At 31.5% G+C, this 288358-nt stretch overlaps 3 protein-coding genes across 3 annotated transcripts; all 3 read left to right on the plus strand.

Moving 5' to 3' along the window:
* Positions 1 to 27029: 27029 nt before the first annotated feature.
* LOC147075686 (uncharacterized) lies at positions 27030 to 183068 on the plus strand. Its single transcript, XM_085941787.1, has 2 exons — positions 27030 to 27445; positions 181593 to 183068. Exon 2 carries the CDS (start codon positions 181673 to 181675, stop codon positions 182555 to 182557), a length of 885 nt encoding a protein of 294 aa, XP_085797913.1. The 5' UTR covers positions 27030 to 27445; positions 181593 to 181672; the 3' UTR covers positions 182558 to 183068.
* Positions 183069 to 190264: 7196 nt separating this feature from the next.
* On the plus strand, positions 190265 to 197639 carry LOC147075687 (salivary endonuclease-like). Its single transcript, XM_085942001.1, has 5 exons — positions 190265 to 190408; positions 192875 to 193048; positions 194607 to 194769; positions 196028 to 196134; positions 196868 to 197639. Exons 1-5 carry the CDS (start codon positions 190330 to 190332, stop codon positions 197551 to 197553), a joined length of 1209 nt encoding a protein of 402 aa, XP_085798127.1. The 5' UTR covers positions 190265 to 190329; the 3' UTR covers positions 197554 to 197639.
* Positions 197640 to 200950: 3311 nt separating this feature from the next.
* LOC147075688 (salivary endonuclease-like) lies at positions 200951 to 205465 on the plus strand. Its single transcript, XM_085942002.1, has 5 exons — positions 200951 to 201058; positions 201871 to 202044; positions 202978 to 203140; positions 204168 to 204274; positions 204702 to 205465. The coding sequence occupies exons 1-5, from the start codon at positions 200980 to 200982 to the stop codon at positions 205385 to 205387; spliced, it is 1209 nt and encodes a 402-aa protein (XP_085798128.1). The 5' UTR covers positions 200951 to 200979; the 3' UTR covers positions 205388 to 205465.
* Positions 205466 to 288358: the final 82893 nt, after the last annotated feature.

Below are 288358 nucleotides of genomic sequence, written 5' to 3' on the forward strand. Positions count from 1 at the left end.
TTTAGGTAGGTACCTACTTACCTATAATTGACATACAAGTATTTCCACGAAACTTACCCTCAAACAGTGGTGGTTTTAGTTAGGTACGAAGACGTCTGTGGCACTGACAAGTTTGAAGGCACCCTTATGATTTTTTTAAAAACAATAATTACCTATTTTGTCAGGATTTTTTATGTTTCAATTATTAATTTAAAACTAATATATCAATACTTTCTAATCAACCTGTTTCATGGAAAACAGCTGCTGCTCTTAAAAATGGTAATATTTTTAATTGTTCCTTCATTGTCTGCCCTTTATAATATGCCGCTCTTGTGCATCGCATGACTTGTCTATTCTCACGGACGTCGTTGATGAAAACAGTATAAAAGTACTTACAGAATTTCATATTCATCTTTATTTATTAGTAAGTATATTATATTATAATAATACAAATATTATAATATCTACACACTTTCATTTGGTAGGTACATAAACAGAATGTTTCAAAAATCATTATTCATTGAGATCATAATACCTATATGAAGAAATAAAACGATGCTGTCATGGTGTTTTTCATTTTCATATATGAGTCGCTAGATTTCAAAATCAGTCAAGTCCACCTTTAGGTATTTTTGATTTTTTTGTGAATTTCTGAAGAAAGAAGCTTTCTAACATTTCTGCATTATCTTAATGTGGAACTTATTAATTTTTAAATATTCTATACTCGAAAAAATATCTGTACCTCAGAGGCAGACGGATGCAACTCTGTTTTTGGGGAAAATGAGTTTTTTTAAGAATTGTCATGCTAAAGGCTTTATCTATTAGTGGCAGAGAGATGAAAGTCCTAGTCCAAGATATTCATAGAATAAAGATGCAAGTGCCATACCTACCTTAGAGGCAGAAGGATGCAAATCCAATAATACACTAAGATAAAATTCTCTCAAACCGTCTGCAATATGTACTAGACGAGAACCAGCCAGGAGAACGAGCTTTAGAGGAGGATACAGCACTATGGACCATATTATCCAAGTCATCAGAGAAATCAGAGCGGTAACAGGAATACAATCTGCCGCTATCCATGGCTTTTATAGACCATGAGAAAGCGTTCGATTCCATAAAGAAATTTTCAATACTCGATGCACTCAGAAATCGAGGAATCCCCGGGCGCTATATAAATATTTTCAATAATATATACAGTAGCGCAACAACAACTCCATAAACCATCGCGCATTTCCTATCAGCAAAGGAGTCCGACAAGGTGATACAATCTCACCTAAACTATTTACAGCTACATTTGAAGACTTATTTAGACAACTTGACTGGAATGACACGGGTCCCCATAAATGGAGAATACGTGAGTCATCTACGCTTTGCCGATAACAATAAATAGTAGTTTGCAAGACTCAGAAGGCCTCCAAAGCAGAATGCAGTAACTCGCTGGAGTAAGCAACAAAGTTGGCTTGAAAATAAATGTATCAAAGAATAAAGTCATGTTAAACTGCTTTGTGGGCCAAAAAGAGATCCTCATCAATGGCATTCAGCTCGAACAGGTGAAAAACTACATCTATCTGGCACAATAAGTGTCTATAGATGGATGTATATTTGATGAAATTGTTCGCAGAGTAAAGCTAGGCTGGAGTGCTTTTGGCCGCCTGAATAATTTGTTCGAAAATGCCTAAAGTGCAAAGTGTTCAACCAGTGTGTACTTCCCGTAACCACATTCGTGTGAAACATTGAGCCTAAGTAAAAGAGAGATCCAGAAACTTAGAGTAGCACAACGTGGTATGGAAAGGTGCATGCTGGGCATAACGCAAAAGGACAAAAAAAAGAATGAGTGGATAGGGGAACAGACAAGGATTAATGATGTGATAGAGTTTGCTAAAAACCTCAAATGGAAATGGGCTGGAACATGGCTCGAAGAAAGGATAATCGTTGGACAAATTTAGTCATCCAGTGGTATATCCAAGAGGTAAAAAACATCCGCAAGGTAGACCTAGAGGCCGCTGGATCGATAAAATGATAAAGTTCTGCGGAAAAACTTGGCAACGCAACGCACAGAAACGAGAGAAGTGGAATCAGCTTAGAGATTAGCGAGGCCTTCATCCAGCAGTAAATAGATTCAGGCTGGTGATGATGATGATGACATAATAAAAATTTAAAAAAAAATGTGTTTTGCTTTGTTATATTTATACCTATAAATTTTTTTAACTTATAAATTGTTTTATTTTGGCTAAGTAAATAAGATGCAAATCCACATTAACAAAATATCTTTAGAGGCAGAAGGATGCAAATCCACACTACGTTTTTTATTTTATTTTTTTTAGATATAAAATTGTATTATATCTATTCCTTTCTTACATATTCCAGAAGTACTTTAATTGAATTAAAATAAAAAAAATAATGATTATTCTATGTATATTTTCTTAGAAGTTATGAGTATTCGTTTAAAATAAAAATTGTTTTTTGGCTCTCCTGAACAATTGGGTATTTGGATTTGCATCCGTCTGCCTCTGAGGTACAGATATAAACTTTCACCCCTGTGACTGTGTATTTGAGAAAACAAAAAGCTGTTTTTCTCCTATTCATTTATTATGGACTTGGCTGATTTTGAAATCTAGCGACACATATGGTGTGGAACAGTGGTGAAGGGTGTCGGCAGACTATCGCTGAATGTGTTCTGGATAGATAGATCTCATAATCAATGGCTCGATTGTACCTATTGAGAGATCCTAAAAAAGGTAGTATTTTTGTTTGAATACAAGATAATAAGAAATATGACATTCAATATTAAAGTTATAAAAGGGTAATTTGAGTAACCCCCCGATAACGGTGGTGAACAAGTAACACGCGTACCACCTGTGGCACAGGCGGAATTCTGCAGACGGCCGAACGATTCGTATAATATAAGTGAAATCATCAAAGAAAAAAACCCGGGTTCTGGTTGAAACTCAACAGAACGCAAAATGGTTCGGAATTTTACAGGACACCGATCGAATTTGTATATCAGTCAGGCTATGAATATGGCACCTGTGTAAAAATTGGAAGATTTTGAAAGGTAAAATGTCAGAAGCCTGAATTACCTAAGTAATTATTTGAGAAATAAAAAATGAGATGAGAAAAGAAAAGCTAAAAAAACCGGTACAAGTCGGTTTACAGGAAGCCAGAATTACCTAACCGATTTTTTTGTAACGGTACATGTTCAAACACGCGCGTTAACATCATTTTACTCCCTACTTCAATTATAGTTTGTCAATTTATGGCTACGGCCGTATGTTGTAGCTTAACAACTGGGGAATGCCAAAAGAAATGGCGTATTTCAAAAAAACACTACCTTATTCTTAGGTCAATAATTATTATAAAGCAATCAATATTCGTAGGATGTTTATCACACTAGAATAGACAAAGCTTATAATTATTATCTTTAGAATTATCTTCAAATTTGTTAATCTCGCCCATTTTTTGAATAATAAAATGCCTAATTCTTGTCAAATTTGGGATCACAGAGATTATCAAAATACGTTTTATCGTAAATATTTCACTGTAATAATGTCGACGTAAATTATACTGATGGTTTTATAAATGCGGTTAAAAATTAATAAATGTGACAAATCTTAATACCACTGCACATTTATGTACTGAAATATGACTATATTCTAAAACATTAGAGCGAGAGGTTTAAAAGAATACTATTTTATGTAATAAAAATACTTTATGCAGTCATCAAATGTTTAAATTAAATATAAAGGATAATAAGGCTTCAAAATTATATAAATATATTATCTACAACGTTTAAGGAATGTCCAGGATCATGCTTTGAAAATAGAACAAACGCTCCATTTTGACCTACGTTGAGCATGCCCCCCCTTAACCTAGCCTAGCCTACTAAATAATCCAGTATATCGGATATTTTAAAATTAGTTTGCTGTTGGCTTCCTGTAAACCGACAAAAGAACCAAAAAACCTTTAATTTTGTTAGGGAAAAAAGTGTTCGTCCGCATGAAAAATAAAAAGAAAAATTAAAAAAAAGTGTAAAAAAAATTGGAAGAAAAACTGCACGGATGAAAATAATATTTTTTTTTTTAGCACGTAAGGCATAAAGTCCACTAAAGCGGGCTTGCGGGGCGCTCGCGCATATTCTATGTAAATCATCGAAAATACAACGTAATCAAATACGCCAGCGCACACTGGATTTGACGACGTATTGTGCCCGCCCGCCTCATGAGTAATCGTTGTGTGGCTTCTCAGCGGCACGAATTAACGAAAATACAACGTAGTCCATTCATTGAACACGGCAAACAAAATCACGCTCCTGGAATGTCGTTTATAGATGGGCGAGAAGGCATTATTTAATAACAGTGAACTCTTTGTTTAGTTATTGCGTGTCCGATATTTCGCTGGTAGAATGATGTCATCGTAAATATTAATTACAAGCCCCGAGAAATTTAATAATATTTTTATTGCTTTGTTATGAGAGACGCTGATAATAATAATTATTTTGTGCTCCTTGAGCCCCTTATTACAAAGGTGAAGGGTAATGCGCGGGTGGGAGGGGGCCTACTTCGTAGAGAGCACTCCGAGCGCCGCTTTGGTGGGCTTTATGCCTAAGAATAAAACCTGTGTGACGAAGTATTTACGAATAACAGAATAGGATTCGGGCCATTCAAAATATTTAGTTATTATTTGTATGGATGCGAAAAAATATTGATACGTTTCCCAATTGTACCTACATACCTAAAATTAATAAATATAATGCATGCAAAAATTCGTTGCGATACACAATACTTCCTAACACCGATATCAATAGTAATGTACGTAGGCTAACAAATTGTTTGGGAGAACGTAAGAAATAAATATCTCATTGCAAAATTATATCGATGCAATGTATCTTTTGTTCAGATACAATAGTGGTATCAATCATGGACCCACATACTGTAACGGGCCCCTAGGCTAGGATCTTTGGCGCCCCCCCCCTACCTATCGCTAAGGATAAAGGCAGTGTGACGCTCTACACTAGCATTTTTCCAAATGGTGTACGCGGTAAAATTAATGTGTATATTTTGTGTGTTTTTGTATATTTTAATAAATCCATTTGAATAATGGAATAGTCGAGTAATTGATACACGATTAAAAATTGTATTGTACAACCAAACCACATAATTTAAAATGTTAATATTATTGAAGAAAATACGCGAGCGACTTATTTTTACTAGTAAAACAAGTTTGTGATGCGTGTTTATCTCACTTATCTGGTCGACTCGTCTCGCCGGGCCCCACCTGAGCCCGGGTCCCCAGGCTAGAGCCCTGTCAGCCCCCCCTTGTGGGGGGCATGGTATCAATATTTTCAATCGATGTACGACGACATAAAATAATATCAAAAGATATTTCTTATTTTACCTACTTACTTAGTGATTAAATTATAAATTTATTTTTAAAATCATAATAAGGTTTAATTTCCATGTTATCGGGAATATATTGTATTGTCATTATGTCAAATTAATACCGAATGGGCCCAGGAATTCAATTACGTACCTAACGGCTTGAACAAATTATTTTTTAATAATAAAATAATATTATGTAATTCTAACTAGTGACATCTGTTGATATAAATATAAAACATTATTATCAACATTTCACAATTTTGTAATCGTTAATTGTCTTTGCTATGGTATAAAAGATGTCGCAATAAAGACTATTTTATTTAAAAAATCATAATAATAAAAAAAATGTTTTATTTTAGTAATGATACTATATTTAGCAAAAATATAGTTAATACAATAAACAGATTTTTTAATCGATTTTCATTATTTCCTAATAATATTATAATAAAAATAATATAATTATTTCAATACCCACTCTAAAGTTAATATTGGTATTATTTAATAGATGGCAATACTATGTTAATTTTTATTTATTAATTAATTTTTAATTATTAAAGTATAAGTTAAAATGTGTTCCCAATCAAATCCCAATTAGTTTTAAGGTGTGTCGCAAGCTCAACAACACTTGAAATTACCTACATACCGTGATCTTAATATTTTTTGTGGTAAAATAGTGAACATCTTAGCTATAATAATAGACCAGGCCTCCCGAATCGGCAGGGACCTGTAAAATAAACAAATTTATTGTCTACGAGAACAATTATTTTTATAGGTTGCTACGATTTTAAATAATCAGGACTGTGTGTTGATCGTGTTTTTACTTCTTGTAGTGAGTGTCGATAGAGTCTTGTCTTGTCGTCTTGTAGTGAGAGTCGATAGATCTGAGGGGCGCCTCATATTATGAAAACTCGACACGACAATTTTAGTCGCTGCGTTTTTATTAGCAGTCAAAAACACATGTAGCTTAATGTACCTACTGATGCACACAGCGTTGATACGGCATTGCTGCTTGGAAAAATATATATTGGCACGTATTCAATTGCATTCAATTTACACATTGTGGACATTACAAATTAAGTTTAAAACGTTCACAACATTAAATGAAAAATTATTATAAAGGAGAAGAAAAAAGTAATAAAAGCGATAAAAATAAAAATATATAAATAGAACATAAAATAAACACACAAAAGCAGTGAAAATACAATTATACATCTATAGTAGGTAGGTAGTTCAAAGAAGTACACTGAGTTTGATAAGGAGACCCTATTTTAAGAATATATAAAATAACGTCCACCTAAACGCACTCTCACGCAAGTGGAATATATCAACACCCGAAGCAATTTCGTTGAGCAAAGTTATCGCCCTCCCAATTGGAATTACCAGTGGCAGGTTAGTTCTGCACCTTGCGAGAATAAACAACTGATGCTCTCTAGTTGGAAGTGTTCAGCATGCATGCACAGTGACGTCCCTAGACAAAATGCCGCCACATTTTTTATACAATATTTTTTATCATCCGTGCTCGTGTCGTTTCTGGTCACCAAATACGTCGAAGGGCGACGGAAGTAAACTAGACATCGCGAACCCGACAAAAAATACAGTCCTGTTAAACCTTTTATGTTAATTAATACATTTTGTTTCCAACCGGTGAGATGATTTTTTTAAAGGAAAGATATCTTCGTTATTAGGTAAGTAAACAGCTTAGGGAGCTATTTCTATATAGCTATATCAAATGATTCTCTTCGATTTTCCGCCCTTCGAGTAACTGCCGCCCCCAAGCGAAGCTCAATCTGCCTACCCCCACGGGACGTCACTGTGCATGTAGCTGAATCCGTAATTCTAATAGTTGCCGCCAAACCACACAAAATCCATACTATTCTAACACGCGCGGTGCTTTCAGTTCATACGGTCGCCGATACCACCCACGCCGGTCTGTCAGATCGCATATTACACGAAAATTAAAATGTAGATGGAGTCCCGGGGCTAGGCCTCCTATCTCCTTCATCTGTACTTGTTGACTGTTGATAGGCTTTGGCAGGGTGCGTGCCCTTGTAATTACATACAAGGGCACGCACGGTTTTACATACTCACATACAAACATTATATTACAGTTAATAAAAAAATACAAACATTTTATCATTATGCCAGTTTAATAAAGAAAAAGACAGTGATGTGACCCAGCTTCAGGTCACATCACTGGTCGGGTGGATTCCGGTGAAGATCTCTGCTGTGACATTGATATTCCGATTTTCCCACCCCGCCGAGCAGTATTTAATCTTTTATACTTGTATCCCCTATGTCGTGATGATGTATGATATGTATTTAAATTTTTTAATACTGGGGAGGAAGGTTCTCTCCGCCTGCACTTACGTCAGGCGGCGGGGTGCCCTTCATCTTTTATTATCCTCGGGGGGAGGTCGGGTATCAATGTCTTTTCTTGTTGCGCTGAAAATAACAGGTTAGTCGCTTGGATGATAGGGAGTCTGTGATGAGGATGTGAATGAACTATGGTGGATGCTTGTCCAGCAGGATTGCCTTCGGCCTCCTATAGACGTAGTCTGTGTCGCTTCCATTTCGATCAGTAAATTTCTAATAGTCGCGTTGGGATGGTTTATCATGGATTTCTATAATTTCTTCGCCAACTTCATGATATTATGTTCGTGGATGGTTTCAATTTTAAGGTCTCTGTGAAGTGTAGTATTGCGTACAAACCACGGTGCGCCCGTGATTCGTCGCAATGTCTTGTTTTGAATGGTCTGGAAGAGTTTAATGTGGCTAGGGTTTGAGTAAGCCCATATGGGGCTTGCGTAGGTGATTGTTGGTCTGGTGATTGCTGTATAGAGCAGAAGTTTTGCTCGAGTAGACAGTTTACTCTTGGGACCCATCATGGGTAGAAGTCTTGAATTAACTATTACGGCTTGGCGTTTTTTCTCTTGAATGTGTTTATTGAATGTGAGTTTGTTGTCTATCGTAAGACCTAGGTATTTAACCGACTTATCCCAAGGCATTGTGTGGTTGTGCATTTTGAGATTTATCATTTTAAGGCGGTGCCTATTCGTATGCCTAGCAAAGTGAATGGCAGCGCTCTTAGCTGGATTAATCTGAATACGCCATTTATCGCACCAGTTGGATATTTGGTTTGCCGCTGTCTGGACTTGCATGATTGCTTAGTTGAGATTGAGCGATTTGCTTAGGATAGCTGTGTCATCTGCGTATTGGGTAACGATGGTCGAGCTACCGTAACTGTCAGTGAGAATTGGTATGTCCTTTGTGTACAAGTTGTACAGGGTGGGACCTAACACGGATCCTTGTGGGACTCCGGCTGTGGGTGTTTTTGTTGTGGATCTAATTCCATTAAGTTTAACATTGAAGCTCCTATTCCGGAGAAAGGAGCTTATCATGTTGATCATGGCTATGTCGAGTCCTGATTCTGAAAGCTTGACTATAAGACCTTTGATCTAGACCTTATCAAAGGCTTTTGCTATGTCTAGAAAAAGTCCTGTTGTAAAGACTTTATAGTTAAATGCTTTGGTTATGTATTCGATAACCCTAAGTAATTGATGGTTGGTCGAATGCCCTGCTCTGAATCCATGTTGGATTTCTGGGATGAGGTCTGCTTCATCGATCATGATTTGAAGTCTGCGTTTTATGACTCGTTCAAAGATTTTACTTAAGGTCGGTAAGAGGCTAATAGGTCTATGGTTTTCTGGACAGGTCAGGTCCTTGCCGGGTTTTGGAATAAGGACTATGTCCGCTACTTTCCAGGCTGCTGTAAAATATTGGAGCTCTAAGCTGGCGTTAATTATCTGCGTAAGTATTTCTATACCTCTGTCTGGGAGGTTTTTGACGGCTCTGTTTGTTAGACCATCGTTACCAGGGGATTTTCGGTTATTAAGCCACTCTCGGGGGAGTCTGTAACCCCTAGAGAGCGCGTCTCCAGGTGGCGGATAGGAGAATGCCCTAATCAAGGGTAGGAGAAAAATAAAATATCTCCCGCGGACCAACAGACCTGGCCCTCCAGGTTGGGGGTTGGGCAGAGGGTTAACCACTCTCTCCCGTGAAATCACCAAAGGTTACTAATACTACACAATGCCTCGGACATATGGCAACCGCTTCTAGACGACCCGGACCGAAAAATGGACTACGAATAGGATTTTGGAACGTACTCAGCCTATACCGAGCTGGCGCAGCTCAAAACCTAGTGGAAGAACTGTCAAAATATAAGGTCCAAATTACCGCCATCCAGGAAACCCGTTGGCCGGATAGCGGAGAACTTATAGTCGGACAGCATGTTATCTACTATAGCGGAAACACAGAGGGGAAACATGTTTTCGGAACAGGTTTTGTGGTCGCTAGAGAAGTAGCAGATGCTATACTTTCTTTTGAACCCGTAAACGAGCGCATATGTGTGCTCAGAATCAAAGGAAGATGGTTTAATATATCACTTGTGAATGTACATGCCCCGACAGAGACTTCAGAAGAGGCCGAAAAGGATAATTTCTATGATCTCCTTGAAGCGACTTTTGACAGGCTACCGGGACATGATATCAAATGTGTGCTAGGAGACTTCAATGCGAAAATAGGGAAGGAAGCTGTATTCAGACCCTTTATTGGAAAAGAGAGCCTACATGATCATTCTAACGAAAATGGTAAAAAAGTGGCTCTCTTCTGCAGCGCCAAAAACTTAATCGCCCGAAGTACCACTTTCCCTCGTAAAAATATACATAAAGTGACTTGGAATTCAAGGGACAGGAAGACTTTTAACCAGATTGACCATTTTCTAATTGATAGACGACACCATAAAGCTATTGAAAACATTCGAAGCTACAGAGGCGCTGACTGTGATACGGACCACAACTTATCGATAGCAACCTTTAGGGAAAAACTTAAAAAGACAGCCCACGCAAATGCGAAGACGAGAGTGAAGTACCATATAGAAAAGCTGACAACTCCAAACGGAAGAGATAGCTACAGAAAAGAGTTAAAAAACCAAATCGGAAAACTCACCGAAGGAGAAGCCTGGAGTATCGATGAGAGGTGGAAGAGACTAAAAGAAGGAATGGTAAAAGCTGCGGAAGTCTCGATAGGACTGGCACCCAAGAAAGTAAAGTGCCCTTGGTACGACGACACTTGCCGACAAATGGTGGAGGAGAGAAGAGCAGAAAGAGCGCTCTATCTGCAAAATACGCAGAGCGAAGAAGCACAGAAACGATATAGCGAGACGTGCAAAAATGTCCGAAAGCATCTGAGAAAGTGCAAACGAAGCTTCATCAAAAGTAATTTTGAGCAGATGGAAGAAGAAGCAAAACGAAATAAAACTCGATCATTCTTCTCGAAAGTGAGCTTTGAAAAAAGAGGCTTTCAACCTAGCACGCTACAAATCAAAGATCAACAGGGTCAGATAGTGGCAAACAAAGAGCAAGTGCTAAACATATGGAAGTCCCATTTTGAAAACTTACTTCAACGCTCTGTACCAGATGAACCTTTGGAATCGCCAGAAATCGCGACAGCAGAACCTCTTATACCGCCACCAAATAAGGCAGAGTTGATGGGAGCACTGAGTTATTTAAAGAATAACAAATCGGCAGGAAACGATAATATTCCATCGGAGCTTCTCAAGCATGGAGGAGAAACCTTTCTTAGTGCCATGCTTGAGCTACTGCAACAAATATGGGAGGAAGAAAAGATCCCTGAAGCATGGAAAGAATCACTGGTCTGTCCTATCTTCAAGAAAGGGGACAAACTCAACTGTGCAAACTACCGTGGCATCTCTCTTCTTCCTACTGCATACAAAGTTCTGTCGAACATTATTCTCGAAAGAATTCTACCATATGCCGAAAACATTCTTGGTGACTACCAATGCGGCTTTAGACGAAACCGCAGTACTACCGATCAAATCTTTACACTGCGCCAAATCTTTGAAAAGAAATGGGAATACGCCCAAGATGTACACTGTCTCTTTGTAGATTTTAAAACCGCATATGACTCTATTGATAGAGAAGCTCTCTGGAATATATTGAAAGAATTTGAAATACCGTCAAAACTTATAAATATAATAAAAGTATGCATGGACGGATCCAGAAGTAGAATTCATATGCAAGGTAGTATATCAGAATCTTTTAAGGTGACAGCAGGACTAAAACAAGGCGACTCCTTATCACCAATGCTGTTCAACTTAGCTTTAGAGAAAGCCGTTAGAGAAGCTCTGAAAGCAGAAGGTGGAGTTACCCTGAATGGGTCCCATAAAATATTGGGCTACGCAGATGATTTGGTGGTGCTCGGAGAATCTGAAGAAGAAGTCAGAGATATTTTCACTCCTCTGGAGGACACAGCGAAAAGGTTGAATCTACGAGTAAATGTGGGAAAGACCAAGTATTTGAAAATGACAAGAGGCATTGAACCCTCTGGAAACATTGGAATAAGAAACTCCTCGTTCGAGAGAACCTCTCTCTTCAAGTACTTGGGCTCCAACATTACCTCTAAAAATGAAATGTCCCTAGAGCTCTCTGACCGACTGAGAAGTGGAAATGCAGCGTACTTCGCGCTGAGTCGTCTGTTCAGGTCCAAAATGCTGTCCATCAAAACGAAATTCCGGGTGTATAACGTGGTCATCAAGCCAATCGTCATGTATGGATGTGAAACGTGGGGTTTAACAGAAAAACAAGAAAAGGCGCTCCAAGTGTTTGAAAACAGAATCCTCCGGAGAATACTTGGACCCGTCAATGAGAACCACCGGTGGCGCATCCGCACAAACGCTGAGCTCTTCGACCGATACCAACCTAGAATCACTAATATTCTGAGGTCAAGAAGGCTCAGATGGGCGGGCCACGTTGTACGATCTGAACGATCTAGAACTCTCTATAGGATTTACAAAGGCACACCAGCTGGCACTCGACCTCTTGGCCGCCCTCGACGGAGATGGGTGGACAACATTCAAAGGGATGCGGAAAGGCTGGGGATAGTCAACTGGGAAGAGAGAGCGCTGGACAGAGATGCCTGGAAAAACGTTGTGCAGTCGGCCATGGACCTGAACGGCCCCTAGCGCCAGTTTTAATTTAATAATAAGCCACTTAATGAGGCAACCATTTTCCGTGACCGTGGCCGGCGTTAGAAGATTTGGTGGAGGATCTGACCTCTTATTGTATATATCCCTGGCTTTCCTGATGATTTGTCTGACGTGATTAACTATTTCTGAATTGTTCCTGTCTATTGTGTTTGGAGAGAATTGTTTTGCTATGCTGATTGCAAATGCTTCAGCTTTATCTATAGATGAATATACCGGGCCATTAGGTCCCTGGATATGTGTTATCTTCTGCTTGGTCTGTCTTAAGATTTTTGTTAGGGACCAGTATGGTGGGCTGCCCTTGACTAAGTTATTGACTTTTTGGCACCAACTTTACTGGCGTCATCAAGTTCTGCTAGTTCCTTCCTGATCTCTGGTATCAACCTGTTGTATAGGGTTTTGGATGCGCGGAGTTTTTGCTCCTGCCATTCCAAACGTGCTTTATTTTTCTCTCTGATTTTATCTTTAAGGCGCTGTGGTATGTCTGGGCGGAGTGTATGATTTGATGGTCTAACTACGGTGGCTGAGTTTACGGCATCTAGTATTTCGCCCGTGAATGTCGCGACGGCGGAGTCTATGCTCTCCTCAGTGTTAAGAAGGGTTGGTTGCGTGAGCTTTTCCTTTAACGCTGATTTGAAGTCTACCCAAGAAGTTTGGGTTCTGATACGTCTGTTAATTGCTAGGGCCACATTTGATGGGTCTCCTAAGTGTAAAAGTACCGGCTTGTGGTCTGAGGATAGTTCGTTAACTACGCTGATTTCGTGAATGAAATCAGTTTCCGCGAGTAAGGCGAAATCTATAATAGAAGGTCGATATATGTTATTTAAAGGATAGTGCGTGGGCTCTGATGGAGCGGCTAAGGTTATGTTATTATCTTCAATGAATTTATAAATCATTTTACCTCTGAAGTCCGAGGAGCGACCACCCCAAGCCGAGTGCTTGGCATTGAAATCGCCCGCAATGACTACTGAGGTAACGTTAGCATCCAGTAGGCTATCTAGATCTGATCTGTTAATGGAGTCGTCCTTTTTATAAGGAGGAACGTAGACTGAAGTGAATTTAACGCTGCCGGAGGTGCGAGTATTAACTATGATTGAGCATGATTCTAGTGCCCGGCTTTGTGAGGTCGGAGGTGTAGATGCTACGACGATTGTAATGACATTTTAAAGTTGTGAAATATCTTTCCAACAATTGGTGTATTATTAATGGCAGGTTAGTTCTGCACCTTAGGAGAACAAACAACGGATGCCCTCGATTCCTCAGGTAATTATCAGAGACACACAAGCCAACACCACCAAGAATGTGCAGAGTTCACATTTACGCCACGTATAAGTCTAAAAAAATATGTAGCTAAATAAAGATCCCTTAAGCATACCTAAGAGAAAGTCAGTCGGATAGAGCCACGGATAATATCCATACAGCCGAAAGTGAAGGAGTCAAAAATTTCTTTTGGACTCTCTCCACCATAAGGCAGTACTTCAACTGATGCGGGGCCCAAACGATAGACCCACTCTCAAGTCTGCTTCTAACTAAGGAGTTATAGAGAATTTTTAGTACCGTAACATCCGAAAAGACCCGGGAAGTATGCAAGACAAAGCCCAACATCTAGCGCCTTTTTACAAATGGTATCTATATGGCCACTTAACGTTAGTTTACTGTCAAACGTAATGCCAAGATCTCTTACAGATGATATTCGTGAGAGAACTCTGCCATGCATCGAATTTTAACAAAATTATAACCGCTGTATGGTAAAGATGAGTTTTAGTCCAATACAATAATGAAATTACAATTATCATGTGCTATATGAGACACAAATGAATCGCGTACGTTTTCATTAACCTAATCCACTGTAATATTAATAGACTCAGGTAACGGCTTATTTTGTTTTGTTACGCCAAAGAAGTCTTCTAACGCGCGTACATAAGTACACACACCGATTTTTATTATTATTGTAGGTATTTTTTTCTCTTCAAACGCGTGCCACGCAAAATCATCTCATCGTGTCATAGGTTTGCCACCACTGCCACAGGAGAAAAAAAACACCGGAAAATAGAGGCTAAACAGTGTCGAAATCAGAAACCATCTACAACCATGTCTTGAAACTTTTTAAAAAAAATTTTTAGCTCCATGACAGCAGACCTCCCAAACCAGTGGATCGAAGAATAAACAATTACGATGCAGCCATCCCCACCGAATTTTCGATACCACGAGTAATATTGCTCTTAAAGTCAATGATGAGCTTTGCTTTACAGTGGAATGTGTGTCGCACGTTATATAGAGGGGGGAAAGTTGCTAAGATGCGTGGTTTGCCATGGGCGGACAGCTTTAAAATCAAAAGGATAGGTATATAACACAACCACTCAAACAGATTCGTACATCTACACAAATCACTGTCATATTGAATAATAATTGGAGAGGAAAGAAATTTTATGATTTTTATTGTTTTAGTAAGTTACCTTGAATTCAGTCAGTGCCTCTAAATCCTTAAACCCGTCGGGTACGTTTTTATATTGCGGCCCGATATGTATTAATATTATTAACCTACTTTGAGGATAAAGCCTGCTTCTGATCTGTGTCGCTATTATCATTATTTATCCCATTATTGGCCAAATGGATTACGTTTGGGCCTCTCAGGTGCCTAGGTTCGACACTGCAGTGACAAAGCGAAATATTATTAACAATAGAGAGAGGTTTATGAATGGTAAAATTTATATTTAATAAACTGCGTAAAGTGGCTACTACTAAACAATTGTATTATAAAGTAAAAGTCACAACTCTCTGGTAATAATAGAAAAAATAGATCTAAAATGTGCAGTAAGTACTTGATGGGTACTTCATTTTAATATTAATATAGCATTGATACATGAAACACAATATTTTAATTATTTGTCACATCACGAATATGTTTAACTCTGGAATGTGATTGAAGTCCAGCGGTTGACAGAAAATGCTCTGTTTTACTATAGTTAACTTTATATGAGCGTTATTGAAATTTTTATTTAGTTTGGAATTACCGTACTTGTGGCAAAATAATTTGAGACGCACCAGTTGCCAATCGAGTTCGATACTCACCTGTATATTTTATACAAATATGTGTATTAGATTTTTTATTAAATAACCAACCTAGATCAGGTGACGTTAAAAAACAAACGTGGCCATCTCCAGTCACTGACTTTTTTGAGATTTTTGGTTGGTATGACTGCTTGTGTTGTTTTATATAATAATATTCACTTCACACATGTCTATCTCCTTATTTTCTGCTTAAAAAATCAAAATAAAAGTTGTGATTTTTTTCAAACTTAGTCATCTCCATTGACTTTTTATATCAAAGGATTTCAAGTGATACACATTTATATTTTTTATAAAAATCGATGTTTTTTAAAATATTAAAACTATGAATTAGTCAAAAATCGCTTAGGTGATGCTTAGAAAACTTAATAAACTAAATTTTAATAATAAATATGACTATAAAATATATGTAATAATAGGGTGCGGACCGATAGAATAAATTCACATTTTATTACATTTTTTACAATTGTAAGTTTGTCTTTGACTTAAAATAAAAAATATTTTTATTTTTAATGTTTTCAGATACATATTTATTCATTAATACAGTTGAAATTGTAAATTATCAAAAAAATGTCTCAAATTGCAAGCTTCGTATTTTTCCGCTAGGTGCCTCTTTAAAAAAGGCTCAGTGAAGACTTCGCCTTAAGTGTTAGTTGTAAATATGAAATAAGTTATACATTTATATTGTTGTTTTTTCGGGTGCCGGACGAAATCCCGAAGGCCGAAATCCCGAAAAATAAAAATATATAAACAGTAATAATTTTCAACCAGCGGCACCCCAATAGGCGGCGCTTTTCCTCGATTGTATAATTTAACAAGATAATTAGAATAGTTATATAAAAACTATTATTAATTATGGAATGATGCAACAAAATAATTTTCAACCAGCGGCACCCCAAAAGGCGGCGCTTTTTCTCGATTGTATATTTTAACTAGATAATTAAAATAGTAGTATTTAAAACTGTTATTAATTATGGAATAAAGTAACAAAATAATTTTCAACCAGCGGCACCCCAAAAGGCGGCGCTTTTTCTCGATTGTATATTTTAACTAGATAATTAAAATAGTAGTATTTAAAACTATTATTAATTATGAAATGAAGCAAGAAAATAATTTTCAACCAGCGGTACCCCAATAGGCGGCGCTTTTTCTTGAGTAAGTAATTTAACAAGATAATTAAAAAAGTTATATAAAAACTGTTATTAATTATGAAATGAAGCAACAAAATAATTTTCAACCAGCTACACCCCAATAGGCGGCGCTTTTCCTCGATTGTATAATTAAACAAGATAATTAAAATAGTTATATAAGAACAATTATTAATTATGGAATGAAGTAAGAAAATAATTATCTTGTTTAATTACACACTCTAGAAAAAGAGCCGCCTATTGGGGTACCGCTGGTTGAAAATTATTTTTTTGCATTATTTCATAATTAATAATAGTTTTTATATAACTATTTTGATTATCTTGTTAAATTATACAATCGAGAAAAAGCGTCCCCTTTTGGGGTGCCGCTGGTTGAAAATTATTTTTTTGCTTGATTCCATAATTATGAATAGTTTTTTTTATTACTATTTTAATTATCTTGTTAAATTACACATTCAAGAAAAAGCGCCGCCTATTGGGGTGCCGCTGGTTGAAAATTATTTTGTTGCTTAATTCCATAATTATGAATAGTTTTTATTATAACTATTTTAATTATCTTGTTAAATTACACATTCAAGAAAAAGCGCCGCCTATTGGGGTACCGCTGGTTGAAAATTATTTTTTTGCTTCATTCCATAATTAATAATAGTTTTTAATACTACTATTTTAATTATCTAGATAAATTATAAAATCGAGAAAAAGCGCCGCCTTTTGGGGTGCCGCTGGTTGAAAATTATTTTGTTGCTTGATTCCATAATTAATAACAGTTTTTATATAACTATTTTAATTATCTTGTTAAATTACACACCCAAGAAAAAGCGCCGCCTATTGGGGAACCGCTGGTTGAAAATTAATACTGTTTATATTTTTTTATTTTTCGGGATTTCGGCCTTCGGGATTCTGGCCATTCGGAATTTCGGGCATTCGGGATTTTGGCTTTCGGGATTCCGGCTTTCGGGATGTCGGCATTCGGGATTTCAGCATTCGGGATTTTGTCCGGCACCCATTTTAACACAACCCTGTTTGTTAGAATACAAAACAAACCAATCGAATACAAAACAAAATTGTCCATCTCCAATAGTATTTATTTCAAACCTGGTCAAATCCAGATGATAAAAAACAAACATAGCCATCTCCAACATAAAATCGTAAATATCTTGTTTGTTAAAGATTCTCGATTATTGAGCATTGTTTAAATCGTATCTTTTAAATAAAATATAATCATAAATTAGGAAATGATTAACTTACGGGTTCAAATTAACCACAAAAACAAAAAAGTTGATTTACTCAGTTTCACTTGTGATGGAGATGGCTACGTTTGTTTTTTAGCGTCACAGATAGTCAACCTAATTTTTCCACAAGATGGAGCGATAATCTCCGAGATATGAACTGAAACTGCGCTCCAGTGTGCTCCGGTCATTTAGAGGTTTATTTGTCTGTTCATACCACTTAGCTGGCTGACTTGCCTAGATGGTCTCCCTAAGCCCGGGCCCCTAGGCTAGAACCATGTGAGACAGTTTAGTATTATAGGTACAGGCCTGACTAAAAGACATTTTTGGTTAATTTATATTGTAACACTAACAAAATAACATATATTATGAACCAAACGTCGAAGCAATCTAATTTTGACCTGAATCGTTACGTGTAATCGGTATTTAAGGTTGATAACTGATCACAACAATCGGCGTGAATCGGTGAGTCTGCCGCGTAATTGGAGCAATATAAATACAAAATATTATTCTACAATAATTAACACAATGGGAAAACAGTGATTAACAGTTTAATCAGCATTCTTATCTGTGGGTCTATTCTATACTTATCGACCGCCTGAGTAATAAAGTGATAAATAGTATCAAACTTAGGGTAGGTTTGTATCAAAATACTAGCACTTATTGTAACAATTACACGAAGTTGGTTTTTATTGTTGCAATAAGTGCTATATTTTGACAGCACCTATCTTGCTGCTGTTAAAATATCGCACTTATTGCAACAATAAAAACCAACTTCGTGTAATTGTTACAATAAGTGCTAATATTTTGATACAAACCTACCCTAAGTTTGATACTATTTATCACTTTAGTGTTCGATAAGTATAGAATAGACCCACTGGTCAAGTTAATATTTATTTGTTTATTTAATTACCGAACAATAAATAATTATGTATTTTGAAATAACAGAAAAAAGTGACATACCTACTTAATATAATTTAAGAAAAAAATAATTAAAATATATCTTTTTTGTTTGGTACTACTGTGATGGCAAACTGTTATAACTGTTGTCTACACAATTTTACAGGAGAGCAAAAACAAATTTTTGAAATCAGTCTTTAAGATATTTTGAAGTATTTTATATCAAAATAAGCGGAATTAGCATCCGAATACAAACCTTAACACATTTTTTTAAAAAGATTGACGTTATATTTATCTTGCGTTTTAAGCAGATACTTACATATTATTTCTTTTGGCCACATCAAATTTTTTTCACATTAAGTCAGATGCAAATATCTTTTAACGTTATTTTGTAACCAATAAATTTTCAGCTCTAATATAACCGTTTGCCATCACATTACCGTGAAAAATATAATATCGAGGTTAGTAAACTAAGAAACATTCTGCTGGAAATAAATTAATATTGAATTATTTAGAATGTCATCTTCAGCGTTCATTATTCCATGACGATGTTACCACTATTTTAAGTTAGGGTAGTTAGTGAAAAAACATCAGGAAACAATAGCATTGGGCCAATAAAATCTCATTAATTAAGCCCGGCCGGTACACAGGTCCTAGAAGAAAAAAATGATATCGACTATAACAGTGGTGGCGAACCTACGCCTAGATGATTTTGCATGACACGCGTTTGAAGAGAAAAAAAAACCTATAATAATAATAAATGACAAATCGCATTATGTAAAAAAAAGGCTCTCTTCAAGAATAAGCCTTATATTTTATGTAAATATATGAATGCATAGGTCGGTCATTAGGCTTTATGCGTCACATATAATATTATCGCACTAATCAGGCGGCGGGTGGTGTAATTTTGATCGATTTACAATGCTTCAGATCACTGTAGCGAAAGAATGCCTCATATGATCAGAGCAATTCTGTAGTCAGTTAATGCGTAAAGAATCTTATGAATAATGAATAAATATGAACTAATCAATACATTAACAATCAATTTCATTTCTACTCACAAAAAATGGCTGCACCAAATAAGAAACAAAAACTTCGTGGAGCTAGTAGTAGTAATTATGGCAGACAGTTTCAAAATCGAAAAAAGTGATAAAGCTATATATTGTCCCATGTTCTATGAGTGGTTTCTATAACATCATCATTTTTTAAATAGCATTCTTAAAAACTATTACCCCCCATGAAAACTGATCGGCAATGCCAGACAGTCGAAAAATAATATTTGAGAAGTTTTGTCACGCGTACGTAAAAAGGTTTGCTAACCCTGCACTATAATACTTATCAGTACCATTAATTTATAAACTCGAGCGTCTGAGTAAGATCTACCTATTTTGACTATAAACATTTAAAACATTGAAAGATGTTTTAATATAAAAAAATATCGTACAAACGTATTATGGTAGTACCAATATTTTTCAAAAATACAATGGTAGGTATAATCTAATACCTAATATTGTAAAAGGTTTCCTAAATTATTATTGCTTGAAAGACGTTTGGACGTGGTTTACAAAGAAAAATAATCCGCGAAAATATTTTGTAAACGATTTTCCCTCTTTCACAATGTTATGACAATAACCTCCATTGGACAATTATTTTATTACTCTATCATTGTTTTTGGTATTATTTTCAAGTATTGTGTAAATATAATAACATTATAATATTATGGTTGACTTGACGAAGGCTGTTATTTATAGTAGGCACTTAGACGAGTAGTGGTCTGAAGTATTTCTATCAGACGTGCACACATAACAATGGTGCGGTGCGGGGGAAGGGGATGTCCAATTCGAAAAGATATCGATACTAATTTGCGGGTGGGAAGCTGCGGTGTTAGCAAAATCTAGCAGGTGCCACTGACTTCTGAATTTACTGAGTTTTAATTACTAATAGTTTGTCTTCGTCTTCAACCATGGATCTCTGCACTTTTCAGAGTACATTTTCCGTACCCAGACACTCCGCACTTTGAGTCCAGCGATGAATAAGTATATAGGCTGCAGTTATCCGAGTTATTGCAACCAGTCGTACCCACGAGTGGTTTTCGAATGCGCGTGCCCTACCGTCATAATTATTTGGACCGTTAGTGTCCGTTTGTATCATTCGCGCTGTCTTTTGGTAATGCCCCGTCAGAATATTAAAGCAAAAATTGAATGCCTAAGATGGTTGCACCAATTCATGAGCTCCACTGACATAGGCCTTGCGTGTCGTAGAATGAGATGGGCTAACCCGTTGAGATGGTTGTTTGACAGCCGTTTTGTGAAAGGTAATTGAAAGCTGGTGTGACAAAGTGATTTAAGTAATTTTCCTACGCTTCCATCACCTGAATATTGAAAATGAAACTAAATAATATTTTTGGATAGTATTTTTTTGAAATACCTTTACAAATTATCCACATACTACCAATCATTTATCTCGGATACTATAGGTTGATAACCGTTACTAAATGCAGTGCTTTCTATACTTTCATATCCATTGTCCCCCATAAGATTAACTTTTTGTTAAACAATTTATGGTATCGCTAACAAAAATGTCGACGTTGGTTTTGACCGAGTACAATTATTATTATTGAGCGTCCCAGACATTCCGAATCGAGTTAAATGTTGTTCCAGCTATTCCCATTCGGATAGCAAACTCTCCTGCAAAATGAAATCTTCCGTGATGGTACTCCGAAGTATTTCCCAAAATATAAACCTAATACCCACTATTCGACGCTTGCATTCTGACGATGCTGCTTTACAAAGGTTCGGAGCAGCCGTATACCGAGGTTCGAGAACAGATGTATGACTTTAGGAGTAACGAGGAGATAATATAACACATCAAACAGTCTCTCTTCACACTGAGAGTGAAGAGGCGACCTTGGAACTAGGTCGGCCACGTATTAATTGCGGATGCCAGAAGAGAACTTCAACCTGGCTTGCATATTTTTCAAGCAAACCGAATTCCGGCGTCCTGGAAGCCCGCAAAATTTTATCAATAGAGTGTATACGGCGGAACTACGGGATACTGGTATGACCTAGAACGATGCAAGAAGACTGGGCTATCGACAGAGACTCTTGGAGGCACCGCATATGCTCCATCTAAGAGGCGGATATGGCTGAAGATGAACAAATATAATAAAATTCAGTAAACCATTATTTTAATATTGATTATCAAAAATTATTTAACAATGCTTGCGTGAGAATCCTATTATCAAAAATACACTCATAATAATATATTCTAAAAAAATGCATTTTTTATTTACATATATTTTATAAAAAAGTGCTTGTATATTCTTTAAATCATCTTTTGACTTAAGGGGGAGAGGCATGCCAGCTACGAAGCTTGCAATTTGAGATTATTTTTGATAATTTACAATATTAGTATTAATTAATAAATATGTGCGTAAGTGCGTAAGATGGAACTATATGTGGAACGTACTTCTGGAAATGGGAGTTCCATCACACCTTACCTGCCTCATCAAAAACTTATATAACAATAGCCACACAAAGGTGAGAGTAAATAGTGCGTTTTCTGAGAGTTTCCGAACCGAGAAGGGAGTTCGTCAGGGATGTGTTTTATCTCTCCAGTTATTCAATATATATGGAGAGCATATAATGCGAAGAGCCCTAGATCATTGGCAAGGCGGAATAACAATTATTGGTGGCCAGAAAATAAATAACTTAAGATTCGCAGATGATACCACACTAATCGCTGCTGATGAAAGGGAACTCTCAGAGCTGCTACACCGGGTAGAGGAAGAGAGTCGCAAATACGGCCTCCTTATTAATATGAATAAAACCAAGTTAATGGTTATTGATCGGGCGAACCTTCTACTAACATCAAGTACACTCCAAAACCTCGAAACAGTCGACGAGTTTGTATATCTTGGATCGACCATCAGTGGAAAGGGCGGATGCGAAGCGGAAATAAGAAGGCGCACACAAATTGCAAAAAGTGCGATGACACGCCTTACTACTATATGGAAGGATCGGGGAATTTCGATTGCCACAAAAATGATGCTTGTGCAAACATTAGTGTTCTCGATATTCCTATACGGAGTCGAGTCGTGGACCCTGAAGGCAAAAGAACGGAATGCAATTGATGCCTTTGAGATGTGGTGTTGGCGCCGAATGCTTCGCATTTCTTGGACGGAGCACATGACGAACCTGTCAATCATCCAGGGACTGAAGATAAAGGAACGGCTCTCGACGATATGTCTGAGAAGAATTCTGCAGTTTTTTGGACATATTGTCAGGCGCGGACCGGACAACCTGGAGAGACTGGTAGTCTTGGGTAGCCTCCAGGGAAAGCGAAGCAGAGGAAGAGCGTCTGCGCGATGGAGCGACCAAGTGAAAGAGCTGACTGGGGGCACCATCCATTCTGCCCTGAGAAAAGCGGAAGATCGAGAAGGATGGAAAGTCTTGGTCGCTCAAAGGATGGCGAAATTTAAATGTGGTCACGATCCTCAGCCATGAGTGCACGACCAAGAAGAGAGAATAAATATGTATCTGAAAACATTAAAAAGATTTTTTTTTAATTCAAAGATAAACTTACAATTGTAAAAAAATGTAATAAAATGTGAATTTGGTGAACAGGGTCATATCTTATTATTACATTATATATTATGGTCATATTTATTATTAAAATTTAGTTTATTAAGTTTTCAATTTTTGACCGTTTAGATTTTTGAGTATTTTTTTGACTTTGATTTTTTCTCTGCTGGCATGCCTCTCTCCCTTAAATATATATATTAATTAAAAATATAGTCAGAATAGAATATTGACTTTGATGTAAATTATTCGGCATGGTCACATCGGCATGGTCTAATCAAAGATATTCACTCTCAATGTTTTAACAGCCACCTAAACTTTCTGTTATATTAATAAAAATCTCCTAAAAAGACCATATTACTTTATTACTAGTTACAAAACCAGTTGTCTCTATTATTCCAAGTCATCTACAAAAAAATCCCTCTCCATATAAAAACGTCAAGTAAAATAATCCGTATAACAAACATAATATTATTAGAATAATTACAATATTATTATTTTATTCAATACCCATTAAATATAAACAAGATTAAGAAATTCTTATTATTGAAAAAAAAAATGAAAAATCTTGTTTGTAGTGCGAATCAAGCGCATATCTTGCATTTACTTACTAAGTTTTTTATGTTTATTTTAATTTAGTTTATTAAGCATATAAGTTATCTCGAAGAGATTTTTGAACAAGTAATTAATAAAAAAACAACGAATAAAAATGTGTTTAGCTTTTTTATTAGTTTATATCGAGCTTTGGCTTTATGATCATAATCCTGAATAAAACCATATTTTGATGAAGAATATATCATAGCTTAATTTTTATAAAAGCAAAGAATGTATGTTTATTAATATAATGTTAATAAGGGGAGGGGGTGACAATACTTATAGACCGTTTGATTTAGTACCGATACGAGAAAGCACTCGAGGAAAAATTGTTTTCTGTACTTAGAACCTATTATTGAAAATGAGTTTTCATTAACGCAATATAATATTGGTTCTTGAAATGAAATTTGTGAAAATACCGACAAACAAAAACTGAGTTACAGTTTTCACATCACACGACACATTTTCCAATTTGACGACAACCTGTGGCTGATACGAATTTCTGTTAACATGCGAACGCATCACTTACAGATTAATAAACCATTTTTATCGTGTCGAAGAAAATGATAGTAAAATTATCAATTTAATAATGCCATGTCTACTTTGATTTATATTTGAAAAATAAAAAGTGAAATCGGTTGACATGGTTTATGGTGTCGCTATTTAATAAATAATCATATATAACTAAGTATATTATTATAATAGATAGTATTGTATCAATTAATGACTTGACTCAACTCAATGAAATGAAATAAAAAAACAATGTTCTATTTTTAAATAATCACTCAAAATTATTGATGTATGAACAGTTTATTGAGTATTAAAAAGTACCTACCTACATACATACAATTCGGAAATTTTAATTGATCCAAAAAAACTGACAACACTTGCATAATTTTTATTTATAAGGAAGTGTAATAATATATTTTATGTATTTATTTAAAACAACAACATATTATAGGTATATATGTAGGTACCTAATTAGAGATAACCCTAGGCAAAGTGTTACGCATATATTCTATACTACACAAGACTGCTTTCGGCCTTTACAGCAGCTAACTAGGGTAGGAAAGTAACGGAATATTAGCACTTATTGTAACAATTACAATGAGTTAACCGTCTGAACTGTCAAAACTGTCTATCTCACTCTAAAATTTATCACAGCCAAGAGAGGTGTTGTTAAAACATAGCACTTATTGTAACAATTACAACTACCTTATTGTAATTGTTACAATAAGTGCTAATACTTGGATACTTCCCTACCCTAGATAGCGGCCGAAAGCAGTCTTGTGTATAGAATAGATTCGTTACAAGCTGTATTTTTAGTTTCAAATTGTCTGCAAATTTGTTTGGTGTAACCCTTATGAATATTCTGCCTGTGCGATAAACCACCATAACAACATATATGAAAATACAATAGTAAAATGTTGTTAGGATTTTTTATGCTTTGACTATTTTTTAAACTAAGGTACTTTCTAATGAAGTGACCGTAGCGTCTGCTTTATAAATAACCGTCATTGTTCTTAAAAGTTTCAATATTTGTATTCGTTCCTTCATTCGTCGCCCTTTATAATGTGCCGCCCCTATGCAATGAATGACCTACCTACTCCCATTGGACGTCAATGCACACAATAAATTATTAACTTAATTTGTTCACAACGCTATATTATAATTAAAATAAATTGTTTATTATAAAAATATAAAGCAAAGAATAGCATCAGAAAAAAAATGTCAAACAATACAATAAATTTAAGAATTATAGTGATAAGATGCTGACTTTTCAGTCCAATTATATGGTGTGAAGGCATGGACAGTGGACACTCATGAAGACAATGCTCATAGACCTTTCAAAATGCGGGTATACAGGTGCATGCTCCGTATCAGCTGACAAGACAATGCTACGAATGTCAAGACGATGTCGAGGAAAAGAAAGTCCAAATATAATATTCACAGAAATAAAAACTAGAAAATAGGCATATTTTTTCCACATAAGGTGGCATCCCGAGAGATATAAATATTTACATTATTCAAGGGAAGATAATATACGGTAAGCAAGGCCCAGGAAGAAGATGTCCTGGTTCAAGAATTTTAGAGACTGGTTGGAGCTCAGCACCTCAACTCTATTTAGAGTACCTAGTGACAGACGTGTAAAAATAGCCGAATTCATCGCAGACGTTTGATAATGGAAATGGCATAAAAAAATATACAGCCCTGGAAATGTCGATATCTCCGGGAGTGCATTGACTAGTCTTGAAGCCCTCGCTATTAGTGCTTAATAAGTCTGTCACGAGTTTAACAGTTTTAATCGAGAAGAAGTTATGGTTTAGTGATCTACGAGCCACAAGAGAATGAAACACGATCATATAGTGAACAAATTATTAATTCAAGACGTTTGCAACATAACATGAGGAGAAAACAAATAAATATGTACGAATGTTAACAATATTTATACAACAAGAGTAATTCGAAGATAATTACAATAAGTTGGTTATAATTGTTGCACTAAGTTAACAGAACCTCTCTTGGCTGTGATAAAATTTAGAGCGAGATAGACAGTTTTGACTGTTTAGACGGCTAACTTATTGTAACAATTATAATACCTTAATACAAATATGTGATAAATACTATCACTTTAGCGGTCGATAGTCGCCTTGTGTATAGAATAGACCCGGCAGAGAATGAAAGTAATAGGTTAAGAACATGGCTAACATTCATATCTCTAGAACAATAAATACAAATGAGAGACCTCTTCGGGAGGTAACCAAGAGTAAGGACGAATTGTATAGCCAAAGAACGAAATAAAACTATTATAATTTGATAATATTATATTGTATGCTAATTATTTCTTTACGTATTTTGAATAATGTAGAAAAAAATATATAATGTAGGTGTTGTATTATTTATATTAAAGATAATTCATGTACGATCGTGCTATATCTCGAAATAAACATATAATGTGTCATCTGAAAATTAGTGCATTTCATTGAAATCCACCAAAAATGCATCGACTTTGCTATCACCTGATACGACGGTCTAAAAAACACTCGTTCTTTACAATGGTAATATAAAACAGGTAGAAAGTAATCGGCGGTGTTCAGTGCACGCTCAGACGTGAAAGGCGATCGACGTGGGACTGCGTCACTGCAATTGTCGGCTTGGATTCAAATCGACGCGAAATTTAAATCGCAAACCACTTACATACCTAACCTTAAAAAGTGTCTATACAAAAATATACTATATTATTATTATTCAACATCTGAGAAAACAGTGGATTAGTTTATAATATCATTGAAGCTTTTCATGGGTTTTTCAAGATAATACACTCGTGGTGTACATAGTAAAATTCAGTGAAATTTTCAGTGTATAACACAGTGAAAATGTTTGGTATTAGCCACAGTTTTATGTTGACATTTGTGGTGATTGGGTTTGGAATTTTCGTGTCTTGTAATCCAATTCCAGCCGATTCGAAGAGTTTGCCCGTGTCAGAAACATTAGAAGAAAAAGGTCAGTAAAATGTTGTTATTAAAACTTACGGTTTTATTTCGTTACCTTTTACAGATATACGAGTATCTAAACATCAAATTCTTAGCCGTCCTGATTTAAAAAAGAAACAATTAATATTTTTTGTGATTTTTTGAAAAAAAAGTAAGAAACATTATCAAAGCTTACACAAAGTTTTCACACAGTTTTCACAAAGTATATTCTCAAAAAAGTTTACTAGTATATCAATTATGAAAATGTACTCTTTAATAAGTCTGAATTATCGAATGATTGATAGCTATTTATATATTATACTATGATATTTAGCCACGTATTTTTTTCATCTTATACACGGTGTATATGAGATCTCTGTCATTATTAGTCGTATTGACATATTGTGTTTCCGAGAACTATCTTAGAAATCGGGAGCATCAGTTGTTTGTTCTCTCAAATTACATAACTAACCTGCCTTCGGTAAAGCCAGTTGGAAGAACAATAACTCTGTTCAACCAAAGGATGTTGATATAACATCTATGAGGATGAGTATAGGTGGGCGATGTTTTATAAATTCTTAAAATATGGTATACTTAGTACATTCGGTGTACTTCAATGTAGGTATTTACTTTACAATTTTTATGTTTACTCTTTGGTATTTGGTATACCTACTGTTTTTCTTATACTGCATCTATTTTTCATACCAATTTAATACAATTTTTGGTTTTTAAGTAAATGTCATAATATTATTTTGAACGTTTAAAATTTATAATTTGTAAAGTTCACTATAATATGTAAATAAATAAATTATAATTTGTATTTGAATCACAAATTATATAACGGTCTTAACTTAAATATCGTAATAAATTTCATCATATATATATATATTTTTTAGCTACCAACATTACAAAACTATACAAATAAATAATATTACAAGCTTGGCATTAATTTTATACACATTATTGGTAGCTATTTTAATGCATCGATACACATAATCATATTTATATAGTTATAGTAAACAATAATATTATATCGTCACCAATACTACAACTAGGTAGCTTGATTTTCGATGTTTTTGAAATAGCTATTGAATATTATGCTTCTCTCTACAAAATGATAAAACTACGCAAGTCAGAAGTTAATGAGAACTGTATTAATTTTGTATTTGAAAACCATACATGCATTAAATAAATAAAATGATATATCTACAATTTTTTTTCATACAATTGAACATTACTTAATTATTCTCAATTAGTAAAGCACAATTTTATATTTTTATTTTAAATAATAATTCTAGATTTAGGTATGTTAATCAAGTAAAGTTTAAATTTAATTTTCCCAACAATGACCAAATCAGAGTTATCTAGTTGTAGTATTGAGGTGACGATATCATTTACTCTATAATCCGATCTGAATTTTGAACACCTCGCTAAGAGATTTATTCATAGATTTTTTACGAGAAATTGATATTAGCCACTTTTTCATGATCTTAGTCCAAACACACGTTTAAAAATAACGTTTGATTTTTTTAATATCGGGATTCAAACCCAAGATACACTACTACTAACAATCCACAACCTATCTACATACAAATAAATTATTAAATTCAGTAAGTAGGTATATTATTTGTATCAACATTATTTAAAGGTTATTTACTTTTAATTCCATATAATTATTGTATTTAGGAAGTATGATCACGCTCGTTATATATGTACCTATAACAATAATTAATTATTAATACAAAACAATATTGTGTTTATTAATAATGTGATGCTCATAAGTGGAATAAAAATTATAATTTTCTAATAATTTCTAAGGTGTGCTTACATTTACTATATAAGGGGGTTTTTAAATAATTTTATAATTAACAGGCAACATCATAAAATTATTCAAAGATTCATTATGTTGAGAAAATTAACAAACACTTTTTGAAGTAAAAAGGTTTTGAATGTTTCAGTAGTGTTATAGCGGAATTTGATAGACACATTGATTTTGTTTCATAAATGACAGTTAATCGTAGCGGATTTTGAAAGAGGCGATAAAATTTTCATGTAGAGATTTTAATAACAAATCCAACGATATATATCTTAATTATTTCAAAAAAGTGTTATACTGGGTTTTGAAACTCGGCGACACAAATATTTGTTTTATTCGACAACTTAATAGTTCATCCATATGTATGCTCAATACCTCTGTTCACTCAAGCAGTATATATCACGGAATTTTCGTTGATTTTTTAAAGCTGATTGTTATGCCGACGGCCCCACGATGCCCGAGCTGCTTAAGCGTTGGTCTATAATGTCGTGGGTCCCAGGTTTGAATGCTGGGTCTGGCAAATACGCATATTGATTTTCTATTTGTATTTTGTGTGTATGGGCCTAAAACATAGATGTAATACGTTAAACAAGGCGTGGTTAACGCTCATTTCTCGTAAAAAACGACTAGAAAACCTCTTCTTGAGACGGCCATGCCTTTCAATCTGCATTAGATTATAATAGCCAATGAAAAAAAATGTATTTTTTTTCAATTATTTTGAATAACATCTATTTGTTTATACGTATGTTTCCTTTACGTCACTTAATAAAGGATGAAATACTTAGGTATGTAGATTTATAATATAAAATTTAAATCGTATAATTTTATGGAGCTTTCAGAGGAAAATAAAATATAATATATCACTATTGACAATTGATATAAATGGTGATCTCTTATTGTGATTAAAATCAAAAAGATTTAAACGTCAAAAAAATACCGCCCTCAAATATTTCCATTTTGTGTATCATATTTTAATATTTCATCTCGTCTGTCTTAAATGGACCTATTTATGTACCTACCTTTTAATTCTAAAAGTTGTAATATTTGCATCATTATTTTTATGTGTGGCCCTTAATAATATTCCACCCTTAAGTAGTGCATGATTCATCTACCCCCCCCCCCCCCCCGAGTACGTTACTTCACATGATACATCACGTATACATACATGTAAAACATACTGATAAAATGATAAAACAATAATTTTAAATTAAAGTTTTTTTACAATTTATTTAAATAATAAAGATTTGCTATGGATTTCGCAACCCGTTTAAATGCTGTGATAAACTAGTATTACTGAAACTATTTTGAGACAGTATTCATTATTCATTTGCTAAATCAACAAAAAATCACCTATTACGAAACTTGTTTCCGATATAGAATGAATGCAAAAAAAACACTATTATTTCATTCAGCACGTTCTATGCGATTTTTATATCACTAAAAGTAATTTGGTTCCTATCTACTAAACGAAATAGATTGTAGAAGTAGTGTTTTACTTTTGACGTATCGCCTATTAGCAGAAACTGGTTCAACAATAAGTATCATAGCTTGCAGTGGAATTTTTGTTTTGTTTTTGACATCCGCGAAAAAATCTATCGGCCACAATTATTGCGGTTAAACCAATAACTATGAACAAATTGATCGCCGTGTAAACTGAACAAATTGGTATGAAAAAGAACTTATTGCATGTCGTATACTTATTTATAATTTAATAGATTGTATATCTTTTATTATTGTTATTGTATGTAATTATATCTGCTATTTGAAACATTTATGTTATACAAACAGTATATTACACTACAAGTATGAAATAGGCACCAATATACAGTGGTTGATTTTTATATCTTAGGATTTTAATAATATATACATTATTAAATTAATAACAAAAATAGAGATAACGAAAAGTACATTTCTCGAAATTATACATCTCCTATGTAATTGAGCCTGTAACCTTGATCCGAGACTGCGTATGGTTTGTTGTTATGTTCTCTCAATATTTTTATATTGAAAGGTATTGACACTAAACCAGGAGATGTTGAAACTTTCAAAATGTACATATAGACGCATTCTGAAAATGCATTAGACTGACCGGGTGACAAATATTGATATCCTCAAATGAATGGTAGTATAAAAACTATGAAACAACTAATACCTAGGCCACATCATAAGAGGACAAAAGTAAAGCATTCCCTGCATTGCCATTCAAGGAAATATCAGTGGTCAATGTAGCAAGGACGACGCTGCATTTTTAGGGTTAAAAAACTCCGTGACGCAAGTACAGTAAGTTCTACTGAACTATTCCTAGTAGCAGATAATATAGAAAGATCACCTAGATGGTGACTGATCTCTGTTAGGGGATATTATGATACAAATAAGAATTAAGCGATAATTGATCATAGTATTGTACTAGATTAAAATCGATTTACGTGACCCCACTTTCATATTTGTGCAACTTCGGACACTTTGTTTATCTACCTGTGGTATGTGTACAACCGCTAGTGGTTTAATTTTTTTTTTTTACTATTAATACGAAAAATTTACTAATTATTTATAGAAAAGTGATATTAATTCTGTTAATCTTCATAAATCATATAATTTTATTACTACATTTGGTCGAAAAAGTAGTGACTTTCATCCCGTCTAGACTACTATAGAGTATAGACCTTTCAGTATTCGTGGTATTTACAATCATCCTTCAGGAATATTTATAAGAAGGTTTCTCTCTTCAGTTAGTGATACTCAACTTATCTGCATTCCTCGTAAGACAGTCCACCCATCTTCTCTCGTGGTAGCAAAGGGCACGACTGCCTATTGAAGTTTCTTTATAAACCTTATTGAGAGCTATATTATATCTAACAACGTAACTAACCCACTTGTCTTAGCACCCTCAAGACACTTACTATATTGGGATAAAATTGTTTGAGAAGCTCAGCATTTGTACGGATTCACCACCTTCGTTTTATTTTTAATCCATACAAATATTCTTCGGAGAAAATTATTTTTGAATAATAATTGGATAGCCTTATTTCTCCGATATCGTCTAGGTTTGATGCCCATGCATAACTATTGATTTTCCAATCATACTCTATACTTGGAATTTATTTTGAGTTTAAAATGAGCTTGGACCTGAAAAGACTCTTCAGTGTGAAGAACGCAGAATTTTCTTACTCTTCAGTTTGCTGTCACATTGTCAGGTGGATATATCCAGGAGCCGAAGTTGGCGAGCAGCTAAAACAAATTTATATGGAATTATAGAATCATGATATTGCTAGCTGGAATATAAATTAAATATTTATCAAGTACCCTCAGTCGATAGAATTAATTTTCTGTATAGCTAAATAGAGTATGTGCCATCTGTCCCTAATCTGAGATGACAAAATGTTAGTTACCGATCTGCACTTATATGAAATGTTTTAAATATATATATTTATAAAATCTATTTTTATATTAATAATTATCTCTGACTCACAATTCACGTAATTCACGACATCGTGTATTCCAAATATCAAAAGCTACTAGGAGCATAAAAAAATTATGAAAAACTCTTAATAAATTTGTATTTAAAATTCTATGTGAACTCACTGTAAGTTTCATCAAAGATCAGCCGCATTCCAGGGTGACCTAATAATAAGTAATAAGTGTCGCATAGAAATGGATATATTATATAATTATATATTTCTCATAATTTGAATGTGTCAGCTAAAGAAAATATCTTCATCCTATTCCATGTTTTTGAGACTTTCATGTACGTAGTTTTCCTATATCTTTAAAATAGACTTATCGATTCAATTATAATATATATATAATAATGTCACCTCCTTTCCTGGATACTTCTTGAAGTACGGGAAGCACCGAATGGTGGTACTTCTTTACCAGGAGGATATGCACATGATATAGATAATAGAAAAGCAGCTGCACGGCACACGTTTATTCTAGAATATTAATTATTATTTTTTAGAATGTTCCCTATAGAAAGACTAAACTGTAAGTTGACGTGGTGGTAAATATTTTAATAATTACCATATTTAGATTAAATCGTTATATTCAGACCAAAAAGAGATGTGTTTGAATGCTGAAGTATTTTTAATTCTATCGATTCTAATAATACCGTTTGTGTCTTCACATGTGGTTGTATAATCAGATATTTATTTTTACGAGAAATAGATATTAGCTAATTATTGCTCAACCTATTAGGTGGATACTTTAGGTCTAAGAACATGTAAATTTACTAGACCTGACTCACGACATTATAATCCGAAGCGTAACTGCTCGGTCATCATGGTGAAAATTACTAAGTACATATTTTACAAACTAAATAAGTACCTATACAGTAAACTGTAAGTATTTGAAGATACAAGGATATGTTATTATGGAAAAAAATGATAGCACGACAAAGCTTCAGACCTCAGGTACCATTTATACATTCTAAAGCATTTAAATGGATAGCAATTTTAGTTAACTCGAAAGTGAATAAAATACAAATTATTCAGGGGCAGCACACTGACGTCGTTTTGATATAATATTGTGAAACACTTCTGGTCAATGTACAATATTTTGACTTATTATTAAATAAGGCAATAAATTGATTGACAAAAAAATACAGAAATAAATGAACTCTTTACTCAGACAAAAATCATTTTCCATATAAACCAGATGTCGAGGAAAAGACAATTAAAAATTATGCAATACTTTATTGAGCGTCTCAGTCTGTTTAGCGCCTTAACGCCAATAAAGGCCACTACACTTTTTAGACACTCAACATTTTTTCACAGTTTTGTGTGGCAAAAATACGTGAGCTATTATTTTATTATTACAAAGTATTATGTTAATCAACCGATTCGGCAATAAATTCTTGGATTGTGTTGAATTCAGAATAGATTTAATTGTACTGCATTGAAATGCTAAGTATTATTAGATCGACAGTTGGACACGCCTTTGTAGCGTACGTAATAATGTAACATATTCATGGCCAAATGGGAGAAGTAGGTAATTAAACGTAATGTGTCCGGAATATATTACCAACACTGTCATTATTTGGTAATATTTTAAATAATTTTTATAAAAAATAAGTCTATTTAGAGAATCTGTGCAGTTGCACCACGTGGGCATGGAATATTATGGTACGTTTATATCTGGATACTTATATCGTGATATTTATATCTGACACAATATTCAACTAGTGTAAACTCTAGTTACACTAGTATCTACAACTTGTGTCGTATGTGTCCTGCCCTTACCTAACATTTGTATCACTACTTATATGGCTCAAATGTAAACACCGAGACTGCGATAAGTTTAAACGTGCAAACATAAATCGCAAAAGTTGAGCCACCGTCTACTTTTATAATATCAAGTCTCTGACACATTGTTTGCTTTGCTTGTTTGACAGAAGTGTTTATAATGATAATTTTTTGTAAAAAAAATATAGGTTGAATGAAGACAGAGTGGTTTAAGGCAAATTAAATTGGATCTTCTGCTCTCAATTATGTCATTAAATAAAAAGCACCTTGTTTTTTCGTCGCCAAGTCGATTCTCGCACCCATATAGGTTTTCTCTCTCGTTTTTGATAAAAGACTAAGAATAATAGCACTCGCTACGTTTTTGAACCTATAGTAAGTAGTGACACTACGTGTGGAAAATATACGACATAAGTATGGAAATAAGTAATATTGGCATAATATAAATATCGCATATATTTATCGCAATTGCTACTTTTGAGAGATATGTACAGACGGTTTTCGTGAAAGGAGTATGCGTGAATTTATGTCAGACACCACGTAGGTGTAAACAGTCTGTGAAATTTAACGTCGGACACAAAACATAAATATCACGATAGAAGTGTCCTAATATAAACGGACCATTTTGTAGGGTGGGATGAAGAGTTCATTTCTCATCCATGAAGCACGTCTTCGTGATTACGTCTTGTCAGTCGTTCCCTCATAAATGTAAAATAAAACGATTACTCGAAGAGTGGAGGTAGGCTAATAAGATCCGACACAAATAGTGCACACTGAATTTTGAGAGTCATGCTTATTTGCTTTCATTGATGTAAGTTTACAAATTTCAAATAGTGTTGGTTGGTTTTTGAGAATTAAATTAAACTGTGTGTAAACCAATAATAGATAATAGTCAAAAATAGTCGTCTCTATTATAAAATATTTAAAATTATACCATTGCATCATACATAATTTTAGATATTTTATAGATTGAAGAATATTTTTTATCTATTATGTCTTGATTCAGGCAAAATGAATTTAAAAAAACTAACCAATATAATATTATAAAAGTATTTTTAATTTTAATAATATAATTTAATTTTAATAAACGAAAATAAATAGATATTACTAAAAAAGTGTGCACTCTTTCTGTCGGATCGCTCATAGCATACCTAAACTATTATAGTTTGGTTTAGACAGGGTTTAGTTGATTTTTCAAAATCAACCAGAACCATCTGCAAATTGTATTCTTAATTCAATGAAAACAAATATTAAACCATAGACTATAGATACATAACGAATAATTCACAAGATTTGAGAATGTAACCTTCTCTATAATAACGCAATTTGATAAGCATTTCATGTAGAACCTACTAGTTTTAATTATCGTTATAAAGTATGAGGCCTGTAGCTTAATTGGTTAACGAGTATTGGCCGATACCAGTGGATATACGGGCTCAAATCCTGTCGGGCATCCTATTTTTTCTAATGTGATTTTTTCTAATAGGATCTGAGGTGTTTTCAAGTTATGTATGAAAACAAATAAGTATGACTGACAAAATTAATTTAGTGTACATTAATTATGTCAAATCTTAACAGCCTACCTCCACCCCTCGCAACTGATTTGTGTACATCAACAGAAGCGTAAAAATATTATATTGCTTAAATGTATTTTCTCAATTATTATTGAAAGTATCCGATAGAACCGGTTTTGCATTCAAAATTATAATTCAATTGTGGAAAAAATACAAGAAAAAATATTACTTACACATTTTATTGTTTGTTTTTATAAGACTTATATAAATTCCATCTAACTAAAATGTTTAACTGTATAGTTGAATCTTCTAAATCCATAGTGTAACAAATCAATCAAAACATCTCGTAAAGAATCAGTTAAAACAAGTGTTCTTTTTTTGTTATCAACTAACCATCACTTTTACTTATAAAGTAATATGTAAAAAGATTCTTATATAATTTTTGATCGTGGGTGACCAACCGTAAATAATAACACTTGTCGGAAATACTGTAATGTGTATTTCTTTTTATTATTTTTCAGACGAATGAGCATACCAGAGCTCAGGCAAATGATTTATTGAATTTATTATTTTCTGCATATTGAATCGGATATTTTTTTCCAAAACCAAAAACGGACAACTGCGGAAACCGATACTTACTTCTGGCAAAAAATATTATAAAAGAATTTCAGTGTTAAAAAAACAAGCTAATTCATTTTGGTAGATCGGTTATTTTTTGTACGGAAGTTGTATTGAAAAATATATATTGCTATTAAGAGTATGCGGTGAGCAATAATTTAATGATCTTACATTCAATATAGCTAATAACGTCAAGTTTATGCCAATTTATCAAACAATCAAATCACATCTAAATATTAGTTATACATTAATTCTTTCTGGGGGCAATTTTTTTTTGTTAGATATTTATATTTCCGTCGAGGTTAGTATTTTGCCACAGTTGATAATGATAATAAATAATGCAACTGCATTTTTTCAATCGATGGATATTATGTCGAAAACTGAAAGTTATATGCTACATCCTAAGGGAAAAGGTAAATAATTACTATTAAAAATACTGAACAGAGTATATCTTGTTCATAACAGTGGTGGTTTTATTAACATACTGCTTTACAAGGACTGGTAGTCAGGAATAATAATTCACTATAATAATTATTGCTCTGTACCTAACAGTCATTCAAAAACATTAAGCTACATTTTAAACCCACAACCAACGTGTGCAAATAATGTAATGTATTTTTAGTTTATTGAAAATTAATTATTATCACCATCAGCCGGACTCGATCCACTGCTATATGAATACCTCCCCTAGCTCTCTCTACTCTTCTCGGTCCCCAGCTCTTCGCTGATACGTACATCTATCTGTTCGTTTATCTGACGGGTTTTAGGGTATACCGGTGATCGTTTGGGTACCACTATATGACGGAATTTATACAACGATTGTCCACTCGTCAAGCCACATGTTTTTCCTATTGCCAATTCATCTGTTTAGCGACCTCTATCACATTGCGTATGCTTGGCTGTTTATTGAATTATTTTGTGATCTTTCCACGTTGTGCCCAACATACATCTTTCCATACCACGCTGCGTTTTCTAAATGTATGTAGCTGCAGAATAATAAGCGATCAGATATCTATTGTTTATAAAAATATCAAATTACTTTGCAGCAATGTATTCCCAGCGATCCAGTAAACAACTCAGCTAGACAGCAAGTCGATTAGGCGAAATCAGAGACGGTGTATTATTACATCATATCACAGCACTATACCATTACGGTGTATGAGCTGAATAAACATTTCTCATAGTATTTTCTTACAACTGTATTAACAAATAATATTTCTTTTTGCTACTCAATTTAAAACGCTGATTCTATATTTAGTTTAATATGATTATGTAACAGAATTTAATGTTAATGTACTAACTTTTATTGTATAAATAACGAAGAATAATTTATCTCAATGTCACTCGAATCAGAGTACTTAGCTAGTAACTATCATGTATAATATACTATTGTACTGATACGCTGCTAATAAATTTCACCCCACTACATCGTAGACTTCGTCATTATCATCATCTTCTACCTACACATCGAACACCACACACGTCGAGTGACCAATTAAATATTTATATATATATATATATGATACATATACATATTTGATCAATTAAAAATGAAATAGAAATTCCATTACTATAATTAAGTAGGTGCATAATATTTTGTCAACTCGTATACGGCGATTAAATAAAATGCCCTCATTTATGACGATGACATATTCACGATTTGTTTATATTTGTTGTACATTGTGAAATTATAATCATATAAATCAATTCAACGAGCAGAAACATATCTTAGTTTACGATAGAATCTTTCAACTTTCAGATTTCTTAGTCCCTGATAACATATCGTTTTAAAAAGTCTCTTTATTTATTTTTTATTTTTTATTTCTTAAATTTTCGTCGATTTAATGAAAAAGTACAACGTGAATGTTTTCTTCATAAAAATATCCTAATTTTAATTTTACAACTAGCAAAAGTCATAAAATAGTTTTAAAAACTTACTATCCCAACACTATTATGTAAAATCAATGACAATCAAAGTGATAGTTGCGTTAAGTTAGTTTAAGATTTATGAGTTTAAATATACTTTTTAACGCCTATTTTAATTGATTATTTTGATCTGTAAATGGAAATCTGGTAAATTTATCACAAGACTTCTAATTAAAAGAGAAAACAATTTGTCATATATATGCAGAACTAGACTCATTAGAAATATTTGATACAGCATATTCGATTATTTTTTATTATGGCCATACTTGCGAAGAACGATTACGAAGCTTTATTTGACATAATCCAGGTTTTTGTAAATTAACTATAAAATACAATAAAAATACGAATTATTAAAAAATCTTCAAATTATTCAACTATAAATAAATAATATACATACTAATAAAAAATGGTTGTTCAAGAAACGCAGGTTTTACAGTTCAGATTTAGTTCAAAGAAAAAAAATGAAATTAAGTATATTTAAAATATATTTTTCATTTTAATATTTTTAGATATTTACGTAAGTATTGATTAATTAAAATGTATTTTTTAATTTTTTTTCTAAACTGCATGCTCTATCGTACGTAGTCGATCTGCAGTACCTATAGCACTGCATTTTACCTTAATATGATGTAATTGTTATATTTTCTATTCGATAATGAAAATACATAAGAAGATTTAAGAATGTTTGATTATTTAAAGTCCGCTGAATAGACGAACTCATAAAGTTCGGTAGATGTACGTGGTAGGAAAAAAACTAGGGCTAGGGGAGACCTTCATACAGCAGTAGATCGACCTGATGATGATAATGATAGTATGCTACAATGGACGATGAATAGGTACCCTAGAATTTTTAAATGGGTTGCTAATGAATTATTAATATATTTCGTTCATAATAATGTAAAATGTAACTCATGCATTCTGAAAAAAATGTTAGTTTATAAAAAACAGCAAGTCACTATTTATGCTTACAACTTACAACAAAGCATATGACCCTCCATGATACTGAAGTAAATCTATGTTAAAGTGCATGCGTTTTTGGTAGATATCGGTGATGCAATTTCTAATGTATTGTAATTAATTTAATCATTAAAGTAAAGTTTAGTATTTTCTTAGCTTTACTTTCATAAATTTAGACTCCGTATAGAATCTAGAGAAGGTATATTTTAATTCTTTCATGCGAACTCATATTTTTAAATTTACGTACAATAAATTTTCCTGGTTCAGAATCATTGTTATTTCGTAAACAAATCATTATATAACCGTAATAATCTTGGTGAATTTTATGAGATAATAATAAATAACATTTTTTTAAAGTGAATAATTATTTATTAGTAACAATATATAATGAAATAAGAACAATCTAAATTATGCAAGATTTCAGAGATATTTATGAATATATATAAAAAATATACTAGATGAAACGGACATCAAATTTGCGTAACCATTTTCGAATTTACAATATATTTCTTGACCGTTAGTTATAAAATTGTAAAATATTTTGCAACACAATATTATAAATAACAATATGCATGTTTTTTTCGCTGATTAAATGTATACTATAAACATGACAAACCCAATAACCAGGGTAACCATCGCATACAATTTTTATTTTATAAAAATATTTTTATTTATTTAAGATTTATAAAAAAGATTTTGGAATGTAAGATTCTTAAATTAAAATACATAACATGAAACAGTCTCAATATATATATATATATATATATTATAGAAATCCAAGAATTATGATGAAAACCACGTGTAAAATAAGTTAGTCTTCCGGCTAACAATTTATTAAATTACTGCTAGATAAAGACCACCACAAACTGATTCCATTCCTGTCGGGAATGTGCATTATGTTGCCAGTTACTTTTGCAACTCTGACCCAGTGACCTATCGGGCTAACCATTGAACGTTTTGTACCACTTGCGTATCAATATATCACTAGATTTATCCAGCGATTGTTTTCTTTTCGAGTTATTTTTATTCATTGTTTTCAGTATATTCTATTACATTATAATATGCCTTTATTTACTTTTAAAATTATAAAATGTTCAAAACCACTGTGTACATAATCGTATCCGGAAATTTGTATGTAAACAGTTCACCGCATGACACTTATTCGTGCGCCGCAGTACGTGAAACATGAGTTCATGTAACATTTAATCAAATTTTGTAATATACGTACAAATGTTATACGAACTCATGTTTCACGTACTGCGGTGCACGAATAAGTGTCCCACGATGAACTGCATACGTACAACTTACATGTAACCGTAAATAAAATATATAGTAAAATAATTTAATTCTCCTGGAAAAATCTGCTATATTCTACTCGACTTAACGGTACGCGGTATAGTTTGAACGCCAATTCATTTTATTATTATATACTAGAAATATCCGTAACAATTATTGTTGATAAAACGAAAGGCGGTATATTAAACGTAATATTGCTTAAGCACTGAAATCATTTTAAAATTAAAATAATGGAAATTATTGATTGTATTTAAATTGATTGCAACAATTATTAATATAACTGTACGTAAGTACATAAATTATTGAAATCAAATAGTTTCCTATCGCAAATACTTAGTTTACTCCAATACCGGTTTTTATCATTTTATGATTATCGGATATTCTAAATATTAAACATATTCATAGAAATATAGAAATTTTAATAAAAAAATATTTTAATTACAAAAAAATTACCAGGTGGGACATATAAAAAAGATAAACGATACGTTAAAAGGTGGACGACACGATTAAAGTGGACAGGGCCGGAGGAACGACCATGCACTCACCAGATTCTCCGTGCGTCCAACTGACGTTTCTGGGAAAATGAAAGAAAGTGGTGGAGACTGGAGAGTAATGCCCGAAGCAGCTGTGGCCCTCACCAAGCTATAGTGCCATTATTATTAATAATAAATAAAAAAAACAACAAAGCAAAATATCACGGTGGTGATGGTAATACATGACTATTACTTATATTATTATAATCTAGTGATTAATTAGAGTTGACATTTTAGTAAATTTAAATAATTCTTACGAAATTAATTTTGATCATCTGGTCACCGTAGCAGATCGAAAGGTGAGGAAGAAAGCATTGTGACGTATATGGTAAATGCGCGTGTAAATGTACGTTTACATGTGTGTGTGTATATTTAATTCAGTATCATCTGTAAACTGTTTTCACCAACCGGTATCTTACATAACATGTCCGCATTAGAAAAAGATACTTGGGTGAAAGTGAAATTAATACCACAATCGCCATCATAGCAGAGTCTAGCGGACGAGTCAAAGGGCAGTGTTAGTCATTGCAAGTCAAAGACAGCGCTCGGATTGAAGATGGGCCAACCGGCACTGGTTTGTTACAAAACTACTTACTACTGTTTTTATCGACAAACACATCATTAAAGGTTGATTTATACTACACAGTAGATTGTCACTTATTTTGTGATACCATTTTTTTTTTAAATTCCATCCTTGTAAGACAGTATTTAAAAGAATTGATTATAGGTACATAATATATATTATTATTATATTTAATATGATACAATCCAAAATATTTTAGACAAACCAGTATATTTAATTTAATTTTTGGGACAATAATATTGTGTAGAAGAGGCAAAAAATCATATTAGGTATGCCTTATTTTATATTATCATCATCAATCGGAGTGGATTCACTACTGGAACCAGGAAACGCTCTCTTTTAGCTCTTAAATTCTTATCGGTTTCTATTATTTTGAATATACCGAATTTCACCGAACCTGATTAGTTCATCACTATAGATGATTTTAAGATGATTTTGTGGTCATCAGGCGGCTTGTGTTTTACAATATGATATTCCAATCGCCGAGGTACATGTTCGGCTCATTGATATTGGCTTGGCGACTTCTATCACATCACGTACTCTTGTTCGCCTTTTTATCTGCTTACCATGTATAATTTCCTGAATTTAAACAGTAGATATTTTACTAATTTTTAAATGGTAGCATGAACTACATAAAATGTAGATATCTTTTCGTCGATAAATATTGCTCTCCCATTGATAGCAACATAGGTATATTATGACTTTGGTGTCATCAATACTATTATAATACAAAAAATAATGCTATCGCATCGTGATCATGTAGCCCTCGTAGTTCAGTTCGTAGAACACTGGCCTTTCACCCGGAGCTCTGGCTTCAATTCCCCGTGAAGTCACAATATTTTTATGTATTTTCATCAAAGCATGGGTGTTTTTCAAATTGTTTTACTTATATTACTAATTACACTACTGTTTCACTACACTACTGTTGTTGAGCTTCATAGCCTGTTGTATTGTTTAAAATAATATATACATCGACAAAAAAAAGGAAAAAGGACGTAATTCTCATTTTTTTTCAAAATATGTTTTATTGGATGATAACGTTGTACACGACTAAATACACGTTGTGTCCAAAAGATGTAAGCTGCAAATGCCGATTTCTTAGCTAAATTTAGCTAGGAGATTTAAAAAAAGAAGGAAGTGAAGTGGGAAAAACGACCTAACCACCATTTTTGTCGGGTTTTCTTTAATTAACTCAATAATTAATATCAGATCGGCATATAAAAACCAAATTATTAATTATCATGGACTTTAAGGTTATATCTATTTTGTATTTTAAGCTTGACCAAAAACTAACACAAAAACATTTTTGTGCCTCCTGTCAAATTTGATTTGTGTGAGTTACGTCCTTTTTCATTTCTACAGTCGATATATATACTACCTTATAGTGTTATGTAACTGAGTTTTAATGAAACGAGCATAGAATCAAGTTTTACAATGTATCAATGTCACATAAATAATTTGCCTAATAATTTGGCATTCAAACTATTGCATATTTGTATCAATTTTAATTCAAAAGAACGACAATCTTACATAATAGAACTGCTGAATGAAACATAATGTGTAAGAGAACCCATCAAAAATAATGTCACTATGATATACCAATTTCAGAGCGGTGTATTTTGTGAGATATTTCCATTTCGCCCACTGGATTCAAACAGACTCAATAACAGGAAATGAAAAAGACATGTATATACATAGACGCGGAATAATATTTTTATTATGAGATGAGATTCGTTGACATGACATGACATACAAAATTTATTATGAACAATTGCATAACAGAAAATAATATTCCAAATTTAAAAATGTAGAAGCACGATAACCAGTACAAATTAGCGTCAACTGTTTTTATTATTGAGGTACCTGACATGAGCGACATATATTTTTCATGTAAATTATTATAATTATTTGCAGTTTTTCTCCTGGTAGTAGGTTAAATTGGTTACATAGTTACATACCTTTATTCTATTCGTGGCTATTTAACCAGGGATGCCAAGACGTAAACATTTTAACATCCCACATAAGTTTCATTATTACACGATATTAAAAAATAAATAATAATATTGTTTAATTACTGAAACACTGAAAATCTTAAGGCTATACCTCAGCTGAGGCATGGTCTAAAAAGATCGTGACTAGGTGATGCGCGGATTATGCAAATGGAGCGAGCCGAACGAAATATAATTTGTCATAAACATTTAACATGCATCCTTTTTATATTATGTTTATTATTATATTCGTAATAATAATAGTATATTCATTGACATGTTTTCTTTTTTAAGTACATAGGTAAAGTTTTTTAGTCATCTTTACACGATTTAAGAATATTTTCATCCGACGCCATGACAAAACAAATCGACGTGCGGACACCTCGACTTTCGCTCTCCGAATGGCAACGCGACCAAAATTTCGTTGCATGTACAGTTGAAAATTATTTGCCGTTTCACTTATGTACGCTCTTAAGTGCACCAGTTTTATATTTATTATTTGAATTGGTATTTACGAAGTATAAAAAATATTGTAAAAGATTTATATTTAGTAATTTGTGGCAGTTATTATATAAATATTTATTTTGACCATGTCCGATCCTAATAGGATCATATGGGCCTCCACAGATTGGAGATTTGTATTGACAGATTTTGTTTTTAAGAAAAATGGATATCAGCCACTTGCTCAACTTATTAGATCAATACTATACAATACTATACTGTGACTCATACACAAATTGAAAAAACAATATGTGTACTTGCCAGACCCAGGATTCGAACCTGGGACCCACGACGCAATAGGCCAACGTTTAAGCCGTGTGGCCATGGTGGGTGATAATATTTTAGTAGATATAATTATATGTCAAAGTATTGGAGTATGAGACTGTTGTCATTTGTTAATCCCTAGCTGCAACAATTTCACGAAACTAGTTTTTTTGATTGGAATAGCGTATCTATTTCTTGCGCAATACTCTATCGGATATCAATCACCAATAGGGCTCTCTTTGCTTTATTGTTTGCTACCCAAAACAGTTCGAGAAAGCTGCTATTATACCAATCACGGATGTTCTTAGCCTATTAAATGCAACGGCTTCCGGTTGAGCATTTCTTGGATAATAAATAGGAGAATGTTGTAATTTTTTCCTCTCATGATATAACTGATGTACTGTATTTTTTTGGTTTTGATACTATGCAGAACTTCTCATTCTTTATTATTTTGGGAATGTCCATATTTGCCACTCTGCCAATTCAAGAAATTTTGAGGGTAAATTGTAAATAATATTGCACAAGTTTTAAAAATCTCAACTCCCTGTGATATCTTTTGGTATTTATACCTACTGTATGACATACAAAAGGGCGAATAAAACATGTTTATTTGCCTGGAGCAATATAATATAGCGTGCCAAAATAAAATAAACTTGAATAAGTGTTTGATTGAACTACAAAAACGGTCGTTTTTCTCATATTGAATAGATCCGTGCACCCAAATTAAAGGTTCAAATTTTTAATACTGCTGTTACGTACGTGGAAACAGTATTTTAAATCTGGATTTCTCTCATTGTCCAAAATAATTTGTCATTTTTTTGTTTTATATTCATAAAAAAATGAAAATTTCAAAGGCCCTTAAAGCAACAATGGTTGAGCGTTAGTGTTTTACGTTATAAATTCCGTATTTTCTGTTTGGTATCTGATATGGCAGAATATATAAATGCAATAACATCAGTTTATTTTCAAAACTATTCAAGATTTTCACAAGGCACGCGGAAAAGCCATTTGAATTTTGTTTCACCATTTTGCAGTTACTATTGATGACATGTCCAAAAATATCCTTTTCTTTATGACTTGAGGTAAATAAACCCTCATTTTAAAGGTTATAGTTTATGTTTAAACTTTTCAGATACGAAAAAAAAACAAATCTAAAAAGTCGTAAGTAATTCTGAAAGGCGCCAAATTGTGTGTGTCTCCGATATACATAAACGCACCAAATATATTTTTTGACAATAATGGCGCACTTAACTAGCTATAAACGACACAAAGGGCAAGAATAAAAAATATATACAAAACAAGTATTAGGGAATTTAGGATTAAAAAAATGTGTCGGGGGGAATGTTTTTTGTTCATATTTATTTTATCTCAAATCGCATATTTTACAGGTTCATAACCTTTTTATAGTACCTACCGATACCCTTCTGTGACCTTCCGCCATATTTATATAAATAACATTAATTGAAATAAACACACACCACAAATTAGCTCAAACAGTATTAAAAAAGACACCAACGATTTGATGTGATATGATTATTGATATAATTAAATGATAATTCAGGTGTATAAATTAATTTTATATATTTTTAGTGTCCTTACTGATATGAAAATGGCTATTTATCGGATATGGTAAAGGGTCATATTTGAATAACAGAAAAAGGGGTTGCGATTAGTGTTTAACAATATGATTCCGAATGCTTACAACTCAATTATTAAAGTGGATGTATTTAAAAATACAAAAATCGCTAAAATACATACAATAATTAAATTTTAATTCATGGATTCATGGGGTTTTGTGGAATAGTATTTGAAGAACATTGTTAAGAACATCACACTGTCACATCTTAACCTTAGCGATATGCAGGGGGACCTGCCAAACATCTTGTCCTGAGGGCCCGCTTCATAATGTGAGGGCCATGCCGTCTATATATCTCAATAATTATTATTTACTGTTAAATGTGTTAGAATATACGTTACAAAGTTATTAGTAACTTAATATTGTACTTATTAAACATGTTGGTATCTATGTTATCTATTATTGCAATCCAACTTAAATGGACACAAGCATGCACATTTTATTACTGTATTAGCAGCATTTTAATGTCGGTGGTATTATAAAAAATGTGAAAATTATGTAAAACAGAAGTGTTTTTTATTTAAACGATGATTGGCGTCTAATTTATTTAATACTTTACTCAGAACTGTATAATAATATACATTTAAAATCATTAAAACAAATGATAAATAACATCGTAAGCATTTTAATTACAGAGCAAATAATCTTTACAAAGATTAAATTAATTAATGTAAGTACCTATAAACGTGGCGATAATTTAAAAGTTAGAAACATAAGAAATTACAATAAAAAATAATTCTGATAAATACTCCATAGTATTACCATCATTATCGTTAAATAGGGCTAACCCATTACTGGATGAAGGCCTTTCCTCTAACTGTAGTTTTATCAAACATAATAAATTCGACCCTAATTATAACAGTGTCATACATGAAGGTATTCAATTGGTTTCATTGGCTCTACAATTCAATTTACCTACCTAGAGCTTTTTTTTTTAAATATAATATATTCTTTCTAACACAATAACCGTGAGGCTTATGACAGTAGTGTAATAAGTAATAAAAATAAAAAAATCACACAAGCCTAGACTTTGTGAATATCACATAAACATAATGTGACCTCACAGGGAATCGAACTCGGAGTCGCCGGAAGAGAAGCCAGTACCTTTACAAGTTGACACGTTACTACTATCACAGGCGAATTTTATTTTAAGATAATATTATATTAATTATACCAATTAGTGATGTTAAATGTACTCATCGTATTATTAATGTAGACATTTTGTACGGATAGGCTTGAATAATAAAAAAATAACGATCCAAATCCACTGATATGGAAAAACTATGTGGGAAATATTTTATTTGTCGATAATAATATTTAAACTGTCTTTGAACATTTTAGTATTTTTTTTTATTATTTAAAAAAAACATACATTAGTAACGTGACACTTTATCTAAATTATTTAACAATATATCCATATCATGATTAGAGGCTTTTAGTATACATTATCAATGGTGCATGAAAGTTATTAATATAGCCTATAATTTGTTGATAATAAATTTAAAATACAATGTTTATTCAATGAAAAGTAACATCAAGTTTACAAGTTTGGCTTCCAGTAGCAAAAATATGATTCCGAAACCACGGTTTAATTTTTTTTACTGTTTACCTTGTTAATTAAATTAAATTTGTGAATATTTTCATTTAGCATTTTATATCCATGGCAGGAGTAAAAGACATGTTATTTCTTTACTTAAATATCTCTCTAAAATGTACTATTAAAATATAATATACTAAAAGTTAATCTTCTAGACATGGTATTCGAATCCAGTAGGTATATTTTAGTAAGACTTAAGCCGATACGTACTAAATATAGATAGAATTCAAAGATTTAAATGAACCTGAAAAAAATTAAACCTATTTTAGCTACAGAACACTCAAAATAAAGTGGATTTTATACTAACGCCGTCCAACGCTCCGCAATCAAATCGAATTAAACACCTCATCGTATAATGGTACTGACTAATTAATACTTCATATTTTATTTTTCGAATCAAATAATATATGACTAATTTTCGTTCTAAGAATCCATTTTACTTAAAAAAATAGTGCACTGCGCTTAAATAAATATAACTTCAAAGAACTAAGGCAGAATAAAATACTTTCTCAATTTTGTAATTGAAATTTGATATTTTTATAAATATCATAATTTTATATTTTCCAAAAAAGCTCTTTAAAATGTCAAGTGTTTATATTGACGATTACATCGCCAATTATTTTATGCTGTAAAAATCCTGCGTAAGTCAATGCACCTCAAATCAATCCCACGCATTTCTGGGGTAATCGACAAACTTTCACATGAGATAAATTATCCAGATTCGCCTACCACACATTGTAAGCTGTCATCATTATTCCATAAAAAAATATTATTGCAATGAAACTATATATTGTCATTCTGCTGTCATTAAAGATGGTCAGGTGATCATTAAAAAATATTCATTACAGTCGTCCATATTAGTCGGGAGGCTGCATGTAATCTATTGTGCAAATCAATGATTCACTGAATCATTACGGATGATTTATAATGAATGAATAAAATGTTATATTTCCTGACAAGGTATCATTAATTAATTTGGTTGCGAATATTAAGTATCAGTAAATAAATTATTCATTCATGGATTTCTATACAAAGAAGTTAGTCAAAAAATACCTTCTATAAAAACAGAGCTTACATAATATTATTATATGAACGTAAAACTAAAAAAAATACTCCTAAACAAATAATTCAATTGGCTGCAAGTATTTTTGAATTTTAGATTAATTCTTTGCAAACATCATACTACTAACGCCCACATAAAAAAACTGCAAGCATGCATCCACTTCATACTGTTATTGTATTTATTTGGAAGTGTGGAACTATTCCAGTAGTCTAGTTGAGTCAGACAAGCAGAAATTTTCGTACTAGATAATATTCATTATATAAACCAGGGAAGACAGATTCAAATTTCATCCATATTGTAGATTAAACTTACGTACACCAAAAATCAGTACATACACATGACAAGGGTTATTGATTTAACTTAATGGAGCAATTTGAGATAAACTAATTCAATATAACCAACGCAATGTACAAATATAGCTGTTTACTTAATAATTTTTTATTTAAAACCAAAATATATTTCAAGTTTGTAAAAGTAAAATTTTCTTGTGAAATAAATAATAATAACAAAGTAAATAATTAAAATACTTACGCCACTATGTTTAAAATAAAGCAGTAAAGAAGAAATATGAAGAAGTCATTGTATGATCATTACTCGTTCTGAAAAATTGAAAAGTCTAAAACAGTAGTGTTCTAAATAAATATTCAAAATATCACGGAATTAAAAAAAAAACTATTATTCTAATCTTTGCCTTGAAAATTAAAAAGCACTTGCACTAATTGAACGACGTAAAAATTGTAAAATTTGTATTAAAATATGCAGATAAGTAACTACTTAATTTTGACTCTTATCATCCCCACATCACATACCTATAATACGGCTCTATCTACAAGTAAGCTTATAGGATTCATCATGCGACCAGCTCAACCATTCATGAATCCAAATGCCATACGTATACTCTAGGTTGTGTTAATGCGTAGTTCATATTATTGTCTACGGGTTAATTATCTTGAGTCTCTGTGTAGTTTTATATAAGCTTAGAGCACGTCCACAAGAAATTTTCTTCGATATCTTTATTTTAACATTTTTTCGGTATTTATCAAACGATTATTTTCCGACTGCTTTTTAACAAGACATACTCGTTTTTCACTCTCTTAACACAATCACTCCTGACCTTTTAATTACCACATTTAAATAAAACGTTAAACACATTTTTGTTGGCTCTCGGAATCCTGACGTTCTAAAGAATTTGAATTTATATTACACGGTTGTTATATCTTTTCTATTTCAGAAACTATTTCCTCAAATTTAATGATTATCAGGCATCATTAGCGAAGGATGTGCGAATTACCAATGTGCTCCCCAGAGACATATACATTTTTAGTGATATGCTGTATATTTTGTTTTATTGTTTAACATTGATTTTTATTTTTTTCTTTTCTAATTTGGTATATTATGTATTAGTTTTTCTATAATTCATTTGATTAGAACCAGTTCTTTTTCAATTTAAATCTCATGTTGTGATCGTCCTGAATTCCTATTTTTTATGTATACAATGTGTTTTTTTTAGATAAATAAATAACATTATTTTCTTTCAATTATTTACCTCATTTTTAATCATTTCAAATAATAAAATTATTTTATTAAAAAAAAAGACATGTCATTTTTACATTCGGTAAATTAATATATTTTTTAAATATGACAACATTAAGTCAAACGTGAATGCAACAGCATAGTGATAAAAGCAAATCGGAATCACGTCACAATAAAGTCAAACAGCAGTTAGTAACCTGTTGGTTCTACTGTGCAATGCTCAGAGCAACGTCCATTACATCGTTATTCTTCTAAAATCTAGATTAAAATCATTAAACAATCGTAAATCCCAGATTTATTGATTAGCAAAACAAAGACTCATCATTTTTGAGAATGCAACTGATGCGCTTCTTGATTATCACGCCCTGATAACTACCGCCGACTTAAATTTAGTAATAAAAGAAGCTGTTCATTTTGAATTACATTGTAGACGTACTACATAATATTATACCTATAGCCAATATTTTAATGAGAAATATGATTTGATAATGAATAACATGGTTCAACGTTTTAATGACGTTAATTATAATTGGAAATTTATAATTTAATTTTGATATTTCGAAATTTCAGTGGTATCCTTGAATACAAATCATAAAAATAAAACATTCAATTTTATAGATATCCATCTACTTGCATGATAATAAATTAATGCATGTTATGCAATTTAGATTTCTTATATATTATAATGTGTAGATAATATTAAATAATAACAATGTAATACTATTAATTTTTAATTAACAAAATAATGATTTTGTATATTACCGTGCGTTGAAGTCTATTATGTATTGGACGTTTTGTAATGAGGACGGACACAAATAACATTATTATAGAGACCGACAAGTTCAACGTGAGGCCCTGCAGAGCGCTATGTAGCGGACTCTCACGTTAAACTTGTTGGTCTCTAGTATAATAATTTTATTAGGAGAGGAGGCCAGAAGTCGATCGACGCTGGCTGATGATAATGATAGTGATGATAACCGAAGAACTTGGACTAGATAATATAGGCAAAAATTTTCTTCAACATATATTTTGTTTATAATATATAAGTAGTTGACTAATGCACGATGTGTTGAAGTCTAGTGATTTATATGCGGGGTGAGAGTGGTGTTGGTGAAAAATGATTTTAAGCATAAGTTACTCACTTTTTTTAAGACATTTAGTAATACATAAAACAAAAGAATCTTCTACACTTTAGGTGCAATGCACACTAAAATTTCACTCAACATCATCATGACCACAACCGCTTATGATATTGTAAGTTTCTCCCGTACACACAGCCCAGACAATGATGCGACGTGACCTTTATGTCAAAACAGATAGACGTCATTGTACAACCAACAAAGAAACTGCGATGTTGTGTTGGCGTTTAAAAAATGAGAGGACAGAAATATTAGGATAATTAATTGTCAATTAGAAATGTACGAATACACAGTATTCCAATTGTTGGAAGAATATTTCGTCACCTGAAATGTCGTTTCACTACGATCGTCGTCACTTGACATTTTTGTTCTCTTGTGATCTGAAAAGTGACTGGAGAACTGTAAAATACTCGTAGTATGGGTGCGGTAGTGACGACTTTTTGAATTTCATACAAGCGACATTGATGCTGCGTGCTTGAAAATATGTGACATCCAACATTAGACGTATTTTTAAATCAAAAATGTTGCGGTCTGTACGGAACTTTACATATGTTTCTTACCAATAACATGACATCGAAAAATTCTACGTGTTGCAGTCGAGACGAGTTTGTATATATAACCCGGTTTAGGTAACTTTCGTCTTTTTGTCATAATATACGTATACTCTCTGGTTATATTTAAGGATGTAGCAAACACTTATTTATTTCTTCATTCAAGTATTTTAATTGTTGGTCTTATGCGTAAAACCTATCATGTGTATATTCATACTACGATGTAGTAAGTTTATTTACCTTAATTTTATTGAGGGTCCATATATCTTGAGTATTTGTAATTACGTGTAGTTAATGGTGTACTGGTCCATTTAGAACAACACTTTGCGTTTTGAGCAAAATATGATGTAGTTTCGCTTAGTCAGAGTAGATATCTAGTGCATAATAAGGTTAAGCTATTTAGATTAGAGTAAGTTAGTTGTAGAATCTCGGTAACGAAGACAGACAACAGTGAAAGGAGACACTTTTGAATAAAGATGTGTTGCATGTCGCAAAATATATCTGTAGAAATAAATATAATATTTAGACCACACCGTTTATTATTTTAAAATTGGAAGCTTGTTCGTACTTATACTTACATTTAAATTATTATGTTGAATTAAATTACTAAGTTTGCCACGGATAGATTAGATATATTTACTTCATTTAACATGGTTTATATTATAATATAATATTATGTAATATGTTATACCACATTATTACACTATGGATACTTCTTTGTTTAATCAATCAAGTCAATTTAATAAATAAATTTATTTTCATTGCGCTTTGAAAATCCAAAAGTGAAAATTGCACAAAATCCGTTCCGATCTTATCGGCAAAGTGCGGAAATTGGTAATAAAAAAATATGTTTTCCGACATTAATTTCTTAGATAGAATTTCATTCGATTTTGTAAGTAATTAAGTTATTGCTATGGTCTGAATAAAGTAAAAAAAATGATTTTTACGCAAATAATTTGTTAATACAAAATCGTTATTATAAAACTGCAATAAATTAATAGCACTGGGACGATATCTTCAATATGTGTTACTGATTTAATTTATTAAAAAAATATATTATGTCTCGAAAATGTTATCTTAAATGGCCAAAGAGTGTTGCCTTAATTAATTTTGTAACTAAATTACAAATATTTTTGATAGGGTGGTTTGACGATATTTTATGATAAAGCAAATACATTTTTTAATTTAAATCATATGCTTTTAAAGTTGACAATAAATTATTGTTATTTGTTCCTATTTGGCTCAGCATTCTGGTTATATTGATTTGTTATCCAATTCGGAAACTCCGAAAGTTAGTGAAAAGCGGGAGCAAGGTCACAACATGCATTTTTAATATCATCGTCCTATCTTCCACAACCTAAAATATGTGTGTCTTGAACGGAATACCTACCTGTCTTACAATCAGGCCATTAAAACCTTGGTCCTCTAACTTGTGTTTTTTTACACATTCTCGGCATGACTAGCAGTTATCCATGCGCTACACTGCGTTACCTGCTAAAGTCATTCAATCAATATAGAATCGAGTAATTTGAAGACAAATCATATGTTTTTACTTTATTTGTTACTGTTCAGCAGTCCGAACCATATATTATGAAATATAGGGCGGAGCAAATATTCTAATATCATATAAAGAGTGTAACTAGATCACGGATATTTTTAACATTTAGTATCTTATACTTACCTGTTTTCTATCAGGAATATCTATTTAAAATAAATAATTTAAAAAAAACCTCACAATATAGGTACGAGTATATTAGAAATAAGCCTAGAGAAAATAGATAATTTAAATCAAATATATGTTTGAAACAAATACATGTTAAACATAATATTTGTAGCTGAAAATCAGGGTATATTATGTACAAAAAGAATACTTTAGAAAACGAACTTTAAGATTATTAAATTCTTTCTGTACCTTTATCAACATTTGGCTGTTTAATTTTAATAATAATTAAAGGTTTCAGATAAGAATAGACTCAAAAAGTGGATTTTCTTTGGAATATAATATGATATTTTAGATACAAAATATTCGTCTACTTAACTGGTTTTGAGATACATATATTATGAGTTGTTTTAATTTTCTCATTGCCACTGCATATTATTATACTATATTCATTACTCGGACACATTAGAAATTATTTAAAATAAAACAAAAATATAAATATTTTAATAAATTATCATTGCATGGCTAAGTTTTACAAAAAAGCACCGCTACTCGATCTACAAGCGGAGCAATACCGGCACAGCTTACGAAACCTTGATACAAATCCAGTTTTTGAATATGTATGCAATTTATTATTAAAATAGCTATCGGGTGAGGAAACCAACTCAACCGAACACTATGGCACGCTTTACCGATAGTTTTAACTGCTCGATGACGTTTAATTAATTTAAATTTAGAAATAACTACATAATTGAACATACATAATTTTGAAAAACACTTTCTGAGAAAATATATATTATAACCAATAGAAAAAATCTTTTTTGAAAAAAGTAAGCCTCCCCGGCAGGGAATCAAACCCTGCATCTCCCGGGTTTACTCCCCATCGGCGCATTACCTCTATGCTATGCGGTGACATACTAATTGCGACAAATTTTAACTATTGGCCACTTTTAATACCCACTCATCAATCAGTGCTCTTCTAAATCAAGCTACTATGGCAATCGATTTTTGTTTATTAAATCAAAGGATATACATATTACTTCAATTGAAGATCTTGGCATAAAAACAGCAAATGTCACAAAACACTTTTTTTTCAGGAGAGGGTAAAATATCTTGGTTGTCAAGAAAAATTTTATTAATTTGACAATGAGGAATTATAGAGAAACCTTATATGCACTATATGAATGTAAAAAATATATTAAATTTATTTCGGTTAAATAGATATTTAAAAAAGAATGAGTGTGACATTTGCTGTTTTTACACTATTTTTGGACATTTGTTGTTTTTATTGCAAAATTGTAAAGATCGAAATGTAAATAGTATGACTAAAACTATAATTTTATTAAATAAAATAAAGAATATATATTTATGTTATTTTTTAATCTTAATACAACTTTTAATAAGGTTTGGACATATTATTTACCTATTAACAAACGACTTCAATGTATGTAAAAAATCAAGAATTAAATATTTCAAAAAATGTTTTAATTATGTGCGGGTTAATAATGATTAGCTTCATATTATTATTATTGATTTAATTTAATAAAACACATTTTTTATTATCTACTTATTCCATTTTAAATAAATAAATCTGGACCGGTTTAGTCCGCCTCTGTTTTCAACAGTTGAAAATGTCCCTATAAGGCGGACGAAACATGTCCAGATTTATTTATTAAAAGTCGAATAAGTACTAAAAAATGTGTTTTATTAAATTAAATCATTAACACAATGGATTTCCACCATGAATTGATAGTTAACACGAAAAAAGAAAACCGATTAGCTTCGTCTGACACCTTTACTATCAGCAAATTAAACGATGCATTTATTGGGTTTTGTAAATATTTAGCTAATTTTAAAATATATATTTTAGCTCCTTTCAATGGAATTAATCCACCATTATGTTGTTTTAAATGCAATCGTGACTTGTATTTGATTTTTCTTCACTACATTAAATCTATCCTACAGCCCAGAGAGAAACTGAAATGTTCACAAAGCACTTCTCCCTTGCCTGGTCTATTCTGTACATTATAACTAGCCTACAAATTTTTACCGAAAAATGCCAAAGTTTTAACCTGTATTTGATATTAAAAAAATCTTTTTTTCCGGTCTCTTTAGATTTTATAATGAAGGGCCTAGAATTTTCCTTATTGCATCCAATACCACCCTATTCAACTGAACTGAACTATCAACTGAACAATAATGAAAGTCACCGTTTTGGTAAAAACGTTGCATGGTTTTGTTAATTTTTCTCTTTCGAGACGTTTCAGATGTCTATGCTAGTAATATCCATGATAAAATATTAAAAAAAATATAAGAAAACGTTATAAAAAGCAATAATAAACGAATCAAGGATGATTTAACAGCTCAGACACTAAATTGTATGGAATGTATACTAACATTACTAACGCCGCCTGGTGATAAAAGTGTAGAACTACTGGACCTTTGCTGTTTTCATACAAAAATGCCTGGACTATTGCTGTTTTTAGAAAAGTGGCATATTTTTGAGAGCAGATTTGAGGGACTTATGATTTTTTTTAAAAATATATCTTTGCACAGTTGTATGTAATCGTACACAGGGAATATAGAAATGCAATAAAATGAAAATGGAAAAAAGTGGACATTTGATGTTTTTATGCCAAGATCTTCAATTACTAACCGACGTCGTGAATTTCTTCAATATTTTTATGATGTAACTTACTTGAACTTGCTAATAATTTATAATTGAATGGTACATTCTTAAATCTTGTGAATTATTCGTTGAATAAAAGAAATAATTAATTACAAACTACATAATTAATCAATTTTCATTTTAGCAACCTGATAGCCATCTACCACAAAAGTTGACTCTTATATTCAGTTGACATCAATATTTACCACTTCTCGTAACACTGTCTAACTTTATTCAACCACATTGATTGGTAGGTTTTTTGTTCACTTTGTTTTATTTTACAACGTTTTTCTTAGCTCGTATTCTTATTTGTCCGGTGGTTGTTTATCCAGTACAAATCTTGCAATCGATTTTTAACTAACTTCCCGACTAGCTAGACATTTGGAACTTTTAGAATATACCAGAACACGATGCCGCTGCATTTTTTAATACTTTTAGCCATCTTGAAGTAGAATTGAATTTATTTTCAGTTAATTCTGTTTTGAATGAAAAGTTATTTCTATACCATTATTGGTTGCTAGGGGGTCCTAGCAACTAAATTATTATTATATACGTGCGTTACTATGGAAATCAATATAAAATGACATTTCATTATTCAGTATTTCTATCAAGTACAAATTTTTTGATCGTTTAAGCTAGTCAAGTCAAGTTAATATGATTCAACGGAAAATTTAAAAACGTTGTATGTAAAAATTTCTTTTTATCTTACAATTAATTTTATTTTATTATTACTTAGTGGTTTTCACTCCATCAAAAAAATTGTAAGTACACAAATTGTCTTAACAACATTTTCCGCATTTTAGTTTTAACCAGGAAAATGTATGTTGGTAACATATGTTTGACTGCAAATGCAAAAAAAATATTAATCATTTTATTTCGTATACATTTGTAATATTTTACAATTATTAATGCATACTTCCATTGCTGTGTCCGGGTAGACTAGGGACCACTAGCACCGCCCTTAAACAGACTTAAAATGCCACCCCTATATAATATTAATTGTAGTCTCTATTTTAATATAAATGAATAACTAACTGAGCATATTTCTGCAGAAAGCAGCCACACCACATATTATAATACAAACAAATATTATATTATAAAAATATCTGCCGATTAAAAACTTGTATGCCAACAGCAAATTAAACGAAAACAACTACAATTACCTTCTACAGTGTTTGAATTTTTGCTAGGTACCTAATACAAATCTAAACAGTGATTTCCGTGTCATTTTTCCGTTTTTTTCTGATATAAGTAATACAAGAATGACCGGAAGTGCATCGTTTTTATGATAACTTTGAGAAAAATGTCATTGTTACACAATACTCTAATTAGTAAATATTAGAATAAAATTCATCAGTAACCATTATAACAATATTGATGTGTTCTACAGTGTTCCTGTTGATAATGCAAATACTATTAATTCTAATAACTAAATCGATATTTATGTTTTTCTGCGATAGTTTTTTTACCATAGTAATCGAATGAAATTTTAAATAATCAAACATATATTATCTACATAATGGAATAATTATTATATTTTTCTCTATGCCTTATGCCTTGACTACTGTGATGGCCGCATGATTGACTTAAAATGAATGGTGCAACTGGTTGCAACGAGGAAACATATCAACACATTTCCCCATTTCTTCTTTTTTAGTCTTAGTTACTCCGGGTTGTATTCGATTCATTGTCCACCAAATAGCAAAGTTCTGCGTGCTCCTAGATAGCAGCTTTTCATCGGGCACTTGACAAGGTTGCGTAGTCGCATCATTCGATCAACTTCACCATTCTTTCCAACATACTCCTAAATTTCCTTGAATGACCCAGGGAAGCTCTTACTAGATTTTAAGCGTGACTGTGTCGGTGTATATCTTCCATCATACATTCGAGTTGTACAATTTACATTGGCGGTTACTACCCTATGGATATCCGGTGGTAAAATTCCAGCCAGAATGTGCACTTTTGCCACAGTAGTCGGTTACAAGCATCTCGTTAATATGCGGCTGGTATCATTTAGGGTCGTATCTACCTTCCTCATACAGGACATGCGTATTTACCAGCTAAAAAAGACATTGACAATTGGGATTGCAATACCGAATGAAAATATCAATACCGGTTTTTTCGGTATTTCTTATTGGATACCGGTATTAATACCGGTATTACTTAGACATTAAAAAAAACAGAAGTAGGTGCTTATCAATAAATATAGCTATAAAAATATTGTTAAAATATTATTTTATAGCAAAACCCTACATATTACATTTATTATGTTGACATTTAAAAATATGTACTGATCATAATATTATAACTAGTGATTTTTTACGAATAATTTGAATATATTGATAATTATAACTAAAGCCCACAAAATTTCATCAAGTGCAAATAAGTCCCGACTGCAGGAAAAGCTTTTTAAATTCAACGCTTGTACAGTCATCAATTATTATAGAATAATTGAACATTTTTGTCACGGATGTTTTCTATTTCGAAATAATATTATGATAATTCATTGCTTTCTTTTATTTTGTTAACTGTCAATTCATGGTGGAACTGCATTGTATTGTTGTTTAATAAAACGCGATTTTTTTGTTGTACTTATTCCACTTTTAATCAATAAATTAGGACCGGTTTCGTCCGCCTCAGAGGGAAATTTTCGAGGGACAGAGGGAGTTGAAAATTTCCATCTGAGGCGGACGAAACCGGTCCTAATTTATTGATTCAAAGTGGAATAAGTACTACAAAAAATGCATTTTATTAAATTAAACAACAATATAATTCATTGCGACGATTACTTATATAAATATATTTGATGAAATTTGTTTTATTATTTTTTCACCTCTGTTAGATTCACTCAATATATTATTTGCATTTTAGCAGCACATAACTTATAATTCATTTTCAAGAACGTAAACGAGTATGCTTTTTTAATACCGAAAATTCCGGTATTTTGGATTTTTAAAACCGGTATTTCGGTATTGATAAATACTAGAATACCGGTTTTGACAGTGACCCCCTAATATTATATAAATCTGAAGTAAATTCACGAACAGTTTTATTTTATTTAAACAGTTTTATTAAAAATTAAAATAAAAATATTCTTAAATATATTAATTGAACTGGTATGTATGTGGTAGAACTCCATTATAATCGTTTTAAAACCAATTTTTAAATTTTTGTTAACTCTCTGCGTGAACTGTCGAATGAATAAAACGATCAATTAAAATATTGTACCTATATTTTTAGTATACCTACGTACCTGAAGAACATTAAAAAAATGACGCCACAATAACATTCACATGTTTTCCACTGTGTAATAAAAACAATAATTAAAATAAATCAATAAATATTAAGTATTATCGACTTTTAACTACTAAATACCATGATAAATAGTAAAATATCATCATAATATACCTAATAATATATCCCATCATTGTGTCTCTAAGTATATTCTTTGCAGGTAGCAAAGATATTTGTCATCTCTGTTTTAATATTTGTTAAAGTTGTTATTATGAACAATATTTAAATTTTATTATTGTATACATAGACAGGTCAAAAGTTATCCCATGTAAAATAAATTACACCCGATTTATAAGCTTCCATTGTTTAACGAAATCAAACACAAATGAGCGATGTACTTTTTACCCTTTTCATAGATTTAGGGTTAAGTGCAACGTTCTGTTCTCTCTCAAGGTTGGTGAGTCTTTGTTTTCCTGCTTACACGCTCAAGTAGCATGAATAAATATATGCTAATACTAACATATTCACACACACCTTCCATTGTCTACGTTTTTCAACAAAGCTTTTCACATTCCAAACAGAATTTTCAACCAGATACTCATAAATTTGGAGACTAGATTGTTTTATTTTAGTAATTTGTCGCAGATACAATATATGGACAACCTATTTCGTTTATTTTATTGTATCAATCAATATCAATTTAATTTCTGGCAATATATATTTTTGGTTGATTAACTATTCAGGAAACAAAGATCTTTCTAACAATTTAATTAAAATAAAACACAATATATCCGTATGATTTAATAACGGGCAAGCTAATGTCTCTTCAATGGGACATTTTTGAGTGATAAAAAATATACAATCAATGTCTTTTTTTATCAGATAAGAATGTTCAATGGAATCGGATAAAACCAATCCTGAACGTTAATTAAATTCTATAAAATAAATAGGTATTTCATATTGTATTTATTTTAATTTATACAATGTCTTTCTACCAATAATTAAAGTGAAAAAGGTAGGTTATAATTAGTTTCATACGAATTTAAACGAATTTATCCAACAACAGAAAATAATGTCCTTTAAGTCCCACATACGAAATTGATACCTAACCCAATTATATTTTTTTACTACTGATAAAGAAAATATCTTGCATATGTAAAAATATTATTTATGCAATTAACAAAGTCTTCCAAATCGTCAGATTATCTTCTAAAATGTGTTTTTTTTCATAATACAATTTAATTATTAACCATGATCATGGTCATTCCTTAAACGTTGTAGATAATCTATTTACATAATTTTCTAGCCTTATTATCCTTTATATTTATTTAAAACATTTGATGACTGCATAAAGTATTTTTATTACATAAAATAGTATTCTTTTAAACCTCTCGCTCTAATGTTTTAGAATATAGTAATATTTCAGTACGTCCATGTGAAGTCGTGTTAAGATTTTTTATATTTATTAATTTTTAAAAGCATTTATAAAACCATTAGTAAAATTTATGTCGACATTATTATAGTGAAATATTTACAATAAAAAATTATATTGATAATCTCTGTGACAAGAATTAGGCATTTTATTATTCAAAAAATGGGCAAGATTTAAACATTTAAAGATACAGATTATAAGCCATGTCTTTGACCATTCAAATGTGATAAACATTCTACGAATAATGTTTGCTTTATAATAATTATTAACCTAAGAATAAGGTAGTATTTTTTTGAAATACGCCATTTCTATTGGCATTTTCCATTGGCTAAGCTACAACATACGGCCGTAGCCATAAATTGACAAACGATAAATGAAATAGGGAGTGATATCATATTAACGCGCGTATTTGAACATGTACCTAACCAATTTTTTTTAAACGGTACATGTTCAAACACGCGCGTTAACATGTTACTTCAACAGACAAATTACTTCAACGCTAGTTTTATTTTTCATCTTTCATCGAATTCTAAATAATATTTAAAAAAAAATTGGAACTGTATAGAAGAGTTTTGCATTAATATGTAAAATTATACGAGTACCTACATAAGATTTATGCTTCAAGTATTTATGCATCAAGACTTCAACGTCTTATTATGTGTTTAATAAATAACATGTTTTCCTTAATTATTACACGTGTTTTATTCTATGACATTTTGCATTGCGTGTACAGCAATAGTCTTCGCTTGTTTAAAACAGTATTATACCTATTTTTATCAAAGTGGTCTCATGAAGTTATAAAACTCAATAATATAGACACCGAGACTATCAATTTCATGTGGTTTTGTTAACAAACGAAAGTGGCATTCACTCGACATACTTGGCCTGATTTTTCCCATATTATATTATATTTCACTATGATAAATACAAAATGTAATTTCCTTGAACTATTTCCCAAATACAAAGGTAACTTTTAGCCATTTATGATCAAAATAAAGATCGTGTAAATGACAAGCGTGTACATATATATTAGTTATGTTATCCTTCTGAGATTCTTTTTTATAAAGTATAGAAAAAACATATTATTTAAAAACGTCAGAAATATACTAACACATAAGAAAAAATAAAAAAGTTGGCCTAGTAGGACTGAAAATCACGTCTTTTATTTTCCAGGTGAATGCTTTTGCTTCTAAAATACCTCTGATTTGCTTCTGTCTAAAATATTATGTGAGTTTGAGTCCAACTCGATCCAATTCTTTTTTATAGATTTTTTTCTAATACCTATGTATGTTTCTCAAAATAATATTTTTTTCTATAAAATTGTCATGTCTTCGAAGTCGGATTTTTTACTAGGTAAGTACTTAATTCTTATCTTTCTGGCAATAATTTTAAAATATTTTGAAGGTTGGCCACCAAATCGCAGTGCTCTTATAAAACCTCTTAGTTGGTAATGTGATCAGCCCATTACAATTCATGGTACGCTGATACAACCAATCTCGCTCTCAAGTCTTGCCAAGTCTCTGCATATAGTTCGTCATTTTATCTTCCAGCGTTCGACCCCGTAGACTTTACAGATATCATATAGCACCTGATTCCCCTTCATCAAGTTCCCAGACGAAGGCCATCTATAGTCAGGCCACGGCACTAAATGGGGAGCTCTTATTGCAGTACTAGTTATTGTTTAACTTCGAATACAATGCGGTAACTTGTACGCAGAAAATAACGATTTTTGGTTGCATAATATGTCGTTCATATTAACTTACATTATAATTATTGTTACTAATATGAAACAATCATCATTTTATACAAACACGATATTACATTAAAAGAATAAGCAATAACTAGCATCACCGTTGAAATTCACAGTTTCGTGTCGCGGCCTGAATGTACTGGGCCTTGGCCTATCTCCATTGCGAATGGGATATTAATTTTTTCAAAAATAATTATTGGCATCCCAATTCTGATCCGACCTCATGGTTTGAGCTCTAGTAAATGGCAACATATTTTACATACTCCACCTTCTTTATAGGCGATATACATGCGGATATTTCTCATGTTATTTACTGACAAGCATAAAAATTTGTTTTTGCACATTTGTATTAATATTATGTCCGTACGGCTTAGTAAAGATTATATTTATCCACCTGCCATAAAAATTTAAACATTTTTAGATGTCATCAATTAATTGACAGATTTAAAATAAGTATGTTTTAATAAAATAAAAAAATGATATACCGTTTTCTATAAACGAAAATATATATACTTCAACTTCTTAGGTAGATGCATAGTATAGAAGTGTGAAAATGACTTGAATATTTTTTTTAGTTATTTTGAAAAACGTAACTCTGCCTCTTTCACACCTTTTCTTACAATACATATCAAATTCTTATGCGTTCGTATTTCTTCAGACAAGAGTCAATACTCTTATTTTCTTCTCTGGAATTTTTATTGCGTTCTGTGCCATACTAAAAACAAAAGAATTTCTTGACACTTTGTTTATGTTGTAACTGTGGGTTGACCTTTATCTTAAACTTTCATTTAAAGATTGTAATAATAACCATTATCTGATCGTATATAGCGATTTATTTTTTGTAAATCGATTACAACTGTTGTCATATTGTTATTAACCTACTGTATGTATGTAAACATTTAAAAATTACAACATGAATCGTTTAACATGTAGTTAGTTATACGAGATATAATAACTGATATAAGCTCTAAGGTGAGAGTAACGTTCTTACCAAAAACTGTAATATCTCTAATTACATGAAAACATTTATTTTTATTTAATTAGTTAAAGAATAAACAAATAGTTTAATAAACACTATGTACAATGTGCGCTGTTTAGTAGTAGTACGTTATATTTTCAGAATAGTTTTAGCGCTACAATGTTGTTTGCTAAGTTTTTTAGAATGTAATATATGATTTTTGAAAAACCTCTAGTTTTAAATTTAAAAAAACACTACTTTAGCAGTGGAGTACTGTCTACAACAACTATTACAAAAAATTAAAAAAAAACTCACATTTATTAAATCTGTGAACTTTATGTACTTATTTATTTTTTAATTTGTTACATTCTAAAGAGTATTTTAGCTTTCCGTTTTAGGGGTATTTGAAAAGCACACCCAATCATTTTAGCAGGTTTTGAAATATACCCTAATTTTTGATCTTGCTTGACTTTTGCTTATAAGCTTATAAGAAAAATAAGCTTTTGGCATTTGGCCATCATAAAGGTAACAAAATATCCATCTAAATACATATCTAACTCAAAAATTTTCGAAAACCGTTTTAGGGGCTTTTGAAGCTAAGCCCTTAAATTGTAAATTATACAAAAAAAGATTTTTTTTTTATATTAAATCAAAATAGCATAAAAATCTACTTTTAGTAATTATTACTTCACACTTTCTTCGTGAGAATAAAAACATCTCTAATATACGCGAGAATGTTCATTTTATCGACAACCGATAACGAATACAAATTGCCACATTAAGAGTTTACACCGATTCTCGCGTACGAGTTAAATGTAAGTACTTACTCCGAAGACACAAGTAGTGTTTATTTAATAAAAAATATAAGTATTCTGATATAGTCGTCTCGCGAGAAAGTGAAACTTTGACTGCAAATAAAGCAGAATGTATGCGCGCGTAACCTCTGGCGCCAATGTCAAAAAGAAGTTATAACAGACAGTGTCAATAATAAATATATTATGAGCATTTAAACTGCTGTTGAAATGCTAATAAGATACTTAGTATATTATAGCACTAGGTTTGTTCATTTCAAACTAGTAACTTAGCATTTTTTGTTTTGTTTTTGTTTTAATATACCTGTATATTAGAGAGCTTCCCAATCGGTGTGATGCAGGCATAGATCTGGATTCTAGATTTTTGGGTAGAAATCTGTTTAAATGTTATTTTTTCATAACTAAGGAAAGTTAAAAAAACTTCTCTTACCTGGGTTTTGGAAAAAATATTTATTAAAGAGGCCTAAACAAAAAGGTTTCCAATATGATTCTAATAATTATATGTATATCATGCGGCCTTCATAATGTAGTGAGAAAGGCGGTGGCCTATGGGGCTCCGTGTTTGATACCCAGTGAGGTCACAATATGCATGTGATTTTCACAAAGTCTGGATGTTTGTGATTGTTTCACTTTCCTCACTTACTTCATGGTCTGTTGTTGTGTTAAAAAGAATATAATATATATTTTTCAGTGCACAGCTAAAATTTTATAACCTAAATAATGTGCCGTGATGCGAAAAGGGTTGGGAAATACTGGATTAACGTCAATCAGGTTCATTAAAAAAAATACAGCCGCCACCAAATAGCAAAATTCTAAAAATTCCCCTCCCCAATTGAAAAAAAATATATGCACCTAATTATAAATATTTGTATTGAGTAATATTATGCAAATAATTTGATCGACTTTAAAAAAAATTCTTATTTAAAATGCGAAATATATTTATGATAAACTGGTTAAATTAAAACATTTTTATACAAAATAATAAAATTAACGTGTTTCTTTATATAAACTTATAAAGAAACTTTGAAAAGCTTGTACCAGTCGTTGGAGTTTTTTTAAATTTATTTTCTATAAATATCATTATATTTTCAATCCGTCACAGTATCTAATAGAGGTCAATTAGATAATACCGTAATATTGTATATATCATCCAAACTATTGTACTGCCTGTTTTGTTTAAATAAGTGTAATTAGGTGGATCATTGGGAGGTGTTATTTTGTCCGAAGCGATGCCTATCAACGATTGGAAAAAAATAATAGTATATTATATTATAGTAATGCCACGTACCGTGCGGCAATTTGTTTGGAAATAAAATTCAGCTTATTTAAAAAAATAAAACAAATAAAATGAAACGAGTTTAGATATTAATTCTTAATAACTGTACCCGAGAGCCTAACTACCTTATCCCAATTAGTAAAGCTTTCTTAAAATTCTAATTTAAGATTGTTCATGCTCCTAATATTAATATTATTATGGTTTTATTGTATTAAAATTTTCGGGTTCTTATTATGAGTATACTCAAAGTGTGTGAATTTGGCCTGAAATAATGGTATATTAGGTAAAAAAAATATTTAACTCATCTAAGGTAGGTATAGATTAAATTTTTTTTTGCATTCTTAATATGGCGATAAATATATAATATTATTGTTCATTCAAATATTAGTAAAAAAAAAAAATACTGACCCAATAATTAATTCCGTTGCATTTAAGGGTGTAGCTAATTTCTCAAGTTGTTATTTTATATTAAACAATAAATCGATTAGTGCTATTCGTGTTAATTACCTTGTAGTTTTTTTTTAATATTTAGGCAACTCTGGTATTTAAATTATTTTTACTAGCCAAGGTAAACGTTAAATAATCGAGTAACACCTTAAAGGTCTATATTGTATTTCGTCTTGGAGTGGAAAAATGGTAATTTACTCACCTTCTTTTTTTAAATCGTTATTAACCTATTGCATGATAGTAACCGTCCGCAGTCAGTAAGTCATAAGTAATCGACTGTGATATTTACAACCCTGCCAATTCACTTTCTCTCAACTGATATTATAACTTTCTTTGCCGAGTAAGGGACCTCTTTCGCGACCTGTTCTCGCGAGAATTCATTCACTTTTTATGATCTCGCCCCATCGCATGTCGATGAATGTTGTACGCTCTGTTTACTACGGTTTCCATTAATCGATTTGAAGTTATTGCTGTAAATTGAATTTAAAAACTAGTGTTGTTAATCACATGCTTCTTCATCGTACGGAAATACTGATGACTGATTTCTAAAACACTAATAACACCTGTATTTACATATATGGTAGAACTCTGAACCCAGACATACCAAAATAATTAGTAATTATACTTTTAAAACAACCAGATTTTTTCGTTGTCATTATCTGAATACTCGATTAACTAGTTTTAATTTGTTTTTATTTTTAGATTCATAAACAAACCATCAATGTTTTGTTACAATATTAGTTTTCATTATAATGGTATTGACTGTTATTTATACATGGAAAAGCACTGTATTTGTTGAAAGAATTATATTTATATATACATATATGTGTGTATAATTATGTCTATATATTATATGTGTAATACTTATTCCACATTATTTATTAAATATAAGGAACAGTAAATTGCCTACTAAGTCTAAATAAACTGAGAACGTCTTTCTAAGTGAACGAAATGTTATTTAATGATTAGTATTATATAATATTGTATATATCACACTCTCTTAGTTTCATTCTTCAACTTGAACAAACGTAATATATTCGATAAACTATTTCTTTTATTCAACGAATAATTCACAATATTTGAGAATGTAATTTTTTTTAATTGAACATATATTATGATTTAAAAATACCTCAGATGTATACCTAATAGAAAAAATGGTCGATAGGTACCTTGCTATAACGTACAAAAACAGTAAGTCAAATTCATGTAAAAACTACTAAAGAATTTCGTAGTAATTAAATAGGATGCCTGTAGTTTAATTGGTAAAGCATACCTGCGCGAATCCAATGGTTACAGGTTCAACACCTGGGCGTCGTATTAAAAAAATGTAGTAGGTATAAATTTGAGGTGTTTTCAAATTATATATGTATTAAAATTATTGGGTGATAAAAATAACTCAAAGAATAACACGTGTTATATCATAATCATACCATAAATGTGTATTATATAGGTACCTATACTCGATTTCTCATTCATCGTGAAAACGATGAATTTTGGTATTCTTTTGGGTACGCGGTAAGACTATTCTCATACTGTTCAAAGAGCTTAATACCCAATAAACTATGCCTCAGTTAAAAGCGTAGATATTTACATTTTTTTTTTCTCTCACTTCTGCGGTGGCTCAATATAAATCAAGTGATATGATGAAGTCACTCAAGCTTTCTATTCGTTAATTTGAAACTACACGTCAACTGTCAAAGCAAATAAAATTAAGTGAAATAAATTAAGCCTCCCCTTCAAAATCTCAATAAAACCATGTAATATTAGAACTGAATGTATACGCGTTTCATTTTTTCACGATCTAAATCCTACGGGCCTATAGTACAATTGACTACAATCCATCTCGCAATCGACGCGTTGGACATACCTAATTTATAAAATATCTTATAAATAATAGAAGCTGTGTAAAATAATGTTAAAAATAAACATTTGCAAATATGTATCGTACAATTTTATTCTCCACTGAGGAAATTCCATAAAAATCACCGTTCAACTGAGGCGGAAACGATAATTTTCCTTTTCGATCAAACGAGTTTTTAGAATTAATAAATATTTATGACCAAGAAAAATATATAAATTATATTATGATCATCACGTATCTAACTTACTGCAATGGAAAATGTACTCTTTTGAATTGCTATCAAAAAAATATATTGTATGGTTTTGGTGTAATTTCCGTCTTATGTATTCAATGACCATATTAAATTATATCAATCGGTTTAACTTTTTGCTACCTGAATAAATTCCGCACTGCAATATTATATACAATTCGGTTTTCAAACCCAAAGCTAATAAGCTGCACTTATATTATATTATACCAACGTGTTCGATCCTAAGTGAATCACATGGCCCTTCATAGTTTTGGGGTGGTATTATATAACAGATTTTTGTTTTTACTATAAATATAATATTATGTTAGCCACTTGCTCATCCTATTAAGTTGAATCGGACTTACGATAAGTCCCTAAATACTTGGGGATAATTATGTTTTACATCATCTAGTAATTTTTTTCACACCATATTCTTATAAATCACGACGTGCAATATATACTAATGATAATATATTATGTTATATTTGGACTTGTCGATTATAACACTAGATTTAATAATATGAAATACAGTTTTATGATGAAACAAAATTCACTAATAAATCTTGTATGAATCGATTAATTTATCGAATGATACAAATTATTTTGCTCATACCTCATAGTAATATCTCATAAGCTATACGTAATTCCAGAACCCGATTTGGCATCGTAAATAAATTATATTTTAAATTAAAGCTACCAGAGGCTGTTCTTAAAGCCGTTCACCGTTTAAATTCAAGGAGGTAGCCTTTTTTATATCGAGCATTCACTCTCTTATCTATTTCATCTCCAACAGAAATTAAATGTTTAATAGGATTATGGCAACTTTCAAAATGATTTGAAACGGTATTAGCACTTTCATACAATGGTCAATAAAATGGTTAAAATTATATGAAAGGAAGGTACTCTGTGAAGTAATTAAAAATATTATTATTGAAAACAGCTAAATAATTAGTTATATCAGTCAAGTTGGCTGTGATTTTCCACACTCATCTATTGTCGTTCAACACCGTAACAAAAAGATGGTACCCACTCAATATCTAATTCGTCGTAAGAATAATAAGTTTTGGTCTTTTTTTGGCCACTCATTGGACTCATAGTCAAACTAGTCTCACATTGTGCAAAAAGCTTACTTCGCGATGATAAATGAAATCAACGCGTCAATTTAAAGCGCAATAATGAACATCTGCTCTTTTTATCAATATGCAATACAAATTAATTGATACGACGAGGTCACGCAAAGTCTCTTGGGGTTACTTGCAGATGGGATCCGACCAAGTAGAGCTGTTTTCCAGGGTACATCTACACACGGGTCTAATTGTCCACGCTGACTTGATATCAACCAAGACCAACATTGAGACATTTGGAAACTTTACTGCGTCATATGGAAGATGGAATAATTCTGATCTCTTCTTAGATTCATTACTTTCAACTCCTGACTTCTCTGTTTCGGCAGAGTTTCAGTACACGGGTATAGAAGACACTTGATGTCACTAAAAATGTTTGACGGCAGAGAAAGTCAAGATTCTTTCTTTATTTTTAAAACCTTTCTTTAAGCACCAAGGTGCATGCTTGCTACATCAGTCACGTGCAGCTTCTTTTCGGGACAAGGAAGTGTTGCACAAAAATATTTTCATTTTTACACGTTTATAGCGTCATAAAAGGTGGCCATGCATAAATCGCAGCTGCATGTACATGACGTGTGGAGCTAGGGTAACTTAAATCAGGCTTTTTCACGGTTCTGCATAGTGATAGTTTTTTTGGTGGGTGGGTACCTATTATTTTATTCGTGAGTATAATATGTATAAAATCTTTACATCATTATGTTTAAATAAATATTAAAATGTTAGTGTAATTATTACTATCGATCACCTGTTTGGAATAGCGAAAAAAAATTGGACCGACATTATATTATAAAATGAAGAAAGAGACTCATTCGAATTGAATATACTTTCAATCATAACAATGAGATAGCCAACACTGCGATATAGATGCACACCCTTTTTTTTAGCCGTTTCATTTATATTACTATTTAGTCAGTGTCTTTAAATAATAATATGTTCGTCAGTATCACAATCGCGTAAACCTACGCTACCAACAGCAGTTGGATGTAGGCACGTGCTCATCTACTCGCACCTCACCTCACCACTCTGGCTGGTAACTTACCATTTTACTTACCTGTAATGAATTCTTGCAAGTGCGTTATTTTCGAAAAATTTTATCAAGTTTCTTAGAAATTTTTTGAGAAATTGAAATGATTGAAGTTGTAGTGTTCGTCTGTGATTTCAAAATATTTGTGTTTTGACGTTTCGAATATTTAAATGTTCATAATCACTACATATAGTTTTTATTTTATTTTTTTCGACATCTTTATTCCATTATAATTTAAAAAAAACTTCTAAATCAATATTTATGAAACTTACATACCATACATAATACATTATTTGTACAAATTTTGTAGACTTATTTTGATTTTAAAAAGGTTTCGATATTACGATAAAACTTGCAATAACAACAAATAAGTCAAATAGCATCGGTTGGGTGGTGAGGTGATTTGCGAGAAGAATGGTATACGTATATATTATTAAACCGATGTTTATCTTATTAGTTACCGATCATAGCTCGTTATACCGTAAAAAAAGATATATTATATTCTTCTATAAACAGTCAGATATAAAATAAAAATAAATATGTTCTGACAATAATATATTACTTACATACATACGTATAGTAGTTATTACAACTTGATTTATTGATTACATTATACATAATACTAATATATAATAAATTCTAAGAAAACAAATTCAAATTATTAATAATTTACTCAGAACAAATCATGCTGTATAAAATATAAATAAATCGCCATGATTAGACGCAGGTTAAATTAAGTTCATATATATAATTTATATGTCTGCTAGACATATATTCTAATAAATTATCCAAAGTGTTTACATGCTATCGATAACCTTGCAGTCATTTGTATTACACCAAATCACCAAAGAACTGACGTATGCTAATGTATATTAAACTTGTTATTTAGATTTAAATGTACAATAATATACGACGATATATATTTAAAAAATATCCTGATAATTATTGATAAAAAAACTAAGATCGATTACTGCAGAACTGAAGAAAATTAGTAATCCTCCATAAAAAGCGTATAATTTATGTCCATAAATAGTAAACATTCCACAAAAATATGTGTAATTATATTATATGTGTAATTGCACACAGTACATATTATTTTATGATCTATCACTTACAAAATTTGTCAAAAGCACACGGAAATATGTTTAAAAACTCAGAAATTGATTCATTAAAATGATACAAATATATTATGGTTTGTGCAATTATTTTTTGCATATTGATGCCCCATTTCAATAAGGAAACAACTCAAAATATCAAGGTTTTGAGTTAATAATGCCATTTGATGTAGAATAAATGATGTACAATTCAGCAAAAAAAAGAGTCAAAAATGTCTTCAATGTGTCATAAAATCGAAAAACCCTTTTTGAGATTAATCATTAATTCAATAGTTATATACTGGAATTTATGGATTAATCAAATTATAAAATTTCATTGTAAATTGCTGAATTCCATTAAACCAAATAATAAAAAAATACATTTTTCTCAAAATCAAGGCTTTAAAATTAAAATTAGAATATCTGCAAAAAATTCAAACGCCATTATCTTAGAACAAGTTTTTTTAAATTGCTTCCCTACTGAAATATAGTATCGATATATTTATTGAATTAAAGGGCTCATTGGTTAACAAATATGACCACGTTATTCTAATTTGAATATTATATAATAAAAAAGAAATTAACTTAAAGGCCTGGAATATAAAAATGTTACCATAAAAATTTGATAATTATACTAATTGGTTTTTGAAAATAGACGCCTCGGTTCTGCATTTCCAGATTTTTCCCTACATTCCCGATATTTGAATATTTCAAGTTAACAGCCAAATACATAAGCTACACCATCAGATATTAATATTTATTCAAGTACATATAATGCAGCTATTATAGTGTGGACAGTTACCACCATTGAGCAGTTATTATAGAGACAAATTAGGCGAAAGAAAATCGTATAATATAACATTGTTTTGCGTCTGCGATAATATTAATATATAGGTACACATAAGTGTTTTCTATGATATTTTTCCTCCTTAAGTCTCTAAAAGATATAGAAAAAAATATCAATAATATTGTGTTATTATAACATACCTCCACACATTACACAGGTGTATATAAGTATGTGTGAAAAAAGCAACTTTATCTTTTTTTATATAAATTCTTTGCAATAATATAATATATTAGATAAATACATATAAACAACATTTGGCTTCACAAAAATAATAGAATTTTGTAATTCAGACGACTAATAATAGTTTTTAATATAATGAATTTAATTATAATCGTAATATTTATTTCGATGAGCTAAGCTGTTATTCCGATACTAACCTTTATGGGGACAAGTAAAAAACATGTTTACATACAAAATATGCGATTTAATATTATAGTGTTACTCTAGTTTATTTTTAAAATTTATTTCCAGATTTTTAAATTTATCAGTAATTTATTTTTTTAAATGCATAATAACATATTATTATTCTAAAATGTATTTTGAAGTAGTAATCTTTACAAATAGATCCACAAATATTTTGCATAATTACAGGCCAAAGAGATACTGATACAGTGACTTAAATTGGGATTGATAAAAATATAAGTTAATTCATTTTATTTTAAGGGTTTAAAAAATTAATTCTTATCTTTGATTAAGGTGAATAAATTTTAAATTTGTATTCGGTTCTAGAGCATAGAATCTATTCATTAAAAATTATTGAGTGAACTGGTGACAATAATTATTCATCGTGAAAAGCTGCCCAAATATCCCTTATGTAGGTGGCTAAGACCCGTATTATACTTACGTATAATTGCTATAATATAATTTATTCAAAAAATTAACAAAATATATAATATTATACTACTCAAATCTGAATATACACAAAACTTTATTTAGGACTTTTCTTATCGAAATATTATACGATTAACATTTCACACTGTAAACGAAAATCAATATTGAAACAAGTATTAGCTTTCAATATTTTTTATTTAAAATATATACATACATACCTATTTTACCTATGCTTTATTTCCTAAGCTTTTCTAAGGCTCTTATTAGAGGGATGCAGGATAGCAATACCTATCTAAGGTCTAATACGAAAAGATGGTTATCGCCATTTGCTGAATCTACCAAGTCCAACCTTTGGATTAATATACCTCTACTCCTTTCAAATCCACTTCTTAGTTAAGAGTAAATTGGAATTGGAAAAAAATAACGTATGGTATACCGGAATGTAATATATAACTTGAGAAAAACAAGGTCCACCCTGGACTGTTGCACCACGAGTGATGTACTGCCATATACGTGAAAATTTTATACGTTATCAATACATAGTGTTACGGCTGGAAGATGGGTGAATCCTATAAATAACAGCTTTTCTACTTGCGATCGAGAGAAACGAATTCTTGGCATTCGATTAAGCCTAGTAAGTAAAATGTTTGTTACAATAATATTATTCTGAAATTTACGTCTAAATCAAACATAAAAAAACCTACAAATAAATCTTAATTTTTAGTATGTATAAATCTACCTATTAAATTTAAGATTAGTTAAAAGATACACGAAGTTGATTTTACATAATCCTCGAAGGGGAAACAGCATAAAAGATGTCAAAAAGATGTTGTAAAGAAGATATTATAGTGTCATTAGTATGAAAATAATAGTGAAAAATTTGATAAAATTTAACTGTAAAAATGCCGAGACGTAGCTTCCTTAATGTCTCACATATGATGAATTATAATAAAAAAGTCATCGACCAATCATACAAGGCTTTAATTATGGCAGCTGTTGAACTTGGCAATGTTCTCCGAGACGAGGTCATCCACTAACACTTGTCACGGTGCCGGTAAACGGACAACGCCATTTTGAGCTAGACCGATTCACAATGTCTGATCTATCAGCAACACGGCAGTATTTTTACTCATATCACTCTATATCTGAAATGAGATAACTATACGTCACCTTTTTCTTGTTCTTGGCGCTAGAACCCTGTGTGGGTCTTGCCTCTTTCTCTCCATCCAGGTTTATCCAAAGTCGCTTACCTCTAGTATAAAACGCCTAAGGTCTTTAAATCCAACTCAATATTATTTCTCTATCGTATACGAGGTTGACCAGATCTTTGTTTGCCTTTTGGATTCTCGAAATATGTCAGTATCTTTTCCATGCGTGATTCGTGTGCACATCTTATGTATATGACCCAGCCATAAAATGGACTGTACGATGTGCAGGCCCCATGATTTTGAGTTTCTGAGCCATTCATGATAACTGGTCTTCTTAGTATTATGTAAAAGTCACATTTCGAGTATTGGTTCAATGCTTTGGAATGTAACACCTTATTAGATCGAAGTGACATTTAAAAATTATACAGGAATTAAAAAAAGTGTGAATTTTCTGACTATGTCAAGAAATATGAGACCATAGTACAATCAGAATAAACACGGTACAACTAACTGCTGCAGAACATTCTAGATTTTATTAAAATGTTATAGAAAAGGAGACCTCTCGTACTAACAGCGACGTTACATTGCCAAGGCCATCGACATCGACAGTTACGGTTAAAAAACTAACCAAAATGCGATTCATTTACTACTCTGATCACACAACCTGATTAAAGATCTACGGAAAATCCTAACAGCTGTAATCCCAAGCACTCAGCCACGGTGATTTTTTTAGTAACCAATTTAAAGAATCTCTGCCATGTTACTATATTGCTACTTTGCATTATATATTTACATTTCAGACGAATTAAATAAAATAATCAAATGAAAATCACTCTCTCATCTTTGCTGAGTCTTTCTATAATGAAAAACATACTGTGTTGAAGTAAATCGATCTACGAGCTGGACAGTGCTTTGTGACGTCACACACACGTAAAACGTAAAACGTCGGGCGCACAGTGACGTATTTACATTATTATGGTCAGATAAAGTAAAAATTGCACACAATCATTGAAAAAAATTTCACCAATCGTAATATAATATTATTTAGTTTTAAAAATATTATATTTAACTACGTCGGTTATAATTATTATATCATTAGGTAATAAAATAATAAAGTATTCATTTTACTAAAATGAATTATGTTACAAATATATCGAAATAATGCTACCACGTTAATAACTATAAATTTACAGAAAAAATATTATGCAAGATATGGAGTTGATTTAGCGTAGGTACACTATAAACCAGTGTTTCTGAAACTGAGATACGATAGTACGAAAAGGTTTTAAGAAAGTTTGCTTTATTTTAGTAGCCAAATTTGTCATAACTTTGTAGACCTAATTTGTGTTAATGTAAATTATATTTAACTATAATAATTCTTCTAAAGATAATATATATTTTTTTGCCATATGCAATCATATTATGGGCCTCTATAGAGTGGAGGTTTTTATTTATAAATATTTGTTTTTATGATAAATGGATGTTAGCCACGTCTGGTTAGATATATTATGTCCATAATTTTACTCCAAACACACATTGAAAAACAGTATATGTATTTGCCAGACCCAAGATTCAAAACTGGGACCCACGATATTTTAAGTCGACGCATTAACCACTCGGCCATCGTGGGCGTACAAATCAAACGTATACCATTATTAAAATGATTACGTAAATATTTTCACAATTTTTCATTCCGTAATATTACATAGCATATTACTTTATCTGTCACAATATGTCAAGATTCAATTATAATATGTAGAAAACTATTAGTATATTTTTTAACAGCATCCTTATAACCGAAAGTCATCGCACACCACTGATAGTATGCGAAAAATACTATGATAATATTGTCGGTGATATTCTATAATAAAATCGGTAAAATAATATTATGAAACAAAAGTTATATTGCGTATATATGTCATTGATACGAGAAAGGGATTTCTTACAAAGGAATGGAAAAGGTCATTTTTGATTGGCAGGTCAAAAGATTTTACAAAAGGTTGCAAAAATTTGAGAGATTAGGATAAAAAGGTACTAGCATGTTATAAGTTTAAGAAACAAAATAAACAAAATAATGTGGTATTTTACCACGTTTTTCTTAGCTCGTATTCTTGTTTGTCCGGTGGTTTTTTATCCATTACAAATCTTTCAATCGATTTTAAACTAACTTCCCGACTAGCTAGACATTTTAAACTTGTATAATATATCAGAACACGATGCCAGTGCATTATTTTAATACTTTTAGCCATCTTTAAGTCGAATTGAATTAATTTTCAGTTAATTCTGTTTTGTATGTAAAGTTATTTTGTAAGAAATCCGTAATCCAACCACTATTATTGGTTTCTAAGGGGGTGGTTCTAGCAACTAAATTATTAATATATAGATGCGTTACTATGGAAATCAAAATGACATTTCAGTATTTTATATTTGTTTGTTTGTTGCATAATAGCAAAAAAAATGATTTGTTGACAATTGCTTTATATGTCCTAAATTATTAATACATAGAATAATTGTCAAGTTTATATAATTTAACAGAAAATTTAAAAACGTGGTATATAAAAAGTTCTTTTTATCTTGTAATTATTTTTTATTAATTATTTAGGTACGTATTTTACACTTTTCAATTTATTTTTGTAATATAAAATAGATAATTTATTATTTATAATATTATATACAGCGGCATTTATAATTAATTAATTAATTGTACAAATTCATATCAAAACAATCGTAATTTAAATCGCCTTAAATAATTGAGTGTTAAATCATTAATTACCATAAAATTATAAGTAGTTTTAACGTGTAAATGTTATGCGCATATTTAACTCAAACTAAGTTTTAATTAGTCCCGTCTGCTATCACAATAAACATAGAATACGGTTTATATTACTATAAGATACTTATAAGGCCGGTACTCGTTCATGCCACTTCTGAAATATTTCTAAAGAAAAATACAGTTACGTTTCGATAAAAATATATTCTGAGGCCTAGATAACAATATATTATGCGATGAATCCAGTGCAGTTTAATCAAATCGTTGTGAGACTATATAATTTCGTCACCATTCAGGCAAAACTTACCAACCCAGAAAACATAATTTCGAGATTCGATTTCGAGAAGTAAATATCACATTTTGTTTTTAAGGTTTTATCTACATTAGATAATTTTCTCGTGTCTTCTTAATAAAAATGTTGATGCTAATTTATACATCTGGAAGCTTTTTAAGAAGGCAAGGTAGCTAAAATGTGGTTTAGTGACTTTTGCTTATTAATAATCTAGACCAATTTTGTCTGTTTCAGACAAGTATTAGAAGTTTTCTAATGACAAATCAGTAAAAGTCACCACATATAGTTAAGTAACTATTGCTTCTATATGTCTAATGACTGATTTATTTTTTATAGTGTCAATAATGTTTATCCGCCTATAACGACTTATGCTTGCTAAAATTTTATCAAAAGTCACTCAGTGAAAACAAATAATTTGGATTTAAGTTACACGTTTCTAACTAATGTACCGTGGTGACTTTTGCATCTTAACATAATATTACGCTTCGATTGACATACGTGAATTCAACTTAAAACTGCTATTTTTAGGGTTGGTGACTTTTGCCTGAACGGTAACGAATTTTGTAGTTTATATAAATATAGATGTTTATTACCCGGCTAAAAACTAATACAAATGACACGGCAATAGTTTTCTGGTAACATGACTATCGTATGCTTGAGACATTTGGAAAAGTTCGATCTTTGAATTGTCGCCAGATGTGCAGTTTTATTTTCTCGATGTACCTACCCGGATCATTATAAAAATTATTCTCCAGAGATAAGAAAGAATGTGGTGTTATTTAATTTTCTCAATTGAGGTCTGTAATTATCGCAATACTATAAGGACCAGATAACAGCCCACAAATAGAATGTGATAATAAATTTAATAACATAGAAATATACTGTTACAAAAAAAAGTATTCACCACTTTGTGACCGTCATTTGTGTTATGAAATTCAACACAATAAGTGGTTATTTTATTTCGTCAAAAATAATAAAACAATATAAGTTTCGATTGTTAAAATTTCGAATCATCACCTTGATAAAAATTCTAAAATGCTTTTATACTTATCTTGTCAACACTGTGCAGTCAATTTTAAAAGACCTCTGAAATATAAAACATTGTAATATCCGAGGCTTGATTTCTATCGAAATATTTATTTTATGACAATTATTATTATAAAAATGTTCTAATATTTGATGAATGAATTTAATTATACAGTGGCATTGTGGGCACCGTAAAAGCGGCTTACAGTTGTAATGGTATTGTTTGCTAGCATTGATACAGGAAACAATTCCAATACACCCAATAATCGCATGTGGTGCCAGTGTATACTGATTTACCTTCATCAGTTTTAAAGAACGAGAGATTTATTAAATTTTATAACCTCCTATATATTATTATCCTAAGAGATTTTGGAAAATTCACTAACGGCTCATTTAAGCGACATTTTATTGTTATTTTTACATCTTCACTTCGAAATGTGCGCTACCGATTCATCTACTGTTTGAATTGACCACATTTCAGAAATCAATGATTTTACAGGTACGTGACGTTTATATCCGATATTTTCTTACATACCGTATACGATTCGCCATATTTCATTTAACGTACAGCAGAATGACGTCTTCGTCGCTTAAGACCTTCTCATCCTTTAATTGACAAACGGAATCGATTATTTTTATTAAAATATCGTAATGTAGGCATTGGCGCACTTTTTTCCGGTGAAAAAACCACGATATTGGTGCAATTCACTACGTATAATATCTTCTGACAGCGGCGTGCGCCACTGTCCGCCATTTCATAGATAACATGGTATTCCAAATTTGATTTTTTTAAATACTTCTTTGTGGCTGTTACGCACTATTTTTTTTATTGAATAATTACCTAGGCTCATAGATCACAATATAGTCATATTAAACTAACAAAGTTGCCATTGCAAACAATGAAAGAAATTGATACGAATTGTTATAGTTATCAAAATGAGTCATATTGTATAATATCTACCTATTTTTATCGTCTTTACACATGAATTGTTATATTTATCAAAATCAGTGATATTATATTATTATCTACCTATCTATATATAATTCCATTATTATCACGAGCCTCAATAAATCCACTGCTGGATGAAGGCCTTTCTACGTTGATTGTATTCTTGACAGTATTGAATTTCTAATGTTATTTATCCACATATTCATATCGTCATCATAATCATCATCATCATCAACCAGGATCAATCCACTGCTGGATGAAGATTCCGCAACCTGATTCTACTACTATTAGTTCAACGAATTTGTGATATTATACATATTTCTATCCATCTTATCATAATCATCATCAACCAGGATCAATCCACTGCTGGATGAAGATTCCGCAACCTGATTCTACTACTATTAGCTCAACGAATTTGTGATATTATACATATTTCTATCCATCTTATTATCATCGACTTGAACCAATCCACTGTTGGATAATGGCGTCCCTAGCCCGAATCTACTCCTTTCTGTCATATGAATTGTTGTATTTATCAAAATCGGTGATACTTTATTTATCTACATATTCATAATGTCATCATCATCATCACATAGACCTGAACCAATACACTGCTTAATAAAGACCTCCATAGCCTGATTCTACTCCTTTCTGTCATATGAATTTCTGTATTTATCAAAATCGGTGATATTATATTTATCTACATATTCGTATCGTCATTATCATTATCATCATCATCGACCTGAACCAATACACTGCTTAATAAAGACCTCCATATCTTGATTCTACTCCTTTCTGTCATATGAATTGCTGTATTTATCAAAATCGGTGATATTATATTTATCTACATATTCATATCGTCATCATCATCATCATCGACCTGAACCAATCCACTGCTTAATAAAGACCTCGCTAGCCTGATTCTACTCCTTTCTGTCATATGAATTTCTGTATTTATCAAAATCGGTGATATTATATTTATTTACATATTCATATCGTCATCATCATCATCATCATCGACCTGAACCAATCCACTACTTAAAGACCTCCTTAGCCTTATTTTACTCCTTTCTGTCATATTAATTGCTGTATTTATCAAAATCGGTGATATTATATTTATCTGCATATTTATATCGTCATTATCATTATCATCATCATCGATCTGAACCAATCCACTGCTTAATAAAGACCTCCCTAGCCTGATTCTACTCCTTTCTGTCATATGAATTTCTGTATATATCAAAATCGGTGATATTATATTTATTTACATATTCATATTGTCATCATCATCATCATCATCGACCTGAACCAATCCACTACTTAAAGACTTCCTTAGCCTGATTCTACTCCTTTCTGTGATATGAATTTCTGTATTTATCAAAATCGGTGATATTAATTTATCTACATATTTATATCGTCATCATCATCAACCAGGATCAATTCACTGCTGGATGAAGAGTTCCGCAACCTGATTCTACTACTATATTATACTTATTTCTATCGCCCTTATAATCATTGACCTGAATCCATCTACTGCTGGATAAAGGCATCCCATGCCTGATTCTACTCCTTTCTGTCATTTGAATTGCTGTATTTATCAAAATCGGTGATATTCTATTATATCTATTTATATTTCCATTATCATTATGAGCCTGAATCAATCCACCGATGGATGAAGGCCTCTCTAAGTTGTTTGAATTTCTGTCGGTCATATGAATTGCTATATTTATCAAAATTGCTGATATTATATTTACTCATTCATAATATCGTCATTATCATCATCAACCAAGATTAATCCACTGCTGGATGAAGGTTATCCCAACCTAATTCTACTCTTCTTGGTCATATAAACTGCAATATTTTTTTTAATTTGTGATTTTATATACCTACCCATTTATATCGTCATTATCGTCATCAACCTGTATCAATCCACTGCTGGATGAAGGCCTTTTTAAGCTGATTCCACATCTTTAGGTCTTATAAATTCCTATTCTTATCTTACAAGCACTTGTAATTTAATTTTTATTATCAAATACCTATACAAGATTTTAAAATGTTTTATTATGGAAAACATAGTTAGGTAGGTAATCGTAGACAGATCAATACTTTAAATACATACCCGGAAAGTGAAAAAAATTAATTCGTGTCCCAACATTTTTTATATGTATGTTTCTGAGGTTTTACTAAAATTATGTATGTTCTTTACAATAATAAATATATAGCCAATTTTTTGTGAGTGCGTGATAATCTATTTATATTTTTCTATTATCTATAAAAATATTACACTCTGTTGATCATTTTTATCAGTATATTACATTGGTGATATTCTTTGATTCCCAAATAACATAATACAATATAATAAATTATAATATTTCTAATATTTGTCTGTATACACGAAAGAAAATATCTGTTTCTTATGCAACATCATAATAAAGCATATGGAATTATACGCACGAAACCGGTATCAAAAATATACGTTCACGCACCATCTACGTTCGGGTTTTCTCCTTACACATAATATACTAAGCACAATTATTACCGGTAAATCACGTACTCGAGTGTTTTTATGTAAACAATAGAAATTAATCATTTCGAAATATTGATGTAATCGCTATTTTTATTCCGATCGATTGCTTTTACATTATGGCAGCGATTCTCAACCCTAGATGACTGCGGCCTAACATATTATGTAGTACAGAAAAATTATTTAAAAAAAAATGTACATTAACATATCTTAAAGGTTAGAAATGCATGTTAAAGATACAGTCACCAACCTACACACAATTAGAATTTACTGCCTGTAAATATTAGACTAATATATTATCATCATTGAGGCATGGTCTAAAAAGTTCGTGGTTAGGCGATGCGCGGATCGTGCAAATGACGCGTGCCGAACGAAATATAATTTTTCATATAAATCCAACATGTGTACATTTAATGTTCTGTTTATTGTTCTAGTAACAATAATAATATATTCACTGACATGTTTCTTTTTCAAGTAAATGTGTAACGTTTTTAGTAATCTTTATACGATTTAAGAATTAATACCCCCGTCGCAATCACGAAACAAATTGACGAGTTCACACATAGACTTTGCTCCCCGATTGCCAGCGAGTCCAAAATTTCGTCGCACCTATAGTTGAAAATTATTTGCCGTTTCACTGAAGTATCGTCTTAATCTACTACAGGACAAAATCTTCCTCTAGTTTCGTCCACTTTTTTCTGTACCTAATTCTCCACTGAAACATTTATTACATCCAGTAAATTTTGTGAGTTAGTTCATTCAGTTGGATTTAAAGCAACCTGATAAGTGCCTCCCAAGTATCACTCTTTGACTGCATTTGTCAAGTGGTTGTCCACTAATCGATATACATTTTAGAACGATTGAAATTTAATCAGTTTGGCAACATCTATCACATCGTGAACTCTCGTGTGTCAAACATTGTCATTATAAAATAAATCCGAAAACTATAAGTAACGCAATCTGACATGGAACGTATCCGGAAATTTGTACGTAAACAGTTTACCGCAGGACACTAATTCGTGCTCCGCAGTACGTGAAACATGAGTTCGTTTAACATTAAATCAAATGACGAGTTCTTCGTTGAACATTTCACCGTAGAGTATATTTGTACGTATGCTACAACATGTGGAGATGTCTTTACTAAGAAAAGTTAGGTTAGGGTTAATCTAATTAAAACAGTACTATTTTCAAACTATCGCCGCATTTTGTAAGATACGTACAAATGTATTCCACGGTGAAATGTTCAACGAAGAACTCGTCATTTGATAAAATGTTATACGAACTCGTGTTTCACGTACTACGGCGCATGAATAAGTGTCCCACGATGAACTGCATACGTTCAACTTACATGTAACCGACATGGAAAGGTTAATATTATATAGAAAGGATAATAATATTGACCATACAAGATCCTATGATAAAACCATGTAGTTGATATAAAATTTCACGCGTAGGTAGTTCACTTTATGACTACTAAAATTTCTCATTCTAATCATTACCGTTGATTTTTCGTTCATCATTTCATTTCTCTCATATTATTTCTCACGTTAATTACACGATGGTGTGTGTTCTTGACAGTTTCTCAAAATGAATAATGGATAAATTACACGAACAATCTCGAAGATGTGTCGACTCACGCTGAAAGTCGGTAGTGAACAATAATTGTCAATCATAACTAAATTAATTCATGCAGTAATTCACATATCACAATTCAATAATCAAGTGTTTAAATTGTTATACGTGCACCTAAATACCATTTTTGTTAGATTCATGGCTTCACTGAAAAGCATTCGTTTGTTTTATTGTAGTTATTATAGTTATTGTAGTTATAATATGACTACAATTTAGTTCGCATTACTCTTGCCTGTTCAAATAATGAATAATGTCCTAGCGATAATTTATGAAGCATTAAAATAAAAACCGAACAAACAATCGAAATCCTACATCTGGATAACTGACCAAACGGCAAAAATTTTCAACTATAGGTGCGACGAAATTTCAGACTGGCTGCCAATCGGAGAGCGAAAGTCGAGCTGTGTACACGTCAATTTCTTTTGTGATGGCGTCGGGGGAATTAATTCTTAAATCGTGTAAAGATGATTAAAAACGTTACCCATTTACTTGAAAAAGAAAACATGTCAATGAATATATTATTATTATTACAAATAGAATAATAAACATAACACTAAATGGACGCATATTGAATTTAATATTGAATATTGAAGTATAGCCTTAATAGATTTAGGTAAATATTTTATTTGGTACTGTTCGGTTATACGGAATACAGCGGAAAACGCATTTTGAAAATAGCCGATAAACTGGATTATTTGTTAGTTTGGGTTAGGTTAGGTTAGGTTAGGTTTGGTTAGGTTAACCTAACAAATAATCCAGTTTATCGGCTATTTTCAAAATGCGTTTTCCGCTGTATTCCGTATAACCGAACAGTACCTTTTATTTATTTAAAATTGTAAAGATACTGATGATAGTCAATATACTATAATGATTAAAAACGGTAATAATTTAAATAAAACAAAACATGAAGAGTGTTCCAACAATTTGCAATTATAAAAATTTACATTGATGTAAAATACTTAATACATTTATTTATAAATGGAAACTTTGTGTTCTTTATTCGAATGTGTTTAGACCATTATAAAAAGTTTGGAAAATTCTTTCTAAAATCTTTTTAATGTGTACAATTATTATTTTAATGTATTTATAACGCAGATGCATAGACATAGCGTATATACGGACCTATAAATTATTAGGCTGGTTCACGGGGTCGGAATACATTGATTTTTAATAATAACCAATTAAAGAGGTTGGACAAACATATTATTACTTTACATCTTCTGTATATTTTCACACACCGAGTTATCTACATATATGCTATATGTTCATTAAGTCAGTAGCATTAATATAGTTGATATTCATACAGATTAATATGTTTGTTTTAAATGTGGGTCAAGCAATTTTACAGTGCAAAATATCATAGCGCTGGATTGCTGTTTTTAAAAATTGCAATTACCGCCAATTTTTTTTTCTATATTTCAATAGATAGATACCAAAAAGTTTGTAACCACAATATCAACGATTATGCTTAACGTCGAAGTAATTATAGTCATTTAAGTTATGTAAAAAATAACAATGTTATCATTTTCCATATTTACGTTTTTAAAATTATTTTGTGTAGCATATTATTGACAATAACTATTTCGAGAAGTTACTGCCGTAGCGGCAATCTGATGCGCTCGGGTCCACTTCACTACTGGGGCTAATCGTAATAATGACTATATTATAGTTACATTATATTATTCGTATTTTATTTGTAATTTTGGTCAATTCAGTGGATAATCTTTTCGCTCAATACCGGTCCGCTGGAAACGAAATGGGAAACGCTGGATTACGGTTTTCGCTTACCTTCAGAATAATGGTTACGGCAGAAAACAATTATTATTGGCAAACAACAACAGCAAAGTTGCGGGATACTCTGTGCTGTAACTTATGATCACGACTTGCATGGGTGAACAGATCACGAGTGTGGGTAGACAATAAACCTAATAAATAATGGAAATTTTGATCAAGAAAAATATTACACCCTGTATTTTCCATAATGTGCCTCCAGCAATCACGTATCATTATTTCAAACTGAAAATAGATTTTCGTATTTTTTTTACCATAAAGGATACCTAATTGAAAGTATTTGCGGGAGAAAGCTTTTTGGGCTATGCACCTATTTAGAGTTATATTAATATTATTAGAAAAATATATACAGTATAATACGACGCAGTTGATATTTTATAATCTTTGACTAAGTATAGTGACCATTAATGTTCCTAGCAAGGTGTGCGCATGTGCGCGCGCACACCGACCAAAATGAGTCCGCACGCGTGTTTTCATCTCCCGCACAGTCATCATACAAAAATATTATAAAAGAAAGTTTTCTTTGCCAGATTTTAGTTTTGCTCGAATGCACGAAACCATCACATGCACAATTCTTCTACTCATTCGGAGAAAGAACTTTTTTTACGTAGTTGAAAAATTAATAAGAAAAATATTTGCTGCATCTCCCCACCCCAGTCGTCAGCATGAAAAGGAACACATTTTTATAAATGTTTATTTAGCATAAAAGTGTATATATTGAACAAAAATAACCCAACATAGAAATATATAAATTTAATATAAATAAAATAAAAAGTTCTGAAAGTTTAGTATTTAATATATTTTATCAACGAATACTTTTTTTTTATTTCCTGTTTTCTTTAAATTATCGTTGTTAGTGTTATTATTATATAAAATCACTGAAAAAAATAAATACCTTTAAAATATAAGTTTTAATGAAAAATTGTATGTGTGTGTTTGGGGGGGGGGGGTAAATTCACCGCACTGGGTGATGGGTGACATCAACCCTAGTTATGCCACTGCTCAGATGCGTTGATCATCCGCACATACAATCGAAAAATTAGAGGGAACGTTGGTGACCATAGCAATACTCAGACACCCTTTGAAACAGGAATCATCCGTTATCTAAGGTAGTCGAAATATTTTTATAAATTAATAAAAAGTATGATCATTTAATCAACAGGCGCCCTTCGCAGTACAGTGTATTGATTTTCTCAAAGCCTTGGTGTTTGTGATTGTTTCACTTATATTACTATTTATAATACTGTTGTTGTATAATACTGGGTTGTCTATGTATTATGACGTAACACCATAAAGAGAGAGGGTTTGATAGAATGTGATGATTTTTGATGAAAGTGTAAGGGAGAGGTTGTAACAAACAAATGTAATCTCATATTTATCGAGAATTAAATAATTCGTAAGAACATTATACTGTAGTCGATTGTTTTCAACTATTTTTTTTATGTTGAAATGTGACAGGAGGATAAAATATTTTGTGTTTAATATATAGCAATGGGGAAAGGGGGTTAAAAATTAACGTCGAATCGTGTGAAGTCATTTATCATAGACGACACAAAAGTCCCAAAAAAAACTACATTGTTTTATAAAAGTAATGTATATAATATTTAGGTACAGAATATTATTCTATGCTAATTATAGTATGTTATATTAATCACCACTAATATTTAAAGCCGTAATAGCGTGGGTCCCAGGTTCGAATCCTGGGTTTGGCAAGTACACATATTGTTTTTCAATTTGTGTATGAGTGACAGTATGGACCTAATAGGTTGAGCAGGCTGACATCCATTTATCGTAAAAACAAAATCTGTTAATACAAACCTCCACTCCGTGGAGGCCCATAGTATGATCATCTTAGTATCGGACTTGGTCAAAAAAAATACATAAAAAAATATTTTTTGTAATTATTTTTTAATTAGGTAACGAAAATTTTGTACAATTATTCACATTATAAAAAAAATCTTGATTTTCTATATAATAAATCATTAACTTTGAATTTAATATGTACAAACAAACACTTTGTCGCTTTTAACTGTTGCATTTACAATTTAATATGTATACAATAAATGCACGAGATTTTATCGTTTCATAAATGGTTATTAATGTCAATGATATTGTTAACAATCTTAAATCAACAACGTAATAGTATGTGGTTTTGTATTGTAATGTTAATATTGCATTGTTACTGCAAGTCAATACGTAGGAGTCAAGCAACTTCAGTATGCAACGAGAACTCTTTAAATATTTACAAAGCTTTTGATTTTGTATCACATGGATAAGTATATAAACGTTTCATGTAATAAATTATATAATTACTGACTTGCATATTACCATAACATAATCAAGATTTTAAATAAATAAAGGCACATATACCTTTATTTATTAACATTATTGTAAGGAAAATGTGTTAAATAATACGCCCATTAAGTAAAAAAAAAATTATATTAATATAACATGACTCATAACTTTAAAGAGGCCTAACCCAAAAATGTGGAATTTAACACGTAACCCAATAACCAAGCAAGATAAAATAATGAGTTAAAATCGACTAAACTTACTCTGTTCTTTTAGATTCTGTGTAATTACCTGACATTTTTAGATGACGTGTACCCTTTTCCAATACTTTATTAAACAGACATTTATTAATTGGAGTGTGACCCAATCACTACTATCACTGTTTCTACCATTTTGTATGAAATGTCTGAATTGGAAAAAAACCATATTATATGCCCTTGTTTAAGAAAATAGTAGAATACACTCTTAGGTCTAATATTACTTTGTGTCCTACTCTCATAATATTTTTTGTTACTTATATATCCTTATTTAACGTAGCAGTGTTGGCTTATAGAATAAAATGTCATAGCTGCTAACTTAAGTCATGTTTAATTTTTTGACATTTGAGAATTTATTTAATTCAACCCGTTATGAGTAAAACATATTTTTGACAAAATCAATATAATAAAGCTAATGACAATTATTTTTCACTAGTATATGGAAAACAAATAAGGCCTACTTATATTTTATTTATTAAAAATGAATAAACGTCAGCTATGTTTATTCGTAGACGATCACAATATTATTTTCTCGTGCATCACGGACGATGCTTTGGTTCAAAATGCTGTCGATTCTTTCAACGTCCCAATGCCGTCTTAAATTAATGAAATCAACTTGAAGATTTCTTCATTCAGCAGAGGATTGAACCAAGCTATAATGTAACGGCATAAAATCATTTGAAACGAAAACGCATATTTAACTAAGTACCATATGAACGTGTACTATTAAAAAAAATATTAAACATACATCATTTGGATACACCACAAAAACCTACACATTAGAACTATTAAAGTTGGTAATAACTTTTAAGAAGCGAAGAGGAAGCACTTCAATTGCATGCTTACGAGTCAATTTTGTCATAATTGAGTACAATGCAGGTGGCTAAATTGATAAAGTATATTAGCCGGAATCCGCAGGCGCTATACTTTTTTAATAATATATATATTTGTGAAGTGTTTCATTTAATAAAGAATAGTACATTTTCGTAAATCTTATAAATTATTCGTTGAATAAAAAAATAGTCTTTAAAATGAAGTGCTTGTCGCCTTTCTTTATTCTGTTAATACGAATATAATTTTTTTTATTTATTTTTAGTTTCCGTAGGTATAGGGCAACTTTACTTTAAAAAATAGATTTATATTATCATTAAAGTTTATGAAGATACCTAGCTAATTAGGTAATATGTTGGAAAAAAATCATACAAAAAAATTACTAATCATATTTTTACAAAATACTATTATATACTATTATATAGTAATGTAAACCTAATTAGGACGTTCTATTACTAAACAGAATAATTTTATAGGATCAATAAATTATCTATAAAAAGAACAATAGGAGATTATTATTTTGAAATAAATCCAATTTACTTATTATTTTTATTATGTTATTATTATGTGGAATATTTAAATTTCTAATTCTACCAATTTCAAGTACGATCTCGAAATATTGACTGTTACGAAAATGTTTTTTTACACAAAAACCCATTTGCTCTACATTTTAAAACAAACGCGCGGATAAATGACAAAAGAGTTGAACAAAAAATCAAACAATGAAATTGCAACTGCTTACTTCACCGCTTCCGGAATATATTTTTGTACGTAAAACTAAGTTTTAACGTTAGATACTATTACTTAATGTTTAATTAGTAGCCATCCTGTTTGCTCATTGAAATTATAACTAGCGGTAAAATTTTCGGCTTCCGTTCAGTCATTTTTTTAGCCCTGGCATATATCTGTGTTAAGGCTTGTAATAATTGACGTGTTAAATGGACAAAGTAAGTGGAAAATAAAATCAGATTATGCCGCATACATTTTTAGTCTGCCGAGTCATGTCATACAAATTTAATTATGTCGTAATAAACCGAGCTTCAAGCAATCTTGCAGGTTTTACAAGGGTGTCCGACAAGGTGACACGATCTCACCCAAATTATTCACCGCCACTATGGAAGATATATTCATGTGACGTGGTTGGAAAAACAGTAGAATCGGAATTACTGTCGTCTGCAAGACGTAGATGACTGTACGTGGTTAAAAATGAATTGTATAAGGTAACAGTGGCACCATGAGTACGGCAAATGCGGCTTGCAGTTGTAGTGGTATTTTTTGCTAGCATTGAAACAGGCATTGTCGCAAGCAATTCAATACACGCGCGAATCGCCTATGGTGTCACTGTAGAACGATTTAACTTTATACCTACATTTAAATTCATATTCATCTAAGTAAAAAAAGAGAGGAAGGCGCATATTTTTTCTAAACCAAATAATACTGCTGATTGATGGTAAAATGAACATAAATTAAGACTTTTAAAGTTATTTTTATTTATTTGGGTTGTCAGTTATCATCACGTTATCTTTCATTATTTGATGGAGTTGTTGTAGCAATTGCAAATCATCATCATCATCAGCCTGAATCTATCCACTGCTGGATGAAGGCCTCTTCAAGTTGCTTCCACTTCTCTCGGTCCTGTGCATTGCGTTGCCACGTACTTCCGCAGAACTTTATCATTTCATCGATCCAGCGGCCTCTAGGGCTACCTTGTGGACGTTTTGTACTTCTTCGATACCATTGGATGATTAGATTCGTCCAACGATTGTCTCTTTTTCGAGCTATGTGTCCAGCCCATCTCCATTTAAGACTTTTAATAAACTTTATTACATCGCAAACCCTTGTCTGCTTTCTTATCCACTCATTCCTCTTCTTGTCCTTTCGCGTTATGCTCAGCATGCACCTCTCCATACCACGTTGTGCTGCTCTAAGTTTCTGGATCTCTTTTTTACTTAGGGGCCATGTTTCACACGCATATGTGATCACAGGAAGCACACACTGGTTGAACACTTTGCGCTTTAGGCACAGTGGAAGGTCACTTTTGAAGACATTATTCAGGCGGCCAAAAGCACTTCAGCCTAGCTTTACTCTGCGAACAATTTCATCAAATATGCATCCATCTATAATAGACACTTGTTGTTGCAGATAGATGTAGATTTTCACCTGATCGAGCTGAGTGCCATTGACGAGGATCTCTTTTTGGCCCGCAAAGCAGTTGAACATGACTTTCGTCTTTGTTACATTTATTTTCAAACCTACTTTGTTGCTTACTTCAGCGAGTTCCTGCATTCTGCTTTGGAGGTCTTCTGAGTCTTGCGAGAAAATTACTAGGTCATCGGCAAAGCGCAGATGACTCAGGTATTCTCCATTTATGGGGATCCCTTTGTCATTCCAGTCAAATTGCCTGAATAAGTCTTCAAGGGTAGCTGTACATAGTTTAGGTGAGATTGTATCACCTTGTCGGACTCCTTTGCTGATAGCAAATCTGTGCGATGGTTTATGGAGATTGACAGATGCAGTTGCGCTACTATATATATTATTGAAAACATTTATATAACGCCCAGGGATTCCTTGTTTTCTGAGTGCGTCTAGTATTGAACATTTCTTTATTGAATCGAACGCCTTCTCATAGTCATGCATAGTGGCAGTTTGTGTTTCCTGGCAAATGCATATTTGTGATACATTATTTGATTTGAGTTGTTGTAGCAGTTGCAAATATTACTCACTAATAATAATGTATTAGGTATATGAATGAGAACATTACTCTATGTGTGTCAAAAGGGTTCTTATAGCAATCGTTGGTTGTGGCGTGATAGTCAGATTGATCAAGTATTGAAAAAGCAAAATAGCCAGAAGCCATGATTTTTTAAACATGACCCACCATGTCCATTATTATAAGAGTTTATTTATATTATTCCTGCCCAGTATCCTGGTCCCAAAGTTAAATTTGTAGTTTATATACATGGAATAATTTTCGGCAACCGCTGATATTGTAAAGTATTTTTCTAACCGATATAAACTTTCATGTCCTTTCAAGCGCTTTTTATCATCCATAAGGTATGATTATGATATAATTCTTTGGATATGTATTAATTAACAGAAACTATTCATATATATTTATAGCTCGAGGTTTTTGGATTTATACACGTCACAGTAACTTGAATATGTTATTATCATCAGGTATTGGTAATGGTATCTACGACGCTCTGCAAACATACATGAAATTAACATAAAACTAGGAAGTATGGAAGATAAAGTCTACTGTTTAAATCTCTACCAACATAATAAAAACTCTACTTTGTACACTTAACACTTTATAAATATGTAAAAAATCTTGTATAAATAATATACTAACAAAACAACTTGCAGATTCAGTGTGACCCACATTTTTTCAGAACATTTAATACGTAACACTTAAATTATTATACTACCTGAAGATGCTCACGATCTCGTTTATATAAAAAGTGCATTTATATCATCATCAAGTTGATTGGCAGGTGCCTTTAATTTCTCAAAATATCATTGTGTAACTCAGCATGATTCTGTTAAAAAAAATCGACTGTAATACCAGTAGCCAGTGTAATAATCACTTTAAAAAGGATGAAGATGCTGCGAAGCATTAATTTATATGCGGAAATAATTCATTATGAGACGAGTGAAAGGTTTTGGCGGCAAAAAATAGTATTGGCGGGAAACAGTCGTGAATCTTCACTTTGTTTATTCTGACAGTGGCATTACAAACTATAATAAATAATTAATTTTATATTATTAATTAAAATAAACGAAATATATATTATTAGTTACATAATACATATAGGTAAATAATGATCAAAACCAATTTCATCCATTTAAGGAACATCAGCTATGACAGTTGTAGGTGTCTCTCATAGCTGATGAAATCAGCCCTGTTAGTGGAGTTATGTGGATTAATTACTTAAGTATTGATAACTATTTCAGGCCGGAGGCAGGTTAGGTTAGCTTAGGGAAGAGGCGTTTCCAGTGACTTGCAGATAGTGTAGCACAGTTATTTTAAAGTAAAAGTAAAGAAAACCGGAACTTGTGGTTACCTCTGAACAGAGTTAGGATTATTATTATTAGTAATAATACAATAACATTAGGGATTCATCTATTTAGGTCGGTCATTTGAGGTATTGTTATTAAAACTACACGTCATGGTATAAATGGTTGGATTATTAAACTGACCAACACTTCAAAGCACTGATATCGATAGGACACAATATTACATACACTTTTTATTATGCGTATCTATTTATTATTACTAATTGTACGTGTACATCTGTTATTAAGTAGGGTTATTTTGAATTGTGTAACAAACTAAACTTGTGGGATTCTTTATTTTACGTGAGTAGCGATTAGCCTTAACGATTCAAGGGTTGGTTTTCAACTGACAAATGTTTAAAAATAATCTTCCTCGTTTAAATGGCGTTTTGCCGTTAAGATTTTAAAATTTTAATTTACATTATAAGGTCGAGCATTTTTTTCTGGATGTAAATGATCTATTGATGCACTGGGCGATATGCGTTTTCATTCTTTAATATATATATTGATATTATTTAGATATTCGATAGTGAATTATGTATAGAATATACATAATATGGTAGGGTAGGTTAGCTGTTAGTACTATAACCATATTATAATATTATTATAATTATGTACCTAATAATATAGTGTATATTTACTAAACATTAATATTTAATACCATCAATATTAATTATAAATATTTTATTGAAGTGTATAGTATGGTTGATTTTTATTATATATGTATTATATTTAACCAATAGTAGGCAGTAAAATTATCATTAATAATTTAAAGCAATAAAAAAATTTATGTACTAATAGCAACCAAATAAATAAAAATAAGGCATTAAAATTAAATTCTCTACATTTTTTAGTACCATCATAATAACATTATTATTATCTTTCTGTTGTTTTCACTGAATTTTTGGCTAAACGGAGATGTTGTAACTATTTTATTTTTCCTAATAAGTATACTGATTCCCAATCTACTTAATAGGTTATTAAAAAGTTATATGAATAAAGATCTTTGAGATTATGATATACCTTCCAAAAATATTTACATAATATTAGCGTCGCAGGCGAAAATTTTGTAATTTATCATAAACATTGTATTATTTGCATTGCCCTTAGTTTTCCAACCTCTCAAAATATCTAGTTCTAAGCAACATATAACCTGGCACGGTATATCACTGTCGGTAAGGTTAGTAAACAATAATTCATAGGTAGTTTTTAATACAACTAAATTCCTAAATTTTTATTCCTTCATAATATACCTGTTCTCAACTATGCTGTACCATAAAAGTTCTCTTTCCAATTAGAATTTTCTCTAGTTGGGATATCTAATACTAAATTAGCTCAAATTTCCAAACAACCACTTCATTACTTAAATGCAAGTGAAGTTAAACCTTACTTTTAGCCTATTACTAAAAATAATTTCCAGATCTACATTCATTGGTAACTAGATTTTTTTAAATATCGCAGACTCTGGTTAAAATTACTGCTCTAGTATTATATTAAACTTCTATACTTACCAAAAATTCTTTAATTGTTAACTGTCTTTTATCTTGACATCTAGTGCATGACCGCTTGACACTAACTATATTGTGACTAAATGTATACCTATCACTATTTTCTTCTACACTATTCTATTACCTATCTTATGTCTAAAGTAAGTTGGCAATATGATGTGTCTAATCTTGACCAATTTAACGCTAGAACTCTAGAACCTGTGAAATGAAAGCATTATGTTGTCATAGCGTTCTTGTAAAATATAAAAGTATATTATTCCATACGTTTTATTGTAATTAACTACGCAAAACTGTATGTGTATGTGCTAATATTGTACTGTTGTTTATTATTACACAATTTAAAAACGATTATTTTGATCTTGCTTTAAATAATATGATTTTTTAAAGTCTGACAGAAAATAAGTTATCGTATGAGCAATATAAGTGATGTCGGGAATAGAAACGTAACGTACTTTAATCAAATTCGTATTCGTAATCAAAAAATAGCATCAGCGCATGTTTATATGCAGGATAATAATTTATGTTCATATTCATAAATGAATTGGCATTTAAGGAACCGAACTCCATCATAATGAATTGAACAAAAACAATGTTGGTATTGAAATATTTAAGTTAGTTGTGTTGACAGATTTTTTGGGCTATAACCCTACGTCATTGTTATAATCAAGGAGGAAAGCAAAATATTAAAAAATACCCTCTCATTTTATCATGGTTATTTGAACATGGATGTAGGTTATTTCTTTAAGAATAAAAACCGTTTTGAGGAGCCCAAAACAGCTGTCATTAATGTTTCAAAGATCATAATCTTTTCCACATTAAGATAGAAATCCCTTCTAGTGTGATTCTTCTCAAAATTTCTTTTATTTGTTAAATCGTGGTACTTTTATTAATTTGTTTTTTTTTTAATTTTTTCAGATACAAGAGGTAAGAAATCATAATTACTACCTTAAGCAGTTACTACGTTATAAGCCGCAACTCACAACTAAAATTCAATAAACGAAAAATGGTAAGTCATTTACTTTTTACTGATAATAAAGTTACTATCACCACAAGAGTGCTAAATAAAATAATATATAATTCATCAGTGTAGTATATTCTTAATCGTATTTTAGTTACAGGGTAAAATTATTAAAAATTGGTTAGCTCTTGTATGTGCCTTTATGTCAAACTAGCGTTAGCCCGCGACTTCTTCTACGTGAAATTAAAAAAATAGAAAATGGATAGAACTATTCACTTAACACAATCACTGCCAAACTTTTAATTACCTTTTAATTACCACATTTAAATAACACGTTAATTATATATAATGGCCAACGACTCCAAACGCACCAGTCGCGGTGTTAGCACTAAATGAGTTTTAATATTATTTTTCAAAACCACTATTGAATCTGAGCGTATACCCCTCTTCCCAGTCATTCCATTTATTTGAGTACATACATCTGTATCATACACGACTCAACCGTCACAACCGACAGCGGTTGGATATAAGCACGCGTAACTAACCCTCCGAAGACTCCACCGATGCTGTCACACAACTTTACATGTGTCATGATTTTTTTCCAATGCTACATGTTTTATTTTGTAACTTCATAATAATTAAGATAGGCACTTTATTTTTTATTTTCAACACTCACCACATTGTCTCTAACGTACCATAATGAACAAGTGGCTTTCTGGCTAATTTCTTTAATTTAATTTTTGATGTATAAATTTTATAATATTAAATGATGATGATATTATTTCGTACGCCTCTGCATGAAAAAAGTGTACGTCCGCAGACGAATGATGGATTGAAAATAAATTGTCAATTAGGACGGATTGATCCGCCGGCAAAAAATTGTGCTCTAAAACTATACTCACCCACTGCCGGCGAAATTACGTGAAACCGTTACGAAACAAAATGATTTGTATGAAGTATTGTTTTAAAGATGATTGATAACACATTTCTTTTAATAATCAATTTATAATCAAAATAATAATACCACATTATATTGTAATAATAATCTAAGTAGCACGGAACTGATTTCGATCTGATAAAAAAAATGAAAGGCAGACAGCTTTATATTAAGTTCTATCATAATTTTTATTTTTTAATTTAATATAAATTAAATTCTAACATCTATATCATAAATCTCATCTAGCATTATAAGATAAAAAAATATTTGTAAATTATTTATTTTAAATTACCAAAACGTGCAGGTTGGTAATATTGAGTAGTTTCTATATTTTTTATTTTTTTAAATGAAAAACACGTTCACTGGGAAGAACCTTCCTATTTGCCAAGTGTGTCTGTTGCCCGGGTGCTAAACCAAAAATTTCCCTCCAAATTAAAAATGATTTTTAATGGAAATTTGGGAAATGTCAAAAAAATATTTTATTGTCACCAAAATATCCATAACAAAAATTATCTAATAATAATTCATTATTCCTATTAAAAAATAAAACATTTTGAATTAAAATAAAAGGCGACATGGAACGATTGATATTATAGCAGTGGTGAGAGGCAGAGATAAGGTGTTAAGATCTGACATTAATAGTGCATACCAAACTTTATCAGCCATTCTTATTTGTTTTCATTGAACTAAGAATAAAATTTGCAAATGTTGTAAGTTAGTTTTTAAAATACAATCAAACTCTGGCTAAACCAAACCATAATAATTTAAGTATGCTATGGGTAATCCGACAAAAATAGTACACACCTTTTCAGTCATACTTATTTTTTTTTGTTGAATTTTATTAAGAAAACGTATTATTTCTGATGGTGTTGGTTAGTTTTTCGTTGCCCTGCCTATACTAAACTATAATCAATAAAAATATTCATGTATCAATAAAATATCTTTAAATTATGTATGGTTTAATAGCATTGTCCGGTACAAATCTTGCAAATGATTTTTAACTAAATTCCCGACTAGCTAGACATTTGAAACTTTTAGAATATATTAGAACACGATGCCAATGCATTTTTTAATACTTTTGGTCATCTTTAAGTAGAATTGAATTCATTTTCAGTTAATTCTGTTTTGTATGAAAAGTTATTTCGATACCATTATTGGTTGCTAGCGTGCGAGTTGCGTTAGTATGGAAATCAATATGAAATGACATTTCATTATTCAGTATTTCTATCAAGTACAAATTTTTTTGATCGTTTAAGCTAGTCAAGTCAAATTTATATGATTCAACAGAAAATTTAAAAACGTTGTATATAAAAAGTTCTTTTTATCTTGTAATTATTACAACGTTTTTCTTAGCTCGTATTAGTATTTGTCCGGTGGTTGTTTGTCCGGCAAAAATCTTGCAATTGATTTTTAACTAACTTTCCGACTAGCTAGACATTTGAAACTTTTAGAATATATCAGAACACGATGCTAATGCATTTTTTTTAAATACTTTTAGCCATCTTTAAGTAGAATTGAATTCATTTTCAGTTAATTCTGTTTTGTATGAAAAGTTATTTCGACACCATTATTGGTTACTAGGGCTCTGGGGTCCTAGCAACTAAATTATTAATATATACGTGCGTTACTATGGAAATCAATATGACATGTCAAAATGACATTTCAGTATTATTTCTATCAAGTACATTTTTTTTGATCGTTTAAGCTAGTCAAGTCAAGTTTATATGGTTCAACTGAAAATTTAAAAACGTTGTATATAAACAGTTCTTTTTATCTTGTAATTATTTACTATTCGTTTACTGTCCGTGAAACAAGCTTATGATACAAAATGTTTTTCTTGAAAATAATATTGTAGTTTGAGTGACTCAGTTAATTTTCTGGCGACTGGTTGACCCCCGCTTGGCGTGCCCCTACCGTGATGGTATAAAATTAATGTATATTTTGTTAAGTTGATTTTGGCGCCAGGTTAGAGCAAGAAAAATAATTACTTAAACCAGCCAGGATGAAAACCAAAATAGGTGAAATATTTGTATATATTCTACGCGTGGTGATTTTATAAAAACTCTTTTTAATACAGTATAATATTTGGTTTTTTATTCAAACAACTATAAAATATTATGTTAGCATCCTCTATCCACTCAACACTTGCCATTCACTTCCAGTTCCCAGACACTCCCATTTTGCTACAATCGTCATAGATATCGTAGTTTTATCTCTTACTTTCTCTGGGTTACTCACGTGTTTATGATCTTCGATGACCTGTCATCTAGCATTCATTATATTGATTATAGGTCTCGCCCATTGTAAGCCTTACGATAAATATAATCTGACTTTCATTTTAATTTCTATCAATGAATTAAAATACTTTGCTATATTATAATTTCCTTTATAATATTATATGCTAAAATAACAGTCAATTAAAAAATATTTTACAATATAAAATCATTGTAATCTAAGAATGTTAGGGTATTTAAGATGTATACTATATTAAATTTAAACTCATGTGTATTTAATTTATAATTATAGTTTAAACATAAACAAAGATATTAAAAATAATTTTCTCGTATATGAGCCTAGCCAAAATATATTGCAATGAAGTAAAAAATGTGCTCTGAGAATACTGTACTAATTTTCATAGAAATTATTTTTTTCTTCCATACAAAAATTGGACTTGCGTCACAATTAAATTTGCTTTATTGATATTGAAATGTAAACGAACAGTGGTTCAATCTGAAAGAGAATTTAACATCATCGGTATTTTTTCTACATTTTATATATTGTGTATAAAAATAAATGTCGTAGATAAGTTTACTTAGGTTCCTAACCCTGCATCTTTTGGAAAGCATTGTGTGGCAATAGATAGACGATACTCTTAGGTATCCCTCTCCGAATTTTAACCAATAAACTCATCGTCTGGAGCCAGCGTTAGTGGCAACATTGCTATACGATTTTGTTAGGATTCATATTGCAGAAACAAAAATTTATATAAGTAAAAGAGAATGATAGAGCTCTTGATATCATTAGAAAGAGGCTATAGTAGATATTCTCATTTTATGATTACTTACAATAGAACAATGACTAGATTATTGTGTAATGAAATTATAGCTTAACCTTAATATAGTATTGTATTATGTACAATATTGGATTAATGTTAGTTAAGGTGGAGTGTAATATAAATAAGAGACATCTAGTGATGATTTGCAATTAAATGCAATAAGCCCAACATAAAAAATATATTATCAGTATTTTATTATAAGAATATTATTGGTAAAGTAACTATAGTTTAATTGAGACAAACATTTAAAAAAAAATAAGAATTTCAAATGTTTTTAATTAGTGATGAATTATTTATTTTTAACTCAATTACAATATCTAGTAAACTATGCCAAAAATTATCAATTTAATTGATCAGTATAAAATTTACAGTGGAACGAATTGTAATTATTTGCAAAGATCAACGTTTTTTTATAATTTAAAAAAATCTCTATACTGTCTATGAAACATATAAAAAATGTGTAATAGCAATCCAATTGGGAAATTCTCGGAAATATACCAATGGTATGCATAGTAATGCATTATTCTTTTGAAAATATTATAAGTAAACTGATAGTACGGCTATTTTTATTATTATTTTAGATAAAACAGTAAGGTAATAAAAGGACATTCACACGTTATTTTGTGTGAATTGTATTTAATTGCATGTTTCATAATTCTGTCACTAGATGTCCACAGTAGAATGATATAAATTGCATCATTGATATAACAAACCTATGTGAGTCTTGGTCGTCTTCAGGAACCGTATACAATTATCTCTGTCTACCTTAAATTCCAGGATTGTGTCTCTTTCCATTCAGTAAATCCTTCGCTGCTTATCCTTCTTTGTCACTTCTGGTATAATATTGAAGAAGAGCATATATGGTAGTTAGTTGTATTTTATCCAATGTAAAGTGTGAACTATATTGTAGATATTGTACGTAATCTATTTGAACAGATTTAAAACAAAAAAAATAAATTTACGAATTTACACCAGTGATTATAATTATATGAAACACATAATGGAGGGTTATAAAGCCAGAGTCATTATATCTGCCGTCCATGGTAATATATACAAAAAGAAAATACTCATAGATAAGTGTCTGATCAATAAGGCTGTTTATCCTGTAACTTGGCCACCGTCATCTTGTTTTTTTCTCAGAACGGGGTCTATCGATATCTATTTGAATTTTAGCAAAACTTTGTAATGAAGATAGCGATAAAATTATTATTGCACCACCTTAAAATGGGTATAATACAAAATAACCTCGCTGACATATTGAGGCGTCCGCAAACGTGACAGTTTACAAAGCGGTGTCTTGACCCATATTTTCGGAATAATAATTGCATATCGATTGTTGATTTCGAGTTCAATAATACCTAATTATAAATTAGTAACCTGTACACAGAATCGGCGAGTATTCGCGACGGTGTTACGTAACAGATCTGAGCCAAGAAGACAATCGGATTCGCTTGCAAAACGAGTGGCAGATTTATAGAACAGTATGCGACTAGTGAATTATTATTGCAATATTATAATAGGATTTACTTTTGACAGCTCAAAGATGATTTTATTTTTTTGTGTTCATCGATATACAATGATGTATTACTTAAGTATTATATCTATATCGAAATATTGAAACAGAGTTATTCAATCTATGTATATTATTTTTAATTTGGTAACAAATTGGTGGATAACACAAGTGGACTGTATGGATTTGGGATAGCGGGAATAATTGATCAGGGTTCTAACCTGATGTTGTATATGGCAGACACGTTCATTATTCATAGCACTACCGTTTATAACTTGACTAACATCGATGGCTGACCAGATTCACACATACTTTAAGCCGGCTCGTATATCAATACTCGTCTCGTCTGCAACGTGATGAATACGTTGTTGTGACGTGATCATTATTCACATAACACACATTGTCAAATGGAAGTCCGCACACTGGTGGAATGCAAATTTTTAGTTTGAAAAAAAAAACATCTAGAAAAATCGCATTCGCCTAGGGCTAAAGGTTGATTCCCTAACTCAGAATAGTTAAAAAGTTTTATATTCACCGAACTCCACCGTTTGAAAATATCTTAATAGTAATAATGGTACAGTCTTTAATAATTATTGTAGGACCTAGGTAAAATGGCAAATAATTGACAAGAAATTAAAAAAAACAAGGTCTCGGTTTTCTTAAAAAGCTTAAAACAATGTTTTTAATTTGAATGTCAAATAAATTCGGTCGGCAGAAAATTTGGGCCAATTGAGTTTAAAAAAAAGATTTTTCTCGAGTGTTCTCGGGTTCTCAAAAAAAAAAAAGAGTATTCATGAATCTCACGAATAGGAAAAAAGTTGAGAAGTCACAAACTTTAATCAGAAGATCGCTGTTAAAAAGAGTTTCGATAACGAAATATTTTTCTTCCTCTGAAAACAGCTCTTAACGTCCACACTGATTCATATTGATCTCATCCCAGTTTAGTAATCTGTAGTTACAAAAATAGTTTATTTTCATACAATGTATCATTCACATCATTACTTCAAACAACTATTCAACACGATATTAATGAAAAATTCTTTTTTACTTTGCGCAAAAAATATACTATTTATTTACTTTTGTTTTATGCTCATAGTATTATAACATAACTGTGTACTATATCTAATTAGAACACTGTAAAATATTAATTGTACAAAACAGATTATTCTTCGCAATGTTGATGATGTGTGCTGTTATACTAATATACCTATTACAAATTCTTATTCCAAGCTTGTTAATTATACAGCTATCTTATTATTTCTAGTTTTGTTTGTGTTTTTTATTAAGTTGCTCGTATTATGATTTCACTATTAGTATTTAATAAATAATTAATAAAACATAATGTTATCTTGTTTCATAACTATGATGACTCATTAAAAAACTGAATAAATTAATTTAATCTATAAGTAATGAATAAATCGATACATAATATTTATAATTGAAGATTATTGTAGTAACGCATTGATTTATTATAAATAATATTCTTTTATGCGAATTTGATTCATAATTATATAAGTATTAATAATTTAGCATGATGAGCACATTAGTACTAATTTGCTATGATGAATTGCCATATTAAGCAATAACTACATTTACTTATAAATTATTATATATTTTTTTTGGAAAACATCAACTTACCTACGAAAATCATTTAAATAATAACCAAGAAATACTTAATAAAAGCAATCTGAAATTATAAAATAATAAAAAAAACTTAAATACTTATATGAAATATTAATTTCGTCTACATATTAGCATTAAAATCTATGCTAGAATTACCTGGCGGCGAATAACAAGGAACTGGAATGTTTTGAGTGAGCTTAAATATGCCTTCATTCAACAGTTGATTGAAACAATTTGATGATTGTTGCAATGAATATAAAACCTGGTTCCAAAATCAAATATTACGTATCATCAAATATTTTATTTCTTCTCCCAAAGTCTTTGAATCAGGTTCAAAATATTTTCTTATAAGTACAATTTTTCTATGTAACAAATAATATATTATTATAATAAGTACCTTTAATCACTTTTGAATGTAATGATCACTAGTAGACGAGAGGATCAATCTCTACAGATAAAGTTTTTCTTAAACATACCGTGTCAATTAAAATAAAATATGTGTTTTAATTTAATCGATGCAAGGTATTTTAACTAAGAATTGACAGTTAAAACCATAATAAACCGTTGTGTGTCAGTAACCATGTTTATATTAATACGGCTATTACAGTTGATATTATATACGTCACGAATTTGAATCCCATTTAATAATATGGTAGATATTAGCATGACGGTATCTGGTGGGCCATAAAGTTATATGAAAAAAATATGTTTATTGGAAATATATTGTCATAAAAAGACTTATATTTCGGTTAAGTATTTCACCACGATTCCAAGAGGTGGCAGTGTGTATACAATATATTAAATTATTAAAAACAATCGACCGGGGCTAGTATAATGAGAATAAAGTACTGCGTGTATACACGCTCATTTGGTATGGCCTGCCTTGCGCGCTCGGAATTGTAGAACACGTTTTTAATTGAGATACTATAAGGTTTTTTAATCTACTTGCTTCATTATAGAGGTTACATAATAATAGTTCAATTTTTTTTGTAAGCGTTTTTAAAAATGTTGTCTCTGTCTTTAATTGTGTTAACAGAACTGTCAATTCATGATGGAAATGCATTGTATTAATATTTTTTATTAAATCGCAATTTTTTGAATTCGGTTTGTTTTTATTTTATATCAGTTGAAAATATCCCTCTGAGACGGATAAAATCGGTACAATTATTTAATAAAAAAGTGGATTCAGTACAAAAAATTGCGTTTTGATTAAAATTATTAATCACCACTACTTATACAAAATATGTATTTTGGCATATTATAACCAAGAACCAGCAGTATCTCGTTACTTCCTATTAATTGTTTCAATATAATATATTAAAATGATATTGTTTTATAATACACGTTCAGTTTATTTAAATCTAAAGCAATGATTGTTGCAAATTAAATTCTCAGATCTGTCTTAAAGTATGTAAATTTGACATGTTGTAATTTATAATTCTTACAAGTAATAAGTAATGTAATGACAGTATATTATTGTGTAAGGAATGCCACTTCGCATTTATAAACAGGTTACTCCTTGTACATCATTTAAACATAATAAAATATATAATTGTGAAATAACTTACATACTAACTAATGAAAAGAATTGCCATATTATTTTAACACCTTTAACATATTGTATAAGATTGTAAAATAATTATTATTTAATATTTTTTTTATTAATACTGATTTAAGTCATAATCGATTAGAAATTATACCCAAAAGCAAACCATATAATGAACCCTACAGATCATTTATTTCTGAATCGACCCCTTGAATTTTTGCTCTAAATAAAAAATCATGTATTTTTTGCCAATCACGGGACTTAAATCCATGAGCTTAAAATTGAGCTTTCTGATAGTTCTCTACCGTGTGATATAAAGTAATTTATCACTATAATTATTATCATTAGCTCTACAATAAGATGGCTCGGCCAAAGAGGTTTCTTAAAATATTTTTTTCTGGAAATTGTTGATGGTCACTAACTGAATCTGGTAAGTTTATGCTCTGCTCATATATTCTATACACACGGCTGCTATCAACGCTTATCGAGAATAGTTTATGTATTGAGTTATTATAATTGTTACAATAAGTTAGCCATTTAAACTGTCAAAACTGTATATCTCCCTCTAAAAATTAACATAGCTAAGATAGGTGCTGTTAAAACATAGCAATTTTTGACAGGTCTGACTGTTAACTTATTATGACAATTAACCGCCTCAATACATAAATATAATAAACTACTTACGATAGCTGCTGATAGTTTCTGATAGCAGCCTTATGTATAGAAAAGATGGTAGTTAATTATTTACCATGTTATATAAACCCGCAACCCACAGGTTCACTCGTCCATTGCGGATGCAGATTTATAGTAAAACATTTTATTACTATTTTATTCACATCAAGAGTGATCATATTCATAATACATGAGCGAGTGAATTTAAAAACAATTTTAAATAATCAATAAATACGTCTGTAGAAACAATTAAAATATTTTTATTTTTTCGTTTTAAATAAAGGCTACCAAACGATTTTTCAAAAAATCATAGTTTTAATGTATACAGTTTCTTATTTAAAAAGCATTGATTCTTCAAAGATCACAAAATAAATATACAATAGTACCCAAGGGATGCTAAACGCCCACATAAAACTCATAAAAGTTTGGTGGATGTAATGGATCGACACCGGGTGATAATGATAATGATGATGACTTCAAGATTAAAATGTTTGACTACACACCTAGTAAAAGTAAAACACCATACCTACTTACATATTTTTTAAATTGTTACGACCAGTTAAGATAACGGTATTGATCTTAACGAATGCTTCATAATATGAGACGTAGAAAACTTCTTGAATGCCACCATTACAGAAGTTTATTGCTAACCAATAAAGACGTCTTATAATAATTGCATAATTTTTAAATATATTGAAAATAAAACCTGTGAAATTGATTTCAATTTATTTACACTCATAGTCAACTCGTGAAGTTAGCACATTGGTATTAACTTACACATGTTAAATAAATTCGCAAATAGAAATGTATAAACTGATGTATAAAAAAGTGTTATCTGCAAACAAGATACTCAAATGAAAATAATCGGCTTCTTAGTGAATAAGAAAGTGTCAATACGCTAGCGTAGACCAATTAAAATTCAGTTACAAAAATTATATTTACATATTAAAACTATTTTATTTATTCAATGAATAATTGAATTGAATAACCATTATTTTATTCGCCTGCATTCACACGTCAGTACGTTGGCTGATAATCCAATGGATGCGGTTTTGACTTCAGCTTCTTATCAATATATTATGCCTTTAATATTTTTCTAATAGCTTCTTATGATGATATTTTATTTATTATGTAATCAAAATGATAGTTTGTAACTTTGCTGTATTATATAAATACATATTATATTGTCATCATAATGTATTGATTGTATATTATGAATAATTGATATTATTTCATTTAACTGTTGATTGATGCTCTATTATTAGAGTGTAGCTCGCTGTTATGTTAATTAAAAAAACTAATAAACCATGCAATGTTCAATCTATGAAACTTAAACAATTATCCATAAAAGATAAATATTTGTTAATTATAATAAAAAAATATTAATTTTCTTTAATACATTTTTAGTTTTGGGCCTGTGCTTATATGACAAAAATAAAAACCATATTTCTCCCTTTACCAAAATCCACGAAAATCATTATAATAGTTTACACGCTTGCTGTAAAATTACTTTACAATGAAATATTTTGAATATAAATGTATAGCATCGTTTATAATACAATATGATAGAAAGAAATATAAAATACCCCATACTTCACTACATTTTTACAGAAATCACGTCTTGTTAATTGAAAAAATTAGGTCCACATCCTAGATTGAAACACATATAAGCATTTATATATATATATAACTTATATAACACTACAGCAGGTCATAAGATCCTGACAGTAGGTAGTGAACGGACCATATAAACACCCAGGCTTTGAGAAAATCACAAAAATGTATGGTGACCTCACCGGTAATCAATCCAGGAGCCCCCGAATGAAAAACCAGTGTTTTACGCGCTGGACTGGATAATAATATGTGAATCTAACATAGCTGCAGGGTTCTAACTAAAGATTCATATTTTAATAGCCGAGTTTTCTATCATAAGGGAATAATAATTATTATTTTTGAAGTATGGTGATCAGGGAAATTGTACGGTTAGTGTAAGGTACCTATAGGAAATTCTATTTTTGATTTGTGCTCATAAAATATCATGTTAACAAATTATTTTTTGTGACAATACTGCATACTGGAACATCTGAAAATATGTTTGAATAGTGGTGATGCTGCAGAACACACTGGACAAGCCCACATTTTTTTTCTTATAGAGCCCGTTAAAAGGTATCTATTACCTATTATATACTACATTTGGTGTGAATTTCATAATAAACGGAAATATTAATACGCATTTTACGTAATACCACTTATCGATAGATCGATAACACATCTCGTTTGTAATGCATGACTAATTTTCATATAACTTGTGTAAAAGTTCCATTTCAATATAAACATGCAATTAAAACAGCGATTATGTGTCCGGTAAACGAAGATTGAAATACCAATATTAATTTGTTAATGTAAATTTTTGTGTTTTATTAATAATAGCATGTCATGAATTTAATGTAAAAAATGTTAAAAAACCAGGAAATATTATGTTTTTTTAGAGAACATTCCGCAATTAAAATGAATGTGTTTTAGACATTAATTAATACATCGATTTTTATTAAAGGTTAATAGGTATATCTGCTCCAACATTTCCCTTAACATAATGGTAATTATCAATTTATAAACATTGCAGATTATAATACAATTTTTACAATGACGAGTTTTCTAGTGTTAATAACATAGTTTGTTATTATAATAAAATTCTTTACCTTCATCATTCAATATAAGACATTAGATACTACATTTTTACAAATTAAATATACGAGTATCATAATTTTTATTTATCATTTAATATACGTACTGGTCGTCTTGATAATGGTCGTAATATGATTTTTATGAATATAATACAAAAATCTACATAATATACAAAGCTAATTAATAAAGCTAATAAATTGTAGGTGTATTGGCCTATAAAAGATGGAAATTATTAAACAGTTTTTTTTTTTAAATAATTTTAGTAAGTAGCCATTCGTCAACCCCATGTAACCATTACTCTGAATTGAACAAATATTGATAAATATTATGATTTTGACAATACGTGAAATTCTAAAACATACACACTATTTCAGAGACAATTATGTACAATGCCAATACTCCACCCCACAAATAAACTGGCGTGATTGCATAAATTTAGATAAAATAATATTGTATACGTTTGCTGTGGGTCTATTCCATACACTAGGCGACTATCTACATAGTTTATCATAGTTATGTATTCATCATCATCAGCCTGAATCTATCCACTGCTGGATGAAGGCCTCTTCAAGTTGCTTCCACTTCTCTCGGTCCTGTGCATTGCGTTGCCACGTACTTCCGCAGAACTTTATCATTTCATCGATCCAGCGGCCTCTAGGTCTACCTTGTGGACGTTTTGTACTTCTTGGATACCACTGGATGACTAGATTTGTCCAACGATTGTCTCTTCTTCGAGCTATGTGTCCATCCCATCTCCATTTAAGGCTTTTAATAAACTCTATTACATCGCAAACCCATGTCTGCTTCCTTATCCACTCATTCCTCTTTTTGTCCTTTCGCGTTATGCCCAGCATGCACCTCTCCATACCACGTTGTGCTACTCTAAGTTTCTGGATCTCTCTTTTACTTAGGGTCCATGTTTCACACGCATATGTCATCACGGGAAGCACACACTGGTTGAACACTTTGCGCTTTAGGCACAGTGGAAGGTCACTTTTGAAGACATTATTCAGGCGGCCAAAAGCACTCCAGCCTAGCTTTACTCTGCGAACAATTTCATCAAATATACATCCATCTATAGATACTTGTTGTCCCAGATAGATGTAGCTTTTCACCTGTTCGAGCTGAGTGCCATTGATGAGGATCTCTTTTTGGCCTGCAAAGCAGTTGAACATGACTTTCGTCTTTGTTACATTTATTTTCAAACCTACTTTGTTGCTTACTTCAGCGAGTTCCTGCATTCTGCTTTGGAGGTCTTCTGAGTCTTGCGAGAAAATTACTATGTCATCTGTTAAAGGCTGTTAAAATATAGCACTTTTTGACAATTTAGATGATTTACTTATTGTAACAATTATTAACCTCCTCAATACATAAATATGATAAAATATCATATACAGCCATCAATAGCCACTCTGTATACAGAATAGTATTCACTAATTTTAATTAAGTACATCTAACAGATAACATATATATATTAAAAGTTAGTAACTAAGATTTTTATAAACTGCATTTTATTATCTACGTACTCTTTGTTACGCTTATAGTTTAAAACAGTGCAAAGAAACTAACATGTAGTTTAATACTTCCTGCTTTCCCCTAGTCATAATTTTTGAATTGTTTTAAAGCTAGATACACATAAATCACTTCTACGAGCCACTTTCATCTAATTGGTACTACAATGTTGTAATTTATTTTCTTATTAGCAGCTGAGATACATCAAGAATTCCAATTTTCCTGTCATCTCTCACATTTTTGATACAAGAAAAAAATTACACATACGGTTGTGTTAATTATCTCTAATTGTTGGTGCACGTGTCTACTTTCGCAACAAATTTAATAAAGTAAACCGCTTTTAATTGAACGTTTACAGAATGAGAATCTCAGACTATTGCCTCCCATTCGTATATTTGGACATTAACCTCTTGTATAAAAATAAATGTTCTTTAAATGAAATTTTATTGACACATCAAAAATAATAGATGCAAAAATTAATTTGACAAAATAAAAAAAATATGGATACAAACATATAATATGCTCATATTTGAAGACAGAGAGAGGAATAAAAAATATTTTCTTACATAATATTATTATTAAAATCTTAAATGGAATGTTTTATTATTTAAAATTAGACTCAACCAGAAAAAAAATATTTATGCAGCAAGTTTCAAAAGTTCAACAGTGCTACATAAATAATATATAGCAGAATTTCATGAACTTTACGATGTTATCTTCCTTTATAGTTTACTTAATTACTATTTTTATCATATTTAATTCAATATACCTACTGACATTTCGAATGGAGGAATTAATTGGTTGGGTATTTTTATAAGAGGGTTAATATCCGGGGGTGATTGTTTGGATGAGATTTTGTTCTGATACCTACGAGTAATACCCATGGCCCCTACATCCTAAAGCGGACCCCAGGTCAGAATCATTGGCTGGCCCCCCTACCTATCGCTAAGGTCAGTGACGTCCCTAGACAAAATGCCGCCCATTTTTGTATATAGTATTTTTTATCATCCGTGCATGTGTCGTTTCTGTTCACAAAGGACGTCGAAGGGCAACGGAAGTAAACTAGACATCGCGAACTCGACAAAAAAATTACAGTCTTGTTTAACCTTTTATGTCAATTAATACATTTTGTTTCCAACCAGTGAGCTGAATTTTTTTAATGGAAAGATATTTTCTTTATTACTAAGTTTGGGTAGCTATTTCTATATTAAATATATACCAAACGATTCTCCTCGATTTGCCGCCCATCGAGTAACTGCCGCACCCAAGCGACACTCAATCTCCCTACCCCCATAGGACGTCACTGGCTAAGGTTAAAGGCAGTCTGATGTTCTACAGTGGCGTTTTCCAAATGGTTTTAGATGTCAAATAAAATTCAGTGCAGATTTTTTAACACACAACCAAAAATTGCATCGCACAATCATATATTTTAAAATGTGAATAAACCTGAAGTAAAATAGCGCCGCAGGCGACTTTTTTACTACTTATTAGAGCATGTTTAAGTTGTGTGTTTATCTCATTTATCTGGTCGACCGCCACGCCGGGCCCCTAGGCTAGAGCCCTGTCAGCCCCCCCTTGTAGGGGCCATGGTAATACCTATCTCATTGACATTTACTTTTGCAGGTATATCATTCTTGCTTTATTCTCTGCACTAAATTAAACGCTCACAGAATTACCGCAGATGAGGTAAACTGTGTTTCGCAATTATGAAATTAATCTTCCTTATAACACCGTGTCATAAGAATCGTGACAAAATCTTCGTGATATTCACGGTAATAGTTTCATTGCGCAGTAACACTTTTAATAAAACGTTTCGTTAGAAATTAAACAGTTGTACATTCATCAAACATTAACAAATATTCACCTGAGTTCTATCTTATCCCAAAGTACAATTTTTCTCTCTCTCTTTGTATTTGCTGTGTATACTTTTTATACTGCTTTTCCCCTTTCATTTATAATACTAATTCTTTATTTTTTATAACATATTACGGACGTCTTGAATTAGTAAGTTCAGTATGTAAATAAATCAATTTGAATTAGTTTTTAAATAAATCGAGATTTAATTTTATCTAGGTATTATGTAATGCTGGTCCTCCGGGTAGAGAATGCCTACTCTATTTTACCTTATAATTTTGTTTATGTTATTAAGGTTATGATGTGGCTTTCTATAGTTTTAACGTATGTATTGCTTATCAAAAAAACAACCATCATATTATTACGAACGTTTTCATGATTATAAAAGTATATGAATTCGTTTAGTTTAGCCCGAAACCCACTATTATAGTCAGACCATGACACGAAACTATGAACTTCGATGGTAGTGCTACCTATTGCTCATATTTGGTATGCAATAATATGATCTATTATCCTGTAGTATCAAAACTAGCAGTAATGTACCACACTTTCCCATTGTAATTTTTCAACTTGATCATACGTATTAATTTCGCTGAGGACGGTGAGACAGAAGTATTATAAATTACACTAAAACTCAATTTATCATTAGTAGTGAAAATAATACGTTGAAAGAGCCTACTGCGTGACGGTATGGGAAATAACGCCTCAGTTTAAAGTATGGAGATTCATATCTTCTCTTTCTCTCACTCCTGCGGCACGCCATGAGATGCGGATTTTTATAATGCTTCATTTGAAAACAACTTTCACGTAAGCCGGCAAAGGAAATAATAATACAAAATATGCCTACTGCTTCCCTTAAAAATATTAATGAAATCATGTTATATTACAACTGAATACATACGTTTGTTTACAGTTTTAGACACAATTCTTAAGAGTTGGATATGCCTGACATACTTCTTTATTATATTTCAATATTAAAATATAAAATAGTCTTATTGCTATCGATAAAATATTATTATATAATAATTATATACTTAATACAAAGCGTCATATTATTAATAATTTATATCCAATATGGATTTAGTTACATCTTGTTTATAATGATTCCGTTTTTGATACGTATTTATCGCTAAAATCTTGATATCCAGTCAGCTCCGCAATAAACTAGAATATTTTCAAATATGCAGCAAAATGGATTATGATTGACATAAGAAAGTTAATTGAATAACTAACTCGTGGAGCGTGCTTGAATGATATTTTGTAAATCGACTATGTTGTTATATATTATACTACGTGTGTGAAATGAACTGGTAAATAGATCAAAAAAACAAAATCATCAGTGAAAGGTTTGAGATGAAAGGTAGTGCTACCCACTCGTTGAATCGTGAGTTTATTTCGGTTTTATTTTATAAGTGTTATTTCCTGATTTTATTATTTGCTAAGTGAATTACTATTGCGATTTAAAACGTTTATGATTAATCAAAACCAAAACGCTATTTCCCAACACGACTAAATGATAATGGTGCAAGTATTATTACCTGCCAAACGACTGTAGGTAGGAATATAATAAAAAACAAACAGCGATGGTTTTACAAATAATGTATAATAAACTTAATACTACTTATATCCATTGGCGGCTTAATCCGGAAAAACCTAGCAGGTCAATTTTGAATATATTATTTTAATTTGCCTTTTCGTTGTATATTGAAAAGACGTATTGCAAATTGACTTTTTATACATTATAGATTATGTATAAATATACAAATTTCTAGTATAATATATATTATACTAGAAATTGTTATAGATCGGTACCTACTAACCCTTCAAAAAATGTCCGTTTTTCATAACGCCAACCCATCGTTAACCGAAATTGCACACAACGCGTTATAATTTTTTGTAAATCAGGTCCACTTTTCTTTCTTTGCTTTTTGAAAAATCATCAATCACACGATTATAAAAATTGTCTATTTTTCCCACATATTTTTTTTCAATACTGAGCATTGCAAGAGCGGTCAGTCTATCCTGGCCTTATTGCGTAGAAAGGTTTTTATTCTTTTGAGAGTGGAAAAACATCTTTCACTTTCAACTGTTGTCATTTGTATGACGCAAATAAATTGGAGAACTTTGATCGACTCGGAAAATGTTTCGTTGAAATTATTGCTGAGTAAAAAATGTAGAAGAGAAACTGCACTAATAGCGCTATGCAAATCATCTCGTTGATAAAACACCAATAATTCATTTTTTAACTTGATTATGTTTATTTCTTATAACAGTTTTACCAAATTTACTTGACGTGTGGGAAAATTATTTTTAAAATCAGTGTAATTTTCTTTATTGAACAAATCGGATATAATGAGATGATCGTTGGATGCAAATCGTGCTTCCATTTCCATTATAATTGTATCACAGACTTCAATTGCTACTGCGTGCGTACTAACTGCTTCACAAAAATGTTATAAATCACCAAAAACTCCTTATATATTATTAAAATAACCAAAGGCATTCGTCAAAACCTGTCAACGAATCCGAACCGCATACACAGTTGCGTCTTGAGACCAATTATCTAGTCAGTGTTATCATTCTGTTTCATTTAATTAGGTGAAAAAATCTTTTGTCTCACACTCGGGCATTGCCGATATTACAGTAATTCACGCACCGTTACAAGCTTCGATCTCGTATTTTGTGTTATATCGATCTCTGTCTTATGTATGAGAAACGAGAGAGAAAATTTTATAAAAATATTCAATTTGGGTCAATTTTCAGACTGCCGGCGAACACAATATTTTTGTTCGGGGAATTATTGCCCAAACAAAAAAAGCCCAATAGACTGGGTTGACACAATATCGCGCGCCCTATAATTTCAAATCCACCGATTATTATTAATATTATTATATATGACATTGCACATATTATTAATATTATTATGTCGATTGTAAGGTATTTATTTTGGCAGGTCAATGACCGAATGACCTATAGAGGGAGCCGCCAGTGCTTATATCTACATGCAAAGTTTAAAAAGTATTTTTTTTTAAATAAAAGAATGCACTGGGTCAGTTTATATCTCTATTCTAATTACGAATTCCGGACATATAAAACACTACTGATACCACTTTTGACGTATGTTATTTTTAATCAAAACACTACGTCTCCGGAAAATTGTACTATGCAGTTGGCCGTTTAGCACTGATGTTAAAAATACGTTACGGAATACAAGTTAAAGATGTAAGAAAATATGTAAATAACTATAATAAGAAATAAAATCATGTAGTATTTATATATATATATATATATATAAATAATAACAATGGTATTGTTATCATCAATTAATTCCAATCAATATCCAGTTAATGTTATTATCGAAACTTATAAAATTGCAGCATTAATGTATGTCCTGTTCCACGAACAATACGTATGTTTTGGCGCCGGGACAACTGGGCACCACGTAATTAAATCAAATTCAAAAATAAATAGACATCTGTGAATTATAGGGTACTTTTAAAATATATAATATATATATATATTATATTATTTGACACTGGGTGAGAATTTAAAAATGCACATGTAAATAATAATTTAATTGTGCATATGTTTAAGTTCCAATGAGAAGAGATTTCCTTTATTTTATGTAAAGCGTCAGGCTGGCAGAAAAAATATTATATTAAGAGCAAAATATTAAATATTAGAAACCTATTAAACTTCCTCTTCTACTTTATGAATCAAATAGTCACGATTATCGAACGTATATTTCTTTCATTAATCAATGTTATTTCATTCGACAGTGCGGCGCTCACTTGTCTTGGCGTCCAGTTGTCCCAGTGGCTATTTCTATCTCAATGCTATACGGCCATCTTTTCTAGAACAACAGTTCACGGAAAATTTATTAACGTACAATTTACATATAACCAGAACACCGTGATATTCTTGCGTTTAATTTATGTCTCTCGTACTGTTATTGATACTCAGTATTTTTACCTGTGATCTGAGGTAGATAAACTCAATAACTTTACTGTCTTCTTAATTGTTAATCATGAGGTGGCCCTATAACAAAAGTTCCTTTGCATGATGAAAAAAAATATATATATATATATAGGTAAGTATCTATATTAAATTTCAATCGCTATATTATTCAGCATATTTCATAACACCTTATTATATGTATATGAAACAGCATATTTTAGGTTAACTTTCTTATTACAAATCAAAAATATAGTTATATAGCTATAATAAAGAAGTATTTTATTACTGTTACCTACTAGCTAGTTATTATGGTGGGTTTACATTGCCATGATTTATGATTTATAATTTCCATTAACTGTTTATGTATTAATAACAATAAACTACTTCTTTTATGCATAGCATGATTGTTGTTTTCCGCTTTTAGTTGTATTTAGTCGAAATAAAAATTAATAATATCTCAATAAAGAGCAATAAATAATTCTTGGCATGTTCTTACCTCATAAAATCTATAGTCACTGAAGAACTATTATAATCAATGGACATTCTTCGGTACCTACAATCATAAAACCTCATGAAAAACGAGGCATGGAGAATTAAAATTTTTATTTTTTCGCATATTATTTACGCCCATGATGGCCAAACCACTACTGCGTCGGCTTATAATGTCATAGATCCCGGATTCGGCAAATTCACATGTTGTATTTCAGTTTGTGTTTGGATCAGTGTATAGACTTAACAGCTTGAGCAAGTGGCTAAAATCTATTTCTCGTAAAAACAAAAATCTGTCAAAACAACCTCTACTTTGTGGATGCCCATAATTATGATATTCTCAGGATGGCACACCGCAAAAAGTAGACATATAGAATAGCAGATATTTTGTATAAAAAGTCACCCTTGGTTTTAAAATAACCATAAATCCACTGGCCATGAGTTAAAAAATATAGCCTAATCGGTACGGCCAATTAATTACTGATATTAGCTTAAATTCATATCTTCACTTACATTCTACACTAACTATTCATATTTGACATAGTTTTAAAACCAAAGTAAATCCTAATGCCTAAGTTTTAAACAAAGATTGAAAATTAAATACATTTTATAAATTTAAATTACCTCCATAATATTCCATAATATAATATAATATTTTTTTTTTTAACATATTGATAATATTATGTCACAAAACTATTTTTGTTAGGTAATCTGTCATAAATTAACAAAAAACTCGTTTAGTAGATATGTATGCTATTGAAAATCATCGCTTCAAATATTATGTGTTGATTCAAAATTCGAATGCGTATTGTTCCTCTATAGATTTCTCATCTCACGTACTATTTTAATACTGTATCTTTACATTTGTGCAACAAAATAATTTGAAGTATTTTCTTTGCCACTTGAATAATAATAATTGTAATGAAATTATTATTTTTTACTGGCAATATTTGTCAGATTAGCTAAGAGTGCGTAAGTTGCCAAATACTTCGAAGCTGTATCACAGAAAATAGTTTTGTTTCTAATATCGGTATTAACAAATTGTTCATTTTAGTTAGAGTTAGCCAATCTCTATTTCGATATTCAACACTTTTTTTCCGAAAAACATTTACGCACAAATAATATTTAACAATATCTATGAATATTTTTAAAATAAACATTACCAGAGTGGGTCTGTAAATAAATGCTTTCATACCTATAAGCACATTTTAAGTGTAGTATCTGCCTACTTTCGCCTAATCTTTGTGAAATGTAGTAAGTGAGTGCTTAAAAGACATTTCACAGTTTATTTTCTTTTCGATTTCGAAATACGAAAACATTATTATTCACGTAATCACGCAACATGATTTTACAAGTGCGTATTCAAAAAAGTGGATATAAACAGTAATAATTACAAGATAAAAAGAACTTTTTATATACAACGTTTTTAAATTTTCTGTTGAATCGTATAAACTTGACTTGACTAGCAACGATCAAAAAAATTTGTACTGATAGAAATACTGAATAAATAATATAGAATACTGAAATGTCATTTTGACATTTCATATTGATTTACATAGTAACGCACGTATATATTAATAATTTAATTGCTAGGATCCCAGACCCCTAGCAACCAATAATAGTGTTTTACATTTTATGGATTTCTTGTGAAATAACTTTTCATACAAAATAGAATTAACTGAAAATTAATTCAATTCTACTTAAAGATGGCTAAAAGTATTAAAAGAATGCATTGGCATAGTGTTCTGATATATTCTAAAAGTTTTAAATGTCTACAGTGGCGGCTCTACCTTAATGGTTTATAGGGACCATCCCCACATCGTTATTAAGTCAAAAATACACGTCCGATATTTTTGTCATTGTCATAATATACCAACTTAATTATATGATTAAATGAACTATTTAATTTATTTTATCCATCTAAATCCGTCGCAATTTTATAGACATATTTATTGTTATTAAGTATATTAATAAACCAATGATTGTAAATTATGTAATAATATAATGATGATTACTGGTATTAAATAATTAATTAAATTAAATACGCACTATTTCACGGTGATACATATCGACTGCCTCATGTAATAACACACCAATTCGAAATAGTGTGTTTTATGTTTTTTGAGCTATTGTTGCATAGAAAAAAATACCACACCAGCCAATTTTTTTTTGGATTTTTTTCTCGAAAAACACCCAAAATACTGTTTAAAATAATACTCGTAAGTAGAGTTATGATTATATAACATTTTTTGTAAAATCTTAAATTACATGGAATAATAATCCACTTGTAGTTGGTGTGTTATTACTCGGAAAAAATATACATGCTCCCTACACAAATCATTTTAGTGTATCATTTAACTATGATTTCACCGTGGAATATGACACTAATTCAACTTTCACCTTCAAATCTCGCCTTTATCAACATATAACAACACTGTATTGAAAAATCATTATCCTTTGTAATGAAGCGCACCTACTTTCATTATCACAAATTGCTTTTGTGACAGTAAAATTGTATTATTTTTGTTATTGTATACAAATGACTAATTTTAATATTATTATTAATACTATCGGCCTATGGTAGGTACTATTGGAATTTTAATTTAAATTCTAATGGATTTAAGTTATGAACTATTCCATTTAATTAATATGTCGCCAACTAGATCTCGGCGAATATTACAATAAGCTCAAGAGACTAATCAAATAAAGGATGGAAACAATAAAAAAATAAATCTCCTATTTCAGACAACACATTTTTAGGTTATAATTATAAATGATTCAACCTTAAATATTCTGTCTGTACTATTGGCTCCTACAGGATTTTCAATGTTTATAATATTTTGTGTTTCGTAATATAAACTATAACGTCTTCCTATCATTAGTAAGCATCGTATAAATGCATATTTGCACCATTAGTTTCCAATTTATAACCTACAATAATTATTCTTCTTGTATTGATTCCATGACGACTTGTGATAAGTAAATAAGGTAATACTTGCCTATTTTTGCACATGTGTTGACCTTTTTACTATACTTTTATGATAAATATGGTAGTAAAAAAAGTCTAAAAGGTTTATTGCATGTTTGGGTGAAAATTGGATAGTCCAGGTTGATTTTATCCCCATCTGAAGACTCCGAATAGTCCTAGTGATCCTGAATTGTCGGGTTTTAGTTGTTCCTCCAGTGTGCCATTATGACGCAAAAATTTGGAGTAGATTTGGGAATGATTGATGATTTGATCGAAGAAATTACGAAATCTCCAGCAGATCTTACACATAATGAAATATATCGCTCTATTTTAGAGCATAATAAATAACAGTATACTTCTGTCAGTACTTTGCCACCTTGAAACATAAATGCACTTGTAGACATCACGTCATCAGACACGACGTTGTACCTACTTAGTGCATCTGTACAAAGTATTTTCACTATAAATTGACACACTTGAATCGAGAAAAAGAAGAGAGCTGTAATTTAAGACTTGTGTAAAAGGAAGAAAGCCAACAAAGCACTCAATTCAGGTGAAGAATATGTGAATGAATATAAGAATATTTGAATACCATGGAAGCTCTATGTAAAAATTCTTGCCAATTCAAATATGTACCCAAAAATGAGTGAATCCAAACGTCAAGCTAGTTTTGATTCATTTTGTATTATTGGCAATCATGAGAAACAATTGGATTACATCTTACGATATGACAAGTCAGTGCAAAAGAAAACCCAAAAACTACCAGCTTCTTTAAGACATTTAAAAGCACTTATTTATGGTTTGTCATGCAATAACGAAATAATAAAAGTATGTAAAACTATGTTTTTACAAACACTTTCAATTTCAAATATGTGGGTGGTGAGTGCTTTTAAAAAAAGAAAGATTCAGAATTGCTATTGTATAGTCAAAGCAGGTACAACAACCGTTCTCATGCACTCAAGGAAGCAAAAAAAATAGTGTAATTGAACATGCTAATAATATATTTCATAAGAAAAGAATCCCACTATGTTAGAAAAAATAGCCAACAAGAATATTAAGACGAGAATTTGAATATGGTGAAAATGTTTCCCCAATATAGCATATGATTTGGATCAAAATAATATCAATTTCCAATTGCTACTGAACGCCAATATAAAGGCATATTTTTCTCGTATTTATTCGTCTGAACAGGAACGGAAACAATAATTGAGTAAATTAAATATTTAATAAAAAATAATGTGATTATCAGCAACATTTATTATTTACAGAACGTTCGAGAGAGATGAAACAGGGTGATATAAATCGTGCAAAAGAAAATCACATTACAACTGTTACAGCATGTTTTGATTTACAAAAGTTTTAACTGTGTCACAAAGTGAAGTATGAGTCTTTCATTATAAGAGAAAATAATATGCCATCTATAATCTCACTGTTCATGATAGGATGGCTATTAATTGTTACCTTTGGCATCAACAAACAGCTAAGTGAGGTGCGATAGAAATAAGTAGCTGCATAGAAGTATAGAAGTCTTATAAGTACTATTTTTACATATTTTAAATCTAATTTTAAGAATACAGTTGTATATTAGTTGATAGTTTTCCTATACTTAATTTAAAAAGTTTAATTTACATAACGTTTATAATGCTGCAACGTAATTTACGTAAAATATATAGGTAACAAACTATCCTATCATTTCTTAATTTATACTACCAATCATTATTATGTTGAGTGGACTATTCATTAAGTAACTTTGCAATTATTTTACTATAATATTATGTTCTGTAAAACAATTTTCTGAAACTGACTGAATGGTTAAAATACAGTTTATTGCGATAAAATATTGTTGAATTAAAAAATCCTTCATAAGAATATCTAATCATATTTTTGGTTTAATCAAATATCATCGAGAGAGAAAACACTAAGAGCACATACTATGTCATTCCCCGTAAAATTCAAAACAAAAATCTCTTTAAGTCGAGATATTTAAGATTATCTTTCAGAATTAGCATGAAAAAAAACACCATCTCAAGTTACGTGGTACTTTTTTTATGAAAAAAAAAATAATTACGTGGAAAAACACACCAAGTATAGATATATACACCCTCTTAAAATATATAAACGGGAAAAATCACACCAAATCTAGATGTAATATTTTAGTTGTCAAACTTAACGTGGAAAAACACATTTAGGGTATTATTTCCCAAATTATTGTCTTGCAAAAGTTGATTGTATGCTTAAATGATACTCTATTTAAAGATATAAATTATAATTTAAATAATATTTGCACATAATAAACGGCTTTTGCTACACATTTTTTTGAATGGTTTTTTTGCTCTCCTGAAAAGTTGATAATTTAGAGTTAGTGTGTTATTCCATGAGGTAGTCGATATGTACAAATTAGGAAAGCTATGGCGTCTATTTTTCGACGAAATTCTCAAATCTCGTTCTACAAAGTATATGAATGCAATAGCATTAATATACGCATACTGGGGAGCGAAACAAATAACCCTTAGGTGAGTAAAATGCTTGCTGTATATCGTTGTTCAAAACTGATAATGATAAGTCTATAATAATTATTATTATTAATAAGTTAATACTTTTAAGCACGCTTTAGATGTAATTAACTGATTAATGACTAAGATAAAGTAGCTTGTTACATAATGTAAAATATGAGAAAGTAGGTATGTATATATATTTAATAATTAATGGCTAAACCCCACCACCTAGAAAGTAGTGGAGCCGCCACTGAATGTCTAGCTAGTTGGAAAATTAGTTAAAAATCGATTGCAAGATTTGTACTGGATAAACAACCACCGAACAAATAAGAATACGACATAATAAAAACGTTGTAATAATAATAAACAATGAATCTGAGTTATGATTCAGTGTAAGTAGTTTTTTTTTTTAATTTTACAGTTAGTTAAAAATCAATTTTTTCTACAAGTATAAACAATATTGTCTTATTTATTACTAAATAGCGATTTTTTCTGCGTGAAATATATATTATTATACATTGATTCGTATTAATATTCGATTTATATGTGCACGTCTCTCAATCTGGGCCTCACCTTATATTTTTCTTTTGATATACCTATCAAGAATCAGGATAAAATCTACTAAAAGTTTATTAAGTTGGTAGAACTAATCAGTTCTAATCCGTGTAAGTTTATTAGTATTCGTCCAGTATTTTTTATGTAATAACCAGGCAAAAGTCTAGACTGACACTTCATTTTTTTAGGTATATAATATATATTATAGATTGATTAAAAATTTTTCCCCGTTAGACACCCGATGTAACACGATGCAATGGTTGTGTGGGAGTGCTAACCACCAGACGTTTTCTATACACAGTGAACCTCTCTTTCTATGCAACCTCATATATGCCTTACCTCATATTATTACCCCGTTTTTTTCTCACGTTATATCCAGACAAAACACAATCTATAAAGACTGCGTGTGCTTTTGCTCACACACTAGCCATTGCATCATGTTGTAACGGATAGTAGTTGTTCACAACAGATCTGATGCTCTAATACGGTTTCTGAAAATCGTCAAATTTACCATAAATTCACGAGCGGGTATTGATATTAAGAGAAAAGAATAAATTTTATATAGAAATCATTATGATTCGGTCATAAAATTAAAACAGAAGCCGTTTAAATTTTAATAGTGTGATAAAATACACTTAACTTATTTTATTATATAATAATGACGTCTATAAATTGAATTGTTTTGATTAACAGAGAATTTATTTATTTTATTGAACGGAGTAATCTATGTTACCGTATTTATATTCAATTGATTGTAGGTATTCAAAATATGCTCATGCAACTACACTGAAGTCGTGAGAAAAACTTAACGGTGTTTTTTTTTCAATCTGTATTTAGTTTGATCTATTGAACGGACCAGATATGGCTGCAGATACACGGCATTGCAGTTGACGTGCGTTGACGCAGGTCTTATTTGATTTCAATTACATCCGATTAGAATCACCAGTTAGATAAAACAAATTCAACTTGTTATTCTAATCGGATGCAATCCCTGCCTCGACGCACATCTACTGCAATGCCGTGTGTCTGCAGCCTTAGTTGGGTGAATAGTAAACAACTATTCGTTGTGATATTTAAGATGTGGCATTATCAGTTAACTCTGAAGATATTCTAAGTTATCACACTACCAATGAGGACTTTTGAAACAAGCCAATAAGACAAAATAACCTACAGTTGCTATCAAGCAAAGAAAAGCTACATACTTCAACCATATTTTACATAATGAGAAATATGATTTACTCCAAATCATAACACAAGAAAAGGTAGAAGGCAGCAGAAGTATAGGTAAAAAGAGATTTTCTTATATATATATTATATAAGTGGATAACGTCCAAAGCGTTGGGGATCTGATACGATTGGCCTGCGATACGGAAGTATACTGCAAGTACGACCAACAAAAATCCTGGTTAATATAATGTAATTGTAAATGCATATAATATGTTCCTCTTAGGAGATAAACCAATAATTCAAAATATATTTATATTTTAATACGTGACCATAATAGGTATAATAAGCTTTCGGCATACGTAGTATGTAATCAAGAAACATTGGGATTAATAATTATTTTTTTCCTGACTATCTAAAACGACGTTAAATGTTTTAACAATTAATTTAATGTCTTAATCGTAATTAAATATTACTTAATAAAAACTCTGCAGACAAAATTTTGATGTAAATTTAATGGAACATTAATTTGTGTGAATATTTAAACGGTGATGAATGCAATATACCCAGGTACCTATAAAACGTACTGTGTAGTATACTATTAAAATGGAGGCTTATGTAAAGTAAAATACGTAACGCTATCCATCCAAAAAAAATCATAATCAACGAAAATTTACCTGAGAGAAAATACTTTCAACAATAATAATTAATGTTATCTCGTAATAAGATACAATAGATTATGAGCTCTGAAATGGAGTTTTATATGACTGAAGATTCATATACATTTTTTATTTGATTAACTATATACCAAAATTTTAATTACATACCAAAACCAATTCATAAATTATTCATTTTTGAAATATAAAAACCTAAACTTTTTTTGATTCACCAAATTAAAGAAATATCTGGACCACTTTCGTATTCTTCTAAAAAAAATTTGTTTATGTAGGTAGATAAATAAAAATATATTCAGTATTTAATATTCAAACAGTGGCGATTTTCTTTGACGCAAATAACGCGAGCGATTCGCCAGAAAATTAAAAAAAAAACTTCAAAACAGTTTAAAACTGTCAAAAATATTGACATATTAAGTACATTAAAATATAATTGAAAAATGCGTATATTTTACACAATGATGATTTTATTTTTTTAAGAATATCCATAGAACAATCGCTCAACTTTCATTCAACAATATTAAAATCAGTGACGTCCTGTCAGAGTAAATAGATCATGTGTTGCTAAGCGACAGAACATATAATATATACTTATAGTAGATTTCATGAACGTGAAATTGTTATTTTTTATCGTATGGGCTTCTGCGTCACTTTATACAAACAAACAATAAATTATTTTACTAAGTTATAGTTTACAAAAATAATTAATTTTAATATAATAATGACAGATTTATTTTGTCCTATCTTTAACCCAAATGGGATTTTTGTTTAATCGCTATTTAAGGTAGACTGACACCTAGAAAAAATTTGAGCTCGGATTCTAAAACAGAGTTTGTTATGTTGAAACACAGTAGTTTAATAATTTGTATAAAAGAGTCATTGTTCAAAGTTGTTATATTTACTTATGTATATATTTTGTTCAGTTTAATCTGAAACATAGTATGACTTGGCTTTTCCCAGCTGAAGCAAAAATCAAAATTTACTTAGCGATATGCTTTGGTGCGTAATGTACTGTGGTGAGAAAAAATATATTTATAATAAGAGAATATGTATTTTGAATAAAATGGTGTAGTTTATCGTCATATTACCCCACAATAGCGTCACAAAAAGCCTCGAAAGATATAATGTAGGTACCTATAAGTCCTATTGGATAACTGACCGGGAGACAATTTGGCGACTTGGCCATTTTACAACGTTTTTCTTAGCTCGTATTCTTATTTGTCCGGTGGTTCTTCGTCCGGTGGTTCTTTGTCCGGTACAAATCTTGCAATCGATTTTTAACTAACTTCCTGACTAGCTAGATATTTGAAACTTTTAGAATATATCAGAACACGATGCCAATGCATTTTTAAAATACTTTTAGCCATCTTTAATTGAATTGAATTCATTTTCAGTAAATTCTGTTTTGTATGAAAAGATATTTCGACACCATTATTGATTGCTGGGGGTCTGGGGTCCTAGCAACTAAATTATTAACATATACGTGCGTTACTATGGAAATCAATATAACATGTCAAAATGACATGTCAGTATTATTTCTATCAAGTTCCTTTTTTTTTGATCGTTTAAGCTAATCAAGTCAAGTTTATATGATTCAACAGAAAATTTAAAAACGTTGTATATAAAAATTTCATTTTATCTTGTAATTATTTTTACATTTATTGTATTTAGCGAGGCCATCGTATAAAAAAGTACTGATGTCTGCTTACTTCTAGAATCTAGAATTGATTTAGCGTTCACTTTGCATTTAAAGTTGATTACTATCAATCGATTAAAAAGCACGTTGTTATATTTTAAATACCTGCATAATATTTGAATCGATATCTTTGTTTGAATACATTTTAATAATATGTATATGTTTGTAACGACATATTAATATTGAAAAAAATATCAACTCTATACCATTCCATGACTATTATCTAACAAAGATTTGTCATGCAAGATAAATTAAGACGCGACAAAAAGGGCTATAAGTAATTCGCTTGGCATAACAAAAATATATTTATATATTCATGTATTCTGTCATAATATAATGTTGGAAAAGAAAGTTGCTACTTATTCAAATAAAATTCATAACGCTCGATCAAATTGAGAAAAGATATCTGTTACATCATGCAAAGGTAACATTGTTCACGAGTCTATATGCAGTATATATTATAATATGGCATAGTATAATAATACAATAATATAGTAGGTAGCATAATATGCAGTAGGTAATTTTTGAATGACAGATTTCAATTCAGATTACAATAGCCTACAGTAGTGGGTAGAATTTATATCCATTGATCAGAAACTCTTCAAGCTTTTTATGGTGCCCGATTCGATATGCACTAATTGAGAATAATTATGCTCACATTGTATTTTATTGATTTGATCTTTAGTATGTGAATAAAACTCATTTTGTTATGTTTATTGCTACACATTATAATATATTAGTATATTTACATATTATAATGTAGGTTAGTATATGAAAATATAACAATATTAAGAAAAATTGTGTAAAACCTAAATATCGATTAACTATCTAATAATATAATTATTATCATGGTGTTTAAATATTTTAATATTCAAAATACATAACATTTAATTTTGAAAGGTCTAATATAGTCTATTCTAAATAAAAAAATATATAGGTAGATACTGTAAAAAATCAGTAGGTAAAAGTAAATTTTTTTTAAGACGAATGGTTTTTTTAGCCTCATTCATTGAATTCTTCCACAGGATCAACACACACATTGAAAAAAAGTGATTTTTGGCCAGTCACGGGATAGAATCTATCATAGAACAGATTAATAAATAGAATTCCGATAGGCTATTCCCCAATACACTACATTTTGATGGAGGGTTTTGAATGTGTGAGTGTTCTACGAAAATGAACCACTTATTATAGACGTGCAATAAAGTGTGTTTCAACTTTCAAATAAGTACACCAATATTAAATGAGCGTCAGTCCATAAAATGAGAGCAGTTGTCAGAATAAAGGCAAGCGTATTATTTACACGTGTTTATCCCATATTCTTTCACACTCAAGATCGGTTGCCTGTTTCCCCACACCCGTTAGGTATTTCAGTTACCATTATTTCTGAGATCCCTAATATCTATAACTCACGGCGGGCACTCTGCTAACTCGGTTACCAAATACGCAATTGTATATATTAATACATTAAGATAATCACACGAATATTACACTATTTTCTATGAACTCAGTTGCTGTATAATACAAAAGGCTTAAACACCTTTAGGATGGTTCCTTGTTCATAGGAATAAAACATTATTCGACCTCATTCATGATTTAATTGCGAAAGAAAACTTACTTACAACATCAATACTTTTTGAAATTTATTCACTGGTGATACGTAAAACCAACCAAAATTTTATAACACTTCGGCCGGGGTCAATCCTCAAGCGGCCGAAGGATTTAACAAACTCCTTCCAATAAAATCACTGATCAGAAATTTATTATATTATTCACTATTGCGTACGTCAATAAATAGCGGACCATAATTGATTAGAAAGGATACTCCATCATAACTTCCCGGACTGTCAGTATCTCAGTCTCTGTATCGCTCCGCACAGCATCTTATCCACTAAGCCTCGGACCTCAGAATAGTATCATATTGTACCGACTGTTTACGCCGCAATAAAAACTCACACATCCATCCATCGGAGCAAACACCAAATATAACTTCTCATCTCAACTTCTGTTCACATCATACAGCGGTCTTGTTCCTCTAGAACGTGACCTGCCAAAGTCTAGTGCGTAAGGAATTGGCTTCTCATCCGGATGCCCTGAGTTCGATCCCGTTGAGGTCACACTATATAAAAGTCTGGGTAAGGTCTGGGTGTTTACGTGATCCGTTTATTTCTACTATTACACTTCTCTTTCACCATTTACAGTCATTGGGCTAAATGGTCTGTTGTAGTGTTAAAAGAAGAAAGATAATTCTTATCGGTTCCAAGTTGGTGAGTTCGTCGATCCAGCAGATTTTAAGCAGGGGCGGGCAAACTTTTTGGCTGGAGGGCCAATTTCAAGAATTCTAAATGAGCGGCGGGCCGCAAGTAAAATACCATTTTTAGATATACACTATATATTATCACGAAAAATAAACATTACAAAATAATCAATGAGAAGAATGAAAGTGTTGTACATTTTTTCAAATTCAGGTGTTAATTTTGTGGTTGATATTTTCAAAACTGCTTGTAAATGGGCAACGGAGATATTTGATCGTAAAGAATTTTTATTGAGGTTCATGATCGAAAATGTTTGTTCACATATATAGGTTGATCCAAAAACAACGAACATTTTTCTTGCATAATCTTTAAGTTGGTCGAATTTGTCTGAATTAAGGGCACTGTAAAATTTGGAGATATCTTCACGACGATGCAATTCTCTTAAATCAGTGTCACACTGCAGACCAATAATCTCAAGTTGTAGCTCTGTCAGTACACTATCAATATCTATTGAAAATGGATCGCGTACTGTTACTAAACTTGTCTCAATTTTTCGGAAGTCACCAAATCTTTGTAAAAAATCGTCATTCAGAGCTTTAATAATTTTACCATATTCTTCAAATTTATATTCTGGTATATTCAGCAACTTCAAAGATGGAAAGTGGTCCACGTTGTTATTCGATATTTGTCGAAAGAACAACTTGAGTTTTCATTGAAATCCATTCAAACTCTTCACCATATCGTGGGCATATATTTTTTTTCCTTGCAACGCAGAGTTAAAAGTATTTAAATGTGTCACGATGTTCAACATAGAAAATAGTGGGTACATAGTGTGAGACGAGACGCAAGACGTACTGAGATAATACATTAACGAAACAACAAATTCTTCAAATTTTTATCTATTGTCAATATTTTTTAAGAAATTATAAAAAAAGTTATTCGTAATCAGAAGTACTATTAATGATGGCGGGCCACAAAAAAATACCCGGCGGGCCACATGCGGCCCGCGGGCCGCAGTTTGCCCTCCCCTGTTTTAAGGTATCGCTCTAGTCATATTACGTATTAAAGGAATCAGTGTATAACTGCATTTTTTTTTATAGATTGGTTCATTTGTGATATTTCTGCTCTATGCCCGATTACCACATTGCATTACTCGTGGTTTTTGGACTAACGTGATTACTATAGTACTTAATGCTGTCGATATGAGTACAAAGAAAGATGATTTTTAAATATACTATTCAGATTTGTAGATGCATTCCATGCCAATTTCATCATACATATCTCCGTTATATAATATATTATACATAACCATGTTTTTTTTTATAAATTGCAATTAATTATTTATTATCAAAACAAAATATCGATACCTTCCCAATTTAAGACTATTTAAGTTAGTTGGATACCCCTTTAAAGCTTTGTATTATCGTTTTGTAATACATAACACATTTTGCTCGAAGCTTTAATTTGTACAACTCGATTGACAACAAAACCTTTGACACTGTATTGGCAGCTTTGTCTTCTGTGATTGATGGATGACTCCATGTTATCGGCATTAGATTCGAGGAAGTAATATTTAAACTTTTTAAAACAAGAATAATTGTGTTATGCAATCGGTTGTACAACAATATTTTAGCATGTAATTATTGATAACCAATAGCAAAAATTTAATTAAATTGGTTTTTTGATTTTAGTTTCCGAAGTTTAGTTTGACAGAAAAGAAAGGCTGCATAGTAATTTCATTTACTATTATTAGGATACATATTATTATAAGTCTACGTTAAAAAATTAAATAGCTTTAAGCAAAACATAATATCAGTATTTTTATTATTATTTAATTAAACAAAACAAATCTGTATATATTACATAGTACACATAAAATACATAAACCATATAAGATAACTTAATTTTTTTTTATTTTAGATTAGTTTATATAATGCATTATTTGGTCCAAACCTCTTCAAACTATGTTTTAGAATATTCTGGACCTTGTATTTAATCTCTATTAACAGCCATATAATAATATGTAACATATTTTCAGGGCTTGAAATGGACCGGAACGCATCGGAGCGCCGTTCCGGTTCATAAAATCCACAAAATTATACTTAGCTCCGTCTCGTGAAAATATTAATTTGACCGTCTGAGCTAGATATTTCATATAATAAAAAAATAACACACTTATTTTTATAAATCATATTTACATTTAATGTAGTATAACATAGTTGATATTTTCGTAAAAATATCGAGCGCTCCGGTTCGTAAAACTTTCCATTTCGAGCGCTGCATATTTTGTAATACATGCTATGTTTCTCAAAATGATTATTCAATTGTTAATATTTTAAATCTTAATTTATATAAAAATTTCCTTAAAAATACACAATATGTATTGCGTACCTACCTAACTAATATAATGTTTCAACCTGAGTTTTATTATGTACAACATATTACCTACCTATTTCAATCTGACGTTGGATTACGGGTAACGTGTCGGCATATAATGTCGTGGGTATCGGGTCTGACATATGTAGTTTTTTCAATGCGTGTTTGGACCCAGCGTATGTAACTAATAAGTTGAGCAAGTGGCTAACATCTATTTCTCGTAATAACAAAAATTTGTCAATACAACGTTTACACTGTGGAGGCTAATATAATCTTCGTAGCATCGGGTATGGTTTAACTTTAAAACGTTAATTTGTGTGGTAGTACTCTATTATAATGGCATTGAAGCGTTTTTTTGTTGTTAATTGTACAGTAAAAATCAGAGTACATACCAGTGGCGAAGGGTGGAGGTAGGCTCTTAAGATTCGCTGTAAATAGTGCACACAAAACTTTGTTGGTCATATATATTTGTTTTTATTGAACTAAGACTACAATTTACAGATGGTGTTAGTTAGTTTTTAAAAATCAATTAAGCCCTGCCTAAACGAAAACATAATAGTTTTGGTCTAATTTGGGCGATACGACAACATTGTGCACACTTTTTCATTCATAGTTATTTGTTTTCGTTGGATTAAAAATACATATTACACATATTGTTGGTTCATTTTTTTATTTCATTAAGCCCTGCCTAAACCCAACTACAATAAATAAAAAATATTATTCTATCTATAAAATATTCAAAGTTATGTATGATTTTAATTGCATAATTTTAGATATTTTATAGATAGACATGTATTTTTTGACTATTATCTATTATGGCTTGGTTTCTCAGGGTTTAATTGAATTTTAATAACTAACCAACACTTTCTGTAAATTGTAGTCTTATTTCAATGAAAACAAATATGTATGTCTGAAAAAGTTTAATGTGCACTATTTATGGCGGATCTTAACAGCCTACCTCCACCCTTCGCCACTGGTACATACCTACCCAATTAATGTTGACAGCTGCCATCTTCAAAACGATCTAATTATAATGTAATCTTGCGATCGTTCTAAAGACAGGTGTGTAGCCAAATACAGGTGTTAACACACAATTATCACCATATCAGTATTTGTTTTAGATTTCGGTATTATAGATCTTGGCCGCATCAATGAAACTTATGTCTACCTGTCACGCCCCTATCCATACAGTCGTGCCATCTCAATTTGTATCTTTCAATTTTTCTTCGCCTCTCGGGGTACGTATTATTAATAGTTTTACACCTAGCAATAACTCTAAAACTATATAATCAACAAATGCATTGCGTATCACATTACATAATATATTTATCTTGATTTATCTGTAATGCATGAGAGAAAACATATGTAAATGTGTCGGAGATATTAAGACAGGTGAAAGACGTATTAAATGGGGTAAGATGAACTTACATAAAAATAAAGGAATCATTTATTTTAATCGGATCGTCAAAGATAACAAATGGTAGCATAGTCTCATAATATTTTGACAAATGTAGTAGAACTAAGTCACATCTAATAATGTTGACAAGTGACACTGTCACCTTGTAATGTTTTTCTAGTTTCACAATATTTAAATATTCACACCTACAAGTATTTTGTCGGAGTTTTGCTGTTCAACAATGATTTCTTCATCATAATTATTTAATACAATACAATTATGTAAATGTACTAGAACTAATTTTCCTTCAACGTGCTAATACTAAGATAATCAATATTTTGTTTTATTTCAACATCCAAGTCAGAAGTGGCTCTCGTGGTGCAGTGCGTAATGCGCTTGCCTTCCACCCGAGAGTTCTGGGTTCGATTCCCGGTCAGGACACAATATTTATGTTTTTTTCTCAAAGCCTGAGTGTTTATGATTGTTCAAATTACTAACAACCACCTTGTACGATAAAGCAAAGACAAGGTTATTAAGACGATATACATCAGTGAAACGGAAAATAATTTTCAACTATAGGCACGACAAAATTTTGGACTCGCTGGCACTCGGAGAGAGAACGTCGAGCTGGGAACACGTCAATTTGTTTCGTGATGGCGACGGGGGTATTAATTCTTAAATCGTGTAAAGATGACTTAAAACGTTACCCATTTACATGAAAAAGAAAACATGTCAATGAATATATTATTATTGTTACTAATAGAACAATAAACAGAACATTAAATAAATGTGCTTATGTTGAATTTTGAACAAATTATGTTTTGTTCTGCACGCGGCGTTTGCACAATCTTCGCATCGCGTAGTCACGATCTTTTTAGACCATGCCAACTGAGTTATAGCCTAAATCCAACATGCATTTATATGACAAATTATGTTTCGTTCGGCATGCGTCATTTGCACCCGCGACCCGCATCGCCTAGCCACAATCTTTTTAGACCATGCCTCAGCTGTGGTATATAGCCTTAATAATTAAAAAAAAAAAACAACATTCAAGTTGGTGGATAAAAGCGTAATGGCGTAATTACAAATATATCAATTGAAACCTAACAGTATTTATCAAAATAAATCACTCAACAACTTAGTGTTACTCTGTATTACAGACTTGTAGAGTCAACTTGTAAAAATTAATTAGTTTTATATAATTGACAAATGCCAACCAATTAAAATTATGCTATAGTAAATTTACAATAAAATACCACTCGTAATTTTTTGAGTGCACGTAATTTCTTTTACAATGTCAGGTGTAAGGTAATTGATTATTTATTTATTCGTGAGAGTTTTTTTGTTTCGCCGTAATAGTGAGAGTGCACCAAAGCATGTTCTCATGTCACAAGTAAAGACTATTAATGCTACACAATTGAATAAAAAAAAAATTAAATCTCTATAGTCATTTAATTCAATCTCTCATGTAATTTTATAAACACAAGTATTAGACAATTTAGTGGTACCAACTTTTTTTTAATTAAATAGAAGTTCTAATAAGTATTCGTATATAATTAGCCGTTTAAGTTTAAGATGGGCCAGATTAGAATAAATTTATAAGTTCAAAAAAATTATGTCTATCAGAAATAATAAGAAGCATTGTTCAAAAATATTAACAATCTCACTTACCTGGTATCCAATAGTACATAATAAAATGATAAGTAAACACATATTATATCTACCGCTACCAAATTATGCGTATTGCTCCTACCAATCCAGAAGTGAATATATAACTGTCATACGTACAATGATAATTAGGGATTGCAATACCGGTATTTCAAAACCGGTATTCCAGTATTTATCAATACCGGTTTTAAAAATCCAAAATACCGGAATTTTAGGTATTAAGAAAGCACACTCTTTACGTTTTTGAAAAGTTATGTGCTGATAAAATGCAAATTTATTGAGTGAATCCAACAGGGGTAAAAAATAATACAACAATTTTCATCAAATATATTTATATACTTAAGTAGAAATTTTCGCGATAATTTATCATAATATTATTTCGAAATAGAAAACATCCGTGACAAAAATGTTCAATTATTCTATAATTATTGATGACTGTACAAGCGTTGAATTTAAGAAGTTTTTCCTGCAGCCGGACTTATTTGCACTTCATGAACTTTTGAGGGCTTTAGTTAAAATTATCAATATATTCAAATTATTTGTAAAACATCACGAGTTCTACAATTGTGATCAATAAATATTTTTAAATGTCAACATAATAAATGTATGTATGTAGGTTTTTGCTATAAAATAATATTTTTAAAAGATTTTAATAGCGTTATTTATTGATAAGCACCTTCTTCTGTTTTTTTAATGTTTAAAAAATACCGAAAAACCGGTATTGACATTTTTATTCGGTATTGCAATCCCTAATGATAACGTATGCAAGTAAATCGTGGATAGTTACTGCAAAAAACTGATCGAAATCTTTGAAAAGAAGATTCTTCTATAGATATACAACCCCATGAATGAGAGTGGGATGGAAATAATCAGGTATAATGATGAGTTATAATGGTGCACCAGAATTTAAATTCTCGTCATTTATAATTCTTTTCCAGGCTACATATGTGTTGCGTAGAGAAGTGAAGAGTAACTGAAAAGCCCTTCTCAATGACGATGACTGTAAAGGGGCCGTAGCAGATTACGTCAGCTACAAGAGAACAGTCGACAAGTCCAAGCGATAGCGCTCATAGAACGCGTCGAGCGGGCGAAGTCGGCGAATGCAGTGTTTATTCATAACCATAATCACACGTCTCTCGCCGCGCATTACCCTTCACCTATGTAGTAAGCGGCCCAAGCAGCACAAAATAAATATTATTACAGCGCCTCTCATAACAAAGCAATAAAAATATTATATTATTTCGGGGCTTGTAATTAAAATTTACGACGACATTATTCAACCAGCGATAAACTGAACACGCAATAAAATAAAACAATGACTTCTCTGTAATTAAATAATTGCTTTCCGCCCGTCGATCGACGATGCCTCGCGCAGCGTGTTTTTGCTCGCTGTGTTCAATGAATGGACTCCATTGTATTTTCTTTCATTCGTATCGCCGAGAAGCGGTGATTCGCGAAAAAACGATGATTCATGCGGCGCGCGCGTATAATGCGTCGCCATATCCAGTGGGCGCTGGCGTATTTGATTACGTTGTATTTTCAATGATTTATGCGCCACTTGTAGAAATTTTGCGCGAGTGCGGCGCCCGACGCGTTCTGTGGGCACCATCGCCAAGACTCAAGTTATCAACTCTCACAATTTTTAACAAATACCCAATTAGAAAAACTCTCTTATAATAATGCCAATAAAAATCATAATAATAATAAAATAATATAATATTGCAAATCTGCATAATCTATCTTTAAATTTTAAAATACATGTTGTGATGTTTTATTTTATTGTCGCTCAGTAATAAAATCATCAGTGACCACACGTATATAATATTAATGCTAAAATATTTCAAAGTATTTAAACAGACAGCGATCCTAATTGACGTGTGCTTAATTAATATAGAAATACTATAAGGTGGGTACCAAGTACGTTAAAGAGAAGATTTTTTTAAATATTATAAATGACTTACTTTGAAATTAATTACTTACTTCATCACCATGTTTAATCCTAAGAAGGTCGAATGGGCTATCATGGACTTGAGGTTGTATTACGGATTTTAATATTATTAGGTATGAGAAATGAATGTTAGTCAGTTCATACTTAGAGTATATTATAACCCGTTTGGTTACCGTTAGGCCATCGTGGAATAGATACTAGAAAATATCTTTCATCTATGCTGCCTCCAAATCCACGTACCTATATTTGATTAAAAATTGATTTTGAATCCCACGGTTTACTTAATACATTGGACGCTAAAGATGCGCCCAGCGCGTAACGATTAAGATAGCCATTCGATATAATTAGCATGCTATTTAAATTTGGTAATTTAAAAGTAATTATGTAGTCAGTATATAAGTATATTATATTAACGGCGATGGTATTAGATAATTCACATAAATTTAATATGATTCTTTAGCAAACCTTTTCTTTATCCTGAAACTTTTTTGAGTCTAGACAATCCATTGCGGTGACTACAATTATTTTGATCGAATAATCTAAATCTGGGCCTGGAATAATCTAAATCTAAAGTAATTTTCCCACTTATCAATTTAACTTGAATCGATAGTCATAACTAAGATGGCACCAAGTGACAGCTTTAATACATTTTTGTTATGAAGAAGCTATACTTAATTCAAAAACTAAAAGAAAAAACTGTATGCTGCTCGAAAATTAGCTATGTACCTAATCTCGTGTAAGTCAAAACAAATTTGACATGCCGATGCAAATTGTTTTGGTTACTCTAGCAACAGTTGACTTATAATAATAATTATTCACCGTTGAATCAACTAAAGTAGAAATGATGGTAACTTCGTTCAATTGAACTTATAAGTTGATCAACGTGGTTGAAATATGTTAACCACTTATCAATTGGCATTCAACTGTCGTTAAACATTAAATGACAAACATCGTCACGACGCCACGTGAGAATACGGCAATGCAAATGCGTACATTGATACATAGCCTCCTCATCTTCCATTTTTATATTCTACACGACCGTTTCACTGCCATAAAATAAATATAATTCCTCTTTATTTTTCGTCTGGATATACAATATTTGTACGCTATACCAGGGTATAAAGATTATTACAGTCAATTATGCAGGTGTAGTACAGACAGAGAGCATTCCTGTCAGTGTTGCCATATTTTTCTATGCTGATTATAGTACAAAGGCGTAAAAATATAGTATTTCTAAAAAATATATATGGTACAGGAACATTTATCGTCTTGAATCCTTTAAAATTATAGTATTTTGGTATATTTGGCGTAAAATTATAGTATTTTTTATTTTTCGCAGAATTAAAATTATAGTATTGTACTATAATTATAGTACGGTTGGTATCACTGATTCCTGTAAACAAACTCAATTCTGGTGAAAACTGAACATACCATAATATTTATGCACTAACACTTCAATATTCATGTCAAATATTATCATCCATATGTATATAAAGATTACTTTAGTAAATTTTGCATCTGATCGTAATGTTATGCATAAAATCAATAAGTAGATAACAGATTCTAATTAGAGAAACCGCAACTTCCTTTGATAACAATAGTATCTTCTGATATCAATAATATTGTCAATTTAAATATTGATTCAATTATTCTAATTAATTCCAGAAAACCACAAAACAATAAAATAATGTTATTTGTGTTGATAATTAGAAACTTCTAGAACATTATTCCTTTTCATATATCTACCATTGTGCACGTAATGAATTTGTTAGTTTTCCGTCGACCATTGTACTCCTTGTATTGTATGTTGGCTTTCTTTCAATTGTAATATTTGTATTACTGTAATTTTTTTCCGTTTAATAAATCAAACATCTATCAAAAGTTCTTCTTTTCAATTTGATATCTCCTGTGAACATTTTCGCTCTCTTTTTGCTATTCCTGACAAAACAAAAGAGACTTTAACAGAGTCCTATTTTCATAGTCCTCTGTATAATATTAAAATAGCAAATAATACCTTTACAAGTATAAAGACTATTTAAATTCGTAATTACGAAACCTAAAAGAACTAGTGAAAGTGATCAACTATCTTACTTAAACTACTCCGCTTTTTGGGGACGTAACAGTAAGATCTAGGATATGTAGACGACATTCCTGAGGTCGAATCTATTATGCAAAACTCAATTTCAGTTAAAACTGGATATGGAATATCTGTACCCATTAATATTCATTAAACTTTATACCGTCAGTTTTTTCTGGTCTGATTTCAGACAATATTCCAGAGATGGAATCTAGTATGAAAAATTTTTTGTTGTAAAAACTGCACATACAATATCTGCGCACTAACCTATCGATGACCATAATGTTTTAATAATTATAATATTATCGATATATGCATAAAGTACATGCAATATTACATTGAACGATAAAAAATAAATTTCGGTCAAAACTGGTCATACGATAATTATGCATTAACCCATCGTTGTACAGAAATCAAATATAATCTACATAAAAATCATTAGAGTCAATTTTGCATAGGACCGTCAGGCCTAGTACGGGCAGACAACATTCCTCAGGTCGAGGCTAGTATGAAAAAACGTAAACATTCCAAACTAGTCGCGAAAACGAAAGTAAAAGCGGTTATATCGGGTCATTAGTGTGATGTCAGATAATATTATTATGAATGAAACTGCCAAATTCATTTTTTTAATATTTTAATGGCAGTAATCATTGTTTTATAACAATTTGTCTAGCGGATTATATATCCGAGTAATAATGCTGTTATGTTTAGAACAGTGGCTTTCAAGTACGGCGATCACCGGGCCATGTGGCATATTAGATAAAAATACTGCTTATAATCGCAATAATTTAATTCCTTTCAATAAAAGAATTTTTCTTTTACATTTTATTAAATCGTACCTCGTTCTTGATATTCTTAAGAATTATTCAAAGCAGTGAAAACATTTTTTTCGTATTAAAGGCATCATTTGATTACAATTATAATATCACAAATCACAATGTTTACGGATATAATGTGGGAGTCATGGTGTTGCGTATGAAGAAGTCGAGATTTGGTGGTTGCTCCGATGGATGGGGGGGTGAGTAAACAGTCGGTACAAGAGTATGTTACAGTAGTTATTTTACAATACTTATGATACTGTTCTGAGGTCCGAGTCTCGATAGAATGAGATGTTGTGCGGAGTGATACACTGAGATACTAACAGACCGGTATCTTACATTCGAGTGACATTTCCAATGAATTATGATCCGCTATTCATTGACGACGTACTCACAATCGAAATAATATCTTGAAAAGAATATTTAGGAAATAATTATTATATGTGGAAAAACGGATATGCGGAAATTATCATTTTGGTCAGCCATTTAATATCGCCGGTCAATATGCTGACATGGATTGAGTTGTTTATCCCCATATGTCCCCATATATCCCCATGATTCGTGTTAAGTTTAAGGACTAATAACGATTTTATACTTTGGCCACATATTATGCGATATCCGGTAAAGTATTAACGTCTACGTCGTATTAATCAAGGGAAGATTTTTGAGAAGCAAGGATTAGGTCCATCTTGAAATGATAACATTTATTTTGTCTATAACCAAGACACTATACTTTTAAAGCCTTCAACCTTTCTCCAAGTAGAATGAGAATACCCCCATTCTTTTCGACTCCTGGGTTCTTTCTTCTGTTTACTGAGCCAACAATTAAGAATATAGTATACAATATAGGACTACTAAGCTTAAAGCTATGTTATTAATTATGAGTGATTTACTTTGATACAGCCACGATTGAAGCCCCCTGGTTTATAATAAAGTACTTACTAAAATTTATTACGACTGATAGTAATATAATTGTTGTTTTTTAATTCATTTAAAATATAACTATAAATACATCATTCGATGTATTACTTGCGTTGATGTAATTAAAATAATATGAATCTAGATTATATCCCTTTTTTAGCAAGTTACTTAATTGTTTTCAAGCCAAATTATATGTTATTTTAAACGCAAACATCCATACCAATAGTTTTTTTTATAAATTGTGAAGCAATGAATAATTATTATTGTTAGTAATTATAAAATTCTTATGTTTAAAAAAATATGTATGTAGAACTTTTATAAATCAATTCAAACGCTATAATATTATAAAGCTGTGTTTGGCTGTAAATGTATAATATTTCTGATAGTGATTTCAACTTTATAAATATTATGTAAGTTAAACTAAAAATATTGAACATTAAAAATATAAAAAAAAAAAAAAATCTGTTTGTTTGTATGTTCTTGTCGTGTCTCCTAAATATTTATATTTAATAAAGAATGTTACATTATAAAATTTTGTAAATTATTCATTGTATAAAAAAACCTCTAAGTTACGGGTACCTACTGAGTCTCTTGTTTGTATAGAAAATTATATTCACATTGGTTAAATAGAATTCGATTTTTGATTGACATTTTGTAAAAATATTTGTTGGGGTCACTCCTGTGTGGTGTTCGATGTGTAGGTAGAGGATGATGATAATGACGAAGTCTACGATGTAGCAGGGTGAGATTTATTAGCAGCGTATCGGTACAATAGTATATTATACAATGATAGTTACGAGCTAAGTACTTGGATTCGAGTGACATTGAAATAAATTGTTCTTCGTTATTTATACAATAAAAGGTAGTACATTAACATTAAATTCTGATATATAATCATATTAAGCTAAATATAGAGTCAACGTTTTAAATTGAGTAGCGAAATGAAATATTATTTGTTATTACAGTTGTAAGAAAATACTATGAAAAATGATTATTCAGCTGATACACCGATATGATGTAATAATACACCGTCTCTAATTTTACCAATCAACTTGCTGGTCTAGCTGAATTGTTTACTGGAAATGGATTTGCTGGGAGTATATTACTGCAAAGTAATTTGATATTTTTATAAACAATAGATATTCGATAGCTTATTATTCTGCAGCTACATATTAATTTATCATGAAAATAATTCACCAACAATACAATTATTGAGCTACAGTTTACTATTTAGCTATATTTCGAAACTATATAGCAAAAAAAACTATTTATTCATTTGTATTAAAATTTCCTCATATTGTGTTATTTTAAGGTACGAGTATAAACATCATAGTATTCTTCACAAACACACGATTTGGCAGGTACCAAAACACACATAGCAAGACATTATCATAATATTATTATTAACCAATCTGCAATTAAAACAAAATATCCACCAATCACCCGCTGTTGAAAATTTTAATAGTTAATTGGCAATATTTATATGCACTTGTGTTTTATTAGCATTCCAAAGAAATTATAAAATTTATTCAAAATTGCTATTGACAAAAAAAGAATTTCGTAACACAATTTAAAGAAAGCAATGTTTCTAATCAAAATATTACCATACAGTTCAATGGGTCAAAATATTATTAGTACCCACTTCTTACCTAACATTATATAACAGCACTCATGATGGGTAAATATTTTTTATCACATTCATCTTGGAAAACATGGATATGTTTATCTTAATGACAAAACATTTTGTGAAATTTACATATTTTAACATAAACACTGTACGTACTCGCTTCCTATGTCTTTAATACAGTAATATTATTCATTAAATATTGTTGAGAAATTCACACATAATAAAAAATACATTCACTCTGTATGATAAATTTATATATTATATTGATGTTCTTTTTTTGAAAATTTAAAAAAAGCTATATCGAACAAACCCCAACGTAATGCATGTATTGTAATAATTGCTATACTGAAAAGATTTAACTAATTTTACAACGTTTTTCTCAGCTCGTATTCTTATTTGTCCGGTACAAATCTTGCAATCGATTTTTAATTAACTTCCCGACAAGCTAGACATTTGAAACTTTTAGAATATATCAGAACACGATGCCAATGCATTTTTTAATACTTTCAGACATCTTAGGGTAGAATTGAATTCATTTTCAGTTAATTCTGTTTTGTATGAAAAGTTATTTCGACACCATTATTGGTTGCTAGGGGTCCTGGGTTCTAGCAACTACATTATTAATATATACGTGCGTTACCATGGAAATCAAAATGACATTTCAGTATTATTTCTATCAAGTACAAATTTTTTTGATCGTTTAAGCTAGTCAAATTAAGTTTATATGGTTCAACAGAAAATTTAAAAACGTTTTATATAAAAAGTTCTTTTTATCTAATTATTTGATTTAAATTCGGTCTACGAAGTAAGATTGTTTTGAATTCCTATTTAAGCGCCATACATGAATGTCAGAAGAATTATTGCATGATGAAAGTTACAACTTTTAATAAAAAATCGTTAATGAAAAATCAATTATTTCAATATTTTGATCTCATGTATAGTTACAATTTTTCACTTACACCCTTTTGGTTTCAAGAACTGCTAGTATGCACGGTCAGAATAAATAACTAAAAAAAACCTTATGATTATGATAAAATATACTAATTGATTATTCATTATGGAAATATGTAAAATTCCGATATATTATAATATACCCACATATGATCGTTTAATGTAAATTTAAATATAAAATATGAATACGATTACATTAAACACAATCATAATCATTGTTTCACTGTGTTTGCATTCATAAAAGTGAATTTAAAACATACTATCATGATGGCTCTACAAATCACGGTGGATCATAGCCACTTCCTGAAAAAGTTGCACACATTTTTGAGCCAGATAAGTTGTCAAAAAATGCTTAACATATAAAACCCAATACCATGGCCCCACATCCTGAAACCCCCCCTAACCTATCGCTCAGGTTAAGGGCAGTGTAATGCTCAACAGTAGTTTTTCCCAAGTGGTATTATGCGGAACTCCAGGGTTACGTGTAAAGTAAAGGGTATTCCGTGTATTTTTAGCGATGCTTGGTATTTTAAAATAAATCCACTTGAATTGTCGGCTCTCGACATCATATTATAAAGCACTGATAGCGACCCCGTTTTGTGATAGCCAAGTATAATGCAACCCTTTGCCATATTGGATAAATATTCATTGTTATTAGTCAGAAAACTCACTAAAATAATTATAAAATAAAATCCTACTCTTGAAATAATACGTATTAGAGCAAATTTGTAGTGTGTGTTTATCTCACTTAACTGGCTGACCTGCCATGCGTGGCCCCCAGGCTAGAGCCCAGTCAGCCTACCTTTTATGGGGGCCATGCCCAATACAATGGGTTCAAACAGCATTCAAATATTAACTTGAAATTACTGACTTTTGAAACTATTATTATAATTTAATAAATAACGTTTTCAAAATTATGTGTTTGAGTAGGTACATTTAATATTTATAATTTATTGGATATGTACCCAATCAATAGTATTTTTTTTAAGTATTTGAAAACTCCATTTTCAATATGTTTATAATTACTTAATATTTATCTATATAATAGTTACCTATCATATAACCAATCAAAACAAACCATAATTAATATTTTGGTGATTGCACGATGATACTATTACATAGCTTTTTATGTTTTTATAATGAGCCATAATGTCATCATTAATTCAAATATTTTATTATTAAAGTGTTGTAAATCTTTTAGATAAAGCTTCTCTCACAAAAAATCTTTCATTCAATCCAACGCAACATAAATAACAAAATTATTGCTTATAAATAAGAAAAATATTACTTAATCCAATTTATTATGAATATTACTATTGATAAGTTTGATTATTTACTGGATAAATACTGGTCTTCTCATAAACCAGAAGAGAGATTAAATTTCAAAAGGCATGATTCTAGTTTCCTGCATTTCGTAAAAATTCCCACCAACAATGGCGATGGCCTGCTGTTAATAATATTACAAATTGTATGTTTTTACAGAATATCCTGAATGGGTTACCAATAAATCAACAGTTTAAAAAATCGATTAACACCATTTTTTCTATTGTATGAAAATCGGCATTGTTAAAATTTAATTTTTGACAACAGAATATTATGTTGTAATACAGTCATTAAAAAAATAATAAGCTATATATTATTATTAGTTTTTTAATACCTAACCCAAAATTTATTTAACACAGCTTTAAAGTAATACGTACCAAGAATATATTAAAATAGGTAAATCTTTAATTACTATCCATTTAAGAAATTTCAACTCTTCTATCCGCCTTTGTACGAATATCTTTTTCAATTTTAACATTTTCTCTCTCTGTCGTCTCCAATCGGAGACAGACAATCATTAAGATGATTCTTGCGTTACCATCTCCTACCCGGAATAGTTTGGTGGGGCTACTAATACTTGAACCAATTAGACAGAGGTTCTAAAGCCATAAAATACGACACACGGATGCCGTTGATACCACGGATAATGCTTTGGGAAATGCTTTTACTCTAATGTTGCGTTCAAGATGCAGTTTTCTATTTTTCAGCTACGCAGAATGTCTCATCCCTTTTTTACATTAGTTTGAAGGTGTCAGCATTAATTTTTCACCCTGTTAGGTTAAGGAGTGCATTTAGGTTAGAGCCACATCAACAGCCAACTCTCCGTAATATATCCTGGTTTAGCATCAATGTCTCTATCCTATTATGAAAAAATATGAATGGATATAACAGCAACCCATAAGCAGCCAACTTACTAGTTAATTCCATCTATTCTAGAGGTGGAAAAACTATTGCCATATATACAATTAGGTACGGCTTTTTGATTGAATACAATTACTATCTCGCTTAATGCTGTAAATGCTGTTTAAATTATTGATAGGTATGTACCTACATAGTGATTACTTCATTATATAATATTATAATATTATGTACTGAGATACAGTTTGAAAAGCATTTAGTTGTGGTTCCTTGAATGCAACCTCCCAACATACAAAGGTTTCTGAATCCCTGGTCTAATTGAGTGAATAAGTTATTATGTTTTGAATTGTAGCATTTGTTACTGAATATGTACCTATTTTAAATTTTCCAAAATTAAATAGCACAAATATAAATTAAACAATATACCAACATACCCTGTATTGGTATAATTAAAAATAAAATACAGTGTTTAAAGTTGTCATTTTTCTCAACTATTTGGATACAAATAAAAAATACTGTCATTAACTTCGTTTACAGATAGTAAATATAAAACCTCAGTAGTGTACACTCAGTTTTAATCATTTTTAGGATGAATAATAAATTGTAAATAATTTATTTACCCGTTCTGGTCTTGGATATAAATTGAATACAATATTTATACAAAAAAAACAATGTATGAATTTTGCAAGTCAGCGAGATGAAAGCGCATGGCTCGGCAATCATAAGTGCAATGCACTAACTTTAGCTACAGTATGTTGGTATTATAGTTATATAATGCATTACGTTGTATATAATGAGATGAATCTTAACGACAGTCGGTCAAAACTGAATTGAGATGGCAAGCAACTAGAATAACCCACTTATACTAAACTTACTAAATACCATATCAATAAATGTTATATCTATACCATGGGTGGCCAATCTTTTCAGCAACCGGGCCAGATTCTAAAAATGAGAGTTCCTACCGGGCCGCACAACCAATTTTTACAACGTTTTTCTTAGCTCGTATTCTTATTTGTCCGGTACAAATCTTGCAATCGATTTCTAACTAAATTCCCGACTAGCTAGACATTTGAAACTTGTTGAATATATCAAAACACGATGCCAATGCATTTTTAATACTTTTAGCCATCTTTAAGTAGAATTGATTTAATTTTCAGTTAATGCTGTCTTGTATGAAAAGTGATTTCGGAAGAAATCTGTAAAAAGTAAAACTATTATCGGTTGCTAAGTGGTTCCTAGCAACTAAATTATTAATATATACGTGCGTTCACACCCACGATGGCCGAGTGGCTTAAATGCCGGCCTATAGAGTCGAGGGTCCCAGGTTCGAATCCTGGGTCTGGCAAGTACACATATTGTTTTTCAATTTGTATATGAGTCAGAGTATGGACCTAATAGGTTGAGCAAGTGGCTGACACCCATTTCTCGTAAAACAAAAATCTGTCAATACAAACCTCTACTCTGTGGAGGCCCATATGATCCTATTAGGATCGGACATGGTCGAAAGAAAAAAATATACGTGCGTTAATATGGAAATCAATATGACATTTCAGTATTATTTCTATCAAGTATAATTTTTTTCATTGTTTAAGCTACTCGTAGTCAAGTCAAGTTTATATCATTCAACATAAAATTTAAAACGTTGTATATAAAAAGTTCTTTTTATCTTGTGATTATTTTTATTATACACAACAAAAAAAAAATATATTATTAAAATAAAACAAAAATGAGAATCAAACATATTTATTAGATTAGACTTTTTTTAAATAATAAAAAATAAACAAAATAATATAAAAATAATAAATTTTAGTGAGAAGTTTGATTTTGTGTGGCAGAACTAAATGCATCAATATCGATATCGAGTGAGGTTGTTCCTACACGCAAACAGTTTTCCAAATGCACATCAGTGATTCGTGTTCTCACTCGGGATTTGATATGCTTCATCCGACTAAAAAGCTGTTCACACGTGTAAGTGTTTCTAAATAGCGAAGTCATCATTAGAACATGTTTGTAAAGTGCAGGATATTTTTCCTTACCCAAATATGTTTTGTAAAACTCTTCCAAACCAACCTGATGGCATTTATCCTTTAACTTTTCATCGAAACATATTTCACAATGTTCCATTTGTAAATTTCTCGGTAATAAATTCACGTCTATGGAGAATGGCATTGCAAATGCAGCAAAAAGCACACGGTGCTTTTTAAAATTTTGAGCTAATATCGAATCTCAATTTGCGAAATTAGCACATCTCGCGGCAGCATCTGATATTATTTATATTTTCTTACTGTTCCACGGGCCACAAGTTGACACCATTTGGGCCGCGGGTTGGCCATCCATGAGCTATACAAAGACAGATGCTATAATAATGATATTTTAAAATGAAGAGATTACGTTTTATTGTGATTATTCATTCATAGTTATCGTGACAAACTGATGTTATGCAGATAAAAATTATACAGTTAAGCCCGGTACTGAAGATAATTATGCATGCGTTTAACTGGTGAATGATCTTTAGTTAGGTAGTACCTACGTCAAATAACATTTACTTACATATATACCGAAAAGAAAATTCAAATAACTAATAATTGTATTGGTTTCGTCAATTTTCCGCATAGAATTATAACTTTATCACAGAATAACAGCTATTGTTGATGCTTAAAATTATTTCTTAATAATCTAATTCCGTAAGTAACCTATTATAACCATAAATGTCTCATATTATGCTTTTTTGACTTAGCAATAAATTATTTCTATATAATGTTACACAATAAAAAATATCTTAATAATGTAGGTGAGTGCCTAATTAAATGTTATACCATATTAAAATATGTAACCCACACAAGGATACATCGCAATGGATATTAACAATATCTTTTTATGAATAGACAAAAATTATAGAATCTTTTGTTATTGACATTAATATGAAAAAAATGACATCTCTTTATGATATTTTATCAAAAAAAAACATTGTACTTAATTTCAAAATTTTATGTAGTGTTAAACTGTTCGAAAACAATCCATTACACCTACCGTTTTTAAGACTCATCTGCCTTTTAGCTTTGCAAAGGTCTCTCAGTGCATGAATACATTAAGTATTTAGTTTAGACGTTATAAAATCGCATCTGACCTTTAGATCCTCTTGCACAGTACAAAATATTTCCCAACGGCCTTTATAGAGAACATTATCAGCCAATAGATAGGTTGTAAAAGACAATGGCCTTTTATTGAGGCATTTAGATAAAGACTCTTTTCATGTTATCAAAAATTTATATTACTTAATCGTAATTGCTATTTTGACTTAACCGATTTATCAGGAAATTTACCACACAAATTTCCAAGAGTAGTTTTTAAACTAACATTAAATAAAATTATGCGTATCTTAATTTGATCGTATGCCAATATTTGCATAACCAAAAATATGTAAAAAAAAATCCTCTTTAACGTAATATAATAATAATTTTTTTTTTACTAATTTTTTGAACGATATAATATGCAGTAATTATTGCTGGTTCTTTTAGTGCTATGTTTGTGACCATATATCGGTGATATTTTCCTAATGCCTAACTTAAACCTTTCTCTGAGATTTTAGAGCCATTACGTTCATCTTCTGATAGGGCTTTGCTTTCAGAAAATATTCCCATAAATACTACGATGTCATGTCATATGACCAAAATATGCAAGTTTACTTGTTTCAATTTTTATAGAGTTTCCATCAATACATTCGAAATATTTATATTGTATTGTATTATATTGATGAAACATTTCGAAGGCTTCAAGATAATCTTTACTAATAAACAAAAACAAATACTTTTGTATTTTTTTAATTATGATTAATGTAGCTATTACGCCAAAAATGTTGAAAGCCACTGTTTTATACAGTGTCGTTGAATGATACTCGAAAAGTACCCCTTTTCAGTGTATGTATTTTAGACAATTGTTAAAATAATGTATGATGATGCTCTCGTGGTGCAGTGTGTAAGACGCTGGCCTTTCATCCGGAAACTCCGGGTTCGATCCCAGTGAGGACACAATATATTTATGTGATTTTCTCAAAGCATGAGTGTTCGTCATTATTTTACTTCTATTACTAAATACACCATTGTTAAACTACACTACTGTATACTTGTTGTAGTGTTAAAAAGAATATAATATACATAACGTAATATTTTTACCTTTTTTAATTTATATAACAATTAAATCACTGAGACATTAATTATTATAGAAACAATATTTTCTTTAAAAAAATAGTAATTTCGCCAAAGTGGCAACACGTATTTTTGCACCAAAAACATTCATTCATTTAATCTAAAACTTTCCACTAAAAAAACTCCATACTGGACACAAAAAAGACATTGTCCTATTACAAGTGACGATAAAAATGTATGTTTAGTTTAAATTTAATATACAATAATTACAAGATATAAAGAACTTTTTATATACAACGTTTTTAAATTTTCTGTTGAATTATTATGCTCAATATGCTCAAACCTATACTTGATATGAAGTAAATAAAAAAACAAACAATCAATCAAATATAGAATACTGAAATGTCATTTTGACATTTCATTTTGATTTCCATAATAACGCACGTATATATTAATAATTTTGTTGCTAGGACCACCTCCTTAGCAACCAATAATAAATAGTCTTTTACTTTTTACGGATTTTTCTGAAATAACTTTCCATACAAAACAGAATTAACTAAAAATGAATTTAATTCTTCTTAAAGATGGCTAAAAGTATTAAAATAATGCATTGTAATCGTGTTCTGATATATTCTAAAAGTTTTAAATGTCTAGCTAGTCGGGAAGTTAGTTAAAATCGATTGCAAGATTTGTACTGGACAAACAACCACCGGACAAACAAGAATACGAGCTAATAAAAACGTTGTAAAAAGTAAAAATGAGTATTTGAAACATCATAATGATTGTCAGAATTCTTACATCGTCGGCAGTGCACTATGGATTATTTCATGAATATTGGTAAACATTTAGTCTTGGGCATTTGCTTCCGAGACCACTACCAGATATAAGAAATAAATATCCGTAAGTAATACAATTTCACACAATAAGCATGAATACAATACGTTTTTAATACTAAGTAATTATTTGGAACGTAAAATTGAAAGTATTAACTGCCAATTTTAATGCCAAAGTCATTTTAAAATTGCTACATGTCGCAACATTGCTCTGATTGTCATGTCCTAACAGATCCAATAAAATATCACGGAAGTGAACTCGTATCAAGGTTGTATTAAATTATTGTGTGGCAGTTGGTACGCATGCGCACAATGTATATCATAAATAGTTCGTATTAAATTAATTATTTTACAATATAACCCACGACTTGAATTTATTGCCTGCTGAGTCACAACACAAAGAAATCAATTTGTGATTGAAATATGGTAGCTATTCTGAAAGTAAATAATATATATAGATAAAATAATTACTTGCCTACCTACTCGAATATATTTTCTGAAATAATTGTCTGTCTGAGTTCATTTCTATTTCTAAATTCGATCATTTGTCACGTTTTCTACTACTTCAGCCCACTGAATATCTATCTCAGCCATCCTTTTTTGATCCGATTTTTCCTATTGTATTATCTTCTTCTTTGGCCATATCCGCCCCTTAATTAGAGCATATGAACACCACGCGGCGCCTCCAAGAATCCTTGTCGCTCGCCAGTCTTCTTGCTTCGTTCCAGGTCAAACTAGCATCCCGTAGCTCCACCGTATACACTCTGTAGATAGTATTTAGCTGCCTTTCAGGACGCCGAAATTCGGTCGGCTTGAAGAACAGGCAAGCCAGGTTGAGGTTCTCTTTTGGCATCCGCAGCACGTGGCTGAGCCAGGTCCAACGTCGCCTCTTTACTTTCAGCGTGATGAGAGGCTGCTTAGTGCGTTCTCTTATCTCCTTTTTGATCCTAAAGTCTTACCACCCACCGCACACCCAGTATTCGTCACAAACATCTGTTTTCGAAGCTTAGTATACGGTTGCTCTGAGCCTTTGTTTATAATGCCAATTAACCAGGCGTGTACAGACTAGGCAAGGGTTGGTTTTTGGGTCTGGACCGCCCTCTATGTATATAGAAAAATGGTCCATTTAAAAAAAATCTATAATTTGTTATTAGGTAACCTTTTTAATGCGGCGGGCGAGAGCGTAGTAAACAAAATCTAACATGTGTCAATGACTTCTGTATTTAGCCCACCTAATGTTTATAACTTCTCGTTGTATCAACCACCGAATTCTGAACTTTTTCAGGTACATTCCCTATACCAAGAAACTCCGAAATTTAAGTCTAGCGATGAAAATATAGTCTACAGCTCTAACTTGCAACTTGTCGCATCCACAAATGGTTATAAAATGAGCATAGCTTAATGGTATTATTATTTGGATCTTTAGTGTCCGTTTGCAATGTCCACATTGTCGTGATTTTTTGACATACAGCGTCATTAAATCAAACATTCGATGCCCGAGATGGTTGCACCAATTAATAAGTGCCACGGGTCTTCTACTGACATAGGCCTTGCGATTCGTAGAATGTCAAGAGGAATGGGTACAATCCATTGACAACACAGACGTTTACGATTCTCAGTCACGAGACCTTGACGAAAAAGAAGTAACATATTCGTCAAAATACTTGTAGTTTTTCATTCACGGGTCCGGACCCGTAAGTCACCTTCCTTGTATGCACGCCTGCATGTGATATTTCTAATATATGGGACAACGCGGCGCGGATGATACAATCGAACACTAACAGCCACAATAATTACGCCACTCGCACACGTTAACCATTAGTGGGTGCGACATATCGAAGCGACTCGTCAGTGACTATCACACCAGTGGTCAAATAATATACCAGCTGCTGTTTGACGTTGAGTAAAAGCGCAAAGTGTCTGGCATAGTAAAATGTAAAATAAAAATGAATTGATAATATTTTATATCTGAGTAACTTACCGTCTCATAAAACATAATTTTCTTTTCATGCAAAAACGTACGAATCTTTTCATATTGCTCTATATTCATAGCACTAGACTAAGGATTCCAATTCCTGGATCCCGAGCTATTTTTGATACCTATGAATCCCGGGATTGATAAACATAATCCCGAAACTTTCGGGATTGAATTTTTTATCAAATTTCATGGAAAATAAAATAAAAAACGAAAATATAACAGAAAAAATAATTTTAATAACAAATAACTACATTAGAAATAAACTGCGTTTGAATGAAGTTTGATTTATACCCATGTGTAAGTAGCTGATTCATTTTATTTTTTTACATAAATTAATAAAAATGAGAAAGATTAGAAAAAAACAATGCTTCGCACTATTTTAAGTAATTCCACCATGATCTCATACGTTTTACGGCAGTTTCATATTTGGCTGACTAATTAGATTTATGAAGCGGAAAGTCCATAAGTACATTATGATTTGCTTTACTATTTTAAATCTCGCTAACCCATTTATTAAGTCTTTACTATCAGAAACCGAAATGTCATATTATTATTTACTCCATTAAACTTATGTATTTCTAAGATTGAACGTATACAATATTAACAATAAATGTCTTAAATAGTATAAATTATACTAGATGTATTTTTGACCGATTTTATCAATGTTATTTGTAAATATAAAAAAATTATATTAACAATGGAAAAAAATGCCAATCCCAGGACCAGTCCCGGGATCCCTGGATTGTCAAATTGTAATCCCAAAATCCCGGGATCAGAATTTTGGCTCGGGATTGGATTCCCTACATTAGACAGACGTAGAGTAAAATTATTCTCACATTAATGACAATATTCCAATGTAGGCCATCAAAGATTGTATGCGAAACGTTTTAATAACAATACTTTCCCTTCACCGAAAGCAGTTTATCAGACGTGCATCTCGATTCACGACTGGCAAGAAGATGCGCTTCATTAAATTTCTCGATTCGTGTTTCTTTACGTCTGATATTCACATAAAAACCCAACTAAATAATAACTTGTATATTATTTATTAGTTATTTAGATATATATTATGGAATGTATGGTAGCTTGTTTATCATATTATTTAAATCTTTAGTAATGATTAATTAGTGATGTTAGTCATAAGTAAATATTTGCTGAGTGATTCTTAACACAGTTCAGCTTGAATAAATTCAAACATAAGTCGAATATTTAAAAAAATCTATTCGGATAGATGATGAATCTGCTACCTACATTTTTTTGTACTTCATTTTTAATTCTTATACAGTGCAAAACCTATAATAATTTGAAGTATATTTATACCCTTCATATTTGCTTTAAATTAAATAAAAACTTATACTTATTGGCCTCGTCACGGTATACAAAAGCGATAATCATATTAATGATTCTTCCAATAACAGCATAATATTATGGTTATGACCAGAGAACTCAAAAATAATGGGAACTGAAATACACAACGGGTAAGGCAATAGCAGGTAACCGACTCGAGTAAGGATGAATCCGGGTTAAACTTACACATGTGTCTAGAATACGTTTAACGTCGAATACTGAAAACTGCTCTCGGTTTATGCATTTACGCTCATTTAATGTTGGTGTATTACACACACTATTGCACGTGCATATTGCGTGCTTCATTTTCGTAGGACACTCACACATTCAAAAGCCTGCTTCACCATGCGGCGTATTGAATATAGCCTATTGGTATTCTATTTATTATCTCTTCTGTGGTTATGACATATTATATTTTTTAGTAGATATTAAATATATTCATGGTCGGAGTATTCTAGATAAAGTTAATATTCAGTTAATTTGTAAAGAAAAATACAAGGAATGTATATATATGAAAACTATCGTGAAATATGTAGTATAATGAACTGTGACTGATTAAATACGTGATAAATAAACAATACAATACTCGGACATTGTATTATAAAGAAGTTGATACTTGCATAATGACACAAAAAGCCCTGCAGGCCTATGTTATAACTGGTGATATGAAGTCACCCGACGATATGACGTAATTGTGACGTAGGCCAATACACGCTCGAGGCAAGCCGCCTAACGCACACGGCTCACCATATATATTATTATGCTGAAACAACTATGTGTGTATGGGGACAATGGATAACGCCAGTATTTGAGTAGCGTTAATTTCTCGAATGCTATTATCACTCCGGTAGTATGTCACAATGATGTCATATGACGTCATGTCGACCGGGCGACTTCAACTCGCAAGTTATAACATAAGGCCCCTGATCTATAACTTGTACGTATCACCTCCCATTGATTCAACGAGCAATATGTACCATTTCAACATGTTTCTCCTTTATGGCGTTTTAGCCTTGTGAGGAATTTAATGTTTTAAATTTTTATTAGTTTTTTCATGCTATATTATCAACATTTATAATTTGTCATGTTCGTTTTGTGTAAATTAATAAATTTTAAATTAAAGAAAACTAATAGTTTTTTTACGAAATAGTTTCATTGGAACACCTAACTACATAGAGAAAAATACAGTTAAAAAACAGGACTCAAATCTGGATAAATCGGATTCTGGCCAATGTGCGTCGATGTATTATGTCAAATTCCATTAATATTGGTGACGACTTTTTGAAATATTGAATTAAGAGCATACATAAGGGAAACGGAAAATAATTTTCAACAGTAGGTGGAACGAAATTTCGCAGTCGTCGCCAATCGAAGACTGACTGACGAGGTGTGAGCACGTCAATTTGTTTTGTGATGGCGTCGGAGGAATATATTCTTAAATCGTGTAAAAATGACTAAAAAAACTTTCCGCATGTACTTGAAAAAGAAAACATGTCAATGAATGTACGATTATTATTATGAATATAATAATAAACATAACATTAAAAGGACGCATGTTGAATTTTTATGACAAATTATATTTCGTTTGGCTCGCGTCATTTTCACAATCCACGCATCGCCTAGTCACGATCTTTTTAGACCATGCCTCAGCTGAAGTGCCTTAAGGTATCGTACTTGTTAGGATGTTTCCAAATTTTAGTTTTAACGTAAAGTTTTCTAATAACAATATTTCTAACGTGTTCAAAATTATAAATGTTCAGTAATGTACCTATGCTATATTCTCAAATATGTTGTATTATTTATTAAATAAAAAAAACAATTCAATTAAAAAAGAAAAGTAAGACATGTATTAATTTAAGTAATAAACTAATTTAAGAGTATTTTTATAATAAACTAGCTGAAGTACCCGGCTTTGCACAGGGTCGCTTCGTGGTTATATTTATCTTAGATATTTGAAAAATAATAAGAGGTAATTATTTTTTTAATATTAAAATATCTGTGTAATACAATATGGCAATATGAAAATAATTCTAATAGGAGTAAAGGTCAAACATAAGAACACTAAATTAAAATCGAATCCAAAATATGAAAACGTTATTAATGTTATTAATATGTTGTAAAAAAAAAAATCAAAATTGGATGGAACAAGCAAACACCAAACTTTGTATTTTATATAATAATAATTTAGAAACCTTCGCAGGTGTCACAACAACTGACAAAAGTTTCATCGCAATCGGATGAATGGTATAGGAACGCATACGAATAGTAGAAGAAGATGATTTTCTAATTCAGAAATCTTCGTGGGCATGCGCATGACAACTCACCAAAGTTTCAGTGCAATCGGATTAATGGTATAGGAACGCATACAAATAGAAGTATAAGAAGATGGCTGTACTAATTCAAAAACCTTCGCGGGCGTGCGCACAACAACTGGTCAAAATTTCATCACAATCGGATGAATGGCATAAGAACGCATACAAATAGAAGAATAAAAAGATGATTGTACTAATTCAGAAACCTTTGCGGGCAAGGGCACAACACTTGATCAAAATATCATTGCAATCGGTTGAATGGTATAGGAACGCATACGAATAGAAGTAGAAGATGATTTTCAGAATTCAGAAATCTTCGTGGGCATGCGCACGACAACTCACCAAAGTTTCATTGCAATCGGATGAATGGTGTAGGTACGCATTCGAATATAAGAAGAAGATGATGGTTGTACTAATTCAGAAACCTTTGCAGGCGTGCGCACGACAACTCACCAAAGTTTCATTGCAATCGGATGAATGGTATAGGAACGCATACGAATAGAAGAAGAAGAAGATGGTTGTACTAATTCAGAAACCTTTGCGGGCTTGCGCACAACACTTGATCAAAATTTCATTGCAATCGGATGAATGGTATAGGAACGCATACGAATAGAAGAAGATAGAATAGAATAAGAAGATGGTTGTACTAATTCAGAAACCTTCGCGGGTGTTGGCACAATTACTGACAAAAATTTTATTGCAATCGGATGAATGGAATAGAAACGCATACGAATAGAAGAATATAGAATAGAAGAAGAAGAAGAAGATAGTTGTACTAATTCAAAAACCATTGCGGGTGTTACCACAATAACTGACGAAGGTTTCATCGCAATCGGATAAATGGTATAGAGACAATACGAATAAAAGAAGATAGAATGAAGAAGAAGAAGAAGATGGTTGTACTAATTCAGAAACCTTCGCGGGTGTTGGCACAATTACTGACGAAAATTTTATTGCAATCGGATGAATGGAATAGGAACGCCTACGAATAGAAGAATATAGAATAGAAGAAGAAGAAGAAGAAGAAGAAGAAGAAGATGGTTGTACTAATTCAAAAACCATTGCGGGTGTTACCACAACAACTGACGAAGGTTTCATTGCAATCGGATGAATGCTATAGGGACCATACGAATAAAAGAAGATAGAATGAAGAAGAAGAAGAAGAAGATGGTTGTACTATTTTAGAAACCTTTGCGGGTGTTAACACAACAACTGACGAAGGTTTCATCGCAATCGGATGAATGGTATAGGAACCATACGAATAAAAGAAGATAGAATGAAGAAGAAGAATAAAATGATGATTTTTCTAATTCAGAAACCTTCATGGGTGTGCATACAACCACTTACCAAAATTTCATCGCAATCGGATGAATGGTATAGGAACGCATACGGGACAGACACACAGACAGACAGACATACAGACAGACAGACATTCATTTTTATATATTAGTATAACCTATACTTTTCGCGCAAGTGCAAGCAATAAGTTGACAAAGTTTTATTGCAATCGGATGAACGGTATGGCTGCGCATTCAAAACGAACAAACAAACACACAAATATTATTTTTTATATATTAGATTGGCTAGGTACCTATATAAAAAAGACTGGCCATTAGGCCACCCGTATAAATCATAAATTCTATGGATACTAGATACCTACTTATTTCAAATACATCTTAGCTAAGTTACGTCTGTGGTAGGTACAGAGTAATTATTAATTTTAATTAGGCTTTTTTGTATGAGCTTAAGGGGGGACATGCTCGTCAAAGGTCAAAATTGAGTTTTTATTGTATTTTCAAACCATGATCCTGGACACTCCTTAAACGTTGTAGATAATCTATTTATACAATTTTGAAGCCTTATTATCCTTTATAGTTATTTTAAACATTTGATGACTGCATGAAGTATTTTTGTTACATAAAATAGTATTCTTTTAAACCTCTCGCTCTAATGTTTTAGAATATAGTCATATTTCGGTACATAACTGTGCAGTGGTGTTAAAATTTTTTACATTTATTAATTTTTAAACGCATTTATAAAACCATTAGCATAATTTATTACGAGACAATTTTTGTAAAATATTCACGATAAAAAATTATATTGATAATCTCTGTGATCCCAAATTTGACAAGAATTAGGCATTTTATTATTCAAAAAATCGGCAAGATTAACACATTTGAAGATAATTCTAAAGATATTTATTATAAGCTATGTTTTTGACCATTCAAGTGTGATAAACATCTTATGAATAATGATTGCTTTATAATAATTATTGACCTAAGAATAAGGTAGTGTTTTTTTGAAATACGCCATTTCTTTTGTCATTCCCTAGTAGTTAAGCTACAACATACGGCCGTAGCCATAAATTGACAAATTATAATTGAAGTAGGGAGTAAAATGATATTGACGCGCGTGTTTGAACATGTACCGTTTAAAAAAAAATAAAAAAAAATTCGGTTAGGTACATGTTCAAACACGCGCGTTAACATAATTTTACTCCCAACTTTAATTATAGTTTGTCAATTTATGGCTACGGCCGTATGTTGTAGCTTAACCACTGGGGAATGACAAAAGAAATGGCGTATTTCAAAAAAACACTACCTTATTCTTAGGTCAATAATTATTATAAAGCAATTATTATTCATAAGATGTTTATCACACTTGAATGGTTAAAGACATAGCTTATAATGAGTATCTTTAGAATAATCTTCAAATGTGTTAATTTTGCCGATTTTTTGAATAATAAAATGCCTAATTTTTGTCAAATTTGGGATCACAGAGATTATCAATATAATTTTTTATCGTGAATATTTTACAAAAATTATCTCGTAATAAATTATACTAATGGTTTTATAAATGCGTTTAAAAATTAATAAATGTAAAAAATCTTAACACCACTGCACAGTTATGTACCGAAATATGACTATATTCTAAAACATTAGAGCGAGAGGTTTAAAAGAATACTATTTTATGTAACAAAAATACTTTATGCAGTCATCAAATGTTTAAAATAACTATAAAGGATAATAAGGCTTCAAAATTGTATAAATAGATTATCTACAACGTTTAAGGAGTGTCCAGGATCATGGTTTGAAAATACAATAAAAACTCAATTTTGGCCTTCGACGAGCATGTCCCCCCTTAATGCTGCGTGAGCAACGAGACCTCATTTTTCATCATTATCGAAAATGGACGTTGATTGTTAATTTTAATTGTTTGCATTGTTCCTTTTTTCTTTTGTCTTCTGTTAGAACATGTTCTTCAAGTAGATATTATTAGCAAAGCCGATTAACCACTTGTCGGTTTTTTGTTTAGAAGATAGGAAATGGGTGTCTTTATCCGTTTCCCACGTTTTTTTTGTTTGCTTGTTAAGTAGATAAAGTACTTCTGGAATCATAAATGCTGTGATGTGAGACACATGATAATATTAGGAGGTTAGAAAAACAAAAAGTTATCTGTGTCACAGTGAAACAATACTTCCTAATTAGTGACAGAAATAATATATTATATACATATATTATAAGACATGAAAATTTATAGTTCAATTATTTACCTTATTCAAATAATATGACAATCTCTTTCTGTAGAACTTTCAAAATTGAATTTTAATTATACTCCTGTACAAAAAATTACAGTATTTTGAACTAATGATATATACAATTAATTGTATGGTATTTTTTAAAAAAAATAAATAGTACCTAATTAAGCGACAGATTCTATTGATAAATTACTCCTTTGGCATGCGGTATAATAATATGTGCGATCGAATCCCAATCAATACATTGATGTTTGAAAGAAGTATTATTCTTTTATGTTTCTAAGGTGTTCCAAATAATTTTTTTTTAAATTTAGAATATAATATTTTAAAAGCTTGTCTTTAATAAAATTAAAAATATTTTATTGTAACTTTCCTAATCAGCATTAGAAAAAATAGTTGCATAATAATGCATCTGTTAACACAACAAAATCAAAAACGTACCATAAATAACTCTTAAATCGTGATCTTCATTTGTCCAAGACATAAATAAAATTTGCAACTAACTGGCATTTTAAATATCACCAATAAAATCTAGGCCACCTTCCTTCCACTTTTAATAAAAAGAGTAAGTCATTATCAATAGATATAAGACTATTAAATATACGTCTAATAACTTTTAAAAATATTACATGACGTTATCAATTGATGTACCATAGGTTATATTGACATATTAACCAAACTTTCGTATTATTACGTAATATTGATTCCTACTCTGCATTCATAGTAAACTAGTATTGCATATTCATAATTTGTACTCATTATTAGTTTTGTTCACCTCCAGGGAACTTCACTTCTCTACGTTTCTCTATCTGCCGCAAGCTCCCTCCACTGCCTAAGCCTCATGTAATTGTTTATATACAGTCCACCTATCGCAATCAACATGTCTTCCAAACAACTTATGTCTATTGTTTGCAGTAGATATCCAAATATATACTTATTTATGGTAGGAAAGTATCGAAATATTAACACTTCTTGTAACGATTACAATAAGTTAGCCATCTGAACTGTCAAAACTGTCTATCTCACTCTAAAATTTATCACAGCCAAGAGAGGTCCTGTTAAAATATAGCACTTATTGTAACAATTACAACTAACTTATGTAATTGTTACAATAACTGCTAATACATGGATACTTTCCCATACTAGATAGCGGCCGAAAGTAGTCTTGTGTATAAAATGGATGCGCTGGGTAAAATTTTCGTGTTGTTTATTTTACAACGTTTTTCTTAGCTCGTATTCTTATTTGTCCGGTGGTTCTTTGTCCGGTATAAATCTTGCAATCGATTTTTAACTAACTTCCCGACTAGCTAGACATTTGAAACTTTTAGAATATATCAGAACACGAACAGAACATCTTTAAGTAGAATTGAATTCATTTTCAGTTAATTGTTTCGTATGAAAAGTTATTTCGACACCATTATCGGTTGCTAGGGGTCTGGGGTCCTAGCAACTAAATTATTAATATATACTGTGCATTACTATGGAAATCAAGATGACATTTCAGTATTATTTATATCAAGTACAATTTTTTTTGATCGTTTAAGCTAGTCAAGTCAAGTTTATAACTATGATTCAACAGAAAATTTGAAAAGGTTGTATACTAAAAGATCTTTTTATCTTGTAATTATTTTTAATTACTTAATATAGATATTATTTTGTGTTTAGACCAAGAACAAGGAATAACAGCCTGCTGTTATTCGTTAAAGTTTTTTAAAATATACGTCCATTCTATTATTATATGTATGCTTCAATTGATATTGTAGTAGAAATGGTGACCTTTTACCAAACTTCAATGCTATGAAATCATTCGATTGTATCTCAGCATTAAAAAATAATTAGAAACGCAATTAAAATGAAACTTCGGAGATCGTCGATGATTTTCCGACGCACGTCTGTTAAACAATGCCTTATGTAACAACAGACAACGACAGCGTTCAATTTTGTGCTGTTTGAGTCAAGGCCTTAGTTTTCATCTCTAGTACATGAACCATTGTCTGCAGTAACCTTCACAAAACAATCTCTCCTCCATCTTTCATTTCGACTAATGTTGTTACTTCACAGCTGTGTAAAATAGTCACACAAGGTTTATAAACTGTGTTACGGGGAGCCCTGCAATTAAACCCGTATTTCAATGACGAGCGTTTTTAAAACACCGCATTATTTTTTTTCACATAACCTTCTTTTTTGGGTGACTTATTCGATATTATAGGTGATATTTCTCACATTATCTCCTGGATGCAGGTTTCCAGTTTTCTTTAGAGAAATAATCATTATTGTTTCCAGTCTTCATTCCAATGATGGTTCTAAAGGTATAAAGCGTAATTTCTGGATGATAGTATTTCTTTCTTTAGCCCCTACCAAGCATAATCATATACCTAGTCAATTATGCATTGATACGACAAGCTACACATTTCTGTATAGTAATTAATCAATAATGTCTCGTCTTTTTATTCATATCCTATTTCTAATTATTGATGGTTACTGAACTGAAGGTAGATTACCATCACCGTAGATAAAAAACAATGCAATAGAGGTTTTATATAGGCTTTTTTTTTTATATGAAACTATACAATTTTCGCGGCTGAGTGTCGGCCTTTAGCGTCGTGGGTCCCATGTTCGAATCCTGGGTCTGGTAAGTACACATATTGTTTTTCAACTTGTGTATGAGTCAGAGGTATAGACCAGTATTGGATCTAATCGGTTGAGCAAGTGGCTGACATCCATATCTTCTTAAAACAAAATCTGTTAATGCAAACCTCTACTCTGTGGAGGTCCATATGATCATATTAGAATCAGACATGGTCAAAAAAAAAATACAACTATCGGTTGCTCAAACTATTGGGTTACCGACCGAAACGTCTTGTATTTACATAATTCCTAATGTAAATTATGTTTAAAATGTCTGTATGTTTTAAAATATAGTCAACATTTGACTATGCGCTGAGTATTATATTTTTAGGTACCTAAATAAAGTACTTAGTTTTATTTGACACTTTCACTACTTTATTTTTCTAAAAATATATGAATAATTTTATATTCTGATCTGTTTATAAATGAAACATCGACCTTTTAAACATCGACATTTATTAATTTGTGTTTATATATTGGATTTATTCGATATCGAATAAGAAAAATCATAGAGATAAATTTTTCACTCAATATATGACCGAAATAGCGTAATCGGTGACGTCCGTGCTTGTTTATTGAAAAATCTATAAATTCGCCTCGATCACTGCCACTGTCAAGTAAATAATGATGGTTTTTTTTTATCACAGATCAACGGTATTAATTCGTATATCACGCATATATATTTCAGTAATATACGATATATTGACAGTCCCACAATGGCCGAGCGGCTAACGCTCCGGCTTATAATTTAGTGGCTCGCAGGTTTGACTCTTGAAAATACATATTTTGTTTTTTAATGTATGTTTGGAGTCAAAATACGGTTCTAATAGATTGAGCTTACGTAGCTAACATATTATATCTCTCGTAAAAACAAAAATTTCATATTGCAAACCACCACTCTGCAGAGGCCCATATGGTATTTTTAGGATCAGACATGGTCAAATATATATGTATTAAGGTTATTACGATTACTGTTTATCTTTGTGTAAAATATATTAAAAATAATGAGGTTTTGAAGATTCAAATCACTTGAGAGTTAAGATGCCTACACTTATTTGTATATTTTGATTGACACATAATATTATACGCCTTCAAGAGTACGCAACCAAGTATGGAGAAAATCGGTTTTTCATTGAACGGATGAGTCTGGGCGACTAGTATTATGTCATACAGTGTAATCACGAACTAACAATAACACGAATGTAATCGATGGTAAAGTAATAAATAATTGTTGTGTACAATTCAAAATGACTAAAACATTATTTTATGTCGTGGTAGACGGTGTCAAAATAGTATTATAATTCAGATATTTATTTATTTTTTATTTATTTATGAAAAGAGTATTACGGCATTACAGCTATAGGCCAATGCGCCATAATACATAATAAATACAAATGTATAAAAATATCTTAATTACAAATAACAATAAAAAGACAGCATGTGTAAATATCAATGAAATATGATAATTTATACAATTATAAATTTAGCCTATTTAATACGTCCACAAACATTATATAGTTAATAAATAACAAATCAACCTTTATGGTGCCATCAAATAAGCTAATTGCACGATACACAGCATCATGAAACATAACATCTGTCCTGCGACGAGGTAGACCGTGGAGCTACGAGTGATATTGGTGGGAACATGAAAATTAATATTTGCCAGTATATACGGATTGTAAATGAACCCACGAAGAGATATGTGATTATGTTAGTATATTTTTAACAGCATATTATAACAATTACTTTTTAATAATACTATATTAACTTTATTAAATTTTTGCTTTTGCTTTTTGCTTTTCGCTTTTGCGAAGGGTGAATGTAGGCTGTTAAGATCCGACATAAATGGTGCACACTAAATTTTGTCAGTCATATGTATTTGTTACCATTAAATTAATACTACAATTTAAAAATTCAATTCAATCCCTGCGATACCAAGCCATAATTAATAGATAGTGTAGTCAAAAAATACTCGTTTATCTAAGTATCTAAAATTATGCCATGAAATCATACTTGATTTTAGATATTTTATAGATAGAATATTGTGGTTTGGTTTAGGCAGAGCTTAATGAAAAACTAACCTACGACATTATGTATTGTTAATTCAACGAAAACAGATAAGTATGAATGAATAAGTGTGCACAATTTTGTCTGATCGGCCAAATTGTACCAAAACTATTTTGATTTGGTCAGGCAGGGTTTAATTAATTTAAAAAAAACTAACCAACACCACGTGTAAATTGTGGTCTTAGTTCAATAATAACAGATACTTATAACTGACATAGTAAATGTGCACTATTTATGTCGAATCCAGCCTATCTCCACCCTTAGCCACTGTTATGCACCAATATATTGTCCACCTTTAGTTTGTTCTTACGTAAAGTTAGCTGCACAACAATGAAAATACAATGTCCGTACCACAAGTTTATTTCTAAATAATAAAGGTCAAATTGATGGCTGACAACCACTGTTAAATAAATTAACCTTTACTCCGTGAAAGCCTATACTATGCTCTATTTAGGAACGATATTTAATAGTCATGTATTAGTATAATATATACCCTTAATCTTGATAATATTCTGACATCATACCCACCCATCAATTCCTGAAGAATATTTGGTTTTTAGTTGTAAACTTTTTATTCGCGGAAAAATAAAGGGGCGGCAGGTCTAAAAAATGAATAGAATATGTTAATATATACATAAAGCATAACAACAATAAGGGAAAGTAGTATATTTTATAAACCAAAAAAGTTGTCAAAACTCAATATTATTTTGTCTCTCCGATAAGTAAATCAGTAGTTAACTTTCAAAACTGGACATGTCCCGTATATGCCGAAAATGAGTAATTATCGGAATATCATTCTATAACCTCATACACACTTTGTTGACTTTCAAAAATAGCCACAAAACACCAATTTCATATTGAAAAGAGGTTTCAAAAAGTAGGCTGACATTCAAATAGGGACACGTCCAACGTTGTTGACATTCGAAATGAGACATGTCACTTTTAACTAATGGCGGGACTGTATTGAGTCACGTGACCAAGTATGTTGACGTACAATCTGACAGTTTGATTTTTGTCGCGTTCGTGTTTTCGCTCTGTGTTTTTATTTGAAAAGTTCATTTATCTCTGAGGAGTGAACAGTGGACATGTCCAGTTTTGAAAAATAGCCACTGAAATGTAGAAGATACAATATCTCCCTTTTCTTTTCGTACGTAGTTTTATTCCGTGGATTTGCTACTAAATTTGATAAGTCATCATACTCGTACTACGTTATAATAAGGTGTTAATGTGAATATCTACTGTGTCCGGAAACTTGTGCGTATGCAGTTCACCGTATCACACTTCACTGTGAAATTTTGTGTCAGAAATATATTGCCGTATATTAAAGACCGTCCAACCACTTTGGGTCGTATAGTACTGACATAAAGTTGATGTCTAAATAAAATACGGTTCTTGTCGGTTTACGCTTTGCAGGAAGCCTGCAGCAAACAAATTTTGAAGATAGCCGATATACTGGATAATTTGTTAGGTTAGGTTAGGTTTTCATTCTTGAATTCATGAATTTTTCCTAAATCAGCTATGACAATTGAATTAATTTCATATTGAATCTAATAAAATTGGAGACTGTATAGTAAACGGTCATCTTTTTCCGATAATAAAGCTCACGGCAAACTGTGCCACGGTGAAATGTCTTACGTACAATTTACATGTAACCAATATCTATACCTTCAAATATCACAATCCAACCTCGGGAAGGTATTTTTTATAGTCAAAATTTTATTGATAAGTTTGTAAATACAAATTTCGTCGTCATAGTATTACGATAGTTTTTTTTTTATAATAAAATCAATAATTTTTATCCTTTAATATCTACTGAAAATCAATATTAATGAAAAGGTTCATCATTTTACGTAATAATATAATAAAAATGTTTTTATTCACTCAAAAAAAATAACGCAATATTTTTTTTATAAATAATTTAATAGCTGGCCAAACTAACCATAATTTACTTTGGTTCTACAGTGATTTAATTACCAACTTAACAAATAAACACTGCTTCCACCTGATAGTTACACACTGCGCGTAAAGATAATGGAAGTGTTATTTTTTTTGATACTATCATCCATTAATTACTTTACGATGAGTAGATTATTTAAATTGTTATCAACACATCGTACTGCTTGTAAAACCTGCTGATACAACACGTACAAATTTGTTTGGCATGCGAGCTGGATAACAAAAAAGTTTATTTTGACATGTTTCGAGATTCACATATTATTATAAAAAATTTATCTGTTTTATCATTATTAGAATTCATAGCATTTTTTTTATTTGATTATGCTTATGTATTAATAATACATATTATATGACTTAGTTGAAGCAATGCTATTTCATTATATGTGTATATAAAAAAATAAATAAACAAGCGTATTTTAATGATGACAAAGACAAAAAAACGAAACGTAGAATGGGAATATTTACATTTTGATGCGCCAGCGTTTATATTGCTGCATTATGTCAGTGGCCAATACTTGATATTAATTAATTATTTATATTAGTTTAAAAATTAACCTATAATTTATTCACGGTTCATATTATATTAACCACGATACACAAAATTATGACAAATTACGACATCAATTAAATAAAAGGTTAATAAGAAATAAATCCTCAGGTTTTTAGAGCTTTAAAAACGATAAGTAGGTACATCGTGCATTATTTGCTTTTTGAAGTGTATTCATCTATTTAAAATACATACAAATTTGTGTTGCATCTGTTATTTTTCACTATCATCGATTTCATATCGGTATAATGAACTGCGAATTGATTGTTTTTATAATAATTAAGGTTATTATTTTTTAATGTATTAAAAATTTTCTGATATTATGATTGTATAACTGACATATTTAATAATTATGGTACATTATTAAAAAAACATATTTTATGCTAATAACCAGAGCTCAAAATGGAAAATCTGATGAACCGGAGCACACCTACTGAATATTTAGGTAGGCAATACTGTTCAGCGCCGCAGGCGAGAAAAAAACTATTTCCTGTTAAATAATATGAATTCTGTAAAAATAAATAATTATTATTATTCATTCCTTCATCTGCCGTCCATAAGTACATGGTTTGTCTACAATTACAGTAGGTATGTCGCTACTTTATACATATTAAATCATGTATAATTTGCGATCGGTCAATTAGTTAAATAAGTACCTAATATCCTACAATCCTCTTCTTATTGTGCCATCCCCTAGCGGAGGTCGGCCACCACCAAGGCGATCTTAGCTTTGTCATCTGTTACCCGGAACAGTTCAGTGGAGCTGCACTCGTATCAATCACGGATGCTCTTAAGCCATGAAATGCGGCGTTGTCATCATACAATATATCTATCAATATTGTAGAGGTCGAAAAGCGAAACTTGAAATACTAAGCCTAAATACTATGGAATGATATAAGACTGGCGTTAATGAAAATGTATGTTATAATATATTAACAGGAATTGCGACTAATATTAACGTGAATCCGTTCATATTAATTCGTTCAATAAGTATTAATTATTACTACTAGGGTAGGTAAAACTTTGGCCAGCGCGCGTTGATACAACTGACTTTACAAGTCCAAAATTTAATAGATCCTCCAAATGTTTTTAACAAAGCAACACAAAATCTTATTATTGTTTGTAAAAATAGGGGTATACGACATGTCAACTTTCTTATTATACCTAAAATACCCAAAGTTAATAATTATAGTAAATATTTTCACAATAGTTTTTCCACGAGACGGAACGGTAGTCATCAGGATTTGCTCCGGTCCATTTCGAGCGCTGTTTATAGCAATAATAATTATTAAATGATTTGTAATAATTATTATTAAAAGCATTGGCGGCTGGGGATGCTGCGGTTGATTAAAAATAAAAATAAATGTTTATTTCGATTTTATTTTACTATTAACATCAAAATTAAATATAAATAATTAATTATAATAATAATTAAAATAAAGAACTTTGCATAAATTGCTTGCAGAAATAAATTTTAACAATGTTAATAAATCATTATAGCTATATTTTTTTCCTCGCTCTGGCGCGCGTGCTCACGCGCGACGCAGAAACGGAGAAATACTGAAATCGGACTGTCTGACCGGCAGTACAAAGCTGCGAGCACCGCTGCCCGCGCCCCTTCGTCGCCCACTCGAGAATATTCTATTGAAATCGGTACTGTGCAAAATCAAGCACCTATGGATTTACTACGACCTACGACACCTACGACTTTGGATGTATCGATGCGCGGGCAAGCTGATTACACGCTTAATAATATTGATATTTTCATATAATATACATAAATTTATGTATAATATAATATTACATTTGTCTCAATTAGCTTGGGGGTGCTTCAGTATCACATTGCATATGGACAAGCCGCCACTGATTACAAGTCAATTTTCCATTCTGAAAAATAAATCTCAGAGCACAAATAATATGTTACGTTTATTACAAATAAATCTACGTTGCAAAATGATACGCAGTTAATTTAACCATTTTAGTTACATTCTTCAGCTTCATTTTCATATATTTAGGCATCGTTTATTATACATAGCAAAGTTTTCTTCGGCGGCTGTGCCTACTTGCATGTTACATAACATAGTTTAACGGAAATATATCGTTATTGAAGCGGAGGTGTTAAATTAGTATCGCAAAAAAATCAAGACAGATCTACAATCAAACAGAGATTGCAAGCAATATTATAATAAATTATGTCGGGCATATTCCATACAAACTTCATTAATCGTGATTAGAGATAACTTTCGATTTTGTGCGATTTCCTGTTACTATTAGATCGATATATCTTCGCATCGACACGTTTATCGACATGTCGATATATCTAGTCAATACGGAATAGAACAATACACGATAAACAATCAATAGGAATAAATAAATTACTAATATCTTCTCTTTGCCTCGTCTAAGAGTTTGTCGAAAAATCGTGTAGTGCATGATATTACGATATCTTATCGATTTACATAAGTCACACGAGAAAGTTTGAGTTGGTGCAATTTCAATAATATTCTGTGATAAATATTTTTTATAGTGTAAATGTGAACTTATTTATTAATCCTCACAAAAATGACAATAAATGAAAACATATTATATTATGTGTAGTTACTTATGTATTGAATTCAACAAAAGTATTAAGAAGTAAGTCTTTTTAATGAAATAAATAATAATAATAACCATTAAATAAATATAGTAAACGAAACCATGCCACTGTTATGTAAAAGAAAGAAATATAGATGAACATGCACCCTCTTTTTATAAACTTTAAATATTATGTTTTATTGGTTAAAATATTACAACTTCCCGTTATACTATCCATCACAAATCGTAACATTACCTAGATAATATATCAGACCACTACATTAGCGCGGTCGCACATATAAACTCGCCTCGTAACTTAATTAACTACCGCACATAACTTCAGTGCAGCGCTCGAATTGGAATATTTTACGAACCGGAGCGCTCGATAATTTTACGAAACTATTAACACAATTATCTAATTGCATGTATATTTTATAAAAATTAAGTGTTCGATTTTCAAAATCAAATCAAGCTCAGACGGTCAAATTAATATATCCACGAGACGGAGCGATAATTCTGGGGATTTTATGAACTGGAACGGCGCTCCGGTGCGTTCCAGTCCATTTCAAGGCCAAGCATGTCATAAATTTCTTTCAGCATACCCCGTAGGTAGAATCAAAAAATGCACATGGTCAGTCCTTCATTTCGACTAGCCTAACATTATAAAGGACGACCTCTAAATAAAATGTCTATTTTGAACTCAGGTTCGCAGGTTGCAAGCGCATCGCAATATGAACCGGAATGTATAAATAATATGACATTGTGTATGTTATAATCTCTATATATATAAAAATCTCGTGTCACGATGTTTGTGGTTGAACTTCTCCGAAATAAGTATACTTGTTGACCTATTCTCATAAGGTATGAGAATAGGTCAACAAGTATATTTCATACCGCTAGGTGATTAGGGTATCTCTATCCAGAAAATTTTTCTTTGATTTTTTTGACAATTTTTTTTTGTATTTTTTTTATTATTTGGCATAAAAAAATACATATAACCCTAAATTTTAATTCTCCTACCCCCACCCTCCCATTTTTAAATGGCGATTTTATTATTTTTGTATGAACAAATTTAACCGTCGTTCGTATTTCAAACAGAACGAAATTATTTATGTTGTTGAATGACAGATGGCGCTACGTCCGAGAAAAATTCAAGAGAAGCATCGCGTCATTTTGACATTTCATTCGGCATATCACAACGCAGTGCGTGCAAAATTTTGTACGATTTATTTAAATTTATCTATTTTTATGTGCGTGTATTACAGTGCACAATGCCAGCAAGACGCAAGGGGGGCCATTTGGGCCGTCGAACGAATAAAGCAACAAACATGCGAAATAGTAGATCAGAAAGAACAGACGAACAAATCCAACAAGATAACAAAAATGTGCATGTAAGCATGTCGCAATTGCGTGCATCTCAATCACAAGAGGCACGAGCTGAACGAAATCAACAACGACAATTGGAACGGAGCCAAGCGCGCCGGTTCGTAGTTAACACACGCAGAGAAAATGACCGACAACGCCAACAAGTACATCGAACATTTACATCCGCTTCGTTCCTTCGTCTCGCATTCGAGTACGAGCCAGATATTGAATATTCCGCTCATCCGAAAGTGCTGATTGGTGATATGGACAAAGAATGTCCCCATTGTCATGCGCTAAAATTCAAACATGAGTCAGCCGGGATGTGTTGCGCATCAGGAAAAGTGCAACTACCAGAAATTGAGATACCACCAGAACCATTGAACGGCTTGCTCATCGGCACGGTTCCAGATTCAAACCTGTTCCTGAAATCCATTCGCACATTCAATTCATGCTTTCAAATGACTTCGTCTGGAGCAACAGAAATAGTTCACAATACTGCGGCAAATGGTCAACGATTCCATTCTACGTTCAAAATCAAAGGCCAAGTATAGCACAAAGTAGGCTCATTGCTGCCAATGCCAAACGAACCACATATATTTTTACAAATCTACTTCATGGGCGGTGAGGACATCAATCATGTGGATGCACGTTGCGGCTACAATAGCCTCAATTCGCTTAATGCCAGGCGCATCGTCGGCAAACTGGACGCCCTATTGAATGAGCACAATTATTTATTGAAATTCTTCAAAGCACACATGCACGAATTGCCAAGTGACAATCACGCTATTGTCATCAATCCTGATAAAACACCAGCTGGAGAGCACGTGCGTCGTTTCAATGCGCCTGTTATTGACGACATTGCTGGAATCATGGTTGGCGACCGCACATCGACGCGAGAAATCGTGATTCGAAGAAGAAACAATAATCTGGAGTTCATCGCTGACACACACCGTTCATACGACGCTCTCCAATATCCGCTAATTTTCTGGAAGGGACAAGACGGATATTGCATAAACATTAAACGAGATCCTGTCACAGGTAATTCATTCATTATGAACATCATTACTCATTTTGAATTGAGAAAATGAAAAGTTGGTGTTTTTTTTGTTTTTATCGGCGGTCATCGTCTACAGCGCTCCATTCCTCTTTCTGTCATAGATCCCATCCTCACACACTTACGATACATTCGTTATTTTTTATTTAACAACCAAAATATTCGCTAGAAATAATTTATATGGCAGAACAACGTTTGCCGTGTCAGCTAGTAATATATAATAAACAAATAAAAATGGCAAAATATGATTAATTTGCTCAATTAAGACGTAGAGGAATTTAATAGTGAATTGAAAAATGTATCTAATTAAAAATCTGATAGGTAAAACTGTGACCATTAATACTGACTGCGAATTATTTTTTTTAATTTATTGTTTATTTATGTATTCAAGATAATTAAAAATTGAATTTTTTTAAAAAATTTTAATTTGATGTGAATAGAATGAATAATTTATAATGGTTTTAAAGTTGAATCACTGATCAGCGGCCGTGTCGGCTTAATGATGTTAATATTAGTTTCTCACATTAACACTTCTATATTAAATATAAGCATTTTAAATATCTATTATTCAGCCATTGTCTAACTAATATGCAAAAACAGAGGTACTAATTATTATTTACAAACGAACCGTTCTGATCTTTTATATCCTAATAATTAAGTGAAATCATCAGTGAAATGCAAAAAAAAAATCGCAGGGTTTCATGACACCGCATATTGAAAGTCAAATAATGAATAAAACAATCATGTTCATAACATATAAAAATACAAATATTTTTTTGAAAACACTTCAGTGGGTCTATTATGTACACAAAGCGGCTATCGGCAGTAGTTTATCATAGTTATGTATTAAGGCGGTTAATAGTTCTCTGAACCAGTGGTCTCTAAACTCAATAAGCATGCGAGCTATTTTCAGAAATTGATATTGTCTGGTGAGCTACTTATACATTTTCCATCTTTATATTTTTCTATCATCGTCCTTTATCTTTTTTTATCTTTATTTTATTATATTACTTAACATAAATTAGGACATCAGACTTCCAATAAAACATAAAATGCATACTTTAATTATTTATTTATAAACAAAATAATTATTTAAAAATATCTTGAAATAAGTGTAAGTAAAATTTTAGTTTTGTGAAAAGAATGGCATTCACTTTCCTCCACAATCTTTTTCAATTCTCGGTGAGTACCTTGTCACCCACGGCGGCCGCGCGGCATAAGCGTTGGACTATCACGCTGTGGGTCTCAGGTTCGAATCATGGGTCTGGCAAGTACACATATTGTTTTTCAGTTAGTGTGTGAGTCAGGGTATGGACCTAATAGGTTGAGCAAGTGGCTGACATCCATTTCTCGTAAAAAACAAAATCTGTTAATACAAACCTCTACTCTGTGGAGGCCCATATGATCCTATTAGGATCGGACATGGTCAAAAAAAAAAAACCTTGTCACTCCCATCAGAATGAAATTATCAGGATGTACATCCGTGAGTCTGTTTCCATATTTACTTTTAACCACTTTCATATTGGAAAACGTTGATTCACATAAGTAGGTAGAACAAAACAATGCCTTCATTTTGATCGCAATTCGAACTAAAATTAAATATTTTTCTGTTGGGACGAAATACCCTTACATATTCTATAGTTGAGGCAACACTTTTAAACGACAAATCACATTGAAATTGTATCAATTCCATTTTAGATGGTATTCCATCTTCTTGAAAATTTTGCAATGGCATGTCAAATTTTTAAATATGATAAAATATCGACCGTTTGGCGTTCACTGCTCTAAACTGTCAAAAGTCCTATGTGTTAACAGCCCCTCTCTTAGTTATGTTAACTTTTAGAGTGAGATAGAAAGTTTTAACAATTTAGAGGGCTAACTTATTGTAACAATTATAATACCTATATCATAAAAATGATAAACTACCGTGGATAGCCCCTGATAGCCGCCTTATATATATAATAGATCCAGAGATATATATTATATATTTAACATTAACGCAATTTGATAAGCATTTTATATAAGAACCACTAATTAAACTTACCGTGATAAAGTAGGATGCCCATAACATAATTGGTAAAGCACATTTGCGCGAATCCAATGGATACAAGTTCAACGTCAGGCGTCGTATTTTTTTAAATTTTGTTTCCGTATATAATAGAATATCTGAGGTGTTTTTAAATTTTGTGTATTCAATATAAAGAGTGTTTTTATTCTCAAATCTTGTGAATTATTCATTGAATAAATGAAATAGTTTATAAAAAAATACGAGCTATTTACGAATCCTAAAAAAGTTACAGAATCCCTAAATCAGTGGTTCCCAACATTTTTCACATCAAGGCACATTAATAAAAATATAAAATGCATACTGCACAATACCACCCAGAATATAGTTGATTTTTTTTATTTTTTTCCATTCAGAAGATTAGGAAACTTTGTCATATAGGGCCGATAACGAGATGAGTGAAATGAGCCATAATATTCAGCCGAAAGTATTATTGGCAGAGTTTCTTAAAGCTGTTTTTGTTGCTGGTCGCCCGGGGTGGAGATGTTGCTGGAGGAGGCCAAGACCTACAAGGGTTGTTATAATAACAATCATATTGAGTATGTGAATGGCGCGACATATTGACAAAATTGAATGTAAATAGAAAAATCATATTTTAAGTAATACGAAAAAAAGCTTTCGAACTGGATTGTGGACAGAATTTATTTTTATGCAGATTGTGCGGATTTTTTTATCGAAGAAAACCTAAAAAAAACTATTTAACATTATTTTCTTAATAGAAAGTACCTACATCTAGTTTGTTTATAATGTATTATGATTATTATTATCCGTGTGTAGGCAAAGGTTCGTAACATTTTTACCACGTTTTTCTTAGCTCGTATTCTTGTTTTTCCGGTGGTTTTTTATCCAGTACAAATGATTGCAATCGATTTTTAACTAACTCCCCGACTAGCTAGATCTTTTAAACTTTTAGAATATGTCAGAACACGATGCCAATGCATTATTTTAATACTTTTTGCCATCTTTAAGTAGAATTGAATTCATTTTCAGTTAATTCTGTTTTGTATGAAAAGTTATTTCGGAATAAATCCGTAATCCAATCCACTATTATTGGTTGCTAAGGGGTTGGTCCTAGCGACTAAATTAATAATATATACGTGCGTTACTATGGAAATCAAAATGACGCTTCAGTATTCTATATTTGTTTGTTTGTTGCAAAATGGCAAAAAAAATGATTTGTTGACGATTGCCTTATGTGTCCTAAATTATTAATACATAGAATTGTCAAGTTTATATGATTCAATAGAAAATTTAAAAATATGGTATATAAAAAGCTCTTTTTATCTTGTAATAATTTTAAATATTAATAAGTACCTACATATTACGGGAAGTTCAGATTGTTTTTTATACATAACAAAACCAGACCAGAACAAATACAGACAATAATTATTTAATGCCTTACTTTTGAAAATTAAATTTAATCCATTCGAAGTAGGATGTTGAATAGTTATTCGTTTATAATACATCTTTAGAATTTTTTTATTGTGGGTTTTATCAATAATTATTCTACTTACTGACTAATCTTTCATACTAAAGAAGTGAAATTATCGAAATGTTTGATGAGGTAATAGTTTTGTAAGAAAGGCTGTCATGTTATCGTTTTGCTTTTATTTTTCTTATTGCGGACATCCGCACACTCTTTTTTAAAGCATTAATCAACCGTGACGGCTACAAACCACCTTCAACAACTTACTAATGATATCAACTTTACTTAACCCGACTATTCCTTGAAATATTGAAATATACCCCATGCATATGAGCATTACGCATAAAATTAGATAGTAAACAATATTTAGTTAAATTCAAATTCTTTTTTTATATAAATACGATGAACATTGCAAATTATAAATTTAAGACGTTCACAACATGACATTTATAAACAAAGAAATAGTATTAAACAGTGTATAAAAGAAATAAAATAAATATATTATGCAATATCACAACAACAGTATGAAAAGTAAAGTAAAAGGTACAAAAATTATAAAAAATATAAATTATAAAGCATGGAAGTACACTGAATGAGCTAAGTAGACCCTATTTTAAGAATTTATAAAACAACAACCACCTATTAATTATAATACTCGTCCTCACGTAGATCGAATAATATATCAATATCCGAAGCGATTTTGTTAAACAGAGTTATTGCCCTCCCAATTGACATCACCAATGGCAGCTTAGTTCTGCTTCTTGGGAGAACAACTTTACTGATGTTCCCGATTTCTAAAATATTTATCAGGGACACAGAAGACAATACCACCAAGAATGGCAGAGTTGTCATTTACACCACGTATAAGTTTAAGCTGGTAAATAGCAGTAATGTGTAATAAAAGAACCAAACACTCTTGTTATAAATACTTTCTTAGGTGTCATACAAGAAAAAAATGTGTGACGAATCAAATGCATCAGTTGGAATTTGATTCATACATCTTTCATTTATTAGCAAGCATTGTCGGGTATCAGGGGAGTAATGATTTTACAACGTTTTTATTAGCTCGTATTCTTGTTTGTCCGGTGGTTGTTTGTCCAGTACAAATCTTGCAATCGATTTTTAACTAACTTTCCGACAAGCTAGACATTTGAAACTTTAAGAATATATCAAAACACGATGCCAATGCATTCTTTTAATACTTTTAGCCATCTTTAAGCAGAAATGAATTCATTTTCAGTTAATTCTGTTTTGTATGAAAAGTTATTTCAGAAAAATCCGTAAAAAGTAAAAGACTATTATTGGTTGCTAAGGAGGTGGTTCTAGCAACTAAATTATTAATATATACGTACGTTACTATGGAAACCAAAATTAAATGTCAAAATTACATTTCAGTATTCTATATTTGTTTGTTTGTTTGTTTTTTATTTACTTCATATCAAGTACAAGTTTGAACATATTGGGCATAATAATTTTACAGAAAATTTAAAAACGTGTATAAAAAGTTCTTTTTATCTTGTAATTATTTTATATTTATATAGAAGAAAACTATTATCATAGACGCACCTAATAAATTATCGATTTTTATTAAAGTATTAATTTATGTTACTGATAACAGATGACAATATATAATTATATTTAATTCGGGTCATTTTAAAAAAATAAATAGAATTTTTTTTATTTATTTGTTAATTTTCATTAAACTGTAGGTATTTAAAAATTTCCTTATCTTTATACGAGGTCGGTATATTGAAAATGATTAGGATCTTCGATTAAACGCTGACTTGTAACAGTAAAAATAAATTTTCATTTTTATTATTTCTAAACGGGGAATAATATGTTTCCATAAGTTGGAAGAAGGGATATTTTATCAGAGTTTTAATGAGGTTTTTTCATACCATTCGGACAATGTATTAGAGTCTTGTTATGGACCGAAGACATAGTAAAGGTGATTTTTGCCGGACGTGGGATTCGAACCCGCAGTATCGCCTTTAGAAACGGGCACTCTACGAACCAGTCCAACACGGAGCATAATATAATATTATATATGTAGTATAATTGTGGTAATAATATGATTACATACAATCAACAAAGTGATTAGATTTTCTCAATACCTCTTTAGGTATAATACTTTCTTGTTTACAAAGTATATTCAACATTACAATTTTTAATTAAATTACCTATATTACTCTCACGAGAAAAATGCACGCCAAGTGGGGGTTATCCATAATCGCTCAGGTTTTTTCTTGTCATGAATGTCTAAAAGAGTGTTTTTTATGTTGATAAATTGAATGTTGCTCAGATTAATAACACGATAATTTCTATAATAATTTACAAACCATTCGTATTGATTGGAACACGTAGAAAAATAATTATCAAAACAATGTAACAAACACGAAAAACATCTCGAGATAATGGAACATTTAATAAATATAATTTACTATTAAAAGAAAAATGTATGAAATTCTTTTAGAACAAATTTTACATTCCATTATTAAATAATCGATTTACTTTAATTTTACATTATTATTCAATATGTTGTAATAGATATTCTTACTTTCATATTTTCCGTACAACATTATTAAAAAAAAAAATGAAAGTTAATTTAATTAATGTTATTTTTGATTATTTTATTTGCCTCAAAAAATAATAAAACTAAAATAAATTTTACGTTTTCAAAAATACAATAAAAATTGTTTTCTTCGTGTGTGATAAATCATAAAACTATGAAATAAATTAAGAAGGAATTAAAAAAATATACTATGCTATTCAATATTTTTTATAGATTTTAATTATAATTTTATATTATTGACAACAAAATTATTAATTATATTGAATATTCAAAAAATCAATATCTCATATAAACGCGCCATCTCCAACAATGTATATTATATTATAAGTTTTTACTTGAACTATAGATAAGTCAACAGTAATGTTATTTTCTACGTGCATTGTATTTGTATAATATAATCATCATCATCGTCATCAGCCTCAATCTATCCACTGCTGGATGAAGGCCTCTTCAAGCTGCTTCCACTTCTCTCGGTCCTGTGCATTGGCGTTGCCACGTACTTCCATAGAACTTTATCATTTCTTCAATATATTTCATTCATACAATTTCATTCATTACTATAATGAGACAAAAACCATAGTTTGATAAAAGTGAAACAAAGTATTTTTATCAATAAAGTTTAATTTGTTGTAACATAATAACATATAACATAATATGTAATTTGAGATTTTTTTATCTACCGACTACACTGAGATAAAAAATAACTCTGTATATGTGCTACAAGTATTATTTTGGTTTTGAATGATAATAGAAACCACCGTTTTGTCAAAATATTGTGTTGGTCAGTAAAACAACTGTTTTGGAAAATAGTCGTTAGAATAAATTATCACTTATTATAACAAATATTTAAATATTCTAGTTTTATTAATTCATTGTGACATTTAAATAACACACCAACATAAAACAATAATTATTAGGTAGACAACATACAATTTTATTATATAAGTCTGGTACCACTAGATTATTGCATTCGTCCTGCGGCTATCCTGTCTGAAGATAGTTAGAAGATAGTTAGGTACCTTAATATTGTCTCATTTTATGTCGAATATCCACCAACGTATAGCAAGTATTTTATGTAGTTAGACGAGTATTGTTATACTTTAACCCCATATTATCAGTTATCGTTTTTCGTAGTAGTTATACTATATTGTGATGTTGGTAAAACCTTGAACTATCTAACTAGATAAACCATCAGTGAGCCTGCCAAACCACGTGGATTTATAATTATATTGTTATTTAAATATAATTTTCACACCTTCGCTCTCTACCGGAAGGAAACCGAAGAAGGAGAAAGGTGAGGAGAATATTCATACCATATAAAGGTGAACATATTGTGGAGACTCAAGATAATTAAATACGTGTGTATCTAAATAGTATTTATTTACTTAACCAATTCAGCATTATACTATGTAATTAATTATATATGACTATAGTTATCTATTAAGTCATGTCATATATTTTATATAATATAGGATTAGAAAAAAATTACCAGGTGGTAGCGCCAGCCATCTGTCAATATTCTTGTCGATGCGGTCAATATTATTATTTTTATATCAAAGCAAAGCAATATCGGGTAACAATATTCATAGCTAAATAACGCGATGATTTGAATTCCAGTGTACATAGATTGTTATGTATCTATTTCGATAAAGCCAGTGTATTTTACGTGAGTTTAATTGGTTTTGGTTTAGACGTTTGTGAAAGACAAAAATACAAATTTACTTGCGTCAGAGAGAGGTTAGATGTGCATAACTTTGGTAGACAGAGAGTGTGTGCGTGTGTGTGAGCACTCTGGTCCGTTACAGACAGACCGACATGCATATATACAGATAGATCAAGACAAATATATATTTAAGGCTATACTTCAGTTGAGGCATGGTCTAAAAAGATCGTGGCTAGGCGATGCGCGGATTGTGAAATGACGCGTGCGGAACGAAATATAATTTGTCATAAAAATCCAACATGCGTCCATTCAATGTTATTTTTATTGTTATATTACTAATAATAATAGTATATTCATTTGACATGTTTTCTTTTTAAGTACATACGTAAAGTTTTTTAGTCATCTTTACACGATTTAAGAATATTTTCATCCGACGCCATGACAAAACAAATCGACGTGCGGACACCTCCACTGTCAGTCTCCGATTGGCGACTAGTGAGAAATTTTGTCACACCTTCTGTTGAAAATTATTTGCCGTTTCACTTATGTATGCTCTTAATAAGATGCACAGGGAGCACGCACGCGTTGAACACACGGTATTTGGTACGCTCTTAATGTAATGCACGCTGATATCCTGCATCATTGCTAAATTAAAGACAAAATAAATAAATTTTATAGTAACTTGCTACTCTTTAAAAAAACCATAGTTACATCACCTTTTATTGTTGGAAATTAAGGGTCATTGATATTTAAATATTAAAAAGATATATAATATGTAGGTATACTATTTAAATTTCACTAAGAAGGAAATAATTTTATCACAGATAACTGATATTATCTTCGTGCACTTTATAATAAATTTTGTGGCATTAATACTTTTTAAAGTTGAAAGCAGTGGCTTACAATAAATGAGTAAAACTAACAGTGATTTTTAAAGCCATCAAAATATAATAAACCTTAACTAAGACTCAATACTTTTGATAACATTATTTTCGTCAGTACCATAACGTCATGCGGGGATAGGAAAATTAAAATATGACATACATACTAATAATATATTATGCCCAGTGGCAAAAGGTAAGCTATTGAGATCCGACAAAAATAGTTCACACTAAACTTTGCCAGTCAAACATATTTGTTTTCATTGAACTAAGACTGCAATATGTAGATAGTGTTTGTTAATTTTTATATTTCAATATTAAACCTTGTCTAATTCAAGCCATAGTAGATAATAGTAAAAAACATTTGATTATCATCTATACAATATCTAAAATTATGCCATTAAACTATAGATACTTATTTTATAGATATACGGATTTTTTTTTTATTATGGATTGGTTAGGAAAAAAAAAACTAACCAGCTAATCATGGTTTTGTTTAGGCATGATTTAATTTAAATTTCTAAACTAACCAATACCATCTGCAAATTGTGTTTTTAAATCAATGAAATCAAATAAGAATGACTGAAAAAGTTTAGTGTGCACTATTTATGTTGAATCTTAACAACCTGCCTCCACCCCTCTCGACTGTATTATGCCCAGCACTTTTGTTTGGTCTCGTATCAATTTATTTATTATTTCATTTCTCCATTCCGCATTGTAGCACTCGAACTGGAAAATTTTACGAACATATTATTACCTACATAGAATAGAAATATATAAATACTTATTTTTCAATTTTATGTGTATTTTATAAAATATAGGTTCTTTGTTATACTTATGGTTTATCTACCTCAGCTGGTCAAATTATTTTTTCCCACAAGACGGAGCGGTCCATGCTCCGGTCCATATCGAACCGTATCGCATTGCATTACTCATATAATATTATACATTATTTTATATATAGCTACACGACAGTACTGAAAGAATATAGTTAAATATGTGATGCTTCTATGATAGATGGAGGTTATCTTACATATTTTATTCAGATGTCGGAATGCACTCCATCTAAAGGGGCTCGTAAACGAGCAATTTTTGACGGCAATTTGATACGGATATTGTGTTGCTGTTAAAAGTTCCCCAAAATACAAAAATAGTAGTCTACGTTGCCGAAACTTTCCATCTATTGCCTTTGCTTTCTGACAGCATGGTTGGTCGATATATCAAATATCGAACTCAATCGAAAATACGGCAATAATTGCTAGATAAATCTATTTCATTCTCGCTCTGCTCCATATGTGCGTCTCTGTTTGACCTCACCCCTAGCAACAATAAAAACATTAGTGACAGCCGATTTGACAATACATTGTTATCATTTTTCGCAGTGTCGTTATTAATATTATTATGGCGTTATTACTAACCGTCAATTCACACTAAGTACAATGAATATGAATAATGAATAAATGAACAAACGACAGGGTATTGGAGCTTATTAATGTGGTTTATTTACGTCCGGAGCGAATCCAAACTTTTATGATCCTAATATGAAAACCAACTACAAAGCTGCACAAACGTCAAATTTTGACATTCTTTTAAAGTTTTTAAATACATAATTATCAATAACTAATTACTGGTTTATATTACTTGTTGTTTCACGTTTGTTTAAAAGTAGGACCCGGTCCAAATCCTTCTTTCATTTTGGATTAATTTGTTTAGGTACGAGTATGTGATTATTTTTTATATGGTGCAGAAACTTCATTGCCGGCCGTTGTTGTCACTTGTACGCATACAATTGAATATTATGTCATTGCATCAGCCTCACTTGCCCGACACTGATGACGGGCCATACATTGCCCAGCAACTGGGCAATAGTTGCATCATTTTTTTGACAATTGTATCGGCAATCTGCAATTTTCGATGCTCGTTTACGGGCCCCTTAAGGTTATCGGACAATAATTAGTCAGTGATCTCTAATAATATAGCGAGTTATTACTAACAGTGATTAAGTATATCAAAATAATATTGAAGTCGTGTATCATTTTACGAAGCACATTATTCAAATTATTGTAGCTACTGCACGCTACTGTTTGAAAGCATTGGGATCGTAAAATAAAATGAGATCACTTCTTCTGGTAGAAAGTAACAACTTGCGGATATCAAAATTTAAATGAAATCGGAAGTTATTCTGCAACTTACTAGAGAAGCAAATTATAGTAACTTATTATTTGTTACGTAAGAAAAATAAAATGGAAGTTGTAATCTTTATACCTACCTTCTGAGATGTGGCACTCTTCCATTAACATTATACCATGTTTTAAGTATGTATAATTCAGTAATAATATAATAATAACCAATTACTTATTACGTAGATATCTACGAGTACCTACTTAAATAGTACTAGGCGTCCTATCACCCCGTTTCTAAAAGATGTTAGTCCTTTCTCACACTGCGTTTGCCTCATTTCCTTCATAAAAATCCGCCGCTGGAAATCAGCTATCACAAGTGTAGTTTAGGTCTCTCTTCAGTATGCATTACTATTATCATCAGCCGGAGTCGATCCACTGCTGGATTAAAGCCTCCTCTAGCTCCTTTCACTGTTCTCTTCTTTAGATCTTCGCTACCTCGTACATCCACCGAACTTTATGAGCATGGGTGGTCTGTATGACGCTATTTGTCCAGCGGTTCCTCACTCACCGCGATATTCCATCCCATTGCCATTTCATCTGTTTAGCGATCTCTATCACTCCGTATACTCTTGTCTGTTTTCTTATACATTGGTTTCTTTTGTGGTCTTTCCGCGTTATGCCCAACATGCACCTTTCTTTGCCACGTTGCCAGTAGATATATATCAGCATTATTTTCATATTATTATAATATTATATTTGGATTTAAATTCGTATATCATTGGAAGGAAAGCTAAAAAAGGCTCTCGACTTTGATCCTGGGTCGATTTGATACTTCAACGATCCGTAAAAAACTGAAAATTTTCAAAAAGCTATTATTATAATAAAATTTTTTAAACAACCGCAGAAAGCTCACTATTTCCGCTAAAGAATTATTGTAAACATACTTATAATCTCTGCAAGCTTCGTCACATTAAGACTACGTGTAAAAAATTGATTGAATAATAATTATTAATGTATTTCACTTTACCTCGTTGTATTGCTTAATATTTTAATTACTATATAATTGGGTACCTACCATACAGGTTTAAAAATAACAGGATACCTTCGTTAATGATACATTAATATTCTTTCATAATGCAAAGTGCAGTGCCACTGTATGGTCGCCATACTGAAGATAGTTTCGATATATTAAATAAAAAAATAATTGAAATTAATAATATGTACATGTAGACATTTTGATTTTGTAGAACATCGATGTATTTTTAAATTCAATTAATAAATTAATCATTGGTACTTACCATGAATTATTTTTAAATATTATGTTTGCTTTATTTAACGTGTAAGTTGTCAGTAAATTGTATTCAATTACATCTGTCGCTAAATACTCAAAACAGCACTAAATTTCCTACAAAGCTTTTAATGTTGTAGGTATTAATTCTGTTTATTTCTTTTGTTTCAGATGTCACTACAAAATCTGCAAGTCCCGCGGTCGACGCAGTGGCAGAAGCGTCAACTGATTACGACGACAGCGACATCTTTATGGAGGCGCAAGAAGGTTACGGCCGCTCCAGACTGCCCGACACGCCACTGCCATCTAGCGGTGTCCAAATACAACAAGATCACTCGATAGAGCTTCAAGGCGGTAGCCAAACGTTTTTCCCGTCGTTCGCAAGTTTATTTCAGCCGAGACAACAACCATTAGGCCATTCGCGGCCGCTTATAAGTTACAACCAAGAGGGCGCTTATAGCCAAAGGCCCAGTAATCCGCTGAGGCAACTTTTAAATTATCAATCTCCTTCATATTCTGGATTTAGAAATAATGATTTCGCGAAATCAGCTACCACTCAATCTGCAGATTCCAGTGGAATTCTGGGATCAGGAAATTTTGGTGTTATTCCCGGTGGAACTTTCTTTAGTGACAGCGGTGATACTGAATCTGATTCAGACAGCTACGACAGTCCGTATTACAACAATAATAATGGGCATGGAAGGCCTTCATTCTTCTTTGGAGGAGGAAATCCCAGGCCGTCATACAATCAAGATCAGTTCGCAAACTTCAGAGACTTCGCTGATATTAACGCTCCTTCAAATTCTGCCTATTCACATTTCGTCGTTGTTTACGCTAATAAAAATGCAACAGTGAGTGACGTCGAAAATAATAATTTTGATATTATCAAAACGACAAAAGAACATCATAGCCTGTCGAGCGAACCCAAAAACATTATTGAAAGGCTTGCGCAAATTGACAAAGAAAAGGAATCTGCATTACCGACAGAAGAACCATTAAAAGTTCCAAAAACTTCAAAGACGAAGCAAAAGCTAGCGCTTATCAAAGATAAAAAATACAATAAAAATAACTACAATAAAAATTCTTACAAACGGGAAACAAAAGATTTATCGGATCCCCTCCTAGCGCTTAGTTAAAATATTATTTTATTCGTAAAAAATGGACTAATTTTACACAATGTGTGTAGTTGACACAGTCAGAAGTGGTATAAAATTATGTTCTGACATAATTACAATAATTACAATACCTGCCTAATATTGTGAATGTTTTAAAATGATTTGAAATATTTACAATATAAGGAACAATACATTTTACTTTCATATGTAAAAACAAACCAGTGTCACTGATATAAAAAAAGAATTATATTATACGTGTAATTTTTGTATTTAAAAACAAATCATTCCCAAAAATTTATAAATAAACATTAATAATTATTACATCCAATCATAAAACACATTTCATTAAATTTATTCAAGCTCACACATCAGAACATTAAAAAAAATATTTTTTGCTCTAAGAGTGACAAATATCTTCCCATAATATTGTTATTGTTTATTGTTGAATATTTAGAATAATTTAGACGTAAGATAATCATTATTGTATAAGTAAATAAAATTAATAAAATAAAAAATAAAATTGTAAAATAGATTTCATGGATTTTTTATTTTTATTTCACCAAAGAACATTATAATATTTTTGTTTTGATAACATTTCGGTTTTCATTTCAGTCAACACCAAGATGCATAATTTGGAAAATTTAACAGGACTAGCAGAGCCAGTTGGCGGTCGCCAGTCTGTCTCGCTAGTTCTTGCAGACGGCTTAGTGGTGTTGGATATTAATATAATTGTAAAGTATACATAGACGGCGAAATAGTTTCCCCTTCGGGATGGATTTTCATTCACCTCAGACAGTTTGACATTTCGCTGATTTGTCAGTTTTACAATATAAATTTGGGGTCATTATGCGTAGTCTATTCTTGAGTCTGGCCTTCACAATATTGTCTGAGACCACACCAGGCCGATAGGCCTGGCAGAACAGCTGGCAATCACCTATTGCTACCATTAATATAATATGTTTATATATTGCACTTCTTCTTTCATAGTTATTTGTTTTCGTTGAATACATATTATTATATAATATATTATATATAAGAATACATATTACACATGTTGTTGGTTAGTTTTTTCTAAACCAAGCAATAGTAGTAAACAATATTTATTTTTTCTATCTAATAAATATCCAAAATGATGTATGATTTAATGGCATAATTTTAAATATTTTATAGACAGATGCGTATTATAGCTTGGTTTTCCCAGGGTTTAATTGAATTTTAAAAACTAACCAACACCATCAGCTGTAAATTGTAGTCTTATTTCAATTTAAACAAATACATTTAACTGACAAAGCTTAGTCTGTACTATTTATGGTGGACCCACCCTAACTCCACCCATCGCCACAGCAAGATAGTCTAATTTGTCATCCATTTAGATTATTGCGTCACAATACGTTTTATTTATTCAATGGGGGAAGATCACATTAGATTGAAAAAATGTAAAAACCATCTCACGTAATAAGTCTTTTAAGATGCTCATAATTACTACTCTGAAGAGGTGTGTCCATATGCTTTAAGCAAACTGGTATTTATTTTATAATTAGTAGGTTCTTAAAAATACTACTGAATAAATTCCAAAATGCTTAATTTATTATTTATAAAATTATCTGGGTGAGGAAATAAAAATGATATTATTATTATCACGTACAAAAATGGAAAAGTAGTAACTACTTAATTATAGTACCTGTCTAATTATGACGTAAAATAGTAATAATTGACTATCATAATATTATTTGCCAATAAGCGATAAGATATTATATAAGCGATACAGGTGATAAAGAATAAATGATACGTAATGTCATTTTTTTTTTAAATATTAATAAGAAGAAACATTATTGCAATTTAATTATTATTAATAACATTGTAATAGACGTCACATGAATTTCATTTACGGGGGGACATGCTCAGCGTAATATGTCAAAATGGAGCTTTTGTTCTATTTTCAAAGCATGATCCTGGGCATACCTTAAACGTTGTAGATAATCAATTTATATAATTTTGAAGCCTTATTATCTTTCATATTTATTTTAAACATTTGATGACTGCATACAGTATTTTTATTACATAAAATAGTATTCTTTTAAACCTCTCGCTCTAATGTTTTAGAATATAACGTTTAAGGTATGTCCAGGATGATGCTTTGAAAATGCAATAAAAGCTCCATTTTGACCTATGCTGAGCATGTCCCCCTTAACTACCTACCTAAATGTAAAAATAATACTATTCCATAATATATCAGGATATAACCATATCGTCGGTGTTTTGTAAAAAGGGCGAATCAACCATTTTGGCGAAATCGAGTTTTAAATGAAAATACAATATGTACCCCACTAGCTTTGTTGTGTAAAAACGGCGAATTTTTATCTCCACAGGAAAGTACTTAAAAACGATAATCGACTAAAATTAAATTAATTAAAATTACGAAATAAAAAGCAAATGTGACATATTAGGCCATTTAAAATATTATATAAAAATACCTATTATAATGACAGTATTCTTTCTAAACTTTATTATAAACTTGTTAGATATTTATAATCATCTACAGATAAAAAACAAATAAATGTCAAAAGTTAAAAACCCTCCTCCTGTAAAGTAGCATTTTGGTTGATTCGCCCTTTTTACAAAACACCGACGATATATTTTATATTATGGTAGTATCTAATAGATACATATTATTATAATAATCTTAGGTAGAATTATCTGAAATTATTCATTGATAGTAGTATTAAAATGCTCCATTATTATTATTGGCATGAATACACATATAATATTGCAATAAATGTCTATGCTATTTGAAATGTCAGTTTAATGTTCGATGTTTTCTTGGATTATCACAAATTCTAAATTTGAAAATATTCTGACACGTCAACTAATAAGAGAAAGAAAACAAATGACAATCAGACTCGGAGTTTGACAGCTGATATGATTTCCAGTGTCGTGTTTGGTCGTGTTCTTAGATTATAACTTTGTAGTAATTAGTGAGGAAATATGCAGTTATTTCTTGTTAAAACTCAAAGTACACCATGCCCCTTACAGATTTGAATAGTTTTGTGGTATTATCATTGTGATTTGTGAAATAATATCGATTATATAGAAAGTATTAAGCGACATTAAAATTAATCTGCGGTAGATGGCAATTTGCGAAAATGTATGGTGACAGATATAAAAAGCGATTTAAAAATGATATTAATCTGTGTTTGTGTCGAGTTTTATCAGATTGTGCCGGAGTCAAATTGAAATTAATTCGGGACTCCAAAATGGACCTGAATTATGGTAAAAAATAAAAAAGTAAACCTCGATTTTCATCTGCGGCGCCAACATTGGGGAATGGGACGATTTGGCACCGCGAACTGGCCTCCACCGATTGGCCTCCGGTAATTGGCCGCCGGTACAATCGGACGCCGGCCCAATTGGGCGCCGACCCAATTCGACGCCGACCCAACTGGCCTCCGGGAGATTGGACGCCGCACAGTTGAATTAAATGCGCAAAGGAATAGACGTACGTTACGATTTGTTGGAGTAAATAAGCAAGTCAGTTTAATATGCTTCTACGAGTATCTTCTCAGTAGGTGTACCTTATACATTTCGCGCTTGACACATTTTTAATATAGATTGAGAAAAATTATTATGCCTGATGATGTTTATTAAAAGAAAATAATTCTTCCCTCGCTAAAACTTAAAGATGTGCATAATCAATTAATTTATTGTCCATACATGGGTACTTATTTATATTTACAACAAATATTTAAAATAATGTTAGATGTTAGAATAAAAATTACATTATATTTCAGCGTTTTATCGACTTAATATTATAATAAAGCTTAAATATGTATATTATTATGCATAAATGCGTATTTTAAGATAGTATGAAATTACAAACAAAATATTAAGTAAGTTATCTGCTAAGTATAAATGCTTCAGTAGTTTGATTGATAAACTACTTAGGTACTGGGTGCTGGACGAAATCTCGAAGGTCGAAATCCCGAATGCTGAAATCCCGAATGGCCGAAATCCCGAAAAATGAAAAAATACAAACATCAATAATTGCGCAAATTTTGCAAGAGAGACAAAAACCCATTTTTTGTGGAAATATAAAAAATGTAAAATACAAACATCAATAATTGCGCAACCGTGAGCGCAATTTTTGTAAGAGAGACAAATCCCATTTTTTCGGAAAATGGGTTTTTCTGATTGCGCAATTTTTTTCAGGAGAGACCATTTTGTAGAACGAATGGATTTTGTGCATCTTACAAAAATTGCGCAATCCACGATTGCGCAATTATTGATGTTTGTATTTTACATTTTTTTTATATTTCCACAAAAAATGGGTTTTTGTGTCTCTTGCAAAAATTGCGCAATTATTGATGTTTGTATTTTTTTTATTTTTCGGGATTTCGGCCTTCGGGATTCCGGCCATTCGGGATTTCAGCGTTCGGGATTTCGATATTCGGGATTTCGGCTTTCGGGATTTAGGCTTTCGGGATTTCGGCCTTCGAGATTTCGTCCGGCACCCAGTACCTAAGTAGTTTATCAATCAAACTACTAAAACATTTATACTTAGCAGATAACTTACTTAATATTTTGTTTGTAATTTCATACTATCTTAAAATACGCATTTATGCATAATAATATACATGTTTAAGCTTTATTATAATATTAAGTCGATAAAACGCTGAAATATAATGTAATTTTCATTCTAACATCTAACATTATTTTTAATATTTGTTGTAAATATAAATAAGTACCCATGTATAGACAATAAATTAATTGATTATGCACATCTTTAAGTTTTAGCGAAGGAAGAATTATTTTCTTTTAATAAACATCATAAGGCATAATAATTTTTCTCAATCTATATTAAAAATGTGTCAAGCGCTAAATGTATAAAGTACGACTACTGAGAAGATAGAAGCATATTAAACTGACTTGCTTATTTACTCCGACAAATCGTAACGTACGTTTATTCCTTTGCGCATTTAATTCAACTGTGCGGCGTCCAATCTCCCGGAGGCCAGTTGGGTCGGCGTCGAATTGGGTCGGCGTCCAATTGGGCCGGCGTCCGATTGTACCGGCGGCTAATTACCGGAGGCCAATCGGCGGAGGCCAGTTCGCGGTGCCAAATCGTCCTAGACCCCCAACATTGTGCCACAATCATGCATTCCACAAGACTGTTATTCCTTATTCCATTTGATCGCTTGGGCTTGGTAAGGATATTACAAAAGTCTAATACACTTACCTATATGTTTATATAATAAGTACATAAAATTATGACATAAATATGTTAACATTTTCGGTAAATTATCAAGCGCTTCGGTTCGTAAAATTGCCCATTTCGAGCGCTGCTGTAAACCTGTAAGGTGATAAATAATAAAATGATAACAACAGTTTCTAATACCAACCGACGAACGTACACAGACTTCAAAAACAATGTAAACATAATAAATTAAAGAAATTCTTATCACATCATGTCACTCCCAATGTTGCAAAAAGATCGCTATTAAGGCTTGCAAAATTCAGTATTAGATTAGTCAAGTGTTTTTTTTTACATTAAGTACCTACCTATTCCTAATAACATAATATTATTTCAAGAATGAATATATACATAAATATAACCATGAAAAATATGTAAAGTAGAATATAATATCTACCTAACATATTATTATGTATCATCAATTCACCGTTAGATGAAGGCCTCCCTTGGCTCCTTCCACTATTCACGGTTCTTTGTTCTTCGCTGCCACGTACCTACACCTGCCAAACTTTATGAGTTTGTCTATTCGTGGGGTTTTAGGGCATCTTTGTGATCATTTATAATCTATATAATACATAGGTACATATTATATAAATTTAAATATCTTAGTTGTTCGTAAGTATGTAAATTATCTCCTCCAGTCCCATGGACAGCGTAACTTTATGTAGCAAATGTCAGCAAATCAATGGCCGATATCATTCTGCCAACGTCTTCAAAGCAGAGAATACCTACCTACGAACTGAATGCCTCGAAACCCATGGGGCACAAAATATTATAATTTGAAGACGGACAATAGTATTTTTATTGGTTTTGTTAGTATCTGGCACGAAAGCTGCTATGCTCCACGATTCATCAATAATTTATTCAGGTGGGATGCAGCGAATATACCTATTTAGCACATCAGACAATGTATGTGTCTCTCCGTGGAATCATCTTGATACCGCCATGCCGATTGTCATTTTTTCGACTGACTTCAAGACTCTCCTGCCTTAACGGGACCTTTGATGAATTCAGAGAGCGACACAACACGTTGTTGATAGCAGAAAATTGACTGTGTCTTCCGGTGAGAGGCATAAACACGAACCAAATCGGAGATGTACAGAAATAAGTTAAGTATTCCTTCATTCAGAAGTATTTATTTAATATGTTACATATTTACAGCGCTCGAAATGGAAAAAATTTACGAACCGGAGCGCTTAATAATTTTACGAAAATATTAACACTGTGACTTATCTAATTCTATACATATATGTATTTAAAAAAACCATTGTGTTAGATATTTTATAATATGGCATATCTCGCTCAGACGGTCAAATTAATATTTACACGAGACGGAGCGATAATTTTGGGGATTGTATGAACCCGAACGGCGCTCCGGTGCGTTCCGGTCCATTTTGAGCCCTGCATATTTAATAATAAAATAATAATTATATGACCGTCAAACTTGCTGGTATTATTGTTATACAGAGCCGTCGGTATACTCGGTCGCCTCTGTACGAAATCTAAAAAGCTGCCCAATTTCCATCTCAATTTTAAGAATAAAAATTTTAATTGAAAAACAAAACGTTTTTTCATATAAATAGTATACCTAACAAAGTATATTAATGTGTATAAACCTGTGAAGAATTATGAAGTGTTGTATTTTCAAACTCAATTGCACATGGGTTGGTATGAGAAGCGGCGAAAATAATTTTCGTCGAAATGTGTAAGAAATAATATAATATTATTTACTACGAAATAACAATATGGTTTAAAAAAAATGTTGACGTTTATTGCATTTCTTTCTATAATGGTGTAGTATGGAAGTTAAATTGTCGTTTCTTTAGTCGGGAGGTTAACTTTGTGAAAGGCGCCGATCACTTACATTTAAATATATTTTACACTTGATAGAAAATGATATTTTGGCCGCCCCCTAAATTCAACCGCACTCGTTCAATGCATATTGAGTACCTATCGAAGGGGCGGGTCTGTTTTTATAACTCTTTGAATTGATAGCATAAAGAACTTTGTATATTAGATCTATTAGCTTCCTTATAAAACTATATACTTACTTATTTATTATTTTTGAGTTACTTTTCACTGCGTAACTAAATACGTTGTACGTAGTGTAGTAGAGTTACCACTTCATAACTTTGCACTCTGGCTCTAGGATGACAATGGTGTAATACAGTCTAAAAATATATTTTTTACATATATTATCTATTTATTTAGTAATACATATATTAATAAGTACTAGTGAATATCATCTGATTTTATGCGAGGTAATCAGAAAAAGAGACGTACCAGTGTACTAAAAAGTGTAAAGTTGTAAATCGTATGTAATTATTATACTCTATGCGGTATATATTATTAAATGAACGTTTGTTCTGAGAAATACTGTATCCAATCAACTTCCTGAACTAATATATACAGAAATGCAACAGCACGTCTGTCGCTAATATTGACTCAGTTGGGATGTATGATTTATTTTTTCCGACAATCATAATATATAAGGCAGCCCTGATAATGAAAAACTCGAGTTCTCATTAGATTTCCCACGAGAAACATGATGGGTGTTTGCAAAAATATACTGCAATTTCTTGTGCTATGCGTGCTGACCTTCGCGGCAGTAGATGTTACAACTGGTAAACGATTTAAATATTGTATTATAGTAATATTTATAATAATTTTATTTTAATCTATAATTTTGTTTGTCTTATACATTCTTTGATTATTGATTGATTTGATCGAGTTAATCTTTAGTTTATCAAACTCTATATGTAGTACGTAATATCTCCTCTTTGGTATTTAGGTATATTTTCATGATTTCTACTCAAAACACATTTTATTCATAGTTTGATTTACGTTAATATTATTTTGATACTACTACTTAAGTACGAATGAATTTTATTACTGACTTATATTGATCAATGATGAAAACTTCTTACTAGGCAATTCAGTAGCTATTCCTACTAGAGTAGGCTAGGAATTCAGAGCCTACTTAAAAAAAAAAATTGTATAGAAGGTACATTATTATTATTATTATCAGTAACAGAGTAACAAAGGCCGATAATAAAAATAATTTAATAGGCAGTTGTCGCAATGTACATACAGATACGCGCCGGCGTCGTATGCTTGTACTGTAATAATCGGTAGGTACGTAAATTTATCACTTTTTTGTATAGAATATCGTGAATTTGCCGACAACTTAGTTATCGTAACAAATCGGCGAATTTTACTAGAGTTTGAAAGTTTTTTATTGTTAGTGTTAAAGCAAATAATTGAAATTGGATAATTTCAAAAAAGTTTTTTCTACGCTAAATCATAAGTATTTAATTTGAGATGTTTAAAAAATTAAATTTAATATTTTATGTCTCATGGTTTTTTGTTCAGGGTTTAATTAAATTTTACAAACAAACATACGCCATCTGTTATTTTCTTATTATACGATATTATTATAATAATATGCTGAAATTAGTGTCTACTAGTGAATCCAATCCCGAGCCAAAATCTTGATCCAGGGATTCCGGGATTACGATTTGACGATCCCGGCTGGTCGCGGGATTGACATTTTTTTCAATAGTTAATATAAAATTTCTATATATACAAATAACGTTGATAAAATCGGTCAAAAATAAATTTAGTATAATTTATACTATTTAAGACATTTATTGTTATTATCGTGTACGTTCAATCTTGGAAATACATAGGTTTAATGGAGTAAATAACATTGTTATATGTATAAATAATAATGTGAAAGTAAAACAGTTTTATTTATTCATAAACAGATAACAAATAAAAGATCAATTAAAAGAAAAAAAATACAAATGCATTAAAAAAAAACATGATGAAATCACTTTGTTAGAAGTGCGAAGCATTGTTTTTTCCAATCTTTCTCATTTTTATTAATTTATGTGAAAAAATAAAATGAATTGGTAACACATGGGTAATAAATCAAACATCATTCAAACTTAGTTTATTTCTAATGTATTTGTATGTTATTAAAAGTATTTTTTCTGTTATATTTTCGTTTTTATTTTATTTTCCATAAAAATTGATAAAAAAACTCAATCCCGAAAGTTTCGGGATTATGTTTACTAATCCCGGGATTCATGGGTATCGAAAATAGTTTGAGATCCCGGGATTGGAATCCTTAGTATCTACCTATTCATCAGCATTCAATAGTAACATAAAATTACATTTATTATTTTTTTAAATCCCGTAAGGGACCTGTAAGGATGAATAATTGACAAGTACCTACATATATATATTATACTATAATCCTAGCCTACTTACTTACAATCGCAACTAGCATACGAGCATATTAAGACTTTCTACTACATTATTGAGCTAAAGAATGGGACAACTGGGTGCTAGGACAATTGGGCCCCGCACTGTCGACGTATAGAATAGAAAGAATAGACGAGGAGGAGAAAATAACGAATAGACGTTCGTTACGATTTTATACAGAAAGTACACAAGGAATTTTAATCAATTTCTATCCACTAGGTACTTGGTAGTTTTAATGGCCGATTGGAGGCTTTATATAAAAATAAAAGAGCTCTTTTCTTGTTGGAACTTAAACATTATGCACAATTAAATCATTATTTACCTGTGCATATTTAAATTCTCACCAAGAATAAAATAATAATTTTAAATATATTTATAAAGGTACCTATAATTTCACGAACGTCTATTTATTTTCGAATTTCAACCGATTGTGTGGCACCCAGTTGTCCGGCGCCGAATCGTCCTAGACCTATTGAGCTGGCCAGTATTACTGACAGAGATCTAAAATAAGACGGTTCAGCACCACCGACTGGACGCTGACAACATTTATTTTAAATTACGGTAAAACTAGGCGTTAGACATCTAGGCGCCGTACCGATGGATGAAATACGTTAAGAAATAAGTACCTACACGTAAGTTACGACTTTAACCAGAAAGAAAACAACGTAAGTCTAGTATTATAATATAAAAGTCACTTGTCGAACGTTCAGTCCTCACATTCGCTACCAGCTTGTTAATATTGGAAATTCGTCATATTGTTTCATACTTTTTCTTGTATGGGAAAATAATAAAACGAATGCTTTAAATTTGAAATAATTTAGCCACCGGATGCGTCTGGAACCTGAACCTTGATCTTCCAGAAACTGAACCAATATACTTCACAACCTCTTTGACTCCTGAAGTTGTCATCCCAACTGCAGCTGGATTGTCACTTGCACTTAATGAGAAGATGGTCATGGTGTGCCCATCGAAATCAAATACGATTCTTAGCACAGGTAAGATCTATTTTACAACGTTTTTATTAGCTCGTATTCTTATTTGTCTGGTGGTTCTTTGTCCGGTACAAATCTTGCAATCGATTTTTAACTAACTTCCCGACTAGCTAGACATTTGAAAGTTTTAGAATATATCAGAACACGATGCCAATGCATTCTTTTAATACTTTTAGCCATTTTTAAGTAGAATTGAATTAATTTTCAGTTAATTCTGTTTTGTATGTAAAGTTATTTTGTAAGAAATCCGTAATCCAACCACTATTATTGGTTTCTAAGGGGGTGGTTCTAGCAACTAAATTATTAATATATACGTGCGTTACTATGGAAATTAAAATGACATTTCAGTATTCTATATTTGTTTGTTTGTTTGTTTTTTTATTTACTTCATATCAAGTACAAGTTTGAGCATATTGAGCATAACAATTCAACAGAAAATTTAAAAACGTTGTAAATAAAAAGTTTTTTTTATCTTGTAATTATTTAAAATAGTGAAATGTAGATTTTGACATCAAGCATTTTTAATCAATGCATTTATTCGCATGTATATTAAAAAAGAGAGACTTAATGAATATGTAATTATTATTATGCTTTTTCTGCGTGGTTTTATATTTATACGAATCAAGGCTACTTGACATATTCGTGGGGTTGCTGCCAAAAGTTGGTAAGTCGATAATTTATAAATATCTTTGCTAGAAAAAAAATCAATGTCATCTGATTATATTATAGATTATAGAACATATAGAAGAAATTAACAATATGCCTGATTTCAGATGGCATGTCAAACTTTGAAATTGCAATTAGAACCATAACATGATTTCCAGACCAATTTTTGGCAGTACCTAATTGTATTTTCAACGCATAGAGTCCCCCACATGTGGCGTTATACATTTTTAAATACAATATTTTGAAATGAAACGTTCTTCAAATTTTGATGGAAGTATTTTCGCGGATACTAGGTCAGTTTGGTTGTGACAGATGTACATAGACAATGCAATGAACGTTATTTGGCCACGTATCTTTAATTTACTACAATTTGTAGCGCCGTATGTCTTCGTCCTACTACAGCATGCAAAATATTGTAACGAGGATGTATTATGAAAGGTATGGCAAACAGGTCGATCGCAGTCATATTATGGATTAACCACATCTATTCGTTGTTAAATATATAAAAAGAGTTAAAGAGTTTTCGAATTGTTTCGAATGTTTCGTTGTACAGTGCCCATGAGGATTTTGGGTACCACGCAGTTTCTCAAACTTTGAAATCAAATTAGACTCAGCTGGTTACCCAGTGACATATCTAGGTTAAATACCACCCAATTTCTATTTTTAGTTTAAAATTTTATATAAATGTATTAATTACCTAATTCTGAAAAATTTGTTATTCCGATCTTTCAAACGGATACAAGCAAAGACTTTTTAAAATTCTGATACAAACATCTGCTATAAATTGACTATCCTTATTATGTAGAACATAATATGAATGAATTTATACCTATATGATAATGTTTATTAGTAATTATTATTAGTGATACAAACTGTATTTTGCAAACATCAACAGGTGTCCAGGAACTGACTGTTTCATGTGGTTCTGGTAACACACTCTTGTACCAAGGTGTGAATCTACCACTGAAGTTTTTTGAATGCTCCTCGAATACCCTTAGTGATTTGGTGCAGACTAAGCTTCCATGCGCCGGTGGAAAAGGAGAAATCATGAACCTAGGGTAAGGCAAACCGCAGCATGATTTTTTTTTATATTCGGGGATTAGGTATTAGGTAAACACGTTTAGGGGTGGGTGGTTTCGATTTTATATATCTTTTACTGACAAAGAGGAAGTGGATACAAAAACAATCTTTAGGATGTCAGATTTTCATTGCATTGGATTTATTAATCACAACATAGGTAAATAATAATCTTTGATTTTATTGTTGAACTTTTCATTGATTGTCACTTGATTCACTTGTCACTAAATACTTTTCTGTTATCCAAAAATTTGTAATCTTATTCCAAATAAACCTTTCTGTGATTACCATAATAAAAAATCTCAGTTTGACTTAGGTATCTAATATTTGATCAGAGTTTGAATGTAAATAAATGGTCCTAATGGTATTTTTCATCTCATACATTTAGGCTCTATCTTTATACAATAAGGTTTTCGTCGACTTTTTGGTAGTACCTGTTTTTTGATCGATTTAAGACAAATTAATATATTGAATGACTAATAATTTTGACTCATTTGTGAATTTTTGAAAATTCGATTCGGTTTAAATATGATGTTAGAGCTAAGGATTGCAATACCAAATGAAAATATCAATACCGGTTTTTCGGTTTTGCATATTGAATACCGGTATTATAATAGTGGTATTCGTTAAAATATCAAGAAAATATTTTCACTGCATTCTATTTTCTTTCTCAGAGTCATCAACTTTTCTGTGAAAAAAAAATACAATAAAATTCCACACGGAAACCGAAATTAAGAGTATTTTTAGCTCTTGCAAAATTGTGTACAAAACTAAACTGGAGCGCTTTATTTTAGCTTTTCTTGACAAAACACAAAAGTGTTCCGCATAAAATGAAATCTGAGAGTTTCAGCCCAAAATAAATATGTCGTGGATATTTTTGTTATTATTTCTCTTTTATCTATTATCAGTCATTTGAGATAAGTATAGTAGTATTTTTAATTTTTCTGCTTTCTTAAACCTGAAAATACCGGTATTTTAAATTGAAAAAAAAAGTTTTTCGATCAATGAACAGCGGAATCCCTGTTTTCAGAATACGGTTATTGCATTCCCTATATTCTATTTGATCTTATTTATTAAATAAACATTTTGTAAGTTTTGTTGAATAGCTATTAATGTTATAGAATCCAGGATAATATTATATTATGCATTTAATCCCATACAGTCTAACCTTTATTAGTTACTTTCGTAAACTAGAATAATATTTTTCCCTGTCTTAAAACTCTACTATTTTACTTTTAGATTTACATCCTCTAAGGGTCTGGCTTCCATGGTTGACGTATGTTATGACAAAATCAACGAAGCAGTCCTATTTTCGATAAATGTAATCTATGGAAAAGCCATAGCGAGTAAGTATAAAATTATCATATTATTTTTCTTTAATGGTCTCATAACTATACAGGTGCAGCCGCTACCCTAAGAGCCCATAATAATTTGGTAACCGGAATGGGGACTGAACATATTTATTTAAAATATTGAGAACCCTGAACCGAGACCATAACCTCTTAAAAAATCGGGGTTTCAGTTATTCCATTATATCTTAATTTAATATATAATTAATTATTCTATTAGTTTTGGTCATTATTTCACATGTCAATGATTTATATTCAGCCTCGTGGTGCAGATTGTAAGGCGCTGACATTCCTTTCGGGAGCTCTGGGTTTGATCCCGGTGAGGACACAATATATTTATGTGATTTTCTCAAAGCCCGGGTGTTTATGATTGTTCAAAATTACTAACAAACACCTTGTACGAAAAAGCAAAGACATGGTTATTATTAATATAAAAATGTGTATTTTTTTATTATTATTGTGGTTGAATACCACCAAAAAAGAGATAGAAAATAATGTATAGTCACATATTTTATTTAGTTTTTATTTTAAAATAAAATATCAATAATATAGCTACCTATCAGTAAGTAGATAGACATTAGTAAGTATATTGTTTTTAATCCAAATTCCAGAAGCAACCCTATTTGATTCGTCCACTTTGTTAGACCTTGAAAAAATGAGGATTTTTAAAAAAAGTCATCACAATAATCAGTGTCAAAGTTGCATTTTTAAAGATATTATTTATTTTCAGTTGCCGAAATAGAAAGCACTCGTCCACAATTCCGTACACCAGGTCTGACATATGGTACAACCACTGCAAACTTATACAAACAAACCGAACAAATGACCCGATTCACAGCACTCCTCGGACTCCGCCAGGCGCAGAAATATCTCAATACTACATCATTCTTGGCCAGAGGACATCTCGCACCAGACGGCGATTATCTCTTTGGCTCCTGGAGTACAGCAACTTACTTCTTCGTAAATGCAGCACCAGAGTGGCAGATTATCAACGCTGGTAATTGGTTGACAGTTGAGAATACGGCAAGACAAATATCTGGGAAACGACAGGAAGATCTTACAATTATAACAGGCGTACATGGTGTTAGCCAGCTTCCGGATATAAATGGAAACATGGTTGACTTATATCTTATGGCAGATAATAAACTCCCTGTACCGAAATGGTATTGGAAGATTCTGTATTCTTCTTTAAAACAAGAAGGAATTGCTTTTGTTACTGCGAATAATCCTCATTTGGATCATATCAGTGAGAAAGAAATGCTCTGTAGGAATATTTGCAAAGAGGTTGGATTTAATAAGACGGATTGGACCAACTACCTTAAAGGCTTTACATATTGTTGTGATGTAAATGAACTTCTCAGTACTGTTGGTACCCTACCACCAATTAATATTTCTGGTCGTATAACCAATTTTTAATTATTTTAGATAATTTATATAATTTCTAAATATAGATACAATTTATTTATACAGACTAGATAAATACAAATAATTTTCAAAATAAATTTTCTTCATTGTGTTTGATTTATGGTTACAATCATGTAAATTGTACGTATTAATTAACAATTTTTTTCATTCAACGAATAATTCACAAGATTTAAGAATGTAACATTAAAAATTATTCAAATAAGTTACAACAAAAAAAAAATCTTACAGTGATCCGTGACGTCGGTTAGTAATTAAACCTAATACCTACTTTGATTTAAAATACAAGAGCCGATCGCCAATAGTAACTCAATTTGGAAAGCACTTCAGAGAGTATTAAGAGCCATTCGTTAACAATTTGTCGCAATTAAGTATGACGCCTATAGCATATTGGTATATGTGCATGAGCGTGAAACCCGAGAGATGCCGGTTCAATTCCTGCTGGGTATATTACTTTTTTCAAAAAAAGATTTTTTCTATTGGTTATAATATATTTTCTCAGACATGTTTTCAAAAGTATGTATGTACATATTACATTTCACCGTAGTACAGTTGACCGTGAGCTTTTTTATAGGAAAGAGATGACCGTATACTATACGGTCATCTTTATAGCACCGAGATGAAAAAAAATACGCGTTGTTCGTGGAGCAATAATGTTCCAATTTTACCTAACCCAACATAACCTAACAAAAATATTCTAGTATATCGGCTATTTTTCAAATTTGCTTGCCGCTAGCTTCCTGTAAACCGACAAGAACCGTGTTTTATTTAGACATGAAATTTATCTCAGAACTATACGACCCAAAGAGGTTGGACGGTCTTTAATATACGACCGTATATTTCCAATACAACATTTCACGGCGAAGTGTGACTTTGACTTATAATATACCTAGGCCAAACTTTCTTATTAAACTGTGTCTATAATTAGGTATACAATAATATTAATAAGCCACCACGGAACACACAATTTGAGAAATACTATCTGCAGCAAAGATGTAGGATGGCGTAGTCTTCAATCTCTTTGATCTGCACGGTGCACCTATAGGTGATTAAAATTGAGACCAGAACACGAAACCATGTCAAACTAAACAACCCAGAAATGCGTTCTCGAGGTTGATAAAAATTCTGTACAAATGTGATTCAAAACTGTAGGTTAAGAACACTCTAGTTATGAAGAATCTGCGTCAGTGTACTACAGAATCAATTTTTGGGACCGCAATCAATAGGAAAAATATTACAAAATGGTAACCAGCCCTTGGTTAAAATACGACACTAGAGTAAGAAGGCTGTATACGACGGAACTTCGGGGTGTTGGTGAGAAGATGAAAGAAAACTGAGTGCTGTCCGTAGTGGAACGGACGTAGAATCTAATAATCAAATTAATAAAACAATAATGTACTTATTGGGTACCAAACCTCATGTCGCAGCTTCATAAGTAGAGCTTATATATTTTTTTAAATTCTCAAATTCAAGAATATGTTTTCCGAGAATTCGAGATTGTTTCATGGATTTCTCCAAAATTCTCGTAAAATGTCAATCAACTTTTATTTCGGCCAAATCGGTTTGAGATCAAAATTGAAACAATTTTCCCTTTGTTAATTTTTTTTAGTACCAATTTCTCAAATTTTCTAGATTCACATTAATGATTTTTTGAGAAATGATTCAGTTTTCTGATTACTTCTCAAGAATTTTCGAAACGAGATTTCTCGGTCAGAATTTATCTCTATTCATAAGTAAGTAGCTACGTACATTTATGTTCATAACCATATAATAATCTGTAGGTCATAATAAACTGAAACAAGAATTAGTCAACAGTATTAAAGACAATGTCAAAGTAATATTAAATGAATTCTAAACATATGTCACTGTCAACGCTGCATTATGTTTACCGTCTAGGCGTGCAATAGTCAGTACCTATTGCAATATCAGTATACGTTTTTATTTGATATGGTAATGTAAATAAGTAATAACATGGAAACATGCTGTAAATATTATTACAAGAACCCTGAATAAGTCCACGGCATAATATATGGATCTAATTATATTGTTACAGCCTTCCTAATTATTATAATGGGTATATCATATTTGAATTTCGCTCAAATATAAAACTAATATTTATAAATTGATTAAATAATATTTATATTATACATAGTATTATGGGTTTTCGGATATTAAAATGACATTAATTTATAATATATTATTCATATATTTTCATCCACTCGGTTATAACATAATAATTTTATAAGTTAGAACTAAAAAGTTGGAATTCAATGTGGGTCCTGCAGTCCGGACCCTGGACGTCCTCGGGTAAAAAATCATAAGTTAAGTCCCTTATCAAGTTTATGGAATATTATGTACTGTGGTGAAATAAAATATAATTATTTTCTTTTCTGTGTCTGGATACAGAGTATGTTCCTAGAAAAGTACGGGGATCTATGGTTGAAACGACGAGAGGCTATAAGTAGTAGGCGGGGTAAATTTTAAAGTCGGTGGCATCTGCTAGATTTTGTTGACCCCATCGTCTCCCTCCCACAAATTATTATATATATTTTTTGGAAATGGACCCCTCTCATTCCATTTTTTTGTGGGCGCTCCTGCCATACATACAACATGTCGAAAAGATGGGACAGAACGATGCGGATTACACAATCGGACACTAACGGTTTCTAGCAGCGGCGCGTTTATTGACGTTAGAAGCCTGACGCACTGACTGATTTAGAGGCCATATACAATAAAAAAATGACAATGTATTTTAAACTTTATTTCTTCAATTTTTTTTATACTTTGGGTAATATTTTATACTCAGTTTCTGAGAAATACGCATCGTTTTTTAAATTTAAATACAATTTAATTACTCTGTGACCGTTTTTAATTGTTTAGAGGCCCTCTTTTAAATTTTCTAACAAATCGGTTGCGTTATTTGCGTCAAAGAAACGCGCCGCTGTTTTCTAATAATAAGAACCGTTAGGCTACGAGTATACGATAACCACTTGTGAATACAATTGGCCGCAGTGACTCGTAAGTATGCAAGAACAATTTGTTTGAATTTGGGGAAATGCCGAATCCACAGTGGAAACGACAAGGTTAAGGACAAGGGAAGGTAGTGACACGAAATGAATATTTTAATTATTATTAGATTATATTACAGATATTTTTTATATCGAATTGGACCATACTATTTTTATGTGAGCACCTTAACTACGTTGTACGTGGTTTGTTAAATATTATGAAATGAACAGTTTCTTTCTACAAACTACTGTATCCAATCCAATTAACTTCCTGAACCAATAAGAATACAACGAAACAGTTGGTATATCGCTAATATTGACGTAGCTGTGATTAAAGCATTCGCCAATCATAATAATATAAGGCGACTAACGGTGAAAATCCTGAGTTTTATATAGATTTCTCCGGAGCAACATGGTGGATGCGTGGAAAAAGATTCAGCAATTTCTTGCCCTGTGTGTGGTGACCACTGTGGTGACAGACGCTGCAGTTGGTAAATATTCTTAATTTATTACTTAAAAGAATTGGTTTCATATTGTTATTAAAAAATGGGCAGCCCAGATCGCTTTATAAAACAGATCATCCGTAGACGAATCGCATCATTCAGTGATACCCAAGAGCGTCTAGGATGATTTGGCGCCAGGACAACTGGGTGCCACGCAATTGTATGACATTCGAAAATAAATATCCGTTCGTGAATTATATGTAGGTACTTTCAAAATATATATTTAATATTATTATTTATATTTAAATTATTATTTAATACTTGGTCAGAATTTTACACACACGTAAATAATAATTTAATTGTGCATATTATATTATAATGTTTAAGTTCCAAAAAGAAGAAAGTTCTTTAATATTTTTATATAAAGCCTCAGCCATGATTACTCTCAATCCGCAATAAGAAACATGATGTAAAGAGCAAAATGAATTAAAACTACTAAGTAGTAGATATATAATTATGATCTATTTATTTCATTTGACAGTGCGGCGCCCAATTGCGCGGGCACCCAGATGTCCCATTCCCTACCCAAGAGATACCGAAAATCTGGTATTGGTATTTTCATCTGGTATTGCAATTCCTAATCCACAGCATGGACTCAATAGTAATAATTTAACCAACAACCATCACTCGTACCTATCTGAAACTTATGCAAACAAACTTCGTCTAAATGCGGCCATGATTGGTACCTTGAATGAAGTAATAGGATGATGTAATATAAATTATAACACAATATATCTTTCATTATTAAATTTTATATAATAGTGTGTACAATAAGATAATGAATGCTTTGAACAATTTAGCCCCAGGATGTGTCTGGAATTTGAACATTGATCTTCCTTCAACCGATCCAATTTACTTCACAATATCGTCGACTCCTGAAGTTGTCATTCCAACTGGAGCTGGATTATCACTCGGTCCCAATGAAGAGATGACTTTGGTATGCCCAACAAAATCGAATACGATTTTTGGTACAGGTCAGTTGTATTTTTAACCACGGTATTTCTTACTGAGACGAAGCTTTGACTCATCCAGAGACAAAATGAACCGGAGCGTACTGGAGCGCCGTTCGGCTTCATGAAATCCTCTAAAATATAATTCCGTATCGTGGAAAAAATAATAAGGTCATATAACAAAAAAATAACACACTCATTTTTATAAAATAAACATAAAATAATTAAGTACAAGATAAAAAGAACTTTTTTATATACAACGTTTTTAAATTTTCTATTGAATCATATAAACTTGACCTGACTAGCTTAAATGATCAAAAAAAAATTTACTTGATAGAAATACTGAATAAAAATATAGAATACTGAAATGTCATTTTGAGATTTCATATTGATTTTTATAGTAACGCACGTATATATTAATAATTTAGTTGCTAGGATCCCCGACCCCTAGCAACCAATAATAGTGTTTTACTTTTAACGGATTTCTTCCGAAATAACTTTTCATACAAAACAGAATTAACTAAAAATGAATTCAATTCTACTTAAAGATGGCTAAAAGTATTAAAAAATGCATTGGGATCGTGTTCTGATAAATTCTAAAAGTTTCAAATGTCTAGCTAGTCGAGAAGTTACTTAAAAATCGATTGCAAGATTTATACTGGATAAAAAACCACCAGACAAATAAAAATACGACCTAATAAAAACGATGTAATTAGATACCTATCGAGCGCTGACTCATACGCAAATTCCCTAATAAGCTGAACAAACACTAATAAATGTTCTATGCCACGCTTTGACATTTTTGCAAACAATTAAATTAAATGTAGGCATTAGCAACACTATTTTTTTCGAAGTGAAAATTTTACATTATGTATATTTAAATTACATAGGATATCCATTATGAATTAAATATATTTTTATTTACTTAAATCATTGTATTTTAATTCTTAATAACAGGACTCCAAGAGTTGACGGTGTCCTGTAGTTCCGGGAACACGCTCCTTTATGACGGTGTAAAACTACCTTTGAAGTCTTTAGAATGCTCATCCAATACCCTCAGTGAGTTGGTGCAAACTAAGAATCCGTGCGCTGGAGGAAGAGGGGAAATCATGACACTAGGGTAAGATATAACGACAGTATAGAAATATACTATTAAGAATATCCCTGAAAGTTCCTGTCAGGTTCGCATATTGCCATTGATATACTACTAGATGAGCAGTTCCCATACAAGTGTCATTTTAAAAATGTACCACAAAAGATATAACGAATATCGTCTTATAATATTTCCTTGTAGGTATAATGCGTTAAGACCGTTAACATGGATTCCCGAATTTCACCCGTATTGCCCTGGCTGTAAAACTAAATTTGCGTTCTTGGAATAGTGAACCTAAGGGTTACTGCAACGCAAAACAGACAGAGCAAGTCGTCATGCGCTGACTATTAGTTAGAGTAAGATGCAAGCTAGACCGAGCTTACTCAGTAAGTTTTAACAAAGGCCGAGTCGCTGAAAATCGGGCGTCATTTTAAGAAGCATATGATTCATCCAGTAGTATATCAATGCATATTGCATAAAAAACGATACCTGGTATTGGTTCCGTATCTAAAAAAAGCGTCGATACTTGGTATCGGTAGCATATCAAAAGAAAGTCTGAGTACCTACCCATTGGCCAAATTATGTCAAATTTCTATGTGCAACAAAACTAGTCATAAATAAAACAATGAATGCAAAAAATGTTAAGATATATTGGTGGCGATTTTTAGTGGACTACACTTTTTGTATGATTATGATAGTGGATATGGATGCTGGGGGGGGGGGAGGGAGGTTACACGGGCGTTAGTCTAAGCACTAACCTTATTTATGTTTAGCTGTCTGGCTGAAGCTGATCTCTGATGTATCCCTTCACGCCTTGATCAAAAAGTGTCTATATTTTTTAACCTCTCTACCCATTGATTCTTCGAACTTCATTCAACGAGCTATTTGTATCTTGAACAAACGAAAAGAAAATTATCAATAATAAGCACATGGCTGATGTATAAATAATACATTACAAATATATTTAGGAAAATAATAAATTGTACTTAAATACCTATTTACGGGGGGGAATAAATATTTTTTTACATCAACAGTTTTACCATCATACTTTCAGGTTTACATCAACTAAGGGCATGGCAACCATGGTAGAAGTATGCTACGATAAAGTCAATGAAGCAGTCCTATTTTCAATACACGTGCTTTACGGAAAAGCTTTAGCCGGTAAGTAGGAAAATGGCTAAATTATTTTTCTTTTATATAACTTTTGTTAAGGTGAGGTATAACTTCAGGGTTATTTGATTAGAATAATACATTGTGATGTAAGTAGAATTATAGTTAAAGTTAAGTGAATCATAATAAACTAAATACTCGTAAAAGTATAGACTATAGATTGTAGAAGACTACTCGTATTTGTGATCACTTAGTTAGGTCTTATAGACCAATAAATTAAACAAGATAATACAAATAAGAGAAATAAGGTGTCAATTTATATAAGTATTACATTGTACATTAGTCATTCAGAAATATTTCTGGCACGTTGAATCGCATCTCTTTACAATATAGTAATCATTGTATAATTATTTTTTCCATTAAAATTCATAAAATGATCACTCGTTGCATTTTCATGGTATATTTTGTTCATTTTCAGTTGCCGAAATAGAAAATACTCGCCCACAATTCCGCACGCCTGGCCTGACCTACGGAACAGCAACTGCAAATTTATACAAACAAACCGAACAAATGATCCGATTCACAGCTCTCCTTGGAGCAAGTCAAGCCCTGAAGTATCTCACCACATCATCATTCTTAGCCAGAGGACATCTAGCACCAGACGGCGACTTTCTCTTCGGGTCCTGGAGTACATCAACATACTTTTACGTGAACGCAGCACCCGAATGGCAAATTGTAAACGCTGGTAATTGGTTGTCAGTTGAAAACACTGCAAGACAAATTGCTGGGAAAAGACAAGAAGATCTTACAATCATTACAGGAGTTCATGGTGTTAGCCAACTGCCTGATACAAACGGAATCATGGTTGACTTATATCTTATGGCAGAAAATAAGCTGCCTGTGCCGAAATGGTATTGGAAGATTGTGTATTCTTCTTTGACGCAAGAAGGTATCGCGTTTGTTACCGCAAATAACCCTCATTTGGATTATATTAGTGATAGAGAATTGCTCTGTACGAATATTTGCAAAGAGGTTGGATTTACAAAACCAGATTGGAACAACTATGGCAAAGGTTTTACTATCTGCTGTGATGTAAATGAACTTATCAGTGCTGTTGGAACTTTACCATCAATACAAATTTCTGGTCGTATATCCTTTTTGTAAAATTTTAATTGCTTTATCGAATCTGGAAATTATTTATTTATTTATACGGAAAAATAAATATAAACACAAATCACGATATTAATTTTTCTTTGCTTTTCGATATTAATTAGGTAGGTACCACACATTGTCTAAATTGATATATTATTCATAATGAGTTTGTTTTCAAATAACAAAATAACCAACAATCAACATTTATACATACCTAGTATTGTAATGCAGAAGGTGCACGCTATATCAAAAAGTTGAATAAATTTAAATTAATAGGTACCTACGTTTAAAAGTTTAGCAAATTATCGTAGCTCAATTCTATTACTGTATATGTTTAACGTGTTATACATTAAGAATAAATGATATATTAAGGCATTACGCACACAGTATGTACCTACTTGTCCTGCTAACCCTGATAGCTAATATATATCGCCAGGACAACTTAATGCGACTATCTGGGCGCCGCAAAAATGAATGAATTGCATGAAGAAATACATATAGGTACGTTACTATCTGATCCAGCAAGACAAATAATATACAAGAAAGTATCTACCAATGAATAATAAAGCGAGATTTAAAGTCAATGGTTCATTCATATGCGCAGCACTCAGATCTCCATCGTCCATTTATTCCGTCGTCGACACTAAAATAGTATCAGGACAAATTTATCACCACAGAACAGATAATAAATAGAATTCCGATAGGCTATATACAAATACAGTAAATTTTGACGCAGGTTTTTGAATGTGTGAGTGTCCTACGTAAATGAACCACGCATTATAGACGTGCAATAGTGTGTGTAATACACCAATATTAAATGAGCGTCAATGGATAAACCGAGATCAGTTATCAGTATTCGACGTATGACGTATTCTTGACACGTTTTTAAATTTATTCCGCATTCTTCCTTACTCGAGATCGGTTGTCTGCTTCTCCTTACCCGTTAGGTATTTCAGTCCCCATTATTTCTGAGCTCCCTGTTTATCACAATATTTTGTTGTGTGAATTTTGTAGGTATGTACAAATATTTTCTCCTACAGCCTTCAACAGCTTTTTTCACTGATAATTTATTAATAAATATGTTTCCGCGTAGAACTATTATTATGTGGGTAACTACAAACTTTTACGTTGAAAAAAGCTTAGAAAAATGAAAAAGTTTTTGAATTTTCATTCCACTACCCGTAAACATTTTGTCCTGAAAATTGTATAATTTCAATTTTTACTCTACTAATTAGTTAGCTGGTCTCTGTCGACTCATAAGCGCCGCAATAAACTGCCCACGAGATGTAATCATAACCACCCCGCACCACCATTATTACCCGACATAATTAATTAAATATAGTAATTAATAAAATGCTAAAACGGGCCATGTTAACTGTTTATCTAGTGAGCCATTATTTAGGCAGTCAGGACGTAAGCTGACACACAAATCATTAGGGCGTTTCCTATTCAATGTTCACTTTTTACGTCTTCCTTAAAATAAACTAATAATTATAATGTTTGCATCTGGTAATGTTTTATTTTGATTACTCGGAAACAGTGTTGTGGCATGAAGCAATTGATTTAATAAATAAACAGATTATATTCTGAATAAAATCTTCAATTAAACAATTATTTAATCAAACTTTTATGGAGGTTGAAAGCCATTTATTTTCACATTATTCAGGTAAAATAAATAAAAAGTAAATAGGTCAGTTTTTTCCACTAATCTTATTAGTTGATATTATTATGTAGACTGGATAATTCTTTAACCCGTTTAATGAAACAGATATTTCTAATACAACCGTGTAATGGCATTTTACGGATAGTTTTACCCCCACGGTAAATTAGTAACATCTGCATATTATTAACGTGTGTTTGATCCAGAGAAAGGACGTAATAATATGTTTGATGAATGGTTATTAACCATTTCTCTATACTCTATGGTCGTATATAATATGCTCTGTTCGGCAGCAATATATTATATATATATATATATGCATTATGGAAAAAGATATATTATGTACCTACCTAACTACGTACCTATTCATTTTTCAAGTTGACTCAAACAGACTGCTTCATTCAGTTACAGACTAACAGAGACAACTCGAGTGCTTAAAGTCAGACAACGTTATCTACAAAAAAGTGTTTTTTTTTTGTTGAGATAACGTTATTTTACATTTACGGCTACATGATAGTCAAACAACGTTATGTCAATCTTTTCTAATTTCTTATTAAATCGTCAGTAAAGTTTAACGCTTATATTTTTAAAAACTATCCTTATAAATTTTAACATCATAAGCAAGATAAATGTACAATACACAAAAAAATATGAAATATTAACATTAGGTTTTAAATAAACATTTTCCTTGTAAAGTTACAAGAATCTAAAATAACGATTCTTGGCTCTCCTGTAAAGTTGCACTTTTGTAGATAGTGTTGTTTGACACTAAGCCCTCGAACTATACGTGTTATATAATTTAATAGTTATCAAATTTGAACTCTAATATTTTGGAGTTCAAAGGTTGTAATAATATGTACATAGTTGTAACATATTTTTGCAAAGAATATTAAATGCTATCTATCAAAATAATGAAAATAGATCTTTTAGAAAATAGGCTTTTGTATTTTATACATTTAAACTAATTAGGTACATATTCTTTATAATCATCTACAAATTTAAATATAAAAATAATATTTAATTGTTACCTCTTATAGTTTATTTTATGCAGTAAATAAATAAATTAAAAAACTAACTAACTTATTATTATACTAATAAATAATAATTGTTTATACTCATTATACCAACTGACAACATATTATAATGTTATATAAGTTGAATACAGATATTATTGGGGATTAAAAAAATTATTACGACACATTTAATTCTTCCTTCTGGCCATTTATACATAGATGGGTCTTTGTCTAGTCTAGCATATGCTTTCATCCAGGTCTTGTCTACTATAATTAAACACAAGTAATAGGTAATAATTATCATGAACTTTCTTTGCAGTAAAAATAATGAGTTATTTTTGTATGACAAAAATTGTGAGGGTCATCAGTGATTACGTAAGTATTGTTGAGTAATATATTTTTAAAAAGACATATTTCTAGCATATTGATTCAGGCTGAAATTTATATAGCAGCATTTTTGTCATTCCAAGGTTTACATTTTTGTCAAATAATCTTAAAATTCGCCACTTTTAAATGTAGTACAAGCTTTTTGTATCATCAATATATTTTCTTTATATACATACATAATTATAGTGTCTGGCAGAATACAACATATTTGTTTTCAAAATTTTCTTTTCATATATTTTACGGAAGTTATTGTACGTAAGCATTTACTGCTTGAATTTATTTAAATTATCACAAAGATCTTCGTGTATTTTATATGTTTTTAAAAATATCTGCACATCCAGGTATATGATTAAATATTGACATAGCGGTGTGCAAAAAAAATAATGGAACGCCTATTAGTATATAGATAAAAATTAAGAGTTGTACAACATGGCATGATAACGTGCGTTTATGTTAGATGCATTGATGAATTTAATTTAGGTTAGATGTCATAGATTGAAAGGCATGGACGCACCAAGTGGAAATATATGGGGTGCACGGCACCAAGGCGGCAGGGTCGAAGGTCGGCGTAATACACAGAAAATGCATATTATAATACAGAATATTTATTATTATAAATATTATAATGTTATATTTATTAATTCAATTACGTAAACTGAATCCAACGTTGAAATATACGAAGTATCTACAATATTTAATCTTCTTTTTAATTCAACATCTCTGACCTATTACTGATGTCATGTATCATCATAATTGAATAAAAATAATATACTAAAAATCATTAATTGTCTCTAAATTGCAACATAACGGTTGAGACTTCCAGCATAATAAGTATAAAATGTTTCTGAAAAAAAATGTAATTTTAGTTTCAGTATCTAAGTATCATGGAAATTAAACGAGCTACTAAGCTATATTATTTTATCTGGCATTACTTGAATGAATTGGTTTAATGAGTTATAAAAATTGCCTGTGGTGCAATTTTTATTGTTACACATTGTTATAAAAAATGTCAAGATAATTTTTGTTAGAGTATAAATACTACACATATTCTGATGAGAATATAATAATGATTTTTGCTTATCGTATATGTCCAGTAATATATATGTATATAATTATATTTGGGGATGGGGGTGGCAATTTTGGATTGGTGCCGGGCGGCAGCTGCCCTTGGCGCGGCCCTGTTGAAAGAACCATGATGTTCCAACATTAGAACGTTTATTAGGAAATATACATTAATATTTTACATACATTTTGCATGGAAGAACATTGGATTTGTTCAACTTTAATAAATTATTTTTGTAGATGCCAAACCAAAATTCCTTCATACGACTCTAACTTAGATGAAAAATGTATTGATTATTTAAATAATTTAAAATGTAAGTATAAATTGTATTCAAGGTATGTCGCTAGATACGCTTAGTAAATCTGTAGTAGTACAACTGCGTTTCGCCCTAAAATTACCTAAATATAATAATTATGATACATAGACAAATAATGAAAATACCTTACCTTTCATTTTGATTTTTGACAGTATGTATTAATAAGTAGATACGTTGAAGCATCGATGCGATACTGATATCAGGTATCGATAATTTTTCTATCGATACGATGACCCTACTAATAAGCCGAGTACAATGCATAATCAGTAGCTAAAATAATTTTTATTCAATTTTATAATATTTAATCAAAGGCATTTTTAACATCTTTTGAAAAAAAAACTCATTTGAATTAATAACCTGTTTAAATTTGAAATTGTGTGACAAAACATTTAGTCTAATTTATTTGCTTATTACTGACGTATATAATTAAAATTATTCTTTATTTGCTCAAGTGGCAAGTCATTGATATCTTCCAAAAGAATATTAAATATATTATTAATACCTATGATAAGACGTTGAAAAATATTTTATAAATATCATTTGCGTCGCTAAAATCTTTGTTGGATTTCTGTTATTATTATAAAGTAAGTTTATTAATTCAATAACTTGTATAATTAATTGTAAGACTATCTGGCAGTGGAGGTAGGTTGTTGAGAACCGACATAAATAGTGCACACTAAACCTTTCATGCCTATTTGTTTTCTGCTACGAATTAAAGATGGTGTTGCTTAGTTTTCAAAATTAAATTAAACCCTGCGTTAACTAAGCCATAATAGATAATAGTCAAAAAATGTTCGTCTATTCATAAAATATCTAAAATTATGCCATTAAAATAAATCATACATAATTTTAGATATTTTATAGATAGAAGATATATATCATGGTTTGGTTTAAGCAGGGCTTAGAATTAAGTAAGACACCGGTAGCCTAATAATTGGAAAATCATACTGGCGCTAATCCTGCAGATACAGGTTCAAGTCTCGTCGGGTGTACCTATTTTTTCTACAAAATATTTTTTTTATTGTGTGTATATGCATGACATGTTTTCAGCGCCCGAAATGGAAAATTTTACGAACCGGAGCGCTCGATAATTTTACGAAAATATTTACATACTTATCTTACTTTATGAGTAGGTATTTTATAAAAATAAATGTGTTAGATTTTGGATATGGCCAATTTCGCTCAGACGGTCAAATTATTTTTTCCACGTGACAGCAAAAATTTTGAGGATTTTATGAACCGGAACGGCGTTCCGGTGCGTTCCGGTCCATTTCGAGCCCTGGATGTTTTCAAATTATGTATGTTCAATATTATATATAATGTTACATTCTCAAATATGTTAGCTTATTCGTTGAATAAATAAAATAGTTTATTAAAATCATCTACATATTGTTATGCTGTATTTTTATGGATAGGTTATAATTTTAGTAGACCTTGAAATAAAAAAAAAATCGCAGGAGTACGGTATTGCGGTAGTAGGTTGGCAGGTTGACAGTGTAGTACTTGGCGTCAGCTACTGTCGTTAGCCATATTTGCATTCGAATGACTGTTTACATAGAGATCGCTTTATTGTTCCCCGGACACCTTTCGAGTAATAAGTTTGGTGTGACTTGCGCCACCCCCCTGCAGGGGTGAGTAGGCGGGGTTGCGTGTGGGGGGGCTGGTGGATGATCGCGGAAGGAGTCAAGGGGTGGCGGGGTCGTCAACCTGCCACGTGAATAATTTACTGAGTTATTAACCGCAAATGAACGAACGGAATCTGAAAATACATAATATATTTTTAAAAAATCAAAATATCATGTACTTACTTTAAAAAATGTGCATTAATGGTCTGCACAGTGATTTAAATGCAGATCAATTGATCTAAATTTGAAGACTGTGATGATTGGCTTATCTGTCATAGACGTCATAGAGTAATCCAGTTGAGTGTTGAAGAATTGGAAGAAAAAAATCGATGTATTATTAAATTTGTAGTGTATAGATACATACTATTCTTTAACTATACATACATAACAGGTAATTATTATTGTGGATGAAAATAAGGCATAACTTATCACTTTGTAGCACCCATAATAATATTAGTGGTATATGTTTGTGTCCAAATACATATTTATTTGATTGGTTGTATTGTGAGCCCCTTTAATATTGCAGTATATTTTGAAATATATATTTAAAATAATTTGTGACATCTTTTAAATTTTTTGTGTAAATTATTAATTGTATGACCGGTTTGAAGTTTTTTGAGACTCCTTTTTAAATCTTCTGATGAATCGATTACGTTATCTGCGTTAAATAAATTAAATTCACCTCTGAGTAGAACATTCACTACTTAGAGGTGGAAATAATGAAAGAAAGATATTCGCCAGTATAGTTTCATATCAAAATTTTAAAGGTTTTATATGATTTGTCCATTTAAGATTACTAAATAAGGAACAACAGTAGATCACTAATTAATTTACATCCAGTTTGAGACTAAAAAAAGACGAAAACGGCAATTTAGCTAAGCACGTCACTGATGACTGCCGTAAGTTTGAGGTATATTCGTAGGGCCGAGATGCATAGAATGTCACTAACTATAGATCTACCATCATAAATTGGAATTTCAGCGAGGGCGCTAGTATGAATTGAGAATTTTACCATAACTAACAAAAAAATGGTAATTTATAATTTTTATTGGTAGTAGATTTCTGTACAAATATTATGCAATCCATAATTCGAGAAACATGTTGTAAAATTAAATGGCATTTGTAACAAATTTATCCTCGATAAACAATTTTAGTTTCAAATTCGACCGGCTGCCAACTTACGATGGTAGATCTTTACTAAATAATAATTAGCCGTTTGTCGTGTAATTAACATTAAATTTAGTGTTTATACTTTATATAGTGTGTACGCACCGCTTGCGTACAAAGAAATACCTGTGCGACAGATAACGTGCAAATCTCGTGCAACATTGCCATGTTAATCAAAAAAAAATATGAATGAAAGCACTAGGTATGTTTAATTTTCGATGCATCAATTTATTTAATTAGCCACAAATAAATAATTTTCCATAAATATTAAGTTAATAATAATTAATAAATTATATTGTGCAGTTTTTAAACATTGAAACTCGTATATCAGTTAAAATATATTATAATAATTTTATTATCCAATAACGGAATTTAAAAAATGGCAACAATCTTGATTCTGGAACGCGACGTTGCCTCGTTAATTGAGATTTTTGCATCTGTCATTCTATTTTAATATGCATGATTTCGTCGTTATTTCGATTTAACAATAATGTCAATATTTTATGAATCTTGGCATAAGATATCTTACCGGATATTTCACTATTATCAAATCAAATCAAATCAAATCAACGGATGCCCTCGATTCCTAAGGTAATTATCAGAGACACACAAGCCAACACCACCAAGAATGGCAGAGTTCACATTTACGCCGCGTATAAGTCTGAAAAAATATGTAGCTAAATAAAGATCCCTTCTAAATTTTAAGCTACAGTATGTAAGCATCCCTAAGAAAAAATCAGTCGGATAGAGCCACGGATAATATCCATACAGCCGAAAGTAAAGGAGTCTTAAACATTTCTTTTGGACTCTCTCCACCATAAGGCCGTACTTCAACTGATGCGGGGCCCAAACGATAGACCCACTCTCAATTCTGCCTCTAACTAAGGAGTTATAGCTATATTAACTGCTGATATTAAATCAAACTAAATTTTATTCGGGGATGTGCGTCTGGATTTTTTTGTGTGTTGTTAATGACAGGTACATACATGCCAATATTTTTATTTATTTCTCTTTCATTGGAAAAAAAATGTGTATAGTCAGCCATAATTAAAAATATACTTGCTAGTTAACATTACGGAAGGGTTAAAGTGGCGGTGTGGTTATTAGATTTAGTAGGGATGGGTTGTGATACTTTTCGCGTTGACGAAATGAATAAAAAATTTATTGCCGCCGTGAATGAGTTATATTTATAATTAATGACAAATGTAATTGCAATTTGTTTTTACCCCTTTAAATGAGTTTTTAGGTCAGGGAAGCTCTAGGTATGTGAATAGTTAATGAGTTATGTGGCTTCAAGTTTCAATATAAGTTATTGATAGTTTTTTTTTAACCTTTAGGCAAGTTACAGATTTCAATCTTCCCTGAAATATTGTATTTTCTCAGAATGTTACACGTGTGAGTTTGATCGTGTTTGTGGCAATACGTCCATATATAATTCCTGAGATAGTTTCACATCGGTTTAAAAAAGTGAAATAAATGTTATTTCGTTACACAGGTTTTGTTAGCTGATCAACACCTAATTCGCTACCTGAAAGCAATAGTGGAATATGTCAAAATTATAGTTTAGAGATAATTTGAATATTGAACTTTAGTGTTTTTTTCGTACAAAATCAATCGTTAACCGTGTTTATTATATTTTTATGTGGTTTATAATACATGATTAAGGAAGGTTTTTTTTTGTCTAACATTATTAACTGTGGTTTATTTTGATTATCCCATTAATGCTTTGAAGTTAAAGGACACTTTTTAACAAATGCAACATTGGCATTTTTCTTTTAAATAAGGTATTACTAGTTTTTTTATTCGCTGTGATTCATTATGTAGGTATAGTTTTTAGCAATTAATTGGCATACTTATCTCAAAATATACGTACGAATACGCGGTCATCAGCTGCCAGGCATTTATCATGGCTCCCCATACGCACGCACACTATCGACCTACCGCATTATTGTTTCGTTTTTACTGTACATACTATATGAAATATTATTAAAATAAAATTATACCTACATAAATATCTTGAATCATTATTATATTTACTGACAAAATATATGTGACGATATGTTCATACAAGTAATTTAATGTAACTCACGTCACTTGTGCAAGGCTCGGAATGCAGTAAGTGAAACGAGATGGAGGAATGATTACTTTGGAAGTTCGCGCCCTCTCGCAAATCTTTGGCGCGAGCAACAAATTGCCATTACCTGTGCTGCGCGTGATAAAAAAGCCGAAATATTGGCAACAATGACGAGAACATTTATAAGGGCTGTCACGGGTGGTCAGGGGCGGAACCTCCCGGGGGATGATAACCGTCCTGAATGACAATGGCCCACAGAACCGCAAGAAACGAATCTTATTCTAAGTTATTCCGGATAGTTTTGAAATAATATTAATACTTACATCAAAGAGTCTCCAGATAATAATTATACTATTTACGTCTTAGTTATCTCAGATTTTATAAATAATAATTATTGATTGTCAATGATTTAATCACATTAATAACATCGATTAATGTTAATATGAAAAAACGATATTATCAGCCTATTTATATTAATTAATTGTTTAATAATCTAATAATAATCCATTTTCATAAAAAAAGCTTTAAATAGTTCCGAACACCTTTATTATAATATTAATATATTATAGTTCATTCCAAAATAAGGATACTGCATGAGGAGATTTTTCCACACATTTTAATTGATGATGGTAACATATTATCTCAAAACTTCAATAGCTTTAACTATGATATTATTTTCTATACCTAAATCTATTATATAAATAATATAACAGTTTATCAATTTATTCTGCAATATTTTTTTATATAAATTTTATATGATATACTAATATACTATTTAACTTAACACATTTTGAGTTATATTCATTGGCATATATAATTATTACAAAAAAGAGCTGTAAAGCATTAAAGTAATCCTACATTTTATAATATACGAACACCATTATAATATACGTTTCTAAAAACAATAAAATTCGCGAAATAATCTGAAAGTACAATATTATCATTTTATTTTTATTTCAACTACTATAATTTAAACGATGCATAAATTGCATTCAGAGTTTTGTTTATTCTTATTAATTATCAAACTCACAATGTATTGAGTGAATAATCACGTTATAAATATCATCATCTTAATTAGATGGGGTTGTCCCACTGCTCGATGCAACCCTTTACTGGTTTCAATCCGTGGTCGTTAAATGCCCTTTAGATTCCTCTAAAATATACATGATTGTATTATTATCTAGTTGCTGTTCACCTACTGTAGAATATGTCTAGCCCATTCTGGCCTCTATCATATTGCGTAGGTACTTTTATCTTGTTTTTTATCCATTGGTTTATTTTGTGATCTTTCCACGTTATGTCTGACATGCTCCTTTTAAGACCATGCTGTGCTACTTGTTATTTTTGGAATATCCTGACATTAAGAGTCTATATTGACTGTTAAATTAAAAATCAGACCACATACATAATATTATGTACAGCGGCAATTTTTATTTGAAACAAATGACGTAACCCACTCAGCATAACATTTAATAGTGTTCTCAAAACAGTTAAAATCACTTATGAAATTATTATTTTATCACAAAATGATGATTTTATTCGATTCAGATATCATGAAAAACGCTCAACTATAATTCAACAATGTTAAATCAGTTACGTCTCGTGAGAGTAGGCACATTATGCATTGCTAAGAGGCAGAATATACCTATATTATATTTTATAATAGATTTCGTGGAAGTAAAATTGTTAAATTTATTATCGTAGGGGAGGGGCTCAAAATCAATCAATAAGTCAGTCCTAAAAATGTTACTAAATATCTATGAAAATATTAAACGCTAAATATTAGTATGCCTACCTAATTAAATAGGAATAGGTACGTTAATTACGAGTATTTCAGTCAAATAAAATTTAGGATATTAAATTTATTCATGGTGGAAATAGCCTTGATTCGATTCTGTACCTTACACAGCATAAACCCGAATCTCGCGTAGAAAAATCTAGAAAAAATGGAATAACTTTACAGTTAACCCGTGGCGCTATTTGTCGGTGGGAATGTAAATCGGTTATAACCCGCTTGTTTACAGTACAGCAATCTCAAATTGAATACGTTGTTGCAAAAATAACAAAAATGATTATTTACTAAGTTACATAAATACTTAAAAATAAAAACTATTTAGTATATTCTTTATTTGGGTATACATAATGATATATATCATTATGTGTGATAGCAGATATATGATTATTGTCAAGAGGTCAGTTAATAGATGAATTATTATTCAAAACAATTTAATTTAAACTTGTGTGATTGTTTAATGCAGATTGAAAGTGGTATATTTTGTGAAATTTTATGATATTTGTATTTTTGTAAGAAATTGGCCCGGCTGTTTTATGTAAAACACAGAAAAAATGTATTTAAATTTTATCAATGTGAACTTTCTGCTTTCTGCATAACTGCAAATAAATATTACCAATCACGACAAAGACCATTAATAAATACAAACTATTAGAGTGAAAATGCAAGTGCATGGAATGGTATCTTTTTTGAAAATAGCTTTTTATCAATCAATTGAATGTTGTAATATTCATCACTGCAGAGCGATTGTTAAAAAAATAAATTAAATAATGTATTAGAGATACAAATCCAATATAAAAAATATATGAATGGAAAGGATAATGCCGCACTACATTATTATCCATAAGAATATTATCCTGGTTACCATAATTTCATATTCCTTCTGAAATAAAATAAAGATTTAATTCTATAAAACTCTCTCATTACGCCGATACTGACCTATATAGTGTAAAATACTAAAGCTTTTAAAAAATAAGAGAACTTGAAATAGATAAAAATTCAGAAGGGTATCGTGAGTATTTTCTGAAATAGCGAGGAAAGCGCAATCAATGAAAACTCAGTTTTACAGTTATCGTTTATCTCAGATCTCAAAATTAATATAACCGTTCAGCATGCAATTTTCCAAAGCTGGAAGACACCTAACCGTCCTTATCACTAATAATCCTTATTTTAAGTGGATATGAAGGAAAAAAGGCTTGAAAGGCGTATGCTGAGTAGGTTTGACTAAGTAAAAAGAGATCCACCTGATGAGACTCAGCCAATGAACAAAGTTAGTTGCTGGAGATGAGCAATACATACGTTATAGCGACGACGGCAATTTGCAGACAATAACTGTAATGTATTTTATTTTTTAGTTATTATCGTAATATTTTTCATTTGTTTCCTTCCTACACGTTTTTATTTACAAAAATTCATAAACCTAACTGCAGGATTGCCTTGTCCATATGTCCAAAATATGCAATGTACGAGGGCGGTCAACATATCTGTCATTTCCTTTAATTTAACGGTTTCCCAAGTTATCGCTTTAGACACCTGATATTACATTAAAATTGAAAAACACTACCATAAACCTGACCATACTAATCTTTTCATGTTTTTGTGTTTTACTATGACGGTTATCTATACTACACTTTACCATTATTACTATTTTTTGAGAATAAACTCTGCAAAATACATAACACGCTGAGAATGGAATAAGAAAGAAAAATGCACAGTGACAGTTTAAAAAATAGATTCATGAAAGCATCAAGACGTAATATAATAATATATTATTTATTTTAACAGTTAATAATAACAGTTTTTGACAATACGCCGTTTCTAAACAAGCAATTCGAATATGTATATAGGTACAAAACGTAACGAATAGTGTTTGTATTTTCATTCTTTTCTTCAACGCAAAGTTTTGACGTTTGTATGATCGATCGGTTCTCATAAGAAATTCGCCGAAACTTCCTGTGTTTACGTGATTAATGATAGTTTATTGTGAAAATTATTATAGCATATTTCATGTCAAAACAATATATGAACACCTATAACTAACGTATAACAGCGCCAAATAAATACTAATATATTTCAGGATTTTCAAAGAAGCTACTATAATTCACTGATTTAGGTAGAGGTTAATTTCCAGAACATTTTAATATAAGTACATACTTCAATTCAATAAACTAATATATTATATTTTATTTTGTGTGGCCACTTCTTAAATACATACTTACATTTACATTCATGATTGTTACCTCTTATTCACACCCAAACTATTGATTGATAGATTATTTCTACATTGTATTAAATTCAGTTTTCGGCTACCTACCCCGAACAGCAGTGCTATGGTCGATTTACTAGAGGCATCTAGCGGCAAAGTAGACAATATGAAATATAATATTACATTTTACTAATAATAAACAGTTATAGTGTTTTAAATATATAATACATTTATCTGAAGACATTAAAAAAATATATTTATACACAAACTTTCCAAACATTCAAAATGTGAGTTCGTTGAACATCATCATGATGACATCATCAGCGGTTTAACAACCCAGGAAGGGTTCTAGCCTGGTTCAAGAACTTCTCAATTTTCACCTCTCCTAGGCCAGTGGTTTTCATATATCCACACCGGCCGCTTTAGAATCCTTGTTGATACCGTCCAACCACCAAAGTTTGGACCTGACAGTTGACCCCCGAAAGTCCGATTTGCTATCAGGATGCCCTTCGGTGGTAGAACATTTGTTTAATACTTAAATTTTATTACATTTGATTGTATGGATGTGTTTATTATTAAAATTTAGTTTTTTAGTTTTTCTGAGATAAACCGGATAAAGATTTTTTTTAAATATTTGATAGTTTTAATGTAAGATTTATTTTAATTAAAAACAAACATACCCTTTCTTTTTTTATTGGTATGATCACAATACTGAAGCTCGATATTCTTCATTGGGAACTTTAAGGATCACAAAAATAATGCTAAGTGAGTTACTTTTTGGGTGAGGTTGTAAGGAAGTTAAATTCAGGAATGCGGATAAATATGGAAATACGTATTAAAGAATATGTTAATTTCAGTATTTACGTCTGTATCATAAAAGTTTGTCAATTTATCGTAACGCGTATACAATATTGATAACATTTGATGACATTCGTTTTATAGTTTTACCGTCATTAAATCATAAACTGAATCTAGTTTTAAACTCTTAATAATAGAGCAAGGCAAGGCAAGGCAAGAAGCTGCATTACGTTGTGCGCAAAGCTTTTGTGCAAGTGCTTTTAACGACTCTCGCGCCACTCGCGTATCACACAGCTACTTGCATTGTGCTTTGGATCGTCTATGGTGACTGGCTTCACATTTTTATCGTGTTAATCAGTTCTGTGATGTTATCATATTACGCCCCAATATCGATCACGCCATTTTCTTTGGTCCATCGGTTCCTGCCATATGATAGCGAGAATAATATGGTGAAAAGGGTCGCTCACGACAATGAGATAACGCAATCCATGCGGCAATATCAACACAGTAGTTACCTATGAAGTGTCGCAATTACATAATAATATTAAGTCATTTATTATTATTCTAGCTAAGTAAACGTAATAAAGGGGTAAATCCAATTGCTTGACAAAAACACCATTATGTAACCAAAAGTAGTAGTCTGTAACGACAGCTTTCGAATTTTAAAACGAAATAAGTTGGTATTACTAGTACATTATTTTATGGCGTTCTTTGCGGCCACACCTCTAGTGCGGCAGACGGTTTATGACGTCACTTCCTTATTTATTCCCGTCACAACCGGAATGGCGGGAAAATGATTTTGTATTACTTTCCACGACCGGCTTTCACGCCCCTGGGATATCATCCGCTGCCCTCCTCGCCCTCTGTCCCGACAACTACTGAAACATTTCCAACGAGATTGGATAACTTTCATTATTTCAACGCACTAGGAGAATTTTGAAATCTGTACGAATGTGTTGTGATAAATATTCAAGGAAATCTTATCACAATAGTGGTAAAACCAATTGTGTCTGTTACACAATATAAGAAGAGTTATTTAATACTAGGTGGAAAGCCCATCTAAATAAAATTTAAATTATTTTTAATTATTAGAAGCTTTATGTTGTCATTTTTAATTTAGGAACGTATCTCATGTAACATAGCAGAACAACATTGTTACAATCTTACTGTAGAGTCATATCATCATTTTTCTAATTTTAACAAGAAAAATATCTTGCTTATATAAAATTATTATTCCCACAATGTATTAATAATTAATATAGTAATAAAGTCATCTAAATGGTCTGAATTTGTCATTTTAAGTGACAAACCTTTTTTAATAATTTTCATTTTTCCAATATCTAATGCAATGGCGCGTTTCTTTAACCCAAATGACGCATTCGATTCGTCAATTTAAAAAAAAAGGCCTCTGAATACTTAAAACCAGTCACAGAGTTATTAAATTATATTAAAATTAAAAAAAATATATATGTATTTCTCACAAAGCGAGTATAAAATATTACCCAAAGCATAACATTAGGTATGTCAAATTCGTAAGGGGTATTTTCTGATTTTTATATGTTTATACATAATATGTAACCATTTCAAATTCAAAGCACTCATTTTCTCATCAATATCTACTCATTTTATACAAGATTTAAAAAAAACACAAAAGAAGATTGTATCTAATGTCACCTGCATACAATCTGCGTTTATATAACAATTTATTTTCTAATGTCAAAACGTGTAATTCCAAAAACGAATTTTTAGTTATTGATTACTACGAACATAAAAGCGTATTGGAAATACCTGCAGGCGTGTGATGGTATATTGATTCAGCAGAACAACTTGCGTGCCTTCATGACATATTTTAAAGTGTATTTTCTGTGACAACTTATGTTTAATTCTCATTCAGTTTTTTTCACTCGAATCTATTAAATGTAATTATTGCTTATCCAGTAAAATTGCTTATCCAGTAAAATTGCATATAGAGTGGGCAACGTAAAAAATATTAAATTATATAAGTACAAATTCATTAATAATAGTAATATTTTTCCTTTGATTTAATACTAAAATCAAAATTAACTGCCACTATCCACTACCAAAATAGGAAATCTCACATAGAAAAACACCACATTTCTGGGCATTTAGTATTTATATTATTATTTTACTCGTAATATAAAATATGGTTTTATTATTATAACGTCTTGTATTTTTTTGCGATTAGCGTTAGGACATGTTATTATCTACTGCAGGAACACCAGGAACCATTCGGTGTACCAAGTATATTCAATATTGTATGTTGTATAATCCAGAATGTATGCCGTCATTGGATAGCAAGAGAGAGGTGTCCAGGATCCATTAGAGCGATTAGTATTGGCGATGCGCAGCTAGGTGACTCTGCATGTTTAATGTCCGGCCGGAGAAGCGCCAATCATTGCTAATTTAAACGCAAGCAACGCCATCTCGTGCTACTCACTTGACTTACTCGGAAAAACATAATATTATTACGTGGAAATCCATAATAATAAGTAAGCAAAATAGATATTTTTTGAAATAAAATTGAAAACGAAATTTGATATTCCACGAGAATAAACGCGCTGCTATTTTTATCTGATTACCACGTCATTAAATTTACGCATTAAAATAATTATTAATACAATATATAAATATATTATTAGTTTGTATGATAATTATATCACAAATTAAAATTGTTATATCTGCAAGAAAATCGTTTGTAGATACCAGTAGCGAAGAGTGGAGGTAGGCTGTTAAGACCCCCCTTAAATAGTGCACGTTAAACTTTGTTAGTTATACATATTTGTTTTTAATGAACTAAGACTGCAATTTACAGTTGGTGATGGTTAGTTTTTAAAAATCAATTAAACCCTGCCTAAACCAAACCATAATAGTTGTGGTATACTTTGGACGATACTATAGAATTTTGCATACTTTTTCTTTCATACTTATTTGTTTTCGTTGGATTACGAATACATATTAGGTAGGTACCTAGTTGGTTCATTATTTTTTAAATTTATTAAGCCTTCCCTAAGCCAAGCTATAATAGATAAAAAATATTATTCTATCTATAAAATATCCAGTTATGTATGATTTAATTGCATAATTTTAGATATTTTATAGCTAGACGAGTATTTTTTGACTATTATATTATTATGGCTTGGATTTCGCAGGGTTTAATTGAATTTTAACAATTATCCAACACCATCAGCTATAAATTATAGTCATATTTCAATGAAAATAAATACGTATGACTGACAATGTTTAGTGTGTGCGATTTATGGCGGATCTTAACAGCTTACCTTCACCCTTCGCCACTGGTAGATACGATATTCTATTATTTTACTATACGTCTGTAGATAATACGTATAGTGAAATAAATAAAATTATAAAAACAAACTGAACTATTATGTAAATTATTTTTATAAATTGAAATGCTGGCTTTGTGATATTTATTAAAATCTTATTAAGATCTTTAATAAAAAGACATATCGATATAGTAAGTACAGCTCAGTGATTATTTAAAATCTAGATGGTTAATTATTTAACTTGGTTAAACTGGTTGCGTTAGTAGTTAAACACATTGTCATGTATGTTTAATATTGAATGCAACATTCATAAGTCTATATATTGTAATAGGCAAAATGAAAGGTATCGAACATTAATTAATCGTTGCAAATTAGACGAGCACAATTTTCTATTTTTATTTTAATAATAGTTATCGCCAAGATTTATGTTATTCAAGTAAAGTATATATTTCATTTTCCCAACAATGACCAAATCAGAGTGTTATCTAGTTGAAATATCGAGATGACAATATGAATATAAAGGTAAATAAATTTAATAATTTTATTTTACTTAAAACATAATAGTATAATATTATGTTGATTAATTAACAAGTACGCGTTAAGATTATTCATCATGTTAAGCAATTCCCCTTTTGTGGAAAATTATAAACTATACTTTGTTTCCACGTGACTTTTTTCAGATGTTTGACCGTGTGACAATTTTGAAAAAGTGACCACCAATGATCATTATGGGCGTAGGTACAGTTAAATTTAACACAATTGGTATACAAATAATATATTAAAAATGTTCTTTAAGAATAACTTATGCGTTACTTACGTAATATGTACTAATAGTTTTGTCATTAAATAATTCGGATTACCATTATACGATACCATGCAGGCTGGCGAGCCTATCAATATGAATGCACCCTAAATGCATCGGAACAGTGAAATAATTTACCATCACTCTGCCGAGGAACAGACGGGGCGAAATGAGGGAGTGAGGATGCAGGACTGCATCAATATGCACAAGAAAGCTGACTCCATTATCGAAGGGCTGCGTGAGACTGACGTAATAATATAGCGTGAGCTTTCCACAGTGAAAGCTTATGGTCTGAATAGTTTTAAGTAAGTGTCGACGCTTATTCTTTTTTTTTTAATACTTATATGTATACCTCAATAAAGAATAATCAACCAAAATTTGTCCAGTGGTGGAATGTAAATGTGAGAATGGTTAGAATCGTAGATGTAGGTAACTAAGTTGCTAATACATGTAATACAATATTGACATTATGTAAAACTAATAATAGTTATTAAAACAGTATACATATGGATGATGGAATAATAATATATAACAGCAAATTGACTAACATACATGACTAATAATGTCGCTTCCAGTGACGAGAAGTGTAGTCGTTTTTATATTATGATAAAACTGTATAATTTAAATTGAGTAATAATTATTATAAACATAAATAATAATCTATTGTCTACATTATCAGTGTTTATTGTAAATTCTCGCATCTTAGGCAAGGTATAATATTCCCACCATTATATATATTGATTATTGAAATGGCACTCTCTCTGTGTTTATAATATTAATCACAAAATTAATAATATTTTATAAATTTTAATCGATTACATGGTTGAAAACTATTCATTCCTTTTAAGTTGGTGTTTGCGTAGATAATCGGTACTCAATTGAATCTCCTTTGTTCAATGTTATATCTACTATTTTTTACAACAACGAAAGTAATTATTAAATAGCTGATTGTCTTTTTTGATTCAATGTTTTTCTGCCAGCGTTGTCACATATTATTTAGCATATGTATTAGTTCTCATTTATTATTAATACAAAAATCAGCATACGCATATTGATTTAAATGAGTTGTACCTACTATTGACATTACCCCAAGTGTTTCATTGAATAAAATTTCACCATACCTTTATAATTGACCATTAAATTAATTCAAATAAAAGCTGTCACTATGCGTGTTCGGAAAGTTGTACGTATGCAGTTTGCCGTATCACACTTTATCGTAAAATATTGTATAGTACTGACATAAAATTCATGTCAAAATACAACACGGTTCTTGTCGGTTTACACTTTACAGGAAGCCAGCAGCAAAAAAAAAATTGAAAATAGCCGATACACTGGATTATTTGTTAGGTTAGGTTAGGTTTTCATTCTTGAATTCATGATTTTTGCCAAAATCAGCTATGAAAAATGAATTAATATTCATATTGAATCTAATAAAATTGGAAACCGTATAGTATACAGTCATCTCTTTCCGATAAAAAAGCTCACGGCGAACTGTGCCATGGTGAAATGTTTTACATACAATTTACATGTGACCGTCAGTATGAGCTTGTTGAGAGCTACATAAATATTAAACAGTATCTTGTATTATTTCGTAACCATAGTAAATAATACATGTATGTTTGCCATTGCCATTTTCACAAAAAAAAAATAAGAAACTCTGATAATAATTAATAATGAAAAATTATAAAAATCACGTATTGATCCATTCTACTTTCCACAACCTGCTTCAAAATATAAATTTATGGATATAAGTCATAATAATATAAAAGAGGGAATAGATGGTGTAACAAATTGATGATCATTTCAGTGCGACAAACATTCGAATAAAATAGGGTGCATTTATTGTGAAATAATATTTATTTTACTGTTATGTCCCACATTATCGGGAATATTTTAACAATGTAGTAATAAGTACCTACAACTACTTGGGTAAATAACAAATATCTAATAATTAATAATAATACTGTTTAAAATTAAAATAAGAAATACAATATGTATTTAATTGTAAAAACAATTCCAAACAATGATTATTAATTTTACAAAAAAAAACTAAGCTTCTCACAGTCTTGCAAGCAGTGACGTCCCATGGGGGTAGGCAGATTGAGCGTCGCTTGGGGGTGGCAGTTACTCGAAGGGCGGCAAATCGAGGATAAGTATTTGGCTTATATAGACATAGCTAAAATTATTTTGTTTACCTGTTGTACCTATAATAAAAGCATAGTAAAAATGGTGTGGAAATAATAAATCTGTATATTGTTAAATGGTACAAAACCAAATGTGTCAGAAATATCAACCACATAAAAACCGCAGACTGATTGTATGGGTATGATCAAGGCCTGAACAAAAACGATGCATTAGTGCGAGTGAGAAAGTATTCGGCACCCTTATAATCTCTGCGACACGCGCTAGAGTAAGATAAAAGGTCTAAATATGTGTAAGTTAGTTTTCAAAAGTATTGCCGGCAAATTGTGGTGAATCGCTTTACGTAGCGTCGATAACCTGCGAGCTCGTGTTGCTAAAATTGCTATTTTTTGTGTTAAACATAAAGTCAGTGGTAAATATTTTTAGTTAATTAAGTAGGAAAGATGGTTCTGTGTGTTGTTTTAAAATATGGTAGCCATATTGATAAGCAAGAAGATGGTATTACGTTTCATAGGTAAATTGATACGTCATGTTCGTGATAATTTATTTGTATATTATTATATATTTTAATATCAGTGACCTAGTGTTTCTTTAAAATAACTTAAATTATGGATATCTTTACATAATGGTTGCATTTTGACCGCTTAAAAATACTATGTAACGTAAAAAAATAGAAAATTATATTTTAATTCTGAGCGTCTAGTGCGAGCAGTTTGGGTGAGCACTAGCGAAATGGTCTATAGTCTCGAACATTTGTAGACGAATGCGTTCGCTCGCCCACAAACCAAACGCACGGCATGCAGCTTCATTTAGCAATGCAACGGGTGGCGTCTATATGTATCTATAGTCTATGGGTATGATGATTTTAGCATATCTATTCGCTTTTTATATCTAAATTAAAATTTGTGCGTTTTAGTGGCATCTAATATTTGTTTAGTAATGTATCCACACAACACATTTATTATATATTGGAGTCATGAAAGGATGATAAAAAAAATACTGTATAAAAAGTGGGGCGGCATTTTGGCGCTGCCTAGGGGCGGCATTTTGTCTAGGGACGTCACTGCTTGCAAGACACGTTTTAAGGCTTTTGAATTATTTACTTATACAGGATTATCAGTATTATATCATGTGATTGTATATCTAACTATTATATGTTGATAATAAATTGTTTACCGTCTATTCACAACGAATTCAAGTTTCAACTTGGCAAGGCAATATGCATATTTATAATTTTTTTGAAATTGGCTAATACTGTAAATTGCTACATTTTTTAACAATACGTTGCGGCTTGTTATAATTATAGCAGTGTGGAGTTTTTTCAGTGAAACGGCAAATAATTTTCAACTACAGGTGCGACGAAATTTCGGACTCGCTGCCAATCGGAAAGCGAAAGTCGAGCTGTGAACACGTCAATTTGTTTTGTGATGGCGTTAGGGGAATTAATTCTTAAATCATGTAAAGATGTCTAAGAAACGTTACCCATTTATTTGAAAAAGAAAACATGTCAATGAATATATAATTAGTATTACTAATAGAACAATAAACATAACATTAAATGGACGCATGTTGAATTTTTATGACAAAATATGTTTTTTTCTGCACGCGTCGTTTGCAAAAATCTTCGCGTCGCGTAGTCACGATGGTTTTAGACCGTGCCCCAGCTGAAGTATAGCCTTAAATATTTCAAAATTGTATAAAAGTATGTGATTGATCTATATAATGGATCCAATGGATTGATATATTTAATGATTCCTCGTAAAATGGTCTATTAATGGGGACAAATACTGCAGGCATATAGCAATTCATAACGTCTCAGCAATTTAATTTCTAAATTTATAAAAAATCAAAATAGTTAAATATTAATCAACTTTCAGAAAGTTCAAAAGGATGCATTTTACGGCGAACGAGAAGGTTCTTTTTCATCGAGAATTGACCGAAGTTTACTATAACAAGACGCTGTTACGTTCGTTACGCCATGGTATACGTCTGCATAATGGATGTGGTAACGTGGCTATTAGTAAAGGAAAAAGCAATTTTAATATTAATTGGACTTGTGCGATTTTTTATGAAGAGCAAAATAATTGGTCGTTCATAATTTACCACGGTTTTATTAGCTCGTATTCTTGTTTGACCGGTACAGATTTTTTCTTGTGTGTCCAGTATAATTTTTTTCTTATTTGTCCTAGATTTGTATTGGACGATTAAAAATTTTTAACTAACTTTTCCGACTAGCTAGACATTTGAAACTTTTAGAATATATCAGAACACGGTGACAATGCATTCTTTTAATACTTGTAGCCATTTTTAAGCAGAATTGAATTCATTTTCAGTTAATTATGTTTTGTATGGAAAGTTATTATTGTTGGTTGCTAAGGGGGTCCTAGCAACTAAATAATTAATATATACGTGCGTTACTATGGAAATCAATATGAAATGTCAAAATGACATTTCAGTATTCTCTATTTATTCAGTATTTCTATCAAGAACAATAAAAAGTTTTTATTATTACATGGAATTGTCAAGTTTATATGATTTAACAGAAAATTTAAAAACGTGGTATATAAAAAGTTTTTTTTTATCTTCAAGTATTTGAGTTGACATATTATTTAATTTAATTTTTTTAATTTATTTATTTTACATATTATTGTGGACATTACAAATTATAAGTTTAAGACGTTCACAACATGACATTTAGAAACAAAGAAATATTAAAACATTATTAGGTACTTACATAAAAAAGAGATTTATATTCAATTGGTTAACGTTGAAAGTTTGTGTGAAAACACTTTTTAATAGCAACGAATAATAATTATTGTACTGTTGTTCAAATAACAATTTATTTTAGTAGGTAAATACCCAATAAAATATTTCACTCAATTGATATTTTATCCGGCATACATTTGTTAAATCGTTAAAGCCATAAAAATAGTCAACTTGCACTGACAGATGAATCTATTGAAGAACCCCGGTATGTTTATTACTTTCATTTTTATGGAAATAATAACAATTATTAATCCAGAGACAGAATGGGCGCGAAATATTTTATTGATGTGATTGAGTTTAGGAAAGGGCATGCAACAATCGCGAGTGATTGTTCGTGAACTAGGGTGAGAATTGACACGGTGATTTTTTGTATTGTAACTACTATTCAATACATTTGGATATGACAAGAGTGTCAGAATAAAATTATGCGTAGAGTGTAACTAAGTTAGAAACTGTTCTGCAATGACAATATGTCTCAATTCAGTATATAGAAAAGTATTTTTTGATAAAATATATATATATTTTGAATAGGTACCTCCTACCCAGTACATGCTATTTACCACAATGTTTTGTTTTTAAATAAATAATGATTATTTTTACTGTGCACATAAACGCCTTTTTAATGTACTAGGCGCAGACACAGAAAAATGGTTTGAATGGTACATTTTGAAAAATAAATAAGATGGCGGAAGGGGGCAGTTTTAAGAAAATCTAGCTGGTGCCACTGACTTCCACATTTACCCCGCCTACCAGGTACTTATAGCCTTTCGTCGGCTTAACCGCAAAATACCGCACTTTTTTATGTACATTCCCCGTACCCAAATACAGTGTCTAACACACCTAGCTTGCTGATACCTATATAACTAAGGATGTTCACAAGTTACCGAATGCGCAAGGCTTAACGGTCATAATTATGAGGAAAGTTAGTGTCCGTTTGCGTCGTCCGCGCTGTCTTGTCTTTTAGACATGCCTATTTTCTTCTTGGTCGTGCACTCATGGCTGAGTATCGTGACCACATTTAAATTTCGCCATCCTTTGAGCGACCGAGACTTTCCATCCTTCTCGATCTTCCGCTTCTCTCAGGGCAGAATGGATGGTGCCCCCAGTCAGCTCTTTCACTTGGTCGCTCCATCACGCAGACGCTCTTCCTCTGCTTTGCCTTTCCTAGAGGCTACCCAAAACTACCAGTCTCTCCAGGTTGTCCGGTCCGCGCCTGACAATATGTCTAAAAAACTGCAGAATTCTTCTCAGACATCTCGTCGAGAGCCGTTCCTTTATCTTCAGTCTCTGGATGATTGACTGGTTCGTCTTGTGCTCCATCCAAGAAATGCGAAACATTTGACGCCAACACCACATCTCAAAGGCATCAATTGCCTTCCGTTCTCTTGCCTTCAAGGTCCACGACTCGACTCCGTATAGAAATATCGAGAACACTAATGTTTGCACAAGCATCCTTTTTGTGGCAATCGAAATTCCCCGATCCTTCCATATAGTGGTAAGGCGTGTCATCGCATTTTTTGCAATCTGTGTGCGCCTTTTTATTTCCGCTAATGCCTATTTTAATATCAGATTATTAAAGAAAAAGTTTGATTTCCCAGAGAGTTACAGCAATTTATGAGTGCTGCGGGTTTTCCAGTGCCCTTAGACCTTAGGTGCCCTAGAATGCTAAGAGATTGACAGCCAAATCATCCGGGTCACGATCCTTAGTCATGAGATCATGCCGAAGAATAAGTAATATTCCATTTACTTAAATAACTAGTTTTTGTGGGGGGTCCGAACCCCCCCATCCTTATTTTACACTTATCAGAACAAAATTGTATGGCACATTTAAAACTAGAAATCAGTTTTTAAATAGGTATATGATAGCAAAAAAGTGGTCGATAAAAAGTATTTATTTGCTTTAGTATGATTGGCATTCTACAACGAATTTACAGTAGGTACATACAGCAATTAAAATTAATCAAGACTATATAACTGACATATTCTGTTGAGAAGCTGGAAATTGAAGGAAAACAAGTAAACTAGAAAACAAGTAAAGTAGTTGATTCCAAATTTGGAATGCGATTATAAATACATTTGTTTTAATAATTATTATTACCCAAATATTTTCCTTCAAATGAATTCAGATCAAAATATTACAGTAGGTAGATAAAATAATAATAAATATATTATACAGAAAAGAGTAGAACATAATAATTATATTAATTTATATCTGACATTTGCTATCGGAGAGTTCAAAAGAATTCTAAATATCAAATAATATTATCAGTGAAACAAAATAAACATTACGTATTTATGAAAAATATTATTAGTAGTGAATTATATTATAAACAAAAATAGTAAATACAAAATAGTACAATAATTAAGTAAGTATAAAAAAATATCGTACGGTAGTTCCATATAGAGATTTTTAAGCTTTTCCTTAGAACAAGTTTAATAATGTGAAATGTTAAAACGTTGTAACCGCCATCAATACGATATTATGATAAATAATTGAGGGAAAGTATCGCATGCGATATCCTTGGCTCTTTATATTTCTTTGAAAGCATGTAATATATTCTAATGTGATTATTCTAGAGTCAAAATGTGAAACAACTAAGGAAACTGTTCTTCAAATTTGATTAATATTATCTACATACTAAATGAGTCATAAATGTTTCTAAAACCTAAGTAGTAACTTATCTGAGTACAGTATTTTGAATTTCGAATAATGTATTCTCCATTTATTCTAAAATGATGGCACATAAACGTTAATGCATTTCTATGATGACACACCATTATGAAAATATTAAATGTAGGCGGGGTACAAACAATATGTGATAGTTTAACTATACACCATACTATATAATCCGTACAACCTCATCCTGGTGCACTATAGTACAAAAGTTTATCACGTAATAACGAGTTCCGTATAATAATAGTTAGTACAACCCCAATTAAGGCATTCGTATTAGGAATTAGTACCGTGAAACCACATAACAGCGGGGCAAGACGGCTAATCGAATCGGGTCTTGAGATTCCTCAGGGTCTCCCCCTGTTGCTTGTATCATCTCCTTCGGCATCAACTTCTCCCGCCATCTTGGACCGGAAGTTTCAGTTTTCGATCTACTTCCGGCTACGCGGCCGTACTGGCTATTTTGGATTAATCTCGGAAGGGGTAGTAATATCTTGTATTTTCATGTATAATCTGACTATTATTATTTCATAACAGTTGAAGATAACGAATCGGATAGCGATACACATTTATAGGTTAAGTATAATGTGGTGTGAATGTAAACTCATACCTTTATAATATTAAATATCACAAAACTCAATCAGTTTAACCACGGTTTTCCAAAGTTTATAGGTAAAAAATACCAACAGTGTACAGAAATCTATTTATTCTCTAAGCAGAAAAGCCGTTCTTCTCTAATAGAATTTAAATACACATAGGATATAGATGATGGGATATGATAATATATTCAAGTTATATACACACATAAAAATAAAGGCTTGTTATAATCAAAAGTATTTTCCGTATAACCGAGCAGTACCGTATTTTCTTATGAAGTTTGATGGTGTTTGTCCTTGAGACTTGACAACCGTCTATTTCAATGTAAACTCTTAATATTACTACCTACTTACTTACTTCACCCTGTCACTTCCCTCTGTCTACCATCACGCCTCCTGCCATTTCAGACCTGCAGCGCGTATATCGCTTGTATAGCACCGATGCAAGGTGAAAGAGTGCTGGCCATGGTGACAGGACAACTGAGGTTGTGCCATAAGGGTATGGAGTATCGCACTCTCTGGTGGCACCCGGAACACATATCCCAGTCACGTGAAGCGTCTCTTCATGATTACTTTAATCACCGAGGGCAGCCATGTCCGCTCACGAACTCAAGTGTTTGTCACGCGGTCATGTCAATGTACCCCTAAGATTCAGCAAAACATCGATTCTCAAAACTCAAAAACTAGGACCTGTGTAGCTTAATAAGATGCAACGTCTCACAGCCATACGGGGGCACAGAAAGCACACACGCGTTGAATAAACGGCATTTGGTCCTGACAGAATACAGCCTTGACCTCCATGTGACTCCGAGTTGACTAAATGCAATACACCCGTGCGGATTCCAAGTTTACTGAAAAGATTGCTATCGTTGGCAACTGTGGCATCTAAGTATTTGAACCTGGTCACCAGCTCCACGGTTACCTCCAACCATTTGATTGGTCAAACACAACTGCATCATCGGCGTACTCCAAAGCGCACAATCTTTCTTCGCATACTTCGGTTACGTTATCATGATGTCGGCGTATCCCACTATTGGAGTAAACCGTTTTACGCATTATGAAATCCATCATGATGATAAAATAAAATGCGCAAGTACACAGCCTTTCTTGACTCCTGACGTGATTTAGAAGAGGTCAGAGGATATTCCAGCTGCTCTCGCGCGGCACTAGGCATTGGTTTAGAGAGCATTGGCGACCAATTTCCGTGGAACACCATAACCCAGCAAAATCTGCCGAAGAGAGTCACGGTGAGGGCTTTCAAATGCCTTTTCATTATCCACGATGCAGCACGTGAGAGGTATTTATATACATCACTTGAGACTTGAAATGTGCTTTAATCAGGACAAAAACACTCTGTTGCGCACACATATTTACTTAAAATAAATAAATCGCATTGGTAATAATTTAAAACTACGTTGAACAATTTCCTATATATTATATAAAGGAAACTTTCATTTTGTTACGTGTAAAAGCTCTAAGATACTAATTAAATGCCACATGTAACGGTTTTCCTTAATTATGACGCCAAATGTGCAAATGTGTAAGTGGCTATGTATGTTCGAAAGGGCGTCGACCGCCGCCCACATTATGACGTCATTAGTGCCATTATCACGGACCAAAGGGTTCGCATGGGTCCCGCTACTAATGAAGAAATGTATTTGGCCGCCCATATCTTCCCTCCTACCCAGATCACGACACATTCCGCCCTTAACGGCGTATTATGAAAGGCAAATATTGCGAGATGTTCTGAAATAAGTACTTCTGGCATTTTCATATAATATGTACATATCTCTATTGATAGTAGTGCAGTCAGACAGGTAGGTACGTTCTTATACATAACCATTTAGTTAAAGTTGATACGCAACAAGTCAATGTATATATAATATACTCTTTATTTACTGTTATTCATCAGTAGAAAGATTTTACATTAACCTTACATAATTTGGATATTACCTCAAAAATATACTTAAGTTTAAAAAAAATTGACGCCGAACAGGACTCGAACATCGGATTTCAGCTAATATGATTTACCAATTTTAACATCTGCATCCTAGCTTATTAAGACGAAATTAACTAAAAGCTTTGCTAGTATATTCAAAAAAGAATTTTAAATACATAATTTAGTATTAAAAACAATCATAATTTACTTTTTTTTTCAAATTATATTACTTTGGTCAGTCATAAAAAATTGTCACATAATGTGTTATTTATTTTAATAATATTTATCTTCTTCTTTTGTCGCATCCATGCAAGACATTCACATCTAAATCCAATCGACACCTTGATCACCGTAATAGCCGTCTTATTAGTTTTAAACATATCATTGATGATGCAGCTGAATGCAATGTGCAGACAGATCATCACTTGTTCTGCAATTTTCTCTGTGCCATATTTGCAGTTGCAACAATCATTGGAATATCTCGTCTTCTTCGTATTATTTTAGTTCTTGTTACTACTGCGTACTAAGTGCTGCATATCCCCAGATGAGAGCTTTTCAATGGACACCAATGAGAAGGTTGTATGTGTCGCTAGATTTCAAAATCAGCCAAGTCCATAATGGATGAATAGGAGAAAAACAGCTTTTTTGTTTTCTCAAGTACATAGTCACGAGGGTGAAAGTTTATATTATTTCGATTATAGAATATTTAAAATTAATAAGTTCCACATTTCGATAATGCAGAAATGTTTGAAAGCAGTAGGTCTCCAGCAATTCACAAAAGAGTCAAAAATACGTAAAGGTGGACTTGGCTGATTTTGAAATCTAGCAACACGTATAGTCACATCTCTTGGGTTACATTGTTATTTTTTTCCACTGCAGATAACTCAAAGATCTCATTGGATGATTTAAGTAAACTGTTTTTGGATTTCAGACGTAATTGCGACGATAGTGTTTTTCCATGTATTAATGAATCCAATTGAATGTCATCGTTATCTAGCTATCAGCAAATATCTGGTGAAGAACTTTAATGCTTCGCGTGAAAGGGTACACATTTTTTAAAGTCATAAGTCATTGATAGACATTTCCTCAACATATAAGGTCTGTTATCTAGATCCTACTTACATTAAAAAAGCTTATTTTGTATTTGTATTATTATTGTTACATCAGTATTTTATTAATAGTTCTTGAATTGTATAAAAGTGTGTTTTAAAAGTAAATAAGTCGCGTGTTACAAGATATTTCAAAATATATTATATAGAAGGTACTAAATTATTTTGAAGCCCCTCCAAATAAAACATAAGTACCAATAACCAACGTACCCATAAACATACCACATAAGCGTAAAATTTGATAGTTTTAACTGAAAATATTATATAGTTAGAGCAACGCAGAGCGAGAGCAAATAATATGCTTCATATAAGAGCAGTTGTAAATAATAACTGAATTTGTCCTATGTAATTCGTGCGCAATAGAAAAAATCACAATCTACGCAATTTCAAGATTGAGTTGTTCCACTATAGTAAAAACAACAATATACCTACCTATCTCTTTCCTAGAGTCACAACCTGTACAATCTGACTTTCCGCCACCTTCCGCTACAAACCAGGGTGTTTGCAAGGCGGTTTCACATGCTCTACACAAATTAGCAATACCTTAACCATTCGCTAAGTTATTTTTCTCAGCCGGCACAATTTTCCTTTGAATTAGCATCAAGTAGAGTAGTTTGCCTGCCAAAGCCATTAAAGAAACATTGATAGTATATGCGAGGTATTTACAAATGCAATACAAAAAAATGACTGCTGCTTTAATTAAATTTATTTATATTAAACATATTATTATTAGAAGTATTTTTATATCATCATCATCATCATCATCAGCCTGAATCTATCCACTGCTGGATGAAGGCCTCTTCAAACTGTTTCCACTTCTCTCGGTCCTGTGCATTGCGTTGCCATGTACTTCCGCAGAACTTTATCATATCATCAATCCAGCGGCCTCTAGGTCTACCTTGCGGACGTTTTGTACTTCTTGGATACCACTGTATGACTAGATTTGCCAATTGTCTCTTCTTCGAGCTATGTGTCCAGCCCATCTCCATTTAAGGCTATTAATAAACTCTATTACATCGCAAACCCTTGTCTGTTTCCTTATCCACTCATTCCTCTTTTTGTCCTCTCCTCTCCATACCACGTTATGCTATTTTAAGTTTCTGGATCTTTCATTTACTTAGGGTCCATGTTTCACACGCATATGTGATCACGGGAAGCACACACTGGTTGAACACTTATACTCGTCTATATATATATATATATGATAATATACTCGTCCAAAATTTATCCATCCGTGATACAAAGTCACGATTGAAAAACGCCATGGAAAACGTAATCCACCATGTCAGTATTACTATTAACAATAAGACCTAAATATACTGTCATCTTGCACTCGGTGGTGAGGCTACGTTTGCGTAATAAACATCGCATGTCGTTGAGGGCGCTAAGTGACAATTTATCATGTCCACTTTCAAGAAGGTGCTTTCCGTTTCCGTCGTTATGGTGGCCGCGATGGCACCCTACAAGGTAATGCCATTTGCATGAGGCCTCCGGGGGCACCCCCTCGACCCCCAGCCAACCTTTTACTTACGTGGATTATCATATTGTCCACTTGTGTCATATTACATATTTCTCAATTTGTGCCTAACGGAGATTTTACCCTGACAGCTTTTTTTTTAATATTATTTTGTTTTGCTCCAAAATATTTTTTTATCTAATAAACTATATACGCTGTAAGGGGGGACATGCTCGTCGAAGGTCAAAATTGAGTTTTTATTGTATTTTCAAACCATGATCCTGGACACTCCTTAAACGTTGTAGATAATCTATTTATATAATTTTGAAGCCTTATTATCCTTTATAGTTATTTTAAACATTTGATGACTGCATACAGTATTTTTGTTACATAAAATAGTATTCTTTTAAACCTCTCGCTCTAATGTTTTAGAATATAGTCATATTTCGGTACATAACTGCGCAGTGGTGTTAAGATTTTTTACAATTATTAATTTATAAACGCATTTATGAAACCATTAGTATAATTTATTTTGAAATAATTTTGGTAAAATATTCACGATAAAAAATTATATTGATAATCTCTGTGATCCCAAATTTGACAAGAATTAGGCATTTTATTATTCAAAAAATCGGCAAGATTAACACATTTGAAGATGATTCTAAAGATACTTATTATAAGCTATGTCTTTGACCATTCAAGTGTGATAAACATCTTATGAATAATGATTGCTTTATAATAATTATTGACCTAAGAATAAGGTAGTGTTTTTTTGAAATACGCCATTTCTTTTGTCATTCCCTAGTAGCTAAGCTACAACATACGGCCGTAGCTATAAATTGACAAACTATAATTAAAGTAGGGAGTAAAATTATGTTAACGCGCGTGTTTGAACATGTACCTAACCGATTTTTTTTTTATTTTTTTTTAAACGGTACATGTTCAAACACGCACGTCAATATCATTTTACTCCCTACTTCAATTATAGTTTGTCAATTTATGGCTACGGCCGTATGTTGTAGCTTAACCACTGGGGAATGACAAAAGAAATGGCGTATTTCAAAAAAACACTACCTTATTCTTAGGTCAATAATTATTATAAAGCAATCATTATTTATAAGATGTTTATTACACTTGAATGGACAAAGACATAGCTTATAATAAATATCTTTAGAATTATCTTCAAATGTGTTAATCTTGCCGATTTTTTGAATAATAAAAAGCCTAATTCTTGTCAAATTTGGGATCACAGAGATTATCAATATAATTTTTTATCGTGAATATTTTACAAAAATTATCTCGTAATAAATTATACTAATGGTTTTATAAATGCGTTTAAAAATTAATAAATGTAAAAAATCATAACACCACTGCACATTTATGTACCGAAATATGACTATATTCTAAAACATTAGAGCGAGAGGTTTAAAAGAATACTATTTTATGTAACAAAAATACTTTATGCAGTCATCAAATGTTTAAAATAACTATAAAAGATAATAAGGCTTCAAAATTATATAAATAGATTATCTACAACGTTAAAGGAGTGTCCAGGATCATGGTTTGAAAATACAATAAAAACTCAATTTTGACCTACGACGAGCACGTGGGCCGTTTTACATAAAATATAACATTTTCAATGTTCTATATCTACTCACGCTTAGAAAACAAAACAGGTAATCTAGGAATTAAGGGCGGACATGCTCAGCGTTAGTCAAAATGGAGCTTTTATTGTATTTTCAAAGCATGATCCTGGACATTCCTTAAACGTTGTAGATAATCGATTTATATAATTTTGAAGCTTTATTATCCTTTATATTTATTTTAAACATTTGATGACTGCATAAAGTATTTTTATTACATAAAATAGTATTCTTTTAAACCTCTCGCTCTAACGTTTTAGAATATAGTCATATTTTAGCACGTGCATGTGCAGTGGTGTTAAAATTTTTTACATGTATTAATTTTTAAACGCATTTATAAAACTATTAGTATAATTTATGTCGACATTATGATAGTGAAATATTTACGATAAAAAATTATATTGATAATCTCTGTGATCCCAAATTTGACAAGAATTGGGCATTTTATTATTCAAAAAATGGGCAAGATTAACACATTTGAAGATACTTTTAAAGATATTGATTATTAGATATGTCTTTGACCATTCAAATGTGATAAACACTTTACGAATAATGATTGCTTTATAATAATTATTGACCTAAGAATAAGGTAGTGTTTTTTTTTAAATACAACATTTGTTTTGGCATTCCCCAGTGGTTAAGCTACAACATACGGCCGTAGCCATAAATTGACAAACTTAAAATGAAATAGGGAGTAAGATCATGTTAACGCGCATGTTTGAACATGTACCTAACCGATTTTTTTTGTTTAACGATAATATTTTGACGCAATTTCTAATGTACTTCAGTTATATGAGTACTAGTTATATTTCGTTCTAATTAGATATGAATTAGGTAGCTCAATTGATAAAGCACATTTGGCAAAATCCAATGGATGCGGCTTCGTGTCCCGCCAAGCGTCGTAATTTATATATATTTTTAGTAGATATTATACTATAATCTGGGGTGTTGTCAAATTATGTATGTTCAGTATATAAGTGGACACTGCTCGTATATGTTAGACTTGATGTGTATTTATTTTTGCATTTTATTCATCTGTGCGACACCCAGTTGTAAGTTGTCCAGTTACCTTGGCGTCCAGTCAGTGGCGCCGAAATGAAGAAAATTGAAAAAAGATAAATAATAATAATATTGTGATACATAAAGCAAACGTTCTTGATATATTTTCCTAAATTTCTAAATAACAAACGGAAAACAAATACACAAAACAACACATTACGTTCCATTTTGTTAAGGATCAAATTTCTATTCATCTGATAACAATTAATATTTTGTTTCTGTAAAGCACACTCTAAGTTACTTAGATACTGGCATATAAAACACGCATATGCCTTCAACAGATTTATTTGGATCACGTAAAAAAATGAACACATGCCAGTGGAATCAAATATCCGCGATATTGGGCATAGTCATACGGAATTTATGATGAATTTATTTATTGCACATTTTGCAAAGTAATAAGTGCAAATTGTTTTCTTTATTTGGTTCCTAATTATGTGACTTACAAAAAAATATTTCGTCGCATTTAATTATTAATCTACAGAGTAAGTATCTGTTGTGACGAATAAAGATCGAATTCATGAATTGGGGTAAGTTTAAGCAATCTGTAGAGGCACAACCTCGAGAATTCCATCGCAGTGACTGGCCCTCCCTCACCATGCAGCGGTGCTACGAATGGGATTTACGCGCTGCAGGTCTTGCATGGCGGGAGGTACGAAAGCTGACGATGGACCAAGGGAAGTGGCGTGAACCTGTGCTTACCCTATGCCTCAATGCATAGGCGTGGCAGGGTGAAGTAGCTTTAGTAGTAGTAGATATTAATATGCCCTATGTTATGTTATACCATAAGTACATCAACATTGATTTCACGATCATATCAAATAAATATATTAACATCATAAAAGAATAATATTATGAATGTCATGTTATACCATGTTATGTTATACCATAAGTACATCAACATTGATTTCACGATCATATCAAATAAATATATTAACATCATAAAAGAATAATATTATGAATGTCATGTTATACCATGTTATGTTATACCATAAGTATATCAACATTGATTTCACGATCATATCAAATAAATATATTAACATCATAAAAGAATAATATTATGAATGTCATGTTATACCATGTTATGTTATACCATAAGTACATCAACATTGATTTCACGATCATATCAAATAAATATATTAACATCATAAAAGAATAATATTATGAATGTCATGTTATACCATGTTATGTTATACCATAAGTACATCAACATTGATTTCACGATCATATCAAATAAATATATTAACATCATAAAAGAATAATATTATGAATGTCATGTTATACCATGTTATGTTATACCATAAGTACATCAACATTGATTTCACGATCATATCAAATAAATATATTAACATCATAAAAGAATAATATTATGAATGTCATGTTATACCATGTTATGTTATACCATAAGTACATCAACATTGATTTCACGATCATATCAAATAAATATATTAACATCATAAAAGAATAATATTATGAATGTCATGTTATACCATGTTATGTTATACCATAAGTACATCAACATTGATTTCACGATCATATCAAATAAATATATTAACATCATAAAAGAATAATATTATGAATGTCATGTTATACCATGTTATGTTATACCATAAGTACATCAACATTGATTTCACGATCATATCAAATAAATATATTAACATCATAAAAGAATAATATTATGAATGTCATGTTATACCATGTTATGTTATACCATAAGTATATCAACATTGATTTCACGATCATATCAAATAAATATATTAACATCATAAAAGAATAATATTATGAATGTCATGTTATACCATGTTATGTTATACCATAAGTACATCAACATTGATTTCACGATCATATCAAATAAATATATTAACATCATAAAAGAATAATATTATGAATGTCATGTTATACCATGTTATGTTATACCATAAGTACATCAACATTGATTTCACGATCATATCAAATAAATATATTAACATCATAAAAGAATAATATTATGAATGTCATGTTATACCATGTTATGTTATACCATAAGTACATCAACATTGATTTCACGATCATATCAAATAAATATATTAACATCATAAAAGAATAATATTATGAATGTCATGTTATACCATGTTATGTTATACCATAAGTACATCAACATTGATTTCACGATCATATCAAATAAATATATTAACATCATAAAAGAATAATATTATGAATGTCATGTTATACCATGTTATGTTATACCATAAGTACATCAACATTGATTTCACGATCATATCAAATAAATATATTAACATCATAAAAGAATAATATTATGAATGTCATGTTATACCATGTTATGTTATACCATAAGTACATCAACATTGATTTCACGATCATATCAAATAAATATATTAACATCATAAAAGAATAATATTATGAATGTCATGTTATACCATGTTATGTTATACCATAAGTACATCAACATTGATTTCACGATCATATCAAATAAATATATTAACATCATAAAAGAATAATATTATGAATGTCATGTTATACCATGTTATGTTATACCATAAGTACATCAACATTGATTTCACGATCATATCAAATAAATATATTAACATCATAAAAGAATAATATTATGAATGTCATGTTATACCATGTTATGTTATACCATAAGTACATCAACATTGATTTCACGATCATATCAAATAAATATATTAACATCATAAAAGAATAATATTATGAATGTCATGTTATACCATGTTATGTTATACCATAAGTACATCAACATTGATTTCACGATCATATCAAATAAATATATTAACATCATAAAAGAATAATATTATGAATGTCATGTTATACCATGTTATGTTATACCATAAGTACATCAACATTGATTTCACGATCATATCAAATAAATATATTAACATCATAAAAGAATAATATTATGAATGTCATGTTATACCATGTTATGTTATACCATAAGTACATCAACATTGATTTCACGATCATATCAAATAAATATATTAACATCATAAAAGAATAATATTATGAATGTCATGTTATACCATGTTATGTTATACCATAAGTACATCAACATTGATTTCACGATCATATCAAATAAATATATTAACATCATAAAAGAATAATATTATGAATGTCATGTTATACCATGTTATGTTATACCATAAGTACATCAACATTGATTTCACGATCATATCAAATAAATATATTAACATCATAAAAGAATAATATTATGAATGTCATGTTATACCATGTTATGTTATACCATAAGTACATCAACATTGATTTCACGATCATATCAAATAAATATATTAACATCATAAAAGAATAATATTATGAATGTCGTCGATTAAAAATATAAAATTTAATTATATTTAGCTACATGTGATGAATATCTACGGTTATTATGATTTTTATGTTAATTGTTTTCTAACAACATTTATATGTGTTCGGTAAAATTTTTATTGTTATTTTCAATTGACTCATAATTTCAGAGACATTTCTATATATATATTATGATATAATTTTGTATTTCCAATATATAGGTTAAATGTTCTTCGGGTATATTCTTCCCCATTCAATAAATGCATTATTGTATAATAGCTTAGCTTAATTTTTACACTATCATCACCAATCATTAATGAAACGATTATCGTTTTTATAAAACTATCCCACTATTTTTCATAAATAATTTGAAAACAACTCAGACAATAATTATAAAAACCAGCTTTAAAAAAATCTTTGAAAAAAATACGACGCCCGACGGCTTTTAAACTTACTTTACCAATTGAGCCACGTGCGTTACAGTGAAACTAGTATTTATATCTTCTCCTTCTCTTCTTCCACGGCGCTACATCCCGGGGTGGGATTTGGCCTCCTCCACAACCGCTCTCCACTCACTCCGCTCTCTCGCCACACTTCTCCAGTTACCGGGTCTTCCTATATGAAGCCAGTCCACTTCTACGGCGTCAGCCCATCTCCTTCTTGGACGGCCTCTGGGTCTCTTCCGTTGGGGTAGCCCCTTCGTCATGATCCTTGGCGCTCTAACTTCAGGCATTCTCTCCACATGTCCCGCCCATCGTAGTCTTTGGGACTTACAGTATCTTATGATTGTTTGCTGTTCAATCAGCTCTTCCAACTCGTGGTTCATTTTTATTCTGTAGTTCCCATTTTCAATGTGGGTCCAAAGATTTTGCGGAGTATTTTGCGCTCAAAGACAGTTAATTTGTTTTCCTCGTTTTGAGTTAAGCACCAAGTCTCTCAGCCATAAGTGACCACAACTGGCCTTATAATTGTTTTATAAATTAGAAGTTTACTTCGGCCTAGAATTTTTGACCCCACCAGTTGCTTGCAGGCATGCCAGCATTTATTCCCGGAGATAAGGCGGATTTTTATCTCCTCTGATGTCTTATTTTGGGTATTTAGGCTGGATCCGAGATACGTGAACTTGTCCACCCCTTCGTATGCATGCTGTCTTATGTCTATATTCTGCAGCGGTACTTAATCGCGTGTGCTGACCATATATTTAGTTTTTGACTGGTTTATTTGCAGCCCAGCGTTTTCTGCTTTATTATTTATGTATTTATTTCTTGAGGGCTTTAAAATATTGCGTTATTTTTTTTTTTAAAACACAGTCAACACAGTGTCTTTAAATTATGTTCAAAATAGAATGCAACTTTTTTGAATCTTGTAAAACACTCGTAGAATAAAAATGTATGTATTTTATTTATATAATATGTACTTAAATCAGATTAATATTATAAATTGTAATAACTATTTTGTAGGTAATGTATTTTTTTCAATTTGTTATTAGTAAGTGTAAACTTGTTAAAAATTTGTGCGTGTGTAGCTATATGTTAGAATTACTCCCTGTTTGTGATGATCCAAACAGATAATGGCGCCACTTTATTATATTTTGTACCGCACTTTATTATTTACGGGAACAGTGATCTAAGTAGCCCATATGGCCCCTTTTTGACGTAATGCTAAAGCATTGTAAAAAAATAACATGCTTAAAAAAAGCATTAATTATAAATTATTCACATAACTTATAGAAATTAGAGATAATTTTATCACACGTGCGATTGTGATTTATTTTCAATATATATGTATTAATTTATTATCCGTTTGACAGAAAAAAACATTCACCTAGATTCAAAACATACTCTGCTGTTACAAAATAATCTTCTCGGATTTCCTTACTGTTTTGACTGAAATTAGTGATGCGTGTTGCTTGTAATGGAAATAAGACATTTTCGTGTCGATTTTCTTCACGCCAGTTACCAGAAACGATGTCTTCATCGACTTTTCGATCAAAAATGTCCCAGAAAGTGCATATAAATGGCGGGAATTTCATGTAATGAGATAGTTATGTGAAATTTTTATCGGCCAATCGGTTGCGTTACGAGTTTACTTATTCGCTCATTAAAAGTACCCAAATGAAACATACCAAATTGTAAAGTGTTAATGAGTGAAAGGCTAGTAAAAACTCCACTCCACTGTCGCTATCTAACTATTTTACCAATTCATGATGAATTGTTGAAAGTGAGTTTTTTAAGTTTTATTTTGGTAACCGCATAACCTTCACGGTGAAACTTTACTATTCGAAATCATAGACGGATACACAAAATATGTAGGTATTTCAAACATACATAATATTACTACTACTTATATGTAACATACTTATTTATGAGAGTTTATAATATTAATACTATCGACTGAAGGTATTTGATGGAATTTTAATTTTAATTCTAATGGATTTAAGTTTTGTACTACTCCATTTAAGTATATTAAATGGAATAATACAAAATTTAAATCTATTAGAATTTATGAGAGTTATGAGATTCAACATTAACAATTAGATATTTTAATTTATCGTGTTTCGCCTTTCGGCATTTTATGTATACCTATCGCACAATCCAAATCCAAAATGTCCCGAAATTTTGTAGATACGTATGCAATTGGCCGTATTATATTTCACCGTGAGATGTTGTATCGTAAATAGATGGCCGTATAATATTAAAATTAATAAGTTTGTATGTAAAATACTTACTTAAATACACTGGAATACAAGGGAAATCCTGAAGAAAATAGGTACCTAGGTAAGTAAATTAGAAATACAATCATAATATTATATAATTTAGATAGCATCACTGGTAGATGCTCGAAAGGTTCAAGTCGTATCTGATAATAATGAGGTTATTATCAGACATTTGATACCAATCAATATCAAATTAATGTTCTGATTAAATCTAAAAAATATATAACATTCTTCTTTTCTTCTTTGACCATGTCCGATCCAATAAAATCATATGGGCCTACACAGATTAGAGGTTTGTATTAACAAATTAAGTTTTTACGAAAAATGGATGTCAGCCACTTGCTCAACCTATTAGGTATATACTCTTTCTCATACACAAATTTAAAAACAATAATTATGTGAAATTGCCAGACCCAGGATTCAAACCTAGAACCCACGTTTGCAATACTTGACGATCAATAAGTATTTTTTTCTTGGTGCTATATGGTCATCTCTTTCCTGTATAACAGCTCACAGTGAAGTGTGCATTAGCGAAATGTAATACGTACAATTTACATGTATCACTGAACAGCCATTTCTTTGGAATATAAACAGGTTAGTTTTTATTTTTATTAGTCTGCTTTTACTTGTAGTTCAGTGCAAAGGTACTGGCTTTTCATCAGGAGAGTCCTGGTATGTTTCCCGGTGAGGTCACAATATATTTATGTGAAGTCTAGGTGTTTGTGATTGTTTCACTTCTATTATTTACTGCGACACTACTGTTTCACTAAACTACTATCTTGGGCCTCATAGCCTGTTGTATTTTTAATTAAATTAAAATATTTATTAATATGTATTTATATATTTTAACAAGTTCTAAAAATATTTTCTTACATTAGGTAAGTTATTATTTTTTTATCGTTGAGTATTACAATAGGTACTACGAAAAATTCATAATAAATCATTCATATAAAAAAAATCGCGTGGATAATTTATATGCCGATTTTGTATGATACGTATGAGAGGGAACAATCGAGGCACTCAGTCGTATAATGGCAAGTGTATATGCAGCTAGTTAGGGACTAAATAAGTTTGTGCAACAATAGTGGACCGACAATGCGCCCTCGCCTCGTTTTGTTGGTGCATTTTTATGCACCAGTTAGTGTCTCCCGTAGACAGATATGATAGATGATATTTACATAGTTTACCAGTGGCAGGGTATTATTTTTGATTACAATTTAAACAGGACAATTATTTATCAAAGTAATTCAACTGTATTTTGTTATTACTCGTTCTTGGACGAACGCATCTGAATCAATTCCTTTATACATATTAAAATGTCAGGAATTTATTTTTATTTTTCCGCTGTTAATTTATAATAAAAACATTTTATTTAATGTTTTGCATAATATATATATTCAAAATTATTATATACTCGTTCAATTTTCAGTCAGTTCTCAAGTATAACGAAAAAGTGTATTATTCAATCGTGATTAAACAGACTTTGAAAATTTTTCAAAATAAAATTTTATAATTATACATTTGTTATACAGTTTTATTTTTTAATTGTCATTTTAGAGTTTTAAGACACTTCCTGTAATAAATATTTAACATAACGCGAACATTTAAAATATATAGCGTGTCGGCTTATAAAGTCATGTGTCTTGAGTTCTGGCGAATTCGCATATTGTTTTGTCAACGTGTTTTTGGATCCAGAATATGGAATTAATTTATTACACGTAGATAAACATCCATTTCTTGTAAAAACAAAATATTCTGTTAATACAACCTCCACTCTCTTGGTGTTTATTTCCTTTGCTTATTACCGAACACGCTATGAAAAAAATGTTCAATATGCATGTTATCAGTAACACTAGTTATACAATACCTAGATTGATTTTTTCGAGTATAGCACACAATAATAACTGTAATATGTTAATATAATTAGTTATTTTATCATTATTAATTATTATTATTATATTATAATGCCGTCACTGGAAATATTAATTCAGGGTGCAGGGGGCATATGAGTCCAACTGTTACAAAAATTATCCCCTAATTGTTTGGCCATCCCCTCTAACAAGTAGCAGTGTAAGTACATACTAGTTTTCCTCTGTCAGGTTGAAATGGATTAGCTCATAAAAACAGGAAGCGTGTAGCTATCTAAAGTACAGCAGTACAGTTGGAGATTTTTTTATATGGTAGGCATATTATTAATAAAATTGGTTTTACATTTTACACATAATATTATATACTTACAGTTTTTTTCAAAGATTTTTTATAGTTGGTATATATATACACTTAGATGTTTTCAAATTATGTATGTAAATACGTACAGTGAATGCGTATTATTAATAAATAAACCTTTAACTCAAGCTCCCTCTCAAATTTATCTAAAGCAATCAATAAATACTTAGTTTTCCCTCTAATTACACTACAAAACAATACATCTAATATATATATAATGTATATAACTAGTTCAAATGCATGCATGTTTAATATATTAAAACAATTAATTAAGTTTTTAACACAATCCACAATGCTACATATTATTTTAGTAAGCGATGAGTATATTTTATACTGGAACAATTTAATATAAACATGCACATGTGTAATTTCTTCCATGTCCGGAAAACTGTACGTATGCAGTTGGCTGTATCACATTTCCGTGAGATGTTAAATCGGAAACCGATGACCGTTTTGCATTAAGATCAAATCCATGTATAAATAAAGCTCATTTATAAAAAATGTAGAGATATAAACCTACTAAATTAAATAGCGACGCATGATATTTTTTGCTGTAATCATAAGGAAAACATTCATAAGAAAAGTGTTCAAATTGTGACTTTTTATCAGAATTAGAAGATTAAGGAGACATGGTATGATATTTTAAGAAAATCCATGTTTCTAAGTTAGTGTCTTGTACTTTTAGTGCAATATGTATAATATATAATATGTATATTTCAGGATATTTTGGATATTTTATGAATGTGCTTTAATAAAAGCAATAGTTGTTATGAGCAATAGTGTTTTATTGTAAATAAAATTATTTTAGTCTTTTTGCAGAAGGGGTGAAAAATAAGATACAAATTGCACTGAGTGGAAATCAAAAACTTTTCACTTGCCGTGAAGCTTAAAATGCTTAATAGCTATTTATTGATAATATCCTATTCCGAAAAGTGATAAATATGTGTTGACATCTCACTCGGTCAAATTTTCGAGCAGTTTTCAGAGTCGTGAGATTTTTTCTCTGTCCGGTTACTGAATAATTAATAGTTATTACCGCTCAATTGAAAACTAAAATTGTTACATTTTGTGTATTAAGTTTGATATTATGATGTATATGTAGCTAATACATATTTTTGTCACTCAACTGAATTTTTTAGTATTATGTTCTTGAGAATGTAGACTAAAAAAGTATAAAATATAAGTAGTTTTCGTAATATAATATTTTTCTTAGACTTCTTATGATTACTTTAATTAAATCTTAACTGATTCTTACAGGTTCCTTTGAAACATGGAAGTCGAACATTTATATATATCAATAATATATATATATATATATTACATTTATATAAGCCATTTGGGAAAATCACTCTTTAATTAATTTTAATACAACTATTAAAGTAATGAAGTCTTACGTTGTCGAATATAATACATATTATAAAGACACGTAATAATTGTCGTACTTATATTAGATGTGACACAGAAAAATGTTTTGGAAAATATCGATAATTTTGATTTTTTAATGAGGCAGGAGTTGGCGAGATTAACAAAATCTAGCAGGTGCCCCCGACTTCCAAATTTACCCCATCTACTTGCTTCAACCGTGGATTCTTTTTCGAGTACATTCCTTATTCCTAGACATAACGATGTAACCCGGCTTGCAGATATAAGTAACGTGCCCACCTACGGGTTATAAAGATGTATCGCCTCCACGAGTGGTTGTCTAATGCACCTGACCTTAAGATCATAATATTAGGATCATCAGTGTCCGTTTGTGTTGTCCGCGCTTTTTTGTGTTTTAGTTTGGTTAATCGGAATATTAAATCAAACATAATATGATGCCTCAGATGGTTGCATCGATTCATCAGTACCACGGGTCTCCCACTGACACATGGCTTGCATGTCATATTATAATGAAAAGAGGCCAAGTTAACCCGTTTAAAAGGGCTGTTCGACAGCCAAGTCATCCGGGTAATAATCCTCAATCATGAAGCCCCGATAAAGGAAAAGAATAAGTAATATTCTATTATCTTAATAATTTGTATTTTTTCGTTTCTGAGGTAGGATCCGGACCTGAAACCCCCCACATACTACATTTATACTCTATATAAGTACACATATTCTACTTTAATGTGTAATTTCATCTTTACATTTTTCATCCAAAAATATATACAATAATAATAAGCTCAAAACGGGTGCCTAGTAGCTAGTTTGATAGCTTTTATAATTGCATAAATAAATACATAAATGGGGTAGCACATTTCGTTCAGCTATGAGGGGTGTAAGCTCCATCAAAAATGTGACCGACATATCAAATTCCAGTTGCGCACTTGTTAGCCGCCTGGTATAAAATCTCAATCGGCACAAAGGATTTGCCAGATTATTTTTAGGGGAAGTTTGTTATACAACAAAAGATATTCGTACGCCAATGTGCACCATAAATTTATATATACAGACTTAGGTTTCTTAGCATTTTTTTTTTAATATATTTGAATAAATGTCTAAACACTTACATCATTTATAAAAACCATGCGCGTAAACAGAAAAATGGTTTGGGGGTCCATGATATTTTTTTATTGATTATTAAGGCGGCGAGGTTAATAAAATCTAGCAGGTGGCACTAATTTCCTGATTTACTCTTAGATTTAAGGCGCTTCAAATGCGGAATATTGAACTTTCTAGGTACTTTCCTCATACCAGACACTGCTCTCTGATTCAAGCAATATACACCTAACCTGCAGGTATAACTACGTGTGTTCACCTATGAATTATCGCGTGCTGTCGCATCCAAAAATAGTTATCGAATGGGCTCGGTTAAATGGTCATAATTATTTGGATCGTTAGTGTCCGTTTGTGTCATCCGCGATATCTTGTCTTATAGACGTCGGAATATCAAAGCTAACATTGGATGATTTAGATGGTTTAACTAACATGAATGCTACAGTGGCCACGTGCTTTGCGTATCGTAGACTGCCGAACGGAGTAGGGCCAAGCCGTTGAGAAGATCGTTTGACGGCCAAATAATTCAGGCCACGATTTTTGGTCATATCCGAGAATAGTTTTTTATGTTTAGCACAGTGTTGGATGAACAATAATTAGCAAAAATAATCGTAAAAGTGGAATATTACTTAATATTAAAAAATATATAATCAATTATTACTATTTGTATATTATCATAGCACAACAATATATGGTAGGTAACAATATTTATTGCTAACGATATTTAGATTGGTAGGTATCTATTTTAATGAAGCCGGTGTATTTTACGTCAGTGTCATTGTTGCTGTTTTAAAACAGTTATTTTTTAATTTATGAAAATAACGAAACTTTAATACAATACAGTGAATGGGTTACGAAACGTGTGAGCGTAATGCATATAATATATTATACCTGACTATATAAGGTATTAAGTGCAGCGCGTATAATAAGGACGCAACCTATGGGTTCTATTCATGCGATCACGCATCAAAGACGCAAAATGTATTGCATGCAAATTGATGTTCGTCAGAGAAAGACAGCATATTGTTAGTTGTGGATACCTTTGGCAGACAGAGAAAGTAATAGTATGTGTGTGCGCGCTGTGCGTTGTGCTGTGCTGTGCATTACAGACAGACAGACAGATACTTCAACACAAAAATATAATATAATAATGGAACTTATACTTATGTACATATTTTACGAAAGCATGAAGTAAATTTCTTCGACTCAAAATTATAAAATGAAAATTATCGATTCTGCTTATATAGTAGTAATAATTAATGTTATTAGAAACTATCAATTTAATGTCACCATTATATTCCATCAAGACGCGGGTACAATATATGGGAACGGGAACCCCATTATGTATTAAATCTAATATATATCGATATACGGTGTATCCTGTGGACAATGTTAGGTGTCCCTTTATACTAGTTAGTTGACAGTGTCACTTAATAAGGTATCTTCTGTCATTCTTTTATCAATCAAACAACGGACAGCAATAAAAAAAATGCAATGCTTTTAATAAAGACGTGTTGGTTAATCGTTAAATTATTATTATCATAACCAAAATATGTAAAAGCTTTTTTCTTCTATTTCCGGAATATCTATTTTGGTTGCTTTTACTTTTGCTGTATCCGTTTCTTGTTTTTCGTTTTGTTTCCGAAAGAATAATGGACGTCATAAAATAATAACGAGTACATAGCGATACATAGCGAGTGTGCGGTATTTTCGAGTTTTAAATATTTGATTCGATCCGGTCGCAGATATGAGGGAGGCTCACTTAAAACCATTAAAAGAGGAAATGGATTATGACGAGGCCTTTACTCCGATATACGAATTATAAATACAATGCGAAAAATACCTATAAGGTACTGCAGTGCACTGGTTTGGCTAGTATTTAGATATGCGGGAAAGTTTATCTTTTATTTAGATTTTAGGCAAAACTATTAAAGCTTCCATTTTTTAAAAGCTTTGTTCCGGGATCGGATTCACTTTGAAAATAAAAGGTTTCATTCCTGAAATCAAAATCAAAAATCATAACCTCAGTTTGAGGTTCAGTTCAGGTTCTTTAAAAATCTAGTGAGTACAAAAATAAGGGAAAAAATAACTTTAAGAATGTACAAAACATATGTTATAAACTTACACACGTATTTAAGAATATTATGTTATTTTCAATATTTACGTATTTATCATATCTAATATGTTTTAAAGTTTGACATGGGAACTAAATGCGCATTTAATATTGTTATTATTTGAGGACATACAGCGTGCTTTCCATATTTTGTGTTTTATAGTCTAACCCTTATTAAGTCATAAACCAAAATATTCTGAAAAAACCTAACATGTGGCAACTGGCTTTCGCATTTCCATCTTATTATTCTGTTATGTGGAAAAACCAATATACTGACGTACATAATAATATGTAGTTACAGTGATAGGATTGAAAAAAAACTTAAAATTTAGGCATATACATAATGTACTATTATTTCAAGATATTCTTAACAGTACGCCACAATAAAAATCGTGGTTATTCAATCATTTTACTAAAAAAACATTCCGTCGGAATATATAATATAGTATATAAATACAAATCAATACCTGGCTCCAGCATGAGTAGACTACAACACTAATAAAGTAATGTGAATCGGTACCATTTATTAAAATACCTAAATATGATGGAACCTATGTTTCTTGTCCTTAAGATTTGAAATCATAGTTTCCGGTTTCGGTTCTGGTGTCTAAATAATTAAGAGGTTCTCGTGGTTACAAAGTTTAGTTCCAGAATTAGTACCTATTTTTTAGATACAGCACAGAATAAGGCAGTCAATCATCCAGAGTTTTGAGATAAAGTAACGACTGTCGTTATTACGTTTGAGATGTATTCTGTTTAATAGAGCAGTAAAGCAGAGAAACCGCGTTGGCGTGCTGGAGCGACCAGGTAAAACAGCTAACTGAGGGCAGCCTTCACTCTGCCTCACCTTGGCTGGATTTCTAAGTGCTTAATATCTTCAGCCATGAGTGAACAATCAAGAAGAGAGATATATTTAAAAGTGCTCAATATGTGGTATTGCTTGATTTTGAATAATGAAAATTAAATAAAAATATTAATTTTGTTTATAAATAAATGAATCAAAACAAACCCACGAAATGCTGTCGTTCGTTACTTAGCGTGGGCAGACGCAAATAATATAATATACTACCTTGATGGATTGGCAAGCAGACATGGGATTTGAAACAAATCTCAACAGGGCCTGGCACTTCGTTACAGATTATCCTTTTAAATGCGGCTGCTCGTGAGAAGGGGGGAGCGGCTGGGTGCACGGAAAGGGTGAGCGTTTTAGGGGGTAAGGTGAGCTAATGTGAGAGTATTTTGACCGGAGTGGCTACGATTTTGCAATGAGCAATTTCATATTGAGATGAACAAGTAGCATTATTATTATAGAGGAACAAGTTAACCCTGAAATTGCACACAAAATACATACTTAGGGTAAATTTTGTTAATATTTCCGACTGCGCTTATGTGAACCCTGTTTGACTCGCTCGGCGTCGCTCCAACTGCATCATATTTTCTGTCAAAACCATCGGTGGTATGTTTATAATAATTCATTAATATTTTCATTCAATAAAATACCTACCCACACAGTGGTAGTTTTATTGAGACAATTCATTGCAATATAATGATATGGAAAATAATATTATAATAATTATATGAATCAGTGTATTAAAACGTAAAACATCTGTATTACAAATAAGAAGTATTAGTTTCCTATAGCATTCTAACTAAAGCTTTTCAATAGTTTAAATTTAAAATGTATTTAAAATAAATACCCTAACCTCACCGTTGTATTGTATAAAATAACTTCCAAATGGAGAAAAAACTAATCCCTCTAGTATTGTAAAAACGGAAGGAGTGGAACAGTCAGGTGAATGCGCGTACAATTTATTGTTCTTACTTCGAAAAACTTTTAAATCAGAGGTACACAACCTCCGCTTCTCATATATGTTTAATATTCTTGATAATATAATTATATTGGTTAAAATAAAATAGTACTGCTGATGTAAAAACGTAATTAAAAGCGAAAATTACTTAATTGTAGTAGGTAGGTACCAGTACTGTAGAGGTACCGACATAAATAGTGCACATTAAACTTTGTCAGTCATACGTATTTATTTTCATTGAACTACGACAACAAATTCCAGATAGTTTTAATTAGTTTTTAAAATTCAATTTAAACCTTCCCAAAACAAGCCGTAATAAAAATAATAGACAAAAATATTCGTCTATATTTCTCTCTTCTTGGTCGTGCACTCATGGCTGAGGATCGTGACCACATTTAAATTTCGCCATCCTTTGAGCGACCAAGACTTTCCATCCTTCTCGATCTTCCGCTTCTCTCAGGGCAGAATGGATGGTGCCTCCACTTTCCTCCTCTTTCACTTGATCGCTCTATCGCGCAGACGCTTTTCCTTGGCTTCGTCTTCCCTGGAGGCTACCCAAAACTACCAGTCTCTCCATGTTGTCTGGTCCGCGCCTGACAATATGTCCAAAAAACTGCAGAATTCTTCTTAGACATATCGTCGAGAGCCGTTCTTTTATCTTCAGTCTCTGGATGATTGACTGGTTTGTCCTGTGCTCCGTCCAAGAAATGCGAAGCATTCGGCGCCAACATCACATCTCAAAGGCATCAATTGCCTTCCGTTCTTTTGCCTTCAGGGTCCACGACTCGACTCCGTATAGAAATATCAAGAACAGTAATGTTTGCACAAGTATCATTTTTGTGGCAATCGAAATTCCCCGATCCTTCGATATAGTGGTAAGGCGTGTCATCGCATTTTTTGCAATCTGTGTGCGCCTTTTTATTTCCGCTTCGCATCCGCCCTTTCTACTGATGGTCGATCCAAGATATACAAACTCGTCGACTGTTTCGAGGTTTAGGAGTGTACTTGGTGTTGGTAGAAGGTTGGCCCGATCAAAAACCATTAACTTGGTCTTATTCCTATTAATAAGGAGGCCGTATTTGCGACTCTCTTCCTCTACCCTAATCTCTAAAATTATGCCATAAAATGCTACACCATTTTAGATAATTTATCTATTACGGTTTGGCTCAGGCAGGGGTAACGTGAATTTTAAAAAACTAACTAAATCCATCTGCGATTACTATTCTTAATTATAAATAAAAATAATCAAGTATGACTGACGAAGTGTACATTATTTTTGTCGGATCTTCTCAGTCTATCTTCACTCTGATGGTTTGTTTAGGTAGGGTTTAATATTAAAAACTAACAAGAAAAACTAATACTGATATAGATTATAATATAATATCACGATTAAAGTAATGTTAAAATTTAGCAAAGGGCATTGAGATAGTGTAAACGAGTTATCTTAAGCATCCCGAAAGTGTATCAGCAAGATGTCTATCGCATTGCAAAGAAACAAGTAATTTTATTTTACATTTATCAATAAAATATTAAATTTATTGCGGTAGATTGGTAGATTTGACGTTACAAAAGAACTGACTTTAAAAAAAATATAGTGAATGGTCATTTACCCAAAAATATCCACTTCGTATCCAGCAGTGGCGAAGGGTGGAGGTAGGCTGTTAAGATCGGCCATAAATAGTCCACACTAAACTCTGTCTGTCATACGTATTTGTTTTCATTGAAATAATACTACAGTTTACTGATGGTGTTGGTTAGTTTTTAAAATTTAATTAAACTTGGCGAAAACCAAGCCATAATAGATAATAGTCAAAAAATACTCGTCCATCTATGAAATATCAAAAGTATGTAATTAAATCAAACATAACTTTGGATATTTTATAGATAGAAAAATATTTTTTATCTCTTATAGTTTGGTTTAGGCGCTTATTGAATTTAAAAAATTAAACCAATAATATTATGTGCAACGTGTATTCTTAATCCAACGAAAACAAATAAGTATGAATGAAAAAGTATGCACAATTTTATCGTATCCCAACATACCTATACCAAAACTATTATGTTTTGGTTAGGCAGAGTTTAATTAATTTTTTAAAACTATCCAACACCATCTGAAAATCATTTCAATAAAACAAATACGTATGACTAACAAAATTTAATGTGCACTATTTATGGCGGATCTTAACAGCCTCCCTCCATGTATAGTATAGTATGAAAAATATAATATAGAGTGTACTGAAAATATTAATGATATAAATATAAAATAATACGGTCCAAGATCTATGTATACACTATTGTTTTCACGAGTTTTCCACCCCTGCAAAAGCTGGACATAGTCCGGTCAAACCCATTTTTTCACCATCCCCTATTTTAATCCTATTCAAAAACAAACTGACTATTTCATCGGACAGGTTGACTAATGCCAAGTCGGGGTTGCGGTTATAAAATCCGATAAGGGTTTGGGTTCGGGTTCGGACCCTTGTGATCGCTAACGCCTATTACCAATGCTTGATTATTTTGTTGCTTAAAGTTAAGTTTAATAAATTCGATACAACTTAATGGTAGGTCATATTTTAACCATTATAAAAAAAATAATTAAAAAATAATATTCAAGAATTATTATAAATAATAAAAACTTACCTCTCATTAGTGGATCCAGAAAATAACCACGGGATGGCCAATCCATTTAAAATCATAATTCATAAAAACTTTATACTTATAATATACTATTTATATATAATTATAGTTGGTAAATCATGGTATGATATTATTATTAGGCAGTGATGTGTAACCATTTTAGTATAAGAGCTACTTATGTGAACATACCCACTTTATAACAAACGTTTTAAAAAAATAATATATAATCCTCCCAATTCGTCAAGTCCTCAAGTCCTACCGCCTGGGTTTTCGCACCCCTAACACCCCCGCTTGGCGCGACCTTATTTTTACAAATCCGCCTGTATTTTCAAAATCTGTTAATCAGTATTGATAGTTCAATGAAGCACTGTTGATTGTAAGGTGTATATTTTATAAATATTACTGATATCTTATATTACTACAAAAAAAAGTTTAAACTAGGTACAAATTGTGTATTATTGAGGTGCATGTTTTGTGCCATTTTCGCTAAATCACTTAGTTTCGCTCCTGACTGTAACTATTACTAAACATTAAGTTTAATTTATATACCTACTAATTTTAATTAATGAAATAAATGGTTTTAAGCTTATATCTTGCAGCGATTTTATTTGGCACACATACCTAACATTAAGGCGATACTTCAGTGAAACGGCAAATAATTTTCAACTATAGGCGCGACGAAATTTTGGACTCGCTGGCAGTCTGAGAGCGGACGTTGAGGTGTCAATACGTCATTTTGTTTCGTGATGGCGACGGGGGTATTAATTCCATAATCGTGTGAGATGACTAAAAACGTTACCCATTTACTTTAAAAAGAAAACATGTCAATGAATATATTATCATTGTTACTAATAGAATAGAAAGTGCCCACCACCACCCGTCATATATGCACAACCGTGGATATGCACGGCCGCTTTCTATGACGCTTTAAACGTGTCTGAAAGAAGTGATTTTAAGTGCTCATTCCGTCCCGAGACGGAGCCGCACGGGACTGATGCTGCAACCATGCACCGTAGTGCTGAAAGAAGAAAGTTAAGAAAGAAAATGTTTGTTTTTGGACTGGTTCTGCTGTCCGCTGACGTTAAGCGCTTGTGTACCCGCATACTGAGTGTCACGAATTGAAATGGATGAGTCTACAGAAGAGTCGGGACTATCCCGCTCCCCATACGACGCTGCAAATTTCTCAAATGCCGCAAAGTTGGCCTCGGTTGCTACCAGATCTCCATGACCAATTGGGCCCGTGTGAGGACGGACCCTGGCAAACAGCTCCGCTCGTTCGAATTCCATAAGCGGGCAATCCCAGAGGATGTGTTCAACATCTTGGTGGTCATGCCCGCAGGTACAACCCGGCCCATCTACTATCAAGCCAAACTCGTGGAGTCTGGCGGCGAAGTTGCCATGGCCGGTGAGGAACTGGCTAATCCAGTGCGAAGGTTGGAGTCTTCTAGTTTGGTGCCTGCAGAATACGTCTGGAAAAAAACGGTAAGTGTGCCGCCCCTTGGGGGAGGCGGTCCACCTCGCCTGCCATGCCGCAAATGCGGTCTTGTACACAATGTCACTTACAGTCTTCCTGTAAGGAACGTCCTCGGATCTCTGCGGTGGTGTCAGATGGACACCGGCGAGTATTGTGCTGATCCCCCTCAAGAGGAGGGTGATCGATCCTCTGACTTGGACGTGCAGATCGAGGGGTAGCACCCCCGCGAGTACGGCAAGCGCGTCAGTAGAAGTTGTGCGGTAGGCTTTGGTAAGCGAGATCAGCGCAAGTCGCTGCCCGCTTAATAGTGCGCGTCTCACGAGAGTTAAGGAGTTTACTCGAGAATGCCAAATGCTGGAGGCGTAACCGGCAATTCCCATGAAAATTGCGCGGTATGCAACCTTAAGGGCTCTAGGCTTAAGTCCCCAAATGCTGCCCGCCATTCGGGCCATTCTCTGATAGGCCGAATTGGCCTTAGAGACGGCCGTCTTGGCGTGGTGAACGAAAGACAGCTTGTCATCAAGAATTACTCCCAGATACGTAACCCTTTCGGAGAAACGCACTGAGGTCTGGCCAAAACGAACCGTGGGCGGCCGTCGAGTTATGTTGACCCGAGAACTACCCCTGAGGAGGACAGCTTCCGTTTTGCTCGGGGCAAAGGTCAGCTTGTTCAGCAACCCCCAATTAAGGATTCTGCCCAAGGCGTCCGTGGCTGCACGCTCAAGTGCCGGTCGGCTGGTCGCCCCAACAAGCAGGAGCAAGTCGTCGGCGTACGCAACGAGCGTGCAGCCCGGAGGCAGTGGCAGGGACAGAACGTCGTCAAACAGAATGTTCCACAGAAGGGGTCCCAGGACGGAGCCCTGAGGACACCCCATGGTGGTCCTCCTGTGAATCAGGCTGGGGCCGGAGTCGTAGGTTATCTCCCTATTGCTGAAGTAGCTTTGAACTAAGGCAAAGAGGTCCCCGGGGATCTGTTTCAGCCTAAGCTTTGCCAGAACCAAGGGCCACCACGCAGTATCAAACGCGCCCGCTATGTCGAGAAAAATCCCGGCAACGAGGTCCTTGCCAGAGCTCTCCACAGAATCGATCACAAAGCGAATCGCATCCTCGGTGGACTTTCCGGGTCTAAACCCAAATTGTCTTTGCGAGATTGGACAGTTTTCCGACAGGTGGGACTCAATCCTGCTGTTTATCAATCTTTCCAATATCTTCCCGAAGACGGGAAGGAGCGTAATCGGTCTATACGCTTTCGGGTCACAAGGAGGGCGACTGCCGGCTTTGGGGATCACCGTGAGATGACCCTTTTTCCAGCAGTCGGGGAATATGCCACTACTCATGCATTCTTTGTAGAGTTGCGTGATCTCGTGTGAGGCAAGAGACCACGCCCTTCTCGCTAGCGCGTTATCTATGCAGTCAAGCCCCGGGGCTTTGCCAATCGGGAGGCTGGCAAACAGGATCCCTAGCTCGGACATGGTAGTGGCTGCGGATCGCGGAGTGTTTAAGGGGAGCAGCGCATAGACGCGAAGCTGCTGAAATCGGTCGTTGTCAATGTCGAGCGACTCGTTGTCCTGCGGGATAAGAGCATCCAACAGGACTGTGGCGGACTCTTCAGAGCTATTGGTGAACGATCCGTCGGGGCGCCGTACCGCCGACATGACTTTTCCGGGCCATTACTAATAGAATAATAAACAGAACATTAAATGGACGCATTTTGGATTTATATGACAAATTATATTTCGGTCGGCATGCATCATTTGCACCCGCGACCCGCAATCCGCGCATCGCCTAGCCACGATCTTTTTAGACCGTGCCTCAACTGAGGTATAGCCTTAATAATTGATTGACAGAAGATTTTAAATGAGCACTAAAGTAGTTTATACCAGTCATACTAAATACTAAATTTCTATAGTAAGATTACAAAAACACGATATTATCGTTTTTCTAAATTATTCAGGGGAGAAATTTTAAACTTCGAGAAGAAATAGAAGAAATTCAAACAATGGACATATCTCACATATTACACATTGACACATCTTATTTCTCAAAACTTATAAAACCTAAACATACCTTATTTTTACATCTTATAGATCTTACTGAGACGATTCTAAAGATAGACATAACTCATTTTGTCAAAAAACGGACATATCATGTTTTTCCAACATACTACAAATTTTATAAAAGAGCCTCAAAAATTGTCAGCGCGTTGGTCATTTTTATGTTTCTAAACCGTAAACCTACCACTTATTATACCTAAAAGTATGATAAAGCTAAAAATAATATATGTAAATGGCGTATAGCATTTTCTATACCAATGACTTTTTATAGCGGCGATACCAACTACTGTGAGTGTTCAAATAATATACAATTCTACGTGTATTTTGATTATCTTTGTAGTTGAGAATAGTAGTTTTGTCGAACGACTTTTGCAGGCAATAACGGCTACTGTAGGGGTCGTTAAGCGAATCAAACGACATCGGGAGGTGGTCGCAATATCAACAAAGGTGAGCAAACAGTAAGTGCTATTAATATTATTGAATTCCAGATATCATAGTCCAGTTTTCGATTCTTAATTTTAATATGAAGCGATTCAGCTGCTATTTAAATTTAATTTGGAATGAGAATTCTAATAACAATATAACGTAGTAGTGTGTGGATAAAATGACAAAAAAAAATAACACTAATGTCATGTTGCAAATATACTTGATAAAAATTAGGTATAAGGATGAGCACTTAGAAAAAGACACCAGATTGATTTTCTCTTTACCATTGCAACGCAACGGTAGAAAAGAAGAGCTTTAGATTCCTATGACTCTTTCACTTTAACCATGACTGCACAGATAGACGAATCTCTTTAAAAAATAGGCTACTTTGACGGTTGCCGCTCGGACGGCATCCAATTTTAAATTCAGTATAACAAGTAGTTTCTTTTAGAATTTTAATAGATTCAGTGAATATCGAAGGACGTACAAATGAGTATCCAGATTATATAATATAATATAATGTTTTTTTTATATAATTTCTCTGTCTGCGAATATTCTCTACTTTATTTTGATTAGTATTATGTATTTTATCTTTTAATAAATAATTGTAAAGCATTTAAATTACAGTGTTTTCTTTACATCTGCAGTATATCATCATGTAGGTACATATTTAAATTACACTTAGCACACTAATTAATAATATATACACTTGCAAGGCTTACTTCTTTAACATCTTTTATATTCAACTGATATCCATTTATATATTATATCCTAGATAGATTGAAGTTTCACTGATAGTCAAATCCACGTGACAGCGCGATTACACGCCCCGATATTAAGAGTCAATTATTCATTAATCTAGCTTTACCGTCGAGCATTGCCAAACTTTGCTACATTTTACGTTCATGCCTAACTTTCTTTTATTTATATATCAACCTTGACTGGATTACTTTTTCTTACCGTGACACTAACTATACAAATTTTAAATACGTCAAACTTCTACACATCAACATGTATTCAACAACAAACTAACTGAACACGTGATCCAATAAAAAACATTTAGGGCCCATGAGTAATGGAACCAGTCTCAATACATAATATTATGTTAGTCAAAATGGTTACAAGGAAAGCGATTGACTTTATTAGCAGGTGGAATGCAAATTGCGACCACATGGAAAAGAATGGGTGAGTAACGGATGATAGAGTGGCACTAACCTTGGTAATGAACAGTTGCTACCTATGAATACGCAAATAAGGTATATGGGTTATATTCAAGATAGTGTGGATCAAGCGTCTACACAGAAAACTGCTTTGGGGGGGGTCCATTTTGATAAAAATATCCATAATATTATTAATGGTTTTTAAGGTGGCGGGAGACGGTGGGGTGAAAAAAATCTAGAAAGTGGGACTGATTGTGCCGCCTACTCTCCATCAAGAAGATTTTGGCAAAAGCCGGAAGGCGCTGTTGTCGACTAAATGGGAGGAACTTGTTAGTTTATAATGGAATTGCGGTTAAAAATGGGAGGAGGTTGTTAGTTCACATTTTTGACACGTAGCCAAGAAGATGTTGTTTGAGTATACTACTGACAAATTTTCTTCACTTCGACCGCGGCATAACGTACTTTCCAAGTAAATTCCACATACTCAGACAGTCCTTACTTTGAGTTTTGTGATAAATACCTGGTCTGTAGGAATAACTAAGGGTGTTCACCTACGAGTTATTGCTAGCTATCGCATCCAAAAGTGGTTATAGAATGTGCGTGGGTTAACGGTCATAATTATTAGGATCGTTAGTGGCCGTTTTTATCATCCGCACTGTCGGATTGTATCGGAATATTAAAGCAAACATTGGATTACCGAGATAGTTACGCCAATTTATGAATGCTACGGGTCTTCCAGTGGCCACAGACTATTTTTGCGTGTCTTGAATGCCGAGAAGAGTGAATCCAACCCTTTCACATACTCTTCGACAGCCAAATCACCCGGATCTTTGACCCTTAATATATATATATATATATATATGTAAGTCTATACATATTTTATGTTTTCAATTCAACTTGCAATGACGCCAATAGAAATAAAAATAATCACTGGGGAGTAAGTAATGTTGACATAAGTACGTTTGTTTAACAATCGTACATAACCTCCAAATTGTTTCCCGCCAAATGAAACCATAAAATGTTATTTGAATCAGCTATACCCTGAAGCGTTAACAAAGAATGTTACCACTGGTCACTGGTCAGAAAATGGCGTTTCCACTAAGGGTTGCTCGTGGGGTTAGACGTTTGATTAGAATTATTTCTAGGAATTACACACTAATTCAAAAACGTTTACTTTCCAGAAAATTAAATAAATATCTAAGTAACACAAATATTATTAATAATATTATAGATAGGTACTTCAAATATTTAAACCATTAACAATCAAATACAATTAACTTTAAAAATTTAAATGTCTTTTCTACGATATTTATTGTTTCACTTTCAAAATATAACATGCGTTATGCAACATCCAACACCTGCATTATAGGTGTAAATCTGTCTTTTGTCTGTTGCTTGACATAGAAACTGACATTTGGAAAGCCTGACGCAAATGAAAACCTGGCCAACCTCGCACTAGGTGAAAGGATAGCTTCATGTGTTAATTAAAGACTTTTGGCATCATAAACTGCAGGGAATGGGCTTTGGATAGACCCGGATAGAGACAAATGCTGGAGGAGGCCAAGATCGCAAGGTAGAAGAAGACGAAGTTTATGGGTATGAAAAATACACTAATGGTGGTAAAAAACAAATAGAATAATGGGAATAACATCTATCTGTTTAATTTTTATTTACACATACGTATTTGTTTTATTATAAAGATTATATGATATTGTTTCATTAAAAATTAACCAATAAGAAAAATAAATTTATGACTAGTTTATTATTTGACAAAAATGAGAATAAGTAAAAAATAAAATATGTAGGTAGGTTTTTATAAAAATAATTACATATGCACCATAGCTTAGTTTGTCTAGAATGTAAAAATAAACTAAAAGGTAAAATACTGATATAATTGAATATAAACACACATTGCTTTAATTAATTATTTACTTATAACATACTTTTTAACTATTTCAGAATTATGTTACTTTTTTCCTAAACATTATATACTTACATCGCATTTAGTACGTTTTATTAATTACACACATGATGCCGATACGTGGCCAGACCAATTACATAACTAGTATCCTACATCTTAACAGGATGCCCCACCTCGTCAGTACTGTCTTGCATACACCGATTCTTTTAGCCGTTTCAACGCATTCCAGACGTCTAAATACAGTTCGTATCCCCGTGAAAAAATGTAACAGATATCATTATAATATGTAGTTTAGACTTTATTATTATTCTAATGGATTCAAGCTCTGTACTATTCCATTTAAGACGTTTTTTGCGACCCGGGTTCCACCTGAAGATGCCGAAAGGCGAAACCCAGGTTGCAAAAAACGACTTAAATGGAATAGTACAGAGCTTGAATCCATTAGAATTTAAATTCAAATTCCATTCAAGTACCTTCGGTCGATAGTATTAATATTTGTTATTATTATATAAAGACTTAAAGGAGCATTGTTGGTACTAAGAGCATACCTACTTCAGTGAAAAGGCAAATAATTTTCAGCAATAGGTGGAACGTAATTTCGGCCGTTGCCAGTCGGAGAGCGATAGTTGACCTGTGAGCACATCGATTTGTTTTGTGATGGCGTCGGAGCAAAAAAAAAATCGATAAATAAAAATAAATAATATAAATAAATAAAGAAATACATAAAAATTAAATTAAAATAAAATAAAAAACTTAAATCGTGTAAAGATGACTAAAAACGTTACTTATTTACTCGAAAAACAAAACATGGCAATGAATATAATATTATTATTATTACTTAAATAACAATAAACATAATATTAAATGGACGCATGTTGAATTTTTATGACAAATTATGTTTTGTTCGTCACGATATTTTTAGAGCATGCCTCAACTTTACTGAAGTTATAGCCTTAACTAAAAAGCTTGATACAAGCGTTCAAAATAAGAGTAGAGTATTTATTTTCTTTTATTGATGTAATTACATCCCTCTCATCTAGTAATTAGAACTTAAATTAGGGCCAAATAAGTTTCCCTCATCATTTATTCTACGGATATTAAAAAACTAACAATGACAGAAAGTAATACGGTCTCTTAGGTACATGAAACCTTGCACAGGTATTCCATTGACTTAAGATATTTCACAACAATCATTGAATATTCTAGCATTCCGAGATTGGTATGCCAATCCCTTGGTAGATTTAAAAAATAGCCAATTGATGTCGTAAGCCTGGACCGAAGTATTTTTTCATAGTACTTTTCTACAAGGTAGGTAAAATCCGGGAATATAGAACATACAACATAATCAGAGTGATGATTTTTTCTCATTTCAATATAAATATTGATTTAAACTATCTCATATAACAGTAGGTATTAATTTATATTTACAGACTATTAATCGTTGAATTATTGTTATGTATGTACCTATATCAAGTTTATGATAGTATAGGTATCTACCCAGGAAACACAAAACTAATGGAAAGTGTTTTAACTTTTGGGTGTGGTTGTAAAAGGTACGATTTTCGAGTGTGAAAAAATATGGTTTAAACCACAAAACAGATTAATAAATAGAATTCAGATAGGCTATACCCAAATACACTATATTTTAAAGCAGGGGTTTGAATGTGTGGGTGTCTTACGAAAATGAAACACTCATTATAGACGTGCTATTATGTGTGCTGCAACCTTCAAATATACCAATATTGAATGAGCATCAGTGCATAAACCGAGAGCAGTTTTCAGAATGAAGGATAGCTTAAAATGACGTATTCTTAACACGTGTTTAAGTTTATTCCATATTCGTCCACACACAAGATCGGTTGCCTGTTACTCCACACCCGTTAGAAATTTCAATTCCCATTAGTTCTCTGTTTCATTGTACAAACTAAAGACACAATATGTTAAATTATAAGCTATTTTATGTCTTTATCTTAATATGCAATAAAGTTTGTCACGTAGAGACTTTCTATTTTTTGCGTTTTATGTGTTGCCCCTCATTTACTCATAAATCAAAATTGGCTTCAAAATCTTGATCTATAGTGGATTGCCTTTTTTAATTCTATCTTATTAATCTGTTCTGTGGGTACACCTGGTATACTTACCTATTTATCGACAATTTTCATGTTTTCATATTGGCAAGTTGGCAAGATAATAATTACAAGATAAAAAGATCTTTTTTATACCACTTTTTTAAATTTTCTGTTGAATCATATAAACTTGACAATTATATGTATTAATAAAAACTTTTTATTGTACTTCATAGAAATACTGAATAAATATTATAGAATACAGAAATGTCATTTTGACATTTCATATTGATTTCCATAGTAACGCACGCATATATTAATAATTTAGTTGCTAGGACCTACTTAGCAACCGATAATAGTGAGTAGTAAATATTACTTTTAACGATTTTTTCCCGAAACATACAAAAACAGAATTAATTGAAAATGAATTCAATTCTGCTTAAAGATGGCCAAAAGTATTAAAAGAATGCATTATCGTCGTGTTCTGATATATTCTAAAAGTTTCAAATGTCCAGCTAGTTGGTTGGTTAGTTAAAATCTTGGACAAACAAGATTACGAGTTAATAAAAACGTGGTAAAAATACTTAAGGCATTCAAAACTGGAAATCAACGTATTTCGTTTTAGCAACAGATCTCAATAAAAGCAAATGCTGGACAATTTTCTTGTGTGTTTAAATAGTTGGAAGTAGAAAATAAATATGGTGAATTTTCGGATTTCGCACGAGGTGGTCAAGTTGGTTGAGACGGAACTGTACATTATTGTCATTTTTTAGTGGTAAATGCTCTTAAGGAAGTCTATGAAAAGTTACAATAACAGCATGGTTACACAATAATATAATATATAGTGCCCAATTATTAAAGTATATTATATTAGAAATATATAATATGCAATATTTGTTTTTTCTTTAATATGATAATATTGTGACAAATATACACTTCATTATATTTTACTGCATCGTGGTACGTTATCACGCATACTTTATTATACTTTAGTAAAAAATATTGTTCGGTGACATAAATAAATAAGCAGGTATAAATATACACAAAAAATAATATTTTATTCAATAAATATACTTAAGTGAAAAATATTAGCATTACAGAAAAGTTCTTTTAAATACAATTTTCTTTTTAAGTATTCATGTAAAAACAGTTTTAGGTTCGTAAATCTAACTAAATTGTATACATTTTCTTAAGGTTATACTTTATTTAGGTAATTGAAATGGTAACACCTACAAAATGGTTCATTTATAACAAAAATACTCGAACAACACAGAAATTACTACGAAAATTATTTAACCCCAGTAAAACTTGCTGAATTTCAATATCAGTACATATCCAATATATCCTAGTATATTGATAGCAATGATTTTACATAACTTTTTTAGTAAATTAACTGGAACAATAATAAGATAACCTTTTCTTTATTTTGAATCACTCAACTATCATTGAGATAACTATGCGCGGGCGAATTTCCTCTCATCGCAAAGCAATCGGACGGCCGTAACAGTTAGAGGCCCAAACAACCCCCACGGGGGCTCTAACACCGCGTCATTCAAACCCCCATCCTCCATCCACCCCCATCTTGTGTCAAACTGCTTAAAGCAGAAGTCAGAATGTTAATATCATCACTCAAACATCTTGAATGGGGAACCTGAGCAAGTGTACTGAATACTTAATGACTTCATAATAGGCAATAATACGTACCTACTGTAATTTAATAAAATATTATGTTGTATAATACTTTTGATTTTTTTTTGCTCTTGTACCTACGGTTTATTTTTTAAATACAAATGATTAACACAAAGCCTGTTCCAGTAAAACTCACAAATTGATTCAACCATCTGAGGCACCTAATGTTAGATGTCACACTCTGATGCAGCATATCTAAAAGATAAGATAACACGGATGACACAAATAGACACCTTAATAATCATAACCTGCCTCGCAGATTCTGTAACCACTTGTGGATGCAACAGCTCGACATTACTCATAAGTAAACACTCTTAGTTGTTATACCTAGAGGTAAAGTATTTATTGCTGGGCTCAAATTGTGGAATAACTGTGTATGGGGAATGCATCTGGAGAAATGTTGAAAAGTTGAAGCGACTAGAAGCTAAAAGTATTTGTCGGGCAAATGTGGGAGTCAGTGACACCTGCTGAATTTTGTTAACCCCGCCCCCTCTAGCCGCATTAAAAATCAATTAAAAAAAAATTGTCGATGCTTTTTCAAAGTGATACCTTCAAACATTTTTTTTGTGTGTGCGCCTGATCGTAAAGATCCTTGACAAAATGTGTCTTGGTTTCTTCAAATAGTTGATTCCAAGCATAATGGTCCTCCAGTACTAACCACATCCCGGGTACCGATGCTTCACTGACAGCGCAGACTTAGATCTAAATCTCATACGATTAACTTTTCTTCACTCTTTAGGGCTATTTTGGAAAATTATGCTACACTCAATCGACCTAAGATATATTTGCTTTGGGATTTGAGGTAAACTTTTCTCTCAAAAATAAATGCAAACTTTTTTGGTACTGTAATGCTGTACTAAAAAACCATTGGTTTACCATTATATGATATACCTTCAGCTAAATTCACATAGATTTGATGCGTACATAACTCCTTTCAGCGTAGTGGTACTAAACGATATGTTGACAATCGGGTATCAACTAATTAGTATGGAGTGGATATCAGCCAATGAAAGTATCGTGCAATTAGCTTATTTGATGGCACCATAACGGTTGATTTTATTTTTATTAACTATATAATATTTGTGGACGTATTAAATAGGTTAAATTTATAATTGTGTAAATTATCATATTTCATTAATATTTACACATGCTGTCTTTTTATTGTTATTTGTAATTAAGATATTTTTATATATTTGTATTTATTATGTATTATGGCGCATTGGCCAATAGCTGTCATGCCGTAATACTCTTTTTATAAATAAATAAATAAATATCTGGTTTTCCCAAACTGAATGTGGGTCATTGCCCACGATTTTCTTTTGTAGGAACGTCTCCATGAGTGCAGCGAAAAAATTAAACTCATTACTCTGAACAAAATTAAATAATTAAATTATAATGATACGTCTTAAATTATAAATGTGTATATTTATAAAATTTTCTTACTTGAAAATAACTATTAGTATTAGTTTTTACGATTGTTTTTGGTGAAAGATAATTTTATTCATAAACGCAGCGCCGTATGTGCGGTGGGTAATATTGAGTTGCCAAATATTTACGGTCCAATAACCATTTCTCACTACTCCACGGACCATCGTATTACATTCCCGCTTCTAAACGAATAAGACCGGTGTAATGTCAACCTTTACGGTGTCAAATTGGTTTTTCCAAATGGGAAACGCGCACTTGGCGGGATCGAAGATGCAGTCTTCGGCCTAAGGGTGGGTTAGATTGCTACAGCAGTGGGTTGATGGGAATATATATTCGCATTTTGAAAATATTTGGTAGTGTGTATTGTCACGTTGTGGATACGTACCTATACGTAATTTGAGAGTAGGTAAATTCTCACCGATAGAAGAGGAAGCAAGATCGATTCTCTTTCACACAAACCCCCACCCTGCGGCCGTTGCTGATACCTACTTGTACTTTGGCGGACAGGAGGGTTGCACCTTTATCGATCTCGTTCACTTTTACCCTGACTTCTCAACTGGATGGATCTTTCAACTTAACCTACTTTTTGTACATGGCCGGATGGACGCCGGCCACATAAAAATCAGTTTTTCTTTCACTTTTATTGAACTTTTATTAACATTAATTTCTAAAATTCAGTGTCTACAATTTGAAGGGATGCAGAGCAGATGAGTACCCTATTATTTTTATTTATAATGTTTTTTTGTAGAATAGCATGTCTTCGCATAAAAAAGATCACCGAGTCTCCTTAATTTCAATTGTTATACTTGTCAAAATAAATTTAATGTTTTTTTTGCCTATAATAAACAACTATTGTATCTCTAAATCTAGTGTTTTCTTTATTTACATGGTATTTAATTATGTACACACTTAGACAGCACTTGGCGCCCTTTTTATCAATTCAATTTTATCACACACTTATAAGTCTCTTTTATACATAGTTTTCTCAGTCTATTTAAATTCCTCTTTTTACATATTTTATAGATGCTAGTTCTCTGATAATCACATACATTTGTCAGCGCGATCTCATGGCCCTGAATAATTCAATTATCCGATTTTACTATTCACGCTTAAATCTAATCATGCTCTACCTTTAACTTGCAATTTCTACAATTTATATTTTTATTCACACATTCTCTCCTCTATTTTATTCACATATTTATTCACCATTTTCACGAATATTACAATTGGCGCTACAACCTAGGACCGATTGTTGAACTATTTTAACATCGATTGTCAATTGTGTGTGATTTTTCAGTGGAACTGGTATTTAGTTTAATTGAGGCTTTGTCAATTGTTTTATTCTCTTAAATTATTTCTTTTATTCTTATAAAACGGATGATACGTGATCTTTGGCTTGCGGAGATAGACATTTTAATTACTATGTTAGGGTTTTTTGTAATCTATATTTTTGTATATTTATTTCAGCAGTGCTAATTTTTTCGCTTAGATATTTTCTATGTTGTATTTTTTTTACTAATGCATTATTACATTATTTATCATCATACTAGTTTTTTAATCAGTGTATATATAATTTTGTTGGGAATATTGTAGTTTAGAAGGAGACTTATAATCTATATTGTTAGGTTTGTTAGTCAGAAAATTTTCATGTCCGACGGCATTTGACTCTAGTTATTAAATCTGTAATAGTATTTTTTCTTAGTGAATTGTTTGAATTATGAATTTTATGAAAGTCCGTTGAAAAATGAAATGCTTGACCGCAAATCCTATCTAAACATAGTTTTTGGTTCTGTGTTTTCTCAAATTTTGGTTAGAAACTATTTTATAGATGCATTAGTTTGAATTCTATAAATAATGCTAGGTTTATATATTTTTTCTTAGCCAAAATACTTAATTCATGTTATGTTAAAGTTAGTGCTTTGTATTATCTTCGCTTGATTATTTATATTAATTACATTGTTCGTTTATTTTCTAACATCCAATTAAATATTGATAGAGGATATCAATAATTTGGCGAAATTTATATAGTTTTGTTTGTTGAGGCCGTAGATGCTTCGAATGCAGATTTTTAGTTTCTCCACATGGCACTGGATTTTTACTGTATATTAGGTACGGGGCAGTTCGCATCTTTCATTTCAATCTTACCTTTCGAAGTGTCAACATCTCAGAACTTAATTGTGTTATACTATCTATACCTACTCTTTTATATATTTTCTATACTAGCTTCCATTGTGCTTAGTGTCTACAAGTGGTTTGATTTTTGGTAAGTTTTTGAACTATTATTTTAATCTTATGTTTGAACTTATATTCTTTTCAGTAATTATTTTTCATAAAAAGTGTATGGTTTGTAGATAGCTTGCGGCATTGTTCATTGCAAAATCTGCTTGGTGGTTATTTTTCTGGTTATTAGTTATTATTTTAAATCAGTGATTGTTTTATATTATTGAATGTCATATTAAATTAGATAAATCTTCTGTTTGAATAAGTTTAATATTTAAAAATTTCAATTAAAACTTAGTTATTAAAATTTTAATCAATTCTAGCGTCAGTGAGGGTATTGAGTGAGGGGATTTGCAGATAAGAATATCTACTAGACCTAGTTTTTTCTCAATTAACTATTAGATGAGGTTATAAACATAATTAATTTCATGGTCTTTTATCTTTTCTTGCTGATATTCTATTATAGAGCATAATCAGTAGGTATTAATATGTTTTTTTTTAAATATCCAATTTGTTACAAATGTTTCTAATTTGCTTTCTAGTAAGTTTCAATTTAGTGGTAGATTTGTCTACATTTAATTATATTAGGAATTATTGTCATCGCAAACTTTAATTAATATAATATCATAGTTAGATAGCTTTGTTGTAATGGCGGATTGTCAATTCATTTTGATTATTTTTCTCTTATTATTTCGACTGTAATTTTTTAGATAAACTACGTAGGTAGGTATATGAATTTATTTTCCCGCGTAAATTATTTCCGTAGATCTCATTCTATTTTTTCATAAAGTTTTTGTTGTTAAGGCAATGTTAAAATTTAATAACCGTCATTTTTGTCAAAATGTGTAGTTATGAAAACATTCATGTAGGTATATTCCTATTACTTCCAAAAACCCATTTCAGGTATAAAACCTTCTTAACATTTTGTTTCAAGTAGTTAGGCAGGGACAAAATAGAATTATAGAAAAATAGTAAACAAGGTCGTTACCTACTTTATGCATTTCAGAGTAATTTGAAACCGTCATTATGTATTTTACCCTTGGTTTTTTCCACACTTAACAATTGTTTAGTTTTTGTATCTCTCACTTAAATAATATTATTTATCTGCTTTCCAATTATATTTACGGCACTTCGCAGAAAAATTCTTTGAATTCACTGCATTTATTTGTTATTATTTAAAATCTTTACCATTTCTAGGTAGTGGGTTTATTTTTATTAGCCTATTGTCACATTTAGCTCTAGACCCTCTTAATTGCACCCCAATTTAGTTTTGGGACTTTTACAACTTTATTGTTATTGCTTTCTCTAAATATTTGAAACGGATGTGTTTTTATTTAAAATGCAGTTTATTTTGCACAGAAACACATTAACTCAAGGTTTAAAACCCTCGGTTTTATTACGGGTATTTCTTAGCATTCTGGCTTTGTATTGTTTTTATTGCAGTTGGAGAAATTTGCTGCATTTTTATTGTTTTGAACTACTTAGTTCTAGGTATCTGATATTTTATTACATTGTTTACTTAGACCTTTTTTAATTGCCCCTTCGGTTAATTCGGTTTTTCTTTTGACCATATCCGATCCTAATGGATGTTTTGGGTCTTAGCAAAACCCAGTTCTTGTAAATGCTTTATTAATATTCTTTTAAACAAATGTCTTTACATTTAAAATACATTAATTTTACCTACCTAGTGTATATACATAAATCTTTGTATTATTCCTAGTAGATTTTAAATTGTTTTTTGTAAACTTTAGTAACTTAAAATAAGCTAATGGTTATATTATCTATACCTACTGTTCAATAGATACTGCTCAGTATAAAGTTTCAAGCATTTTCATTACCATTACAAAAATATAATCATTTTATGCAGTGGTTATACCTACTTTTTTAAACTACTATACTCTGCTTACAATGATTGTCACGAGTTATTCTTCTTTGCTTACTCATTAACTATCATTTAAAACACAAGCATTTTATTTAATTTTTTTAATTTGCTCTAGTTTTTTTCTCAGATGGGAAGCTATAATGCTATAACATTATTACTCGAGCACATCTTTTAATTTTAGTCAATTTAGAAAGGAAATAACCTAGATATTTTTTCAGATAAATTAAACCTCGAAGAGGGCTACAGAAATAAGTTACATCATTTTCATCATTCTTCTTGACTTAAAAAGGACGGATTTCACCATATTTCGCCCACCTTCAATACATCGCAGAGGATTTTTGCAAAAGCTAAGTGTCTCTTTTAAATTTGATTGTTCATATGTCATTGTTATTGATAGGTCAGCAGTAATTAACTTTTAGTGTGTCAATCTTCAAGAAACGCGTCGAAGGTTCATCAATTGCTTTACAGATTTATAGTTTTTTTTGGAAACTTAGTTTTTATTTTTTGTTTACAGCTTGTTATTTTTTTTTCGCAATAGATTGCATTTCAAGCTATATTTGCTTTTATTTAACTCTTTCAGATTTACTTATTACAATATTAAGTTTAGTTCGGCGATTGTATTCCCATTTGACAGGGGTTGTCATTTATTTTTGGTGTGAATTATTTTCGTTGGTGTGAATTATTTTCGTTAGTGTGAATTATTTTCATTGGTGTGAATTATTTTCATTGTGGTGAATTATTTTCATTGTTGTGAATCATTTTCGTTGTTGTGAGTTATTTTTCGTTGTTTTCAACTACTTTCGTTGTGGTCTTCGCCCGTGTTCTCACATTCGTGTGTAGTTTCCCTGTCTAGCAGTTTGATTGTTTTTACATACTCAAGTATACTTTATTATTAAACAATGGAGGATACTGTTGCACAGCTTCCAATCAGCATGGCGGAGTCATGGAAGTCTAGCACTCTCAGGTCAGCTCTGATTGCGAGAGGTCTGGAACCAGCGGATAAACTGTCGCTGATGCAAGATCAGGCGCAAACGTGGAATGATTCTATTGCAGCTAGAGAGGAGCTACAGAAGAACACGGAGATCGTTTCAGATATCTCGCAAGAGGACAATCCAGAATTTCAGCAAAAGGCGTGCTCACACAATTTCCACCAGTCTTATCTCAAATCGTATAACGTTTCATTCGATGGGGAATCTTCCGTACACAAATTCGTGCTGCGGATAGATGAGCTGTTAGAGAGTCGCAATACTCCTAACAGCATGTTGTTAGCGTGCTTTCCTGACTTGTTGAAGGGAGAGGCTTTGACGTGGTTTCGCATGACGAAAGGTCAATTTAAAAACTGGCAGCAATTGCGTGCGGCTTTATATTTACAGTTTGAGGATCTGGCAATCCTCACTGACTTGGCAAACAAAATTCAAACTCGCAAGCAGCGTAACGATGAAAAAGTTACGAGTTTCATTATTAGCATGCAGGAAATTGCCAATCGCTTAGGAACCAGGTACACAGACGAGGAGGTGTTAATTTTTATACAGAAAGGCCTACTGCCTAAATACCAGGCGGTAGTCATAGCTCGGGAAGTGAAGTCGTTTACAGAACTATCGGCTTGCTGCAAAAACGTGGATCGTATCACCGGAACTACTACAGCGCAGGCGGATACGAGAACTAAACTTCATAGAGGCAATGTGGCGGCTGTTCAACAGAGCTGCATTCCCTCATCTACAGCAAATAAAACTTTTTCCAATAGGCATACCAGCAAACCGATCGTCACTCAAGCAGCGAATATTATTTGTTTGAAGTGCCAAAAGACAGGGCATCACTATTCTAGTTGCAGGACTATTACTCATCTTTTATGTTTTCGTTGTCGTAAAAGCAAGACAATCACAGCGAAGTGCCCGAATTGTTCGACAGCTACGGTCACGGAAGCTCAAAAAAACGAGCACAAACATTCGGAAGCCGCCCAACCGTAATTGAACAAAAGGCCGAATGGAAATCGTGGCTGAAAGTAGTCACCGATTTTTATAATTATTCTTATTTAGCCCCTATGTTACCTTGTGATCATGACGATCCAAGGCCTTTTGCAGACATATTTGTAAATAATGTTAAGTTGATAGGTTTATTAGATACGGGAGCCTCCGTCAGTTGCATTAGTAAAAAAGAATCGGAAAAATTATTAAAAATAGGCTATAAATTATTACCTTCTAGTATGTATATTAAAACAGTCGACGGTAGATCCCAACTCGCGAAAGGAGAGTTGCGGGTACCTGTCACCTTTAATAATATAACTTTTATTTTATCTTTAGTAGTAGTAAATAACATTCATCCAGAGCTCATACTAGGTATAGATTTTTGGAAAATTTTCAGTATTGCACCTCATGTTTTCTCATCACTGCAACAGCAGGATAACAAACATACTGTTTCCTCTGTTTGCTCATTGAATACAATTGTTTTAACCGACACTCAGCATACTAAATTAGAAAATTTAAAGGAAAAATTTTATGCAATATCTTTTGAAAAGGTCGGACTAGGTAGAACTCATCTGGTTTCACATAAGATTGAAACAACTGGCCCGCCTATTAAACAGCGTTATTACCCTTTGTCACCAGTCAAGCAGCAGCTAGTTGAAAAAGAGCTTGATGAAATGCTAGCCTTAGGTGTAGTCAAGCCATCAATTTCTGCTTGGTCAAATCCTATTTTAATTGTACCGAAAAAAGATGGAACAGGACGACTTTGTCTCGATTCCAGAAAACTAAACAGCGTCACAAAATCAGATAATTATCCTCTACCGTATATTTCGCAGATTCTGGACCATCTTAGGGATGCAAAGTTTATTTCTTCAATAGATCTCTCTAAAGCCTTCTGGCAATTACCTTTGTCACCAGAGTCTTGTGAAAAGACTGCTTTTGTTGTGCCCAGACGGGGACTTTTTGAATTCAATGTTTTAGCTTTTGGTCTCAGAAACAGTAGTAACGTCATGCAGCGTCTTTCAGACAGTCTTTTTGGACCGGATTTTGAGTCAAGAGTATTTTGTTATTTAGATGATATTTTAATAGTTTCGGAAAATTTTGATAACCATTTAATTTTATTAGAAAGAGTCCTTCAAAAATTTATCTCATCAGGATTGACAATTAACTTTAAAAAATCTGAATTTTGCAGATCTGAATTGAAATTTTTAGGTTATGTAGTAAATGAGCGCGGTCTGCAGTGTGATCCAGTAAAGCTGGAGAGCGTAAAGAATTTTCCAATTCCAAAATCTTCAAAGGACATTAAATCATTTATAGGCTTATGTTCTTATTATAGACGTTTTATTAATAACTTTTCTTCTATATCTGCCCCTTTATCCCGTTTAACAGGACAAAAGAAAGGCATCTCAAATTTTCAATGGTCATCGGAGGCTCAAACAGCATTTGAGGCTCTGAAACAGGCTCTAATTACTGCACCTGTTTTGTCTTGCCCAGATTTTGGATTGGAATTTTCTCTACATTGTGACGCAAGTGCATACGGTATTGGATCAGTCCTGACTCAAAACTTTGAGGATGGCGAGCATCCGATTGCATTTTTCTCTAGAACCCTATCAAAATCTCAACGTAACTATACAGTAACCGAACGAGAGTTATTGTCTATTATAGAATCAGTACACCATTTCAGACAGTATATTGATGGATGCCATTTTACTATCTACACAGATCACTCAAGTTTGAAGTGGCTCATTAGCTTAGATAATCCGTCAGGTAGGTTAGCGCGCTGGGCTACTAAACTTTTACAGCTTGATTTTGACATCAAACACCGACCGGGTAGGTTAAACACCGTACCAGACGTCTTGTCGCGATTAGAGCTGGCGGAAGTCGCAGCACTAAACAAAAAATCTGAAGACGATTGGTATGGCTTTAACTTCGAAGGATGTGGTACGAATCCTCTTAAGTTCCCTCGTTTCAAAATTTTGAACAATAAGCTTTTCAGATTTAAAGCAGGTGATCTTCCACTTAGCGATGAAAACTGGAAGGAATGTGTTAAGTTTCCTGACAGGATAGATTTAATTAATAAATTTCATTGTGATGTTAATTTAGCTCATCTAGGTATCTATAAAACGTTTAAAAGAATTGCTTTATACTATTATTGGCCCGGAATTTTTAAAGATGTAACTAACTTCATTAGTAAATGTAGCATTTGTAAGAAATTTAAACATTGCACCAAACCACCTTCAGGTTTGATGACAAATCCTAAAATAGTAGATCGACCGCTACAAACGCTGTCGATTGATCTAATTGGACCTTTCCCCAAAGCTATGGATGGAGCTATGTTTATTCTTTCCGTGGTTGATGTATTTTCAAAGTACGTTTGGTTAAAGGCTTTGAAAAAGGCAACCTCAAAACCTATCATTCAATTTATGGAGTCTGAAATTTTTTTGAAGCACGGCGTACCTTTTTGTATTTTAGCGGATAATGGTAAGCAGTTCATCTCTAAAGAATTTAAAGTTTTTTTAGCTAAATATAACGTTCCAAAATTGTTCTTAAATGCCTTCTACTCTCCACAGAGTAATACAGTGGAACGCTATAATCAAACCATAAATACCTCTCTAGCCATTTTAGTTGGTAAGAATCAGCGTCTTTGGTCAGAAAATGTGAATCATGTACAAACAGTGCTGAATTCTACAGTAAATATTGCCACTAAGTTTTCCCCTTATTTTTTGTTACATGGAAGAGACATCATTCTTGATGGTCGCTTTCATTTTCCTCACCATGTACCAACTCATGCAACTTCTGGTCAACCAAACATGGTCGAGCAAGATAAATTTACTAACAAATTACTCGAACTCCCATTTATTTTTGATATAGTACAGGAAGAATTATTTACTAATTTCTTTAGAAACGCCAAACGTTATAATCTCAGGAGGAAATCAATCCAATACAGCGAAGGAGATACTGTATACAGGAAGAACTTTGTGCAATCATCGGCAGCTAATTATTTTTCTAGTAAATTGGCGCCGAGATTCGTGGAAAATGTTGTTTTAAAGAAAATTTCGCCTCTAATCTACTTGCTTGGAGATAAGAATCTCAAACCAATAGGGAAATTTCATATTAAAGATATTGCCAAATCAGCATAATATTTTTTAAATTACTATTAATCTTTTCATTCAATCTAAATATAACTTATTTTATTGCACATTACTTTTAAATTTCACTTTTTGTTAAAATTGTACAATACAATTTAAATGTTTTTGACAAACTACTTTAAATTAATTTTTTTTCTTAAAGCTGAGATTCTACTTAATTGTGTGCTTGTTAATATTGCTACCATTTTCTTTCTTTTTTTCAAAATACTTTTACTTTTGACTAAGCAAATCACTTAATTTGCATTTATTAATCTTGGAATTAACATTGTCACTCAAAGACAATAGAAAATATGACCTAATTTAATGACACCTTTGTTTTTTTTTTCAATGTTTGGAAATGAGGAAATATTCTGCTCAATCTCATTCTTTTTTTTTCCAAATTCATTTCGAAGGGGGTGATTCTATCCATTAGCATGTCTAGAAACTAAGTTTTTTTTCAATTTATACCTATGTTAATGATTCTAATGTCATATAATTTTTTTTTTTTGCAAATTTTTATGAATCATGATTAATTATGCTCTTATTATATATCGAAACTGATATTTACAAATTTGTTGCTCTATAAAACTTGTGTTTAAATTAGGTATGATGATTTTGTAATTTTGTATTGTAAATAATATACTTAAATGACGTATGAATTACTTAAAATATTGCATTTAAGATAATACATTTACTTTTTTTTCTCTTTTCCAATTAGTTTTATCTTTTAGTATTATACGTTACATCTGATATCGAGATTTCTTTTGTTCAAAATTAAGATTAAAACAAAATCTTACAAATTATATTATATGTTTTCAAATATTCTTTCAACATGTTGTGACAATTTTAATCTACATAATTGTTTTATCTCATTCAAGGTTCACAACTACAACACTGAAAAGCTTTTATTGGATGAAAAGCAATGTCGGCTTGCAGAGATTTGTGTCGCAGTATTCCAGTGGTCAACAGCCAAATGCAATCCTGTTTTTTTAATTGTGTCTATTACTTTATGGTTGAGGACGTTCAACATCTTCAATCTTAAGTTTTGCTAGGTTGTGGTCATGAGGGCTTTTACGCAAATGCTTGCAAGGACAATTCAGTTTTCACACTAAAACATGTATTTTTCTTTCTATTTTATTTCTCTTTTTACAACTGTACTGTGTACAGAATTTTTCTTGTAATTTATTGTTACTTGACTATCTTATTTGTTAAATCAATCTGCAAAATGGTTTGGTTTCACTTTAGGGTTATATATTTTTTATTTTTAGTATTATTAATTAATTTTGTGAAATGAAAATTGAGCTTGTATTTGATAGGAAGTAAGTGTTAGTGACTATAAGTTCGGAGGTCTAGTTTTTTTTCAATCTTACTCTATTGTGGATGATTGCTATGCAAAACTTTAATTTTCATACATCTCCATACTCTCTTTAACTGCGAAGTCGCGGACATTTAGGATTGGTCCTTTACTTTGTAGTTTATCTGTGTCGCTCACAGATACTTTGATTTGGGTCGGGAACATTTAGTGAGGAGCTTTACCCAATCACTCTATTTAGTCATTAGTCTTATGGCATGAGTTTCATAAGCTATTGCACTACTATTCTTATTTAAGGTTGAGAAGAAGCAGATCCTATGAATGAATTTGTCACGTAACGGGCTCTAAATTCAGAATGTTTTCTTTGCATGAAAGCATAGTGGTGGCTTGTTTAGCTTAATTCTCGAAACATGAGTAAATTCTTTGTTTTGTTATGGATTTTACTTGAATTAGTAATTATCTATAGATATCGTTGGTGGTATCTAACAGTAATTTCGCACTAGCTTTCGATGTAGTTTTTGATGTGGCTGGTTGCAGCTCTCGTTTATTATGGTTTCTCAATAGATTCGTTTTATTTTGTAATTCTCGCACTTTTTTGTTCATGAATGGTCTCACATTAGGTTAATTTTATTTGGTAAGAAAGTGAGTCCAAGAAAGTACATATTTGTCGTAATAAGAGAAGTCTCTTTGTTTTCCTCTGAAAACTTGATGTCCACTTCTACCTTGTAGTAATTAAGTAGAATTTAAGACAAACTTAACCCTCTGTTGTTTCATGTATTTTGGCAAATGATTTTTATATGAAGCTTCAGATGGTATACAACGAACAATAATCGCCAGTTATGTAACTTGTATAAAACTTAGGGTACCTTTGAAGAATGAATTGTCGAGGTGTGGCATTGAGGGAGCATTGTAACGCAAATAGCAGACATTAAAGCTAGAGTTTTTGATTAAATTTTTGTTTTTTGCCAATAGTAATCGTAAATTCCTTAATTATTAGTACGCTAATAAGCCTAATATTATTTGTTAGTAGATTCATGTAGAGAAATTGTGGTAGGCAGATTTGTGACTAGATATTTCTTAGTGCATCATTTTTCTAAATAACGTTTCGTAGAAGATTTCCACGCATTATCACGCTGGGTTAGTATCCTCGTGGGATAAACAGAATAGTCTGCATACTGATCTGAAATTTCAATTGTATTTAGTTTTAATTATAAATGTACGGACTGCTTACAAACAGTGAGATAGTATATAACCGTTGAGTGAACCTTGAAGTGAACACCATTCCAGCAACTAAGAAATTCATGGGAAGTAGAAATTTTATTTGTGGCAGTGGCTTGTATTCTTTTTATGCATTTCATTGTACTGCTTCAATCTTTTATGTTATTCTTTTTTCCACCTGTTATCATTATGTGCTAATCGCAGGATCTACTGGTTATTAATAACTAATCTTTAACGCAATAATTGACTTGGTCGCTTTCTGTTTTCTTTTATACCAACAAAATTTTTTGCACTAAATCAACTTCCCAAGAGTTATCTTTATCTAAACTTATCTATGCATTTCTCTTTGTAAAATATTACTTATATTATCAAAGAATTGTAACTTGATACTTTACATCTTTAAACTTTTATGTTGTATAAGTCATTATTATTATGATGTTGCTTGTGCAATACTAGATTTTGTATCATTTTAAATATCACATTGTCTACTTAATGTAATGTATTTACCTAAGCATTACCATTAAAAGGTAAGCTATTTTGTCAAATCAGTTTACTAAATTGTAAACATATTTTCCTTTTGTTTTTAAAGCTATTTCAACTCGATTAAATGAGAATGTCATAAATTGTGGCAAGCTTAAAGATAAATTAATTAATGTTCTCGATATCACGTAACGGTATTAAACTTAAGACTGAATTAAAAATTGTATTTTTTTTTGCTGGTAGTTTTTTGATTTGGAAATGGACATACTGATAGATGTTATTTTAAATTGCTTATGTATTTTTTTCTTTCATTTATTTGATACCTTATTACTACGCTTTAATTTTATCTTTGCTTGTTCTTCATAAAGCTTTTTATTATTGATGCATCACATTTCATCATCTTTTACAAATGTTTTCTATTGAAAACTTCAATCCATTTTTTTTGCTTTGCTGGCAGACTTACAACATGTATAACTTGTATTGGTATTGTTTAGCATAAGTTTTTGAATTTTTGTATATTTACTGTATAATTTTTTATTATTTTTTCTGAGACTTTTTGAGACTTCGTGATCAATTTTACTTACTGGTATTTGCTAGCATTATCATCAACATCAAGATTTTTTTTTCTCAACGTGAAAATGACAATTTTAACTTTGAAGAAACATTCAGTGAAAGTGAAAACAAGGAACGTAATTTCCTTTAGTGAAAAAATAAGGAACGAAATTTCCTTAAGTGAAAAGAATCCAAAGTGAACAAACCGTCTAAATGTTTTTCTCAAACGATGCTCAAAGATTTTCGAAGAAAGACAAGCCCTTGGAACAAACCAGTCTGCAAGATGAGGAACTACTCTCCACTACTGATCTTGGGTCAGTGTCTCACACGATGGTCTACTACTTAGCTACTCTGGCAGAGGCAACTGAACTTCAATGGTCGAGATGCTGACGAGCCGTGGGCAAATTCAACCACGATAAGTCACACCATGAACAGCTGACTGCCAATGGAAACCCTAGGAGGAGTTCAATCTTTTTTTTTCTTTGAGTGGAAAAGGGGTGTTGTCACGTTGTGGATACGTACCTATACGTAATTTGAGAGTAGGTAAATTCTCACCGATAGAAGAGGAAGCAAGATCGATTCTCTTTCACACAAACCCCCACCCTGCGGCCGTTGCTGATACCTACTTGTACTTTGGCGGACAGGAGGGTTGCACCTTTATCGATCTCGTTCACTTTTACCCTGACTTCTCAACTGGATGGATCTTTCAACTTAACCTACTTTTTGTACATGGCCGGATGGACGCCGGCCACATAAAAATCAGTTTTTCTTTCACTTTTATTGAACTTTTATTAACATTAATTTCTAAAATTCAGTGTCTACAATTTGAAGGGATGCAGAGCAGATGAGTACCCTATTATTTTTATTTATAATGTTTTTTTGTAGAATAGCATGTCTTCGCATAAAAAAGATCACCGAGTCTCCTTAATTTCAATTGTTATACTTGTCAAAATAAATTTAATGTTTTTTTTGCCTATAATAAACAACTATTGTATCTCTAAATCTAGTGTTTTCTTTATTTACATGGTATTTAATTATGTACACACTTAGACAGCACTTGGCGCCCTTTTTATCAATTCAATTTTATCACACACTTATAAGTCTCTTTTATACATAGTTTTCTCAGTCTATTTAAATTCCTCTTTTTACATATTTTATAGATGCTAGTTCTCTGATAATCACATACATTTGTCAGCGCGATCTCATGGCCCTGAATAATTCAATTATCCGATTTTACTATTCACGCTTAAATCTAATCATGCTCTACCTTTAACTTGCAATTTCTACAATTTATATTTTTATTCACACATTCTCTCCTCTATTTTATTCAATATTTATTATCAATTTTATAGCTAATATTACAGTATGTAGGTATTTGATGTTTAGTAAACGGTTGTGGATATGGCATTCATCTTGATTTTTACTATTTTGTTTTGAAATTTGTATTGAATTGAAATTTTCTGGAAAATTGAAACTTAAAATTAAAGGTAGCGGTATTTTACTGTTATAAGGGTAACAGCAAGTATTTGAGATTATTTCATTCATCAAAGGAGCGAAAAATAAAATTCAACAATCATATTTTATAAAGAAAAAAATAGCAAATACAATATTAACTATATTATCCTACATATTATTACCTATTTTCACTAACCTTAATATTTTTTAATATTTGTATTATTGTTAGTAGCGCTGCCAAAATTGGAAGTTATGAACAACTTTCATCTCATTCATATCTCGATTTAACAATTTCTCGTTTTTTTTAATACTTAGGTTCATTTTTTATTTCAATGGTAAGTTGAAAGCATATATTATATTATATATGTATCTATTTCGTTTATATTGTATTCATAAATATAGGTGCCTAAGGATTCATATTATTTTAAAAGACCGGCTGGTCAACCAAAAAATTTCAATATTAGCGTACATATTTAAATACTTCACCAGTAGGCACATACGTGGATAATTCAGTTACATGTAATTTATACGTATTACATTTCACCGTAGCACAGTTTGCCGTGAGCTTGCTTATCGCTCTTCTATACGGTCATCTCTATTTACAGCACCGAGATGAAAAAAATACGCGTTGTTCGTGGAGTATTGCAGACAATAATGTTAAAAATTTGTTAGATTCAATATGAAAACCTAACCAAACCGAACAAATAATCCAGTATATGCTGGCTTTCTGTAAAGTGTAAACCAACTAGAACCGTGTTTTATTTAGACATGATTTACCTATATCTCAGTACTCTATTATGACCCAAAGAAGTTGGACGGTTTTTAATAAACGTATAAACTTCCGAAAACGGGTAAATTCTAATTAAACTATAATATTGAAATGAGCTTTGGCAGCTAATAATAATATAAAAAGATATGTGATGTTGTCAGTGTGTTGGGTATTTATAACTTATGGGTTCGTAGCTTACAAGAAAAGCTTTATCCCCAAAATTTTCTTATCCTAGTCACTTTGTACGTTTCATATGAAAAGATTTAACTCGACATAGACGACGTGTGAACGTTAAAGGCGTGAATATTTGATAATGTCTCTTTCAGAAATTTGATACCTATCCACCTACACAGTTTTCAGCGAAAACATATTTTTCAGTGTACTTACCTATCTTTTTCTTATCGTGTCATCCCTTAACGAAGGTAGGTCACCATTAGGGAGACGTTTGGTTTAGAATTTGCTACCTGGAACAGTTTGGTGAAACTGCACTCGTATCAATCACGGAGTGTAAGCTGCAAAATGCTGCGTCATCCTCTGCTACACTTACCGTTGATCTTACCTTGGATGACAAATTGGGGGGTGTTGTACATTCGTCCTCTCATAATGACATCGAGGTACAGACTGTAGTTTTCTGATGTTGATACTACGTAGAACTTCTTGGCCCTTTGACAATCGATTGAAATCGTCAACATTAATTGTTATCCGGTATATATTGAAAACCTGAATTCGCCGTAATATATTCTGGTTTAGCGTCCACATCTCCATACCATAGAAAATGATTGATAAAACATATTAACAATTAGCCATATGCAGTCTCATACCTGGTTTAAGGTCTGTATTACTAAGGAGACGTCTCATTTTGAGAAAATCACTTATATAATTCTAGTTTTTATTTCCTGAAACTGGTTCCTAAATATTATGTAGGTATAATAGTGAATAAATATTATTTGCTGTCTATTACCAATTAAATACGGGTTAGCTATCGATTGAAAATATTTTGCATCAATTCCTTTCTCCTGTAAGATTTAAAGAAGTTTGGGATGTTTGCCAACTTAAAATTAAATTTTACATGATCTACCTAAGTACATAATATATATATCATCATTTGTTTGCGCACCTTACTTCACATACAGAATCTTAACAAATATACCGATGTCGTCACAGATAATCTTCAAAGTAGTATGGGTGAACTAAGACAGGTATTTTTTACCAGAAAAATAAAACTGTATGTTTGAAAAAAATATGCTCCAAACAATAAACGATAGGGGTTTTATTGTTCTGTAATTAGTATGTATATATAAAGTTATAATATAAGTTTATCTCACGCGTTTTTACAATATAGTGGCCGATATTATAATTGTATTAAATCCATTGTCCCTGTAATCAATCTATTGACAACATCTTTTAATTTTGACACATTTATAGAGTCATGGAATGCGGCCGTGCACAAATCGCGGCTGCATATATCTACATGGCGGTTGGAGATGAGGTAACTCAAATCATTGGTCAATACAAGTGCATAATTAAGTATCTTTAATTCTGTTCAATAAGATACCGCAGGTGAAACAAAATTCTTCTTTAAATGCCGTGAATAGGTATGACCCTCCTATATTTTTTTGGCTTTCCTATTATCTATCTAATTCTCTGCTCCAAGAACTTTTTGCTACTGTTTGCAATGACGTATTTAAATTCGATAATCAACTATGAACATTTTCCAATACGTTATTACGATACTCTGAAATAATGGTCGATTAATTCAGAGCTGGTATAGTATACCTATTCATTATTATACTTAACTGCCTAATAATCTAAAGGAAAAACTCATAAAACTACCGGTTGTTTTGTATAAAAGGTATCTACGTCATGAACCGTAAAAAACGTTTAAAAAATCATTGGGGAATTCAAAAAGGAGCGTCCAAGTACTTTGGTATGTATTTAATCTTATTCCTGTAAATGGTGTTGGTGCAAATTAAGTGGAATTTGGTTCATTAGTCTTCCCTCTAGTAGATAATTTTGGACGAGCTTTTTTCCGGCATGAAAAGCTCCCTCTTCCAATGGCCCAAACGACTTCACGCGTGAAAGCTTTTTACTTTTAAATTTCTTACGTCTCACTTAGAATTTGTTTTTTTAAATAGGTATATGTTTACGTCTTGGTACCGGTGTATTTAAACCGAAATATTAACAACTACTGTTGGTTTATTTTTTTTGTGACTGTGCTAACCAAACAAATAAACTATTTATTGAGAACAGACATTAAAAGATAGGTAATTTAGTAGTTCTAAATTATATAAAAAAAATATTTAACTTAATTTTAAGTTTTGGATAATGAAACTATGATAATCGAATTTTATTCTTACTATGCATAAAAACTTCGTACCGAAGTACCAATCACAGAATAGATTATTAAGATAGAATGTGAAGCCAGTTGCTATAGATAGATCAAGAATTTCAAGCAAGATTTGGTTTATGATTTAATGACGGCCATGCCATAAATCCCATGAATTGTGCTTTGACTAGTTTTACTGTGACTTATTCTAACAAAATGGCACTAGCTGAGAGGAATATAGTATACCTACGCTTTTTAACTTTGCACTATTTACTACACTGATACGACTCTTTGCCAGAGTACCTCGCATAAAATTAGATCAAATGTTATTCACATTCATTAATATAATATGTAGTGATAAATAAATAAATAGATAATAAAAATACGTAAAAAAATATTATTAGAATATAAAACATCATTGCCATCCTAGAGTCGGAGTGCAAAGTTTTGAAATGAAAACTCTACGATGAATGAACAAAAAAAGATAAATTATTCTAATTAATAACAAATAACAATACTGACAGACAATATACCTACTAATAATACATAAATCACAAAACGGATTAATAAAATCGAAACGTGTAACCCAGCTTCCAATGACCAAGATTTTATAACCAGATTTGATTTACGACTTAATGTCGGTCAAAAAAATTAAATTCGAGAAATATAAAACCTGCTGCAATGTCCTAAAATATTACCAATATTGGAGGCGCGTTTCGTTTACGCGACAACTTTTTAAAATACAGACAGTGTTTTAATTTATCCCACATATCTATCTACACTACTTGACTACTGGCTCAACCAATAAGTAACCCACATTTATTATTTGCATTCTCTAGTATCGGTAGGTAGTATACATATTGTATGTTTACCTTCAATGTGAATAATCCCTTTCTTTTTGGATCTCAACTTTGTTTTTTCGATAGGCGTTTTCTGAGTAAGGTAAATGACAAAGTGTTATGGGAATTGTATGGTAATATAATCAGCGAAGTCTTCCGTCACGGAGTAGGCGGAAGAGTAGAAAGAAGGGGGAATTGTAAGTAGGCCATTTAATTGCTTGTCACCCCTTTTTGTTACAAGATGCCAGTGCCCACTTAATGCGAACATCTTTCGCAACTAACATTTTTTTATTGAGTAGAACCTACCGTTCGTAACTTGGAAAATATGTTTTCTCTAGAACTATTTTAATTAAATACTATTAAATTTATCTTAATTTAAACTTTTTACCTACATAGTGTTGAAACTTGGACCATAAAGGAAACATAATAAATATAATAATGATAATGATTGGCGTCAGTACATAATGCCGGCTCCACACTGGCAACATGTCGCCGGCAACCAATATTAAATTTTACGATAAGTATGATAATTATCGTAAAATTTCTTAAGCAATTATGATAATTATCGTAAAATTGAACGTGGTTGCCGGCGACATGTTACCAGTGTGGACCCGGCATAAGGCGTTAGCCTTTCATCCAGTTTGATTCCCGGTGACGTCATAATATATCTATGTGATTTTTTCAAAGTCTGAGTGTTTGTTTTACTAATATTACTTACTACACTACTGTTTCATTCAGCGCTCGAAATGGAAAAGTTTACGAACCGGAGCGCTCGACAAATTTTCTGAAGATATTTACATAGTCATCAAATCGCATGTGCATTTTATGAAAATAAGTGTGTCAAATTTTCTATTTTATCGCCTATCTAGCCCAGACGGTCAACATATTTTTTCCACGAGACGGAGCGATAATTTTACAAATTTCACGAGCCGGAACGGCGCTCCGGTGCGTTTCGTTCCATTTCGAACCCTGGTTTCATTACACTACTGTAATTGAGCCTCATGGCCTGTTGCAGTGTTGAAAAGAATGTAAGTATATATAAGTATATGTAGGTAGGTATTATTTAAATGAGACATGGTGTGGTGCTGAGGTTGGATGTTAAGAATCTCACGGATGCAATGGCGGTTTTAAGTAAGTGGAAATTCGAAGCACTGCTTGGCTTGGAGGCCCCTTTGAGGTAATTTTGCCCATACGATAAACTGCCATTGAACGTTATACATAGATATTACAAAAATAGTGTTGCCAAATTTTTAATTGAATTTTTTTGATCTTTGATTGTTTTTTTAAGCTAAGATTAAAAAGAATAGGTAAGTACACATTATGCACTTTTTAAAATTTTCATAATAATACTTACTTAGATATATTGTTTGATAAAGTGGCTCTATTATCTGTTTCATGAAAAACGACACTAGCATATATAATATAAATATATACGGATATAAATCCGTTCTTCAATTAGTCTAGATAAAGAAAGACAAATTGGAAAAGCTCATCATCAGGGAAAACATCTGAAGTAGACCCAGAAGACGACTATTGCCTACACTGCCCTACTCGATTGTTCGACCACGTGAAAGACGCTAGTAGTTACCCACACATATTGTCTAGTCAGTTTTGATACAAGCTAATTGACATTTAACAAGTATATAATATGTACTTACCTACTTAAACAAATTAGTAAAGTTATAAAAATATTGCTCTGAATTCGTAGCAATAAAAATGAATGATCTACATAAGTTTC

This window comes from Rhyacophila brunnea, unplaced genomic scaffold (genome assembly GCF_057557595.1).
Source record: "Rhyacophila brunnea isolate RB1 unplaced genomic scaffold, BYU_Rbru_1.0 scaffold_14, whole genome shotgun sequence".
In the NCBI taxonomy this organism is placed as follows: domain Eukaryota; kingdom Metazoa; phylum Arthropoda; class Insecta; order Trichoptera; family Rhyacophilidae; genus Rhyacophila; species Rhyacophila brunnea.

Coding starts and splice junctions, on each gene's coding strand:
- LOC147075687 (XM_085942001.1), top strand. CDS start 190,330: ATGATGGGTGTTTGCAAAAATATACTGCAATTTCTTGTGCTATGCGTG. Junction 190,409..192,874: donor GGCAGTAGATGTTACAACTG/GTAAACGATTTA, acceptor GAAATAATTTAG/CCACCGGATGCGTCTGGAAC. Junction 193,049..194,606: donor AAATACGATTCTTAGCACAG/GTAAGATCTATT, acceptor AAACATCAACAG/GTGTCCAGGAACTGACTGTT.
- LOC147075688 (XM_085942002.1), top strand. CDS start 200,980: ATGGTGGATGCGTGGAAAAAGATTCAGCAATTTCTTGCCCTGTGTGTG. Junction 202,045..202,977: donor GAATACGATTTTTGGTACAG/GTCAGTTGTATT, acceptor TCTTAATAACAG/GACTCCAAGAGTTGACGGTG. Junction 203,141..204,167: donor GGGGAAATCATGACACTAGG/GTAAGATATAAC, acceptor TCATACTTTCAG/GTTTACATCAACTAAGGGCA.
- LOC147075686 (XM_085941787.1), top strand. CDS start 181,673: ATGGAGGCGCAAGAAGGTTACGGCCGCTCCAGACTGCCCGACACGCCA.